At 59.4% G+C, this 212446-nt stretch overlaps 6 protein-coding genes across 10 annotated transcripts; 2 read left to right on the top strand and 4 right to left on the bottom strand.

Moving 5' to 3' along the window:
* Positions 1-646: 646 nt before the first annotated feature.
* Positions 647-9663, top strand: TRIM11 (tripartite motif containing 11). Of its 2 annotated transcripts, none has more exons than XM_069467773.1 (6): positions 647-1166; positions 4187-4282; positions 4671-4901; positions 6659-6681; positions 6766-6866; positions 7968-9663. In XM_069467773.1, exons 1-6 carry the CDS (start codon positions 759-761, stop codon positions 8513-8515), a joined length of 1407 nt encoding a protein of 468 aa, XP_069323874.1. In that variant the 5' UTR covers positions 647-758; the 3' UTR covers positions 8516-9663. The 2 variants fall into 2 exon arrangements, with proteins under 2 accessions (XP_069323874.1, XP_069323873.1); XM_069467772.1 differs by having other exon boundaries at positions 647-1184.
* A 7767-nt stretch (positions 9664-17430) lies between these two features.
* On the bottom strand, positions 17431-152831 carry OBSCN (obscurin, cytoskeletal calmodulin and titin-interacting RhoGEF). The gene is made up of 114 exons (XM_069467771.1): positions 152779-152831; positions 148942-149944; positions 148169-148438; positions 147802-148062; positions 147149-147457; positions 146431-146697; positions 145825-146106; positions 145282-145557; positions 143963-144238; positions 142720-142995; positions 130069-130344; positions 128827-129102; positions 124748-125023; positions 123507-123782; positions 120097-120372; positions 118862-119137; positions 116336-116611; positions 112654-112929; positions 111419-111694; positions 110899-111177; positions 110511-110777; positions 110089-110358; positions 109004-109270; positions 108408-108674; positions 108086-108198; positions 107847-108000; positions 107565-107726; positions 107373-107477; positions 106233-106499; positions 105705-105974; positions 104250-104516; positions 103891-104157; positions 103531-103797; positions 102567-102839; positions 101644-101910; positions 101224-101490; positions 97899-98171; positions 97202-97468; positions 96478-96744; positions 96121-96384; positions 95561-95824; positions 92917-93180; positions 92300-92563; positions 88303-88566; positions 87548-87811; positions 86942-87205; positions 84317-84580; positions 83562-83825; positions 82947-83210; positions 81745-82008; positions 81167-81430; positions 80543-80806; positions 79714-79977; positions 78952-79218; positions 78564-78836; positions 77965-78237; positions 76970-77166; positions 76717-76792; positions 70468-70740; positions 69733-70008; positions 68873-69160; positions 68448-68726; positions 67374-67747; positions 64714-65587; positions 63334-63612; positions 57319-57397; positions 56995-57119; positions 56552-56749; positions 55789-55821; positions 55489-55587; positions 55109-55327; positions 54581-54641; positions 54207-54277; positions 53328-53450; positions 53041-53180; positions 52034-52234; positions 51801-51883; positions 51303-51476; positions 50323-50479; positions 49955-50071; positions 49705-49869; positions 49416-49574; positions 49092-49269; positions 48711-48824; positions 41109-41276; positions 40816-40918; positions 40395-40524; positions 39946-40057; positions 32228-32392; positions 30209-30341; positions 29758-29882; positions 29181-29293; positions 28759-28927; positions 28462-28543; positions 28173-28373; positions 27526-27586; positions 27053-27130; positions 26566-26738; positions 26326-26352; positions 25659-25811; positions 25533-25578; positions 25016-25093; positions 22725-24711; positions 22160-22240; positions 21756-21866; positions 21477-21644; positions 20485-20607; positions 20118-20288; positions 19497-19581; positions 19146-19385; positions 18843-19066; positions 18115-18190; positions 17794-17943; positions 17431-17643 (listed from the first exon to the last, which is right to left on the bottom strand). Exons 2-114 carry the CDS (start codon positions 149924-149926, stop codon positions 17466-17468), a joined length of 26154 nt encoding a protein of 8717 aa, XP_069323872.1. The 5' UTR covers positions 149927-149944; positions 152779-152831; the 3' UTR covers positions 17431-17465.
* Positions 152832-170640: 17809 nt separating this feature from the next.
* On the bottom strand, positions 170641-180286 carry IBA57 (iron-sulfur cluster assembly factor IBA57). Of its 3 annotated transcripts, none has more exons than XM_069467481.1 (3): positions 179895-180286; positions 171995-172335; positions 170641-171888 (listed from the first exon to the last, which is right to left on the bottom strand). In XM_069467481.1, exons 1-3 carry the CDS (start codon positions 180233-180235, stop codon positions 171497-171499), a joined length of 1074 nt encoding a protein of 357 aa, XP_069323582.1. In that variant the 5' UTR covers positions 180236-180286; the 3' UTR covers positions 170641-171496. The 3 variants fall into 3 exon arrangements, with proteins under 3 accessions (XP_069323582.1, XP_069323584.1, XP_069323583.1); XM_069467483.1 differs by lacking the exon at positions 179895-180286 and adding an exon at positions 179720-179831; XM_069467482.1 differs by lacking the exon at positions 179895-180286 and adding an exon at positions 177988-178348.
* Positions 180287-186860: 6574 nt separating this feature from the next.
* Positions 186861-188168, bottom strand: GJC2 (gap junction protein gamma 2). Its single transcript, XM_069467480.1, has one exon. It carries the CDS (start codon positions 188166-188168, stop codon positions 186861-186863), a length of 1308 nt encoding a protein of 435 aa, XP_069323581.1.
* Positions 188169-196294: 8126 nt separating this feature from the next.
* Positions 196295-206369, bottom strand: GUK1 (guanylate kinase 1). Of its 2 annotated transcripts, none has more exons than XM_069467770.1 (8): positions 205179-206369; positions 198837-198950; positions 198403-198444; positions 197918-198014; positions 197352-197490; positions 197189-197273; positions 196741-196826; positions 196295-196604 (listed from the first exon to the last, which is right to left on the bottom strand). In XM_069467770.1, the coding sequence occupies exons 2-8, from the start codon at positions 198946-198948 to the stop codon at positions 196569-196571; spliced, it is 597 nt and encodes a 198-aa protein (XP_069323871.1). In that variant the 5' UTR covers positions 198949-198950; positions 205179-206369; the 3' UTR covers positions 196295-196568. The 2 variants fall into 2 exon arrangements, with proteins under 2 accessions (XP_069323871.1, XP_069323870.1); XM_069467769.1 differs by lacking the exon at positions 205179-206369 and adding an exon at positions 204820-204945.
* A 3342-nt stretch (positions 206370-209711) lies between these two features.
* On the top strand, positions 209712-212211 carry MRPL55 (mitochondrial ribosomal protein L55). The gene is made up of 5 exons (XM_069467479.1): positions 209712-209859; positions 210032-210278; positions 210368-210452; positions 210792-210993; positions 211735-212211. The coding sequence occupies exons 3-5, from the start codon at positions 210427-210429 to the stop codon at positions 211891-211893; spliced, it is 387 nt and encodes a 128-aa protein (XP_069323580.1). The 5' UTR covers positions 209712-209859; positions 210032-210278; positions 210368-210426; the 3' UTR covers positions 211894-212211.
* The last annotated feature ends 235 nt before the right edge of the window (positions 212212-212446 follow it).

Below are 212446 nucleotides of genomic sequence, written 5' to 3'. Positions count from 1 at the left end.
TGGGGCCTCCTTTCCCCTTCCTACCGCGCCCTTCCCGGTTCTTGCAAAGCCGCCACCCCAGCCCTGCAGGGTCAGGCACATTAACAGCCCAGTCATCGTCCCTAGAGCCCCAGGATTCACACCCCGAGAAGACCAGGCGAGGGGTGCTCTGGGGCAACGTGCGCCTGCAGAGTGAGAGTCTGGCCCTGGCGGGGCGCCCCTGTCCCGTGCCCCACACTCCAATCGCTGTGACCCTGGCCTGCCTGGGAGGGTGTGCGGGGGCCCAAGCCATGCCAGGACACCGTCCCGGGGCGCGCGGGCAGAGGGGCGAGGACGCCCCGGGGGGCGGTGAGGGTTTCGGGTTCCCTTAGTGCTCGCAGTTGCCGCAGTGCGCCAGCCCCAAGCGCCCAGCCTCTCCCGACCCCCGGCCCGCCCCTCACCCCTGCTCCGGCCGGGTAGAGGCCCGGCCGCGCCGCCCGGAGCCGTCGGCGCGCAGACGACAGCGGGACGCTGGGTCGCCAGGTGAACACTCTCCGGTTCTGTCGCGTCCTCCGGCGCGTGACGGGTCGTGGCCAATCGGAGGCAAAAGCGGGTTGTTCCAAAAGAAAAAAAAAAAAAGTCACTTCCTGCTTCCGCCTGGGCTCCTCTTCCTGCCGGCGTTCGGAAGCTCCCGAGCCCCGCACCTCCCGCGTCCCGCACCGCCGGAGTCCCCGCGCTCGGCGCCCCGGAGCCTCGGTGGCGGCCGTCGGACCCGCAGCCAGCTCCGCCTCCCCCGCGCCATGGCCGCCCCCGACCTGTCCACCAACCTCCAGGAGGAGGCCACCTGCGCCATCTGCCTCGACTACTTCACCGACCCGGTGATGACCGACTGCGGCCACAACTTCTGCCGCGAGTGCATCCGGCGCTGCTGGGGCCAGCCCGAGGGCCCGTACGCCTGCCCCGAGTGCCGCGAGCTGTCCCCGCAGAGGAACCTGCGGCCCAACCGCCCGCTCGCCAAGATGGCCGAGATGGCGCGGCGCCTGCACCCGCCGTCGCCCGTCCCGCAGGGCGTGTGCGCCGCGCACCGCGAGCCGCTGGCCGCCTTCTGCGGCGACGAGCTGCGCCTGCTGTGCGCCGCCTGCGAGCGCTCGGGGGAGCACTGGACGCACCGCGTGCGCCCGCTGCAGGACGCGGCCGACGACCTCAAGGTGCCCCCGCGCGCGGCGGTAGGGGTGCCCGGGCAGGGCCAGTCTCGGGCCGGGGAGGAGAGCTGGGGGTGCAGCCTGTCCCGGGCCTGGCGGGGAGAGACGCTCAGGGTTGCTGGGGGCTCAGGACGCAGCCTGTCCCTTGTCGAGGCTGGGGCAAGGGGCACCAGGTCTGGGGGGTCTGACAGGGTTGCCTACCACAGGTGAAGGTAAAGAGGTGAGGGTGGAAGGCCGTCTGCGGTGGGGACCAGGTAGGTGTGGCCAGGATCACAGGACCGTGGGACAGGACTTCAGAGGGGGCCGGCCCTAGAGGAGCTCCTGGCGGGGACTCTGTCTGAGCCAGGGAGGGATGGGGGCCGGACTTAAGGGAAGCCAATACTTAAGTCCTGGGCTAGTCCCAGGCTGGGAGGAACAGAGTCGTTGCCTCCCTGATCCACCTCCAGGGGCCGCCCGGATTTCTGGGTGGGGTATTGGGGGCTACTTCTGCCGTCTGACACAGCAGGGTTAACCCATCTGCAGTACCCTGTCTTCCTGCGTAAAGTCCCATAAGGCCTCATGCTGAGGAACCTCAGGGCGCCTGACCCACCCTCCCGCCGCCCACTTTCCTCGCTGACCTGCTGCAAGTCTGCCCTTGAATAGACGCAGCATCTTCTGAGCTTTCTCCACGCCTCAAACCCATCAGCCCAGCGGGTTTATACGCCCGACACCAGTCACCCATGCTGGTGGGGGAAGTGCCCAGTGGCTCTCCAGAGCCAACCTGCTAAAGTCTCACGGGCCAGCACCTGGTCCTTTCTGTTGCAAAGGAGGGAAAAAGACTCTCTACCCTGTTAGGTTCAGTGGCTGCGGGCTGCGAATTAAACTGGCAAACGACAGATGAACGGGGAAGAAAGCATACAATTTTATTAATATTTTTAATTTAACATGAACCAGAGCTTCACAGAAAAGAAGAGAAAAAAACCCAAACAAAGCCCTCAGACTCTGCGGCTCATGTATGTGCCATTTTAACAAAGTCCGTACTAAGGCCAATACACTGGGAACGTAACTAGGAGATGTATGGGGGAACTAAGAGGAGTTAAGGGTTATTTCAGTAAGGTCTGTTTAGGCAGATTCCTCTCTTGATTAGAGTACTGTCCCCCTCCTGGTAGAGGACAGGCACCTTTTTAGTGGGGCATTAATGCCCTGCTTTTAGGCAGATAACAGGACAACCCTCTTCCATGTTGCTCACAATAACCCGTGTGCCGGGGTGGCCCATCCTGTCCACCCTTGCTGTGTCGGGGCTGCTGAAGGTGAACTGTGGGGACGCCCAGCAAACCGCTGGCCCCTCCCCGGTGAGTCTAGAAAGCTCAGTTCTGTCCAGTCAGGGATGAACCAGACCTGGCCGGGTTACCCCAGGCGGTGAACAGGGAAGTCCAGTGAGGCCAGTAAAAGGAAAAGAGAAGGCAGAGCCCTCAGTTCTCTCTGGGTCATGTGTCAGGTGGCACCAGGGACAGGGAGCAGCCGTGGGGGTCAGGGGTTGCTGGAGGATGGGAAGGAAGAGTGTAGGGAAGGACCCAGGCCTGCTCCGGGGCCCTCGGCGTCCGACCACACCCAGCGTAGGAAGATTCCCATTCCGCCGCAGCAGGTACCGCGCATGGACCCAAAACTCAGCTGTGCTTTGCTGCCTAGCGTGGCCTGTAAAATGCTGCTTGTTAGCTTCAGCGTTGAAAATCCAAACGTAGCAGAGAGAACAAGGCATTGGGGGAAAAGTTGAGAGGTTCCGGGCCAAGGGTGTTTTGGGTGGGGTAACAAGGGCCAGGCTTGAGTTTTCCAGAGGTGGCCTGGTGACAGGGACCCCGGTCTGGGGCTCTTGCTCTAGCCCACAGGAGCTGAGCCCGGCCAGGGACACTGAGGGAGCTAGACACAGCCTCAGTGCCCGGGCTGTGCCAGCCAGTCCGCCTCCACCTCGCGGCCAGGTGCTGAGCCACATGGACACCCTGGAACTGGCAGTAGGTTGACACCCTGCCCTGCCACCTGAGCAGACTGTGGGAACTCCCAGCGCCTCGGTCTGTCTAGAACGCGGATGGAAATAGAGCCGAGCCTGCAGGTGGCCAGCAGGGCTTGGGGCTGACACGCGTGTCCTGTCGGGTTGACCCTTACAGGAGAACAACCCAGGCATACGCTGCGGCGTCAGCTTGTCTGCAGGCTTCTCGCCATTTCCCCGGTACCCACGAGGTGAGAAGCAGTCACAGTGCGAATTCAGGACTGAGAAAGCGGCGTGCGACTATGCCCGTCTCAGGGCTCAGTACCGTGGAGCTGAGACTGGAGACTCGCAAGACGCTCAGGGCTGGGAGGAGACATGGGTGACGTCAGGTGTCTTTGCCATAACCCAGTGCCGTGGTCTGGGCTTCTCGAACCACAAAAGTTCACTGCTCACAGCTCTGGGGGCTGGAAGTCCAAGGTCACGGCCTGGCAGAGTCTGTCCTGTGAGGCTTCACGCCCTGGTCCGTAGGTGGCACCTTCTTGCTGTGTCCTCACATGGCAGAAGGGGCGAGGGTCCCTCTGGGGTCCCTTTTATAAGACTAGTGATCCTGTTTATGGCGGCTCTACCCTTGCGACCTAGTCACCTCCCAGAAGGGCCACCTCACACCATCACCTTGGGGTTGGGATGTCAACCTGTGGGTTTTGGGGGACACACATTCAGGTGATAGCACTGGGCTCGGAGAGCTCCTTCGGCCTGGGGGGGATGGTCACCATGTCCTGTTGCCTCCTGTGGAGGGAGCCTGGCCAGGCAGGGCTGGGTGGGGTCGGGGGTGAGAACTGGAAGGATGGCCACACAGGGGAAAAGGAAGCGTGTAGCTGGAGCCACACGCGAGAGCGGGTGCTGCCCGCAGTGAGGGCGTCATCCCTGTGGAGGGACTTGGGACAGAGGCCACGTGCAAAAGGATGGACTTCTGTGACTGCGACTCCGTGTCCCACCTAGAGAGTCCGAGTGCCGGGCAGGGGGTTCATGGCTCTGTCTGGTCTCTGTTCCCCCCTCCCCCCAGGCGAGGCTGGAAAAGTCGCTGGAGCACCTTCGGAAGCAAATGGAGGATGCGCTGCTGTTCCAAGCCCAGGCCGATGAGACCTGCGTCTTGTGGCAGGCAGGTGCCGGGGCCCAGGGGGGAGGGATGGTGGCTGTCCACACGCACCCTCTGCACCCTCAGATCGAGGCTGGCGGTCGTGGCTGCAGGCTGGCCCTGCCGAGTCCAGGCCTGGGGGCTGTGAGAGGGGCTGGTCCTTCCCTGCGTGAGCCCACCTGCCTGGCCAGGGGGCATCCACGACGGGGAGACGGGGGGTGCTGTGAGTGGGTGTGGGGAGGTTCTGTACCCCGAGTGCCCACCCTGGGTCCCAGCATGCTTGGATGGCAGCCCCGGGGGTGGATTTGGGATCTGGCCGGCCCTGAGGGTGGGTTTGGGGTCCAGCCAGTCCCGGCTGATAGATTTGGGGTCCAGGGCCCGGGCCTTAGCTGTCCCCCCGTGGCACCCACAGAAGATGGTGGAGAGCCAGCGGCAGAACGTGCTGGGCGAGTTCGAGCGGCTGCGGCGCCTGCTGGGGGAGGAGGAGCGGCTGCTGCTGCAGCGGCTGGAGGAGGAGGAGCTGGAGGTGCTGCCGCGGCTGCGGGAGGGCGCGGCCCGGCTGGGCCAGCAGAGCGCCCACCTGGCGGAGCTCATCGGCGAGCTCGAGGGCCGCTGCCAGCTGCCGGCGCTGGGGCTGCTGCAGGTGAGCGGGGTGGCCGGCGGGCCGAGGGTGCGAGAGGCCACTGGAGGTCACCGGGGCTCAGGCGCGACTGCGGGGCCCCAAGGTGCCCGGCTCTGGCCCGCGACATGCCCAGTTGGCAGCTGTTCCACCACCTGAAACCCTCGTGTGCAGAAAAGGAAACTTTGTTTTCCCCCATTGACCCAAGCAGGTGGCGTCTCTTGAGTGCCCGCACGAGGTCACGCTGTGCGCATTGTCCCATTTCCTCGGGCGCCCAGGCTACAGCAGCACAGAGTGGGCGTCCGCGGGTGGCGCGGAGGGTGCTGGGCTCTGGGGAAGCCTCCTGCTGTCGCTGCTTCCGACGGCCCCTGGCTCACCCACCCTCACCTGGCCCCCCGGCAGGACGCCACACATAGCGGCTCCATCCTGGGGTGCTTTCAGCGCCAGCCCCGCGAAACTGCCTCTTCCCTGGAACTGGGCTCCCCTGGGTGCCCCGCAAACCAAAGCCCAGGACAGGTGGCCCTGAGGAGCGTAGCCGTCAGGTGTGGAGCCAGCCTGCCCTGCCAGGGCCCTCTGCCCCGGCCACCCTACTTGTCAAGTGGGTTTCGATGGGGACACAGGCTGAGGGGTCTGTGTCATCCTCCTGTGGGGTCCCGCTGGTCTTTTTGCCCCACCCATACTGAGAAACCGTTCTCTGCCCAGTGCAGTGTAGACACAGGGACTCGGAGATGACAGGGCAGGGGGTTCTCTGGGGGGCTCTGGGAAGAGAGAGGCCACATGTGACCACATACGGCCCCCAGTGGGTGGGGTGCCCGGCCCAGGCGGGGCCGGAGGGCCTCCCGCAGGAGGCGACGCGCCCGCCAGCCTCCAGAGCCCAGCAGGCACGCCAGGGAGCAGGAACAGGCTCCTGGGGACTGTGACCCTTTAGTTGGGCCGAGCTGCCAACTGGTTTTGAGCCTGGGAAATGGGAAGGACACTTGGTGGGCGGAGGAGGGTGGGGAGGGCGTGATGTCGGAAAAGCCAGGAAGGGTTCAGAAGGAGGAACCGTTGACCCAGAAACGGGGACCCACCTGCAGGGTCTGCATGAAGATGCGATTTGGGGTCTCAGCAGAGATGTTGCCGGGGTGTGGGGTGATCTCAGGCTCCTGCCTGCATTTTGCACGACCCAGCGGCCGCCTGCCTGCGCCTCTGCCGAGCGGGCAGGTCCACCCGCCTTGCTCCACCCGGCTTCGCGTGCCCCAGCCCCTCTGCATGTCTCTTCCCCGACGTGTGCTGCCCCCCCATATCTGCCAGGGGATTCTCCCTGGGCTTCACAACCCTGCCGAGAGTCCTCCGTTTTTGGTGGGGATTTTGAGGCCTAGCATGTCCCATTGCCCCTCCGTCCCCAGACAGCGTTAACCGTGTGTGCCCATGAACACCTTCCATGCGATATCTCCTGCCTCCGGGGAGCACCTGTGTCCAGGGTTGTGCCTTATGTCTCTGTCCCCCAGCTCAGCAGCTGGTGCAGAGCGGCTTAGAACAGGCGGGTGTGGGAGTCATTTGCTGGCCAGCGTAGGTTGCTGGGTCCCGGCTGTGCCCAGAAGAATGTTCTAAGGGATAAGAAAAATCGAAGGGGGAACAACAGGTCAGCAGGGGTCTGTACAAAGTGCCCCACATGGGTGGCTTGAACCACAGATGTTTCCATTTGCCACCTGGGGCCCCAGTGCCCAAGACGGAGGGGCCAGGGTGGCCCCCAGGGCTGGGCGGCAGGTGTTGAAGCTGGTGTTTCTCTCCCCCCACAGGACATCAAGGACGCCCTGCGCAGGTAAAAGCCCTTGGGCAGGTGGGTGGGGTGTGGGGCGGGCTCCCAGCACGGCTGCAGGGGTGACGCCTGCGCCGTCCCCTCTAGGATCCAGGACGTGAAGCTGCAGCCGCCGGAGGTGGTGCCCATGGAGCTGAGGACTGTGTGCAGAGTCCCGGGGCTGGTGGAGACCCTGCGGAGGTTTCGAGGTGGGTGCAGACGCTCAGACGGAGCAATGACCCCAGGAAGGGACCCGCCAGGGACCCCAGGCAGCCAGTGGCATGTTCTGTGCCCTGTGTCCACTGGCTCCAGACTCCCAGTGTCAGGGCGGTGGATCTTTGGGAAAACATCCTCTGCTCATACTTCTGACACCAGTTGGGTGTCCAGTGATTCAGTTTAGTTCTTTTGGAGGGGTGGGGGGAACAGTCTCGCTTTGTCGCCCCGGGTGGAATGCAGTGACGCAGTCACAGCTCAAGGCAGCCTCGAACTCCTGGGCTCAGGCCACCTTCCCTCCCGCCTCAGCCCCACAAAGTACTGGGATTACAGGCGTGTGCCACCACGCCCAGCCCCAGTCCAGTTGTGACACCTGCCACCCAGAGCTAGCACAGACCCCTCAGATTAGGGGTTCAATCAGATGCCATTCGCAGCTTCCTAGGGCCACTGGCACTCCTCTCCTGCTGGCTATAAACTGGGACTTCCCATGAGCCCCTCAGCTCCAGTCGTCTGCTCAGGCAGCTCCAGAGCTCAGGAAAGCACGTAACTTACTGTGACCAGCTTATCGCAAAGGACGCAAGCCAGGGCTGGGTGTGGTGCGTGCACCGGTAGTCCTGGCACGTTGGGAGGCCAAGGCGGGGCCATTGCTTGACCCCAGGAGTTCAAGGCTGCACCACAGCCTGGATGACAGTGAGATCCTGTCTCTAGGAAAGTAAAATAAAAAATAAACAAAGGCTAGAACTGAGGAACAGTTGAATGGAAGAGACGCAGGTCCGAGTACGGAGAGGAGCGTGGGTCTCCGGTGTGCGCACCATCCGCAAGCTCCCCCGAACCTGTCAGGATTGAAAGACAGAAAGAAATAGAAAGCAAAACCAGTGTTTCCTCCTGTCACCTGAAGATGAAATGTGGACCGGTTTCTAGAACGTTCTGAATTGCAGCTAGAAGTGGTTAGGTGATGTTTTGGCGGGGGAGGGGGAAGCAGTCCGTGTGGGGTGTGAGGGTGGGCGAGCCTCTCGGGCGGGGGGGAGTCCACCCACGGGGCCCAGGTGGGCAGGTGGCCGCTGTGCCCAGGTGACCTCTTGGGCCTCTGTCCGCAGGGGACGTGACCCTGGACCCGGATACCGCCAACCCCGAGCTGGTCCTGTCCGAGGACCGGCGGAGCGTGCAGCGGGGCGACCTGCGCCAGGCCCTGCCCGACAGCCCCGAGCGCTTCGACCCCGGGCCCTGCGTGCTGGGCCAGGAGCGCTTCAGCTCGGGCCGCCACTACTGGGAGGTGGAGGTCGGGGACCGCAGCAGCTGGGCGCTGGGCGTGTGCAGGGACGACGTCAACAGGAAGGAGAAGGGCGAGCTGTCGGCCGGCAACGGCTTCTGGATCCTGGTCTTCCTGGGGAGCTACTACAACTGCCCCGAGCGGGCCTTCGCGCCGCTGCGGGACCCTCCGAGGCGCGTGGGCATCTTTCTGGACTACGAGGCGGGACACCTGTCCTTCTACAGTGCCACTGACGGGTCGCTGCTCTTCATCTTCCCCGAGACCCCCTTCTCGGGGACACTGCGGCCCCTCTTCTCGCCCCTGTCCAGCGGCCCCATCCCTATGACCATCTGCCGGCCCAAAGCGGGGCCCGGGGACGCCCTGGCTCCCCTGTGACCGGGACCCCACTGGAGGAGTCCCTTCGCTGCTCCGGCCCTCCTGGCTTCTGGCTGTTGGGCCACTTGGAGGATCTGGGAGGAGGGAGCGTGTCCTTTGAGCCACGGGAGGAACTCGCGGTGCCTTTCTGACCGTGCGTGGGAAACCCACGTGCCAGCGCTCTGGGGAACTGCGGGGGGCGGGGGGGGCTCTGTGCCCCCTCCAAGCCGCCAGGTGCCACTTGGCACCAACCACAGCCCCGAGCCCTATGGCCTCGGTGGCTCCAGCGTCTGGTTGCCGGAGCTTTGCAGGCCCCCCGAACCCACGCGGGAGCCAGGCCACGTTGTCCCGGCCACAGCCTGGTTGGGGCCTGGGAGTCTCGTGTGTCCACCTCTGTGAAGATGCTGGGACGGTCTCATGCGCCAGGAGGGCTGGGAGGAGCCAGCACCACTCTGGATGTGGTCACTTCAGCAGAATGAGGAGACAGCATCGGTCCTGCGGAGGGGACTGTGTGTACAAGTCTCTGGATAGAGGGCCTTCCAGAAATGCCCCCCCCACCCCCTGCAGAGATTTGGACTAGGCAGGTCCGTGGGGCCCGGAGGTCAGTGTAGGGCTCAGGAGTGACCCTGAAATCACCGGCGTGTTTCTGAAGCCTTTTCTGAGCGTGTCACTGGCTGGTTTTGCCCTTGCAAAGCCTCCGTGCTGTCCTCGGTGGTGATCCCCAAGAACGCAGGCTCTCGGCCCCCCAGAGGCTGTGCGCCCCCCCCGGGAGCCGGTGTGCACCCCCGGCCACCTGCCTCGCCGTCCGCACGCCCACGGCAGGAGCAGGGGTTTCCGAGAGCCCGGAGCGTATGGGATCCAGGAGCTGGTGCATGTGTTGAGGTTCGGGGTTTCTTTGCTCTTCTCGAGAAGTTCCCGCCCTTGTACCCCTGTCTTATTTATTGGACGGACGGCGTTCACGGTGAGCGAACTTCAGCCATTGTCTGCGATGCTGCCGTCCGCTGCTCCCCAGCGGCAGGTGCTCGGATGCGCCAGGCTGGAGGGGCGGCCACTGTCCACACTGGAGCAGGGGGGACCCCTGGCTGTGTCCCTGTGTTCTGTGCTCAGATAGTGTCCATTCCATTGAGCTGCCAAAGGGGTTTTTTTGTCCAGGTAACCTAATAAACATTTCCGGTGTCCATTATGTTTAATGAGTGCTTTCTCCTGTGGAGGCTCTTTTGTTTAACCGTTCTCTCACTGCTCTTCTCTGGGGGCCGGGGCGGGTGTGGCCATACAGCCTTGAACAGACTCAGTTACTTGGAACCATGGGCGCAGGGAGAATATTTTCTCCGTTGAACACTGGTGGTTTTCTGGCGGGGTGAGGACTGCCGCAGCCTGTTCCCCAGCGCTGTGCCCAGGGCTTCCCTTCCTGCTGAGGACTGCGACTGCTCGTCTGTGCCTGCCTGGAGTAGGGCGGCCAGTGGGGGCTTCTGAGATGGCCCCTGGTCACCCGCGGGCAGCCTCATGGCTGAGACCACAGACGTGCACCCGGCTGCTCCCAGGACGCCGGCGCGGCGCTGGCTGCGGCTTCAGCAAAGCCGGAGCGTGAGAAGCAGCGGAGCTCAGGGCTCCCGACGCCGGCACACCCTGAGGTCTGCTTCCCAGGTGTGTCACCGCCACATACGGCCACCCTGCAGGTGCCGCCCGCCGTCCCAGGCCGTGGAGAGACGGCACCAACACGCAGCGCCCGGGCCAGGGAGCCGGTATGGGAAACAGCGGCAGTGAGAACCCGAGTGTCTGTGCTGGCCGTGGGGGGGGGCCGCCGCCTCGTGCAGCTGGCAAATGACTGAATGTTAGGCCCCCCGAAAAAATGCGTCTGTTGAAATCCTCACAAGTCGATGGTGTCAGGAGGTGGGGCTTTGGGGATACAATTAGGTCATAAAGGTGGTGCCTTCAGGAATGGGGTTAGTGCCTTTAGAAGTGGGACCCCGAGAGCTTCCTCATCCTCTCTCCGCCATGGAGGCCACAGCGAAAGCCCAGAGCGGTGCCCTCCCGTGCTGGCACCCCGATCCCACACTTTCAGCCTCCACAGTCTCTGTCGCGTGTAAGCCGCCCGGCCTGCGGTACTGCACTGGGACAGCCGAGAAGCATCTGAGGAGCCCCTGCAGGAGAGCGGGTGACACGGCCAGGTACGACACTAGGGAGCCAGGTAGACACTAGGGCGGGCTGGGGCCCTGCAGCACGGGCGGCCCACTGAGTGCTTAAGGTGCCAGCAGCCCCCGCCCCAGGGAGGTTCAGCTTTCTTTCCGGAATGGCCCCTGGTGCCCACCGCCCACCCCGCGCCCTCCCCGCCCTGCGGCCTCTGCACTCCTCCTCCCTGCCCCGCACCCCCCGGGCACCAGCCGGGACTCGTCTCACCTCGCCTGAAGCCTGTGCTCTTGGGAAGAAGATGATACTGAGTCAGTTTTTATGACCAGGTAAGAGCAAATCAGGATGCGTCAAAACATCTTGCTGAGCCATCAGCGATGTAGACTGGCCACGTTTGTGGCGATGACTCCCTCCCTCCCTCTCTCTCTCTCCCATTTCTCTCTCTCCCGGTCTTCCCAGGCGCACATGCTTGGAACGCTTTTAAAAGCGTTTAATTGATACAAAATGATTCTACATAGTTGTCAGGTACATGTGATGCTTTGATACATCTGCACAAGTGTAGTGATCGAAGCAGGGTAACTGGGGTACCCATCACCCCAAACATTCATCATTTCTTGGCGTTGGGAACATTCAAATTCCTCTCTGCTAGCTATTTTGAAATATGCAATGCATTGTTGTTAACTACGGTCACCCTACTGTGCTGTAGAACATTAGAGCTTCCTCCTCCATCTGACTGTGTATTTTTATACCCATTAACCATCCCCTCCTCCCTGCTAACCTTCCCGGCCTCGGCAGCCACCGTTCTGCGCTGTGTCTCCGTGAGGTCCACGTTTTTAGCTCCCACGTGTGAGTGAGGACGTGTGGTGTTTAACTTTTTGTGCCTGGCTTATTTTACTTAACACAATGTCCTCCAGACTCATCCGTGATGCTTCAAATGGCAGGATCTCGCTCTTTTTATGGCCGAACAGCGTCCCGCTGTGTGTCTGCACTTCTTTATCCACTCACCCGCGGGCGCCACTCGGGCTGCTTCCGTGTCTTGGCTGCTGTGAACAGGGCTGCAGTAAACACACAAGTGCAGTTCTCTCTGCAACATACTGATTTCATTTTTTCGGATAAACGCTGAGTAGTAGGTTTACTGAATCATACGGCAGTTCTACTTTTAATTTTTGAGGAACCTCCATACTGTTTTCCGTGATGGGTGTACTAGCTTACATTCCCACCCACGGTTTATAAGGGTTCTCATTTCTCCACATCCATGCCAGCATTTTTGTTTTGTTTTGCTTTTGTCTTTTTGAAAATAGCCATTTTGACTGGAGAGAGATGATATCTCTTGTGGTTTTGATTTACATTTCCCTGGTAATTAGTGATGTTGAGCATCTTATCATATAACTGCCAGACGTTTGCATGCCTTCTTTTGAGAAATGTCTATTCAGATTATTTGCCCATTTTTAATCAGATTTTTTTGTCTGTTGAGTTGTTTGAGTGTCTTATATTAATATATTGTGGCTGTTAACCCCTTGTCAGATGCATAGTTTGCAAAAATTTTCTCCTATTCTTCAGGTTTTGTCTTCACTCTGTTGGCTGTTCCCTTTGCTGTGTAGAAGCTTTGGTTTGATGTGATCCCATTTGTCTATTTTTGCTTTTGTTGCCTGTGGTTTTGAGGTCTCACCCAAAAAATCTTTGCTCAGACCAATGTCCTGCCTGTTTCTTTTTTATTATTCACATTTTAACCAAATGATTTCTCTTTAAGAATTTCTTTTCCTTTGTCTTGCTTGGGATACAATATTTTTTCTGAATCTGAGGATTTATTTTATTTTTCACCTTTAGAGAATTTATAATTTATATAACAATTTATAATTGTTTCATTCAGGATTGCTTTTTTTCAATCTCTTCTTGTCCGTCTGTTCTGTCCGTCCGTCCATCTTATCGCTCCTGCAGACATTTCTACCTTCTGTCAATCGTCTACCTATTCATGCACCTATGTCTTCCTCTCTCTCTTGATCTATCTGTATCTATTTATCTATGTCTGTGTCTACACCTATCTGTGTCTTTTCTGTTGTCCACCTACCAATCTGTCACCTGCATCTGTCACTCTGTCTCTTGTGCGTCTTTATCTGTTTATTCTGTCTGTCCTGTCTCTCTACCTCCATCTCTGTCTTCTCTGTCCGTGTCTGTGGACCGCTGTCTGTCACCTGCCCCCACTGCTGCCCGTATGTGTATCTTTTCTGTTTGTGCGAGTCTGTGGGCTACGTGAGAAGTTCTGTTCTGTGCGTATAACGTGTAGCAGTCAGGTCAGGGCGTTCAGGGTGTGTGTCAGCCAAACGTGGTGTCCTGTTGCTGAGTGTGGTCACCCTGCTCTGCTGCCTCTGTTCCTGTATCCTGCGTGCTCGCGTCCTCAGCCTACTTCTCTTCATGCTCCTCCACCCCGTGACTCCCCTCCCCGACCTGTCATCTCTCCACGCTCTACCTCCACGTGTCCAAATGTTTTAGCTCCCACGTGTAAGCGAGGACACACGACATCTGTATTTCTGTGCCTGGCGCTTTTCACTTAACTTGGTGGCCTCCAGATCTATCCACGCTGCTGCGAAGGTCGTGATTTCATTTCTTTTATGGCTGAATAGTGGCCCCTTGCCTACACGCCATTCGCCCGCGGGTGGGCACAGGCTGAGGCCGCATCTCTGCCATTGTGACTCGTGCTGCAGTAAACAGGTGAGCACAGGTATCCCCTTGATAGAGTGACTTCCTTCCCTTTGCGCAGGTTCCCGGGTGGGGTTGCTGGAGCGACTTCTGTTCTGTTCTTGGTTTGCTGAAAACTCTCCGCACCATTTTCCCCAGGGGCTGCGACCGGTTTCCATTCCCACCGGCAGTGGCCGTGCAAGCTTCCTTTTCTCCACGTCCTCACCGACTGTTATTTTTTGTCTTTTTAGTAATAGCCATTCTGACTTGTCCGTATCGTGTCTGTTTGTGTCTCTATTTATCTGTCTTCAGTCCACATCTGTGTCTGTCTGTCTTTTCTGCCACACGTGTCACATCTCGTGTGTGTGTCTACTGTCCCATCTGTTTGTGTCCGCCACATCCACCCGTCGTCTCTACATTAACCCAGCTCCGCCTCCGTCTCCGTCTCCCCTGTATATCGTATCCACGGACACCTGGCAGTCTGTCTTGTCCCTCAGCCCAGCGGCCGGGGAACCGGCATCCCCGTGTTCATGCGGGCACGGTGACACCGTGTTGAAGGCACGTGCACCCGCGCTGCAGCACGCAAGGTCGCAGGAGAAAGCCCGAGCGTTTGTGCTCCGATGCCGTTTGTCTCTGAGCTACCGTGTGGCAACAGTTTGCACAGTGAGATCAAATAAGAACTTGAGTTTGTATCCAGCGTTCCACGTTCTGCAGTAATCTCATCCCCGTGTTAGCAAAGGGAACCGGAACACGACCAGAATAAATGATTTTCCCCAACTTTGACCTAAGAATTCCTAGAGTTGGGGGAATAAAGGAACATCTGCTTCGGCCAGTTACTAATGTCATTTCTTTCACTGACAGTTACAAATGTCATTTTACAGTGACTAGAAAACGTGGCCTGTGTGGTCAGTCTCTGCTGTGAGAGCAGTTGGACCCAACGCCTGGTCATTTTTGTGGCTGGCCTCGGGGTGTTGGAAAACAATAGGACTCCTTCATTTGCTGGCTCCAAAACACTACCTCTCTCTCTTCCTGACACACAAATGTTTCCAGTGACATTATCAGTAGTTCCACAAATTGATTTATTTTTATGTATCTGATCTATCGAGTTCCAAACACAGTATATTAAAACTTCCTACTATGATTACCAATTTTGCCTTTGATTCCCATAATTTTCTATGTGCTAGATACCATGCTATGATGTGTTAAGATACCGTGAGTAGTTTGCTTACAATAACACCTAAAGCATGTGAGGTGCCGTAGGTGGTAAAGTTTTTGTTATGTGTATTTTACCACCATCAAAAATTGTTAAGGCCAGGCATGGTGGCTCATGCCTGTAACCCTAGCACTCTGGGAGGCTGAGGCAGGAGGATCGCTCGAGGTCAGGAGTTTGAGACCAGCCTGAGCAAGAGTGAGACCCTGCCTCTACCAAAAATAGAAAAATTAGCCGGGTGTGGTGGTGCCCACCTGTAGTCCCAGCCACTCGGGAGGCTGAGGCAGGAGGATCGCTTGAGCCCAGGAGGCGGGGGTTACAGTGAGCTATGATGACACCATTGCCCTCTACCCAGGGTGACAGAGTGAGACTCTGTCTCAAAAAAATATATATATTGTTTTAACAACTTTTGCTCCATGAAAGACCCTGTCAAGAGGATAGGCTGCAAAGCGTGAGAAAATACTAGTACAGCACACATCCGGCAGCTGGCTGGTCTCCAGAACGCACAGAGCTCTCCACACTCAACAGCGAGTGAACAAACCATCCACTTAGGACACGAGCAAAAGTCACGGACAGACGTTTCACCCGAGAGGACGTGCAGACAGCAAATGGAACGACGACACCACACGGCCACTGCATTCGTGGCTTTTATCCCAGAGGAATGACGACTTACAGCCACACACAACCTGTGCAGGAATGTCTATAGCAGCTTCATTTGTAATGGCCGCAAACCAGGACAACGCAGACGCCCTTCAGTGGCTAAACGGTTACACAAACTGCGGTGCATTCATGCCACGCAGTAAAAAGGAATGAACTACTGACACATGCAACTGTATTTGTGAATTCTCAGAGAATGATGTTGGGCCAAAAAAATAAAAATAAAAAATGCTAATCTCTAAAGGCGACATATGGAATTATTCCATTTATAAGACATTCTTAAAATGGCAAAATTACACAAATGCAGAACAGATTCGTGGGTGTAGCAGAGCGTAGGGTTAAGGAGCGCTAACATGGTTTGGGGAAGGTGGGCGTGGTTATTAAAGCGTGGCTGGAGGGATTCTTTGGAGGTGGAAGTGTTCTGTCTGGACCATGTGAATGTCAACGTCCTGGTCCTCGTTGGGTCTACAGTTTTGTGAGATGTCAGTGGTGGGGCTCGGAACACAGCACCTTGGCATGCTGAGTATTTTAGGCCAAAAGAAATTGAGAAGGTCACTCCCTGACCTTCTTCCACCTTTCTCCCCCGGAGGAAGCCATATGAGAATCCTCTGACCTACCTCCCGAAAAGCAGGTCCTAAGACCTTCATTCCGGAAGGATCCTGCCCTATACCCAGAGGCCAGGAAGAATCTGCGCGAATAGGCTTGGCCAAGTTGCTCCCAGCTCCAGAGCATGAAGTCATATCTGTCTGTCCCATAGCACTTGTACACGACTGTCCCCACTTTGCCACACCCGAGCATGAAAGTGGACAGTCCTCCCTCACTCTGGGTCTTCCGTTCTGAAGTTTCCCTTGCCCTGTCAGACTTCTATTGACCGGATGTGTTATACTTGTCTCTTGTTAATCTGCCTTTGTTTTCGGGGTGTCGGCCATGAACTCTGCAGGGGGCGAGGAAAAGATGCTACTTCTCACCCCATCAGTGTCGTGGGAAAATGGATGCGCCGTGCGTGGGCCACGGGCGCCGGGCTGCGCGGCGGTGAGTTGACTCTCGCGAGACAGCAAAGCGGGAGGGAGGTGAAATCAGTGTGGGGGGCACAGCGGGGTAAGGGCAGGCAGCACAGTTTTGAGGATGTTTGGGTCATGATTCAACGCGTCCTGGGTTCAGTAAGACTCAAGGGGAGGCGTCCGGGAGTCGGACACAGCCGGCTGGAGCCACCAGCCTGGAACAGTCACTGGGTCCCTGAAATGGGCTGAGAACCCAGAGGGCGGAGCCCCCCAGGAACGCACCGGGGGTCGGGCAAGTAGGGCTTATTTCTGGTGACAGCAAAGGAAAACTCACCCCTTCAACACATACCCCCCGGGAACCCTGGGGCGACCCAGTAACCAACCCTGGGACTTGGGCTCTGTTCCGGTGGTTTGAAGGAGGGTTTACGGAAACTGGGATTCACTCCGGGTTGGGTGCCGTCGGAGAGTGGGAACGATTCCATAATGCCATGTCCACAGTCCTGGCTCATTTTAGCCAAGAAGAGGACGTGTTTGGCCAGGGTGCCATCTGTGCTCAGACCCAGGTTTGAGGTGGTCTCACTTTGTCTCTCAGAGAGGGCCCTCTCTGAGGTGGGTGCTCTGCAAAAGGGTTTAAGTCCAAGGGCAGAAGGGCCTTCCCGCCGGCTTCCAGATGGCCTGGGCGGCACTTCTGTCTGAAATCTCCTTTCTCACATCAAAGGGAACAGAGGAGAAAGGACATAAGTCGGCGTTTGTCAAAGCCACCGGGCACCTACGCAACAGCTCTTGGCAAGGCCTTGGGCAGCAGGGCCTGGTCCAGAGCCGAGGCCCCCTGTGAGGCTGTCGGACGTGGCCTTTACTAGGGTGACGCGCCAGCCATTCCAAACAATGTCCTGGATGAAGACAGCTGTCCACCACCGGCTGTTTTCTCCGGGGTGTAGGAGACAGGTTCTGGGAATGGGGTGCGGCCCTGGCGGGGAAGGCGAGCTACACGGCTGGCGCAGGTTCGCGAGCAGAGGCCTCTGGGCTGGAATCAACGCGCGCAGGAGCCGGCTTGCGAGACCCCTGGAGACGCCCCCTCAGCCCGGCCAGAGGGGTCTACTCTTGACCGCGCCTTCCACGGGGCACGCTGGCCAGGACAGGGAAGGGCCGCCTGGACGGTCCCCCAGATACCGGGCAGGGGACAGGGCCCTCATCCCCCTCCCCCAGAGCGAATCAAACAAGGAAACAGGAGACACCTGTCTGGTTTTGGGGTTTTATTGGCGCGTCCATCCGTGCACTGCAGCGAGCCCGGCGGGGCGGCTCAGCGCACCTGGGCCAGGTTGTGCTTCTTGTACAGCAGCGCCCGCCTCTTCTCGCGCTCGCGCACGAAGGCGCGCAGCCGCGCGGTGGGGAAGGTGACGGGCGCGGGCCGCGAGCTGGCCGGGCCCTCCTCGGTCAGCCACGGGCACTGCAGGCAGCTGGACGCGCAGGGCCGGCCCCTGGAGCAGAGCGCGAGTCAGCGGCCCCGCCGGACGGGGCGGGTGGGGGACAGGTCGGGGACAGGTTGGGGAGGGGCGGGGCGGGCGATAGGTGGGGGAGGGGAGGGGCGAGGCGCGGGGCTGGGCCGCGGGGCGGGGCGGGCGCCTCACCAGGGCTGGGCGCACAGCGTGCTGCGCAGGAAGGCCACGGCGCCCCCAGACAGCCCCGCGTAGCAGCGGCTCAGCCGGACCAGCCCCTTGCGCAGGCCTTTCTGCAGGTCGCGGGGCCACTCGCTGCTCACCGGGTACTCGGCGCTCAGCCTGCACGGGCGGGGGCGCAGAGGGCTTTGAGGTTAACCGGGGTGGATGGGGTGTGGGGACTCTGAGGTCACCTGGATGGATGGGGTGTGGGGACTCTGAGGTCACCTGGATGGATGGGGGGGCCTGCCCTACCCCTGCCTAGCTTCCCCGCCAGACATGAGGAGGACTCACATGATGAAGGCTGTCACACCGATGGCCCAGATGTCTGTCTGTGGAACAGCCCCCTGGCCCTCCAGGAGCTCTGGAGCTGGGGAGGGGCACAGGTGTGAGGGCACAGGTGTGTGGGCACAGGTGTGTGGGCAGAGGTGTGAGGGCAGAGGTGTGTGGGCACAGGTGTGAGGGCACAGGTGTGTGGGCACAGGTGTGAGGGCACAGGTGTGAGGGCACAGGTGTGTGGGCACAGGTGTGTGGGCACAGGTGTGAGGGCACAGGTGTGTGGGCACAGGTGTGAGGGCACAGGTGTGAGGGCACAGGTGTGTGGGCACAGGTGTGTGGGCACAGGTGTGAGGGCACAGGTGTGAGGGCACAGGTGTGAGGGCACAGGTGTGTGGGCACAGGTGTGTGGGCAGAGGTGTGAGGGCACAGGTGTGTGGGCACAGGTGTGAGGGCACAGGTGTGAGGGCACAGGTGTGTGGGCACAGGTGTGAGGGCACAGGTGTGAGGGCACAGGTGTGTGGGCACAGGTGTGAGGGCACAGGTGTGAGGGCACAGGTGTGTGGGCACAGGTGTGAGGGCACAGGTGTGAGGGCACAGGTGTGTGGGCACAGGTGTGTGGGCACAGGTGTGTGGGCACAGGTGTGAGGCTGGGTGGGTTGCAGTGGAGCTGGGAGGGGAGGGCAGGACCAGTGGGGAGCGGCTTCCTCTCCCCCCCACAGACCCCCGCCACCCCCCACACGCACCCATGGTCTCCAGGTAGTCCTTGAACCTCTCCGAGGGCAGCACCTTCTCCTGGGTGAGGCTCTGGGCGCTGCCCAGGTCCACGACCTTGAGCAGGTTGTACTCGGTGATGATCATGTTCTCGGACCTGAGGTCCAGGTGCAGGATGCGCTGCGCGTGCAGGTACTGGGTGGCGCTCAGCACCTGCCACAGGTAGTCCTTCACCTCGGACTCCGCGTAGGAGGCCCTGGGGGCAGACACTGCTCAGCCGGGCCCAGGGTGAGGGCCGAGACCAGCACCCCGAGGCGGGAGGGAGCACCCCTCACCTCTCGGCCAGGCAGGGGAGCAGCTCGGGCCCAGAGCACAGCTCCAGGATGAGCACCAGGTGCCGGGGGCTGAGGAAGGCCGCGTGCAGCTGGGCCAGGTGCGGGTGGCGCAGGCCCTTGAGCGCCTCGTATTCGCACAGCACGGCCGTCTTGTCCTCGGGCCGGTAGGGGATGATCTTGGCGGCCAGCGCCCGTCCGCTGGCCTTCTCCCGGCACTGCCGGACCACGCTGAAGCGGCCCCTGGGTAAGGGGGCACTGGTCAGTCTGGTCAGCGGCTCCCTCCACCCCCCACGGCGGGGCGGGGTCCAAGCACCGGCCCCACCCGCACGCCGGCCCCAGCGGCCCCAGCACCTCCGGATCTGTGTCTGGAAGGCGAAGGTCTGCGTGCTGGGGAGAGGCTGCGCTGGCCGCCCCCCGCCACTCTCCTCTTCAGAGGCTGTGGGATGAGAAGCAGGTGACAGGGAGCGGAGGGCACGTCCCTGAGCCTGGGCCCTCCCCATCCCCCCTACCCCCCACCCCCCCACCCCCCTCCACCCTTTCCCAGGCACCCGGACTGGGGAGCCAGCTTTGACCTCCCACAGCCTCCGACCCCTCCTTCCTCCTTCCTCCGGCCACTGGGGCGGGGAAGGGGGCACAGCAGGTGGAACAAGCTGTCGTGAGTGCGGGGGACACTTCACGCCCGCCTGAGCCCAAAGCAGGCATTGCTGATCAACCCCAGCACGCTGCCACCAAGTCCCAGGGCAGTCACCGCCACCACTCCGCATGCAGCCGGCTGGACTTGTGTGTCCCCCGGCGGGTGCACAGGGTGCGGGTGAGTGAAGCGGGCTGAGAGGCCCCCCAGTGTGCAGGTCTCAAATGTCGAGCCCGGGGCAGCTCGCTTTCTCCCAAAAGGCAGTGGGCAGCTGAGACTGTGGCCAGCAGGGTGCACTCGAGGGTGCCCATCCTCCCACCGCAGCCGCGTGAGCAGCTCACCCAGGTGGCTGGGCCCTCCCAGGAGCACCTGCTCCGAGGGGCTGCTGTAGGGGCCCATTCCCGCCTTGCTGACGCACGCCGTGCGGAATGTGTACGTGCCGCCCCGGGAGAGCTTGCCGGTCAGGTAGCAGCAGTCGAAGATGTCAGATGCCAGCGTGGTCCAGCTGCCACCTGGGCCACATGGGGGCATGTGAGGGGCAGCCGAGGCCTCCCCATGCCACATCGGGGAGCTGAGGAGGAGGGACCCTTCCCTGAGGCCGCCCACGGGCACAGAGCAGGCCAGGCACCTCCATGTGGCCCCTGGGAGGGTGGCCAGAGCCTGGGGGCAGGGTGGCCAGGAGGCCAGGACGCAGGGGCCACCCTGTACCTTCCAGGCTGCACTGCACGATGTAGGTCACGGGGCCGTAGGACTCCACAGGCTTCCAGACCAGCAGAACCCCGTCCGCATGCACCTCCCCAATGTCGGGGCGCGGTGAAGATGAGGGGCGCTCTGCAAGGGGCCACCCAGCGGTCAGCGGCTCCGGGCCAATCCCTGCTGGGCCCTGCCTCACCCTCGGCGGCTGCCAGGGCTCCCGGCCGACCCTCCCCTGGCCCTGTTCATTCGGGGGTCCAGGGCCTGGTGCCTCTGCCGGCAGGGGCTCAGGAGGAGCCTGCTCCACTGGGCACCCTCCCCTCCCAGGCCGGCTACCGCGCCGGGGCACACCCAGAGCCCTGTGGAGCGTCCCAGGCTCTGGTCGGGGCGGCCGTGGCCTGCTTGTCCCCGTCTGCCCCACAGGGTCGGCCCACGGCTCAGGCATCAGGTGGGAGGGAGGTCCCAGAGCGAGGCCTGCAGCCCCCGTCTTGATTGCCCCGGAGACACCCCCCGGGCACTGCGTTTTGAGCTTTAGGCTCAACTTTGAACAAGATACAAAACAGGAAACAGCCGCCTCCCCGGCGTGGGCTGCAGGGAGGGCGCAGAAGCCGAGTGGGAAACGGAGCCGCGGGAGCGGCGGCCGCAGAGCTTGGTTCTCCCGCAAACAGACAAATGGCCAGGCTTTGGCCCTGCGGTGGCAGCAGGGAGAGCAGGCTTTGTTCCAAGCCCTGGGACGTGGGCAGCTGTGTCTGCCCAGACAGGCACAGGGCCTCCGGCCAGCCCAGGGCGGCCTGGCCCATGTGATCTCTGGGTCACCTTCTCAGGCCTCCTGCGGGCCTGCCTGCCCATCGGGGCCATGGCTGTCCGGGCGGACGAGGACGCCCCCACAGTCAGTGCACAGGCCCCCAGGGCGGGGGCAGCGGCTTAGACGGAGCGGGGTGAGTCTCCCGGCACCCCCACAGTGCAGCCCCCCGGCCCAGTGGGGACCTCCGGCGCGGCCCACCCACCTGCCTTCCGCAGGACGCCCGTGGTGGCCGCCGTGCCCAGCGAGTTGCTCACGCTGCACATGTACACGCCCAGGTCCTCAGCCGTCACCACCAGGATGGTCAGAAGCTGGAAGTTCTTGAGGGTGGAGGAGATGAGGAGGCGGCTGCTGCTCTCTAGGACGGCCCCGTCTGCAACAGGACAGAGCGGGCCTCGGTTTCCCTCCGGGCAGCGACAGCACCCTGGGGGCCTGCGGTGACCACTGCTCCGTTGCGGCCCCAGCCCCCAGGACAGCTTCTTACCTTTGCTCCAGGTGGCCTGGGCGGCTGGCTGGGCCGATACCTGGCAGGCCAGTGTCACTGACTGGCCCAGGACCACGGTCTCATCCGAGAGCTCCCTTAGGAATGACGGCGCTGAGGAGAGAGTGTACAGTGAGCCATCGGGGTGACCTCCAGGCCCCAGAGCTCAGCCTGGACCCACGGTGGGGACACTGGGAGGAGCCCCCCCTACGTCTGCCTGGGCTGTCTTCTAAACCACCGCCTCCTCCAGGAAGCCCCCCAAGACTGCTCAGCCTGCCATACGCACTGGCACCCCTCACGTGGGCTCGAGCCTCCGGAGAGCAAGCTTGCCCCCCACCCGTCTGGGCACTGCCGCGGGTGGAGCCAGAACCCTGGGAGGCTGGGAACCTCTGTGGTGGGCCACTCACCTCGGTCCCTGCTCTTCAGACCCAGGAGCCCGAAGGAAGCGAGGCCTGGCTTCTTCCTGGGGGGCCCCTCCTTTTCCAGACCTGCAGGAGGATGTGGCCCCAGGGAGGTCACAGCCGGGAGGCCTGGCCGCTCTGGGCAGCACCAGCCGCCTCCCGCTGCAAGGACCCCAAACAGCCGCCCGCCGCCCACTCCCTGGACTTGCAAGCCACGAGGGAAGGGCCGGGACCCCAGGGGGCTTTGCAGGAAGCTAGAAGAAAACACTGCGCAGGCCACCGTCCCTATCCCCTGGCCCGGGGCCGGGCAGGGTCTGGCGTTGGGGAGTGTTTAGGGTCAGACGGGGTCTGGGGTCAGGGAGGACTGAGGTTGGGAGGACCCGGCCCCAGGGGCGCCCTCCACAGCGGGCTCCGTGCCCCCGCAGGTGCGCTGGGGCCTGCGGCAGGGCGCTCAGGGGCCCTGTGGGAAGGGGCATCAGGGCTGCCGAGGGGACCCCGGGACTCGCCCTGTGGCCCGTGACGGGGCCGGGGAAGGGGGGCTTCCTGCTGTCACCCAGGGGTGTGGGGTCACCTTCAGGCCTGCCCTTCAGGATCCGCGAGATGTGGGCCATGGAGGCCTTCACCCTCTGCCGCAGCCCGAGCTCCGCGGGCTCCTCCAGCGGCAGGTACTTTCCCGGGAAGTGGAAGAGACTGCGGGTCGGGGAGGACCACTTGCGTTTTCTGCCCACGGCAGCCCGGGCCTCCATGTCCTCCGGCTCCTCTATAATCTGCAGGCCCGTGGGGGGGCCCAGCTCGCCCGGCCAAGGCCACACGGCCTCCGGGAACTCCGCCAGCCCCTCCTCGGCCTCCGCCTCTGATGAGGGCGGCTCCTGCTCTGTGGGCTTGGGGACCCTCCTGAAGATCATGAACTCGAACGGAAGGTACTTGATGTCGTACAGGTCCGAGAGGTTGAGGTAGGCGGGGTCCACCTCGGAAATATCCAGGGATATGGTGTCCGCTGCATCCGCGTCGCCTGACAGGTCCCGGATCTGCACCAGGGACACCTCCCCGATGTCCTCCCACGCGGCCAGCTCCGGGGAGGCCCGGGAGGGAGCCCCGCTGGCCTCGGGCATGGGCTCCGTGCTGGCCTGGGGCAGCGGGCTCTCAGCCCCAGCCTCGTCCTGATCCTCTGAGGACTGGGACACGGCCCAGGCCATCCTGGCCCACATGGGGCCCTGCCCCAGCATGCCACCCGCGTCCCCACCGAAGGCAAATGTGCCGTAGCCTGACACTCCGGCGTAGCCCCCACGGCGCCCCAGGGAGAACTTCCGTGTGGTCGCCTGCTCCTGAGGCCGCTGCAGGGTGGGCGTGGGGGGCGTCGAGTCCGACAGATCCCCGGCCTCCCCCTGGGCCGGGCCCTCGGCGTCCAGAGTGAGGCCAGGCTGTGAGTCCAGCTGCGAGGCCGGCCCTAGGGAGCTGGAGGGGCTGGGCTTTGGCCACCCAGGAAGAGGGATGTCGTCCAGCCCCGCCTTAGAGTCTGGCAAGGGGCTGGCTGGGGCCGGGGACGCCAGGGCCTCTCCCGAGAAGGGGCTCGAGGGAGCCAGGGCCTCCTGGCAGGGTCCTGGAGGGAAAGAGCCAGGAGGCTGTGGGGCGACCGCTGGTGGGAAGCCACAGCCCTCCTGGGGTGCAGAACTCCGCTCGGGGTGACAGAAAGGGCCATCCCGGGCTGTCCCCTCTTGCTGAGCAGAGCCTGATTCACCACTAGTAGATGGAAATAGGCTGGGTTCCCGCGGGGACCCCTCAGGATGCCCCGTCTCCCTGGCAGAGCCCCCACAAGTGCCCCCCGTGGGGGCTGGGGGGGGACACTGGCCCTGGTGGCAGGCCTCCGTGCAGGGGCTGGCGGTGCTCGGCGGGTCGTGGTCCCGGGAGTGTCTGCAGCCAGGGCCCCCCTGGGCGCCAGAACCAGGTGGCTGAAGGACAGTCTTGGAGGAGGGAGCTTCGGCCGCCGGGGTGGGCTGCTCCTCCCCAGCAGCCTCCTCCTCCAGCGCGCGGTGCTCCAGCAGGGGCTCGCGCAGGCCGGGCAGCGCCCCCGCGATGTAGCCGCCCGTCAGCAGGTGCCGCCGCCGGGCCGGGTGCCGCCTGCCCCCCGCGGCTGCAGCCCCTGGCCCCGGGCCCTCGCCCCCCGCCTGCTGGTAGAACAGGCTGCGGACGACGCTGTGCCGGGGCACGCAGCCGGGGGCGCCCAGTGGCCCGGCACCCTGGGGCGACGCCGGAGGGGCCGCGGCCGGGGCGGTGGCCGTGGTGGGCGCACAGGCCTCCGCCTCCTCGGGCAGGCTGGCCGAGGGCCGCAGGAAGCCCCGGGGGTGCAGCAGGGGCGAGTGGGTCACCGGGGAGGGTGGCAGCGACTTGGCCCGGGCAAACGGGGCGAGCTCGTTGTCGGAGGACGAGGAGCTGGAGGAGCTGCTGGCGTCTGCGCGGAGGTGCCGGGCCACTCCCAGCGACGGGCTGTCCGGCGGGCCCTGCAGCAGCTCCGGGATGGAGCGCATGGCCAGAATAGACTTGTAGCTCATCAGGGAGCGCTGGGGCCACGTGGGGGACGGAGCGTGCGTCAGGCGGGCATGGTCGGCCGGGGCAGGGACTGCCACGGGGTCACCCAGGGGATCGGGGCCCTCTGCACCCAGGGCTGTCGCCCCGCCCTGCTGCGCGGCGTGGCTGGGATGCCCGTGCCCCGCTATGCCCCGCCAGCGACACGCCCTCCTCACTCGGCACACGCAAAGGAGCCAGCCCCGTTCCTGCACTCCCAGCCCTGGGTCTGGCGCACAGCCAGCCCTCTGGGGCCTCAGTTTCCCCTTCACTGGCCTCCTCGAGGCAAGCACAGCTCACCTGCCAGCGACTTCGGGCCAGGAGAAACTTGAGCTGCTTGGTGTTGATGAAGTGGGCCTCCTCCGCGGGCACGGACTTCTGGGGGCGGCAGGGGGCAGCCACGTTGTGGGGGACCCTGGAACCCTGGGGAGCCCCTCCCGTGATGGAGGCCCAGATGGACCAGCCCCCAGCCCTGAGATCTCGCTGGGTCCAGGAAGCCACAGCCCTCACCCCAGATGCCCGGGTGGGGCCGGTCAAAGGCCAGAGGTCAGAAGTGATGACTCCCTGCCCCTGACCTCCAGGCAATTCTCCCTGCCTCCTCTGGAGGGGTGAGGGGTAAGTGGCCGCTGAAATGCTGTCCTGGCCTAAGGGTCCCAGGACGCCCTTGCCAATCTGCAGAGACAACTGTGCTCTGGGCTGGGGGACAACCTGGGGGATAACAGGCCAGACCCCATGGTCCAGACAGGTCTCTGCCCCGCCTGGCCTCAGTTGCCCTCCCTGCACAGTGTGGGGTTGAGCCTGAGCTGGGCCGACTCACCAGGAACCAGGAGTGGGCCAGGCACTGGGCGGCGCTGGGCCGGGCCCTGCGGGGGGGAAGGCCGGGTCAGGGATCGGCTGGTCCCGGGGGGCCGGGGTGTGGGGGTGGGGGCAGGTGTGCACTCACTCCGGGGCCCGCCGCAGGGTGGCCCTGATGAAGTCCTTGGCGTCCTCGCTGAGGTGGGCGGCCACGGGGCTGCTCCAAGACACCCGCCCCTCCAGAACGTTCAGGAGGGTGGCGCGGTCACTCTCGCCCGCAAACGGGGATGAGCAGGTCAGGCTGCAAGCGGAGGGGGGCCCAGCCCTGGATGAGGCCCTGACGGGGACGCGGTCTGGGCACGACTCCCCTCCAGCCCAGGAACCGCAGGGCCCAGACCTGCCCCGAGGGGTTTAGGCTCAGCTTCGAGCAGGGACGGGGCCAAGCCTGGAGTGGGGATCGGGCTCAGGCTGGGGCTGGGGTCAAGGGTCAGCCTGCAGAGGAGAGCCAGACTCAGTCTACACCACCGGCACCCTGGAGGCAGGTGTTACCAGCAGGGCCAAGCCCCGCCCATCGCGGGGGCGAGCTCAGCTCTGCCTGTGAGCTGGCGCGGTGCCCCCGATGACAGGCTGTCCGTGAGACACCCTGGCAGGAACCTCTTATCGGGGTTGGCCGGCCGCCTGTTCCCAAGATAGCTGCCCCTCGCCCCGTCTCTGCTCTGGGGCGTGGCCGGCGGTGCGTGGCCTCCGTGAGCCGCATGGGCGGGGACTGGGGTCGGCTTTTGAGGAGGTGGCTGAGGGGGCAGGACTCTGCTCACCTGAGGTAGGAGATGACGCCCATGGCCCTGCAAGAGGAAGCCACACGCGGTCAGTGCCCCTGGGCCTAGCCCACAGGCAAGGGGTGTGCGCCTGGGGGTGTCGGGGCCCAGGGAGGGAGGAGGAGACTGAGGCTCAGAAAGGACCCCCTGGCCGGCCCCCAGGGCGGAGGAGAGGCTGGGCCGGCTCAGGGCAAGGCCTCCCGGGGAAGCTGCGGCCCCCCAGCCGCGCCCTCGGCTCACCAGATGTCGGAGGCCTCGCTCACGGGGCTCTGCTCGATGATCTCAGGGGACACAAACTCGGGGCAGCCGTACTGGCTGTACTGCGGCTCTGCCGGGGTGACGTTCTGGGCAAAGCCGAAGTCGCAGATTTTAATGTCCTCCCGGGCAGGATGCACCATCAGGATGTTGGGAGGCTGTTGGGCAGAATTGGGGGACGGGTGATGACTGTGCCCTAAGGGAGGTGACTCCTGGGGCTTCCGGGCCTTGGGGGGGACACTCGGGGGTCTGTGAGGCCAGTGTGAGGTAGTGGAGCACACCAGGCAGGTTTGGGGACCTGCACCCCAACCGAAGGGGCCGCTGGGAAGTAGTGAGCTCCCTCTCCCTGGAGGCAAGCAAGTCCTGTAGGGCGGCTGGGCTTGGCAGGCCTGCACTCTCCCAGCCTGCGGCCCCAGGCTCCCAGCTGACCAGGCCCCGCGCTCTGGGGACAAGGGGGTGGGGGCACGGGCACCTTTATGTCCAGGTGGAGGACGCCGTGGCTGTGTAGGTAGTGCAGTCCCTCCACCAGCTGCTGGATGTAGACCTTCACCTGCGGCAAAGGCCCGAGCGCCTGTGAGAGACCCCAGGTGCCCCAGGGACCGGCACCCGGGGCTGAGCCCACAGGGCAGGTGCCCTGCAAAGCCCTCCCGAGCTCTGTGTGCCCTAAGGCCGGGGGGTCCCGCACAGCTGGGGAGGGTGGGGTGGGTGCTTGCAGGAGGGCAGGCAGGACTGGCCCAACTGGCCAGGTGGGGTCGTCGGGGCAGGGGACAGGTGAGGCCGGGGTGGGGGTGGGGTTGGGACTGAGGGCCGAGACACCCCTGGGGAGCCACAGGGGGTCCCTGAGCTGGGGAGGGCTGTGCCCGGGGTGTGTCTGGGGGCCGAGCGGGCAGGGGTCTGGGGCCAGGTGTGCAGCTTGGGCAGGCGGCAGGGAGGCGGTGCAGTCACCTCGGCCTCCGTCACCACACTCTTCTTGAACAGGCGGTCCAGCAGCTCCTCGGAGGAGCACCTGGGCTCCCGTCAAGGAAAAGCAGCTCTGGGGGGGCTGGAACCCGCCCGGCCCCCGGACACCCACGCTGGCAATGAGGCAGGCAGGACCGTGATTTGTCTGATCACTGGGGGCGTGGGGGGGCCAGGGACCCCCTGGACCCTCGATGGCACCCCGCCTCTCTGCACAGAGCCCACCCCCGGCACTCCCTCTCCGGGAAGAGGACAGCGACTCGGAGGCTGGTGAGGGTGCAACGAGATCTCCCCAAGACCCCAAGGCAGGGCTGGCCTGGCAGGCAGCTCCTCTCCTGTCTCTAAGAGGCCACCTGCAGAGTGGGAGGGGACCTCCAGCCGTGCCCACTGAGGACCTCCTAGACCATCAGGACCCGCTCAGCCACCAACACTGCCAGTGACCCCGGTCAATGCCCAGGGAACAGAAGAGCCAACCCCCGACCGACACTACCGTGAGCTGCAAACAGGGGCTGTTTGTTACACAGCAGCAATGCAGGGAAGCTGCGCTGACAGCTGTCACCACGACCCGGCCAGGCCCGGGCACCCCGCCCCTCCTCAGACTGGGCCCCACCCGCCAGGGGGACTAGGGGGGATACAGCTCCAAGACAAGAATGAGGGTCTTGCGGGTCTCGAACTGGTCCAGCAGCCCGGTGACCAGTGGGTGGCTCAGGGTGGCCAGGACGTCTCGCTCCCGGTACGCCTGGGCCCGGGTTTTGCTCCTCAGGGGGATGAACTTGGCGGCGCAAAAGATCTTGTTCCCTTTGTGCTGCACTCTTTTCACGAAGCCAAACACGCCCCTAGGGTGGAGGGAAGGAGGGTGGCGGGGGCAGGGCGGACACGCCATCCCGGGGGTCCTGGGGGTCCAGGGGAGGGGCCGGGCAGTACCTTCCGATCTCCTCCTTGACCTCATAGAAGGAGTGGAGCTTCCTGCGTGAGCTTTGCTTCTCGGAGTCGGGCTCGCCGTCCGCTAAAGGGATGCGGTCAGTATGGGCAGCGTGACCACCCCGGCGCCTGCTGCCCCCAACGCTGTAGTGCTGGTGGGAGCTGCTCCCTAGACCCGGGACTGAGACCGCACCCACCGGGGTGCCACCCACGGGGACGGAGGATGCCGCGTGGAGCCCAGACCCGGACCCGGCCGGCCCAGCTGCAGGGCCTGGGCCCCCGAGGGGTCAGCCAACTCACCCCCACGGACCAGCAGCTCTGCCTTGCAGAGCACCTGGCCGCCGGCGTTTTGGGCCACGCAGGTGTAGACACCGGCATCGTGCCGGGACACGTCCTTCAGCACCAGGGAGTAGGTGGTGCCCTCCTGCTGCTGGCTGAGCCGGGCGCCGTCTACCAGCTGGACGCTGTCCTGCAGGCACAAGACAGGCGAGGCCGCCATCAGCCCTCCCAGGGGACTGTGGCACCTGCGGCCCACCCCGCCCCTCACAGAGCAGTGCCTCCGACACCTGGTGTGTCCTGTCCCCTGTCTAGCCTGGAGGGGCGTTGGGAAATGCACAGTGGTGATGGTGATTGGACGATGGGATTTCACAACCCCCCCACCTCCCTGCCCAGCTCCCGGGGGCGTCCACCCACCCTCCTGCACCCCACCGGGACCTTCCTACCTTGTACCAGGTCACTGTGGGCTTCGGGTTGCCCTCAATGACAGCCTCAAACTGTGCCATGCCACCTGCCTGGACCTGCACGTCCTCGATGGTCACCTGCATGGACGGGGGCCCTGGGGGGCGAAGGGAAGGGAGCCGTGGGGAGGGGTCCCTAGACTGCATGGGTGGTCAGAGATACGCCCCAGGGCAACAGAGCCTCCCTCCCTCCCTCCCAAGCGACAGCACCCCCCTCCTGAGTGCCCAGGCCTCTGACAGGCGGGAAGTGCTTCCTTCAGTCTAACCACTATCTCTCCTGCTTTCACCTCAGCTGGTCAAGTGGTCAGGAGGACAGTCAGGCCAGGGCAGGCAGAACTTGCTAACTGAGGCTGTCACTTTGGGGGACAGGGTCCTATGGATGCCAAGTTCACTGCTGCTTGCCTCTGCCCGTGGAGGGTTCTGGCCCCGCCACGGGGACATAGAGAGAGGCTGGGGCAGGGCTGGGACACACCGGGTGGGCTCCGCAGATGTGTGTGTCCCCCAGCCCCGGGCCTGGGCGCGTGGGGATCACCCGGGAACCCGGCTGGGCTCGATCCCGTACTTGTGGTGCCGGCGTCGACAGCCCGGTACACGTAGGTGGTCTGTGTGGTCTCCGTGACCACGCGGCTGTGGACGTCCCAGAGCAGCTCCCCGGCGCCTGCTGCCGGCCGGGCCACGCCCTCCACCCTGGGCGGGAGAAGCTGGCTGAGCCCCTGCCCGCCGGCTCTGAGCCTGGGATGCGGGCTGGAGGGGTCCCCGCCCTGCCACCACTCAGTGAGGCAGCGGCAAAGGCTCTAGGGGACGGGGTGTGCCGACGGGGCCGGCCTTCTGTGAGGAGGGGTCACCACACCGTGCCAGGGGGGCTGGACTCCCTGCCCTGCTCCCGGGCTTGGGGTGGGGGTCGTGAGACCAGTCCCCCAACTGCTGCTCGTGTCCACGTGGCCAGAGCTGGGGCCTGGACGTCCCCTGGAGGGCTGCCGCCACCACGTGACCCAGCCGGCCGGGGAGGTTACCGGATGGGCACGGTCCGTTCCTGCGCCGGGGCGCTGGCCTCCGTCTCCTGCTCCGGGCCTCCGTGGGGCCGGGGCGGCGGCGCCGTCGGGGGCTCGGCCGGTGGCTTGGTCGGTGGCTCCACCGGTGGCTCGGCTGGTAGCAGGCAGGAAGCCTGGCGGGCCCCGGGGGCTGCCCCCGACAGGTCCCCCACATCGCCAGGCAGCGCAGCAGGCTCCAGGGGCCCTGGGGCTGGGGCAGAGTGTGGTGAGAGCCCGGCAGGGTCCCCGTCCCCAGACCAGGCTCCCAGCCCACAGCTCGCAGACGCGCACGCCACACGCCCGGGCACCTCCCCCATCAGCTGCAGCGCCCTCTGCCCCCACGGCCACCCCTGGCGGCTGCAGGGAACCCCCGACCGTGTGAGCAGGCCGCTGTCTCAGAGCTGTGGGCGCCGTGGGCGCCGTGGGGCTCCCACAGTTTTCTCGCACACAAGCGATGGCGGGGGACCCAGAAGGCTGTGGTCGGCATTGTCCCTGCGGCTGCCCAGAGGCCGCAGTGTGGGGCCTGGCAGGGGACAGGGAAGCCCCAACACCACCCAGCGGGCAGGGGAGGAGAGCAGAGACCACTGCAAACTGGTTAGAGCAGCGGGCTCGGGACAACCCAGCCCAGGCGCAGGCAGGCGACGCTGCAGTCACAGGCACAGGCCAACCTGGGGTGGGCTGAGCGGGTGGGGACCGCGGCCCGGCACGGGGAGCAGGGCCTGACTGGCCCAGGAGGGCTCGTGCTGGCTCCGCAGAGGCAGCTGGCAGGATAAATACACAGGAGGTTGCGACGGTGGCCGTGGTTTGCCAAGGACAGGCCCAGTGGCCCTTGGGGTGGGGTGTCTGTTCGGCCACCCAGCAGGGCATCCCCCCCACAGCGGCAGGAGAGTGAGGGGCCAGACCCCCGCCCCAGCCTCTGCCCATCTGTGTGGCCCCGCTGACAGCCGCTCCCCCTTGGTCGCTGCAGGGTCTGAGAATGAGAAGCTGCCACTTCCTCGGCCCGAGAGGGACACGGTGCCCACCACCCCCACCCAGCCCCGTGACGGGACGCCGGGCCTGGCGGGCGGCTCCCTGGCCCTGGGTGGTCCCGGAGCACGGAGGGAGGAGCCTGTTTGTCCAGGGCCTCCGGCTGCTGCATCTGTGGCGGGTGCAGAGCCGAGGGGCGGCTGTCTCGCCCTGCGGGGAGGGTGCGCTGGCCCTGGGGGGGCCGAGGCAGCAGTATGGGGGACAGGGTCCTATGCCCCACACGTCCGTCTGTCCATCGGCCAAACTGTCTGAAACGCCGGCCCGAGCGAGTGCGCAGGGCGCTGAGCAGGGAACCCACCGTGGGGGTGTCCCCCAGCGGCCCCTGGGGGGAGCGGTGCGGCCCAGAGGGACCACACAGGGGGCAGCAGGGGGTGCAGCGGGGAGGGCGGTGCAAGATGGATGGGGTGACAAGGGTGGGTGCTCTGCGCTGGGAGGCTGGGACAGTTCTCTGGGTAAAGGTGACCGAGGCCGGGGCTCCGGGTGACCCCCAGAGCTGGGTCTCACCACCGGGTCTGATCCGTCTGGGGCACAGGCCTAGTGCTCTCCCCCACCCTCCTCCCTGTCCTCCCCTCCTCTTCCTCGTCCCCCCGCTCCCTGCCCCCACGAAGGAGCACAGGGCACCTGACCGGCCACCAAGGTCCAACCATGGGAGGCCTCTGGCTCCTGGAACAGACCCACTCAGGGTGGGAAGAGCCTTCCAGAACCCATCCCGTGCCTAATTTCACAGATGGGGAAACTGAGGCCAAGGGAGGACAGCTCGGCCTCGCCCAGGGCCCCCAGTGCATGGAGCCATCGGGATCCCAAATCGGGGTCCTGGGGGCTCGGTCAGTTCACACTGTGGGCTGGGCCCCCAAGGTGACCCCTTGGGTCAGACTGCCAAGTTGGGGTCAGCTCCCTGGGGGGGGGTCTTTGGGGTCAGCCCCTTCCGGGCCTCACCAGGTGCGTCCGCGGCTCCTGTGCCTGGGAGCTGGGGACAGGCCCCTTCGAGTGCGGGTGGCCCCCCGGAGCTGGGGCCAGGGCCTGCGAGGTTCTCCGAGAAAGGGACGGGCGCCTGGGGGCCGGGCAGTCTCTGCAGGACGGACGCGACCTCCTGGTCCCCGCGGTCCTGGGTGGTGCAGACAGAGTCCTGCAGGGCGGCACCTGGGGAAGAGGCGGGCGAGTGCAGCGTGGTGAGGCCCAGGCGACCGGCACGGCCTGAGCCCAGGGAGGGGGGACCCCGTCCGTCCTCGGAGACTGCCCGGGGGGGCCGACCCCGGGCTCTCCCTCCCGCCCGCCCGCTCCCCTCTCAGGAGGCTGCCGGCAGGTGGGAGTCCCCGAGATCCACACTGGGGGTAGCTGCTGCCTCTGCCTGGAGCCCCGTCCTCCCCTGGATGCCTTCGGGAGAATGTCGCCTCCTCCAGGGAGCCGCCGGGCCTGGTCACCCAGCCCCGCCCCCTAACCACAACGCCACCCTCCATCCCAGGGCTGGCCTCTCCTCAAGGCCAACTCGGAACCCCAGGGTGCTGGTTCCCAGCCCCAAACCTGGGGCTCTGGCAGGCTGGTGCCGAACCGAGGGCTGGGAAACCCCAGCTGTGGGCCCTTACTGAGGACGGGCCCAGGGTCCACCTGTGCAGACTTGCCCTCCCCTCCAGCTGCAGCCTGGCCCCAGCCCCCTCCTGGGGGCACTGCCCCCCACGTGGCCTCACGTGTGTGCCCACCTGCCTGGCCCTCCCTCCTCCTCTTCCCAGTCTTCAAGCCCCTGCTGAGGGGCTCCCTCCACAGCATCCCGACCCCCGGGGGGAGAGGTGGCCCCAGGCTGCTCTCTGCAGGGTCAGGGCACCCCCCTCCCTTCCCCAGTTCAAGGAGCTCAGCGGGACCCCTGGGCTGGCCTCAGGGCGGGAGGTCACCTGGGAGGCTGACGTCATGCCCCTCACAGCTGCCAGGACTGTCCCACCAGGGACAATGGGGTGACCCCTCGGTGCCAAGCGCCTGGGCCCCCCGAGGGTCACCACATCCCACCCTCTGACCCCCCCATGTGCCGCCACCGCCCAGAACGTCCAGGGCCCAGGAAGGCCAGCGCAGCCACCAGCAGGCCACAGGTGGCCGTCATGGCGGTTCTGGTCACACTACGGGTCCCTGCGTGTGAGCAGGCTGCCACAGGTCACCCAGGCTGCCTCACTGGGCACCGGGCGCCGGCAGCAGCCACCCCAGGTGACCACCGGGGCTGCATGCGGTGGGGGCCCTGGGCCACCCGTGTCGCCGGAGCCACTGGCAGAGACGCAAGGAGCAGCAGACAGGAGGTGCAGGGAGCGGTTTATTGCGGCTGACGGAGCAGGCGTCTCCCCACACAGGCCTGAGTCCACCCGTGGGGAAGGCCCGGCAGAGTCGGCACCACCCTGGGCGGCCGCAGGGACACGCCCTGCCGAGGTGTCCCAGAAGCCCGGCGGTGCGAGGCCAGAGCCCGGCGGGGTGGACGGGGTCCATAGGGACAGGACAAATGCCCAAGTCCACGTCTTGTCCCCGGAGCCCCCAAGGCTCCCGCCAGTCCAGAGGGGAAACGGGCCGGAGCTGGGGGTCTCTGAGGCGCTGCCGGAGCCTTTCTGACGTTGCAGACGCTGTGCGTCACCCTCCCGGCGGGAGTCCGAGGGCAGCGAGGTAGGAAGGGCCGGGGCGGGAGGGCAGGCCAGGCGCACTGGCGCTCTGCTGCGGGGGCTGGGCAGCGTCCTGGGCCCTGCGGACACTCCCCCTCCCTGCCGTCCCCCAGGCCGCCATGGCAGCGGCTTCACGGGCGTGTGGCCGCCTCGTCCCCGTCCGGGCGGATGTGCAGGGTGACCGTCTCCCCCACGGTCCCGAAGCCGACCGTCTGGGTAGTGAGCTCCATGGTGAAGCTGCTCTGGCCGCTGTCTGCAGAGCGCTGGAGCCGGGTGCAGAAGGACTGTGTCCGGGGGGCGGTGGCGCCCACGGGCCCGACCCGGGCCTCCCGCACGAGGAAGGACACACCCTCGGGGCCGCGGGTCTGGGGACTACACGGCGCCAACGATGGCCCCTGGCGCTTGGGCCTGAAGAAGCTGCGCGGGGCTCGGGGACCCGGCGCGCGCCCCACGCTGAGCAGGACGGGCTGCCCCACGGTGGGCTCCCTGATCTCCCGCTGGATCACCGAGACCTCGCAGGGAGGGTCGTCGGGGGCGCTGGGCACGGCGGACCCGCCACAGCCGAAGGTCTCCCCCTCCTCGGGCACGTAATCCTCCAGGTCGGCCAGCGTCAGCGCGCGGCCGTTGTGCGTGAGGACCTTGAGGTCGCGGTCCTGAAGGCCGTGGGCGTCCGGGGGCTCCTCCGGCTCCTCCGGCGTGAAGGCCGCTCCCTCCTCTCCCTCTTCCTCTCCTCCCTCCTGCTCAAGAGGGGCCCCAGCCTCTTCCGGCAGATGGGGGCCACCCGTGCCTGGAGTGGCCCAGTCCACGCCGCCCCCGGCATCCACGCGCAAGACCAGGGGCTCCCCGACACGGACCACGGCCGGGCCCGGCGCCCCGGCCTCTGGGCCCAGCAGCTTGTTGTTAGAGTTGTTGGAATTGGGGTCCCCACCGGGCAGCATGGAGGGCGGCCCCGCTGGGCTGCTGGGGGCCTCCTCTCTGGCGGGAGACACTCCCCGCGGGCCCGTCTTCTTCACCCGGACTTCGATGGTCTCTTCCACCTCCACCCACTTGGGCTGGGACCCCGTGCCCCCAGGCAGGGCTGGCGAGTGGGCCTCGGGCTCCGTCACGTACAGCGTGGGCACAGTGGGCTTCCGGCCCGGCTCCCCCTCGGGCCTGCGGGGCTGGGCAGCCCCCGGCAGGTACAGCAGGGTGGGGGCCAACAGGCCCGGCCTGGGGGGGCTGGCGGAGCGGCGGGAAGGTGAGCGGGAGGGCGACTTGCTGGGGGAGTGTCGCCGGCCACGGGGGCTCTTCACCACGGTGGTGATGGTCTCTTCTCTGGGGGAGGGGAGAGGGCCCGAGAAGAGGCGGGTGCAGTGCCCAGGGTTGTGCAAGAGAGAGCGGGTTAGTCTGCCAGCCAGAGAGTGGTGAAACTGCACAGAGAAACTCCTACACATGCTCTTAAGCCCAACCTGCAGAGCCCCCAGCCAGAGAAGCGAAGAAACAGAGCACAAAGTCCCGAGTGGCCAACCTCAGGCTCTGGTGTGAAGGTCTCGAAACAGGAGGCTGGGGAGGCCCACGCCATGTCGCACGGGCAAGCGCCTCCAAAACCAGGCCAAGTCCAGACTTGCAATGTCCCCCTGGCTGGTCCCCACCCCCCGCCGCCCACCCCAGCAGCAGGCCTTGTGCTTTGTGTCACAGGAGAGGGTGCAACCGCCAGCTCTCAGAGGGCAACACCTGCCTCCACACCCCCGGTTAGGGACTCGTGCACGGCTCATGCCGCAGGTGCGTGCAGGGCGGGGGCAGAGATGGCTGCCGCAGCCCCGACCTGTGGCCCGTCCCCTGACCTCTGGGTCTGAGGGCGTGCGGCCCAGCAAGGCCGGGAGACCTGCCTCCCCCGGGGCTCAGGGAGGGGGGGGGCCTGTGTGTGGGGACGGCCCGGAGGCAGTGCCAGCGGCCTGCTGTGACTGCGGTGTGTGTGTCTCCCTCATTCAGCTCTGCTTTGGTCTAACTCTGGCTCGCTTGGAAGCAGCCGTTCCCAGGGACGGGCCCAGAGTCGTGTGGTTGACCCTGAGGGCACACAGCCGTGACGGGTAAGGAGGACGTGTCACATCTCACCTGACGGTGGGGAAGCGGCGGCCGGGAGACGCGGCCTGCTCAGGGTAATGACAACATTCCCTCGCGGATAAAAGATAGAATTAATCTGTGTAAGGCTGGGGCGTGGTTGCACGCCTCCAGGAACGGGGTGCTCGCCACCACCCAGGTGACCCACGTGTTGTGGGGTGGCACCAACCTACTTTGGGGAGAGGAGGAGGAAGTCAAGGAAGGGTTACCCCAGGTCTCTCCAGACGTCTGACCGTGGGACTGTGCAGCAGCCTGGCCAACTGCAGCCCCTTTAGGTCGGTGGGGAGCTAAGAAGTTTCCCATCCTGGAGTTTCTCGGTCTTCTGGCCCTAGGAAGCCAGAGTCCTTCCTGCCTCCTAGTTTTCACAAGCTCTTCTACCGCCTCCACCTGCAAACACCTCCTACGGGAAGTCCTACCGGATTACCCAGGTCAAAGCCAATCCTGCATTCTGTGGGTTCACCTAGCTCGGGTCCCCCTGGTGTTACTTCATCAGCAGCGGCCTGTGCGTTTCCCGGCGCTGACAGATGAAGAAGAGACAGTGGGCGTGGCACCTGGGAGAGGGGATCTCGATGGCTTCGGGTCATTAGCCACTGAGCCAGCCTCCTCTCTGCCCTGAACCTCGGTTTCCCCATACTCCAAATGTGACCTCAAAGGGTCCCAGGGCTGTGCTGTCTACTACGCCTGCGCTATTTAAATTAAATCCAAATTAATAAAATACAATTTAAAATTCCGTTCTTCAGTTGCACTGGACACATTCCAGATGTTCGACAGACACCTGGCGTGGCCACTGCTACGGGCCGGGCAGACGCAGAACGTCCATGTCTGCAATGTGGGTGTGGAGGATTCCGGGACCCCGGAAGTTCTGCGGGGTGGCGCGGCCCCCCCTCCCGGGGCGGGGGGCGGGGGCAGGATTCCGTCTCTGGCCCGAGGGCAGCTGCTCTGAGTCCCAGCTTCACCGCAACTGGTGTAACTGGGGGTCTGAGCGCCGGGGGAGCCCCTGGGTGGGGTGCAGAGGCAGTGGAGCACGGAGAGGGTGCCGGCACCCGGGGAGAGAGAGCTGTGGGCCGTGACGGTCGCCAAGGTCCCCGGCGAGGGTGGTTACGCAGGAAGCTCCCTGCAAGCATCTGCAAGGTGCCGCAGTCCGCGGGGGACGGGGCTGCGAGAGCAGGCAGCGGGCGAGCAGGGGCCAGGCAGGACCCGGGGCGCGGTGCAGGCGTGTTAGTGGCATGCAGGAGGGCACTGCAGTCAGAAGGAAGGTTAGGAACACGCCTGCACTTACATGATGACGGTTTTCTTGGGGACTTTAGTCTCTTGCTCAGTGACTACAAAGAAAACAGTCGGAATAGCGAGGGTTACAGAGCAGCCAGCGTGGCGGCGTAGGGCCCTGCGCAGCTGCCTCTGGGCAGACTGTGTCCGCTGGGAGCCTCAGTGCCCTGCTCTTTGAGAGGGAGGTGACGGTGCCTGCCCTGGTGGCCGGGGCATGGGGGTATGACAACAGTGCGTGCGACCGTCTCTCTGGAAGGCCCTGCAGGAGCTGTGACGACAGGGAGGGCCCTGCCTGGGCTGCCCACGCCAGAATCCCAGCTTCTCCCTCTGCCCACGTGCTGAGGGAGCCCTGTGGATCTGTCGGGCCTGACGCCTGAGCCCCAGAGAGGGGGACGAAATGGGGAAGCTGGCGGCCACACTGGCACTGAGGCACTTGATGCCTCATTTACAAAAACTGGGAGAGGGACTGTGGACTCCTGAAAGTGGCACATCTGAGCTCCGTGGCATGAGGCCACGGAAGTCCTGCTGAGAACAGCACCAGAGGACGCCCGGGCAGGGTCCTGGGCTCTGAGCGAGTGGGGCCACCTGTTTCCCTGGGCAGCACCGCCGGCCCACAGGCTCGGGGGCCTCTCCTGGCTTTCCTAGTGACTTCCTTCCCGGAGCTGGCAGGATGGGCCTGTGGTTCCTGTCTTGCAGACGAGGACCCTGAGTTCCAGAGCTGGATGGGACCGTCTGGGGCGGGCACTGCTGTGCCCTGCGGCTGCCGGGCAGGCTCAGTCGGGACACAGGGATTCCCCACCCAGCCTCGGCCAGCGGGACCCTCCGGCCGCCCTGCGGGGACTCCCTGCCCTGCCACACTGCCGCGTACAGAGGGTTCCCCGAGACACCGAGGGCCTGCTACAGCTGCCTCAGATGGGGCGCACCTAAATCACATGTACCAGCGGTGTCTGTGTGTGCATTTGGGAGCCACAAGTACTGTGCATTGTGGGCATGCACGTGTGATTGTGTGCACACATACATGTGTGTGCAGGCACACGTATAAATGTGTGCAGGGGTGTGTGGGTGCTCAGGCTGCACCCTGGGGAGAGCATGGGGTCTGGGCCCAAAGCTCTGCGTGTTCAGAGTTGGCTGCAGAGCTTGCCGGTGTGTGCAGCGCCTGCAGGCGGGACTCTGCGGGGCAGAGGGACACCCTGACAGCTGGGGCACCTGGGGCTGCTCCGCTCCTGGCACCTTCGTTCACCGACCTAACCTGCCACCTGGCCAGCGCTGGGCCCCGAGTGAGCATCTGCGACCGCAGGGGTGCAGCCGTGCGAAGCGGGGCTCCCGGCCCCGTGCGGCTCACAGCCGGGGGCCGTGCCCAGCCTGCAGGCCTGCCAGGCCCTGCCCTGGCGCAGACGCAGCCGCGGGTTAAGAGGAAGCAGCGGGAGGAGTTAGGAAGCGGCAGGCGCGGGGCTCTGACTCCAGGGTCTTCCAGGGCCAACCTCTCCGCCTCGCTGAGGCCCTGACGCCACAGCTGGGCCCGAACCCGCTCTCTGCCTCACGAGGCCGCCGCCTCCGCTGTCCCCAGAGAGAGAGCCGTGGTGACGAGCCAGTGCACAACGGTGGTGGACCCTCCATCACCAGCAAGGGAGCCCCGGGCGTCCCCACGGCCACGTCCCCAACTGTGAGATGCGAGGCGCTGAGGTGCGCGGCGGCAGAGGCGTCTGTACGCGATGCTGTGGGGCCGGCAGAGGTCGCAGGGCCCACAGGGACACGTCAGACACGGGGCACCACAGCCCTCCAGAGGGTGACACACAAGGACCCCCCGAGCGGCGAGGGAGGGGCTTCCGTGAGCATTATGGGGGGTGCAAACATCCCAGGCAGCCCAGCTCTGTGACGTTCCAGACGGGACACCGACCTCCAGACACGGGGCCCTGGCGTGGTCGGCTCCAGTGGCCTTGGAGGGGACGTGTGCTGCGGCCCGTCCCGCAGTGGTGGCCGCGCACTGGCCTGGCCTCGCTTTCACGCCCCGGGTGGGCAGCTCCAGCCGGGAAGCCCAGGACAGACGCCGGACGCCCTCCTCCCCGTCCTGGCTGCCCCGCCCACCCTGGCTCTCACCCTCCTGCCACCTTGTGTCCCAGTGAGGCTCACGGTGCTGCCCAGGCCCCTCCCGGCCCCCAGGAGTGGCCCCAGGCCGGGGGGGCTGAGCCACTGTGTCGAACCCCGTAGAGCCTGAGGCTCCCCAGGGAGCCTGGGCCACCATGCCGGCCACCCTGCCCCAGCCGGCGGCATCTCCCTGCTCGCTCGCTCTGCCCGGCATGGAAGGGCCCCCGACACGTGCCCTGGGCAGGGAACCGTCTTCCTCAGGGTCATCCTTCCATCCTGCCCCCGGCCCGCACTGGCCTTTATGCACAGCACCGGCTCCCCAGGGACGGCGAGCAGGGCTTGGGGACCCCCTGCCCACCCAGGGTTCCCTTTCCAGCCTTCACACGGACTCTGTGTGACCCGCCCTGCGCCTCCCACCAGGGGCCCTGCAGCCTCCCGTCCCGAGGCGCCAGCCCAGCCTCCTGCTCCAGGGAGCAGCCTCGCCCGCAAGGGTGCCGCCCAGCCGCCCACCCGCAGCCTCCCACCCGCAACCTCCGACTGCCGGTGCCGCCCAGGCCTGTGGAGGGTCCAGCCTGGGAGCCGCCGAGGCCGAGCAGCCGGGCCGGGACCTACCTTCCACGGCGGCCACCAGCTGTTCCCTGCGGCGCTGCTCCCGGGCCCGCAGCGCGGGGCTCTGCAAGCACAGGTCGGCGCCACCGCGCGTGGACCCCAGCCGGTTCACCAACTGCAGATGGACGGCAGAGGCCGGCTCAGAGCCCGAGGCTCCCCGAGGGCCTGGGCCACTTTGTTTCGGGCACGTGGTCTGTTTGCACAGGGGCGGCCCCCACGCAGGGGACCTGTGCTGCCCTGGAGCCTCCCGCAGCCACGGCAACAGGCTCCCCTGCCTGTCCAGGGTGGGGTCTTGGGCCTCTGAGCACGGGAGGTGGGGCCGGTGTGGCCGAGGAACTTAATCTTTAACTGGCTTTTTTTTTATTGATTGATTGATTTTTAGAAACAGATTTTAGTCTCACTCTGTCACTCCCCGGAGCCCCGGCCCTCGAGAGCAGGACCCCACAGCTCACCTCACACTCGTAGTGGCCCAGGTCCTCCCTGCTGGCCGCCCGGATCACCAGCACCAGGATGCCGCTGCGGGGCTCGCTCAGCACGCGGCACTTGCCGCCAGGCGTCAGCAGGGCACCGTCCTTGTACCACCTGGAAGCCACCCCAGTGGCCCGTGAGGCAGGGCTCAGGCCACCCTCGGCCCCGCCAGCCAGACGCATCCTCACGGTGCCCCGGGCCCTCAGAGAGCCCACCCTTCCAGAAGCCGAAGTCCAGCCGGCTGTGCCCTGCTGGTGGCAGGCGGGCCCAGGGCGCCTGCTTTCCCGCTGAAAGCCGTAGGCATGTGTCCAGCCTGTCCCCAACCCGGGGACACGGTCCACGCCCTCAAGCCCCAGGCAAGACTGACTCCCCCCAACTGCCCGGCCCCGCCGGCCGGGGTCTCACCTGATCTGAGGGTACGGGGCACCTTCAACGGTGCAGGTGACCTGGGCGTCCTCGCCCTCCACAAACGGCGCTGCCCGCACCTTCTTCACGAACCTCGGGGGGACTGCAGATGGTGGCAGGGACAGACAGGGACAGAGAGACGCAGAGAGAGACAGACACAGACAGAGACAGGGAGGTGCCATGATGGAGCCACCCCCGCCCGCGCCCTCTGACCCCTCAGCAAGCCCCCAGACCACTGCCAGCCGCTCACACCCCTCCCCACACCCTGGGCCAGCAGCCCCCCGGCGGCCCACCTTGCACGAGGATCTTGCCCAGGGTGCTGGCGTTGCCGGCGGCGCTGGCCGCGAAGCACATGTACTGGCCGGAGTCCGTGCCCGTCAGGCTGTCCAAGATGAGGGCACAGGAGCCGTCAGGGTCCTCGATGAGGATGTGGTGCGGGTCCACCTCCACCGGCCTCCCGTCTGGAAGGGAGGGGTGAGGCTGTCACCGGCGGGACCCCAGAGGCCGACCCCCCTGTGGGCGGGAGGCTGGGCCTGGCCTGGAGGGCGCAGTCGGGGGTGGCCAGGCGTGGCCCTGCGAGTCGCTGGCTCGCCAAGGCGCCCAGGAGCCCTGGAGGGACAGACCACGACCAGCCTCCCCTTCTTCCCCGTCTCTGTCTCTGTCGCTATTTCTCTGCTTTCCTTGTTTCTGTCTTTGTCTCTCACTATCTTTTTATCTCTGTCTCCATCTTTCTTTGTCTCTGTCTCTCTCTCTTTGTCCACCTCTGTCTCTCACTCTGCTCTCTCTGACTCTTTCTCTGTCCAGCCTGGACACTAGCTGGAGGCAGGGGCTGGGCCAGGGGACCTGGACTCTGGAGAGGACACCCCTCCCAGAGAGCCAAAATGCTTGGTCACCCCACCTCCCCGAGGACGCTGCCACTCCCCGGGGACCTGCAGTGCCCACTGCACCCCAGCTCGCGGCCCAGAGCCCACAGCCCTGTCTCACAATCACTGACACCCGCCCCTGGCCCCACCGCTGGCAGAAGGGCCCCCAGGCGACCGACGCGAGGGGCTCACGTGCGGTGCCCTGGCCTGTCCCCGGGCCCCCCACCTGCACACCCCCCGGCCAGGCCACACCATGAGTGGGTGCACAGCTCACCCTCCCGCCCGAGCAGACCCTCCGTGGGGCTCCGGGGCCGCCTCCTGCCGTGGGTCCCGAAGGCAGACACCCCGGAGCACCATCTCCCTCAGTGGCGCACAAACACGCCAGACACGCCCCTCTGTTCACCCGTGTACGGAACGCGCGTTGGGGGACTGAAAAAAGTCTCTGAGATGTAATAAAGCCAGGCAGCACGTGGCCTTCCGGTACAAACACGTGGAGACGGAAAACTGCGCAATGAATCGCCCTGGTGGGGACGTGGCGGCGTGGGTGACGCATCCCCGCGGACAGCCCCTCCCCACGACGTCGAACCGCGCGACACGGTGCGGCCGCAGCCCTGGGCCTGCTCCCCAAGAACGCGGAATTCACAAAGGCTCACGGGCAGCAGTGGCTTCTGATTTGCCAAGAACTGAAGCAAATCATTTTAAATTATTTTTAAAAAACAACAAAAGTAGCTTCCACCTCAGTTCGCTGCGTGTCCTTATTGCCACCCGAGACAGAGCTGCTCTCACGCCCGGCCCCCAGCCCGTCTCCGCCCGGCCTCTCCTAAACCCACCCCCACCGGCCTCACGCCTGACCCCAGACAGCTCCGATTCTCAAACAGTTCTCTGGCCTTCTCGGATCCCCGTCTCACTCCTCTGAGCAGAGGCCATCACAGCCGGGTCTGGAATGTTCCTCTAAGGACAGCCACGCTGGAGATGGCTCCCTGCCTGGATGTGCCCCGGGGCAGAGGGGAGAAAGCCCTTCCCTTCCTTTCCTGGGAGACTGTGGTTTCCTGCACTCCAGGGCGGCAAGTCCTCCGCTAACTCTGGAGGGAAGTGCGGGCAGGTGCGCCAGCAGCCCCGAACGAGCTCAGCATCTCCTTAGCGTTGGGGGTTCTCTCCTGGGGTGCAGCCCCTGCCTGCCGTTAACACCTGGCTCCCACCATCTCGCTCTGCGGAAACTGGGCTGTGGGGCCCAGTGCGAGACGCTGCTCTGCCGGCTGCGGTGAGGTCTTGGTCTCCGGCCCGCGGACTCCCGTCCTGGGTCCACAGCTGGCACACCTGCCGGCTGCCCTGCAAGCTGGCAACCGGGGCAAACTCTCCGGCCCTTCTCAGGTTTTGATTTGCAATTTTGGGGACAGGCAAGGGACGCTGTCAAAGACATGGCCTTCTGGAAGGGAAAGAAAAAGGCAGCTCCGTGGAGCTCTTCCTGTACTTTTCTTGCCCCTTCATGAAGAGACACGCGGCAGGTGGTTGCCGTCTAAGCACTGAGGAGGGGGCTCCGAGGCAGACGCCTGGCCGTGCCCTGGGCAGTGCCCTCTCCCAATCCGCACCGGGAACTTTGCTGGTTCCCTAACAATACTAGAACCGGCGCTGGATCCGAGGAAGACTCCCTCGTCACCGCACAGCCCCAGAAACTCACACGTGTGCCGAGTGCCAGGGACAGGCCACCAGCACCCACGGTGGGCAGAAGGCGGGGCAGGGCTCGGTTCAGCGTGCTCGGAGGTGAGGGGGACGGGCACCAGGCCTGCCAAGGAGCGGCAGCCGGGCTCCTGCGTCTCTCACCGCGGCCTTAGCGTCCTCCGGAGACGACAGCAGAGGGTCTGAGTCTGGCCCTGGCGTGGGAGGTTTCCCCGAGACCAAACCCCCGCCCTCACCACCACTGCCACGAGGGAAACCGTGGGGGACACACTTGTGAGAGCGTGGACTTCGGGCACCCTGATGGCATCTGTCACACCGACTTGGGTGACGTGCTGCAGGAGGTGACTCAGACGGATTTACAGTCGGTCCTGCCCCCTTGGACGCCTCCCTTAGCCCTTACGGGGAAACCTGGTGAGGGCCGAGAGGTGCCAACATGGCGCCAGGTGCCACATGACTCCCATCACAAAGGTCACCATTGTGCAAGCTGAACTGCAGGGGCACAGGGCCCACAGACCCCGGACATGTAAGGCAACGTGACGTGGCTCAGGGGTTGCCAAAGCCAAAAGCGACGGCACCCACAGCGCTGACCTTGCTGCCCAGTTAGGACGCGGGGTTAGCGGGGCCGTGGACGTCACCCAGCTCGGCCCAGCTCCTTCCAGCTGCCTCCCCAACCTCAGCTCCTCAGGAGGAACACGGTCAGGGCAGGCTGCAGGCCCCCTGTTCCCAGGGGGACAGAAGGCTCTGCCTGCCCGTCCCACGTGCCGGGGCCCTCGGGGAACACGCGAACGTCCACGGCTCTGCTGGACACAGGCACCCGAGCCGCCATCCTGCCCTGTGGGCTGTGGTGAGGGACCTTTGTGTGCCGCGGCTTTGGCTTCTCCATCTAGACATGACGCTTGATGTGTCTGTGCGTCCTGCCTCCTACGTGCCAGAGGACACGCTACGTGTCGCGAGGGGGGCGTGGAACCGAGGAGCCACGCCCAGCCCAGCCCCGGGCCCCTCGCGGGCACGGGAGCCGGGCAGGGAGAGTCCGTCCGCGCTTCACTGAGAGCTGGAGGCAGAAGAGATGAGGGGGCCGCGCCCCGCTTGGCCGCCATCTAGCCTGCAGGAAGCGCCAGAGGGAGCCGGCGGCTGGCAGCGGATTGGCGCCGGCGCAATCCAGTTGCGGCTCCTGCAGTTCCAGCCGGTGCAGAGTTCACGTCCCGAACAAGCCCAGCGCGCACGCGCCTCCCTTCTGCACGTTCTTGGCTCGCACGGCCCAAGACCACTTGCATGCCCGCCGCAGGGCCTCCGGCGCACGTGGCACAAGAGCGTCCCAGTCCTCCGCCCTCTGTCTGTGTCCCTTGGGCCCCGCCAACCCAAAGGAGGCCCAGTGCCTCACGGGACTTTTCGGGTATCGGGGCCAGTGTGCCTCCACCGGCCTTCAGCGGGTCCCCTGCAAGCGGCCAGTTTTCACAGGGCCAGGGCGGCAGGCCGCGGTGGGGGCTGTCTGGCTAGCGGTGCCCGCGCCAGCTCCCGCCTCGCTGCAGTAACGGCTCCTTCCGCTCCGGGTCTCAGAGGTCGGTCGGTCGCTCTGCCAGCCGGCGTCTCCGGCAGTGGGAGGCACCCCTCAGGTTTGGGACGTGTTCTGTCCTGGCAGCCACCGGACACTGGCTGCTGTTGAACGTCAGCTCTTAGCTGCGGCGGGGTGTCAGCGTGGAAACCAGGCGTCTGACCCAGCGAGGCCTCCTAACTCTCCGTTCTGGGCTGGGCCAACTCTCCCACGGCGCACAGGGCGACAAGGGCCCCATCGGCCTCCCTTGTCAAGTGGAAGCTGGACTGGCTTCTGGCACTAAGTGGACGAGCGGCCACGCTCCGGCGGGAGAGCCTCACCGCCCGTCTTCCCCTGACGCGGAGCTGCTGGCTCCACGAGCTCCGCTGAGACGCCTGCGCCTGGACCACCCGTCGTCCAGCCGCACTGAGACCCGGTGGGCACCAGGACCACCGCGGCCGCCCGGACGCGCCCAACCAAAGACAGGCGGGTCCTCGGTGCGAGCGCAAGGCCACTGTCGCAGCTCTGCCCGATGCTGTCCTCCCTGGTGGACACCATCATGTTCTTACTGATTCTCGAGCCGTCGCCAACGGCCACTTAGAAAACCGCAGACGGGCAGGTTAAAGATGCCTCTCCCTGGGCAATGGGCCATGAAAGTGAATCGAGGCTGCTGACAGGACGCCCCACCCAGGCCACCAGGGTTCCCGCGTGGAACTGCCACGGTGTCACGTTGCCACGCCCCGCCCACGCCAGAGTCCGCACCACAGGCCAAATCTGCCAAGAGAGACGCTCTCAAGTCCACAGGGCAGGACGGCCCCACCACACAGGGGGTCCCCCAGGCCCCGTCCTGGCAGGTTGGTCCCAGGACACAAGCCACCCCTCTCGGGGCCATCGGTGCCACCTGCCTGCTGTGAGGCTGCTTCAGGCCAGCGAACGGCCGACTCCTGCCACAACTCGTGTCCTTGTGGCCACATGGGTTGTCTGGCCTCCCGGAGGAGCAGTCTGGACCCAAGGAAGGAGGCGTTGGGTAAAGGAGCAGCTTCTGTGCAGGGCGGAACTCGCCGGAGCCCAGGCAGTGGGGCATTACCCATCGGCCCTGAGTCTTCCTCCAGAAGGACGTCCCCCAGGGTGGCTCTCCAAGCCACGCCAGGAAGCAGCCGCTGCATTCCTCAACTCCGACCAGGGATGGTCCTCCTGCCCGCCCCGGCCACACGCCCTGCTCCAGCCTGTGGCAGTCACTCCTGGGCACACAAATGCCCCCAGCTGGTCTCGGACAAGCGGAACAGGAAGGACTGACCGTGCTGGGACGGCTCCTCTAAAACGAGCACTGGGCTCGGTTCTTAGGACTGAACTAGAGACTGGGAGGCTTGTCAGCCACCCCAGGTGTGGCCTACCTGACAGCCCAGGTGAGAATTACCTGACAGCCCAGGTGTGGCTCACCTGACAGCCCAGGTGAGAATTACCTGACAGCCCCGGTGTGGCTCACCTGACAGCCCCAGTGACCCCAGGGGCACATGTGGGACACACAGTCAACCTGTGCTGGTGCCCGTCTCCCTGGGAGCCCCTGAAGTGGAAACAGTAGCTGTGCCCTCAGGACTGCCCGTGTGGGCACCAGGCACGCGCCCGCCTCTGCCCCGCACACGGCAACTTGCACCTTGGGGCGATCACGAAGGACCCTCAGGTGCTGCAGGGACCCCGACGGGTAAACCGCGAGGAGAGCCCTCCAGGTGAGGCTGCCCTCCGTGACGTGGCGCCTCCGCAGGAGGGTGACGGGCGGGTTCTTTACTCACACGCACGTCACAGTTGGTTTTTCTTGCCATGGGGGCCTTTCCACTAGAGAAGATGGCACAAGGTTTAGCCCTGCTTTTGGCTGTATGGTATTTATGAATGTAAATGTGTGTGGCATGTTATGAATATGTGCGTAGCATGCACATGTATCATATATATCTATGTGGTGTGTATGTACATGTGTTTGGTATGTATCTATGTACATACATACATTGGTGTAGTGTGTATCTGTGTGGTATCTACATGTATAGTGTGTATTTATGAACATATATACATGTATATAGTGTTGCTATGTATATGTGCACCATGTATCTATGTAGCATGCATCCATGCATGCATGTGTGTGCAATGCATATCTATGCATGCATGTTTGTAGCATGTATCCATGTATGCACATACATAGTGTTCAGTATACAGGTAGTGTGCACCCATGCATGCGTGCATAGTATTTGTATGGTGTGTATCTGTACATATGCATGTGTGTAGGCAGGACTGATGTGTATACATGTGGGTACTGTACATCTGTGTATATATATTGTGCAGTATGTATGTATATGTGTAGGTATGATTGTGTGTGATGTGCATCTGGATATGTATGTCGTAACTATACAGTGTGTATCCATGCACATATGTCACACGTATGTATATGTGTTGCATGTAGTATTGCTGGACATGTGCATATGCGCAAGAAATCTGTATTATGCACGTTTACACGTGTAATGTGCATTTGTGTGTACATGTGTGCATAAGTGTGTGTAGCGTGTGCACACCGGGGCAGGCCAGCCTGCGTGTGTGGGTACAACCGCAGACTTGCACAGCCTCTGGGACCCATCCAGTGGTCCCTTCTGCCCGGCTCCCTGGGTCCCCGTCCCTCTGCTGCTCTGTCCCCTTCGCTCGTCAGGCCTCCAGGCTCGGAGCCTGACCCGTTTCTCCGCACTCCCTCCACGTCCATCTGCACGATGACTCCTCGTTTCCTGTCTCTGCCCGGACCCTCCCCTGGGTTCCACACGCGCTTTTCTAACGGTGCCCCAGCAATGCCACCTGAGTGCCCCGGGCACCTGGTTCTTCCCAGCCCTCCCCTGCAGCTCTGTCTGCACCCGCACCTGCCCCCCCTCTGTGAACACAGCCCCCGTCCCTGGGACGCTCAGTGCCCGACTGCGGTTGTCCCCGATGCCCGTCTCTTTCCTGCACACCCCGTCCGCCCCACCACAGCTGGCCAGCCGTGCATGCAACCCGCGTCTGCACCCAGCCCCCGCACGCAGGGCACAGTGGTTCCCAGGGTGGCTTCCCTGTCCCTTCTCAGCCCTCCCCTGTGGGTTCCAGGCATGACAGCCAAGGTGACAGAGGACAGAAGCCAAACCGTGTCCCTGCGCTGCTCGAAACCCCGCATGGTTCCAGAGCACTGGGGGACCAATGCTGCCCAAAGAGAGGTTTGTTCTTGTCCCTTGGAATGTCCTGATGAGAGTGTCTGTTCTCCCTGGGGGCCTCGGGCCACGTCAGATCACCCACACTAACACTGAGGTTCAAGCGGGGCTGAGGGGGGGTCCAGCCCCCCCAGCAGTGCTGGACACTGAGGTCAGCCACCACCGAGCCCAGTAAAACCCGCAGGCCAAGGAGAAACAGGCGCTGTCCACAGGACCCCGCTGGGAGGACACAGCTGGAAGCTCATGCTCGGTGACACCCGAATGCTTCCCCCGACGCTCTTCCCTCGGCTGACTGTAACCTGTGTCCTTTCGCTGCCATAATCCCTGCCCCTGAGTGCAGTGGCCTTGCTGACTTCCGCCAGACCCCCTAGTGAATTGCTGAACTGCCTGCCTCTCTGCACAGCCCCCCACACTCCCCCGTGGTCCCCGCCTTTGACTGGGTGGGGGGACGAGTGACACATGAGGGCCTGTCCCTCATGGCCCCGGCCCCACGACCGGACGCCATGCCGCGTCCTCAGCCCTTGCACAGCTTGTCTCTGTGGGCGGCTCATCTCTGCTGCAGGGCCAGCACCTCCCGACAGGGAGGCCGGGGACCCCCGGGCCGGGGCGTACCTTTGTACCAGCTGACGACGGGCTTGGGTGTGCCCGTGACGCGGCAGGCCAGTTTCACCGTCTCGCCCAGCTCGGCCGTGCAGTCGGCCAGCTCCTCCTCGAAATCCGGGGGCCCTGAGGACACACACGCGGGGCTCTGAGCACCCCGTGGGTGGGACATTGGGCTCCTGGCGCCCTTGGGTACACCTTGGCAGGTCACCTCGCCCCCTGCCAGTGGCCCCGAGTCCAGGGTGTGGCTGCCACGGGGACTGTCCTTCTGTGTTATCCCGGGAGTGAGGGCGGGAGCTGCCGGCCTGAGAGCAGCCAGGCAGACGGCCGGGCAAGGGGAGGGCTGGGCGCCCCCCGCACTTCAGCCCCCCGGGCCCCGGGCCGGTCACTCACGCCACACGGGCAGGGCCAGGCGCTGCTGGATGCCGCAGATCTCCTTCACCCACGAGTTCTTGGTGATGACAGTACGCGCCTGCAGCAGGTACTTGCGCACGGAGTCCTCGCGCTCGTGCCACACCTCGAAGGCACGGTCGTCCCCCTCCACCTGGTCGTTCAGGTCGATGCTACTCAGCTGTGGGCCGGGAAGGGACAAGAGCTGACTACTGCCTGGAAGATGCAGCATCCGGCGGGGCCGTGCCACTGCGTCAACCCCAGAGCCAGGAGGACGGGAGGTGTCGGCCACCCTGCACACCCCGGCAGCCCCCGGTGCCCGCACACCTTCATCATGTTCCGGAACACGTAGCTGAAGGTGTCGGTGCGGGAGTCTCGCCGGGGCTTGCAGATCACCAGGTGGTTGCGGAAGAGGAACACGTGGCGGTTGTGCCCCTTCCAGGGCATCCGGGCCCCCGGCGCGCCCTCCCACACGATGAAGTGGCCCTGGGGGTGTGGGTGGGCTGCCGTCAGCCTGCGGTTGGCCAGGGCCCCCCAGGGGTACAGGCCCCACAGCCACCCAAGTGCCCCGCACCCTGCCACCCGCCGTCTCGCGGGCACAGGAGCCCCGCCCCACCTGGCGGATGGGCTCGCCCAGGGCCTCCAGGGTGCCCGGGTAGTTCTCCATGAGGGAAACATGCAGCTTGTTCTCGGCGCGCTGCGGCAGGGCGGACACCACGGCGTAGGCCTGCTCCAGGAGCGCGCAGTTCTGCCTGTTGCGGGCCTTGTTGCGGATCAGCTCCTGGGGGCGCGGGGCACGCGGGTTAGGGCGCGGGAGACCCGGCCGCGCAGGCAGAGGGCCGGGCGCAGGGCAGGGCCGCGCCCACCTTCAGCAGGGCCTGGTACCGCTGCACGCGCTCCACCGGCTGCTCCAGGTAGTGCTGCAGCGGCAGCGGCGGCGGCTGCGAGGGGTCCCCGGCCGACAGCGCCTCCTCTGCATATTTCTGTGGGAACAACAAGCGGGGTTTCAGGGCAGGAACGCACAAGCCCCCTCTGGCTGTGTCCCCTGAGAGCTGGAGGGTGGGTCCCCAGGGTGCACACACACAGCCCTGCACCCTGGTCCTCTCTCTGCCCCAGGCACAGCTGCGTCCCCTCAGAGCTGGCAGGCCAGCCTTCCGACGGAAGCCGGGGGTGGCAGGGGGCCCAGGGTGGGGGTGGGGTGGGCCGACGGGTCCCCCGAGCTCAGGCGGGGCACCTTGTAGAACTCCTGCACGGCTGTGCTGACCACCACCGACTCGGCCTGCACCCGGCCCACCAAGAACTCCAGGTACTTCTCAAAGGCCGCCTGGTTCCTGATGAAGCACATGGCGACGTCGTCGTCCGTGTCACACTGCTGCAGCTGCTGCAAGAAGCTGCCGGGGAGGGGGCGTGTCAGGACCCTGCCCGCGATCCACCACCCGGCCCTGGGCCCTCACCTCTGGGGGAAGCTCCTGCCTGGGGGCTGGGCCCTGTGGGGCCTGTGACAGCGAGCGTGCTGGCATGCGTGTGCACACAAGTGGCCGCGGGCCCAACTGCACGTGCACATTATATGTGCCCACTCATGAGGGTATGCATGTGTGCTGTGTACATGTGCGTGCACCTCCATGTATATGCACATATGTGCTGTATGCATGTGTGTACAAGCATGCACAGACATGAGAGTGTTCATGTACACGTGTATTCAGGAATAGTGCAGGTATATGCATGCATGTGTGTGCATGTGTATAACATGTATGCATATATAGGGGCACGCACATGTGCAGTTGTACACATGGGATGCACGTACGCACTTGCATATCTTGTGTGGCTGTGCAAAGGAGCTCAGGTGTACGGAGCCATGTGTATAGATGTGTACATGTGTGCACAGGCGTGCACATGTATGTGCTGTGTGTCGTGTACATGGGTGTGCACTGTGTAAAGGCTGCACATGTGCACATATGTCTGTGTACCTATGTGCACAGGTAAGGGTGCGTGCATGTGGGGCCGTGCACGTGCCCACTAGCAGTAGGTATACTGCAGGCCTTCCCACGTGCAAGCCAGGTATACACGTCTGTGCTCTCGGGGGACATCTGTGTCACTGTACAGAGATGAGCCAGCACAGGTTCCTTCCCCCTCGCCCCCTGCCCTCCCGTGGGAGGCCTGGCCCTGTAGCAAGTACACACGTGTGCGTGTGCGTGTGTATGCAGCCCTGCCCACCTGCTGTGGAAGTGGCTGATGTCCTGCACGTTGCGGAAGATGACGGCCTTCTGGCTGGCCACGGCCGCGGGCACGTGGGGGCAGCGGTCCAGGTGCTGCATGTGGTGGCTCTGCAGGAACTGCAGCTTGCCCACGAACGCCTGCTCCGAGCTCAGCAGCTCCTGGATCGCAGAGCTGGGCAGGAGGGGCACAGCCGTGAGCGGAGACCCGGCAGCCCCGGCCGCCGGCACTGCTCCCACCTCCAGCACGGGGACCGGGCACCGCGTGGCTGCAGCAGCTTCCAGGGCACAGGGGCCTCCTCTGCTCTCTTCTGCCCCTGCCCGTCCCTGGTGAGGCTCACGTGGAATCAGAGAGGGCCCCACAGAAGAAGAGCGTGGCCACGACCCCAGCTCCCCCAGGGCTGGGGCCTGCACCCACAGCGAGGACCACAGCTTCTGTGAGTGATGATGCAGCTGGCGGGACACCAGGGCTGCCACCCCAGCCCCGCCGGCCACTCACCTCAGCCTTGTCTTGTACTCGTCTTCAGACACGGCCTCCCCAGGGAACTCGGGGGCCTCAGCGGCCCCCCACTCAGGAGACAGCTGGGGAGAAACAGGAGTTCACTGCCGGCGGTCTGGGCCCCAGCCCTGCCCCTGTGGGTACTGGGCTCTCGCCCGTCACATGGGGACAACCCCCGGGGCCTCTCCAGGATCCCCAAGGCTCCCCTTCCTCCTCCTCAGCCATCCAAGTACCTTGAGCCTCTTGTCCAGGTAGGCGGGTGACACCCAGCCCTGCCTCGACGGGCTGGATTTGGTGGGCTTGGTGCGCACAAGCCAGCGCAGCGGGTGGGCCGAGTCGAGGACCTCCACGTACTGGCCTTCCCGCAGCGTGATGGCGTCCTGCTCGGCCCCCAGGGGCAGGTAGTCGGCCGTGACCACGTAGATGTCAAAGATCTGATGGGGAGGGGAGGGGGCGCTGAGTCCAGGGAACCAGGGAGGGGCCAGCCAGGCCTGCAGAGGCCCCGGACTGCAGGGAGGTCGCCCCTGCGCCCTGGGATGATTTTTTTTTTGAGACAGGGTCTCACTCTGTCACCAGGCTGGAGTGCAGTGGTGTCATCTGCAGCCCCAAACTCCTGGGCTCAAGCAATCCTCCTGCCTCAGTCTCCTGAGTAACTGGGACTACAAGTGCGCACCACCACACCTGGCTATTTTAAAAGTTTTTACAGAGTTGGGGTCTTGCTATGTTGCTCAGGCTGTTCTCAAACTCCCGTGCTCAAGTGATCCTCCCGCCTCAGCCTCCCAAAGTGCTGGGATCACAGGCGTGAGCCACCGCGCCCGGCCTCAGAATCATTCCGCACATGCACCTGTTCCCGCCCCTGTGCAGAACAGGGAACAGGGGTGACACCTCCCGACCCACCCTCCCACGCTGAGGGATCACCGCGGCCCCTGGTGTCGCCAGCCCAGGGCTGTCTGTACTGAGCCGTGTGGGCACCTTCTCCCCATCACGCTCCCACCCACCACCCTGCGACCTAGCACGTAGGTGCCTGGCACACTAGGGGCACGAGGCGCGTTCTTGCATGAACAAATGACTCCACCAGAAGCCAAGTCTCTGCAGGAACCTGTGCGGAGAGGGTCCCGTTCCCACCAGTTCCTGCCCCCTGTGTGCCTCGGGTGGGGGTCCCGCCTCCCCCCTACACCCCCACCTCTTCAGGGGGTCAGACCCCTCCCGCCCTGCTCCCCGGGGGTCCCAGCCTGCCCACCTCACCACGGGAGTCGCCGTCCTCCGACTCTGAGGAGGACTCCTGGACGCTGGAGGAAGGCCGCGACCGGCCGTGCCGCGGGGACGCAGACGGCGTCTTGGACTCCTCATCGCTGTCAAACCCAGGCACCTGCAGCTTGGCTGGGTGGGCACAAGGATCATGACACCCCCAGAAGGGCGGCCCCTGCAGACCCCTTGCCCTGTCGCTGGCCTGGACCCAGAGCCTCAGGCGCTCCGCTGTGGCCACCCGCCTCCCGGGCCCCCGGCACATGGACGCTGGCCCCTCACCCTGCGTGATCTTGGCCGACACCATCTCGGTGATCTGGGAGGTGAGTTTCTGCAGGAACTCCTCTGTGCCCACCTCGGCGAGGGACAGGTGGCTGCGGACCTCCTCGGCCCCCAGAGGCTCCCCTGGGGGTGTAGACGCACCGCTCAGGCGGCCATGCACCCCTCAGACGGTCGCCGAGCGCCCGCCATGCTGCAGGCCCAACCTGGCTCTGCGGCCACACGGTGCGCAGAGGGGATGAGGCGTCCCCTGGGCGGTGCTGATGTCCGGCGGGGAGACACTGAGATCAAGTGGCCGGCGGGGCATGGGGCAGTACGGACTTGCCAGGACAAGGAGTCACACTGGCTACTGGCGTCCCAGCCAAGGCGTGACCAAGGGGACCAAGAGCAAGAGGAGTCAGAGTCTAGACAGAGGGCACAGTGGACACAGCTGAGGGCTGCCCAAGGGACAGACGGGGACTGTCTGTGGCTGCAGGGCAGTGGGCAAGGGGGGCTGGACCTGGCCACAGGCTGCAGGAGGAGCCTGGGGCTGTGGGGGCCGGGCTGGGTTCGTCCTGCCTCTGTCCTCGACGCCCGGCACCCAGGCATCCTCACAGCCCGCTAGACATGAGCTCCGTGCTGGGGGTGGCCTGGCCCAGGGGCCCCACAGGCTCCCAGACCCACGGGGCTCAGAAAGGCTCCAACATCAAGCAAAGGTCAGAGTCCAGGCCCCCAAGAGGGCGAGGAGCCCAGGCTGTGCTGGAAGAGCCAGGAGAGCCGGCCACGCTGTCCAGCAGGAGGCTCTCGGGCCGGGGCCTGCCCACCACGTGGCCACCACGCCCTGCCCACACCGGGGGCTCGGCAGCTGTGCCCCTCGAGGACATGCACCCACCCCGCCTGTACCTTTGCTCTGCCCCGCAAGGTCGGCCACACCCGCAGGCTCCGCCATCTGTGCCGAGATGGCCTGGGTTGTCCTACATGGGGGGGCGGGGAGGGGAGTGTCCTGAGGGGCCTGGGGTGGCCCCACCACCCTCTGCCCTGGGGTGGGAGCTCCCGACAGAATGAGGGTCTGGGGGCAACGGGCTGGGACACCGCAGTTGGGGGCTCCACACCAGAAGCCCCAGGGAAGCCCTCATTTTACAGTGGGGAAACTGAGGCACAGAGGGGGAAGAAGGCTGGCCCAAGTGGGGCAGAGCCAGGCCATGTTCCAGGGTGGGTGCTCAGCCTGACGGCCGTGCCGGCCCACCCCCCACCCCTAGGCCCCAGCCCCCACTCACCCCTGGAGGAAGGTGGACAGCAGGGCCTCCTTCACCGCCTCCTGCTCCTCCTCCTTGGCCACTGTCAGGAGCAGCCGGGACCATCAGGACGACGTTCCGGACCCTGAGGAGTCTCACTCCGGGCCCTGGACCGGGTCCCCTCCAGAGCCCTGAGCAGGGCCTGCGCCCGAGCCCACCTCCCCGCCCCACTCTCCGCCTGTGGTCACCCTGACGGTGACGGGAGGAGGACAGCGGTCTGTCCTCGACGTGCCAGCAAGGCTCAGGAAGCGGAAGGCTTCCGGGGGGCCCTCAGGCGAGCGGCGCAGACCACGCAGGGGAGGCTCGGAAGCGCGAAACCCACCAGCACCAGCAGGGCCTGCCCTGCTCCTGGGTCTCCCAGTGCTGTGGGCCGCCGAGAGCTGGCGGGGAGGAGTCCCAGCCCCGACGGTGGTGACGGGCAGTGTGTCCCGGGAGTTCCGATGCCGCCTGGTGCCCGCCTGCTGCGCCCCGGGCCCGGCCACCCCGCCCGCCCCCGCCCACCGCACTCACGGCCGGAGATGTGCAGGCCGGCGGAGCAGAGGGCCTGGCCGGCGGCATTGGTGGCGATGCACGTGTAGGTGCCCTGGTGCTGGCGGCCCACGTCTAGCAGGACCAGGCTGTGCTGCTGGGCAGAGCTGGCCACGGTGTAGCCCGGCGTGTCGGGGCCGATCCACAGCACGCCGCTCTCGGCCTGCTCCCTGAGCCAGTGCACGGCGGGGGCCGGGCGTCCTGCGGGCGGGCAGGAGGGCAGTGGGTGCTTCCCGCAGGGAACGGGGCTCCTGGCGGGGGAGGGGGGGGCCCTGCCTGCGGCCTCCCTGGGGCTGCCGTGAGGGGGGCCTCCACCCCACCCGGGGTGATCGCTCCGTGGCGGGAGGCAGGAACCGCCCTACCTTCTACCTTCACCGAAAAGGTGATGCTGGAGCCCTTCTTCACTTTCTTGGGGGTGAACCTCTCCAGGATGCGGGGTGGCACCAGCTGCTCACGCACATCTGGAAGGTCACGGTGCAGCTGCTGGTGACCCCCCGGCATGGCCCCCACCTTCCGCGCCCGGCAGGCCCTGGGCAGCCCCACGCTGTCCCTGCACCCTCGCTGAGTCAGCCCCATGGTCACTCGCGCCTCCACGGCTGCCCCTCCGGCCCTGGCGCCCTCCGTCCCCCCAGCCTCTCTCCGCCCACCTGGGGCCGCCTCACCTGGCACTGGCTTTTCTTCTGGTTCATCGGGGCCTGCAAATGGCGCAGAAGTGAGACGTCAGTCCCCCTGGTCCCCTCCCCGTGGCCCGGCACACGGTGCGGCGGTGGGATGGCTGGGGCAGGGGACCCGAGGACGGCGCCCCACCAGCCACTCGCCTGAACCCTTGGCCACGGAATCGCGGAACCCGCACACTCAGGTGTGATCGAGGCAACGGGTCGCGTGGACCAGATGTGATGTTGCACCCTGCCGCCCACCCTCTCGTCCCACCAGGGACTCTGGGGCGTCGCTCTGGCACCTACGCACAGACGTTTGTGCTCCACACAGCTGAAGAGTCCCACCTTGTGACGCCGGGGACCACAGCAGTGCCGGGGCCCTCGTGACATAGCAGGTTTGGGTCGAACTTAGAATAAATCTTCAGCGTCCAGAACATTTTGCACGATCAGGAAGTGTGGGCCCCTGTCCCCAAGGCTGCCACCGACTTCCTGGTCCACGTGCTTCTACCAAGTGCCCAGGGCTCCCCCCCTCCCAGGGTCCACCTCACTCACCAGCTGCCCACTGGCCAGGACAGGGCCCCACGCCGCCCCTGCAGGCACCCACTCCCTGTGGGGCCAACCCCCGGCCGCCGTGACACTCTGTATGCAGGGGTGACTACCGCTGGGCTCTGGCCCCCTGTCCTGACACGGCAAGGCAGGCCGGGGACCTCAGCCCTGGTCTGGACACTGTGCAAGGCCCAAGCTCTGCCCAGTGCCTTGCAGCACCCACCTCGGACCAGCAGCCGAGCAGAGGAGTAGGCAGCGCCCACAGCATTGCTGATGTAGACCGCGTACTGGCCAGCGTCCTCCCGGGTGACCGAGACAATCTCCAGGCTGTGCAGGGTCTTCTTGTCGGTCATGTGGACGTGGGCAGAGGCGGTCAGGGGCTGGCCGTCTTTGAACCAGTACAGCGTGGGTGCCGGGTAGCCTGGGCCACGGGACGGGTGTGGTCAGCTCAGGGCCACCCTCTGCCAGGCACTGTGCTCTCCAGACGGGAGTCCGGCGAGGGCTGGAGAGGGTCCCTTGGAGACCCCCCACCCCGTGCTGCCGGAAGCAGGCACGTGTCACCACCTGCCCTCCGCTGGCCGGTCTCCGCCAGATCGTGGCGGACGGGGAACAGCCTCCCGGCCTCCCCCCGCCACGGCAGTGCCGCCTACCTGCCCTCCCTCTCACCTTTCACCTTGAGCTGGAACTTGGCCAGGCGTGCCCCAGGGGCCACCTGGAGGTCTTTCAGCTCCTCCACCACCTGGGGCAGCTGCCCCTCGTCTGTGGTCGACTCTGTTCCCTCTTGCTCCCGGCTGGCAGGGGGAACAGACAATGAGGGTGGCCATGCAGGGGTGCAGCAGGGTGACTTCGGAGGCTCCCTGTTTGCTAACCCAATGGACAGCGGGGCAGGAGGCTCCCAGGGCCTGACTGAGGGCTCCGGGATTTGGATTCTGCCACCCGCCCCTCAGCCTGGCACCGTCACTCCCCCAAGCCCCGGGCACGGCCCCCGACCTGGACAGGTAGCCTTGGGCGCTGAAGTACGACGAGGTCTCCGTGGCATCAGCTGCGGTCTCATAGTCTGTGCTTGTCACTGGGGGAGGAAGAGTGTAGCTGGAGCAAGGCCTGCCACCCCAACCGCCCAGGCACACGCCCCTGCACCAGGACCACCTCGGCCCTCCAAGGTCCTGACCACGCAGCTTGCTGGACATCCACGCGGGAGCCAGGAAGCCGCGAGGGGACCGGCTGTGTTGTAGCCTCTCCACCCACGGTAGGCCAGGCCTGTAGCTACCTACGAGCCTCTGCGACCCAACAGACTATGAATACTGGGTGACGCAGAGGCTTCACAGGTGACACAGTGACAGTGGTAGAAACTTCCAGTTCCACCCTACTAGGGACCAAGGGAATGAAGCAGTGTAGCCTCAAAACCGACAGCTGGCGACTTGCATTTTTGGTCAAAGGGGAGTGACAGGAACTGGACTGAGCCTACGTTACAGACTGAAGGTTTGTGTCCCCTCAAAATTCTTATGCTGAAATATTAACCCCCAGTAGATGGTGTTAGGAGGTGGGGCCTTTGGGAGGTGACAGGTCATGAGAGCGGAGCCCCCATGAATGGGATTAGTGCCCTTATAAAAGGGACCTCAGAGAGCCCCTGGCACCCTGTACGGCACAGCCTCACCCGGTGCCGTAGCTTTTCTTCTGTAATATCTAATCTGCTGTTAGTACCATCACTGTATTTTTTATCCCTAGAAGTTCTATTCAAGTCTTTTTAAGATATTCCACATCTCTACTTAAGTTTTTGAACACATGGAAAATAATTCTAATAACTGTTTTTATTTATCTATCGATTTATTAGATGGGTTCTCACTATTTTGCCCAGGCTGGGCCCAAACTCGCAATCCTCCCACCTCAGCCTCCCAAGTAAGTGGCTGGGACTATGCGCCACCGAGCCCTAACAGCTATTTTAGTGCTCTTGCCAGTTCTAACATCAGCGCTGGTTTCTTATTTTTATTTCATTTTATTTTAGAGAGAGGGTCTTGCTCTGTAACCCATTCTGGAGTGCAGTGGTGCAATCATAGTTCACTGCAGCCTTGAACTCCTGGGCTCAAGCAAACCTCTCACCTCAGCCTCCCAAGTAGCTGAGACTACAGACACGCACCGACACACCTGGCTAATTTTCCTTATTTTTTGCAGAGACAGGGTCTTGCTATGTTGCCCAGGCTGGTCTCAAACTCCTAGCTTCAAGTGATCCCTCTGCCTCAGCCTCCAGAAGCGCAGGGATTACAGGTGTGAGCCACCATGCCTGGCCTGGGTTGGTTTTGATTGGTTGACTTTTCTCCACATTATGGGTCCTATTTTTCTGCCCTCTTGCATGTCTGACGATCTTTGATGGGATGCTTGACATTGTGGGTTTTACCCTGTCAGGAGCTGGCTAGTCTGTACGTCTACAGACACAACGTATCTGCGAAAGATGCGGTGAGAGGACAGCCATCCGCCACCGGGAAGCAGGCCCTCCCAGAACCCAGCCACACTGCACCCTAATCTCAGGCTGCCAGCCTCCGCAGCTGTGAGAAATAAATCTCTGTTGTTTATAAGCCACACAGTCCATGGGACTTTCTTAGAGTAGCCCAAAATGACTAAGGTACCCTCCCACCTAAAACAATTGAAAAAAGGACAAAATACATGAAACAATGGTTTTCAAGTCACTGGACGTTAAACAAATGAAGGACATTGATCTCTTAAAGATAGGAAGCAAAGGTGACCCCTAGGATTGCCTCAGCTTCCTGCCTTGTATTTCTAGGCCCAGGAAGAGGAAACTGAGGCAGAACCAGGCAAATTCCTTGAGCAGAGGAGATGAAGCTGAGAGTCCTGCGGGATGGGGCGGCTGGTGTCCACAGGACAGAGGCCTGGAGCAGAGGAGGCCGTACAGAGCGGGGACCGCTGGCTAGCACACACACACGGGGAGAGGGTCAGAGGAGGGCACCAGGCGTAGCGCCTGCCTCCGCCAGTCAGACAGGAGAGGCCCCCAGCGCACAGGCATCGACCGCAGCACTCAGGGAAGCTCCCGCCTCCAGAGTGGGAAATCATTAGCCCAGACTGAGCGCTGCTCTGGACTCACCAAAGAAATCATAAAAGCCAGACCTGAAAGTAAGAATAAAACTGCTTCCAAGTAACTGTCCCCAAACAAAGCTCAGGAATATCTGTAGAAATATAAAATATCCCCACAGGGTAAAATTCACAATGTCAAGCATCCAGTCAAAGATCCCCAGACATGTAAAGAGGGAGAAAACATGACCCATAATGTGGAGAATAATCAACTGAAACCCCCAGAACTGACCGACGTTAGGATTGGCAGAGGAGGACACAAAATCAGGTATTAGAATTGTATTCTCTGCACTCAATAAGTTAAGTAGAGACATACAATATTTAAAACAGACTCAAGTAGAACTTACAAAAACAAAAACGTACAATTAATCAGATTAATAGATTAGATATTAGACAAAAAAGATAGTGAATATAAAAACACAACAATAGAAACTATGCCAAATGAAATACACAGAGAAAAAAAGAATTTTAAAAAGTGAAAAGAGCACGACTTCACATGGCTTAATATATATGTAACTGAAGTCCGCAACTGAGGGGCAACAGAAAAAATATTTGAAGAAATAATGGCCACAAAAAATTTCAAACTTAATGAAAACAATAAACTCACAGTTCTGAATAGCTCAGTGAAATCCAAGCACAAAGAACATGAAAAAAAGTATACCAAAGCGCCTCAAAATCAAATCAATCATAAGTATTGGTTAATAAAGTCTTTAAAAAATATCTAGAGACCTTTTGTGCAGAAAGTGACAAACCGATCCCAAAATTCATACGAAAACACAAGGGACCCAGTATGGGCATAACAGTCTTAAACAAACAAACTTGGAGAACTCATACTCCTAATTTCAAAACTCAGTAGAGAGCTACAGTAATCAGGACATTGGAGTGCTGACATAATTACAGACATTCAGATCAATTTAAAGTCCCTAAATAAACCCACACATTCCAAGGAAATTAGCTTTTGACAAAAATTTCAAGACAATTCAATGAGGAAATAGTCTTTCAACAAACGGTGCTGGGACAACTAGACATTCATATTAAAAGAATAAATCTGGGCCCTTACCTCACACTATATACAAAAAATAACTGAAAATGGATCAAACACCTACATATAAGAGCCAGTATAAGCATAAGGTGTAATTTTTACAACCTTGGATTAGGCGATGGTTTCTGAGAAATGACAAATAAAGCACAAGCAGCCAAAGAAAAAGGAGATAAACTGGACTTTGTTAAAATTTAAAACTTCTGTGCCTCAAAGAACTCTTTCAAGAAAGTAAAAAGACAACCCACAGAATGAGAAAATATTTGCAAATCCTATGTCTGATAAAGATCTCAGATCAAGAATACATCGAGAACCCTTACGACTCAAAAAGAAAAAAGACAACCTCATTTAAAAATGGGGAGAGGATGTGAGTAGCTATTTCTCCACAGCAGATACACACATGGTCAGTAAGCGCATGAGAAAAGGCTCCACCTGATTCGTCAGCGGGAAACGCAAACCAAAGCCACAGCGAGACGGTGCCTCACACCCATCAGGACGGCCATGATCGCAGCGATGAACGACAACAAGCCCTGGCAACGACGTGGAGAAACTGGAAGCCCTGCGCGTTGCTGATAGGAATGTAAAGTGGAGCAGCTGCTGCGGAAGAGTTTGGCAGCTCCTCTAAAAGTCACGCGGAGTTGCCAGCAACTCCACTCCCAGGGACATGCCCGAGAGAACTAAAAACATACGCTCACACAAAAACTTGCACACAAATGTTCATAGCAGCATTATTCATAATGACCAGTCAATGGACAAACATCACGCAATGAATGTATAAATACTCTACATACGATGGAAGATTTTTCAGCCATAAAAAAGTATAAAATAATAACATAAGCCATGACGGAGGGGCCTTGAAAACAGTATGCTCAGTGGAAGAAGTCAGACACAGATGGCCGTGCATTGTAGGATTCCATTTATAGGGAATGTCCAGGACAGGCAAATCCAGAGAGACAGAAAGTAGATTAGTAATGTCCATGGCTGAGGGGAAGAGAGAGGGGGCAGTGATTGCTAATGGTTTCTTTTTGGGGAAGATGTAAATATTCTGGAATTAGATATTCCAGAACATACTGTTAAATAGTGGTGATGGTTGCACAACTTTGTAAACACACTAAAAACCACTACATGTACATTCTTAAATGGTGAATTTTATGATCTGGAGATTGAATATCTAAAAAATGTAAAATCCCTATATAGAAGATAACTTTCGTACAGAGATTCAAAGATAAGAATGACATCTGATTTTTTCTCGGAAGCAATGCAAGCTAGAAAACAGTGGAGCAACATCTTTCAAATATGGAAAGAAATAAAAAAAAACTGTCCTAGCAAAAATGTCTTTCAAAAACAAGAGTGGAATAAAGACATTTTCAGACATACAAAAGGTGAAAAAAAATTCCAGTGTATACACACTACAAGAAATGTTAAAAGATGGCCTTCAGACAGAAAGAAAATGATACCAGAAGGAAATCTAGATCTACACAACAGAATGAAGAGCTTGGAAATGGAGCTACATGGGGAAATATATAATGTCTTTTCATATTAAAGATCCGTTGTCCCTGTCCTTACAACTGCCTCACATACTAGCTAACAATCTGTAACCATGTACTTGGCCTGTTGTACCAGATGCTTCACCTGAATCAACTCACTTAACCCTCACACCTGTGCCATGAGATCATTTCCATGATCTCCATTTTCCATAGGAGGAAGCTGAGACGTCGAGAGATAAAGTGGCTTGTCCCATATCACAAAGCTGACAAGTGGCACAGCCAGAATCTGAACACGACTCGCAACATACCTAATACCAACTAGGTATCCGACAAGTTCATTCGGTTCTGACATTCACCACCCAGAGTTGGCACAGATCCCATGTGGTAAAGGGCTCAGCCCTCCCAAGATTGTCCCCACTTCAGCTGTCAGTTGGGAGTCCCAGGTTTCCATCCACCTTTCTGACCGACTGGCTACGGATCAGAGGCTCCCACAACTCACTTGTGTTTGGTGGTTTGCTAGAACTCACGCAACTCAGAAAAGTGCTTTACTCACAATTACTGGTGTATTATGAAGGCTGTAACTCAGGAACTGCCAAATGGAAGAGACACACTGGGCAAGGCATGAGGGAGAGAAGCAGAGCTGCTGTGCCCTCCCTGGGTGCACCAGCACCTACATGTGTTCACTAACCTGGAAGCTCCCTGCCCCCTGCAGTGCGTGGGTTTCATGGAGGCTTCATCACGTGGGCAGGATCAACTATCAAACCAATCTCAACACCCCTTTCCTCCCCAGAGGACGGTGATGGAGCTGAACACCTCAGGCTTCTAATCCAGGCGGGTCTTTCTGGCAACCAGCCCTCACCCTGACACTATCTGGGGGCCCACCAAGAGTGGCCTCATGAGAACATAGATGCTCCTGTCACCCAGGAAATTCCAAGGGATTTAGGAGTTCTGTGTCAGGAACTGGGGACAAAGACCAAATATGAATTTCTCATGATGCCATAGTGCACCATCCACCACGCCGCTGAGCTTTTCCTGAGAGGCTTCCACATCCCACCACCTGACATCTCCAAACAGGACACTAAGGGGTGGGTGGGGTAGGCTGGCTTTACCCTTCCTGCCCCTCACCTCACCCCACTACCTAAGGTCTACTTCCTAATCTTCCTGGCCCTCTCCTCACCCTGGAGGTCTCTCAAAGGGATGAGATCCCTCTACATGCCCCCATCCCCAAGGAGCTCCAGCGGGGGGCCTGGTCTTGGCCCTAGCTCCCAGGGAGCTCTCCACCAGGCACTAGACATTGAGGTCCCAAATCCTTCCTGGCCTGAGACAAATGCTCCCTGGACCATCCTCCAGCCACAATACTGCCCACCCTGGAGACATCAAACCAGACAGCAGACTCACGGTCCACTCGGAGCTCAGCCTTGGTGGAGGACACACCCATGCTGTTCTCGGCCAGGCAACGGTAGACACCCATGTCTGCAGGCACCACAGCCGTGATGATGAGCTGGTGGCCACCCTGCTGGTCCTCGTTGATCATGTAGTGGTCATCCTCCTCCAATAGCTTCCCATCCTTGAACCAGCGCACACTAGGCAGGGGCTGGCCAGTCACCACACAGTCAAAGCTCACGGGATACCCGTCCTGCACTTCTTGGTTCTGCAGCTCAGTCAGGAACACTGGGGCTGGGACAGAAAGGCAGGGTATGCGGCGAGCTAGCCCAGGTCACAGCGATCACAGCCATATACAAGCAAGTCCCCACCAAAAGGTTGGTTTGACACACACGTTCTGCATAGCAAGCATTCCTGTGGGAGCATCTGCAGACACTGACAGAATGGTGTCTTTGCCTGCTGTGCCTCTCCCTCTCCTTCTTCCTTGTTCTCTAAGAATTCTCTCTTTGCCAGCTTGGCTCCCAAGCTACTGTGAGGCAAGAGGGATAGACGACTGAAAACAGAGAGGAAAGGGGAGACAAAGTAAAGATCAAGGCTGTGTGGGCTGGGAGTCCAGGAGGAATAGGTGTGGAATTTGAAGGAAGGGAGTGGCTCAAAATTGGAAAGAAGTTTTAAGAGATGATGCCATTGGTCATTTATTATACTCTCTCTAACATTCCTAGAGGGATACAAGTAAACATCGGCATGGCTTTTCAATTACTCTTAAATGCTGGGATTGGAAATCGTATACATACTGGACCATGAGGAACTCCATGTTTTATACAGGTTACACCACAAAGGCTCATGAAAAAAAATCTAGAAAGTAAGTGCAATCACTCTTGGACAACATTTGAACTGCATGGGTCCGTGTATATGCACATAGTTTTCAACCATAGTGGATAACAAAATATAGCACTTGTGGAATTCAAAACCCACATATGTAGATGGCTGACTTTGTGCATGCAAGTTCTGAAAGGTCAATTTCGGCACTTGGGTACATGCGGATTTAGGTATCTGCAGGGGTTCTGGAACCAGTCCTCCACATATACTGAGGGACAACCCTATTTGCGGTTCCATTTCATAGGTGTGAAAGCTGAGGTTCAGAGACACTGAGTAGTTTTCCCCAGAGCACAAAGCTAGTAGGAGACAGAGGCAGAATCCAAGTTCAGCTCTGTTGAGCCTCCAAGTTAGAGCTTTCCACACCGCAGTGGGCTGTACCTACAAAGAGGCTGGTGTGGGGCACAGGGAACCCCTTGAGCTTTCTGCTGACTCTGGCCACTACAGCCCTGCTCCCCCCAGCTCCTCTGTCTCTGGTCCCCAGCTCCCCAGCCCGGCCAAGGCAGCATGCAGACTCACCGGCAGCATCAGAGGTCAGCAGGCTGGGCACTGGCTCCTGGGGCACCGCAGGGGCGGGGGCCACCTTGCCAATGCGCATCTCCACCCCTCGGGGCCCCTGCTCCATGAGGCTGATCTCCACCCCGATGCCCAGCGTGGCAAACATCTCCTGGAAGCGCGTGACTGCCCGGCGGGCCTCGGGGAGTGCCTCAAAACGGATACACACAAAATGCTCGTCTTCGCGGTACGTCTGCCAGTCCGCTGGCTCCTCTGGCTCCACGGGGCCCTCGTCAGCACTGAGGAAGAGCTCCTCGTCCGAAACCTCGGCCGGGCCCTTGGTACGGAAGAGCCGGTGCAGCCTCCGGGCGGCCCGGCGGAAGGCGTCATCCAGCTCACCCCCCGATGAGCTCTCGGCCTCGCTCTCTGTCCCACTGACCACCACGCAGGCGCTGTGGGCCACTTGGCCAAACTTGTTGCTCACCTGACAGGTGTAGCGGCCAGCATCGGCACGGCCCACACCAGTGACCAGCAAAGAGCAGGTGCCATCCCCAAGCTGGTCGATGTGGTGGTGCCGCCCGTCGGTCAACTCCATGCCATCCTTCAGCCAACAGGCCCGCACGTCTGCCTTGCTGGCCACCACACACTCCAGCCGCAGGGCGTCTCCCACCTGTGCCTCAGTGTCCCCAAATGTGCGGGAGAACACTGGCCCTTCCTGCTGCTTCATCTCCTTCCGGACCTTGTAGCCCTTAAAGGCAGCCTGGATCTTCACGGCCGCCTTGTCCATGGAGGGTTCACCCAGGTCCTTGGCACTTAGGTCTCCCGGTGGTGGGGGCATGGCAGGCAGCTGCTCCTGCTGCTTCTGTGGCTTCATGGAAGGGGCTGCTGGGGCCTCGACCTATGGACACAGGGTCTGATGTCATGGCAAGGTAGGGAAACTGAGGCCATGGTAGGAATAGGGAAAGGACTAGTGCAGGGACACACACACTGAGGGGCCAGCTCCAGTACTTGCTCTAGCACACCGTTCTGCCTCCCACCCATTGGCAACTGCACTAGGTTCATCGGGATGCCTGATGGCACCTGTTGCTACCATAAAGCAAGCCCACCTCCCCCAGATTGCTTTACACAGTCACCCACATGTGGCAAACAGGGTTGTGAGGATCACCACAGAGAGGCCACTTCCAGATCTTCAGGGAAAAGTTTTAACAGCCTTGTGGGGCAGGGTGGATGGATGGTAGATGGGTAGATAGATACATGGACGGGTGGATGGATGGATGGATGAATGGGTAAACAGGAGGATGGATGGATTAATGGTTGGGTGGATGGTTGGTGGGTGGATGGATAGATGGATGAATAGACAGATGGTAGATAATGGATGGTTGGATGGTTGGATGGATAGAGAATTGGATGATAGATGGTGGATAGAGAATGGATGGTTGTGTGGGTAGATGGGTGGGTAAACAGGTTGACAGATAAATAAAAGAACAGGTAATCACATACAAGAATGGATCATAAATGAACAGGTGGATGGTAGATGGATGATGGGTGAATGGATAATCGGTGGGGGATAAATGGATGGATGGATGATGGTTGTATGGTTGTGTGGGTGGATAAACAGGATGACACATAAATGGATGAACAGGCAAACAGGCATGGCAAGGGTAGATGGATGGTAAATGGGTGGGTACATGAAAGCATAGTGCATAAATGACAGATGAATGCATGAATGGATGGACGGTGGATAGATAATGGATGGATGGATAAATGTCAGATGGGTGGATAGATGAATAGATGGATGCATGAATGGGGGCATGAATGGACAAATAGAAAGATGGTGGATGGATGATGGATGAATAGATGGAAGGAAGGATGGATGCATGGATATACATATGGAAAGGAGGAAAGAAAAATGCACATATAAAGTATGGATGACAGATTAGTGGACAGATGAATAGATAGAAGGAAAGAAAGATGGATAGATGCAAAGATGGATGGATGGTGGATGAATAATAGATGGAAGGAAGTATGGATGGACTGATGAATGGATGTGTGGACAGAGAGTGAATAAATAGGTGAAAGAAAAGGAAGGATGGATAAATGGATGGAGGAAGAAAGAATAGCTGCATGGAAGGAGGAATAGTGGATAGACAGAAAGAAGAATGGATGGATAGAAGGATGGATGTATGCATGGATTGATGGATGGAAGGATGGAAAGAAGGAAGGAAGAAAGAATGGATAAATGCATGGATGGATGGAAGAAAGGAAGGATGGATAGATGGAAGGAAGAATGGATGCATGGATGGATGGAAGGATGGATGGATGGAAGGAAGGATGGACGGAAGGAAGGAAGGATGGACGGAAGGATAGATGGAGGGACAAAAGGAAGGATGGATGAATGGAAGAGGGAAGGAAGGAAGAATGAATGTAGGCATGGATGGAAGAAAGGAAGGAAGGATGTGTAAATGGAAGGAAGAAAAGAAGAATGGATGGATGGAAGGAAGGATGTGTGGAAGGAAGGATGGATGGATATATGGATGAAAGGAAGGATGGATGGAAGAAGCAGGCAAGGAAGAACAGATGTATGCATGGATGGATAGATGGATGGGTGAATGGAAGGAAGGAAGGATGGTTAGATGGATAGTGAAGGTCTCAGACCTCTCCCTGCAGATCAAGTGAGGGCTCACCTTGCTGGCCAGTGGAGAGGTGCCAGGCCTCCCAGCCTTCTTGAGGTAGGCAACCAGGGAAGGGGTTCCTGCCCGGGACTCATCGTCAGAGCTGGTGTGTGAAAGGTCAGCCTCTCCAGTGCGCGCTAGCTCATCAGCCGTGGAGTAGTCCTCAGAGAGGTCAGGGGCTGCCTCCTCCACCTCCTGCCGTGGGCGCGGTGAGCGGCCATCCTCCTCGGGCAGCTCGCTGATGGAGTCCAGTGTGGGCTCACGGCTCATGCGACGCTTCCGGGCCAGGGCCTCCCACAGCAGGTGCAGATCACCCTCCTGGGCCGCCTCGGGGGGCAGGCTGGGCTGCAGGGGGGCCTCATCCCCAGAGCCCGGGCTCAGCACCACTGAGAACGGCAAAAGACTGGTCAGCTGGCCAGGACAGAGCTGCCACACCAGGCCCACCTTGGCTGCAGACTAGTATGTGGACCAGGCTGTGGCCTCACTAGACCTCTGCTCCCCGCCTGGCACGAGGTACTTCTGACAGCACAATCTTTGCAAGTCTTAGAGGCTCTGAGCCTCAGCCCCGCCGCATTGAGTGGGGTCTCAATCTACCTCCCGTACAGGGCACGTTAGGATGAGAATGTTAGGACTCTGCAAAGTCAGACGGGGCTTATTTGAGCCCTTCCTGGCCCTGCTGCTGCGGTGGGAGACCTAGGCCCACATGGGAGCCAGCCACCGCCCAGGAAGCACCGGAGCCAGGCTCAGAGTGCAGGGGCGGGGAGAGTGTGGGGAGGGACTAAGCATTGGCGGAGGGAGGGGCCAGACTCAGAGTGCAAGGGGCTTCAGTGTACACGGGGACCAGAATGGGAGGACTATGGGCTGCAGCCGCTAGCACCCCATTCAGGAAGGGGGAGGCCAGCCTAAGTCACTGAGGCTCGGCAACGTGGGCCCACAGCTTCTCCTCACCAAGCTTGTCTCCCTGGGTCTGACACGGGGCCCCCAAGAGGACCCTCAGCCCTCCCCTGAGAGCAGAGGAGGAAGGCTGGGCCACACCCCCACACCCCGGGGCTCCCCATCCCAGAACCCAAGAGGGTGAGGACATACCCTGGAACGTGGCAGCGGCGGGGCAGGCAGAACCCTGGGCGGGGACGCAGCGGTACTCGCCCTGGTCTTCCGCCGTGAAGCCTCTGATCACCAGCATCTGTCGCTTCCCCCGGGAGACCACCTCGAAGTGCCCACTTGGCTGGATACGCTCCGTGCCCCTGTGCCAGACCACCTCGCCAGCCTCGGATGCCACCTCCAGCTCCAGACAGACGTCCTCGCCATCCACTGCCTGCCGGGTCTCGGGCGCTGAGGGCGCAGGAGGCACGGGCTTCAGCGGCTCTGCGGGAAACAGCGTCCATGGATGGAGAACAGGCCACATCAGCAAAGACGCACCCCAGGGTCCAGGCCCACCCCCTCCCCAGACTCCCTCTGTCCTCCAGCTCAGGGACACTGCGAACACTGCAGGCCTGAGGGCGGCCACTCACCGAGCCGCACAGTCTGGGGCAGGTACACCGGCTCCCCAGCACCCGCTGGGCCCACAGCTGCCACACGGAAGCGGTAGGACTCCCCGGGGGCCAGGCCGTCCACCACGCACTCAGGCCCAGGCACCAGTTCATGGCACAGCCGCCACTGGCCTGTGGCCCCCTCCTTCACCTCCACACGATAGCCACAGAGACCACCACCTCCGTCGCTTGTGGGAGCCACCCAGGACAGCGTCACAGAGTGGCTGCTGCGGCCCACCACCTCGGCATCCTCTGGGGGGTCAGGGGGGCCTGCAGGGCAGAGGCACTGCTCAGTGCGGCAGCTCCCTGGCGACACTCTCTGCCACCTGCAGCCCCTCCGGCGGCCCCGGGGTCTGAGCTGGATGCAGGGTAAGTGCTGGTGTGGTCCACCTCCCGAGGCCTGTGCACCCTGTGCCAGGGGCCTGGCCTGTTTCAGGGATCGAGGGACATTGCCAAAATCCCCGTGGCTGGGGCACTTGGGTACTGCAAGGAGACCGCGTGCCCAGAGCCTACCCAGCAAGGGGGTCCGTGAGGGGCCCACAGCAGGCCATGGGGCCAGAGCCCCTCCTTCCCCTGCGCCCCCAGGCTGGGCTCAGATCTGCACTGAGCAGAGAGGAGGGAGCCCCCCAGGCCGCGGGTTCACACATGAACACACCTGGCCAGCGCAGCCCTCCCAGAGGGGCCCACACACCCCGGCAGAGCCAACCCCCAGGTTCTCCAGTCGGGCAGATTCGCACGGGACCTAGCCCTGGACAGTCACCCACACTCCCGCCCCGGAGCTCTGCAGGTGGGGTCGTGCCCCAGACCCAACCTGCCGGGCAAGGACTTCGCCAACCACGCACCCAGCACGGTGAGCCGCGCAGAAGCTACAGCGTCGCGGCAGGCAAAGGTGACCTCCCCTGCGTGGTGCGGCCGGGCTCTGCGCAGCAGCAGGGCATGGTGGCTGCCGTCGGCGGTGACCATCCAGTCGGTGTCGTCTGGCTGCACCGCGGCCCCGTTGATGTACCAGGACGCCTCGCCCACAGGCACCGCCTCACTGAGCGTGCAGCTGAAGCTGGCCTGCGCCCCTGCCAGCACCGCCACGTCCCGCGGGGCCTCCAGGACCTGCAAGCGCCAGCCTAGGGGTTGGGGTGCCGGTGTCAGTGTGGGGCGGGGGAGGGGCTCAAGACCCACGCCCTCCCCACCCACCTCCCCTCAACCAGGGTCGGATGGGAGGGGTCTGAGACACCCCCCTCCAGGCCGTACAGAGCCTCCGGTGGGCGGGGCCTCGGGGACCGCCCCCTCCCCCCCCTCCACCTCACTGCGCAGGGAGCGCCCAGCCTCCTGCGGGGAGGGGTCTCGGAGACCAACGCCCCCAACCCTCCAGGCCCCGCAGAGCCTCTGGTGGGAGGGATCTTGGAGATCCTGTCCCTGTCTCGTGCTGCCCCCTCCTCCGCCCCCCTGCTGCGCAAGGGGCTCAGACAGAGACCTGCGCCCCCTCTGCAGCCCCCAAGCTCCGCAGCCACTGCGGCGTGGCCAGCCCAGCCTCCCATGGTAGGAGTCCCAGCACCTCCCCCGCACCGGCCCAGCGCAGTCACCTCTGACCGTGAGGAAGGCAGATGTCACCATGTCCCCGGCCAGGAAGGTCACTCGGCAACTGTCCTGTGGCCGCAGATTTTTGAGCAGCAGCAGGTGCCGCAGGCCGTTCTCGAAGTAGACCACCTCGGCGTTCTCAGAGGTGCGCACGGGTTCGTCGTCCAGCAGCCAGGTGTGGGCGGCCACCTCCGGCTGGGACAGGTGGCACTCGAACAGCGCCTCGCCGCCCTCGGGCGCCTCCACGTTCTCCAGCCCGCGCAGCACTGTGTTCTTGGCTGCGGGGAGAGGGAGGTTCAGGGCGCGCCTGTGCCTCCAGGCTCCCCCCAACACTGTCCCTTAGAAGAGTCCGGAACACTACAAAAGGCCAAACAAGACGCCCCTCCCCAGCGACCGCCAAGGGGGCAGCGCTCAGCGCCCTCCGTGGTCACCCCCGACGCCCTGCCCACCCTGCGCCGGCACCTCCCGCCAGCACCAGGCTCCTGCCCTCACAGGTGAGAAACCTGGCAGGAAACCTGGGAAATCTGGCGGACTAGAAAGGGCACCGCACAACCGGGCTCAAACCGGGTCGCGAGGCTCGGAGCTGTGCTCTGAACGCGCGGCCCCCGCTGAAGCTGCGGGTCTGGAAACCCGCACCCCGCAAACAGCTGCCGCTCCTGGAATGCCTGGCTCACACTCAGGCTGACCACAGGCCCTCTCCCCAATCCACGCTCCCCACTAATTCTGTGCATTTCACCTCGACCACTCTAATCGGCCAGGCACTTCTCAGGAAGCCACAGCTCAGCGACTGGACACGCCCTGCCTAGCTACAGCTCAGTTCCTGGCACAGCAAGCTTGCCACCTCCCAGGGCCTGTTCCCACCTGAATGACCACCTGCATCACAGCCCCGGCTGTCACCGCCTGCCGTTCCACCATTATTGCACGGCCCCAGTCTCACCAAAGCCACGCCAAAGCGGCACCAGGCCTGGGGCTATCGGCCAGGCAGCCTCACCTTGCACTTGCAGCAGGGCCACCACACGTGTGCCCGCAGCCTCACAAGAATAGATGCCACTGTCACAGGGCAAGGCCGGCCTGAAGATCAGCCTGGCCACGTTCCAGTCCTGCTCTATGATGACACGGTGCCCATCCGCGCACACCTCCCGCTCGTCCATCTTCCACGTAGCCTGCACGGGCAGCGAGTACTGGCAGAGGAGCTCGGCCGAGCCGCCCTCCTCCACGGCCAGGTCCTGCATGGCACTGACCACCTCCACCACGGGATCTGTCGGCCAACACGCCGGACACACGTCAGCCCTCAGAAGCAGGGCCACCACGGCCCTCCCACCCTCGGCTGGCGGCATTAGCAGCTTCAGCGGCGGTAGCAAGCACGGAGCTGCAGTGGACAACAGCTGAGCAGTCCCCACCTGGCCCAGGGCCCAGGGAGGGGGCACCCACCCTAGCAGCCTGGGGCTGTCCATGCCGGACACGCCTCACCCCCACCCGTGGCAGGTAGCACTGTCGGGCTTGGTCTCTGTCCAGGTGGGCCCTCCTGGCCCCCTCTGCCCCCACCTCCCTCTGACCCAGGGCACACTGCCCCAGCAGGGACACCCCCACCAAGGTCTCCCCACGAAGGCCCTCAGGCCCTAGCTCGGGACCTAGAACCTCAGCCCAGCTCGCCCCTCTCCAGGGACTTTGCTGCCCACCTTGGGGCCCCCGTCCCATCTCCACTTGTCGAAATCCTACCCAACAAATGGTTGTTCGCCCCGGGACTCAGCTAAACCTTCCATGTTTTCTACGACAGCACATGGGGCAAAGGCACCATGTGAAGCCACAGGGAGGGGCTCCCCGTACGGCCAGCTCTTTCCCAGAAGGGCACAAGCCTGCACTGAGCCCACAGCAGGGGAAGCGGGTGCAAGCAGGGACAGGCCGGGCAGGGGCCGCTCCTGCCTCCACAGGGGACTGGGCTTCGTGGCCGGGCACATGTGGCCAGCAAGGCAGTGGCCTGGTGGGCATGGGGTTGGTCTCCAGCTAAACTGCTCCCCAAGCCCAGACTTCTCATCCAGGAAGCAGGACAAGGGTCCACCCACCGTGCCCACCTGGGCCGCCCCAGGCAGCCAGTATGCATGGAGGGATGCCCGGTCCGTGGCCCTTGGGGGCCAGTCCCCGGGACCTGTGCCACCCAAGAGCCTGCAAGAAGCATATATGGAAAGCAGAGGCAGAAGTGCCAGCATGGCAGGGTCCCATCGGCCAATACCTTTGACCAACAACTTGGCCGTAGAGACCAGGGGCCCTGCGCGGAAGGTGATGGTGCCCGAGTCTGCCACCCCCAGGCCTGAGAGCATGAGGGAGTGAAAGGTCCCATCACGCACAGCAATGGCGCTCTCGGGGCCATCCTGCAGCAGGGTCCCATCCAGCCACCAGCGAGCCTCTGGCCCACCCGCTCGAGACACCTCGCAGGAAAATGTGGCCACCTCCCCTGCGAAGACATCCACGTTCTGCAAGCCACGTACCAGGCACAGCGCTGCCTCTGCACGACAGGGCGAGAAGGAGGGCTGGGCTGGGGCACCCTGGGGTCTGTAGGACTGGGCCACTGTGGGGCTCACTGATGTGGGGTGTGGTACAATAATGGAGTTGGGCTTTGTCCCCGGTTGCTGGCACACAGCTCCGAAAACCCTCTGAATTTCCCCGAGTGAGAGGAGTATCTTTCCTTATGCAGAATGAGCCCCTTTCACCTCACCTGAGATTATGCCATGCGGTGACTCTATGGGGCTTCTACATAGCTTCAGGAAGGGGCTGGTCACCAGAGAGACCGCAAGTTTAGAGAGCTGAAAGTCTCCACCCTACCCACCAACCTCTGGGAAAGGGACAGGGGCCAGAGGTTAATTATGCTCTACACAAACTCCTTACGGAGGCTGGATGAGTTCCCAGGCTGTGCACACGGAGGTGCTGGAGCATGGCGCGCCCAGGGAGGACGTGGAGGGTCTCAGCCCCCTCCCCCCGTCCCTTGCCCTGTAAATCTCTGCCATCGGGCCATTCCTAAGTTGTAACCTTTACAATAACTTGCTGCATGGAGGTGTTTCTCTGAGTTCTGTGAGGCGTCCTAGCAAATTAATCAAACTCAAGGAGAGGGTAGTGGGACCCCCAATTTATAGCTACTCAGTCAGAAGCGTGGGTGGCCTGGGACTTCTGATTGGCGTCTGAAGTGGGGGCAGTCTTGTGGGGCTGGGTTGGTAACCGGTAGGATCTGACTCTAATTCCAGGTAGCAGGTGTCAGAACTAAACTGAATTATAGGCCCCCAGTCGCAGTCTACAGGAGAAGGCTTAGGAAAGCCCCGCGCACACCGGGTCGCAGAAGTGTCCATTGCTGTTAAAGTGTAGTGGGAGAGAAACAGTGAGTGTGCTGTTCTTTAGACTTGGTGTCAGAAGAGGGACCTGCTAGGCTAGCTCTGAGGCTAGTCACTAGGGTAGGGGCCACCTAGACCGCCAGAGTGGCCTGGGGTTGGGGTCTAGAAATCCCCCCGGGCCAGCTGGCCCACCCTGATCACAGAAGGAGACACAAAGCCAACCCACAGCGAGCCCACAGAGAGTGGCTCAGCCCCACGTACACCCCACACCCCTCAGAACATGCCTGGTTTTACCCACAGGAAGTGGAAGACGTGTCCCTTCTCAGAAGGCGGAATGGACAAGCCCCAAGCTCCATGCCTGGGGCTCTCTGTGGCATTTGGAGCCTTATCTGACCCAGTGTGGGCGGGGAAGGAGAGGCCACAGGGCCTGCCACTCTAAGAGGGTGGGAAGTGAGCTCTCCATTCCTGGGGGTGTGGAAGCTTATGCTTCTCCCATCCCAAGAGAGCACTTTGTCTAGATGTGCTCTGAGGTCCCTCTGGCTCTAGGATACCAGGGCCCGAATACCAAGCGGCCACTGCTCGCGGCCCACATCACACAGCAGGGCCTGAGCTCAGGCAGCTTCCCAGGCACAGGTGCAGCTGCTGCCTGCCCTGTGCCCCCCTCCAGTCTTCCTCCATCCCACCCACCTCTCGGTGGGACCCCCAGGCCACTGCTGCCCACACAGCCAAACCCTATGCCCCACAGACCAGTCGAGAGAGGAGGACAGAGCCAAAGGCTTCTTCCACCACCTGCTGCCCTGCACCCTGCTTGCCTCTGAGCACTTCCCCACGCCAGCCCGGAGCCTCCTCAGGAAGACAGAGAAACCGTCCACAGTCGGCAAAGCCTGGACACCTTCACCCCATGGGGCAGAGGGTGAGAGGTGGGCAGAGGTGGGTGAGAGGAGCCCTTATGGAGATACCAGCCACCCATCAGGACAGTGCCAGGCAAGGCGGCCCTGTGCCCACCCCAGCAGGCTCTCCATTGGTAGGAAGCCTCTCCACTCTCTTGCTCAAGTGCACCGTCAACACCCCAGCACCAGCCCCCAGTCCGCCCTGGCTCTTTCGCAAGTACACATCTGACTGCCACCTCATCCTGCTCTGCCACCTGTTCATTATTGTCTCTAACAAGTGCCCAAGCTCGCCAATCACACCACCTACCTGGCACCCATTCACACACCCATGCCAGGGCCCTGCCCCCCTGAGGCCACAGCCAGGCATCTGTATGTGAGCCAGCTCACCCAGGCTGGGAACACCTCGCCAGAGAGGGGCTGAAGTGTAGCCCAGCTCTATGCCGCCCCCACACAGCTGCCCATCCTGATGACCATAGCAGGCCCTTCCTGCCCTGACCCTGCTCAGGACACCTGGGAAACTCTCCCTCTTCGTCCCTCAACTCAAGGGCACTGGCATCTGGAAACATCCCACCTCCACAGGCCACAGAACTGACTGCATCCGTCTGCCCCGGAGACTCGAGGGGTGGGGGGTGGCACCTGGAATGCAGGACACACTCTCTCCATGTACAACTCCCCCAGCTGAGTGGGGACTCCCTGAGGACACACTGTGTCTAGACCATCTTAAGGTCCAGGACTTGGCAAAAGGTAGGGGCTTAAAGGGTTTGTTCAATGTTGAATGAATGGACAGCAGATGGATGGTGGATGGATGGATGGATGGATGAATGGATTGTGGATGGGGAATAGATGAATGGATGGGTGGATGGGTGGGTGGATGGATAATTGATGGCAGATGACTGGTGGATGGATGGAAACATGGATGGTGAGTAGATGAATGGATGGGTGGGTGGAAGGGTAGATGGATGGATGGATGGTATACAGGTGAATGGATGGATGGGTGGGTGGATAGAAGGGTGGATGGATGGTGAAAAGGTGGATGGAAGGTGATGGATGGATGGATAGATGGATAGGTGGAAAGGTGGATATATGGATGGATGGATGGTGTACAAGTAAATGGATGGATGGGCGGGTGGATAGATGGCTGATGGACAGGTGAATGGGTAGAAGGGTGGAAGCATGGATGGATGGTGAACAGGTGAGTGGATGAATAGATGGATGGATGGTGAATGGATGGACCAATGGGTGGATGGGTGGATAGGCGAATGGGTGGATGAACAGATTGCAAATGGATCAGTGTATGAATGGATAATGGATGGACAGGTGGACAGATAGTAAACGGATAGATGGATGAATAGATAGGTGATGGATACGTGGTGGATAGATGAATGGAGAGTGGATGGATGGATCACGGGTATGTGAATGAATAGATGGATAAATGAATGGATGATGGGTGGATGGGGGGACCAGTTTGAGACCTAGGAGTGGACAGCAGGGGAGGAGCATTCTGGCAGAGATGACCAGCTCCAGGGGCAAGGTATGACCCAAGCTGAAGGTTCCTGAAATCCTGTTTGTGCGCTTGCCCAAATCTGTACATGTATCACAGGCATGCTTTTGCTCCTACGCATTTGAGCCTATTGGGTGGGGAGATAGTGTGTGGACACAGATATGTGCACGTGTGTGCATCTGTGTCATAGGGGCAGGTGTTTGGAAGGCAGAAATTGGGAAGACCCTGCCTCCACTTTAGGGCCCAAGCCCATGGCTGCTGGGCTCCCCATCTCCCTCCCACAGACAGCTCTAATCCTGGACAGGGCCCCCCACAGCCCTTGGAACTTCTCAAGGTGATCTTCACCAACCCACCCCAGTCCCCTCTCCAGTCCATGGCTTTAGTGGCCAGGGGTTGGAAACTGCCAGCCCCAGACACAATCACTGCTGAAGTCCTGGGTTCTGCCCACCCTCAACAACAGTGGCCAATGGGTGAGATGCTGTGGTGCCCAGGAAGCAAGGGCCTCCCCGGGCAGCGTGGCCAGGCGTGGGAGGGGTTGCCCACCTGTGACCTTCAGCTGGGCCTCAGAGCTACACGAGCCCACTTGGAAACTGATGGTTCCAGCATCCTCGAGGGTCACCTGCGGGAGTACGGAGAGACATGCTTGGCCCTAGCAGACCCATATTCACTGAGTGGGGCCCACCCATCCTGCAAGCCCCCGGTGACAGGGGCTTATCACCTCCCCAACCCAATCCCCTTGGAAGACCTTCCCGAATGGAGCTGGAACCAGGTGGAGGCAGGTCCCCAGGAGCCCCACCTTGTGCAGGGTGAGCGAGTAGAGGTTGTCCTGCTCCACGGTGATGTCGTTCATCTCGTTGGCCTGCAAGGGCACCCCTCCCAAAGCCCAGCGGGCCTCCTGGCCTGAGGCCCTGGACAGCCGGCACCAGAAGCGGGCATCCTGGCCCTCGCTGAGCTGCACGTCCTGCAGGGGCTCCAGGATGGTCACCTCGGGGGCTGGACACGGGAGGCATGGGCATCAGCCTCGGTGTCTGGGATGCCCCCTCAATCAGCAGAGCTTCCATGTCCCCGGGGTTCACCCCCAAGGACCCCCACCCCAATTCCCAAAGACAAGCACATGGGGGCCCGTTTTCAGTTCCCCACTCCAGCTCCTGGTAGAGACCACAGTGTGGACTCTGATGGCTGGCGGATGAGTGTATGGATAAGTGGACAGATGAAGCGTGGATGGATGGATGGATGGATGGATAGGTGGATGGACAGTGAATGGATGGATGGTGGATGGGACGGTGAATGAATGGTGGATAAATGGGTGGGCTGTGGGTGGATCAATGGATGGATGGATGGATGGATGGATAAGTGGATGGACAGTGAATGGATGGATGGTGGATGGGTGAATGGGTAAATGGATGAATGAATGGATGGGACCAATTTCAGAGCTAGTGAAACAGCAGAGATGGAGATGGCGCAGGTGTCTAAGGGATAGGGGTGGGCCACAGTTTGCAGTGGCCTCTTCACCAGGGCGAGGACATGGGGACCTAAGCTCCAATACTGTAGGAGCCTCTGAGAAGCCCACCACCACCTGCCCACCAGCCTGACTCAGCCCAATCTACCCTGACATCCTGGGGACACCCTGAAATCATCAGCTCACAGGTCCACCTCCTTGCCAGGTCCCCACCCCAAAAGGCCAGGACTCTAACCATCTGTCTCTGTCCCCCAACCGTGCCTGGGCCTGGACATTCTCACCCCACATGCAATCTGGGATGGCCCGCCTGCCGTGTGCCCAGAGCTGGCTACCTCTGACGGTGAGCTGGGCAGAGGACATGTGGCTGCCCACGTGGAAGGAGATGGTGCCGGCATCCTCAGGTGTCACGCTCTTAAGCCAGAGTGTGTGGATACGGCCATCCTGCACGGCCACCTCTGTCACCTCGTTGCTCTGCAGCGGCAGGCCTTGAAGTCGCCACTGCACGTCCGTGGCCCCGGCCCGTGACACCTCGCAGCTGAACTTCACATCCTCGTCCACCTGCACCTCCGCGTCGACCAGACCTCGAACAATGGTCACCTCAGGCTCTGAGGGGTAGGGCAAGGGGGCCCCTTTACCAGCCAGGTCAAAGCACCCAGGCCTCCTCTTCCAGGGAGCCTTCCTGGCCACCTTCACACCCTCTGCCACAGCCTCTATCTGCTCCACACGGCATTTGTCCCCCCCGATGTGCTCCCAAGCACAGCCCCTACAGTGACACTGAGCTCCTTCGGAGCAGAACTTGGGCTGGGGCACCTGTCTCCCTGCTCCCCAAGTTCTCTCAGAGAATCCTCACTACGTGGCTCAGGAATGAGGAGGAAGAGAGCTTGAAACCCAGGGTAGGCACAGGGCATGGGTGTGGCAGGGAAGGGCTCACCTTTGACCCTGAGGGAGGCCACGGTTTTCTGGCTGCCCACCACGCAGGCGTACTCGCCCGTGTCCTTGGCCTCCAGCCCGCGGACCAGCAACTCACACGTGGTCCCCTGGCTCCGCATCTCGTACTTGGGGCCCATGCGCAGCTCCACGCCCTCCTTCAGCCACTGCACCGCAGCCCCCGGCTCCGCCTGGCTGAGCTGACAGCACAGCCGGGCCACGCTGCCCGCCTCCTGCTCCAAGCTCTGCAGCCCCGTCTTGAACTTGGGCTTGGGGGCTGTGGGGACCCAGGGGAAGGGGCACTCAGAGCCACGAGCTTGCCTCTGGGCAAGCCCCTCCCTGCCTGGCCGCTGCACAGGGCAGGGGACGAGCAGGGCCTGTGGGCAGCTCACCGAGGACGGAGAGGGTGGCCGTGCTCTGCGCGTGGCCCGTGTCGCAGGTATAGTCACCAGCGTCCTCCGGCTCCGCGCCGTGCACGAGCAGCTCGGCAACCGTGCCCTCCTGCACCAGCTGGTACTTGGCGCAGGGGAACAGCTGCAGGGAGCCCTTGCGCCACTCCACGCCCACGCCCGGCCGGCTCAGCTCACAGCGCAGGTGCGCGGTGCCGCCCTCGGCCACCTCCTGCGCCTCCAGCTCACGGAGGAAGCGCACGGGTGCGGCTGTGAGGAGAGGGGGGTGTGAGGGCGTCCCGGGGTGGCTAGGGGGACACAGGGTTGGGCTCCTGGGCACAGGGGGCAGTGTGGCGGGGTGAGGAGGGCCAGGGACGATCTTACGGGGCAGCTACGGAGACACAAGGGCAGGAACTGGGGAACCGCTCAGGCCTAGGGGCACCCGCTACCAGGAGGGGACAGTTATGCCAGGGTGGGGGAGGCCCCACAAGGACGCAAGTGCGGGATAGAGGACAGAGCCTGGAGCAGACACAGGGGTCTCGGACACCTGAATGGTGTGGCGTGGGGCGGGGAGGGATAGGGGCCAGAGCCTCAGGGCAGGCCGAACCGTCCCCTGGAGCCACGTCCCCTCAGCCGGGACTCCCTCCACGCAGAGCTGCAGCTCCCAGGGTCAGCCCAGAGCACCAGGACTGCACTGTCCCTCCCCGCCACCCTGCACCCCAGGGCCTGTGTCTGTGAGGGGGGCCAGCCCAGCCCAGGACCCACCTGTGACGGTGAGTGTGGCGCTGGTGGCCTGGGAGCCGCAGGCGCAGGTGTACTCGCCGGCGTCCTCGCGCCGCAGGTCCTGCAGCACCAGCTCAGCGGTGCAGCCCCGCTGCCGCGGCTCCCTGCGCGCGTCCGCCCCCAGCTCCAGGCCGCCCTTGCTCCAGACCACGGCGGCCGGCTGGGACAACGTGCAGCGCAGGCAGGCCGTGGAGCCCTCCTCAGCCTGCAGGCTCTGCAGCGGCTCCCGGAACAGCACCTGCGGGGCTGCGGGCGGGCAGGGCAGCTGGACACCATGCCCTGGCGCCCACTCAGACCCCAGGGGAGGGCCATGTCCCCTCTGTCCCCCCATGCCCCCCAGGGCAGGGCTGCATCACCCCCCAGACCCCAGAGCAGGACCATGTCCCCTTAGACCCTGAGGTGTGACCGACTCTGTCTGCCCCACAAGGCCACACTGGCAGTCAGGGCCACGGTCTATGGGACTCGCCTCACCTGCCCTAGAGACGAACGTGAGAATCTCCAGCTAAGAGACCTCAAGGCTCAAATAAGGGTGGCAGAAAGCTGAGCTGACTGCGTGGTGATGGGGGGACACGGGAGGGAATCCTGTCCCTACCACAGTGACCAGTGACATGAGGCCATCTGGAGGGAAATCAGGGGAAACCCCAGGGTGCTGGGCAGTGCTGTGACTCAAGAAGAGACAGGACAGGGGAAAACAGTGAGAGCCACGGAGGAAATGGGCGACCACAAGGAGCGGCGCTGTGTGGCCGCAGGGCTGGACACACAGTAAGAACAGACACCCAAATGAGTCTACAAGGCCACGTGTGGTTTTTACCCTTGACGGTGAGCGTGGCCGAGGTCCTCTCCTGCCCGCACACGCACGAGTACTCCCCGGCATCCGCCACGGCCAGGCCACGGATCTGCAGCTCACACTGGGTCCCGTCCCGCCTCACGCTGTATCTGTCCCCATCTCTGAGGGTCTCGGGCCCCTTCTGCCACTCCACGGGGGCCGCCTTGCTCAGCTCACACCTCAGGGTGACTGTGGCCCCTTCTGTGGCCTCTTGGTTTTTCACATCTTCTATGAACCTGGCGGGCAGGGCTGGGGAGGACCAAGCGGTCACTGAGAACATCAGACTGGAGGACTCTGTGTACAGGACACGGACACCCACATGGACCCACACAAACTGCCAAAGGGCCACGGTGTGAGCGAGTGAGCGAAGGTGCAGACGGTGAGAAAGCAAGTGGCCCAGGGTGAACAGAGAGCACAAGGGGTGGATGTGAGCGTGAAGAGATGTGACAAGGAGATGGGAGGTGGGAGACGCCCAGAGGACCCCAGTTAGAGAACCGACGACCACAGGTTGCCACAGGAGTTGTGCCACATTTGGAGGCAGAAGTTGGTGACAGGGAGACAAAGTATAGACACCAAGCCACAAGTCGACATGGTCAATGTGGTCTTTACCCTTCACAGTGAGCCTGGCCGAGGTCCTCTCCTGCCCACACACACACGAGTACTCCCCGGCATCCGCCACGGCCAGGCCACGGATCTGCAGCTCACACGCGGTCCCATCCTGCCGCAGGCTGTATCTGTCCCCATCTCTGAGGATCTGGGGCCCCTTCCTCCACTCTACGGAGGCCGCCTTGCTCAGCTCACACCGCAGCGTGGCCGTGGCCCCTTCCATGGCCTCTTCATTCCTCAGACCCTCCGTGAACTTGGCAGGCAGGGCTGGGAGTCAGAAAGACATGGGCACAATCACACCCTCTGAGCACACAGAAGAGACAGGACATGGAAGGCACAAAGACACAGAACACAGCTGGACATGGGCCATGCACTGCTTGTGCTGAGCACAGGCTGTGGCTGGTGGCTCCCCCTGGCCAAACCCATGCACATGTCACAGAGCAGCCAGGAACGTAACAGAGATGACAAAACATTGTGGATGGAGAGAAGACCAAGACTAAGAGACCAGAACACAAATGGGAGCAGAGGGGTGGATGGGAAGCCACCAAATAGCAGTCCATGTGGCCACCTGTGGTCTTTACCCCTGACGGTGAGCGTGGCCGAGGTCCTCTCCTGCCCGCACACGCATGTGTACTCGCCAGCATCCGCTGCGGCCAGGCCACGGATCTGCAGCTCACACCGCGTCCCGTCCCGCCTCACGCTGTATCTGTCCCCATCTCTGAGGGTCTCAGACCCCTTCTTCCACTCCACAGGGGCTGCCTTGCTCAGCTCACACCACAGCATGGCTGTGGCCCCTTCGGTGGCCTCCTGGTTGCTCACGTCTTTTGTGAATCTGGCGGGCAGGGCTGCGGAGGGCCAAACAGCTGCTGAGAACATCACACTGGATGGCTCTGTGTACAGGACACGGACAGCACACACATGGCCACAAAAACTACCGAAGGACCACGGCATGAATGAGCAAGGGAAAGTACAGATGGTGAGAGAGCAAATGGCGCAGGAGGAACAGACACAACAAACGGGAGAATGTGACAATGATGACGTCTACTGACAAGGAAAAGAAGACATGTAAGATACCCAGAGGACACCGAGTGCAGGATATATGCCCACAGGGTTGCCACAGGAGCTGTGCCACATTGGGAGGTGGAAGGTGGTGACATGACACAGTGCACAAACATCAAGCCACAGGTCCACATGGCCACACACAATCATTACCCCGGACAGTCAGTGTGGCCGAGGTCCTCTCCTCCCCGCACACACACAAGTACTCGCCGGCATCCGCCACAGTCAGGCTACGGATCTGCAGCTCACACGCAGCCCCATCCTGCCGCAGGCTGTATCTGTCCCCAGCTCTGAGGGTCTCAGGCCCCTTCCTCCACTGCACAGGGGCTGCCTTGCTCAGCTCACACTGGAGCGTGGCTGTGGCCCCTTCCGTGGCCTCCTTGTTTCTCAATCTTCCAATGAAGTGGGCAGGCAGGGCTGGGGATGGACAGATGGACACAGAGAACATCAGACTCCCTAGAAGGCGCTGGGGGACAGAACATGCCCCAAAGGACACAGATTCCCCCAGGACAGACCCCACAGTGGCACCCAGAAGGGAAGCAGGCTATACACGCTGGTTTCCTCTGGTTCATGCAGCAGCCCAGGGGGCTGGAAGGGACTCCATGGAGTGATGGGAAGGACGTGGCAGAGTCAAGAGGAGACCATGGAATGAGCGGAAATGGCCGGCAGACGTTCATAACTGGACACCAGGAGGAGGATCCACTTGTCCATGCGGGATATTTACCTCTGACGGTGAGCGTGGCCGAGGTCCTCTCCTGCCCACACATGCACGAGTACTCCCCGGCATCTGCCACGGCCAGGCCATGGATCTGCAGCTCACACTGGGTCCCGTCCTGCCTCACGCTGTATCTGTCCCCATCTCTGAGGGTCTTTGTCCCCTTCCTCCACTCCACAGGGGCTGCCTTGCTCAGCTCACACCACAGTGTGGCTGTGGCCCCTTCTGTGGCCTCCTGGTTTCTCATATCTTCTATGAACCTGGCGGGCAGGGCTGCGGAGGACCAAGCGGTCACTGAGAACATCAGACTGTCTGGAGGACTCTGTGTACAGGACACGGACACCCACACAGAGCCACACAAACTGCCAAAGGGCCATGGCATGAATGAGCAAATCCACGTACAGACGGTGAGGAACCAAATGGCCCGGGAGGAACAGAGAGCACAAAGATAAACATGAACATGAGGATGTCTCCCAGTGAGGAGAAGGGGAGGTGGGAGATGCCAGAGGCCCCCAGACAGAGGACAGATGCCCACGGGGTCACCACAGGAGGCAAAAGGTGGTCACACGGAGACAATGTGTAGACACCAAGGCACAGGTCTACATGACCACACATGATCTTTACCCTTGACAGTGAGCGTGGCTGAGGTCCTCTCCCGCCCACACACGCACGAGTACTCCCCAGCATCCGCCACGGCCAGGCCACGGATCTGCAGCTCACATGTGGCCCCATCCTGCCGCAGGCTGTATCTGTCCCCATCTCTGAGGCTCTGGGGCCCCTTCCTCCACTCCACGGGGGCCACCTTGCTCAGCTTACACTGTAGCGTGGCCGTGGCCCCTTCTGTGGCCTCTTCATTCCTCAGACCCTCTGTGAACTTGGCAGGCAGGGCTGGGGGTCAGAAAGACATGGGGACAGTCAAGCCCTCTGAGCACACAGAGGAGACATGACGTGGACACACAGAGAAGACACAAAACCCAGCGGACGTGAGCCACGTGCTGGGTGTGCCAAGCACAGTCTGTGGCCTGTGGCTTCCCCCAGCCCAAGCTGTACACCACATGGCTGAGGCCTCCTAGGCCTCACATTTATATGCATCTGGCCGGCACAGCCAGAGACGGTGGGAAACACAAGGAGATCACCAGAGGCTCTGCAGAACTTTGGGGGCAGGATATTATGGGATGGAGGACAAGACATAGAATCCAACAGGAACACAAGACCAAACCCACTGTGGCACAGTGGTGGGAGGCTGGAAGGGATTGCACAGAGTGACAGGAAGAGGTGACACAGAGACGGGGAGAGAAGATGGAATGAGTGGAGACAGATGTCCAGAAGTCAACATTCAGACGCCAGAACAGTTCTGCCTGACCACACGTGGGCTTTACCCCTGACGGCGAGCGTGGCCGAGGTCCTCTCCTGCCCACACACACACGAGTACTCCCCGGCATCCGCCATGGCCAGGCCATGGATCTGCAGCTCACACGCGGTCCCGTCCTGCCGCAGGCTGTATCTGTCCCCATCTCTGAGGATCTCGGGCCCCTTCCTCCACTCCACAGGGGCTGCCTTGCTCAGTTCACACTGCAGAATGGCTGTGGTCCCCTCAGTGGCTTCCTTGGTCTTCAGATCTTGAATGAATCGAGCAGGAAGGGCTAGGAAGGGTCACATGGACAGAAGCCATCAAACCCTCTGGAGGACTGCGGGACACAAGGTGAACATCCAGGAAGGAGACAGAAGCAGGAGGGTTTGCGGGATGTGGCAGGAGGCAGACCAAAGAGTGACGGGGAGGCCTTCCCGAGTTCTGTCTGCGGGGGCAGGGGAGCTGGGAGACGGCTCCGTTCCAGCCCTCTCATCTTCCCGAAGGGCATCGTGTCCTGCCCACAAGCTCTCATTCCTGGGAAGCCACACAGGCTCCTCCAGTCTGCACCCCACATTTGCAACAGCGTGGTGGACCCCCCTCCCCCTCTCGCCGTCTCCACCTCGCTCTGACCACACAGGAGGCACCTCCGCGGTCATGACATTCACTGCCCCACTGCTGTCCCTCATACAGGAGGTACGTGCCCCGGCAGGGCATCCACCCACACACCCGGGCTCACTGCACAGCCTCCCAGCCCCCGTGAGGCCGGCCTCCCCCACGTCACCTGCCTCTCCTGACCCTGCAGACCCCACCCCACACTGCCCTGGCTCACACCACGCAGACACCAGTGGGCTCCAGCTGTGGCCTCTGCACCACACCTGACACTCCAGCCTGCCATCCCCTCCTTTCCCACTCCAGGCAGAGTGAGAGCTCCCAAGTTACAGCTCGCCTGGGCCCACCCTGGCTACACCTTGTGACGAGGTGACTCAAAAGTCTAATGTTGAGGCCCTAAGCCCCCCGACTTCACAATGTGACTGTTTTGAAGACAGGGCCTTTAAAGAGCTGATTAAGGTTCATCGGGTCAGGAGGTGGGTCCTAACCCATACGCATGCTGTCCGCATAAGAGGAGATTTGAACACAAATGCAGGACAGCCATGAGGAGACACATGGGGAAAACAGCTGTCTGCAAGCCAAGGAAAGAGCCCTCAGAAGGAGACAACCCTGGCGACACCTGCATCTCAGATATCCAGCTTCCAGAACTTTAAAAAAACAAAAACAAATTTCCGTTGTTTAAGACACCGGATGGTTCCAAGGTTAACAGGGATGGCCCGGTCCCCAGCAGGCAGAGGGCACAGGCCTGGAGGGAGGGCTGTCCCCTCCTCGGCTCCAGAGAGGCAGGCACCTCCACGTGGGCTGAGCGGTTGGAGTCACTACCCCACTGGGTCCCAGGGCCAGAGCACTGAGCCAGAGGATTATTCTCTAGCCTTAAAATCTAGTGGATTTCCCCCTGCTTGTTTAAGACTTGCTCAGAACCCGTGGCCCACAGCTTCTTTTCCATTCCCTAGTTTTTGAATAGGAATGTCTATCCTCTGCCTGTCCCTTAATAGTGTCCTGGAAGCACAGAACATGTCTCGTTTCACGCCGCACAGCTGAAGAATCTCGCTTCAGCACGTGTCATAGCTGATGTCTCCCTCACACTTAATAGACATGAGGTTTAGATGAGATTTGGACTTAGAGTCGATGCTGGGATGGGATGAGATTTCAGGCCCCAGGAAGAAGCAAGTGTATTTTGCATGTGAAAAGGTCATGCATGTTGGGAGGCCAAAGAGTGGAGTGTTATGGCCTGAATTGTGTCCTCCCTCCTCAAAATTCCTGTGTCGAAGCCCTAACGCCTAGTACTCAGAATGGTACTGTGTGTAAACAGGAGCTTTAAAGCCAAAGCGAGATTGTTAGGGTGGGCCCTGATCCGACGTGACTGGTGTCCTTATCAAAAGAGATTAGGACACACACAGGCGCACAGAAGGACGACCACGTGAAGACAGAGAACGAGCATGACCACCTACAAGACAGGAGAGAGATCTTCAGAGAAACCAACCCAGCTGACATCTGGGTCTTGGAATCTCAACCCCAGAATTCTGACAAAGTCAGTCTCCGTTGTTTGAGCCACCCGGGCTGCAGTACTTTGTCACGTCAGCCTGAGCAGATGAGGGCAGCGCTCCTTCAGAAATGTGGCCTGACTGCAAGGCTCAGTCAGACCCTCTCACTAGATTCAGGAGGGCGTGGTCGCTGGTCACCTCGTCCCCAAACTTCCCAACTCTAACGTGCATGTCGGTGAAAGGACACAGACCTTCACCTCCACATCGGGCACCGGAGAGCCCGTGCACAATCCCAGCCCCTGGAGAGATGCCAGTGGCCTGGACAGCTCTCCTGGGCCCTGACATTTGTCCGTTGGTGGCTTCCTTGGGCCCCATATCCCCAGACCCTAGGCCAGGCCAACTCAATGCATTTTGAGTGCGCATTTGTGAAACGGATCACACAGATGAGTGATGGAGGGAAAGAGATGACAATGACTTAAAGAGACGTGGGGAAAGCTCAGACCACATGGGTTGGGTGGGAGAAGAGAGAAGTCACTCAGGAGGCCACATGTGGTATTCACCTATGACGGTGAGCGTGGCCGAGGTCCTCTCCTGCCCACACACGCACGAGTACTCTCCGGCATCTGCCACGGCCAGGCCATGGATCTGCAGCTCACACTGGGTCCCGTCCTGCCTCACGCTGTATCTGTCCCCATCTCTGAGAGTCTTTGTCCCCTTCCTCCACTCCACAGGGGCTGCCTTGCTCAGCTCACACCACAGTGTGGCTGTGGCCCCTTCTGTGGCCTCCTGGTTTCTCATATCTTCTATGAACCTGGCGGGCAGGGCTGCGGAGGACCAAGCGGTCACTGAGAACATCAGACTGTCTGGTGTACAGGACACGGACACCCACACAGAGCCACACAAACTGCCAATGGGCCACGGCATGAATGAGCAAATCCACGTACAGACGGTGAGGAACCAAATGGCCCGGGAGGAACAGAGAGCACAAAGATAAACATGAACATGAGGATGTCTCCCAGTGAGGAGAAGGGGAGGTGGGAGATGCCAGAGGCCCCCAGACAGAGGACAGATGCCCACGGGGTCACCACAGGAGGCAAAAGGTGGTCACACGGAGACAATGTGTAGACACCAAGGCACAGGTCTACATGACCACACATGATCTTTACCCTTGACAGTGAGCGTGGCTGAGGTCCTCTCCCGCCCACACACGCACGAGTACTCCCCAGCATCCGCCACGGCCAGGCCACGGATCTGCAGCTCACATGTGGCCCCATCCTGCCGCAGGCTGTATCTGTCCCCATCTCTGAGGCTCTGGGGCCCCTTCCTCCACTCCACGGGGGCCACCTTGCTCAGCTTACACTGTAGCGTGGCCGTGGCCCCTTCTGTGGCTTCTTCATTCCTCAGACCCTCTGTGAACTTGGCGGGCAGGGCTGGGGGTCAGAAAGACATGGGGACAGTCAAGCCCTCTGAGCACACAGAGGAGACATGACGTGGACACACAGAGAAGACACAAAACCCAGCGGACGTGGGCCACGTGCTGGGTGTGCCAAGCACAGTCTGTGGCCTGTGGCTTCCCCCAGCCCAAGCTGTACACCACATGGCTGAGGCCTCCTAGGCCTCACATTTATATGCATCTGGCCGGCAGAGCCAGAGACGGTGGGAAACACAAGGAGATCACCAGAGGCTCTGCAGAACTTTGGGGGCAGGATATTATGGGATGGAGGACAAGACACAGAATCCAACAGGAACACAAGACCAAACCCGCTGTGGCACAGTGGTGGGAGGCTGGAAGGGATTGCACAGAGTGATGGGAAGAGGTGACACAGAGACGGGGAGAGAAGATGGAATGAGTAGAGACAGATGTCCAGAAGTCAACACTCAGACGCCAGAACAGTTCTGCCTGACCACACGTGGGCTTTACCCCTGACGGTGAGCGTGGCCGAGGTCCTCTCCTGCCCACACACACACGAGTATTCCCCGGCATCCGCCACGGCCAGGCCACGGATCTGCAGCTCACACGCGGTCCCGTCCTGCCGCAGGCTGTATCTGTCCCCATCTCTGAGGGTCTCAGGCCCCTTCCTCCACTCCACAGGGGCTGCCTTGCTCAGCTCACAGCGCAGTGTAGCTGTGGCCCCTTCTGTGGCCTCTTGATTCCTCACATCATCTGTGAATCTGGCAGGAAGAGCTGAGAAGGGCCAAGCAGTCACTGAGAACATCAGATGGTCTGGAGGACTTTGTGTTTAAGACATGGAAACTCACAAAAAGCCACACCAACTGCCAAGGACCATGGCAGGAACAAGCAAATGAACGTATAGAAGGTGAGGAGCCCAGTGGCCCAGGAGGAACAGAGAACATGAAGGGATGGACGTGAACATAAGGACATTTCCTGACTCTGAGAAGGGAGCTCAGAGATGCCCAGAGGACGCCAGATACAGGACAGACACCATGGGGTCACCCCGGGAGCTGTGTCACATTGGCTGGTGGTAGGTGGTGATGCAGAGACAGCATGTAGACACCAAGCCCCTGGCCCACAAACGATCTTTACCCCTGACGGTCAGCGTGGCTGAGGTCCTCTCCTGCCCACACACGCACGAGTACTCTCCAGTGTCTGCCACGGCCAGGCCACTAATCTGCAGCTCACACACAGCGCCATCCTGCCGCAGGCTGTATCTGTCCCCAGCTCTGAGGCTCTTGGGCCCCTTCTTCCACTCCACAGGGGCCACCTTGCTCAGTTCACACTGCAGAGTGGCCGTGGTCCCTTCTGTGGCCTCCATGGTCTTCAGGTCTTGAATGAATCGAGCAGGAAGGGCTAGGAAGGGTCACATGGACAGAAGCCATCAAACCCTCTGGAGGACTGAGGGACACAAGCTGAACATCCAGGAAGGAGACAGAAGCAGGAGGGCTGGAGGGACATGGAACACAGCAGGTCTAAGAGTGACAGCAAGGCCTTCCTGCATTCCACCTGAGAGGGCAGCTCAGCCCGGAGGTGGGCTCCGTTCCAGACCTCTTGCCTTCTAAAGGGCATTTTGTCCTGCTCACGACCTCTCATTCCTGGGAAGCAGCAATTTCCTCCAGCTTGCAACCCACAGTGGCAACAAGGTAATGAACTGGCCTCTCCCCTCCCTACGACCCTACAGGAAGCACCTCCCAGGCACACTTCACTCCCACTGTCATCCTCACACAGGAGACACCTTCCTGGGTGGGGCTTCCTCCCAGCACTACCCCTGCGCGGACACGCCCGGGCTCCCTGCAGCCCTCCCGGCCCACACAGCGGCCTCCCGCGTTCCTGTCCTGACGCACTGGCCCCAAACTCCCACCTGCTGCCTGGCTCGTGTCACCTAGACACCAACGACTGCAGCTGTGGCTTCTGCACCGCACCTGACACTCCATCCTGCCACCCTCTGCTCCCTGCCCACGCACGGCACAGTGACAGCTCACAGGTGTCAGGCTGCCTGGGCCCACCCTGGCTACACCCTCTTACGGTCTGATCGCGTCCCCCTAAAATTCATGTTGAAATCCTAACGTCTGGCACCTCGGAGTCTGACTGTTTAGAGATAAAGCCTTTAACGTGGCAACTAAGGTACAATGAGGCTGTCAGGGTGGGCCTGCTCCAATGCGACTGATGCATTACAAGAACAGGCGACGGGGACACAGGTGCACACAGAGGGGGCCCGTGCGGAGAGGCGGGGAGAAGACGCCATCTACAAGCCATGGAACGAGGCCTCAGCGGCAGCCCACCTGCCAACACCTCGATCTTCAGACTTCTGGTCAGAAAACGAATGCAAACTTTTCAGTACCAGGAGTGGGGCGCAGGCCTAACAATTACCTAAACCTGTGGACGCGGCTTTGTAAGCGGGTGACAGGTAAAGGCTGGGTGCATGTCAGAAAAAGCCTAGATTCCTACGAACAACCAGAGCACGGAAAAATGGACACTAAAGATGGTTCTGGTCAGAGCTCAGCTGGGAATAAAGAACTGGGAAGGCAGAACTGAAAACGGTGCGATCTCGTGCGTCCACCTGAGATTTTTAAGAAGTGCTGAAGGGAAGCCTGTTTTCTCCTTGCTGATTACAGTAAAGTGCAAGACGAGAGCAGCTGAAGAAGGAATCATAAATCAAATAAAACAAACCAGGACTTGGAAGCTTTGGAGATTTTTCAGCCTGGCAATGCTGTAAAATAGTGAGACAGCGTATTCTGGAGAGAACACGCAGGGTGGGCGGGCAGTCTTCTGTTATAGGAGCGGCCGTGAGATCTGCGGGTCCGGCCAGTGGCGACCAGGCACAGCCATGCAGGGACGGCCCCGTGTGCGGGCACAGGGGCAGGCGCCCTCTGCAAGCCATGGGGACAGGCCTCAGGAGAAACCGACCCACGGACGTCTTGGTCTTCAGACTTCTCAGAAAACGGACACAAACCGCGGTGCCAGGAGTGGGGGCTACTGCAGCAATGGCCTAAAATGACTCGTTTAGAAGCGTGACGATGACTCCGCCATCTCAGCAGAAGCCGGGCACGGGACGCGGTTATGCAGGAAGCCCCTTCTCTGCCAGCCCGGGCCCCCTTCCAGGCGCAAGAGGCCAGCGGGTCCTGAGAACCGCACACCGCACAGGCCGCCAGACTGGGCCCAGCGGGCCAGGGCCGGCGAGACAAAGGCAGGCTGGCAGATTCTGGGCTGCTCCAGGCTGGCCCTAAGGTCTGACATGGATGCAAACACGTGCTCTCCCTCAAGAGAAGGCAAGAGTGGCCCCAAAGGTCACTCAGAGATCAGCAGGGCTCCCACCGCCCACAGAGGCCCGGAGCCAGGTCACCTCTGCCCAGGGCTGTGGGGAGAGGCTATCGCCCAGGGCCGAGGGGGGAGGGTGCTGCCCGGTCTGCGAGGTTCAGGACACTGTGGTTGGCCCAGAGGACAGAGTATTGAGCCAAAGAGGATTATTCCCCAGACTTGAAATCGCATGGAATTTTCCCTGCTGGATTCACATTTGCGTAAGACCTGTGACCCAGTGTTTTTCTTTCCTGTTTCATCCTTTATGAATATGAATGTCTGCCCTATGTTCGTCTCTCCACTGTGTCCTGGCGGCACACGACTCATCTGGCCTCAGTGTCACAGCTGAGGAGAGTTTGGCTCCAGGGTAAGTCACGCCTGACGTCTCCCTCACTGTTGATCAAGACGGTTTTCACTCGAGGCTTGGCCTCAGGGTTGACGCTGGAACGGTCAAGACGCGGCTGTTGGGAAGGGGTGGATGGATTCTGCCTGGGACAAGGCAGAGAATCCTGGGAGGCCAGAGGTGGAGTGTTAAGGCCCGAAATGAGCCCCCCGCAAAAATTACTATGTTGAAGGGCTAACACCAGGTACCTCAAAATGTCACTGTATTTCAACAGGATCTTTAAAAGCCAAAATGAGGTTGTTAGGGTGGGCCCCAATCCACTATGACTAGTGTCCTTCTCCAAAAAGATGAGGACACACACATGCACAAGAGGGTGACCAGGTGAAGACACGGAGAGGAGATGGCTGCCTGTCAGACCAGGAGCGAAGGCTCAGGAGACACCAGCCCTGCCAGGACCCGGATCTTGGAATCGCAGCCTCCAGACTTCTGAGGAAACAAACCTCTGTTGTTTGAGCCTCCCAGTCTGCAGGGTGTGGTGTCAGCCTGAGCAGATGAAGGTTGCACCTCTGGAGAACTCTGGGGAACAGGCATGACAAGACGGAGAGCAAGACACGGAATCCCACAGGACAACATGACCGGGCCACACGGGCACAGAGCTGGGTTTCTTCTGCTTCCTGCAGCAGCCCAGGAGGCTGAGAGGGGTCCGTGCAGCGATGGGAGCAGGGTGACACGGCACGGGGAGGGCACGGGTGGACACAGACAGCATGGAGCCAACACGTGGACACCAGAACATGGCTCTGCTCAAACACCTGTGTTCTTTACCCCTGACGGTGAGCGTGGCCGAGGTCCTCTCCTGCCCACACACGCACGAGTACTCCCCGGCGTCCGCCACGGCCAGGCCACGGATTTGCAGCTCACATCGGGTCCCGTCCCGCCTGACGCTGTATCTGTCCCCATCTCTGAGGGTCTCAGACCCCTTCCTCCACTCCACAGGGGCCGCCTTGCTCAGCTCACACCACAGCGTGGCCGTGGCCCCTTCCGTGGCCTCCTGGTTTCTCACATGTTCTATGAACCTGGCGGGCAGGGCTGGGGAGGACCAAGCGGTCACTGAGAACATCAGACTGACTGGAGGACTCTGTGTACAGGACACGGACACCCACATGGACCCACAAAAACAGGCAAAGGGCCTCGGCATGAGCAAGTAAATGTGCAGACGGTGAGAAAGCACGTGGCCCAGTGCGAACAGAGAGCACAAGGGATGGATGTCAATGTGAAGAGATGTGACGAGGAGAAGGAGAGGCGGCAGGCACCCAGAGGACCCAGTTAGAGGACAGATGACCACAGGTTGCCACAGGAGTTGTGCCACATTTGGAGACACAAGTTGGCGATGGGCAGACAACGTGTAGACATGCATCCCTGTGGTCACACACAACCTTTACCCCTGACGGTGAGCGTGGCCGAGGTCCTCTCCTGCCCACACACGCACGAGTACTCCCCGGTGTCTGCCACGGCCAGGCCACGGATCTGCAGCTCACACATGGCCCCGTCCTGCCTCAGGCTGTATCTGTCCCCATCTCTGAGGGTCTTGGGCCCCTTCCGCCACTCCACAGGGGCCGCCTTGCTCAGTTCACACTGCAGCGTGGCCGTGGCCCCTTCTGTGGCCTCTGCATTCCTCAGACCCTCTGTGAACTTGGCAGGCAGGGCTGAAGAGGGTCAGAAAACAAACACCATTGCACCCTCTGAGCACACAGAAGACATAAGATGTGAATGACACAAGGAAGACACAGAACCTGACTGGGCGCGGGCCACATGCAGGGCGTGCTAAGCATAGGGTGTGGGCTGTGGTTTCTCTCGGTCAAGCCTGTTCCCATTATGCCCATGGCCCCTTCCATGGCCCCCTCTGGCCTCATACTTTGTGTGAATCTGGCTGGCAGGGCGTGTGTGAGCCACTCAACAAGGAAACACGCACACTCCAGAACAAACTAGGAATAAAAGTGTGGACATGTGCACACATGCGTGGGAAGTAGCGTGCTGGAGCAAAGAACGGACTGGCCCAGTATATGTGGCAGGGACGTGGAGGAGCTGGGATCCTTAGCGAGGACCCCAGGGTGAGGACAGGTGCACAGACGCGGCCACAGGACCGTGGCATGGATGGGCAGAGGACGGACATCCCCTCCCCGGGGCCTTCTGTGGCCCGTCCTGGCTCAGACTGCATCTACCACCAGATCTGAGGGCCAGGCCGGCCTGCTGGCTCAGCTCGACCACACCATGGCCCTGTTCCGTGGCCCCGATTTCAAAGCTGCTTTGTGATCCTGACGGGTGCTGGGACGAAGGAGACACAATTGGCCAAAAAGCCTCCCTCAAGGCTGTACCCACTCGTACTTCATCAATTCCAGCTGCCCCTGAGGCCAGAGCTCAGCACAGGCGGTAATGCCTGACGTGCCGAGTGCCCTGCCGCATTCTCTAGAGGGGGCCACGTGTGGTCCAGGCAGGGCACGCACAACCCGAGGCCTCTTAGGGCTGGCCACGCCGGAAGCGGCTGTCTCAGGCAGGCCACGGCTGGTCCCCTCAGTCCTCTGCTTCTCAGCCACGGGGCTAGGAGCAGCTTTCCCCACCCCATGGTCTCTGTGTCTTTCTAATGTGCTGCGGGCACGTGACAAGGCTTGGAGCCCCACGTCCCTCTGTGGTCTCCTGGTGGCTGTGATGCCACGAGGACCCGGTGCTTCCACGGCACGGACACTGTGCTGCGTCCACGCAGCTGGAGAAGCGTGGCGGCTAGGCCTCTCTCCGCGACGTTCACGCACGTGGCAAGCACCTCCTGCTACAGGCGTGAGCAGCCAGATGACGGCCACGCCCAGCCCCCAGGCCTCGCTTCCTCCTGGCCTGGGGAGCGTCTTTGCTATGTGAGCAGCGCCCAAGAGAGCCCCAGGCTAGAGGCCCCGCGAGTCTGCAGGGATGGCCTTCTCTCCACTCTAAGGCGCCCAGGCCTTTCAGCAATGGCTGGCTTTGTTTCATCTGCTTAAAAGTGACCAAGGGCCGCCTGAGCACCTGGACCCTCCACACCCGGCCACCAGCCACACCAGAGCAGGGGTCCCGGCTCCATGGACAAGCAAGATGTGGCCTAAAGGACCATGTCCCTCCTGTGGGGAACACTGTGGTTACTCAAGGCTGGAAGCTTCTCCCCAGTGTGACCGTGAGGCCATCGGGGGGGTGCCAAGCTCAGTGGCCTCACCTCCCGAGGTGGGCCCAGGTCAGGCTGAGGTCTGCTCCTACCAAACACACCTGCGAACACCCAGGATGCACCAGGGCCAGGACACGGGTTTCTAGAACATCCTGCCCGGTCTGTGTCTGTCCCCACCTCTAAGGGTCCCGGGCCACTTCTTCCACTCCACAGGAGCTGCCTTCGTCTGAACACAGGCCACTGTGACCACGGCACTTTGTGTGACATGCTCAGGCCATAGCCCCTGTCCTCAACTTGGTCATCAGGATGTGGTTACACAACACACCATGCTCTGCAGAGCGTGGACAGGCGCCAGTCACAGAGACCACGTGGGCAACACAGGACACGCAACAGGTGGCAGCCAGGGGACCACGCAGGAGCCAGGACAGCTGTGCATCCTCACTGCACCCTGAGCCCCCAGGCACCTGGCCGCAGGCACAGCGCAGAACACAGGGCATCACCTGCACCTCACCCCACGCCACACGCCCTCCCCTCCGTGGCCTGGGGCAGGGGTCCTGCGGTCCCTGCTCTCTAACGTCCTGCCCGGCATTCCCATTCGGGGGCCCTCCTAGTTCACCTTGCCACCTCCTTTCCGCCTCTTCTCCCCTATGAAGACCTTCAGTTGCATTTTTTTAAATTATTTGTTTCTCCCCATAATCATCTATTCCTGGCTGTGGCCCCCGCAGGGACTGGGAAAGTGCCTGTTCTCTGCTGTTTCCCAGCTCCTGAGATGGGTCCCCCAGAGCGGGTGAGAAATCCGTGCAGGAGCGAGGGAGAGAGACAAGGACACAGGCACACGGTGGGAACGTGCATGAGTGCTCAGACGCACAGCCACGTGCACACATGGCCAGACGCGGCTTTACCCCTGACGGTGAGCGTGGCCGAGGTCCTCTCCTGCCCGCACACACACGAGTACTCCCCGGCATCCGCCACGGCCAGGCCACCGATCTGCAGCTCACACGTGGTCCCGTCCTGCCTCACGCTGTATCTGTCCCCATCTCTGAGGGTCTCGGGCCCCTTCCGCCACTCCACAGGGTCCGCCTTGCTCAGCTCACACCGAAGCGTGGCCGTGGCCCCTTCCGTGGCCTCTTGGTTTCTCAGTCTTCCTATGAAGTGGGCAGGCAGGGCTGGGAAGGGACAGACAGACACGGAGAACATCAGACTCCCTGGAGGGGGCTGGGGGACAGAACGTGCCCAGACGGACACAGACTCCCCAGGACAGAACCCACAGCAACACAAGGAGGGAGGCCGCATGGACACGCTGCTTTCCGCTGCCTCCCACAACAGCCGGGGGGGCTGGAAGGGACTCCGCGGCGTGGAGGGAAGAGCGTGGCACAGAGTCCGGGGCAGTGAGTGGAAAGGGATGCAGGAAGTCAGTAATTAGACACCAGAACGCAGATTGAGCTGGACTCGTCCGTCTTACCCCTGACGGTGAGCGTGGCCGAGGTCCTCTCCTCCCCACACACGCAGGAGTACTCCCCGGCATCCGCCACGGCCAGGCCACGGATCTGCAGCTCACACGCGGTCCCGTCCTGCCGCAGGCTGTATCTGTCCCCATCTCTGAGGGTCTCGGGCCCCTTCCTCCACTCCACAGGGGCCGCCTTGCTCAGCTCACAGCGCAGCGTGGCCACAGTCCCTTCCGTGGCCTCCTTGTTTCTCAGTCTCCCCGTGAACTGGGCGGGCAGGGCTGCAACCAGGCCAGACAGGAGACGTCACCTGTGCTCTTCCGCACTGGATGCAGGGGCCACGTCAGCCTCACAGGGCAGAGGGGGAGGCTTACCTTTCACGGTGAGCGTGGCAGACGTCACCTGGTCCCCGAAGGAGCATGAGTACCGCCCGCTGTCCTGGGGCCGCAGGTCCCGCACCACCAGCTCCAGCACGGCACCCTCCTGGCGCAGGCTGTACTTGTCGCCCGACCTCAGGATGTTGTCCCCGCGTCGCCACTCCACGGGCGCAGCAACAGACGACAGGACGCAGCGCAGCGTCACAGCTCCGCCCTCCGGCACCTCCTGGTCCTTGAGGGCCTCGCGGAACCGCACCGGCCAGGCTGTGGACAGGCACGGGCTCGGCTCACCCTCCCTGCCCTGGGACCTCTGAAGGTGGAGGGGGGCTGGGGCAGGGGCCTCTGCAGGGGCCAGGGCCGGCCCACCTCGCCCCTGTGCCTCAGGGGCTGGTGGCAGGGACCCCAAGACCTCTGGGAAGGGGCAGATGTGGAGATGAGTGACAAGAAGGATGCTCCAAGCAGCAGGAGGACTGAGAAGGGTGGGGTGTCATGGACTGAACTGCGTCCCGCCCGCAAAATTCACATGGTGCGGCCCTGACCCTGGACCTCAGAATGTGGCTGTATGTGGAGGCAGGGCCTTTACAGACGGAAGTGAGGTACAACGAGCTCATCCGGCTGGGCAGCCTCATAAAAGAGGAGGTCACGACACAGACATGCACAGAGGGACGACCGCGAAGGACACAGGGAGAAGCCGGCACCTGCGAGCCCCGCGGGAGCTCACCGTGGACCCGGACGATGGCGCTGCAGCAGGCGCCCCGGGCCTCGCACTTGTAGCGCCCGCCGTCCTGCACGGTGGCCCCGCTGAGGACCAGCTGGGCCCGGCGGCCCTCATAGCTCAGCTGACACCGGGCAGACGGCCGCAGGGTCTTCCCGTCCTTGGTCCAGCACACAGGGCTGTCCGGGACACTGGTCTCACATGTGAGGATCAGGTCCTCACCCTCTGTGACGGTGGCATCCGTCAGCTCCCGGGAAAAGATGCTCGGCTTCTCTGGGGGACAGGGAGAGAGGCGAAAGGTGTCTGGGGGACGCCACTGTGTTGCCACTGCAGAGGTGACAGCAAACCAGGCAAGGCCCCGGGTCCGTGCCGCCTGCTGCCGCCCTCGGGCTGAGGCCGCAGAAAGGGCAGTGGAGGGAACCGGGCAGGCTCTGGGTGGCTCCCGCCCCAGCGGGACACAGGCTGGCCTGTGCCACACCAGGCACAATTCCACACGTCACACAGAAGGAACTCGGCGTGAAAGGGCAACCCAGCCTTCAGAGTCCCCACCCCACGGGCAGCCGGCTGCACCTTTTCCCTGCACCCGGGGACCACGCGCGGCACGTGGCTGAGCTACATCCACCCCTGCACAAGGCTGCCACCGAGTGACCTGGACAGTACGGAGTCCCCCACCACGGCTCTGGCCTCCAGGCACACAACCTACCGGTGACCCGCAGGGCAGCCGAGGCCCGCTGGTCGCCTGCCTCGAAGTGGATGGTGCCAGAGTCCTTGAGCGCAAGCTGCCGCAGCGTCAGTACGTGGTAGCCCCCGGGCTGGGCCTCGATCTCATTGAGCTCGTTGGGGTGCAGGGGCGTCTTGTCCAAGAACCAGTACACGGGCTTGTAGTCAGCCGGGGAGATCCGGCAGCGGAAGGTGGCCGCGGAGCCCTCCTGCACGTCCTCGTCCTCCAGGTCCTCGATGATGCGCACGCTCTGGCCTGCCAGGGCACAGAGGGGCACATCAGGGGTCCCTGCTGTCTGGGGGCCACTCGGCCTGCTCCCCAGGATGGCTCGAGAGTGGCTTTGCCTAAGGAGCTCCTGTTGCTGGAACTCCGAAAACAAGCAGATCAGAGCAGAACACTCCAAAGATATGTTCGGGGACCCCTCTGAGCCCCAAACCTTGGGGGTCCTTCTGCAAAGCCTGCTGGGAGAGCCCACAGCCTGCTGAGAACCAGAAGAGGTGCTATCCTGCCACCTCCGACAAAGCTGAGCTTCCCAAGGGTAGCTGCCTGTCTCCAAACCTGTTCTTGTCATTACGATCATGCAATGACATGAGATGTTAACAGAAGATACATGAGTGTTTTTACAGGGCTATGTTAAAATTTAATTCGAATGGTTTGGAGGATGGAAAATGTGGATTCCTAGAAAGAAGGTTTTTTTTGCTGTTGAATTAGTGATGTTAAAGAAAACAGAGAGTTTATGAACATTGAGGTAACTCATGCGTTCAGATTCCTTCCGCATCCGGAAGTTCCTGCAAGGAATGACTCCACTTTAAATGTGCGCGGCGCCCAAGAGACAAAAAAGCTGATGAGTGGACCTGCATGCAAAGAAATGGCTCCCGCACCCCCCACCAGACTGCTGGACATCTGTATGTTTTGATTTTTTTAAAAATATCTTTCATTATGTTATGACTCTCACCTTCACTGATTTTTTATTAACTATGATTACCAACTTTGTCAGATCATGGGGTTTTAATTATGCTAACAAAATGCTTTCACTAGATGTACCGAATCCACTAGAGAGAAAAAGTTGGAGTGAAGTTTCCTAGTTTATATTATTAGGTTGGTACAAAAGTAATTGCAGCTCTAGCATTGTTGAAATTTGCCATTTACTACTGGAATACATTCTTAAATGTGGTTATGTTGTACATCATTTTTCAATGTGCATTTCTCAATTTATGGTTTTTTCCCAATGACTTATTACTTGCTGTTTATTTTATATTTATTTTAAACTATGGAAATGATGTTAGACAAAAAGCAAATTTGAGCAATTTTCTTATTCAAGTTCAAAATGGGTCGTAAAACAGCAGAGACAACTGGCAACATCAACAACGCGTTTGGCCCAGGAACCGCTAACGCACGTACAGTGAGGTGGTGGTTGAAGAAGTTTTGCAAAGGAGACGAGAGCCGTGAAGATGAGGAGCACAGTGGCGGCCATCGGAAGTTGACAATGCCCAGTTGAGAGCGATCATCAAAGCTGATCCTCTGACAACTACACCAGAAGTTGCTGAAGAACTGACTGTGGACCATTCTGTGGTCACGCAGCATTTGAAGCAAATTGGAAAGGTGAAAAAGCTATCGAGGTGGGTGCCTCATGAGCTGACCAAAAATCAAAAAAATTGTCCTTTTGAAGTGTCGTCTTCTTTTCTTGTACACAACAATGAACCATTTCTTGATCGGACTGTGACATGATGAAAAGTGGATTTTATAGGACAACCTGCGATAACCAGCTCAGTGGCTGGACCGAGAAGCAGCTCCAAAGCTCTTCCCAAAGCCAAACTTGCACCACAAAAAGGCCTGGCCACTGTGTGGTGGGCCGCCGCCGCTCTGATCCACCACAGCTTTCTGTGTCCCGGCGAAACCATTCCATCTGAGACGTCTGCTCAGCAGATCAGTGAGATACACTGAAAACTGCAGCGCCTGCAGCCGGCATCGGTCCACAGAAAGGGCCCGATTCCTCCCCACGACAATGCCCGACCGCATGTCTCATAACCAACGCTTCAGAAGTTGCATGAATTGGGCTACGAAGTTTTGCCTCATCTGCCATGTTCACCTGACCTCTCACCAACTGACTACCGCTTCTTCAAGCATCTCAAACAGAGCCTTCCCAACCTTTTGCAGGGAAAACACTTCCACAGCCAGCAGGATGCAGAAAATGCCACCCAAGAGTCTGTCGAATCCTGAAGCATGGATTCTGCTACAGGAATAAATAAACTTATCTCTCGTTGGCAAAAATGTGTTGATTGTAATGGTTCCTATTTTGATCAGGAAAGATGTATTTGAGCCCAGTTATAATGATTTAAAATTAACAGTCTGAAACCATAATTACTTTTGCACCAACCTAATACTTCTTTATTTTGTTGTTTTGTTGGTTTTGTTGTTTGAGACAGGGTCTCGCTCTGTTGCCAGGCTGGACTGCAACAGTGTGATCGCAGCTCACTGCAGCCTCGAATTCCTGGGCTCAAGCGATCCTCCTGCCTCTGCCTCCCAAGCAGCTGGGACTACAGGTGTGTGTCACCATGTCTGGCTAGTTTCTTAACTTTTTAGTAGACATGGGGTCTCACTATGTGCCCAGGCCAGTCTTCAACTCCTGGCCTCAGATGATGCTCTCTCCTCAGCCCCTCAGAGTGCCGAGATTACAGGCGTGAGCCGCGCGCCTGGCCGTACGCTCTAGCACACCGAGCTCCCCACCGCACAGTGGCCTGCGCCACCTCAGGACTCTGTAGGGCCCCACCGGCGAGCAGGCTCTCACCAGAGGCAGCTGCCTGACCTGGGACTTACCGGCCTCCAAACTATAAGAAATCAATTCCTTTCCTTTATGCATCACCCAGTTCCAGGTATTCTGTTACAAGCAACAGAAAATGAACTAAGACGCCACCATAAGTATCAATGACAACACTATGGGCCATGGGTTCTTCCCTGGGAGCACCTGAAGCTCCCTGGCCGTCAGCACACCTGGCCAGGCTGCCCCTCCGAGAAGAGGCGCTACATCGTGTGTTCAAATACATGCAGAAGTCACACAGGGGGCCTGGCACACGCTGCTCATGCATGTGGGAAACACCAGTCAGCAAATAAATGTGTGAGTAAGTGAAGGTCATTGGCTCGTTCCCAGAAGGTCAAGCTGGGAGAGCCTCAGAGACTACCCAGGGCGTCCCCTCCGCCCTCAGAGGCTGAGGTTGTTCCCACCCGGAGCCCAATCTCTGACCGTATCTGAGTCTTCAGGGTCAAGTTCAAACAGAGCCTGGGCCTGAGCACACCCGGCCGGCCTCACCTTGCACCAGCAGCCGGGCGCGGGACTGGGCCTGGCCGATGTCGCAAGTGTAGGTGTCGCTGTCGGCCTTCTCCAGGGCAGTGACGGTGAGCCTCAGCGTCAGGCCCTCCTGGCTGGGCCGGTGCTTCCCTGAGGCCCGCAGCTCCGTGAGGCCCTTGCGCCAGGTCACTGCGGCCGCGGGCCTCTCCGTCTTGCACGCGAACACAGCCGTGCCCTTCTCCTCCACGTGCAGGTCGGCCAGCTCCTCCGTGAACCGGTTTGCCTTTTCTGCGGGCGGGAGACGGAGGCGGAACAGGTCGGGTGTGAGGCCTGGGCGAGCCCTGCCCACCTGGGACAGGGGAGCTGAGGTTCCCGGGGGTGCCCTGCTGTGGGGGGAGAGGCCACCGCAGGGCCACGCATGGGGCTTCCCGTGGCGTCTACCTTCCACGCGGAGGCTGGCCGTGCTCTTGGACTCCTCCACCTCACACGTGTAGGTGCCCGAATCCTTGAGCGAGGCCCCGCGGACGACCAGCGTGGCCTGCGTGCCCTCGACGAGCACGTCGTACTTCTGACTCTTGCGGATGGCCTTGCCGTCCTTCAGCCAGCGCACGGGGGCGCCCGCCCGCGACAGCTCACAGCGCAGCACCACGTCCTCGCCCAGCACGGCTCGCTGGTCTTCCAGGGGCTTCGTGAAGTTCGCCGGCCTCTCTGAAGGGAGCGGACACGGCTGCCCGTGAGGTGCGGCCGTGGCGCCAGCCACACAGGTACCCACCACCCCGGCTACAGCCACGGCCCCAGCCGCAGCCTGGGTGGGAACAGGGTCAGGCGTCTGAGAATGTTCAATCTCTAGTGACCAAGACCACAGAACCTACAGCCCTCACACGTGGGAACCCCAGGAGCCTCAGAGCCCCGGAACCCTGTATGAGATGCAATCGTGTCCCATCAGCACCCTGAGCCTGTCACTCAGGCCGTGGCCACGGGCCGGCTGCGCCTGTGAGTGAGCTCCCTGGATCCGCAGCAAGTGTATGACTAGGAGCACAATTCCAGGGCTGTCCATGGTGATCTCACAGCCGAGCGGGTGGCTCTGGCCTCGGCTCAGGGTCGTCACACGGGCTCAGTGAGCCACCGGCCCTGGCATCTGCTGACCGCTCAGCACAATCAGACCGTGGATTGGACCAGAATCCGGCCTGCACCAGAGGCTCGGGGAAGCCTGCCTGAGAGTGTGACCCCCTCCCTACATGAGTGGCGTCTCCCCAAGGACCCCAGCAGGGACCCCTGGGCCCCCACAGCCTCTAGAAGGGGCGAGGGGAGATGAGCCCTGGAAGCCCACTGGTGGCTGCCCCGCCCTGGCCAGACGTGCCCACCTCTGACGATGAGCGAGGCCTTGGAGGTAAGGCCCCGCACGGAGAAGACCACCTCCCCGGCGTCGCTGGGCGCAGCGTCAGTGACAGTCAGCATGTATTTCCGGCCCTGGCTCGTGGCCCGGAAGTGGCCGGAGCTGCCCACCGTCTTCCCATCAACTGTCCACGCAGCTGGGTCACCGGTGCTCTCGTGGGACAGGACACACTCAAAGGTGCAGCTCTCGCCTGCCAGCACCTCCGTCGTCTTTAGCCGCTTGGTGATGCCCACGTGCAGGTCTGCAGGCCACAGGAACAGGTCAGGCCGGCCACAGGCGCAGCCCCAAGATGATGGCACTGCCCCCGGCCAGACCCCAGGACGGACCAGACCCAGAGGGGCCAGGCCGTGCTGCCCCGCCCATCAGCAGGGGCCCTTCGCCTGGAGTTGGCCACGTCCCGGTGTCTGGAAGACTAAGACCGCTGAGCTCCACTCAGCTCAGGGTGGCCGAGAGCACAGACCGGCTGCAGTTGTCACAGGCCCATAACATCCCAGAGAGGAAAGACGGGAGCCCGGAGGAAGGGAGGCCTCAGACGGGGTGAGCCAACCCAGACGCCTCCAGGGTTAGGATCTGGATTGCAGGTGGCTGGGCAAGGACAGTGGCACACTCAGGGGCCAGGTGACCACCCTGCGGTTGAGGGACCCGCCCTGCCTGAGAGGGACGTGCCCCAGGGGACCACACCCAGGGCTGGGGCAGGGAGACGACAGCTCTGCCCTGCCAGCCAGCGACCTCAGGAAGGCCCTGTGGGGTGGGGACGTGGCCACCCACAGCCCCTGCCTGGGGTCTCGGCTTCTCCCCTCCCCACCCCCAGGAGGCTCCTCGGCCTCCCCGGCTCAGCCGAGCAGCCCCTCATCTCAGAGAACGGGGCAGGCTGCCCCGCAGAGGCTGACCACCCAGTCCCCCGCAGCCCGCCCGACCTTGCAGCCACGCACCGTGCACGCTGACCCGGGCTCGGGTCTCCTCCGTGCCCACGTGGCAGGTGTACAGGCCGGCGTCCTCAGGGCTCAGGTCATGCACCACAAGCCCCCTCGTGCCGGCCGTGTGCAGGAAGTCGTACTTGTCACTGGGGCCCAGGGGCACACCGTCTTTGTGCCACACCACGCGGGCCTGGGGGTCGGACACCTCACACTGCAGGGCCAGGGTGCCACGCTCCTCTGCGGACACGTCGTCCAGCGCCTTCAGGAACACCACCGGCTTCGCTGCAGGGAGGGCACGGGCTGGTGAGGGGAGCCTGAGGCCCACCCCGAGCGTGGGACCCCGCAGGCACCGCAGACCCCACGGGGCTGTCTCACCTCGGACCTCCAGGCGGGCGGAGGCCGACACCTTCGGGGAGGCCGCGCGCACCATGCCCGTGTCTGCCAGGCGGACGCTCTTCAGCACCAGCGTGTGGCGCCGGCCCTCGTGTGTGATCTCGTGGAAGCTGTCGTTGTACAAGGGTGTCCCGTTGAGTGACCACTCGACCTCCTCGTCCTCGTGGGACAGCTCGCAGGAGAAGCTGGCCCGGCCGTCCTCTGTGGCCTCAGCGTCCTGCAGCGGCTGTGTCACCATCACCTCCCGAGCTGTGAGGGGTGTAGAGACTCAGCGCCGGGCTGGCTGGCTGCCCCTGTCCTTGGAGGCTCTCCCCATGCCCGCAATCCCCACTGCACCCCACCTTCCACGGTGACCTCGGCGCTGCTCTGGGCACTGCCTGCCTGGCACCGGTAGATGCCGGCATCGGCGGGCGTGAGCCGGAGGACGCGCAGCTCGGCCATCTGACCCTGCAGGCTCATCTTGAATTTGTCGGAGGGAGACAGGGGTGTGTTATCCTTGTACCACTGCACGGCCTTAGGGGGTGGCCGGAAGTCACAGGACAGGACCACCGACTGCAGTTCGCGCCCCGTCTTGGGCTCCAGAGGCCGTGTGAGGACCACGGGGATGTCTGCAGGGAGCAGGGACAGGCTGGGCTGCGGGGCCGCGGGGAACTCATTGCCCTGCCCTGCCCTGCCCTGCCCTGCCTGCCCTGCCCTGCCCTGCCCGCCCTGCCTCCGCCCTGCCCTGCCTCCGCCCTGCCCTGCCTCCGCCCTGCCCTGCCTCCGCCCTGCCTGCCCTGCCCTGCCCTGCCCTGCCCTGCCCTGCCTGCCCTGCCCTGCCTGCCCTGCCCTGCCTCCGCCCTGCCCTGCCCTGCCCTGCCTGCCCTGCCCTGCCCTGCCCTGCCCTGCCCTGCCTGCCCTGCCCTGCCTCTGCCTCTGCCATGCCCTGCCCTGCCATGCCCTGCCTCTGCCTCTGCCATGCCCTGCCCTGCCATGCCCTGCTTCCGCTCTGCCCTGCCTCCGCCCTGCCCTGCCCTGCCCTGCCCTGCCTGGCCTGCCTGCCCTGCCCTGCCCTGCCTGCCTTGCCATGCCCTGCCTCTGCCTCTGCCATGCCCTGCCCTGCCATGCCCTGCCCTGCCTGCCCTGCCCTGCCTCCGCCCTGCCCTGCCTGCCCTGCCCTGCCTCCGCCCTGCCCTGCCCTGCCTGCCCTGCCCTGCCTCCGCCCTGCCCTGCCCTGCCCTGCCCTGCCTGCCCTGCCCTGCCTGCCTGCCCTGCCCTGCCCTGGCCTGCCTCCGCCCTGCCCTGCCCTGCCCTGCCCTGCCCTGCCTCCGCCCTGCCCTGCCCTGCCCTGCCTGCCCTGCCCTGCCCTGCCCTGCCTGCCCTGCCCTGCCTCCGCCCTGCCCTGCCCTGCCCTGCCCTGCCTGCCCTGCCCTGCCTCCGCCCTGCCCTGCCCTGCCTCCGCCCTGCCCTGCCCTGCCTCCGCCCTGCCCTGCCTGCCCTGCCCTGCCTCCGCCCTGCCCTGCCCTGCCCTGCCTCCGCCTGTCCACCTGTCGATCTGAACTGCCTCCTCTGTGGCCCTGAACTATGTCCACTCGTGGCCTTGCGCCATGTCCATTTGTGACCCTGAACCGCATCCACCTGGTCCTGAACTATGTCTTCTTGTGGCCCTGAGCTGTGTCCACTCACGGCCCTAAACTGCACCCTCCTGTGGCCCTGAGCTGTGTCATACCCTGGCCCTGAGCCACATCTCCTCGTGGCCCTGGACCACACCCACATGTGGCCCCGCCCCATGTCCACCCATGGGGCTGAGCCCTCACCTGAGACCACCAGGCGGGCGGAGGAGCGGGACTTGCCGATGGTGAAGTGCACGGGCCCGGTCATGGTGGAGTAGGTCCGCCGCAGCGTCAGCCGGTGCACCGTGCCCTCCTGCTCCATGCCCACGTCCGGCCCTGCCTTCAGCACCGTCTTCCCCAGGAGCCACTTGGGCGGCCGCACCGAGGGGATGGAGGTCTCGCACTCGAACCAGGCGGGGGCGGGCTCCATCACCGTCACGTCCTGCAGGCCCCGCACGATGGTGATGGATTGCTCTGTGGGGCGAGAGTGGTCACCAGCGGGTCCCACGGGGAGGACCGGCCATCCCCTCCTGCAGGCTCCAGTTCCCCACTGGGAACAAACCCCATCCCGCCACACCGAACGCGTGCTCGCTTCTGCCCCGGTTGCCCGGACGCGCCAGCCAGGGCCCTCTCACGCCCGGCCCCTCCAGGAGTGCAGGGCAAACAGCTGGTGGAAGCCAGAGAGACCCTCCCCACTGGCGACCTTGACAGCTGCCCACAGCCCTGCCCCACCTTCCACAAAGAACTGGGCGCTGGTCTTGACGTCACCGGCATCGCAGGTGTAGGTGTCCTCGTCCTCAGGCTGCACGTCTTTGATGACCAGCTTGCGGTAGACGCCATCGCTGACCATCTCGTACCTGGGCCCGGGCTGCAGCTCCTGGCTGCCCTTGAACCACCGCACCTGGGCGCTGGCCCGAGACACCTGACACTCCAGCACGCCCCGGTGCTTCTCCATGGCGATCTTGTCCCGCAGCGGGCGTAGGAGGGTCACCGGCAGCTCTGCGGGCACAGCAGCCGAGGCAGGAAATCAGGGCCAGCGCTTGGCACTCGGGCCTCAGGGTCCTCAGCCAAGGGCAGGGGCCAAAGGGGGGCAGGGGCCTGGCACCTGCTTGGCCCCCACAGTTCATGGGTGCCCCGGCCAACAGGTGGCTAGGCCGAGCATCTCCTCTGAGATGGTCTGGGGTCCCCTGCATACAATCTGACCACCAGAGAGGTGGGCGCACCCCCACCCCACCCCCGGCACCCTGAATGCTCACGCATGTGCCCATCGTGCCCCCATCCCAGCCCCACAGGTACCTGTCCTGGTCCCACGTGCGCTCCCCACCCATCCGTGCCCCGCCCCTTGCTCACCCCGCCCACTCCCTCCCCGTGCAGGCCCCGCCCTGTACTCTCTGCCCCCCCTGCCCATGCCCCTGCCTGCCTTCTCCCCACCCCACCCTGTGCTCGCCCTGCCCATGCCCCTCCTGGCAGCACCCCTTCCCTCCCACACACCCCACGGCCACTCTCCCATGACTGTCACCTCCGCCTGCCAGGGCCGCATACCCCTTCTCTCCAGCACTGGCTGCAGCCTGGGGGCAGAGTCCCCTTACACCACCATGTTAAACACGGGCCTGGGGGAAACCCCCAAGACAGCTTCCCTGCCCTCATCTTCCCACCAAGGAGGCCACAGCCCCTCGCCCATCCTAAGTCAGTCTGCTGTCCCCCTCCCTGGACGGCCCGGGAGCCCCAGGTGTGTCCTGGGCCAGCTGGCCCATGAAGCCGCACACACACACATACTCTCGTGCACACACACATGCACACACATGTACATGCACACACACACGTGTACACACACATGCATGCACATACACGCCGTGCAGCACCCCGCCTCACCTTTCACTCGGAGCTGGGCACACGATTCTGCGTTTTCTGCCACAAACTTGATTTCTCCCGCATCTTCCGCCAGGACCCTCCAGTAGATGAGCGTGTATGTCCTTCCTGGGGAGAAGAGCACTCAGCGCGTGGGTCCGGGGAGCAGGAAGCGGAGCCGGCGCTCGGGACCCAGGCCGCCCGCAGCCCGCCTACCTTCCTGGCGGATGCGCACGTTGTCGCTGGGCCGCAGCTTGCTGCCCTCGTGGAACCACTGGGCGGGCACCTCATCATGGGACACCTCGCAGGAGAAGGTGGCCCCTTCCTTCTCCGTCACTTCGACATCTTCCAGGGGCCTCACGATCTGCACGTTGCGGCCTGGGGCAGCGAGGAAAGCCCCGTTGCGCCCAGACACACGAGCGGCTCCCAGCGTCCCCCACCCCGCCCGGCGGAGGGCCACGCCTGCGCGCAGAGGGGAGGTCTGCGCACCGTCCTCACCTTGCACCTTCACGGAGGCGGAGCTCTGGGCGTCCCCAGCGTCACACACGTAAACGCCCTGGTCCGAGAACTCACAGCGGTAGATGACCAGACTCCTGCAGGCGCCCTGGGCCGCCACGCCCACCGTCTTGCCCGGCCGCAGCTCCACGCCATCCTGCGGAGCAGAGGCGGGTCAGGGCTGGGCGGCCCACGTGGGAGGCGGGCAGGACGCAAAGGAGTCCCCGAGGAGAGGGAGGCACCTTCAGCCAGCGCACGTCCACGTTGGGACGGGACAGCTCACACTCCAGGGTCGCCTTCTCCTTATGAGTGGTCACCACGTCCTGCAGCGGGCGCGTGAACCGCACAGGCAGCTCTGCGGGAGCAGGAGGGGCCGGTGAGGGAGGGGCGGGGTGGGAAGCGCCCTCCTGGTGGGGACGGAATCACACAGCTGGCTCTGGAACGAGCTCCCTGGCAGGATTCCACGTCCCGGTTCCCTCTGTCCCCACCTGCCTCCCCAAGCCCCCTAAGGGACAGGGGCGAGTGTGGCTCTGGAGTGTGTCCTACCCACCGCAACCCACGCACCAGAGACGATGAGCCGCGCGGACGTGTGCACGCCCTCCGCCTTAAAGGCCACCAGGCCGCTGTCCTCGGGCCGCAGCCCCGAGAGCGTGAGGGTGTGCCTGGGGCCGCGCACGTCTAGGTGGCACGTGGGCCCCGGCTGGAGCCGCAGGCCGTCGCGCGTCCAGGTGCCCTCCACGTCGGCGTGAGACAGCTCCACTTCCATGGTGGCCGCGCCCTGCTCCCGCGCCTGCACCTCCTGTAGGCCCCGCACGAGGCGGACCTGGCGCACTGTGGACCCAGGCGGGGGCGCGGGTGAGCGGAGGCGCGGAGACCCTGCCCTCCGAGCCTAGTGAGGGCAGCCGCCCCCAGGACCTGTCCCTCCAGAGGGAGGCCCCGCCCCCAGGGCCAGCCCTCCCGCCCTCCGTCCCCCTCCCCCTCCCTCTCGATGACCCCCGTTCCTCTCGATGACCCCCCCAGGACCAGCCCTCCCGCCCTCCGTCCCCCTCCCCCTCCCTCTCGATTACCCCCCCCAGGACCAGCCCTCCCGCCCTCCGTCCCCCTCCCCCTCCCTCTCGATGACCCCCCCCAGGCCCAGCCGCCCCCACCCCCAGGCTCACTCTCCACCGTGAGTTTGGCCTGTGTCTTGTCGTGGGGCGTTTCGCAGCCGAAGAAGCCGCGGTCGGTGAACCCCACGTTATGCAGAACCAGGCGGTGCCGCGCGCCCTCGGCGTGGATCTCCACATTCTCGCCCCGCGCCAGGGCCACCGCGTTCCGCGTCCACCGCAGCTCGGGCCACGGCCGCGTCAGCTCCACCTCCAGGGTCACCGAGCTCCGCTCCTCCACCGTCTGCGGCTCCAGCTTCCTCTTGAACAGCACCGGCGCCTCTGGGGAGGCGGCAGGGGGCGCGGTCAGGGCGGCCGTCGCCCACCGCCACCTGGGGACAGCCAGGCACGGAGGGCGCGCCTCCTCTCGCCCCGTGTTCCAACTCCACGCTGGGCGCGGTTATGTACACACGCACCTGCCACCTGTATGAGTTCATGGGCCCAGGGGGGCTTCCCTCCCAGCCCCCGCCCGCTTTCTGCTGCCCTGCTCTGAACAAGGCGCCAGTGCCTGGAACGCCGGAGCGTGGCCCTGGCCAGCAGCACCGGGTTCCGGAAACCCGAGAGGCAGGCGGACCGGGAACCCCAGATGCCTCTGTGCTTTAACAAGGTTCTGGGTCGCATGTGCACGTTAAGACATGAAAAACAGGTTCTGGTGGGCCTCTCAGCTGTAAGATGCCTCCTTGATCACCCCACACGGTGCGTCTGCCTACATCACTGCCTCACTCAAGAACCTGCCATGGCTCCCTATTCGCTTCAGCAGTGTGAGCAGCTCATCCCACCCCTGCCTCCGCAGTGCACTGGCTGCCACCCTCAGCCCTCTCCCTGCCGTCCCCGGGGCTCAGCATGGGGCCCCGTCCAGGAAGCCTCCCTGGACTGCCTCAACTTCTGCCATTCCCTGCCGGGTGTGCCTGTATGGTTGTATCTTCTCCCTTCCAGAGAGGGCACCCGGCCCCTCAGGCCCACCCAAATCTCCTGTCCCACCAGACCTCCTGTCCCCTGAGGTCAGCTAGACCAGCTAGACCAGCAGGGCACGTGCCGACTTGGAACCAGCCGGCCAGGGAAGCTCCCTGTGGCACGAAACCGCCGGCCCCCACACTCACCTCGGACCCGCAGGGCAGCGGACGAGGAGGCGCCCTCTGCCTCCACTGTGATCTGGCCCGAGTCCTCCAGCGCCAGGCCCGAGATGGTCAGGCTGTGGCCGGCACCGCTCTGCGCTATGACAAACTTCTCACTGGGCTGCAGCGCGGCGCCCTCCCTGTACCAAGTGACCACCGCATCGCCGGGGGACACCACGCAATGGAAGGTAGCCTCGCAGCCCTCCTCCGCGACCACGGGGCTCAGCCCCGAGGTGAACTTGACCACGCGGGGCACTGCGGACAGGAAGGAGGTCTGCTTCAGAGCCGGTGGGCAGGCAGGAGGGGCGCGTCCCCACCTTGCAGGCGCCGAGAGAAAAGACACCTCCTCCAGGAAGCCACCCAGGAATATACCCGCGCCCAGGCCCCATTCCCCGGCGCCTGCATACCACTGACTGTGAGGCACGCGCTGGTGCTGTCATCACGGCTCTCACACGCGTACTCCCCGGCGTCCTCGGCTCGTAGCCCGGAAATGGTGAGCGAGCGCAGGGGGCCCTCGGCCACCATCTGGAAGCGCTTGCCGGGCCGCAGCTGTGCGCTCCCGCAGCGCCACACCACCTCCGCCTGCGCGGGGCTCAGCTCGCAGGCCAGCGTCACCGTGCCGCCCAGCTCCCCGCTCACAGGCTCCAGGGCCCGGCAGAACTTGGCGACAACCTCTGCCAGCACAACAGGACGTCAGCCGCAGCTCTGCCCACACCGCCCCTGTGCCCTGAGCTCCCCACTGCCCGGCTTTGGAGCACGGGGGTCTCCGGGGGCCTCCACCGCCCCCCAGCTCACCTTCCACCTGCACCGGGAAGTCCTGGCCCTCAGCACCCGCACGGCAGCTGTAGACAGCGCTGTCCACGACCTGGGCACCACGCACGGTGAGAGTGTGGGTGTCCCCCACGCTGGCTGTCTCGTGCCGCTTGCTTCTGCGAATCTCCACGCCATCCTTGAGCCATGTCACTGCGGCCACAGAGGGTGTGGCCAGCGTGGCGGTCAGGACGATGTCTTCATGCTCCCTGACCACCAGAGGCTCCCTGCGGCCGGGTCTCTCTGGAACTTGCGGTTCAGGCTCTGGGGGAAGCAAAGCTGGCGTAAGAGCAGGAGCCCTGGCACTCCTGCCCTGGGAGCCGCTCCCCCTCAGGGCCACGTGGTGGGAGGAAACCAGCAAGGGGACCACCTGCAGTGCCCACTGCCCTTCAAGGGCCACCCTGTCCAACACTCAGCAGCAGGGGCCACCATCCAGGATCCCAGGCACCATGCAGTGTAGCCCACATCTCCAAACAAGGCCACTCTGCCAGCCAAAACGACCCACCTGTGACGTCCAGGCGGAAGGACACCCTCTGGCCCCTGGCCTCGCAGCTGTACTCCCCGGCGTCCGCCCTGCCCGCCTGCGCCACCACCAGCCGCCTCTGCTTCCCCTTTGCCTCCACGCGCACTTTGGAGCTGGGGCTCAGCTGCTTCCCGTCCTTGTACCACGTCACCTCCGTCTGCGCCTGGGCCACCTCGCAGCTCAGCGTGGCGCTGGCCCCCGCCTCGGCCTGCACCTGGCTGTGCTCTGGCTGCTCCTTGGCGAACACCGCCTTGGGCTCTGGGGACAGACAGGAGGGACACAGGGTGAGAGACCCCAGACCAGACCCAGCCCATCCGTCAGGGCCTGGGCTCGCCCTGAACCCAGCGGTGGCCACGGACACTGTCAGGGGACACTGGACCTGGCACCACAGTGGGTGGAGTTGCGGGTTCCGACGCTGTGCTGACGGCTCCACGCGCTGCCCTTTGGGGACAGACAGCCCCGCCCAGCTCAGGTCCCCTGGACACCCCAGCCTGTCCCCCTCCCACCCCTCCCCCACCACACAGAGGCCGCAGACACAGGCACGGGGCAGGGGCAGGAGGGACGGTCCCCTTGACCACCAGACCAGGCACCTGTGCCCTTGCTGGCCAAGGGCACACAGGGAAGGTCAGAGAGCCGCGTGCCAGGGCAGCCAATCACCAGCCAGCTGAGAGCCAGGTGGCCCTCAGGAGAGCGGTGGCTGAGTGACATGTGGTCTCCTGTGCCCAGGCTAAGGGACAGCGTGGACAGGATGAAGGGAGGACGTGAGGGGGGAAGGACAGATGGACACGTGGTGATGACCAAGGGGCCCAGCACAGAGGATGGGCGGGCACAGGGGCTCCTGCCACCTGCAGGACCTGCTGTCCAGTCACGGGACGTCCCTTCTGCATATCCCCAAACACCCCACAGAGGGCTCATCAGACCACATCAGACCTGGACCCCAGAGCCCCCTGCACACGTCCCCCCACCGTCCCCATCACGCCCAGCTCAGCCACACCAGGCACACACTGGGGTCAGCTCAGCCATGGGCCTGCTCTGCCCTGATGACAGGATGACACTGGCCCGGGAGCCACCAGGCAGAGCTGGGGACACGGCTCTGAGGCCCACAGAGGGGGAAGGTGCCTCACTGCAGCTCAGGCTGCCCAAATGTGGCCTGTCCCCCAGAGTTTCCCGTGTGACGTGAAGGGTCCCTGTCCATTCTGCCCCACCCTGGCACCCACCTGTGACGTCCAGGTGGAAGGACACCCTCTGGCCCCCGGCCTCGCAGCTGTACTCCCCGGCGTCCGCCCTGCCCGCCTGCGCCACCACCAGCCGCCTCTGCTTCCCCTTTGCCTCCACGCGCACTTTGGAGCTGGGGCTCAGCCGCTTCCCGTCCTTGTACCACGTCACCTCCGTCTGCGCCTGGGCCACCTCGCAGCTCAGCGTGGCGCTGGCCCCCGCCTCGGCCTGCACCTGGCTGCGCTCTGGCTGCTCCTTGGCGAACACCGCCTTGGGCTCTGGGGACAGACAGGAGGGACACACAAGGTCAGAGAAACCCTCTAGGTCAGGGAGGCATCGCTGGGGAGAGACGGCCTGGAAGACGGGGAGGCAGGAGGGACAGTCACGTCTCCAGGCTCTGCACCAGCCATGTGGCCCGCACAAGCCCCACCTCCTCTCAGCACAAGTCACACAGGGCATCCGTCCATCTGTCCTGCCCCTCGGGCTGTTCCAGGCGGGGACGCTGCCACAGATCCCCCTGCACGGGGTCCCCCAGGGCAGGGACTGGGTGCTGGCCCTGCACACCTGCCCTCACTGCTGGTGCCGCGTCCCCCCTCGGGGCTGTGCAGGACACGTTGTCCCCACAGGGCCCAGAGTCCTGGGGCTGCTGCTCCCCTGCGCTCGGCAGTGTCAGCTGCTGGGCTCTCCTGGGGCGCCTGGGCCCCTGTGGCCTCCTGGAGCCTGTCCTGGTCCCTCGCCAGGTGGGGCACTCCGCATGCGTCTGGCCATTGGTCCTCGCTCGCCTGCTGTCTCTGCTCCAGGCTCCTGCTCAGTGATCAAGAGCGCCGTCTTCCTTCTATTCGCTTTTCCGAGTCCTTCTTATGTTTAAGGACTAGAGATTGGACAGCTGTGTGTGTTGTAAACTCTTATCCCGCCGTGTGCCCCGCCTTTTCACAAACTTCTGGTGGCCGACGTTTTAGTTTTAATGTGGTCAGATGTGTTAACCTGGTGCCACGTGGTGAGTGGCCCTCGGATCCACTTGCAAAATCTTTCCTTACCCTGAATCGTTACACAAACCTAAGTCACCATCTTAGATGTTTATAATAAAGTTTTACTTTTACACCAAAGTCTCCAACCCACCTGGATTTGGCTTTGTTGTGTGGTGTGAGTTACTGATCCAGTATTGTTGTAAATTTGCAAATATGGTTGTGTTCAAAGCACCATTGTGGAAAAAAGACCATCCTTCCTTCATGCCTTACACAGAAGCTATGGTTTCTTTTTTTTTTAGAAAAAAGAGAGAGACTGGGAGTGGGAGCCCGTTTACACACAGGTCTGTTTCTGAGGCCACAGTCCTGCTCCCGTCATCTGGTAACCATTCCTGCACCGACACTCTTTATAATTAGCCTTGACGTCTTAAAGCAAATTCTCCCACGTGGCTCTTCTTCAAGAGTATAGTAGCTGGACTTGGCCTTTGAAATCTACTTGTCATATTTCAACCTCCCACTCCCCCAAAACACATTTGTCTGAACTTTGATTGGAATCAGACATCTCTGGTTCTTCCAAGGATTTCTCTCCATCTATTTAGATCTTACTGTCTCTCAGAAATGTTTACTCATCTCCCCTACAGAGCCTCGAAACATCTTTTATTAGATTGGAATTATAGACATGATACCTTTCAGGCGACTGGAAATCTTTTAACCTTTAATTTTCCTACCGCCGTTGCTCGCATGCCCGTACTGAAGTGTCTTCTTTATGCTGATTCTGTATGTGGTAATCTCTCTCAACTCTTACCAAGCCTCAGTTTATCTTCTGGATGAATCTTATCACCTGTAAATTCCACTTTTGTTTCTTCAAACTTTTATAGCTTCTATTTTCCTACCTGTGCCGTGCAATGTTGGATAAACCTGGTGACCACCGGCTTCCCTGTGGGGTTGTTCCCAATCTCAAAGGCAACGCTTTGGGGGTTTCACGTGGTGGTTTTTGTGCGATACCATTTGTCAAATTAAGAGAGAACCCTTTTATTTATACTCTGTTAAAAATGTTATGGCATGATCGATGGTGAAATTTGCCAGACATTTCTTCTGATTTTACAATGCTAAATTTTATCAAATACTGTACTGTGTGTTTATGGAGATAATTTCATCATTTTGTAATTCCATTATATCGATTTTCTGATGCTTCTGATGTTAACCCGGCCCTGGTGCCTGGACTGTGGATCTCACCGCAGTGCGGCACCCTGTCCGTCGCGGGACTCCGTCTGCTGCGCTCTATCCAGGGTCTTGTTCTCCATGTCCGCGGCGCATCGCCCTGTAACACGAACTCTTCCTGTTGCGGTCACATTCTAGCTACCAGCGTATCCTGTCTCTACAGAATGAGTCAGAGAGCGTATCTCCTTTTTCTGTTCCCTACAAGAATGTCCATGAATGGAGAATAACTTCTTTCCAGACTGTTGGGAAGAATGTATCAGTCGGGCCACGTAGGGTAGATATTGTTCCGTTACAAGATGTGCTAGTACTGGTTCTACTTTTTGACAGCTTGTAGGACTGAATATAAGTTATCTATTTCTTCCTGGGTCAGTGTTTATTAACATTTTGTTTTCTAGCAATTAGACAATTTGTCAAAACTCTTCAAATTTACATGCATAAATGTCATACTATTAAAATGCCATGTCCGAAATGCCCAGTGGGTTGTTTGGTGTCTGTACACATCCGCGCGTCACCAGGTACTGACACAACAGCATCTGCCGTGCGCTGGCCCTCGGGTCAGCGCTGGACCAGGGGCACCACTGATTTTTAACATCTCCTGAGAACAGGAAGATAAGTCAGTTCTCAGACTTGCCTGTGAATCGGCCAGAGAGGCACAGACGGATTAACCTAAACTCCAGTGGGACACACACATCCACTCACACTCAGTAACTCAGCGTCACCCACGTGTGCCAGTGTACCACAAGCTACTTCCTCTTCCCTTCCAAATCTATAAAGCAAATTCCAAGAGGAATTCTGACTCAGGCTCTTCTAACTGAACACAAAAGGGAAAACGAGACTTGCTTTGAAAACAGAACTCCACCTCACAGGTGTGTATCTCAGACACCTGTCCACCCATGCCCCGCTTGTTGCCTATTTGCACAGACACGAAGCATGGATCTACGCCACACTCCGTGAAGGCACAGACACAGCATGCCTGTCCAGGTAAAAAGACAGAGAGTTTCTCGGACGCCTGACACCGATCACCCAATGATCGGCGTTGCTGTGACTCCCGGTGAGACTGGGTGGCTGGAACTTCCCCATATCCTGGTTTGATGAAAGCAAATCCCTCTGCATAGGGGGAGCCCTCACGTGGAGCAGACGTGAAGCCCTCTGGGAGCGTCCAGAACATCCCTGGGGGAGAGACAGCTGGTCTACCACAGCCTCGTGCATGGAGTAGGACCAGAGTCCTGAAAACCCAGCGACACCTGTGGGCTCGGGGCATGTTCTGGGAGGATGTGACCAAGCACTGACTCCCAGAAACACAACTCTCGGTGCCCCAGAGCAGCCTTTCCCACTTCCACGGGCCCTTCTCACCCAGACTCCCCAGCTCAGCCACGGCCACGACCACGGAAGTGGGAACATGGGACAAGTTGAGACATGAAGTCTAAGGCGAAACTGTGGCCATAGCCAGTCACCACCAGCTCCAAACAAGGCAAGTCAGTGCCCCCAGAGGACCCACCTGTGACGTCCAGGTGGAAGGACACCCTCTGGCCCCCGGCCTCGCAGCTGTACTCCCCGGCGTCCGCCCTGCCCGCCTGCGCCACCACCAGCCGCCTCTGCTTCCCCTCTTTCTCCACGCGCACTTTGGAGCTGGGGCTCAGCTGCTTCCCGTCCTTGTACCACGTCACCTCCGTCTGCGCCTGGGCCACCTCGCAGCTCAGCGTGGCGCTGGCCCCCGCCTCGGCCTGCACCTGGCTGCGCTCTGGCTGCTCCTTGGCGAACACCGCCTTGGGCTCTGGGGACAGACAGGAGGGACACACAAGTTCAGAGAAACCCTCTAGGTCAGGGAGGCATCGCTGGGGAGAGACGGCCTGGAAGACGGGGAGGCAGGAGGGACAGTCACGTCTCCAGGCTCTGCACCAGCCGTGTGGCCCGCACGAGCCCCACCTCCTCTCAGCACAAGTCACACAGGGCATCCGTCCATCTGTCCTGCCCCTCGGGCTGTTCCAAGAGGGGACGCTGCCACAGATCCCCCTGCACGGGCTCCCCCAGGGCAGGGACTGGGTGCTGGCCCTGCACACCGGCCCTCACTGCTGGTGCCGCGTCCCCCTCAGGGCTGTGCAGGACACGTTGTCCCCACAGGGCCCAGAGTCCTGGGGCTGCTGCTCCCCTGCACTCGGCAGTGTCAGCTGCTGGCCTCTCCTGGGGGCGCCTGGGCCCCTGTGGCCTCCTGGAGCCTGTCCTGGTCCCTCGCCAGGTGGGGCAGCTTCTCCTGGCCCTTGTTCTTTACTATTTGCTTTAGGCGCCCATGGTGCCAGCCGCTGCTGTCCATACGACCATTTATCAAATCAGGGAAGAACGCATTTATGGATAGTAGAGAACTTCATGGCATGAATGGATGCTAAATCTCATCAAACACCTCTTCTGGATTTATGATGTTAAATTGAAATAATCACATTATTTTTCTCTTTCACTTTCCATGCACTCTTTTCTAATATTTTGAATTATAAACATTAAACCAACGTAACATGCTTAGACTGTGCCCTTGTTCACAGAACATCTTCCTGTTCACATCCGACTCAGATCCTTTTGCGGAAGATACTGCCTCCCTTTCCATAAGAGACCGGCCTACAGGGAATTATTCCTACACCCTCATCAGATACTGGTGCCTATGTGAAGCTACTCACATAAAACAGGTTCGAGAGCGAATCTTCTCATTCTAGTCTCTAAAAGAATATCCATGAACAGGAAATAATTTCTTCCAAGAATATTTGGTATAGCGGATCAATATATCCACTGGGCTTAGACCTTTCTTTAGAAAAATATGGTTTTGTTTTTTTTTTTACCATTGGTTCTATTTATTTAAATGTTATAGGACTATTTGGGTTGTCTACTTCTCGTTGTGTAACTGCTTCATAAAGTTTTCTAAGAAACTGGTTGATTTTCCAAATCTTACCAAGTTTATTACCATTAAATAATTTCTCATACTCTCTTAAAATAATTTTAGAAAGATAAACAAACAGTTTTCTGGTGTGTGTCCAAAAGCACAAGCCAGTGTGTACGACAGAATGCCCAGCTGCGAGGCCCTGGCACCTAGGGGCTACATGGCGCCCCACGCACTCCTTTGTGACGTTAAGATGCTCTCGACAAAAGAACAGAAAATGCTGTTCTGGGGCTTCTCTGTGAATCAGCCTGCGAGGCAGACGCCGCGGGTCGCTGAGAAGCCATGTGTGACACTCTGCCTGGCCCGTCCCTGAGCCGCTGCAGCCTCGGCTGTTTAGTCCTCTCCGTATCTAGATTTACAAGTCAACTGCGAAGGCAAATGCAGGCTGCCTCAGCATGTTCTTGCTGAGGACAGAAGGAAAACAAGATTTGCCTTTAAAAGCTGACCCAGAGCCTCGCGGGAGCATGTCCACCTGCGTCTGCTCTTGGATTCCTCTGCACAGACACTGCAGGAAAACACAGGTCCAGGTTTTGCCACATGTGCGTGCACAGAGCGCGTTTAGCTCCACACGAACACAGAGAACAGGGTCTCCGGCGCCTAAAGCTTTCCAAACCCAGAGTGCAGTCTGGAGGCCATTCCAAGGATGACTGTGTGGCCAAAGTCACCTTACCCTGGTTCCAACCGGCTCACACATCTCTCACCGGCAGGAACCCGCGCAGGGTGCTGAAAAGGGGCATCTGGGAAGCGACAGGTCAGGGAGAGAACAGTGCTCACACTCCCAGGAGACACGACGGGTCTCTGCCTCAGGCCACGGGGCCAGATGGGGCCAGTCCCAGACACCAGGAACACCGGAGGGGTCTGGGCAGGTGCTAGAAACATGTGACTGAGCATCGTCACGTGCAAACTCCACGCGGGGCTCATGGAAGCGGCCCCTGCTTGAGGACGAGGCTCCCTGGGAGCAGCCAGGCCACACAAACGGACACAGAGCACGGGGAGCGGGGAGACACAGGCTGAAGAACAGCGCACAAAGACCTGCTGGGCCGTCAGCCAGAACCACGGTCACCTCCAAACAAGGCAAGTCAGTGTCCCCAGAGGACCCACCTGTGACGTCCAGGCGGAAGGACACCCTCTGGCCCCCGGCCTCGCAGCTGTACTCCCCGGCGTCCGCCCTGCCCGCCTGCACCACCACCAGCCGCCTCTGCTTCCCCTTTGCCTCCACGTGCACTTTGGAGCTGGGGCTCAGCTGCTTCCCGTCCTTGTACCACGTCACCTCCGTCTGCGCCTGGGCCACCTCGCAGCTAAGCGTGGCGCTGGCCCCCGCCTCGGCCTGCACCTGGCTGCGCTCTGGCTGCTCCTTGGCGAACACCACCTTGGGCTCTGGGGACAGACAGGAGGGACACAGGGTGAGAGACCCCAGACCAGACCCAGCCCATCCGTCAGGGCCTGGGCTCGCCCTGAGCCCAGTGGTGGCCACGGACACTGTCAGGGGACACTGGACCTGGCACCACAGTGGGTGGAGTTGCGGGTTCCGATGCTGTGCTGACGGCTCCACGCGCTGCCCTTTGGGGACAGACAGCCCCGCCCAGCTCAGGTCCCCTGGACACCCCAGCCTGTCCCCCTCCCACCCCTCCCCCACCACGCAGAGGCCGCAGACACAGGCACGAGGCAGGGGCAGGAGGGACGGTCCCCTTGACCACCAGACCAGGCACCTGTGCCCTTGCTGGCCAAGGGCACACAGGGAAGGTCAGAGAGCCGCGTGCCAGGGCAGCCAATCACCAGCCAGCTGAGAGCCAGGTGGCCCTCAGGAGAGCGGTGGCTGAGCGACATGTGGTCTCCTGTGCCCAGGCTAAGGGACAGCGTGGACAGGATTAAGGGAAGACGTGAGGGGGGAAGGACAGATGGACACGTGGTGATGACCAAGGGGCCCAGCACAGAGGATGGGCGGGCACAGGGGCTCCTGCCACCTGCAGGACCTGCTGTCCAGTCACGGGACGTCCCCTTTGCATATCCCCAAACACCCCACAGAGGGCTCATCAGACCACATCAGACCCGGACCCCAGAGCCCCCTGCACACGTCCCCCCACCGACCCCATCACGCCCAGCTCAGCCACACCAGGCACACACTGGGGTCAGCTCAGCCGTGGGCCTGCTCTGCCCTGATGACAGGATGACACTGGCCCGGGAGCCACCAGGCAGAGCTGGGGACACGGCTCTGAGGCCCACAGAGGGGGAAGGTGCCTCACTGCAGCTCAGGCTGCCCAAATGTGGCCTGTCCCCCAGAGTTTCCCGTGTGACGTGAAGGGTCTCTGTCCATTCTGCCCCGCCCTGGCACCCACCTGTGACGTCCAGGCGGAAGGACACCCTCTGGCCCCCGGCCTCGCAGCTGTACTCCCCGGCGTCCGCCCTGCCCGCCTGCGCCACCACCAGCCGCCTCTGCTTCCCCTTTGCCTCCACGCGCACTTTGGAGCTGGGGCTCAGCTGCTTCCCGTCCTTGTACCACGTCACCTCCATCTGCGCCTGGGCCACCTCGCAGCTCAGCGTGGCACTGGCCCCCGCCTCGGCCTGCACCTGGCTGCGCTCTGGCTGCTCCTTGGCAAACACCGCCTTGGGCTCTGGGGACAGACAGGAGGGACACACAGGTAATATAGGCAAATATGTCAATTTGTCCTTTGTGGGTAGTGCATTTATGTTCCGTTTATGACATGTTTTGTTGTGCTAAAGTCATTAAAGAATCTACATTGCCTGTGACGAGCTTGTTTTCCTTTCCGCTCTGGGGTCTCGGACCCCCTGGCGTTGAGTGCTGTGTGTGAGAGGCAGGCGGCCGATTCTACTGTGTTCTGTGTGTGCAATGATCTCGGCACGGTCCATGGAGACACCACCCTTGCCCTGCACCTCACACTAGCAGCGCAGCAGGAACGATTCACAACCAGAGGCAGGGACGCGGTGCCGCCACGCACACAGCTGCTTCTGAGGCCGCTATCCCAGTGCTTCGATCGATTAGTTATTGCCGCATTCACACCCCACTGTCCCAGTCAATGTAGCTTGAAAATAAATCTCGACGTTTGGTATGCGAAATGCTCTCATTCCGTTCATCTCCAGGGTGTGCTTGGCCTCTGCGGTCGGCTTGTCACTTTTCAGCCCACTCAGAAAGAAGCTGTTTAGATTTAGCTGAGGAACGAACATCTTTGAGTCTTCCATGGTTTCTGCTCCTTTAGATTTTCATCAGCATCTCTCAAAACCTTCCATAAATTCCCCTATTGAGCCTTTAAATATCATTTATTAGAGTTGGAATTAGAATGATGACACCTTTTAAGCTACTGTAAATCTTTTAAAATTTTATTTTCCAAGTGCTTGTTGCTAGGATGTGGATATAGAAGTATTTTCTGTGTTGATTTTTGTAGGTGGTGAACTTTTCCCAAGTCTCTAACTCTAATAATTCATCTTTTGTATTTCCTGAATTGACAATCATATTATCTATATATTACACTTTTATTTTTTCAATTTCATACCTTTTTTTTTTTTTTTTTTTTTTTGAGACAAAGTCTCACTCTGTTACCTGGGCCAGAGTGCCGTGGCGTCATCATAGCTCACAGCAACCTCAAACTCCTGGGCTCAAGCCATCCTCCTGCCTCAGCCTCCCAAGCAGCACAGACTACAGGTGCCACCCCGGCCGGCTAATTTTTCTGTTTTTAGTAGAGACGGAGTCTTGCTCCTGCTCAGGCTGGTCTCGAACTCCTGAGCTCCCAGAGTGCTGGGATCACTGGTGTGAGCCACCGCGCCCGGCCTATTTCATACCTTCATCTTATTTTCCTCCTTACTGTGCTGCACAGCGTTAGAAGGAGTATGACAGGACTCCTTGTCTCGATCTGTGTACGAAAGGCACGTCTTTCACGTTAACTGCAATGTTAGCTGCTGTTCTCTGTAGTGACATGTTTCAAATTAAGGGAGAACCCTTTTATTGACAGTTTGTTAGGAATTTTATGTATGAATTGATGCTAAATTTTATCAAGTATTTTTCATGATATAGGATGTTAAATTTTATCAAACTTTTATCCCACATTGACTACCCTTTTCTCTTTCAGGCCATTGATATCATGCATCATAGCCATCCTCTGCTTCCTGTTCAACCACTGCCCACTCTGGGGCTGTGACTGTCATCATAGTCTTTTGTCTTCATACATTTGCAGAACTCGGTTTATGAATATCTGTGTAACATTTTGGCCTGGATTTTCATAAGAGATTGGACAGTAATTGTAACTCTGCATAGTTTCTTTATAAGCATCAACATTACGCTACCTACATAAAATGAGTTAGAGTGTATCTACTCTGTAGGAGAATCCCCACCAACATGGAATCATTTCTTTCCAGAACACCTCGTATAATTTACCAGCAGAGCCACTGGACCTAACCTTTCTCTATATTTTTCTTTTTTATTTTTTTTATTGCCCCGACCAGGGCTCCGCCATGACTGGCCTGCGCCCTGCCCAGGGTGCTAACCTTTCTCTATAAAAAGATGTTTCTTCATTTCTCTTTCCATTTCTTTTAAAATGGTAGGACTGTCCAACTTTTCTATTTCTACTTGTGTCAGTTTTGATGTAATTTTTCTAGGAATTAGCCACATTATTATTATTATGACTTGTCAACTTTTTTACCATAAAATGATTTGTTACTTTCTCTCCAACTAGCATTTCATAAAGAAACACAGTGGGTTTCCTGGCAGCGCCACACACCCACAAATGATTGCACAGACATGCAACACCAGACTGCGTTGTGCCGGTAACTACAAGTCTAACGTGAAACTGTAGCTCACTGCTATTTAATGTGAAGTCCCTTTTCACAAAAGAAAAACGCGTGTATTTCTCCCCCTTCTCAGCCATCCACGGAACAGATACACTAACACTCCTCGTTAGGAAAATGCTCTGAAATAACTGTTCCTACATCAGCCAAGGCTGCTGCTATGGTAACTCATCCGTTCCAGAGCCTACCGACGCTTCGTCAAGCACCCCCGTGCCTCTCCATTTCTATATCAGACTCCACGGCAATTCTAACACAGAATGCTCTACTTTAAGACAAAAAGAAAACAAGATTTGCTTCAAAAACATCAGTCCCACCTTACAAGTGTGTATCACAGGCAGGTATCTACCAATCCATGCCGGTTTTCGCTATACACAGACATCGCAACAAAACATGGGTCCAGATTTTGGTACCCACAGGTCACAGATAACTCCATATCCATGCACAAGGAGGGAGGGGGGGCCCTGGACACCTGAAACCCACAGTTCTGTTGAGAGGTAATTCCATGTGTGAGTGGCTGGCTGCAATTCCCTCATCCCAGCTGAATGAGAGTCAAACCCCACTAGGGAGAACCAGCACGCAATGCAGGGGAGGCACCTGGGAGCCGCCACAACACGCTGCAGAAGGAAATCCACACCCCCCACCACGTGGAGACGCCTGGTCTCCTTCACCCACAGGGTCTGGGGAGCCATAGTTCTGGACACCAGGAAACACCAGGAAGGACCTGGGCAGCCGCTGGGAATGAGAGATGGAGCAATCCTGCCTGGGAGCAGCCTTGGGGGGCACAGGAAAACCCCTCCCTCTGCACAACCCCCCCAGACCCCCTTGGCCCAGAGGTTATGAAGATGTGAACTGGGAGCGTGGAGACAAGAGAGAAGAGGTCTGAGGGAAGGCAGGCCAGATGCACCACCAGCCCCAAACAAGGCTACCTCAATGCCCCCAGAGGACCCACCTGTGACGTCCAGGCGGAAGGACACCCTCTGGCCCCCGGCCTCGCAGGTGTACTCCCCGGCGTCCGCCCTGCCCGCCTGCGCCACCACCAGCCGCCTCTGCTTCCCCTCTGCCTCCACGCGCACTTTGGAGCTGGGGCTCAGCTGCTTCCCGTCCTTGTACCACGTCACCTCCGTCTGCACCTGGGCCACCTCGCAGCTAAGCGTGGCGCTGGCCCCCGCCTCGGCCTGCACCTGGCTGCGCTCTGGCTGCTCCTTGGCGAACACCGCCTTGGGCTCTGGGGACAGACAGGAGGGACACAGGGTGAGAGACTCCAGACCAGACTGAGCCCATCCGTCAGAGCCTGGGCTCGCCCTGAGCCCAGTGGTGGCCACGGACACTGTCAGGGGACACTGGGCCTGGCACCGCGGTGGGTGGAGTTGCGGGTTCCGACGCTGTGCTGACGGCTCCATGCGCTGCCCTTTGGGGACAGACAGCCCCGCCCAGCTCAGGTCCCCTGGACACCCCAGCCTGTCCCCCTCCCACCCCTCCCCCACCACGCAGAGGCCGCAGACACAGGCACGGGGCAGGGGCAGGAGGGATGGTCCCCTTGACCACCAGACCAGGCACCTGTGCTCTTGCTGGCCAAGGGCACACAGGGAAGGTCAGAGAGCCGCATGCCAGGGCAGCCAATCACCAGCCAGCTGAGAGCCAGGTGGCCCTCAGGAGAGCGGTGGCTGAGCGACGTGTGGTCCCCTGTGCCCAGGCTAAGGGACAGGGTGGACAGGATGAAGGGAGGACGTGAGGGGGGAAGGACAGATGGACACGTGGTGATGACCAAGGGGCCCAGCACAGAGGATGGGCGGGCACAGGGGCTCCTGCCACCTTCAGGACCTGCTGTCCAGTCACGGGACGTCCCCTCTGCATATCCCCAAACACCCCACAGAGGGCTCATCAGACCACATCAGACCCGGACCCCAGAGCCCCCTGCACACGTCCCCCCACCGTCCCCATCACGCCCAGCTCAGCCACACCAGGCACACACTGGGGTCAGCTCAGCCGTGGGCCTGCTCTGCCCTGATGACAGGATGACACTGGCCCGGGAGCCACCAGGCAGAGCTGGGGACACGGCTCTGGGGCCCACAGAGGGGGAAGGTGCCAGGGCCTCACTGCAGCTCAGGCTGCCCAAATGTGGCCTGTCCCCCAGAGTTTCCTGTGTGATGTGAAGGGTCCCTGTCCATTCTGCCCCACCCTGGCACCCACCTGTGACGTCCAGGCGGAAGGACACCCTCTGGCCCCCGGCCTCGCAGGTGTACTCCCCGGCGTCCGCCCTGCCCGCCTGCGCCACCACCAGCCGCCTCTGCTTCCCCTTTGCCTCCACGCGCACTTTGGAGCTGGGGCTCAGCTGCTTCCCGTCCTTGTACCACGTCACCTCCGTCTGCACCTGGGCCACCTCGCAGCTCAGCGTGGCGCTGGCCCCCGCCTCGGCCTGCACCTGGCTGCGCTCTGGCTGCTCCTTGGCGAACACCGCCTTGGGCTCTGGGGACAGACAGGAGGGGCACGCGGCATCAGAGACACAAAGTTGGGACCACCCCATTTCACAAGGACTGAAGCTTCAGTTTTCAGTCACTTTCTTTCTTGAGGCCACTGACATCTGTGTCCAGTGGGGTTTTGGACCTTGGTTCACAAATATAATATCTCCTGTCGTGGACCCCAAGAGTACACTCTGGGGACTTCCCAGCTCAGGAGCAATTTGAAAGCTGGGCAAGGCGGCAGAGGACACGCCAGCCCCTGTACGTGGGGTCTGTCATCTTTGTCTCGTGACAGGTCAGTGGTTCAATACTGTGTGCCCAGAGCCGGCACACACACTGTGCTCACACACGCCACCCTGCCTTGTACCCTGGCGTAACTTACGTAGAAAGTGTGCTGATTTATTTCTAGATTTATTTGTACAGCATGAACTTAGGTGCACCTGTTCCCACGCCACCAATACATGTCAACAGTGGAATATTCCCAGTTCCCTACACCACAGACCTCTGCCCAAAAGTCAGCACTGCTCTGACCTCTCTCATGATAAATTACCTCTGCCTGTTCTTTTGGTTTCACCGGAATGGAATTGCGTATATGATATATTCTTTGGGGTCTGTTTTCTTTCCTTCAGTGTCATGCACCCGTATAGTTGCATGTGTCAGTAGTCTGTTCTTTTTTTTTTTTGAGACAGGGTCTCCCTCTGGCTAGAGTGCCATGGCATCATCATAGCTCACAGCAACCTCAAACTCCTGGGCTCAAGCGATCCTCCTGCCTCAGCCTCCTGAGTAGCTGGGACTACAGGTGCTCGACACCAGGCCCTAATTTTTTTTCTATTTTTGATAGAGACAGAGTCTCGCTCTTGTTCAGGCTGGTCTCGAACTCCTGAGCTCAAGCGATCCTCCAGCCTCGGCCTCCCAGAGTGCTAGGATGACAGGCGTGAGCCACCGTGCCTGGCCTTGTTCTTTATTATTCTTTCCACCCCTCCACCCCAAATCTGCAAGTACAGCTCGCTCTTTTGTGCTGCTGTCTAGGATTCCAGTGTGTGAAGACCACAATTTAGTTTTCCTTTTCATCTTGTGGCTCCTCTGGGATGTTTCCAGTTTGGGGATATGATGAGTGAAGCTTCTACGGGTATTTTTGTGTATGGCTGTCGTGGCCCACGACGGCTGGGACAGAGGCAGGCCTGTGTTTGACTTTGGCAGATATTTCCGAACAGTCTTGTGAAACAGTTGCACCCACTTCCACTCTCAGCAGCAGTGAGGGGGCTGCCCACTCCCGACATCATCGCTGTCCGTAAACTGCACACTGTCCATTCAGCTCAACTGAACACACGGCCGCAGCTCTGCTTTCCGCATCTCTGCGCACCTCTGCACCTGTAGGATGCCTAAGGTTTCATTTCAAGATGTGTCCCTACTTATTGGAAAAATAGTTTTAATTACATGATAACTAACATAAATATTTTTATTAACGACTGACCCCATGTACACAGTCAGCACTGTAATTCTGGCTATCTGCATAACATATTCAAAGGAACACATAAAATGGTTTTAAAAGTTCAAATGAATGCACATAGGATTTCAGAGATTGCACACGGTTAAAGCAGCCATTCATTCGCTCAATTATTTATTCAATCCCGCACAACTGACAGCAGTGCAGGGCCCAGCACGCACAGCACGACAGTGCAGTGAGCGACACAGACCGCGTGCCCGTTCTCACGCCGTCACCTGCTGATGGCAGCAGTCAAACACACACAGAAACCATAAAGATAAGGACGCAAGGCTGTGGTGAGTGCTCTCTGAAATAAGGCAGGGTGACATGCTAGAGAGAGGGGACCGACTGGCAACTTACACTCGGGGCTGAGGGCAGAGCTTGCTAAGGAGCATGCCTAAGTGGAATGCTGGGTGACAAGAAGAGGCAGCCCGAGGAAAGCTGAAGGAAACGCTGTTCCCTGCAGGAACAGGCATGGAGTGAGCAAAGAGGGCAAACAGTGTGAGCCACAGCAGACTGGGTGCTGGGGAACGGCCAGCGCAGTCTGGATGTACGCAGGAAAAGTCCCAAGAGGAGGAAACACTCTGAGAAGCTGGTGGCAAGGTTCGAGATAGACAGAATTCAAGACTGAGGGGTTAAGTCTCTGGGATGGTGCAGAATTGAACTCCACACTCAGTTACATTCCCCTGCAGACATCCAATAAATTCTGCAACTGCAGAGGGGAGAGGCTAAGAAGCCAAGCAGAAACCTCTGAGACCCAGAGTGGACATTTCAGCACCTTGCATTGCAAAGAGACAAAGATTAGAGTTGAGGAATGACTGGTGAAGGGGTCCCCACCCACACCCCAAGTCTCTGCAGGAATCCCTGGAGGACTGTGCCCAAGGTCTGGGGTGAACCAGAGCTAGAGAACCCTAACCAAACTGCATGGCAGTCTCGAGTTGGCCCGGCTCAGAAATGGATCCGGGTTCTCAGTGATCCTCTACCTGCCTGGCAAAAATAAAACAGTGATCCTCTATCTGGAGCAAGATAACATCATTTATATTCAACAATTTTTGTCATACAGTGTCTGACAATCAGTCAAAAATTCACAGGCATGCCAAAGACGGGAGTAAATATTAGAGGGGAAAAAAGGAAATGTCAGATGATCCAATTACTATAGTCATCAGACCAGGGTATAGTCTTAATACTTTTTAAAATACAAAAGGAAAGAAAATAAATCAAATAAGAAAATTTTCAATACAGAATCTAAAATCTATGGAATCTATAAAAATTAATCATAAATGAAAATTTATAAAACTTGAAAATATAATAACTGAAAGTAAACACATGATAGATGGGATTGACAGTGGATTAGATATGGCAGAACAGAGGATTAATGAGCTGGAAGACAGTTCAAAAGAAAATATCCAGACCAAAGCAAAGAGAAGAAAAGGATTAAGAGGCAGAGAGATGCATGTGATACGTGTCAGAAAACGTAAAAAGTCTAATAGAGTGTAACAGGAATCCTGAAAGAGATAGCGGGAAATGGGACAGAACAGAGAAAGGCCAAGAATAGCTCACAGCTCATGAGAGACACACACCCACAGACTCAAGGTGCTCTGCAACTCCAACCAGGATGAACACAAAGGGCACCATGCCTTGGTTTATCAAAGTAAAACTGCTGAAAATCAAAGTAAGAAAGAAAATCTTAAAAGCAACAGAATGAATAAAAGATATATGACCTTTGAAGTAATCATAATAAATCTTACAGCTGATATTTGAAAAGAAAATATGAAAGCCAGAAGACAATGGAATGGTCTCTTTAAAATGTTGGGGGAGGGGGCGCGGGGAGAAGTAGTTACTAAACTATAATTTGATACCCAGATAAAGCAGCCCTCAGAATTGAAGGGAGAATAAATATTTTTTCATACAAGCAAAAAGAAAAAAATGAGAGAATGTGTATCATCAGCAGATCTGATAAAATATTAAAAAATACGGAAGACAAGAGTTCGTCAAGCAGAAAAAATAACAACAATCCCAGAATATTGGGCCCAAATCCTGGCTCTGCAATTTTCTGCCTGTGTGAACTTTGGTGAGTTACTTCCCTATGCCTTATCTTAAAATGGGAATAACCAGAATTCCTCCTCCCTGGTTTGTTGTGAAGTTTAAGCAAGTAAAAAGACAAGAAGCACTTCACAAAATCCAGGCCCAGGACATGATTGATACCTGCTAGCTGTTGTTACAGGGAGGCTTTGTGAGAACACAGGCCATTAGGCGGCCCCTCCACAGACACCTTAACTCCCTAACTATCCTAAGGAACATAAGAAAGACCTCAAGAAACCCACCTGTGACGTCCAGGCGGAAGGACACCCTCTGGCCCCCGGCCTCGCAGCTGTACTCCCCGGCGTCCGCCCTGCCCGCCTGCGCCACCACCAGCCGCCTCTGCTTCCCCTTTGCCTCCACGCGCACTTTGGAGCTGGGGCTCAGCTGCTTCCCGTCCTTGTACCACGTCACCTCCGTCTGCACCTGGGCCACCTCGCAGCTCAGCGTGGCGCTGGCCCCCGCCTCGGCCTGCACCTGGCTGCGCTCTGGCTGCTCCTTGGCAAACACCGCCTTGGGCTCTGGGGACAGACAGGAGGGACACAGGGTGAGAGACCCCAGACCAGACCCAGCCCATCCGTCAGGGCCTGGGCTCGCCCTGAGCCCAGCGGTGGCCACGGACACTGTCAGGGGACACTGGACCTGGCACCACAGTGGGCGGGAGCTGCGGGTTCCGACGCTGTGCTGACGGCTCCACGCGCTGCCCTTTGGGGACAGACAGCCCCGCCCAGCTCAGGTCCCCTGGACACCCCAGCCTGTCCCCCTCCCACCCCTCCCCCACCACGCAGAGGCCGCAGACACAGGCACGGGGCAGGGGCAGGAGGGACAGTCCCCTTGACCACCAGACCAGGCACCTGTGCCCTTGCTGGCCAAGGGCACACAGGGAAGGTCAGAGAGCCGCGTGCCAGGGCAGCCAATCACCAGCCAGCTGAGAGCCAGGTGGCCCTCAGGAGAGCGGTGGCTGAGTGACGTGTGGTCTCCTGTGCCCAGGCTAAGGGACAGCGTGGACAGGATGAAGGGAGGACGTGAGGGGGGAAGGACAGATGGACACGTGGTGATGACCAAGGGGCCCAGCACAGAGGATGGGTGGGCACAGGGGCTCCTGCCACCTGCAGGACCTGCTGTCCAGTCACGGGACGTCCCCTCTGCATATCCCCAAACACCCCACAGAGGGCTCATCAGACCACATCAGACCCGGACCCCAGAGCCCCCTGCACACGTCCCCCCACCGTCCCCATCACGCCCAGCTCAGCCACACCAGGCACACACTGGGGTCAGTTCAGCCGTGGGCCTGCTCTGCCCTGATGACAGGATGACACTGGCCCGGGAGCCACCAGGCAGAGCTGGGGACACGGCTCTGAGGCCCACAGAGGGGGAAGATGCCAGGGCCTCACTGCAGCTCAGGCTGCCCAAACGTGGCCTGTCCCCCAGAGTTTCCTGTGTGATGTGAAGGGTCCCTGTCCATTCTGCCCCACCCTGGCACCCACCTGTGACGTCCAGGCGGAAGGACACCCTCTGGCCCCCGGCCTCGCAGCTGTACTCCCCGGCGTCCGCCCTGCCCGCCTGCGCCACCACCAGCCGCCTCTGCTTCCCCTCTGCCTCCACGCGCACTTTGGAGCTGGGGCTCAGCTGCTTCCCGTCCTTGTACCACATCACCTCCGTCTGCGCCTGGGCCACCTCGCAGCTCAGCGTGGCGCTGGCCCCCGCCTCGGCCTGCACCTGGCTGCGCTCTGGCTGCTCCTTGGCGAACACCGCCTTGGGCTCTGGAGACAGACAGGGACACACAGGGTCAGAGATAATCCAATTGCTAGAACTCAAGGAGGGCCCACCCTCTTGACCTCGAATCTCTGATGCCTCAGCCGCAAGCCTGCCCTGTCCCTGGCTTTCTCAACACAGAGAACTTCACGCTTGGAAGATGCACAAAGTGGGGAACAGGTGAGTTCCCAGAACCTGCAGCCTCCTGTGCAAAGGTTTTCAGGTTGGTGTATGTTACAATTCAGGCTGTGGCGTCTGTCACCAGCTGTGGTCTTGCCAGCGCACACACAAAGAGGGCACAATTTGGGGCCTGCACAGCACAGCATAGGTGTTTTCAGAGATAATTTCTTTTCTTTTCTTTTCTTTTTTTTTTTTTTTTAGCCCACACCCCTGTCAAGATAATTTCTTTTTTTTTTTTTTTTTTTTTTTTTTTGAGACAGAGTCTCGCTCTGTTGCCCGGGCTAGAGTGAGTGCCGTGGCGTCAGCCTAGCTCACAGTAACCTCAAACTCCTGGGCTTAAGCAATCCTACTGCCTCAGCCTCCCCAGTAGCTGGGACTACAGGCATGCGCCACCATGCCCGGCTAATTTTTTCTATATATATTTTTTTAGTTGGCCAGATAATTTCTTTCTATTTTTAGTAGAGACGGGGTCTCGCTCTTGCTCAGGCTGGTCTCGAACTCCTGAGCTCCAGCGATCCGCCCGCCTCGGCCTCCCAGAGTGCTAGGATTACAGGCGTGAGCCACCGCGCCCGGCCAAGATAATTTCTTAAGTTACATCAGCAGAAGGGATAATATCCCTGAGTCACACAAAGGACTGCTAACGCAGCCCACAGCTTCCAGAGGGCCCAATTATCATCGGTGTAATCAAATCCTAAGCCTCGAGGTTGGATATTTCTTATTTAATTTACTTATTTTCCTTCATGTCACATTACTTCGTGACCCATTCTGTTAGTCTACATGTAATTTTCTTGTTTATGAAGTATAACCATTGGTAACTCATTCAGCAAGTTTTTGTGAATGGTAAACTCTATCAGTCTACTTTCTGAACATGTCTTTATTTCACTCTCATTTTTGAAAGATGGTTTAGTTGTGTACAAAATTCTGGGTTGACAGTTATTGTCCCTCAGTACTGTGGAGATTATGCTGTTGTTTTCTGTGCTCCTCATGGCTGTTGACAAATCCACAGGAAAGATAACTGTTGTTCCGTTCATCTTTTTTTATCTCTGGTAGTTTTAAGGATATCTTCTTGGTGTTTGGACTTCTGCATTTCACTATGACGTGTACAGCTGGAATTGTATTCTCTTTACACTTCCAGTGGTTCCTTGTGAGTCTTGGATTTTAGGATTTATGTTGTTTATCATTTCTAAAAATTCTTGCATGGTATTTTATTATTGCATCTTCCTTATTCTCTCTAGTTTTTTTCTGAAAGTCCTTTTTAAATTTACTTTTTTAATTTACACATAAAAATTGCATATTATTGCGTGCAACATGTTTTGAAATACGTATACATTGTAGAATGGATAAATTGAGCTAACTAACATATGCATTACCTCACATACTTATTTTTTGTGGTAAGAACACGTAAAATCTACTCTCTTAGCAATTTTCAAGAATACAATACATTGTTTTTAACTATAGTCACCATGCTGTATAATAGGATCTCTTGAACTTATTGTGTCTAAATGAAACTTTGTACCCTTTGACTAACATCTCCCCAACACCCTCTACTCTCATCCCCTAGTAACTACCATTCCACTCTCTACTTCAGTGAGTTCGACTTTTTTAGATACCACATAGAAGTGAGACCACGTGGTATTTATCTACGTGCCTGGCTTAGTTCACTGGCATAATGGCCTCCAGATTCATCCATCTTGTTAGAAATGACAGGATTTCCTTTATTAAGGCTGAGTAGTATTCCACTGTGTGTTTATGCCACATTTTCTTCGCCCATTCATCCACTGACGAACACTTGGGTTGACTCCACATCTTGACTATTGTGAACAGTGCAGCCACGAACATGGGCGTGCAGACATCTCTCCTAGAAGTCCCTTCAGACATGTGTGACCTTCTGCTTCTATCCTCCATGTCTTTCAACTCCTCTTGTTTTCTATCTCTTTGTTAACTCATTCTAAGTACTTTCCTAAGGTCTATGTTCCATTTCAGTAATTATCTCTTTAGCTATATCTAATTTGCTATTTATCCTCCACTGATTTGATAGTTATAAATGTTATGTTTCCCATCTTAAGAAGCTGCATGTTGTTCTTCTTCATCTGCCTATTCTTTTCCTGCCATTTTACTTTTTGTTATGTTTTTGTGTTCCATATATCTCTTTAGTCATTTTCCTTTTGCTTACTTTATATTTTCTTTCAGACTGTTGCTACTGTTGGTGCTTGGGTACGTTTTTTATTGTGAGCTCATCTTTATCAAGACTTCTTTATTCTATTGCAATTAAGAATAGCTCTGGTGGTAGAACTATCCCTCCTAAGTGGAATGTTTTGTATTTATTCCTGCCAGATACTCCAGGAGTATCATTGTCCTGGGGGCTACTTTTAGGTGAATTTCTTATTCTAGGAGTATTATCAATTCAAACCCCAATCCTTTGTGAGGAACGGGTTTCCACTGCTTCAGGGAAACTTTCGCTACCTGAGCCAAGGCAGAGAAACAAGCTTCCTTGCCATCCACTTGGGCTATGAGGAGATTGTTTTTCGGGTCCATCTTTTCCCTAGTGATATGGGTCTAAAAGGGTCCCAGCTTTACACAGAAGTCGCAGTTCCCGCCCCTCTCAAGCCGACATACTCCTTGCCTACTACAAGCTGGTGGTTTAAGCCGGGCCCAGGTCCCTAGAACCACAGACCCCACCAGGCACACCACTGTGCCTCAACTCATCACTTACTGCTGCTGTTTTCCAGTCCCGCTTCATTTCTACCATGTGGAAATTTTCCTTTTTTCCTTGGAAGTTCAGATGCTAACTTAACCTTACTCTGGTGCATTCCACCAAGCACTGTCAGGTGTCTGTGACGGGCGGGTCTCCACACTACGGAGTCCACAGTCCAGTTGGACCCAGAAGCCTAGACAGGCTGATTTTCACTCTACTCTTCCACATTAAATTATTTCATTTCATCTCCTAGGGACTGTCTGCTTTGGGGACATCTCTCTGATGTCCCAATAGTAGTCAGCAGAAACTCTGACTTGTATTTTTTAAAATCTTTTTAAAAACACACGTGTGTCCAAAATACAAATGGCTCCATTTTATGCCTTAGGTTTATTTTTCACAAAAGAAATGATGCAGAGTCCAGCTGCCTGTCTGGCTAGCTCACCCTTGGTGACCATGCTAGGACAGGCAGATGGACAAAGGTAGGAGGTGACGAGACCCCTCAACAACCCACACAGGCTCAAGACATGGGAGGTGACAGGAGACCTCAAGGGGCAGGACCGGCCTTCACCCCACTGGGTCTTCCCCGGTTCTCAATCTTGCCCTGCAAAGCCAGGCTTTGGAAACAGCCACAGACACCAGCCGTGTCCACACCCTTGCCTCGAGTCTACTCGTCAGCCACGGACCGCTCGCTCCTGCTAAGGTCACCTAAGCCCCACCGGGCTCCAGTCCCTCAGCCCTTCCCCAGCTGTTCCTGTTTCACCGTGGCATTGACACCCTCACCGCACCCTCTGCGTGAAAGTCTTCTCTTGACCGCATGACACGACTCTCTCTAGATTCTCCTCCTGCTCCTTCGGGTCTGTGGTCTCAGCTTCCTCAGTGTTCCCCCAGGGCAGGTCTTGCCATCATCTTCCCCTTCTTCCCGACGCCGCGACACACGCCCGTCCTCTCCACCCCTGACACACCAAAAGATCCCGAATCTCCCTGGTCAGCTCAGCACCGACCAAGGTCCCAGCCCGGAGAGCCAGCTGCCTCCTGGACACCCCAGGACCCCAAGCTGGCTCATTTAGGGCCCCTCGGGTCCTTCCCACTCCCACTTTCTTTCTCTGTCCCCACTGAGCACCGAGTGCCCTGGCTGCTCTGTGACCCAGCCAGCTGTGCACTCACCGCTGCAGGCTGAACCCAAGGGGGACCTTGAACACTCCCAGGCGCCGAGGCACAGGTAAAGTTGTTCGGGTTGTAGCTCAAAACACTGAAGATCAGCCATGTTGCTAAACACGCAGAAACAGGAGCCTGGCCCTGAGCCAAAGGCTTTCAACCTTCACATAAACTCCATGCCCCGAGCCCTCATCTCGGACACACCTGGGCGGAGCATGTCCCTTCCCAGGGTCCGCTGTGAGGATATGCTTGGTCCTCTCTGCAACGAAGCCCCTAATAGCTGCCTGGGCCGGCAAGCCTGGCATGTAGTGCGACTCTCTACAGAATCCCAACAGCCCCGCCTCGGGATGGCTCAGGGGGCTCCCTGGCAGGAACTCCCCGGCTGCCGGCTGCTGGGGCGACCCCAGCCCCGGCTCAGCCGGGACGGGACAGCCCCGCTCCTGCTTCTCCCCACAGGCCTCTCCCTGACAACCACCCCTCCCAGGCCCAGCCCCTCCATCACACGTCTGCTCCGGCCTGCAGTGCTATCCGATCCGCTTCCTTTTCCTCTTTCCTGCAATTCCGCGCTCTCCCCGCGGCCCGCCTGCTCACTGCTCCAGCCCTCTCTGCCCCCCCACTGCCCCCTCGCTGCCCCCACTGCCCCTCCGTCCCCATGGCCGCCATCTCTCTTTGGGCCTGGGCCTCGCCCCCACCCCCGCCCCAACCCCGGGCAGAGCCGCCCGCCTGGTCTCCTGACTTCGGTCTCCCCGCATCCAAATCCGGCCTCTATCATGACGCCAGCCTGTAGACGCGCGGCCTCTACGTTCCCATGCCCAGGACTGGAGGACAGAAGGCCACCCGCCAGGGACACAGGAGGGCCCCAGAGAGGGACACTCGCCTTTCAAATGCACTTCCAATTCCAAATCTGTCCTCAAAACGAACACTCAGAAGGCTGTTGTTTTCTTAAACCGAGTTGACCAAGTGTTACCACCTCATGGAACACACGGCCAAACCTCCGAAATCAGACCTCAGGCGTGAGAACACGGACACAGGCGACGCCAGCGCCTTGATGGCGGCCCACATGCTGGCCTGTCCCCATCGTGTCTTCGTCAGGGACAGTGGCACTGGGCAAACCGGTATCTCCTCACAAACACCTCACCCTGAGAGCACATGTGGGAATAACATTCATCGGGTCGGGCAGGTCGGCGGGGAGGCGGGGAGCGGTGTTAACACACGCAATGGGTGCGGCCCGCACCGCCCGGGGGATGGACACGCTTGAGGCTCTGGCTCCGGGTGGGGGGGCAAGGGCAATATACGTAACCTAAACATTTGTACCCCGTGATATGCTGAAAAACAAACATCAGCACAGAGAACAAACACAACCACACAGCCAACTGCCGCGTCGCCAACACGGGCCTCACCAAGTTCTCTGTTATGTGCGATGTTCACTTTAGAGAAAGACTCACAAATGAACCTCGAGGGGCTGCGGACAACGAACACGCTGAGGGAGGGGACGCTCCCTCCGACCGAGGAACCCCGAGCCGTTTTCTCGTTCTGTCCTCCCGGCGCTGCTGCGCTCGAGCGTGCGTGCGGCACGGGAAGCGGGTGCCAGGGAGCACACAGAGAGCTCTGCGCTTCTGTCTGTAGGACTGAACAGGAAGCCTCGGGAGGCGGAAAGCCCCGGAGAGACTGCACAAAGGGAGATGCTCAAAAGGCGACTGCAAAGTTGTCCAGGAACTCCAGGGCTCCCCCAGGAGGCTCCCGGGATTGGATCCAACCCTGACCAGCATTCTAAGGACGTGAACTGCGGGACAGACCCTGCCCAGGTGCACACCGACCACTGCGTGGTGCACATGCAGGACAGATCCGCGCAGCGCAGCAAAGGCTTTGAAGACAGGACAGCTCACAGAAGGTCGGCAGGAACCTGCAGCCTGAACTCAACCAGGCTGATTTCTGCCTCAAAAAAAAAACCCAACAGCATTCCCCTATGATGTAAAGGAGACCTACCGTTCCATAACATAGTATTTAAAATACTCAAGATATAATCAAAAATTACTTCACATCTGAAGAACCAGGAAGCTCTCAATTAGCATATAGATGAAAAGACCAACTGATAACCAATGTCAAGAGGACACCAATACTGGAATTATCCAATAATGATTTTAAAGCAGCTATTACAAAAATGCTCCAACAAGTAAAAGCAAATACCCTTGCAACAAATGGAAAAAAATTTTTAAATCTCAGCAAAGAAAGAGAAGATGTAAAGAATCAAGTGGAAATTTTATAAGCAGAAAAATATAATAACTGAAATAACTCACTGAATGGGCTCAATAATAGAAAAAGGATAACAGAAAAAGAGTTAGTGAAATCAAAGACAGCTCAATAGAAAATGATCCAATCCTAACCACAGAGAGAAAGGGAATTTGAAAAAAAAAATGAATAGAGCCTCAGGGACGTGTGAGATGATTCCAATAGCTCTCATGTTAAAGTCATTAGCCATAGAAGGAGAAAAGAAAGCATAATTCAGAAACAATAATTTGAAGAAATAATGACTGAAAATCTCCCAAATTTGTTAAAAGACATAAGCCAGATTAAAAGAGTTTAGTAAAACCCAAAGAGAATAAACCCAAAGAAACCCCTACCCAAACATATCACATTAAAACAGCTAAAAATTAAAGACAAAGGAAAATAATCTTAAAAGCAGGCAGACAATATCAACACATTACTTACAGGGGAACAACATGAATGACTGTGAATTTTTCACAACATGTATGTATATCAAATCATCACCTTGTATAGTTTGAATATATTCAATCTTTATTTGTCAATTAAATATTTTTTTAATCATAGAAGCCAGAGAGAAGTGGAACATCTTCTCAAGCGCTGAAAGAAAAGACCTATCAGCCCAGAATTCTCCATCCACTAAAAATATCCTTCAGGAATGAAGGTGAAATAGAGACATTCTGAATAAAGAAAAACTAAGAAAATTTATTGACAACAGACCTCTAAAAGAGGTCTTCAGACAGAAGGCAAATCATATCACTGAGAAACTCAGAACAGCTGGAATGAGGGACAAGTGACAGAAATAGTAAATATTTGGGCAAATAAAACAGGCTATGCTTCTCCTCTTGAGTTCTGTGAAATAAGATTGATAGTTAAAAGCAAAAATTACCACATTGTCTAATGAGATTTCCAATGAATATGGAGATAATATATAAGACAACTACTGTAATATCTTAAAGGTAGGAGACTAAAGGGGATCTATATAATGGTAAGAGTTCTACATTCCAATGGTGGTAGTAACATACTGATCCCAAGTAGATGATGAAGAGTTAAGTATGTTGAGTGCAATCCCTATGCAATAAAAAAATTCACAATAGATAAATTAAAACAGAATACTAAAAAAATTCTAAATAACTCTAAACAGACAGGAAAGATGGAAAAGAACAGAAAAAAGTAATAAATTAGTAGACCTGAATCCAAACATATCAATTATTACATTAAATGAAAATGGTCTAAACACATTCGTAGTAACATAGAGATTGTCAATTGCATAAAAAATGACCCAACCATATGCTATCTACAAGAAACACACTTCAAATATGATACAGGTAGGTTAAAAGTAAAAGAGTGACAAAACACATGCAACACAAACACTAATAAACAAAGCTGGAGTGTTTGTATTAATATTACAAAGACTTTAGAACAAAGAAAATAAGCAGGGAGAAAGAGGAACGTTACATAAGGATAAAGGGATCAATTTAGAAAGACAAAACAATTCACACAACATAAATTCAAAATGCATGTGGCAAAAATTGACAGAACTGAAAGTAAAAACAGACAAAACCACAATCATAACTGGCGATTTCAACGCTCTTCTCTGAAGAACTGATAGAACTACTGGTAGACAGAAAAGCATAAAGGATACAGAAAAACTGAACCATGAACCATCCCGACCTAACTGACATCTGGAGGATCCACCCAACAATAGCAGAATACACATTCCTTCCTGGAACACGTGGAACACTCACCCACACAGACCATATTCTAGTTCATAAAACAAATTTCAACAAATTTAAAAGAATTAAAATGCTACAAAGTATCTTCTCTGACAAAATGGCATTAGACTAGAAATCAATATCAGAAAGATAGTAATAAAATCTCTAAACACTTGGAAATTAAATAACACACTTCTGAAGAATCTAGACATCAAAGTAGTCTCAAGGGAAATTAGATATTATTTTCCACTGGGATAATACTAAAAATACAACATAAAGCTAAAGGAAAATTTATAGTATTAAATATTCATATTAGAAAAGAAGAAATATCTCAATCAGCAAACTAAAAGTCTACCTTAAGAAATTAGGAAAGGAAGGAGCTAAATAAACTCAGAGCAAGCAGAAGGAAGGAAATAATAAAGATAAAAGCAGAAATCAATGACATTGAAAAAACAGAGAAAAATCAATGAAACTTAAAGCTCATTCCTTGAAAGCATCAATGAAACTGATAAACCTCTACCAAGACAAATAAAGAAAAAAAGAGAGAAAAACAGACATGAATTAACAACATTAGTAATGAAATAAGGGGGACCCTGCAGACCCTGCAGACGTGGTAATAAGAGAACACTACACACAACTCCGTGCATACAAGCTAAACACATTTGACAAAATGGACCAATCTCTCAAAAACCACAAATTACCAAAACTCACCCAAGATGAAGCAGATAACTTGTATAGTCCCATAACTATTAAATAAATTCTTTATGATTTAAATCTTACAAAAAAGAAATCTCTAGGCCCAGATGGCTTCACTTGCTTATTCAGTGAAATAAATAAAATATAAATTAAAGAAGTAGTAGAAATAACATCAATTCTACACCATCTCTTCCAGAAAACAGAAGAGAAGGAAACACTTTTCAACCCATTTTGTAAGGCCAGCAGTACCCAGATACCAACACCAGACAAAGACAGTGTAAGGAAATGACAAACCAAAATTCCTCATTAATATAAAAATAAAAACCTCAACAAAATATTAGCAAATTGAATTCAGTAATATGTAAAATAACACACTACAAACAAGTGGGTGTAACCTCAGGAATACAAGGCTGGTTCAAGATTCAAAAATCACTTGCAGAGATGTCAGCAAAATGGCAAAATAACAACTTCTGAAAATCTCTCCTCCACAAAAGCAATGAAAGTGCTGGCAAAAAAAAAGCTGGAATCAACTTTTTCAGAACTCTGGAAATTAGACAAAGGCTTACAACAATCTGAGGAGCATACATTCAAGAAAAACAGCTGAATCTCAGTAAGAACAGCAAGATTTGTGGTGTTTTAATTCACCCAATTCTCATATCTACCCGCCTCTAGCTCCAAGGTAGCTTTGATAAACAACAGTCCACAATCACAATGGAAACCAGCACCCTGGCAGCCATCAGAGACAATGCAATGGACTAGGGTGCTGTCAAAACCCCATTCCCACACAATTGTCATTATTTGATCCATTTGGTGGTTCCTGGAAAACTCCACTCACAGGGCTGTCTTTATTTGGCCTGAGTAGAAGTTCACTCAGTACAAACAGCATTTTCCCCAGGGGCATTAGTTGAAACAAATCAGAGGTAATTACTGAATGCCATGGCCGGTTGAGGCAGTGGAAAACAGCTGTAGCAAAATATATATCAAAAGCTTAATATGAAAAGCTGGAGAGGGAGGTGTCCATAGGAGGCTTTGGAAAGCTCTGACCCACTCCCGGGCATTGAGAAGGACACATATGCATAGGGCTGTGTGCATACTCAGGCAACACCAGAGAAGCCTAAAGCTCACATACCTGGCTAAACTTAAGGTTCTGGGAAGGCATGAATTAAAGGCAGAAGTGAAGTTTTAGTTTGCCTGGCTGAGTGTTGAATGCAGGGGCCAACACTCACATAGTGCCCCTTGCCATAGTCTGGGAGACCCATTGTTACAGACATCTAAGAATACCATGGGCCAGTCATTAGCTGGCCAATAAGCTACCTGAGCAGAGCCTTCAGTGACCACACATGATAAGGAATACAGACTTCATAGAATTAGTTCAGAAAAGTCACTAAACACAAACTACAACAAACAACAGCAATAAAAACAGCAGGAAAAATGAACATTAACAACAAACACTGGGGAGGGGGAAGAATCTGATTTCCAGAGTTTCCACATTATATTATTTAAAATGTCCAGTTATCAGCAAAGAATTGCAAGATAGTCTAAGAAATAAAAAAGTACAGCCCATACACAGAAAAAGAAGCAATCACCAGAAACTGTCCCTGAGAAAGCCCAGAAATTGGTCTTACTAGACAAAGTCTTTAAATCAGCTATTTTAAATATGTTCAAAGAACCAAAGGAAACCATTTCTAAAGAAATGAAGTACGAGAATTATTCTCACCAAATAGAGAATATGAATTAAAAGAAATTTGTTTGAGAAAGAACTACATAGAAATTATAGAGTTGAAAAGTAACTGAAATGAAAAGTTTATTGGGGGGTTCAACACCTGATTTCAACAGGCAGATGAAAGTATATCAAAACATCACATGGTACTCCATAAATGTTTTCAATTATTATTTGTCAATTAGAAGTAATATTAAATTTTAAAAAGAATGAATCAGGGAACTTGAAGATAGGCTAATTGACATTACCCATACGAGAAGCAGAGAGGGAAAAATGAAGAAAACGAGCAGAGCCTTAGACACCTATGAAACAGCCGTTGTACCAACTTATGCACAACGGGAGCCTCAGAAGGAGAAGGGAGAGTCCATGGGACAGAGACACTGTTTGAATAAACAATAGCTAAAAACTTCCCAAATTTTATGGATGACATGACTCTACTTATCCAGGAAACTCAACAAACTCCAAGCAGAGTAAACTGAAAGAGATCCACACTGAGACACAGTAGAGTCTAACTGCTGAAAGACAAAGAGAAAATCTTGAAAACAGCAAGAAAAAGTGACTCATCAATGAACAAGAGATCCTCAAGGATTAGCTGACTTCTCTTCGGAAACCATGGGGGCCTGGACTACAGAGCAAAACCCTGTCTCTAAAAAAATAAATAAATAAACATAAATAAAAATAATGACCAGTTTTGCAAATTTGGACCGTTGGAAACGATTGCCGCGCTTCAGGCACAGAAGGAGGATTTGGGGAAAGGACCTCTTTGGAGAGAGCCGCGCTGTGGGTGCCGCCCTGCCCCACCCACGGAGCACAGAGGGGAGAGGGCTTCTCCTTCCACCCGAACCAAGACAGGGGCCTCCAGGGGACACACCGATCACCTATGGGCACCACGGGCCACAGTGGCCGGAGCCACTCACACTGGCAACAACGTCACATGCAGCAAGGCCAGGCCTGTAGCCCGAGTTGGCAGTAGAGAGCGCGTTCACAGCGCAGGAAGCCGCCCAGCTTCGCACACAGGAAACACAAGCCAGCCGCGCGCCAGGCGTGGGCGGCAGAACGTGGCTCCCAGAGCCGCCAACGACCAGGACATTCTGCCTCCCAGGGGAAAACCTAACCACCAAGGCAGGACCAAAGCAGCAGGCAGCCCCGCACTGTGGGGGTGACAGCTGTCTGGGTGTTTCCTTGGGCCAATCGCAAGACGGCAGGAGGGGCTTTGGCAACAGCAATAGACAGTGTCTTCGGCAAGGAGATCAACATGTCACCAAGTCTGAGGAACCGCTAGGCCAGAGTAAGACACGACCCCAGCAGGGCACAGGCAGTGTGGACCCTCAGAGGGCAGGCGGCTGGGCTGCTGCACCACCGCACCCAGAGGGGTCATTCTAAACCCTGCTGGGGCCAGACTCAAGGTCGTCTGAGAGCAACACCAGTCAAGTGAGAACTTCCAGCACCTTCTCTGACTCCTCCCACCCTCAGGTAGACAGAAACTGCAGGTTGAAGACTGGGCCAGGAGGAGCCAGAAAAGGAAAACTGTCCCCACCCACAGAGCCCCCGCAGGAGAGGACAAAGCCCTCCTTGGGGCTGGGACACACACGTGGGCTCTCACGGGAGCGAAGACACCATGTGGCCGGCTGCAATGGTGGTGCCTCGAATTAAAGGCACAACTTAGCTCCCTAAAATTGAAGACAAAAACCACAGGTCTACACAAAGGCTTAACCAAAAGCCAGGAGACTTCTGCCACTGAATAAACTTAACAATGATCGTGCAAAGAGCTTTCTGATTGTGCACCAGGAACGCGGAGTTTTTTTCAAAGTGCTGGCCAAGAGGTGCAACATCCCCTGCATGCCAGGAGCAAACAACAGTCCCTGCCCAGCAAACAATGTCACCTGTCATGCAGGCTACGAACTGACAGCTGATACTCTGCCACCGGGACAGGCACTGGTCACACCACCAGGGCACCCACCTGTGACGTCCAGGCGGAAGGACACCCTCTGGCCCCCGGCCTCGCAGCTGTACTCCCCGGCGTCCGCCCTGCCCGCCTGCGCCACCACCAGCCGCCTCTGCTTCCCCTTTGCCTCCACGCGCACTTTGGAGCTGGGGCTCAGCTGCTTCCCGTCCTTGTACCACGTCACCTCCGTCTGCGCCTGGGCCACCTCGCAGCTAAGCGTGGCGCTGGCCCCCGCCTCGGCCTGCACCTGGCTGCGCTCTGGCTGCTCCTTGGCGAACACCGCCTTGGGCTCTGGGGACAGACAGGAGGGACACAGGGTGAGAGACCCCAGACCAGACCCAGCCCATCCGTCAGGACCTGGGCTAGCCCTGAGCCCAGCGGTGGCCACGGACACTGTCAGGGGACACTGGACCTGGCACCACAGTGGGCGGGAGCTGCGGGTTCCGACGCTGTGCTGACGGCTCCACGCGCTGCCCTTTGGGGACAGACAGCCCCGCCCAGTTCAGGTCCCCTGGACACCCCAGCCTGTCCTCCTCCCGCCCCTCCCCCACCACACAGAGACCCCAGACACAGGCACAGGGCAGGGGCAGGAGGGACGGTCCCCTTGACCACCAGACCAGGCACCTGTGCCCTTGCTGGCCAAGGGCACACAGGGAAGGTCAGAGAGCCGCGTGCCAGGGCAGCCAATCACCAGCCAGCTGAGAGCCAGGTGGCCCTCAGGAGAGCGGTGGCTGAGCGACGTGTGGTCTCCTGTGCCCAGGCTAAGGGACAGGGTGGACAGGATGAAGGGAGGACGTGAGGGGGGAAGGACAGATGGACACGTGGTGATGACCCAGGGGCCCAGCACAGAGGGATGGGCGGGCACAGGGGCTCCTGCCACCTGCAGGACCTGCTGTCCAGTCACGGGACGTCCCCTCTGCATATCCCCAAACACCCCACAGAGGGCTCATCAGACCACATCAGACCCGGACCCCAGAGCCCCCTGCACACGTCCCCCCACCGTCCCCATCACGCCCAGCTCAGCCACACCAGGCACACACTGGGGTCAGCTCAGCCGTGGGCCTGCTCTGCCCTGATGACAGGATGACATTGGCCCGGGAGCCACCAGGCAGAGTTGGGGACACGGCTCTGAGGCCCACAGAGGGGGAAGGTGCCAGGGCCTCACTGCAGCTCAGGCTGCCCAAACGTGGCCTGTCCCCCAGAGTTTCCCGTGTGATGTGAAGGGTCCCTGTCCATTCTGCCCTGCCCTGGCACCCACCTGTGACGTCCAGGCGGAAGGACACCCTCTGGCCCCCGGCCTCGCAGCTGTACTCCCCGGCGTCCGCCCTGCCCGCCTGCGCCACCACCAGCCGCCTCTGCTTCCCCTCTGCCTCCACGCGCACTTTGGAGCTGGGGCTCAGCTGCTTCCCGTCCTTGTACCACGTCACCTCCGTCTGCGCCTGGGCCACCTCGCAGCTCAGCGTGGCGCTGGCCCCTGCCTCAGCCTGCACCTGGCTGCGCTCTGGCTGCTCCTTAGCGAACACCGCCTTGGGCTCTGGGGACAGACAAGAGGGACGCACTGTCACAGGCTCCGCCAAGTGAGGTTTCCAAGTCCTGGTTCTTTATTAACAGGCTGTGGGTCCCAGGCAACCATGGTCCGGCCTCGGGGATCCTCCGTGGTCCGGGTGCTCAGGTGCGGTCGAGCACAGCCCCTCCCAGGCGAGGACCCTGGTGTGTGCGAGGACGGTGCCTCGGAGCCACCACCAAGACGGCCTGGCAGCCTGACTGTCCCGACAGGAGGGCACACTTTCTCTGCCCCCAAGCTCCCTCCTGGCTGGAGGTTTGCTTTCTACAGCCGCACGCCTGCTGTTAGGGTTAATGTCAAGACGGAGAAAGTTCAAATTCACAGACATTTCCCTAATTTATTGGAACCACCAGGAGCAGACGGCCAGGTGTTTTCTGCTTTGTGTCCGTTCAATTGTGAAAGTCATTAAGGACTGTGGTGATGGAGACGCTTAAATTTTCCTGTGTAAGATGCCACAGTGGCCTCTGGAAGGCAGCACTGCAAAGGTTCAGGTGTGTGCCCAGGCCTAGGGGTCTCTTTGTTCAGGTCCGTGGGCCGGGCCAGCCCGAGCCGGCCCCCAGACGCGATAAACAGAAGGGCTCTGGGCCCCTGGACGACCTGGCCACGGAGCTCGCACACCCGCAGGCAGCCTGGGCCCCGGGGACACGGGAAAGGTTCTCCTGAAGCCCGAACCAAACCAGATTGACGCTCACCGTTCATTTCCTTGTTGCTATTTTATTTTCCACATTCGGATCCTTCACCCACATAATCACTAATTTTCTGTGTCACTTCTTTTCCCAAAGAGAGAGGCAACTACCCCCCAACCATCTGCTGAAGAAAAGTGGTGCCAGGAAGGTCAATGTCACCATGCCACCTGCAGGTGGACCTGCTCCCTGGCCCACGAGAGCCCAGACACGCGCACACATACACACGCACACGCACACACACAGGCATACACACGCACACACACACACACAGGCATACACACGCACACACACACACACAGGCATACACACGCACACAGGCGTGCTCACCAGATACGCGGAGCCGGAAGTCCACAGAGTCCTCGCCCACACGGCAGGAGTAGGTGCCCTCATCCTGCCTGGTGACTGCGGCTGCCACCAGCCGGTGCCGCGTCCCCACGTCCTCCTGCGAGAAGCGCCCGCGGGAGCCACCCAGCTCAGCGCCATCCTTGTACCAGCGCACGCGGACGTGGGACTCCGAGGTCTCACACTCGAACTGGGCCGGGCCCCCGGCCACAGCGTCCACACAACCGCCCGCCGTGTCCTTGTGCAGAAAGGGCGTGAGGCCTGTGGGGACACAGGGTGGGTCAGGGACCGTGCTCGGCCACGGCGGCCCGCAGGGCACACCGGTCCTCGCCCAGACCAGAGTCCCTGTCCAGTCCTGGCCTGGGCCTCACTGCCCACCCACGGGACCACCGACCACCTCCTTCCTCCTGCTGAGCTGAGCCCACCCCACTGCCTTCCAGGGTCAGACAATGGCTTCCCCCGGCCCAGAGTGCGAGGACAGAGGACGTGGGCCCCGGCCCTGCCCACCCGCCTGCACGCGGCCCTCACCTTGCACCGACAGCTGGTAGGCGATGCGGCCACCGCGGCTGACACACTCATAGAGGCCCGCATCGTCCCGCGCCACGTCACGCACAAGCAGCACCCTCCGCCCCGCGGATGCCTGCACCTCGTACTTGGGGCCTGGGGGCAGCGCGCAGCCGTCCTTCAGCCAGGTCACGGCCGCCGCCTGGTCTGACAGCTCGGCCAGCAGCTGCGCCTCCTCGTGCAGCCGGGCCAGCACCTCCCGGGCAGCCGCGGCTGGCGGCTTGTTGGTGGGCAGCCCTGGGGCCGCTGGGGGACACACATGGGCAGACGGTGGCAGGGTGGGGAATGGGCCACAGGGGGGACGAGGAGAGAGAAGGAGACATGGGTGGAGACAGAGCAAGGGATGGGGGAGAGAGAGATGAAGTCTGGCCATCAGGCCCCCACGGCCCCAGCCCCTCATCTACACACGACAGTGACTGGGCCACTGGCCGGCCTGAGGCAAGCTCCCTGAGCACCCCGCCACCCTACCGCTCCACCTGGTGACCCCCGTCCCAGCCCCTGCCCTGGAGGAAACAGGCTTCAGGGTCCCAGGCCAGGTGGCCCGACCCCTACCCCCCCACACCTGCCTACCTCGGACCTCCACCCGGATGCTGCTCTCGATGCCGTCGGCCACGAACTTGAGCTGCGCTCCGTGCAGGCTGGCCGGCACCTCCCGGATGGTGAGCGTGTGCCGGGTGCGGTCGCAGCGGATCACGTACACACTGCTGGCCTTCAGAGCCTGCCCATCCAGGAACCACTCGCCCGCGGAGGCCACGGTGAGGTCCACAGAGAAGGTGACCTCGCCACCCTCCACCGCCTCCACTGCCTTCAGGGGTGTCCTCACGGCCAGCTTGGGGACTGCAGAGCAGGCAGCGTTAGGAGGAGCCAGGGCCGGGAGCAGGGTGTGTGCAGAGGGTCTCTACCTTTCCCCCCTCTTCCCCTAGAGCCTGGACCAAACGCCCCCTCCTCCAGGAAGCCCGGCCCGCACACACACAGCCACCGTGAGCATCAGGCAGACTCACAAAGCAGCACGGACAAGTGACAGCTGCCCAGAGATCCCCTCCAGGATCCCACAAGCCTGCGAGGGTGGGCAGCTCTGCAGCCTGAGCCCCGGGGTGCTGGAGGCAGGCAGCCTCTCTCCCAGCCGAGGAGGCTCCACCAGAGGCAGGACCCTGGCAGCCCCCGACCCCCATAAAAAGATTCCATGAGGTCACTCTGGCCTCAGTCCAGGCTGAGCCACACCTCTGGGCCCGGGTGATTCAGGGCCAGGCCTGCGGCCCCAAATGCCATCACCCAGAGACCCACTCACCCAGGTGGACAGTGCCCGGAAACTCGAGGTAGGGACTCTGGCCAAAGCTGTTGATAGCCGACACCCGGAACTGGAAGTCCCCCTCCTCAGCCACACTGGCCACAGTCAGCTCAGGTGTGGCCACCCACTCGGCCTCGTGGCACCGACTCCAGGTGTAGGTGCCAAGCCGCTTCTTCTCTACCAGATAGCCGTCGATGGTGACGGGACGGTCCCCGTAAGCTGGTGGGGACCAGCCAAGGGTCACGGAACTCTCCGTCCTGGTCTTCACCACGGGGTCCACAGGTGGGTGCAGGGGCGGCTTCCTAGGGGCTGGAGGGAGAGTGGCATGAGGTCACCGGCTGGGCACCCCGTCTCTGCTCTGGGTCTGGAGTCACCCAGAGGGGGCTTCACAGAAGCCGTCAGCCCTCTGGGGCACGCTGCTCTGGGTCTGGACCACCGGCCATGGGGGGCTGTGGGCTACCCAGGATCTGAGCCACTTCTCTGGTTGCGGAGGAAAGGCTGCCTGGGCCTCTGGGGCGAGGCCAAGCTGGGGGCCCAGGGCCATGTTCCCTGCTCCCCACGGCTCTCCCAGCAGGAGGCTGGGCCCAGAGAGCCGGCTTAGGGTGGACAGGGAAGAGACACCACCCAAAGACCACGCCCCAGGCGGCCCTCACCTGACACACAGAACTGGGTGGATGTCCGGCTGTCACCAGCCACAAAGGCCACCTCGCCCATGTCTTCCAGGCTGCACTGCGAGATGATCAGCGTGTGGCACGTGCCCGCGGCGGTGATGGCCACACGGCCACCGGCCACCACCTCCTCCTGGTTCCGCAGCCAGCGCACCGGGCCCTCGGGGCCTGCCAGCTCCACACAGAACATGGCTGTGTCCCCCACACGCACGGCCGTCTTGCGAGGGAGCCTTCGGAGGAGGTTACCTGGGGCGGATGTGAGAGCCGGCCGGTCAGACCCTCGCCCTACCCGGCCTCCTGCTCGCCCCTCCGCGCACCCACCTGCCCCGCCCTCCCCTGCCCGTCCGCCTGCCTTGGACCGCGAGCTCGGCCACGGTGCGGCTGCCCTCCTGGGTCTCACAGATGTACACGGCGTCGTCGTCGGCCGAGACGTTGCGCACGGTCAGCCGGCGCTCGGTGCCCTCCTCCTCGATGCCGTACTTGGCGCTCGACCACAGCCGCGTCTCCTCCTTGTACCACGCGGCCTCGGTGGCTGGCTGGGGCACCTCGCACAGGAACGTGGCCGACTCCTTCTCCCGCACCTCCAGGTCCTGCAGCCGCTTCTTGAAGGGCACCGCGGGCTCTGCGGAGAAGGGGCTGGTGAGCGGTGAGGAGGGCGCGGGAGGACGGGAGCCCAGCACACAGGCGTGAGGGGCGGGGGTGGGGGACATGGGAGGGAGCAGGAGGAAGCGCCCTGGGTGCAGGAGTGGGGGATGGGAGTGCAGGATGGGGGCTGGGCGGAGGGAGACCGGCGGGGCAGGCGCAGGAGGCTGCGGAAGCGGAGAGGTGGGGGCGTGCAAGGTTGCTGGTAACAGGACAGGGGGTGGCTAAGGGGGTGGCCGCGGGCAGCGGACCGGAGGGGGAAAGCGAGTCACTGCAACGACAGGATGCACCCAGCGCCATCGCCCGCGTGGCCCACCGTCTGCGACCGGGCACGGACACCTGCAACCCCGGACTCCACGACCCGACCGACGGGGCGGGAGAGGGACGGCAGCGGCCGCCGGCGCAAGCGCGCGCGGGTACAGGGCTGGGAAGGGGCCTCTGCCTGGGCGCCGTGGCCGGCGACTGCGGCAGCCGGGAGCTCACCGCGCACGACGACCAGCACGGAGCTGTAGGTCTGCCCCACGAGGTTGGACGCCGTGCAGGTGTAGAGGCCGCGGTCTGACTGCTTGCAGAAGAGGATCTTGAGCACGAAATTCTCCTGTTCATCCTCGTACACCACGTGGCGCCGGCCCTCGGTCACCAGCTGTCCGTCCTTCTTCCACACCGTCTCGGGCTTGGGCTCTCCCGTCACGTAGCAGCTGAGGCGCGCGTGCTTGCCCTCGGTCACTGTGCAGGTGCGCGTGCCGCTGCTGGGCGGCGAGGCCGGGGCGCCCTCCGCGCGCATGACCTCGCGCCGCCGCTGCAGGTGCGCCAGGAGCGCGGCCGTGGAGGTCCCCGGCGGGCCGTCCGCGTCGGCGGTCGGGTCCACCACGAGGGCAGCGGCGGCGCTGGCGGCGCCCAGCGGGTTCTCTGCGCGCACCTCATAGGTGCCGCCGTCGCGCAGCCGGGCCGTCCGGATGCGCAGTGCGCTCGCCTCGCCATGCTCCTCCACGCGCACGCGGGGACCGTCGGTCTCACCCAGGCGCAGCCCGTCCTTGGACCAGCTCACGGCCGGCTTCGGGGAGCCTCCCACGCGGCAGCGGAATGTGGCCTCAGAGCCCTCGCGCACGCGGATGGACGTGGGGCGCAGCAAGAAGTGGGGGGCCTGCTCGGCGCACGCTGCCTCAGAGTCCACTTGCAGGCCCACGGCCGCAAAGGCCTCCCCGATGGCGTTGCGCGCGCGGCACACATACTGCCCGCTGTCGCCAAGCGCTAGGTCCAGGATGGTGAGGCGGTACAGGTCGCCGTCCTGCGCCAGGCGGTAGCGCGCGCCCGCCTCCACCGGCTGCTGGTCCTTCTCCCAGCTCACCTGCGGCGTCGGGTTGCCCACGATCTGGCAGCTGAGCGTGGCGTCCTTGCCCACCGACACTACAAAGGCCTTGGGCCGGGTGAGGAAGCGGGGCGCGCCGCTGAAGGAGGAGGGATCCATGGTGTCGGTGGCGGGAACCTGCCAGGGCGTCGGGGGAGGTTAAAGCGGGAATGGGCGTGAGCCCCTCACCTGCATCCCACCCAGCCCCTTCCCTTATCCAGTGCCGCCTGGGGAGCCTAGTTTAAGCCAGGGTAGACACCTCCACCAGTCCTTCCATCCCATCCCAGCGGATGTCACAGGCTCTGCCCCTTTCTGGGCACTCAGCTATGGCAGCCCCAGGACAAACGGGCTCTTCTAACTGGCAGGCGCATCCCCTCCCCTCTGGGCAGCTGGAGTCTGCTAGGGCACCCGCCCCAACCCAGAGCCCCCCAGCAAGCGGGCGAGACTGGGCCTGTGCTGCACTCTCCACGCAGACCTGCCTGGTGCACTGTGGGCCGCTCTGTCCACCTGTGGGTCTCCTGCCTCCTGCCTGACACACACCACTGTCACCCTGGGTTCACACCTCCAGTTGGCCTATGTGCCCCCACAGGGAGAGGGGGAGGCTTGCTGAGCCAACAGGCCTGGGCACCTGTCCCTTGCCTGTCTCCTCTGACGGTTCCACTAGGCTCCACCCAGGGGCCTGCCCTGCCTGCAGCTGCCCTGGGCCAGAGCAGACCGGCCTCTCCACAGGGCGCCCACCTTCCCTCAGGGGGCCATGACCTTCCTCGATGAGCAGGGAAAGAATGGAAACCACTGGGCAGCCCCAGGCCCTGTCCGCAGGGCCCTGCCAGGGTCACAGCAGGGAGGGACAAGGCAGTGCACTGTCAGTAGCATGGCTGGGGAGGACAGCCGGAAGATCCCCCTAGCATGGAGCTGGCCATCAGTGACATCCCCGGACTGAGACCAGCTGGGCTGGGTGCTGCAGGTGACCTGGCCACGCCACAGTTCTCAGCTGCTGGCCAGCGGGGCACGCTGCAGGGACAGCGTTGGACACCTGGGTCTTCCTGGACACCATCAGTGCCAAAGCCCCCAGGTGACTCTGGCCTTCGCCCACCCTGTGCTGAGCCCCAGCTGGTCAGCCCCCAACACAGGTGGGGAGAGGTGAGACTGCCTTGGCTCTTCTGTAAGAACAGCGGGCGCGAGTGGACCCCACAGGCATGACACGCTTTGTCTCCACCCCCAGGCAGACACGCCTACCCCACGGGGCACCCTGCCACACCCTCCCTTGGGCTGGAGCTCCAGCCTCTGGGCCCAGGCTGCCACTGCAGGCTGAGTGGCGCCCATGTTCCCGGGCCCTCCAGCTCCCGGTCCTGTGATTCAGGTAGTTAATCCATCTTAATCCCCTTGTGGAGCCTGAGCCCAGCAGGGCCGGGCTGCGCACAGCGGGTGCTAGTCTGCTGACTCACTGTGCAGTCAGCACCTCGGCTCCGGCCACCCCCACCCACAGCAGGGCCCTCTGGGGCTGGAGAGGACCTGGGCGGGGGCCACCCACGGTGGGGATTGGGATTGAGTTCAGCCCTTTCTGGAATCTGCCTCCACGAGCACCTCCCAGGCCGCAGTGGACTACTTTGCCATCACCTCTCCGGGCACCCTGAGCTCTGCGTTCTCATCACTCCCCGCGTCGTGCAGTCGGTCTCTGGGCCTCAAAGCTGGATGGGGCATCCTCTCCCTCGCTCACCTCCACCAGGGTGACAGCAGACTGACACATGAGGCAGCACGGGCAGGCAGCCCCTCTGCCCAGGAGGCCTGGCAAGATTGGGCGGAGACTCTGTGGGCCATCAGGGACAGCGTCCCGGCCCCAGGGCCTGCATTCCACCACTACGTGTGGCCATGCAAAGCAGACCACAGGTCTGGGGGAGGCTCGTGGCAGCCCGTCAGGTGGCCGTCCCCACGGTCAGCGGGCCTGAGGCCAGAGAGGACTGGGGAGCCCTCCTTTCTTGGTGGCCCATATTACAGATGGGGAAACAGAGGCCAAGCTGGGAGGGACCCACCCAAGGCTACCTCTGGGGCTCCCAGGAAACCCACCCGGGCACAGGGATATGGGCAGAGGCCCCCTGTCCCTGCCACGTCTGGGGTTGGAGGCTGCTGGACGTGCAGCCCCGCGGGCACTCCAGGCGCCTCCTCAAAACAGGAAGACCCCAGCCCCCAGCCTGCAGGGAAAGCCCTTGCCTCCCTCCAGCCCTGTGGGGGCTCAGGACACACACACTTGCGGTGACACCCCCGGGGAGCCCCTCAATCCCCTTCATGGCCCCTCCACCCTAACTTTACAGAATGTTGCCACTCTCTGGTCCTCCAGGGGCCCTGGGAACTTTCTCGGGGTGAGCCCAGAGTCATAGTCCTTTCTTGGGGTGAGGCCAGCGGGTCTGTGGCCACCCTCCCCTTCCCTCCCCATCACACATGGAATCCAGCGGTGCCCGCTCGCCCATGCCCTTCCAGAAATGACTTCCAAGGGCAGCTCCCTGAGGCTGCCTGGACCTCACCTTAGACCCCCTAGGGCCCGTGGGCTTCCCGCTCCAGGGGAAATTCTTTCCTGGAGTCAGGTGTCAGTGCCCCTCTGGCTGTCCCCAGTGCTGAGCCAACAGGCCCAAAATAGCCCCAGCTGTCAGCGGGCATCCATCTCAGCAGAGCTGGGGGCAGGGCGAGCCGGACCCCTGGGCTGCTCTCGGAGTGGGGGTCAGCCCGGGAGGTGGTGGGTGCACAATCCAGCCCCGGAACCCTCTCCAGCCCCCAGCCAGGCGGGCGGCCCCTTCCCCACGTGAGGTGGGGTGACCCCATCTGGGTCACCGATGGGCAGAGGCTGAGCCCGAGCCCCACCATGGGGAGATGCCCAGTCTGGCCAGACTGTCAAGGTCCCGCTGCTCCCTGACCTTCAGCTGAGCTGTCCTCCAGGGGAACAGGACGCCCTCACCCTGCCGAGTTTTCTGCCTCCTCACCTGTCTCTACGAGGGGCTCTGGGCAGTGCCCCGGCCGGGGGTGCAGGCGGTGGGTCAGGGGCTGCTGGGTCTCACCTCCCTCCGAGGGCCCAGGACCGACACGGTTTGCACCCAGCAGCCCACACTCTGGCCGGTCCTCAGACTGGATGGGGACGAAAGGACGGGCGGATGCTGTCAGCTGGAGAAGGCTGGGCCCGCCCCCACCCCACCCCCACCGCCAGCCAGCCCAGCCCAGCTCCAAAATAGCCCCGGTGTCACTGTCCAGGATTCGGTTTCACCCTCGGCCCGAGAGGAGCAAAGGGCAGATGCTTGGGGCCACAGCCAGGGGCAGGAGGACGTCTGTGTCCTCCAGCAATGACATGGGCTGGGCGGCACAACTGGCCGGGCCCCCTCCTCAGACCAGCATTCTGGAGTGCAGGGCAGGAAGGGGCCTGGGCACATGGGACCACCCCAAGGGGTACCCAGGACCGCCCCAAAAGGGAGCCAGGACCACCTCAAGGAGGACCTGCGACCACCCCTAAGGGGGACCTGGGAGCACCCCAAGGGGTACTCAGGACCGCCCCAAGGAAGACTCAAAACCACACCAAGGGAACCCAGGACCCCTCCCGCAGGGCCCTGCCCCGGAGCGTCCTGGGGTCTGGCAGTGGAAGGGGCAGGCAGGAGCTGTGCACAGGCCCCTGGTCCCCCCGCCTGTGACAGTGGATTCCTCGTCCTGTTGTCACCGTGCACCCTGGCTCCTCCTTGTGGCACACACCCTGCCTGTGTCTGTGACGCATCTTTACATGGGAGCAGGGGGTCCCGTGAGAACCCAGCCTGCCGGAGGCGGGGCAGGCCCCACCGAGCGGGAAGACGGGCTTTACCCGGGGAGCGCCAGACCCCCCAGCCCTCAGAGGCCCAGGTCTGCAGGAGGCACAGCTGAGGGTGTGGGGAGCCAGGGCAGGCCCCCTGCACCCCATGCCCTGGGGGACACCTGCCCTCAGGTGCGTTGCTGAGCCAGCGCCACCTGCCAGCACCAGGGAAGCCAGGAAAGGGCCAGCCGGGTCAAGGCCCCCCGAGGCGGGCACGGGAGGACAGCTCATGGGGCTAGAGTAAAGAGGGGTCCCTGGGCTTGGGGGGAGGCCTGCCTTTTGCCTGCAGGCTCCAGCCCCGTTCCCAAGCAAGCACCAGGGACCTGTGTCCTCATCCGGGTTCCTAGCCTCTGGTGACACCCTCTTCCAGGTGGGAGCCAACATCTCATGTCCCCACATGGTGGAAAGAGGGTGAGGGTCTCTCGGGGGTCCTTTATAAAGACACTAATCCCATCATGGGGGCCCTATCTCCTGACCGAGTCACCCTCCCAAAGGCCTCACCTTCTAATACCATCACCTTGGGGGTGAGGGTTCTGACCTGTGAATTTGCAGGGGGCACGTTCAGTCCATCGCACCAGTGGGAAAGGACAAGGCTGGAAGGAGAGCCCACCCCTGGGCACATGGCCCTGGAGAGCTGCAGTGGTGCAGAAGCGTGTCTGCATGTCCTGTGTGGCTTCATGTACATGTGTGCATGCACACCGTGGGCTGCATGTGTACATGTGTGTATACATGTGTGTATTCATGCACACCTTGCCGGCCCCCTGCATGCCCTCCTGGAAGAATTGAGCCCACAGTCATGACCTCTGACCAAACCTCCCTCTGTCCTCCTCTGTGCTGTGACTCCTCCTCCCCCACAGCTCAGCCTCCTCCTCTGTCCTCCTCTGTGCTGTGACTCCTCCTCCCCCTCAGCTCACCCTCCTCCTCTGTGCTGTGACTCCTCCTCCCCCACAGCTCAGCCTCCTCCTCTGTCCTCCTCTGTGCTGTGACTCCTCCTCCCCCTCAGCTCAGCCTCCTCCTCTGTCCTCCTCTGTGCTGTGACTCCTCCTCCCCCACAGCTCAGCCTCCTCCTCTGTCCTCCTCTGTGCTGTGACTCCTCCTCCCCCACAGCTCAGCCTCCTCCTTCCTTTCTGTCCTCCCTCCTCTGTTTCTCCCCTGGGTCCCCGCTGCCTGGAAGACTGTCCCACATGCTTAGTGAACACGATGTCTCTCCCCTGTCACCTCATCCCCCTCATGTGCCTCGTAGAGAGGGTGCGGGCTGCCATCGTCCCTCGCTCTCCCTGAGCCCACAGTCACTTGCCAGTCTGGAGACCCCATGCTCAGAGCACCCTGTGCCCCCGGGGCCTGTCCCTCACTGGCCACTACCCTCACACCAGTGGCCCCTGTCATCAAAGATTTCATGCAAAGCAGACGCAGCCCCTTTGAGAAGCTCTCCCCGCCCGCACCCCTGGCCGCTGGCAGCCCCGCGCGGCCCTCTCCTTCCCTGCAGGCAACTTTTCCAGGTTCCACACGTAAGTGACGTCAGGAGGCTTTTGTCTTTCCAGGCCTGGCTTATTTTGTTCATCCATGTTGTTGCAGATGACAGGGTATCGTTCCTTTTGATGGCTAAACATTAATAGTGTTCTGGTGTTTATACCACATTGTCTTTATCCATTCATCCGTCAACAGACGCTTAAGTTAACTCCGTGTCTTTTTTTTTTTGAAACAAGGTCTCACTCTGTCACCCAGGCTAGAGCACCATGGTGTCAGCCTAGCTCACAGCAACCTCAAACTCCTGGGCTCAAGCAATCCTCCTGCCTCAGCCTCCCGAGAAGCTGGGACTACAGGTATGCGCCCCCAGGCCCGGCTAATTTTTTCTATTTTTAGTAGAGGCAGGGTCTCACTGTATTGCCCAGGCTGGTCTTGAACTTCAGAACTCAAGTGATCCTCCCGCCTCAGCCTCCCAGAGTGCTGTGATCACAGGCGTGAGCCCCCGTGCCCAGCCAAGCGAGTCTCAACCACTGTGGAGAGTCCGCGGTAACCACAGGAGTGCGGCCAGCTCTTCAACGTACCGATTTCGTTTCCTCTGCATATTTACCCAAGCAGTGCGACTGTGGGATCGTGTGGTGGTTCTATTTTTGATTTTTTTTTTTTAACGAGGAGAGCCTCGTCAAAGGGTGGAAACCCTCAATTAAGAAATGAATAAGCGGCCGGGCGCGGTGGCTCACGCCTGTAATCCTAGCACTCTGGGAGGCCGAGGCGGGTGGATTGCTCAAGGTCAGGAGTTCGAGACCAGCCTGAGCGAGACCCCGTCTCTACTAAAAATAGAAAGACATTATATGGACACCTAAAAATCTATATAGAAAAAATTAGCCGGGCATAGTGGCGCATGCCTGTAGTCCCAGCTACTCGGGAGGCTGAGACAGGAGGATCGCTTGAGCTCAGGAGTTTGAGGTTGCTGTGAGCTAGGCTGATGCCACGGCACTCACTCTAGCCTGGGCAACAAAAGTGAGACGCTGTCTCAACAAAAAAAAAAAAAAAAAAAAAAAAAAAAAAAAAAAAGAAATGAATAAGCTCTAGGGATCCAGTATATAGCATGGTGTCCATAGTTAACAACACTGCACTGTTTAATTAAAACATGCTAAGAGAGTAGATCTTACTACGTCTTCTCACCACATCCAGAAAGGACCTGTGAGGGGTGATGAATCTGTTAATGAACTTGACAGTGGGAATCATGTCACAATGTATGCAAAATCATCACATCGTACACCTTAAATGTGTGCAATTTTTATTTAATTTTTATAAAAATGTTTAAAATTAGCATTGTCAATCATACCTTGATAAAGCTGGGGGAGGATGGAGGAAAATAAAATGATTCTTTAAAATAAAACACCTCCTTTGCAAATAACTTAGGATTATGGGGAAAAAAACAACCCAGGGCAGGTGCAGAGGCTCATGACTGTAATCCTGGTACCTTGAGAGGCTGACGTAGGAGGATCGTTTGAGGCCAGGAGTTTGAGACCAGCCTGGGCAATATAGTGAGACCCCATCTCTACACTACAAAAAATAGAAAAATTAACCAGGTGTGGTGGCTCACCTGTAGTCCCAATTACTCAGGAGGCTGAGGCAGGAGGATCGCTTGAGGCCAGGAGTTTGAAGTTGCAGTGAGCTAGGATTGTGCTACTGCACTCTAGCCCGGGCAACAGAGCAAGACCCTGACTCTACAAAAAAAGAAAGAAAGAAAGAAAGAAGAAAGGAAGGAGAGAAACAAAGAAAAGAAGAGATGAAAAAGTTCTGGAGATGGGCGGTGGTGATGGTTGCACAACAACGTGAGTGTACTGAATGTCACTGAACTGCACACGGAAAAGTGATCCATTTTACATTCCGTGTATTTTAACACAATAAGGAGGACTGGGGGAAGGGAGAGCTGGCCACTGAGATGACCAGTTGCGGGATAGCAAGAGCTTCGCGCATGTGCAGAGGCTCCGCGCCCACTGGGCAAAACGGGGCGTGCCCTTCACACGCTCAGGTCTGCTTCCTCCGAAGCGCTGGGGTAATTCTGGCTGAACTTGAGAAGCAAAAGGAAACTGTCTTTGCAAAGGCGGTTCCGTGGTCAGAATTCTGCAAAGCTTTCATTGTGAATGAAAAGACAGACAGCAGATCTGGGGACAGATGCGTGAGCCGAGGGCGGGAGTGCCGGAAAACCCAATCCCGCAGGACAAGACTTTCCTGAGGAAGTGGCCCTTTGCTTCAGCACGCTTCATCATGCCAGCTGTACACTGTCTCAGCAGAGGGCGTCAGCGACGGCTTGGTTGTGAAGTATCTGTGCCTACTGAAATCACTCCGGTGGTTTCTGACTGGTCCTATGGGCTGTATCTCTAGGGTATCCCGTGTGTGTAGGAAAAGGCTTTGCTTCATTTTAAAATCCTACCTAAGCCAAAGAAAGCCAAGTCTTGGATGCCAGCTTTGCTCCTAAGATAGCAATGAGGGCCTAGCCAGCAGAGGGTGGCTCCATCACCAGCCAGAGGGCCTGGGCTTCAAATGACACCTAGCCCTGTCCCTACCATGGGGAAGTCAACCATCCCTGGCTCCTGCTCAAACAAGGGCGTGTGTGTGTGTGTGTGTGTGTGTGTGTGTATGTCTTTAATTTGGGGCAAACGATTTGACAGCTTTCGTCCTCAGCAACCCCAGCATGAACCAAACTGGGGAGCCCTTTCATTCTGCAGTGAATCTGAGCAAGGCCCAAGGCCCACAGCGCACACTAACAGGCTCCCAGATAGGTTCACTTTAGACAAAATGTTGGCTGGTACCTCGGCGGCAACACAAACACCACACCGGGAGCCAAACCAGCCATCAAACCAGTTATGGAAAAGGCCACACCCACAGGCTCATAAATGTAATTTTTGCCTCCTCATAACAGAGCATTTTGTGCGAGGTTTTTAAAGGATTAAATGACTTTAATTGGTAGAGTCAGAGGCAAACTCACTGAGCCATACTGAGAACCAAGTCTGCACACCACCAGGCCTCAGTAGGAGCCCACAGCCGGACACCTGCAGCGGCTCACTGAGACAGCTTGGAACCTGGGGCATAATAGAAAATATGTATCAGGTTTTTGAAGCAAACCAAGAGGACCAGAGGCTGCCACCGCCCTGAGAACTGACTCAGAGGTTTTGCCAAAGCGGAAAGGAAGTTCGCAAGAACAGAGGGTTCCAAAGCTTTCCCCATAGGAACCGACTTTATTTGAAACCGAGCATGGGAAAATTCAAGCCTAAGGGTGTTATTGCAAATAATTGCTCCTCTCACCAATAAGCTGAACCACAAGCCAGGGAGTTCACCAGAGAGAACCACAGAAAGAGATAGCTAAGAAGACTCTCCTGGGGTCAGAACAAACCTCAAAGACTATCATCAAAACAACTCCTGTGCCTGGCTTATTTCACTTAACATAATGACCCCAGTTCCACCCATGTTGCTGCAAATGACAGGATTTCATCCTTTTTAATGGCTGGATATTGTTCCATTGTGTATATACTCCACATTTTCTTTATCCATTCATCCGCTGATGGACATTTAAGTTGACTCCATATCTTGGCTATTGTGAATAGTGCTGTGATATACACACAAGTGCAAGTATCCCTTTGACATACTGATTTCCTTTCCTTTGGATGAATACCGTTATGAATCAATAAAAATAAATACATTTAAAAAGTAAAACAAAAGTTACCCCTAGCCAAAAGAAAATGGAGCAATTTATGTCCCCAGGGCTCATTGCCCAAATGTTGGACTTTACAGAACTTATGGAAACCATGCTTTACAAAGTAAAGGAAGGTATAATACTGATGTCTCATCAAATAGAGAATAGTAATGAAGAAACAGAAATTATAAAAACAACCCAATAGAAATTCTGGAGTTGAAACGTACAATAAATGAGATGAAACATTCATTGGAGGGACTCAATGGTAGATTTTTTTTTTTTTTTTTTTTTAGGCAGAGTCCCGCTCTGTCACTCTGGCTAGACTGCCGTGGCGTCAGCCTAGCTCACAGCAACCTCAAACTCCTGGGCTCAAGCAATCCTCCTGCCTCAGCCTCCCGAGTAGCTGGGACTACAGGCATGCGTCACCATGCCCAGCTAATTTTTTCTGTATATTTTTAGTTGTCCAGCTAATTTCTTTCTATTTTTTATTAGAGATGGGGTCTCGCTCTCGTTCAGGCTGGTCTCGAACTCCTGAGCTCAAACGATCCGCCGCCTCGGCCTCCCAGAGTGCTAGGATTATAGGCGTGAGCCACCGCGCCCGGCCTCAATGGTAGATTTTTAACTGAAAGAAGAAGAATCAATGACTTGAAAATAGATTGATAGAGATTCTGCAATCCAAAGAGCAGAGGGTATAAAGAATGAAGACAGCGAACAGAGCTTTAGAGAAGCGTGGCACACTGTTAAGCTCACCAACACACACACACACACACACACGCACACACACAGAAAAACAGCTCACCACACACAAGGGCAGCCCCGTGAGATTAACAGCTACTTTCCCATCAGAATCAATGGATGCCAGCAGACAGTGGGATCCCAGAAACAAGGTAGAGTAATTCAACATATAAACTTTTCTTGCCCCAAACAAAATTAAATGACTTTGATAATCTAGAATTCCTTTGTCTTTGTGTGTGTAACTGCCCATCTCTTCCTCACCCAAACCTTGAGCACCATGTGGGTATAGGTAGCAAAGCACAGATTTCCTGGGTGAATCATTCCCTCTCACCAAAACATCAACTAAAACAGAACCTTAAAAAAATGCTAAATCAGATCATTAAAATAAGTGCAACATGCTTAAAATTATGTTAACATTATTTATATTAGTGATCATTACTAAACTTATATCAAATCCTGAGAGATGCTTTAAATCACTTACTGGTAGGGACTGTGATGCTATTGGTTGAATTCTAAAAATTCTCTCATCAGTCCTTAATGTTTTCTCACAGTGTTCTAGAGGAGTTCAGTTGCAATTATTAATTCAGGTGAAAATCTTAAAATGACCACATAATTTGACAGAGTGTTTTCTGAAGCAAAGCTTGTACAAGAATTTAAAGTAAATGCAATGATTTTAATCATCTATCCTGCATCTGCTAGAACAAATAGCAGGGAAGGCAACTTTAAAAAAAAAAAAAAGTGGCCCAAAATATTTGCTAAAGCTTTGAAAAGGCTCATGAAAAGTCTTTTGGACATGTCAAAAAAAACAAAAAACAAAAAAAGAACGTGAGGGCACCCTTGTCTCAGAACTAGCAGACGGCTGTGAGCCTCCGGCTCCCTGTCATCGTTTAAAATTAGAGTCCACAGGGCCTGGCACTCACGTGGAACACGGTGCCCTCCCACCCCCAACAGCTGCCATCTCTCCCTGGAAGCGCTAAGATTAGGACTGCACAAATTCCTGGAGTAGAAATTAAGGACCACAATTAACTGGGTGACTTAATTTGGCAATCTTGCAATTCCATCCTGGTGAGAAAGTGGCTCTTCCCACTGCTGTGACTCTTTGCTACAGAGTGACTCAGACCCATTCCTGCCTCTTTGGTCTTTCTCAGGAACTTCAAGATCCCAACTCGTTTTCTCCTGGACATTGGGTTCTGAGGATCAGCTCATGAGACATCTTGTCGTCGTCGTCTTGCCCCATGGCTGTGCTGGGAGAAGCCTGGGACAGAATCATTTGTAGGGCATGCCACAAAGCTGTCTAGGGCTTCCGCGTGGCCACCACTGGTTCTTCAATGGCCAGGGCCAGGGCTAGCATATCCAGGACAGTTGAGAAGATGGGGCCACGTGAGGACATAGAAAGATGTCAAAGCAAGAAACAGTCTCTACTTTCTACTGTTTACTCTTGAATTTGCTAAGAAAGTTCTCAGGACGTTCTCAGGAAGCTATAGTGACTAAAACGGTGGCTCAGGGGTAGATAAACAGGTCAAGAAAAACAGAAAGAGCCTGGAAATGGGCCCTCACGCATTCAGATACTGAGGTGTCCCTGCAGAAGAGTGGGAAGAATGTTCTGGACAACCAGCTATCTTCTGAAGAAAAGGAAACTGGATCACTACTTCACACCTATAATGGGGTGAGTGCCATTCCCCCAAAAAAGGTATGTTGAGGTCCTCATTTCCAGAACCTGTGAGTGGGACCTTACTTCGAGACAGTGTCTGCGCAGATGCAGTCAAGCTGGGAGGCAGTCTTTAGGGTGGGCCCTAATCCAATAACTGGTGCTCTCATAGGAAGGGGATATTTAGGCCGGGCGCAGTGGTTCACCCGTGTCATCCTAGCACTCTGGGAGGCTGAGGCAGAAGGATCGCTTGAAGTTAGGAGTTCAAGACCAGCCTGAGCAAGAGCGAGATCCCATCTCTACTAAAAATAGAAAAATTAGCTGGGCATGGTGACATCTATAGTCCCAGCTACTCGGGAAGCTGAGGCAGGAGGATGGCTTGAGCTCTGCAGTTTCAGGTTGCAGTGAGCTATGATGATGCCACTGCACTCTACCCGGGGTGACAGAGCAGGACTCTGTCTCCAAAAAAAAGAAAAAAGAAAAAAAGATGCGGAGACAGACATGCAGCGGCAAGACACATAGAGAAACACGGAGAGGACGGCAGACATTGGCATGACGCAACCACAAGCCAAGGGACACCGGGAGCCACTGGGGGTGGAGGGGCAGGAAGGATCGTCCCCTAGAGCCTCTGGAGGGACGACAGCCCTGCCCACAACCTGGGTTTGGAGAATACATTTCTATTGTTTTCAGCCACCCAACGTGCAGGCTTTACTGCGGCCGCCTTAGGAAACGGACACGTGTCACACACAGACTCAAGGGGATTAAAGGTGGCGTTACCACAGGACCGTCAACTCCACTGCTTGATAAATAACCAGAACTGAAACACGTGTCCACACAAAAATCTGCACATGCATTTCACAGTGGCATTGCTTACAGCGGTCGAGACATGGGAACAAACCAAATGTCTGCCAACAGATGAACAGACAACATACTGCATATTGACACAATGGAATATGGTTCAGCCACAGACCTATGGCCACCACACGGATGAACCCTGAAAACACTGAGCTCAGCGAGAGAAGCCAGACACAGAAGGCCACACAGTGTGTGACTCTGTTTATATGAAATATCTGAACAGGCAAATCCACAGAGACAGAAGGTAGATGACGATTGCCAGGGTCGGCATGGGGGGTGAAATGGGAAAAGTGACTGCTCGTGGGTACAAGGTTTCCTTTTGTGGTGACAAAAATGTTTTGAAACTACATAAAGGGTCATACGCTTTAACATGGTTAAGTTTATGTCATGTGAATCTTACCTCGGTTTTTTTTAAGAAATTAGGTGAGATGAATTTAAAAACCCAACTGACAAAAAGCAACACAAAAACTTTTGGAAGAAAACTGAGAACATTTTTGTGTGAGGATCTCTTAAACAAGATGCAAAAAAAAGCACATGTCTTAAAGGAGGAAAAATAAATTTACATTAAGAACACCAAAAAAAAATCTTTGGAAAAGATATCTGTCACGTGTGTGACCTGTGGAATTGTTATGGATGAGTCATGATGCAGACACAAGACTACGCAAGACAGCTGATGACAGCAAAAAATGGGCAACAAGCCCAATCGCCAAGGGAAGCATCACATAAACCACGGGACAGGCCTGCCAGGCTGGGCGCGGTCACAGACTGTGGCAGACCCTCAGGCACTGACGTGGGAGGACACCCGTGTCAGTCAGGGTCCCACGGAGAAGCAGAAACAAGAGCAGACACCCGTGGACGTCTCTCGTTGGTTCTGTTTAGGTGGATGGATGGATGGGTGGGTGGACAGACAGATATGACAGATATAATTAATACACTGATTAACAGATGGATATAAGTGATATATATAAATAGACACAGATGACAGATAGATGCATTAATAGATGATAGAGATGGACAGATAAGAGATAAGATTGATGGGTGGATATATTATAGATGACAGACAGATAAGCATATCAATCCATAGAGTCATTAAAAGGAGTTGGCTCATGCAGTTACGGAGGCTGAGAAGCCCCAGGTCTGCAGTCAGCCAGAGGACCGGGACAGCTGACGGCATGGCTCCAGTTTGAGGGCTGGCAGGCCCGCGACGCAGGAAGAGCCAATGTCTCAGTTTGAGTCCAAAGGCAAGAAAAGACCAATGTCCCAGCTCAAACCAGGCAGGCAGGAGGAGTCCCTCTCGCTCAGCCCTTTTTTTCTTTTCAGGTCTTCGACGGATTGGGTGAGGCCCACCCACACCGGGGAGGGCGACCAGCTTTACTCCGTCTATCTATCCAAATGCCGACTCCTTCCAGAAACCCTCACGGACACATTCAGGAGGAATGTCTGACCAGACATCTGGGCATCCTCTGGCCCAGTCAAACTGACACATAAATTTGCCACTGTGAGACCTGTGCCCCGCGTGGAAAGGCAAGTTGCAGAACATAAACGCTGCAATCCCACGTAAGCTTGGAAATCAACGACCTGCAAGATGGCGTGTGTGGATATGACGGCGCGAATACACGTATATTTGCTGGAGCGCACAGACAGAACTGGAAGTCAGCACGGACTGAGGACCGTGTGACAGCCAAGGATGGCAAAAGGACACAGACTTTTTACCCCGTGTGCCTCTGTGCTGTGTAATTTTATTCGGCAAGCACACATCCCGTGTGAAGTTAAAAGACAATAGGTCCCGGTGGGCTGAGGACAGGAGCAGCCGAAGACACTCGCTGAGTGTCCGGCCTGGGGCGCAGCCAACCCCTGTCACCTGAGCCTTTCAGCCTGCCTCCTGACCATTTCCCTAAACGGAGTCCTAGACAGAGCCCACGTGTCAGAAGCTGACCAGAGAGGAAGTGCTTAGAGCCGTGCTCCTCGAAGTGTGGTCCTGGCACCCCATGGGGCCCTGAGGCCCTCCCATGACCTCAGTGGTTTCCACAGTGGCACTGAGATACTACTGCTTCCCTCTGTCACTCTGTCCCATGCTCACGGGGTTATCCGCCCCCCCCCCCCCCATGCCCTACAGGACTCCAGGGCAGAGAACTGGGCTGTCTTTTACGAAGCTATTTGTTTGCACACAGAAACAAATGCCACCCTTCTCCCTAAATTTGGTTGTCTGTTTTGAGAAACGCAGGTTCTTTTCATTAAAAGTATGTGTCTTGGCCAGGCGCGGTGGCTCATGCCTGTAATCCCAGCACTCTGGGAGGCCGAGGCAGGAGGATCACTTGAGCTCAGGAGTTTGAGACCAGCCTGAGCAAGAGCGAGACCCTGTCTCTACTAACAAACAGTGTCTCCTGGATGGGTGCAGTGGCTCACACCTGTGATCCCAGCACTTTGGGAGGTTGAGGCAAGAGGAATGTCTGAGGCCAGGAGTTTGAGACCAGCTGGGGCAATATTGTGAGACCCCATCTCTACAAAAAATAAAAAAATCAGCCGGGCATGGTGGCCCACATCTGTAGTCTCAGCTACTTGTGAGGCTGAGGTGGGAGGATTGCTTGAGCCCAGGAGTTTGAGGCTGCGGTGAGCTATAACAACGGCACTGCACTCTAGGCCAGGCAACAGACAGAGACGCTGTCTCGAAAAGAAAGAAAGAAAGAAAGAAAGAAAGAAAGAAAGAAAGAAAGAAAGAAGAAATATGTTTCTGATATTAACATAGAATAGGCTTATTATTTTTAATGAATTATTAAACATCTAAAGTTTTTCTCAGTTTTGATATCAGTAGAATTATCCCAGAGAACCTAAAATTCTTTGGGGTCTGTGCAAGTTTCCAGAAGTTAAAGTAATTCTGAGACCTGAAATTCTAGAAACAGTCGGAGGAAAGCCGTATCTGAGACTTCCCAAAGAGCACCTGATTTACACAGGACATAAATCTAACACCAAAGTATTAGACAAGAAAGTACAAGGGTTTTGAGCAACTGTCCTCCAGACTCACAGCCCATAAACTAACAGCTGTTGGTAGGAGAGGTAGAAATACACCCAAGTTTACATATATGTGTATGTGTACATGCATGCACATAAACATATTCTAGTTTTTTAAAAAAGATTGAGGGGGTGGATAACAAAAATAAAAATCCAAGCAATGCTTTTATTAGAGACACATCTAAAATAAAGATGTTAAAAGCAAAAGAATAGCAAAATTCAGAAAGGACAAATATTAACCAAAAGAGAACTGATGTAGCTATATTCCCACAAAGTCAGTAAACAAAACTGACTTTGTGGGAAAATAATAACTAAAGGTCAAGAGATCATTTTAGAAGGTTCAATTCACCAGGAAGCTGCAACATGTTGAAACCGGTATGCACCTAATAACACAGCTTCGAAATATAAGAAAAAAAAAAAAAAAAGAACTACAAGAAGAAACAAACTGACCACCTAGCGGAATGTCTGAACAGGCTTCTCTTCGTTTCGCTGGTCCAAACCCACAGGGCCACAGGCGGCTGAGGCAGACGAGGCATGAGCTAGATCTCACACACAGATGGGAGCCTCACACCCAGGCAGGGGAGAGGAAGAGTTCTCCAGCACCCCAAAACACGGCCCAAAACTTACCATACACAGCTGCGGCCCCCAACCCACGGGCAACCAGGAACCGGCCACACAGCAGGAGGCCAGCGAGCGAAGCCCCACCTGCAGAACCCACCTGCCTCCCCATCGCTCGCGTCGCCGCCCGGGCCCACGCCCCATCAGATCAGTCGGATGATCGGTGGTGGCATCAGACCCTCACGGGAGCACGAACCCCACGCAAACTGCACCCGAGGGACCCAGGCTGGGTCCCCACGAGAACCCGACGCCGGATGGAGGGGGAGTGGAGGTGGCAATACCCTCCCCGAGACCCCATCCCCATCCGTGGAAAAACCGTCTTCCACGAAACCAATCCCTGGTGTCAAAAACGTTGGGGGTCGCTGATATGCAGGACCGTAATGCAAACCGCAATAAATCTCAAAGATATGGCATCATACAAACTATGTCCTCTGTCCGGAATGCAAAAATTAGTTTAAAACAAAGCAGAACCGCATTTATTTAGATATCACCTCCAAATAACTCAAGGGCCAAACAAAAAAAAAAAAAAAATCACAAATATTTTAAAATATTTAGAACTAAAATGTAACAAAAACATGATCATCGAAGCAGTAGGATGCCAATAAGAAAGAACCTACCCACGGTGAAAGGGCAGCCTTGAAATCTTCAGAGCAGAAGAAAAGAAAAGAAGAACTAAAATCTAAAAGCTAACTCCAGCTTCGGAAATTAGAAAAAGAAAAACCGAACAAAAACAAAGAAAGTGTAAGGGATGAAATAATGATGGAAACAGAAATTAGTGAAACAGAAGACAAACATAAACCAGAGAGGACAAGCAAATCCACAGCCGCTTCCTTGACAAACCTGAGGCAAGACTGACCGGTGAGAAAAAGGGAGATGGTGCGCACAATTACTGTTAGAAAAAAAGGACGACAGAATCACAAATGCAAAATAAAAATGAAATCCTGTCCTTTGCAGCAACATGAATGGAACTGGAGGCCATTATGTCAGGTGGAACAGCCACGGGCAGAAAGACAAATGTCGCATGTCTCATTCACACGTGGGAGCTAGAAAAGCGACCTCACGAAAATAGAGAGTAGAATGGTGGTTGCCAGAGGCCAGGAAGGGGAGCGCAGACGAAGAGAAGTTGATGGACGGTTACAAATACATGGTCTGACAGAAGAAATAAAACCTGGTGTTCGATGGATCAGTGGAGTGACCATAGTTTACAATAATCTACTGAACATTTCAAAATAGCCAGAAGAGAACAAGTAGACTGTTCCTAGCATAAAGAAAAGACAAACATTTAGTAATCCTAGCACTCTGGGAGGCCAAGGCCAAGGACTGCTTGAGCTCAGGAGTTCGAGACCAGTCTGAGCACAAATGAGACCCCATCGCTACTAAAAATAGAAAACTAGCCGGGCGTGGTGGTGCGTGCCTGTGGTCCCAGCTACTCGGGAGGCTGAGGCAGGAGGATCACTTGAGCCCAGGAGTTTGAGGTTGCTGTGAGCTGTGATGACACCCTGCACTCTAGTTCTAGTTGGGGTGACAGAACGAGGCTGTCTCAAAATAAATAAATTAATTAATTTAAAAAGAGGATAGAAAAGACAAATATTTAAGGTGATAGATATCCCAAGGACACTGCTTTGATCTGTACAACTATAGAATCTACTAAATTCTCACACGTAGCCCCCAAATATATCCATCTATGATGTATTCATTTTTTAAAAAAATAGACTACAGACTAATGGAAAATGTGAAACTATAAAACTAGCAGAAAAAACATGGAGGAAAATCTGCAGAATCCATGTTATTCCCTCTGTGCTTTGGCAGTCTCTCTCTGCTCTCTCGGAGGCTATCCAAAGCGGGGCTAAGCCCCCACGGCAGCGCAGAGGGTAGCGCTCTGCCCTCCTTCCCACCGGCCGGCGGGCTGTGGGACGCTGAGTCCGGGCACCTCTCCCCCAAGGCACCTATGGTGTCTGTTTTATAAACTCCAAAATTAGTCATCATCAACAGGAACTTATAGATTTGGTGTTTTAGACATATCTGTATGTTGACCTTTTATCCCATTCATTCCTCCTTACGTTTCCAGCTTCCCGAGGGGACCTCTTTCCTTCTGCCCACAGTCATGCCTTAGCACGTTTTCCTGTGAGGCTCTGGTGGTGGCACATTCTGTGGGGTTTTGGGTCTGGAAATGCCTGTATTTAGCCCTCGTTCTTGAATGACAGACTTTCTGGGTGCACAGTTCTAGGCTGATCATTATTTTTCTCTCGGTACTTTGGAGCAGTTGTTTACTTTCTCTCTGGCCTTCACTGTTGCTTTTGAGAAACCACGTACCTTCTTTCCTTAAGATAATCTCGTTCCTCCGCCTATTTTTAAGATTTTCTCTTTGTCGTGGGGTTCTGCACTTTCACCTCAATGTGACCGTTTGGGTGGAGCTTTTTATTTCTACTGCTTGGGATCTGCTGGGTTCCTGAATCTGAGAACTGAGGGCTTCCATCACTTCTGGAAAGTTCTCAGCCTGTATTTCTTTGGATACTGTCTCCATCTCATATTAATTACTCTTAAATCACCAAAAAACGTTACATTAAACTCTCTCTCTTCTCCTTGCCTCCTAACCTCTTTCATGTTTTCCAGCTTTGTCTTTCTGTCTTGCCTTCTGGAATCACTTCTCCAATTCTTCAGAAGACACACTCGTGAATTACCCTTGGGAATATCCTATTTTTATTTCTAGAACTCCTCTTTTTCAAACCTGCTTGATCAATTTTATGGCCTCTTACTTCTTACTCATAAATTCCTTGCTTTATTTCTTTAAATACATTAACCACATTTACTTCATACTATGTGTCTGGTTACTCCAACATCGGAAAACTCGTGGACTTGGTTCTACTGTCTTTCTGCTGGCCCTTGTTCGTGGTACTGTATTTTGTGTTTAAAATTTTTCCCCCATATATTATGATGATTTGACATGGTAAGAAGCCTTTCTGGCTGGGGAAGAGACTGCCCTTCCCAGGTTCAGCCAATTCCCAGAGATAAGACAGGCCCAGACGCTGCCTTAGCTGTGCACACTCACCAATCCAGGGCCTCCCAGGAGGCGGCATTCCCGTGCCTTCCACCCAGGGCCAGGTGCCAGGCAACCAGGGACCACCCCTGTAGCTCAGGGGCCCTGAACTATTCCAGCTGGCCACCCTAAACTGAGGAAAGCCCCAGAGAAGGCCGCGGCCTAGGTTCTCCCTGGCTCCTGGCTGCAGCTGGCACCGGAGCCTCGCAGCAACCCCCGCTCAGGACCTGCGCCCTCCTGCGTGTCCTCTCGTACAAGAGCACGGAACACAGACCTTGTTTCCCTGGGGGGGTTAGATGATGATGACGATGACTTCAAAATGAAGTACACTTTTTGGACGTTTTCTCTCTGAGGCCTTACTTAGAGGTGGTTTCTCCAAAAGGTCCACACTGGGTCTGCCAGGCTCCTCCTGGAAATGCTACCAACGGCGGCTACCGTTTCTTCTTTTGTAACTATGATGGTTCGCTTTTCAGAACTTCATACTTTTTTGACAAAGCAAACTAAACTAAAAGAGACACAAAAACTAGCAAAACATTTTCCAAGATTCTGTGCCAACTTTTTGCAGCTCTCGTGTTCCTGAAGCTGGTGGGTGGTAACGTGAAGCTGGAACGCTGAGCCCCACGGCCACATGCACCAGGTGGCCCTGTTCCCCAGGCCCAAATGCCGCTTTCTGAAAGGATCAAAGGTCACTTTTGTCACAACTGATCTGGTGTGTCCAAAAGAGGGAGCACTCTTGCTGCGAGACACTTTTCTTTTTAAAGACACAGAGAGAACATAAAAAGTGCATTTGTTTGAGCTGAATCAAGTACTTTGAGTTACCAACACCTGGACAGGCCTGAAGACACTTAGGGGACACAGGACAGCTCAGGTGGCATCTCACTCTGGAGCTGCCAGAGCTTAAAATAGCGTCAGGCCCTGCTGCTTCTCTGACTCACCTGCCCGCCCCTCACAGGGCCACACCCTGAGGACAGATGTGCGCTGCTGCCAAGGGCTCCAAGGCCAGGACGCGGTGCCACGGGCTCTGGGCCACCACGCATATGCAGGGGAGGGTCTGGGAATGTCTGAGCTGTGGCACAGACGTCCGTTCCGGGGGCACACCCCTCTCACTCGGGAGACCCGGCTGTGCCGGCCCCCGCTCCGGGTCACAGCGCCGTGGATGCCTATGCCTGGCTGTACCTGGAGAGGAAACCGGCCTCAAAGCCCCGTCCAATGTCTCCATGTGACATTAGAAGCTGGCAGAGCTGAGAGAGGCACAGTGGCACCTGCTTAGCAACCACTCTGGGCTGGAGGCGCCCAGAGCACGAAGCTCTCCCAGGAGACATGCCTCGGACCACCCGGCTCTCAGGACCATGGGGGTGTCAGGACCGCCTGGCTGTGACTTTGCCCAGGGGACAGAGTCCACTCGGCAGGTCGGGCCCTCACCATGTCGTTCTCCTCCCACTCCTGGGCCCAGCTGGGGTGCAGCCAGGCCCCCTCTCCCCTCCAGCACACCTGGCAGCTGTGCCCCCCACTCCTCCTGGGCGACAGCAAACTGCACTTCGGATCAGAGTAGACGCTGGACCACTGGCCTGTGACCTCGCCGCTGCAGGTCCCCCGGGGGCCCTGCAGCCCCTCTAAGCACCAGGATGGCCGCACAGGCTCTCTCCCTGCTCAGCTTACCAAGGCCCTCAGGTCCAACTGGGTGGCCTGAAGGCCTGCCCCGTGCCCCGTGCCCCGTGCCCCGTGCCAGCTCAGAGCCACCAGGGCTGCCCCCCGTGGACTCGGTACCCACCCTAAGCGCCCTCCCCTGCTCCCAGCAATGCCAGGAACTCTGCTGAAAGGCCCTTTCTGGCGGGTGCAGCTGCTCTCCAGGGAGGGCTGTTCTGTGCGTTTAGTCTGCCAGACCCCAAAACCAAAGCCTACCCCTCCCCCCAAAAGGAAACCAGGGCTCCGAACCGGCTGCTTGTGCATCACACTTTAATAGACGCCCCGTAACACGGAGCTCACACTGCGACACAACAGGGAAAGTTAGTGGTTGAAAATGGGGCCACGGCCCCACCCGACAGCAAGTCACACTCTCACTGAAAACACACGGCTACAGCTACGTCTGAAAAGCAGCAAACAGGAATCGTGCGAAAGCCACGCGCTGCCAGGCCCGGCCGGTGGCAGAGCTGTGGAAATGTGGGCGCACACAGAGGTACAGCTGGTTCGGGGTGCACAGGTGCCCAGGGTCTCCACACGCAGACACCCCCGTCCCACTGCAGCCGACACCCCCAGTCTGAGGACACCGCACATGACCCCCCCCTGAGACATGCTCCAAAGTGAGCACAGGAAAACGATTCCCTAAGGACCCCGCGGGGTGCAGAGATCACCTCCCTCAAGGCCCAGCGAGGGCAGCGTGGGCGCAAGGAGCAGAGGCTGCTGGCTCTGGGCAAGGACACCATCGCGTCCTCGTGTGGCAGACTCCACATGGAGCCGAGTTTGGGACCTGGTCCAAGGGGGACGTAGGCCACTTTCTCCCACCCCGGGCCCCAGGAGGGTGCCTGCTGCTCCCAGCCGCAGAAGAACCTCCGCAGACAGGGAAACCCATGGCCATGGGAGCCCCCGCGGGAATCGTCGGGGCTGGGCACCATGCCACGCCAGGCCTGCCGCTCTGCGCCTCACAGGAGCACGGGACTCTCCCAGGTGGAGTGTCCCCACGGGGCGCTGGGGGAGTGGGGCTCCCACCCTGCAAGGCACAGCAGATGGACCAGTAGACGCTGGACAGAGGCCCGAGGCACCGACCGCTCTGCTGGCCTCCCAGAGCCAGAAGCATTTCGGGGCTACTTGGTGGCCTTGGGCCACCAGTCTGGCACAGACGCAGTTAAGGCCACCTGGCCACTCTCAGAGGTTCGGATGTGGAGAGGACTCTTGATTTTCTCTGACTGTAGCAGGGCCAGCCCCACATCCCCCTGGCCAGCCCTGAATTTGCCAGCCGCCTGTCCCGACTCAGTCAGCACCGGGGTCCCCGGGGCGATGCCGCTGGCGGGAATGGGGCCCGAGAGACGCACAGGGAACAGGCGCTTCCGGATGACACCCATGTGGTGGGTGCGGGCTGTCAGCTCCTGGCCTATGTAGCAGCCCTTGGTGAAGCTCACGCCGTTCATGAAGGCCAGGTTGGACTCCAGGGGCAGGGCCACCCCTGGGGGCAGGTCGCGCACCCCCTCAGGAACACCTGTGGAGACCGGAGGGGAGAAACCAGGGAGAAATGAGCTCGGCCAGCCCAGCCCTGCTGCCCGCCCTCCCCTCCCACGCAGCCCCGCGTGCCTGGCCACCCTCACCTTGCCGGTACCGGAGCTGGTGATAATCCCCGGAGTCCCCCAGCTGGCCCCCGGGCACCAGGGCCGGGCCCTCGTCCTGGGTGAGGAGCCGCCACCCCATGCACGCGGTCCGGGGGTCGCGGGTGAGGACGGCGGCAGCCTGCGCCTTCTCCTGCAGGGGCGTGGCCCCTCCGGCCTCAGGGGCGCTGGGCAGCACTGCCCACACTCGCAGCTCAGGGTGCGCCTCCACCGCGACCTTGCGCCGGATCTTGTACAGCATGAGGTGCTTCTGCAGCGCCCCCAGCACGGAGCTGTCACACTCCAGCAGGAAACCCGCTGCCTCCTCTGCCTGCTCCTGCAGCCTGCAGGGAAAAAGGCAAGGGCCATGGGGGCGGGCAGGGGCCTGCTCACCGCCGGCTCTCCAGGCCCCCAGCGGGGACCAATGCGCCGAAAGCCGCTCCCCAGTGCGCACAGGGCTGCGTCCGCAGTCACCTGCAGCAAGGCGCACACACCGCAGGGATCAACGCGCAGTGAGCCAGGCCCTCGGCCACACAGGACTGTGCTGCGAGGGCACGCGTCATCCTGGGCAGAAAACTGCGCCCCGGGGGGCCAACACACAGCGAGGCGTGTCCACAGCCACACGGGGCTGCGCCTTCCAAGCGGGTGGCGGGTGGCGACAACACAGGCAGACAAGCCACGAAGATCAACGTACAGAGCAGCGTACACAGCAATACCACCCGGCTGCGCCTCCAGAGCGCGCATGAATGACGGCCAAGCACCTCAGGGGACCAAGGCGCAGAGCCCCGCCCACAGCTGCGCCCCCAGAGCGTGTGTCTTCAGAGACAGGAATGTACCCCTGGACCAACAGGCCGACAGCTGCAACCACAACCACGCAGGCAGCGCCTCCAGAGCAGCCTCCACGTTGCCAGACAGGCGCCTCGCGGGGACCAGGGGGCAGAGAGCCGCCCACGGCCGCTGAGAGTTGCACCTCTGGCGCACATGTCTATGCGGACAGACCCCCGCCTGCGTGTAGACCTACAATGGCCTGCCAAGGGGCATCAGCCATAGTCGCTGAGCCCAAGGCAGACATGACAGAAGGCAGTCCACTGACGTGTAGGACAGGGCAACAGGACCTGGACAGCACAGAAGAGGAGCCCATGCTCAAGGTGAGGTGGAGAGGTGTGAACAGCCACCTAGGAAGCCATGGAGTGGCGGCCGGAGGGAGGAGCTGGGAGGCCAGGAGAGGTCGGCCTGCCAATGCCCACCTCCCCCAAGGCAAGTCCCAGCACTCAATCAGGGATCCAGAACCCCCTACCCTGCACTCTGGGCAGCCCGGAAATGACCCCATCCAGATGGACACAGAGCTGGGGCCAGGGCAGGGCACAAATCTGAATCATGGGGTGGGGGGTGCTAAGCGGAGACACCCCCCAGGCAGCTGATTACATGGCGGGGGCCCAGGTTAGAGACATGGTTTGCACGAAGGTCCACGGCCTGGTGGGAGCTGAGACAGGCAGGTGGGTGAGAACCCTCGGGGAGGGCACACGAGAGAGAAGAGCCCACGGGTGTTGCCCCCAGCGCCTCCCAGGCAGGAGAGGGTTAGGTTCTTCCCCAGGGAAGCCACTCACTCAGCGGAGTGCCACCCCAGGCTCTGCAGTCTCACTCTGCCCTGTGGTCCGGCCTGCGTGCCAGCAGAACATGCTCATTACACAGAACTAGTGGCCACGGGTCTCACCGAGGACCACACCGTGGGGAGGGTGGGACTCAGCTGGCTCACCTTCCAGGATGGCGGTCACAGCACATCAAAAGTGCCATCAGCGACGGGCAGAAAAAAGCACACCACTTACAAATATGGGTTAAGATGCCAGAAGAGGCCAGACATGGTGTAATCCCCACACTTTGGAAGGCTGAAGCAGGAGGATCACATGAGCCCAGGAGTCTGAGACCAGCCTGGGCAACAAAGCAAGACCCCAACTCTGTAAAACACTTTTAAAATAGCCAGGTGTGGTGGTGGGCACCTAAAGCCCCAGCTACTTGAGAGGCTGAGAAGAGGTGGAGGCTGCAGTGAGCTATGATGACACCACTGCACTCCAGCCCGGACAACAGAGCAAGACACTGTCTCTGAAAAGAAAATTATTTTTAATTCTTTAAAAAAAAAAAAAAATTGCAGAAACACACACCCAGGCGAGACAGCAAGTCCACAGACCCCTGGATGCACCCTGCGGGTGGGCCAGGTCCTTGTCCAGACTGCCACCCTGGGCTGCAGTCAGGGGGACAGGGGAGGGGCACATGGGACCTTCTCCTTCAGGGTTTTTAAGGATTTTTTTTTTTTTTTTTTTTTGGTACCGTCCTGTGAATCTGTAGTTATTTCAAAATTAAGAATTTAAAAAAAAACCAGGAGCTGTCTCTGGGAAGGGGGCCCATGCTACAAGAGGGAAGGCAGCAGAGAGTCACTTTCATCATAACCTTTTGACATCACTGGGTTCTTTCAGCCACGTGCATGCATATTTTTATATCTAAAATCTGCAGTAGAGGGAGCAGAGCTGGCGTGAAACGTGGGCAAGTTGGGGGAGCCTGAGTGAGGAGTGTGGGACCCAGGGGACCAGGGCCTAGGTGGGCTGGCGGGTCCAGGGTGAGTCCTGGAGAGGACCGGAGCCCCTGGAGCTTGGCGAGGGACCCTGCACTGGGCACCCCGTGGACCCCACACAGGGCAGACGTCCTCATGGGTTCCAGGTTCTGGGGGCCGCGGTGCTTCCCAGCCTTCTATGCCTGAGACTGTCTACCATGAGGCCCCTTGGGACCAACAACGTTAGGATGAGACCCCTGGGGCCCCACCCCCCACCCCTGTTGCCCCCGAGTAACGGGAGCGAGGGGCTACCCAGCTGCGCCCAGGGACAGGCCAGGAGACTTGAGACATGGGGGAGCCCCAGCCTGGGGCACCTTCTCAGCGGTGGCACTGCTGACACCTGTGCGGGATCATTCTCCATGGCGGGGGCCTTCCAGACGTTGTGCGGCAGCCCAGGCCTCGCCCACCCCAGTCATGACATCCAAAAATATTTCCAGACGCACAGAGCGTGTCCCAGGGGCAGGGCCATGACATAAAACACAGGATGTCCAGCTACATCTGGATTTTACATCAATGACGAAGGGTTTTTAGTATAAGTATACCCAAATATTGCACGTGACGTACTTACACTAACAAACCGTCTGAGGCTTGTCTCAGACAAGCCCAGGTGTCCTGTACTTTTATTTGCTGAGGCCTGCAGCGCCCCGGGGCAAAGCCACAGGCAGAAGGCAGAGGCCAAAGGGCAGCTCTGGCCTGGCAGGTGGGCCCTGCTGGAGGCCGGGAGGCCTTCGGGTCTCAGGAAAGGGGGTCCTGGGAGCGTGGCTGCCGTGGGGAGCCGGCCCCTGGAGGCCCGACCGCTCTCCCCTGCTCCTCAAGCACGGTCAGACGCGTGGCCGCAGCCTGACCCGGGGTGGCTCGCAGAGACCACCAGACCACAGTCCTGTCCGTGACAGGACCTCACAGCCCCTCTCTGCCCCCAACATGAAGAGAGATCAAAACCAACAGACCTCCTCTGAATTTTCTTGCAGTAAAAAAAAAAAACCAACCAAACAACCAACAACAAAACCAACAGAAAGGGACGTCGAGGAAACACACACACTGTCAGAATGAGGAAGGAACTTGAGAACACCAGAGCCTCTTGTCTCAGAGAACGAAAAGACAGGCCACAGCCTAGGACAAAATGGAGGCGAAAGACACATGTGACAGGGGACTGTCACGCAAAATGTACGAAGAACTCTTAAAACTCGACAATAAGAAAACACCCTGGTTATGTAATGGGCCGAAGACCTTCCTATTCGCCTCACTGAAGGCACGCAGGTGGCAAATGAGCGCGCGGTGCTCCACGGTGTCCTCGCCAGGGAAAGGCGGAAACAGCTGCCACCATGCTCCTGCTGGAAGGCGGGGTCCAGGGGACGGACACCACCAGTGCAGGTGAGGACGTGCAGCGACAGGAATCCTCACTCTGGAAGACAGCTCGGCGGTTTCCCACCGCAGGACCCTGCCCCTTACTGTCAGTATTTACCCCCAGGAAAGGAAAACTTTGGCCCACAGGGGAGATGTCTATAGCACCTTGGCTCATAACTGCCAAAGCCTGGAAGCAAGTCGTCCTTCAGCAGGTGAGCAGGTAAACAAACTGCGGCCCATCCAGACAGTGGAATATTATTCCTCCCTAAAAGGAAATGAGGCCAGGCGTGGTGGCTCACATCTGCACTCCCAGCACTTTGGGAGGCTAAGGTGGGAGGATCGCTTGAGCACAGGAGTTTGAGACTAGCCTGGGCAACACAGCAAGACCCCATCTCTACAAAAAATTTAAAAATTAGCCAGGCATGGTGGGATGCACCGATAGTCCCAGCTACTCAGGGGGCGGAGGCAGGAGGATGGCTTGAGCCCCGGAGTTCGAGGCTACAGTGAGCTATGATCTCACAACTGCACTCCAGCCTGGGCAACAAAGCAAGACCATGTCACTAAGAAAAATTTAAAAATTAAATTAAATAAAGGAAAAAATTTTAAAGTAAGGAAATGAGCTATCAAGTCATGAAAAGACATGCAGCAGCCTTAAGTGCATATGACTAAGTGAAAGAAGCAATCTGGAAAGGCTACGCAGCGTGTGATTCCGACTCTGTGACATGCGGGAAACGGCGAGACCATGGAGACAGTGAAAAGACCCCTGGCTGCCAGGGGTTAGGGGAGAGGGACGAACAGGCGGAGCACAGGGATATGGGGAGAAGTGAAACTCCTCCGTATGACAGACACTATAAGGGTGGGTACACTTCATGACACGTGTCCAAAGCCACGCAATGCACAACACGAGTGAACCTGAGTGTAAACTGTGCACGTAGGGGTGACAATGACGTGGCACTGTAGCTCACTGATTTAGCAAATGCACCACCCTGGAGGGAGATGCTGACAGAAGGGGAGGCTGTGGGGCAGGGGGAGGGACATGGGAGATCTCTGTACCTTCCACTCGACTTTGCTGTGAACCTAAAACTGCTCTAAAAAGTAAATTCTGTTAAAAAAAAAACAAAAAAAAACCCCATAGCTTCCATCTGAGAGTCAGTGCTGCATCCAGGAAACAAGAACACAGTGCTTTGAGGAAAGAACTCCAGGATGAGATAGGAGAAGTATGAGAGTTGAAACAAAATGCAGACAACGTGAAGAAGCAGGAACAAACGAGACACATAGACTTCCCTGTCCCCAAAGGAGCAACCAGAGAGGGCCAAGCACAGAGAGAAACAGATCAATGACCAGCAGCAACCAACAGAAAGGAGAATTACCCCGTGAGCTAAACTTCGAGAAGTACCAGGCGAGCTCAGCCCGCACCCTACCCATCAGTGCGTATTCCCCGACTTGCACCTTTGTGTTAAATCTCAACAGGGAGACCAGAGCAGGGTGATGTGGTCCTTCGGTGCCCTGCCAGGGAGGGACAGAGCTGCCCCCAGTCCCCTCAGCACACAGAACGTCAAGGCACATACCAGATACCCAGTCCAGGAAAGAAAAACAAACTCCTCTCACAGACCTGGATGACAAAGACCCCCACGATCAGCGCAAATGGCAGGTCGGAGCATAGGCTCGTTAACAAGAACTGAGGCCCAGCAGCTCTGCAGACACACTCCAGACAGGGTGGCCAAGTGTGAAAAAGAAAAACACCCCAAGCAACATGGGGTCTGGAGGCTCAAACACCCCCAGGAAGTTGAAAACTTGACAATAATTTTTGACTCCCCCAGAACTTAACTGCTGATGGCCTACTATTGACTGGCAGTCTTGCCAATAATGTAAACAGTCGATGAACACATCTTTTGTATGTTATATGTATTATGCACTGTATTCTTCTCCTAAAGTAAGCTAGACAAAGAAAATGCTATTAAGAAAATCACGAGGGAGAGAAAATACGTTTACTACTCATCAAGTGGAAGGGGATCATCATAAAGGTCTTCATCCTCGCCATCCTCACCTTGAGTAGTCTGAGGAGGAGGAGGAGGAGGAGGAGGAGGAGGGCTTGGTCTTGTGGTCTCAAGCGGGGCAGAGGCAGCACAGCGCCATGTGAGTGGACCTGCGCAGTTCAGACCGCGTTGTTCAAGGGTCAACTGTACTTTACACTGTATAATACTTAATGAAAACAGGAATTCAGTGAAACGGACTCAAAGGGACAGTGATGAAAGGAGATTGCAGACATAAGGAAGGGAATTTGGGAACCAAAATAGCATCATCACAGAGCTAATACGTGAGCAGCAACAATCAAGAGATACTGCTGAAAATTACTGACATAGAAGCTTCAAGATAATCACAAAATGTAGTTCTTAAAATGAAGAAACGAAAGCATGTAAAGGGAAGATAATAAATATATAAGACAGACAGACAAAGACTATGGCATCTCTGAATTGGGGACACAAGGATTTAGGCCTCTAGAGCTGGGGTGGACACACTTCCCGTAGAGAGCCAGCAGGTGAATACTTTAGGCTGGAGAACTACAATTCCACCACTGTACGCAAAAAGCCCCAGACCACATGGAAACAATGACCTTTCTCTGCAGAAACAGGCGATGGGCTGGACCTGACAGGGTTGTGTTTCACTGACCCCAATTCTAGATTCAAGGAGCCCATTCAGCGGCCAGAGATATGATATTTAAAAAAAAAAAAAATTCAAAATAAGAAATAGCAGCATGACATTTCAAAACATCAGGGATTAAAAAAAAAAAAAATCAGGGATTAAAAAAATAAAGTCCCTAAAAGCTTCCAGAAAAAACAGTTCACGTATAAAGCACTGGAAATAAGAACGGCACTGGACTTCGTGGAAAAGCTGGCAGCAAGAAAATGGAGTCGTGAGTACATGTGGCCACAAAAAAAAAAGAAAATGAAGTCGCGATACGACATTCTCGGTGACATGTTCCAACTTAGAATTTCAACAGGCAGCCAACCTATCAAGTAAAGCCACTTGCCAAGATAAGATGAGCCCCAAATTTCACCCCACGTGTCTCAGGAAGCTGTGGCAGAAGGTGCTCCTCCAAAACCAAGGACGAGGAAGATAAGGAGCACAGGCAGTGGGTCTAGGACAGGAGGGCGGTGGGAGGATCAGGCCCAGATCGCCCGGGGACCACTCGGACAAGCCGGGGTTCCGACACACGCCCTGCGAGGACCCCGCTGCGGTTTCAGGGATCCAGGTGCCGGGAAGCTGGGCAAGGGAAACCTCAACCAATGGTGTACAATCGAGGCCCTGAGCCGCCTGGCAGTGAACACCACTCAGTCGTGAGGACGTCAGTGGAGATACCCAGGCATGGCGAGCTCTGCGGAGGGGCAGTGAGGAACACAGGGCACCCAGAACTCGGGGAGCATCGGCACAGCTGGGACAGAAACACGGCCACACCTGCAAGCGGGAACCCCCGACCTAGTCCCTGCAGCGGGAGGGGCCGACCAGGCAGGGCGAGGGGAGCCCCGACTCGGAAGGCAGGCTGGGTGCATGGCGGCCTCTGCCCTGAGACGGTGGACGCCCAGGCTCTGCCCTGGACGAGTCGCTGGCCCATTCCTGGGTGTCTAGCCCAGCTTTTCCCGGGGACCCTCCCCTGGGTGTCCACCCTGGCCTTCCCCGGGGACCCTCCCCTGGGTGTCCACCCTGGCCTTCCGCGGGGACCTTCTCCTAAGCGTCCAGCTCGGCCTTTCTCCCCGGGGAGTGACTTCCATGCTACCCACCCCCTGCCCTCTGCAGACCCGATCGTGGGTGCCCGCCCTCCACGTCCCCTCAGGCCCAGGAGACCCCCGCCCCCGATACCGGTCCCCCAGGCGCGCGGTGCCAGTCCGCCCCCTCCCGCCCCGTGAATGCGCCACCCGGGCAACCATCCCCACCCCTCCCCCTGCCCGAACTCACCCGTACACGATGACGTCATAGAGCGTCCGGCCCTGCACGTTCAGGAAGTGGGCGTAGCCCGCGCGCACAGGAGGCGGGACCGCGCCATCCCCGGGCCCCGGAAGTGGCAGCTCATTGGTCAGCAGCCCCACCAGGAAAGGCGCCGCGTCCGGGCCGCGCACGCGCACCAGAGCGCGCTCGTCCAGCCGGAAGCAAGTCCATATTGCAGTGCCCGCGGGGTCACCGCAGGGAAAGCCGAAGCCGTGGGCCAGGCGGCGCCTCGGGGTCCCGCTCAGCCGCCAACGCCAGGCCGGGCCGCCGCGCCCCGGAGCCGCGCCCCGAAGCAGCACCGCCGCCGCCATCTTGGGCAGGAGTGTGGTGGTGGCGGGTGGCGCGGGCGCCACAGCGGCCTCTGGCGGCAGCCACCGGAAGGAGGGCGGGAAAGGGCGAGCGGAGTGTGCGTGAGGGGCAGGGCCTCGCGGACGTGTGAGCGGGAAGGGCCCGGAGGGGCGGGCGGAGCGTGCGAACGTGAGAGTGGAGCTGCGTGGGCGTAGGTGCGGGAGGGGTGGGCAGCGTGGATGTGTTGCGTGAGGAGCGGAAAAGTTGGGGCGGTGCTGGCGTATGTGCGGGAGGGGCGGGGCTTCGATGTCTGAGCAGCGCCGTCGTATTGCGTCAGGGGCGGGGCATTGCGAATGTGTGTGTGCGTGCGGATGGGTGGGGCGGGGCCTCTGCCTGTCCGTCAGTGCTCAGGCGCCACCCCTCCTTCCGGGCAGATGACCTGGTTCCTGCTCGCCTGCGGCTACCGTGCGCCTGCAAGTGTGGTCTCGCTCTGCCGCCTGGGCTGGAGTGCAGTGGTGTGATCATAGCTCCTGGGCTCAAGCGATCCTCCTGCCTCAGCCTCCCCAGTAGCCGGGACTACAGGCGCGCACCCCCGCCCCCGCTAATTTTTAATTTTTTTGCAGAGACGGGTCTCGCTATATTGCCCGGGCTGGACTCAAACTCCTGGCCTCAAACGACCCTCCTGTTATCCCAAAGTGCTGGGATAACAGGTGTGAGCCACCGAACCCTGCCTCTTCCTCGTCCTATAAAGACACCTGTCCTGTCGGATTCGACAGTTGTACACATTTTGCTGTCTCTGCCTTATTCCTCCATCTATGTTACTTTTTTTCTTTTTTGGTAAATGGCAGGAGTCTCCCGAGCACAAGGACAGGCACCATCCTGCTCACCACCCCGTCAGCCCCCAATCCCTGTGTTGTGCCCAGACACCACCAACCTTTGTAGTGTCTCCAAACCCATCTTTGGCCACTACCCCTTTTGTCCAGCCAGGGTCACCCCTGACATGTGGTGGCCACTGTTGTGTGTCTTCAGTCCCCTTGAATGTGGGACGCCAAGTCTACCCTGGAGCCTGGCCCGTCCTCACACAGGATGGCCCTCCTAGGATTCACCATGTTGTCTCCTGTGGCTGAACTCGGAGTGGACAGTGTTGGTAGGAACTGCAGGCCCATGTGGCATATCCACCCCATGGTGCTTCCTCAGGGATTGGTGTCCCCATTTGCCTGTCTGGGTGGCTGGACCCTTTAGAGGTGGTCTCCCACTGCACAGGGGCCTCTTCCTGGGTGTTGGTGACCCCTCTGCAGTGTGGCCCCACTGGCCTTCACCCACAGGCCTAGTGTCCAACCACCCTGGTCCACATTGTCCCTGCTTGGCTGGCTTCCTGGGACCCACTGCCCTGTCGACCTCGTTCTCTTCTCCATGGACTTCGACTCAAAGCACCAAAGATTCCACTTAACTCAAAATGATTTTTGTTTATGGTCTGGAGCTCCAGGTGAGCAGGAGTTTTTGTAGCTGCTAAAGAAAAAAATTTCTCACTGACACTTGTTAAAGCCTGCATGGCAGACTTAATGAGGTCCTCTCCATAGGTGGAGGGCCTACGGCCATGGGGTCGTGTTGTGGGGCAGAGACACTGGGTTCAACCCCGAACACAGCTGGCGTAAGTGGGGACGTACAGCCAAGGGGCGGGGTGGGTCTGCAGGTGCAAAGTTCCTAAGAGGAGACATCAGGGTGCCGGCGATTCTGGCTGAACCAACCCGCCAAGGCGACGAGACATCTGGGGGAAGGAGGAGGATGAGGAACTGCTCAGATATCATCGAGGGTGCCCAGCTTTCGAGGTTGGGGGTTCTGGGGAAGTGACTCAGCAGGGCTCTTGCTGAAACTGGATTTTCCAAGGAAGGGCACAGATGAGCCTGGGAGGGTTCAGGAGCCTTTGTCTTAGCCCCTGGCATATCTCTAGGGCCTGCAGAGCACCCAGCTCGAATTAGGGGCTCAGTTACCATTGGGAGGACCACGAATTGCCTACTCAGGCAGATCTCTGCAGAAAGGGCGTGTCTGTGCATGTTGCTCCCTGGGTGTGGTCGGGGCCCTGGCAGGCCCTGCCTCTCAGCCTGCTCCCCCTGGCTGCAGCTGCCCAGCCCCTCGAGCTCTTACTTGCACTTCAGAACCCTCCTCAAGGCCTGCCCCAAGCCCTGTGAAGCCCTGGATGCCTCCCAGTGAGGCCTGGCCAGTGTGGGGCCATGGCTCACCACACAGAGCACCCCACTGGGACCCCCCAAACCCTCTGGCGCTCAGCCCTCCCACTGGCTGGCCTCCGGGTTGAGACTGGCCAGGCCTGGAATGCACTTCCTGACCGTTGGCCACTGCCCCTTCCTCCTCCTGGGCCCGGCATTCCTGAGGGTGACCCGGCACCTCCCGGCTACCGCAGTGAGGACAAAGCGGAAGCTGGGCAGGACAACATCAGGTGGGGACGATACCCACAGGGTGGGGGACACGTTCCTGCAGCCTCTCGTCAGCCTGCCCCCCAGCCAGCAGAGGAATTCGTGTCCACCCGGGCTCCGCCGGCAGGAAGGGTGAGGGGCTGACCTGGTGCCCCAGCTGGGCCCACTTGGAACACTCCCAGTCTCTCCTGCTACCGCCACCTGGGGCCACTTAAATGCAAATGGGCTGAAAGGAAACAAAGTGGAACTTTCAGCCCCCAGTCCCTGGGGCCACATTTCTAGTGCCCAGAGCTGCGTGGCAGTGGCTCCAGGCCCCCTCGTCCAGGAAGCCTTCCTGGATCCTCTGTGCCAGCCTGGCCAGCCCAACGCCCCTGGGCTGCTGTCCCCCTGTCAGGGACCAGGCTATAGCTGTAGCCACTGCTGGAGACTCTGTAGGGGTGGAGAGCTGAGAACTGGAAAATTGGCAGGGCGTGGGGGTCCCAGACCCCGCTTCCCAGTCCCTGCCAGGGGTGACCGTGGTTTCCTGTTATTCTCTCCTTATGGCTTCCTCCCTTCCTAAAGGAAGGAGAGAGACACTGCCCCGGTTCTGGAGGTGTATGATCATCCCGCCACTCTCCCCTCCCTTCACACGAGCAGCCGGCGAGTTGGCTGAGGCCGTGGAAACGGATGGGGATGAGACGAGGAGGCCAGTCCTGTCGAATTCTCCAGAACAGCCCCGGCCCTGGCTCTGCCCCACCGTGCACAGGGCTGGCCTGCACCAGAGCTCTGAAGATGGGGACAGAGGAGGCAGTGGTCGTGGTGATGTCAGCAGTGCCTAGGCTCAGCTCACCACCCTTATGGGCACCCTGGGAAGATAGGGAAACTGAGGCATGGAGATTTTTTTTTTTTAAATAGTTAAGTGACCGTTAAATGCCAGGTTTAGTAGCTGGGTCAGGTTTAGCCTCTGGGAATCAGTAGACCTGAGCATCTTAGATACCACTTCACGCACAGATGGGAGACGGCAGCCCTGATGCGGGGCTCAGGCATGGCGTGGTGGTAATGTCTAGACTGGAGGCAGGACCATCGGCTCGTGCGGAGCCTGGGGTTCGCCCAGCACAGCTGCACAGCCCCTCCTGGCCAGGGACAGCCGGGGACATTCCTGTTGGGGGCATCTGACAGCAGGAAGAGCCTTAGTCTTACTGATTTCACTTTTTCTTCTGTGTATTACTTTTAAGAGAGCCGTCAGCCAGCAGGCTCTAGGCTGATGCATTTTGTGCTTAGCTATTTTTCATTATTTTAGGACACCGACATGAGACCTATAATAAAGCGTGTAATGGGGTTAAAAGCTGGAGAGGAGAAGCTACTACTGTACAGCTAATAAATCATGACAGATTAACAAATGCTCCAAAAAACCACGGTCACAAAGCTGATGGGACCTCGGTGGTCCACCCAACCCCTGAGTCTCCAAGAAGGGAGCTTTGTCCCTTAGGGTCCCTTCTCTTGTGGTAACAGAGCTTCCAGCTGGGCATATGCCTTCTAATAGGGACAGAATTATGTCCCGTCAAAGTTGGTGTGTTGATGTCTTAACCTCCGGGACCTCAGACTGTGGCTATATTTGGAGACAGAGCCCTTAAAGAGGTGATTAAGTTAAAATGCGTTCACTGGGGTGGACCCTAATCCAGACTGACTGGTGTCCTTAAAAGATGAGGAGATTAGGGCACAGAGGCACACACAAGGATGGCCATGTGAGGACACAGGGAGAAGAGGGCCATCTGCAGGCCAAGGAGAGGCCTCAGGAAAAACCAGCCCGGCCCACATCTTAATCTCTGGCTTCTGGCCTGCAGGCCCGAGTGGCAGCCCAGGCAGACTGGCACAGCTTCCCTTGCAGCTGGGAGCCCTTTTCACAGCTCTGGCTGAGGGATGTGTATTAGGATTCTCAGAGAAACAGAAACACAGGAGATAGAGATGTAAACACATGTTCTATGTAAGCAAAGACTAAGCTTTCACAGAGAAAGCCTGAAGGCACAGTGGCTCACGCCTGTAGTCCCAGCTACTCAGGAGGCTGAGGCGGGAGGATCATTTGAGCCCAGCAATTGGAGACCAGCCTGGGCAACATAGCAAGATCCTGTCTCTACAAAAAATAACAAAGCAAATACCTGGGCGTGGTGGCATGCACCTATAGTCCCAACTACTCAGGAGGCCAAGGCAGGAGGATCGCGTGAGCCCAGGAGTTGAGGCTGCAGTGAGCTGTGATGGTGCCACTGCACTCCAGCCTGGGCAACACGGCGATACGCTGTCTCTAAAAAGGAAAAAAATAGGGGTTCCACTTGCAGCTTCTCTTGCAGCTGTGATGCCTTTTAGTGGGTTCTGTCTGAGGGGATGTGTATCAGGGTTCACCAGAGAAACAGAACCACACGAGGTAGGGATACAGACACAGACACTGTGTATCTACCTTCTGTATCTATATAAACAAACACTAAGCTTGCTCAGAAAAGGCCTGAATAGAACCAGACAGTGGAGGAAGAGTGAGCTGTGCCCAGGTGCCCTGCGTGGCTGGACGAAATGCGCCCCCAGAGGGGCCTGGCCTCCCCGCACGGCAGCCCCACCTGCAGCACAGCCTCAAATCCGGGATGGCCAGTACCTCGGACCCTTCCCGCCACCGAGAGGCTGGTGGTGCAGCCCCACTGGGGTGGACACCTGCTCGGGTTGAGGTTTGCTTTCCCTCCCCGAGGTCCCACTCCCAGCATCCCAGCCACGGCTCCATGGGAATGGGGCTCACCTGACGTGGAGGTCAGCCTGGCAGTCCCCGGAAAGGAGAGGGACTCCGTCTGCAGGTGGCATCTGGCCAGTCAGGCTGAGGTAAGACTCTAGGCTTGTGTACTGAGCCAGGGACACCAGAGAAAGAGAGAGGGGTGTGCAGCCCAGGAGAGGCTGCCATACTGCCCTGGGCCTCAGGGAGGCTGGGAGGGACAGGTCACCTGGAGCCCACATTGAGGGGGCTCTTTTCGGGCAGCAGCTGGTCTCCCCCCACCATACCCTCCTCTGCCAAAGCTGCCCCTGCAGGCTCTGGCCAGCGTCCCGATAATGCAGGGCCTGGGACAACTGTCCTCCGTCCGCTGAACTGCAGGCTGACCTTGGGCTCGGAGCCTGTTCTTTGTTTCTCACCATCTGTGCACTCCGCCCACACCCCTGGCCCCCAGCATGCTGCCTGGCACCAGGTGGCACCCACTTGTCTGGCAAGCTGCAGGGGCTCAGCTTGCAGCCTTGCTCTCAGCCCGTCCCTGGGGAGGGGTCTCGTCTCCCAGCCAACCTGGTCTAGGCCATGTCTCCCCTGTGGCCGGTGGTGGACTTGTGCACACAGGCATGTTTGCACACACACATGCTTGCACACACGTATGTGTTCATACAGACGTGCACATGTACATGCACGTGATCACGTGTGCACAGCCACATGTGCATGCATGCATAGTCACACACGTGCACACGCACACATGCACACACAAGGTTGTAAACAAAAGTTAGTTTTATTTTGCTCTCTTTCTCTGAATGCTGGGTCTGAATTAGGGAGGAGGGCGGAAAGGCCAGGCCGTTTGCAGGAACCCCGGAGCCCCCTTCCCCCAGCAGGGTCCACAGCCCCTGACTGCCACCTCGCAGGTCCAAGCTGTAAGGCATGGTCGACATACTGGCAAAACTTCAAGTTTGTCCTAGAGAAAGGTGCTGTTCCCGGTGTCAAAGAAGCTCAGAGAAAGGGGTGGCCCTGTGCACCCCAGGAACCCCCAAGGCCTGTATCTCAGGCAGGGAGCAGGGAGCAGGGAGCCGGTGCAGACCAGGGCTGGGCACAGAAGCCTCTGCAGGTCCTGGCCTCCCTTGGTTTGTTTCCCCTTCTGTGCGAGGAAGACCTGGGATTGCCCCGGGCTCTGCAGGAACCAGACCATGGGGAAGGAGCCCTATTTGCTTCTGCAGGGAGTATGAGAAGCACAACCCCCTCTGACACCCTCTGGGGTCACAGACCAGAGCTGAGGACCGGAACTGAGGACCTTGTGGCTGCCAGGCCCCCTCCCCATCCTTCCCTAACCGGCGCCGCCTCTCCCCTCCGGCCCCTCCTGAGAGGGATGAGCAGCCCCGCTGCCCCTGGGGCGGGGTCTGCCCGAGGCCATGGCGGTGGAGGAGGGGGCCCGCGGGTCTCCCCGGGAGCCCCCCTCAGCCCCCCTCAACCCGGCGCCCCCGGGCCCCGTCCTCAGATCCACACGGTGGTCTTCCCGTCCCTGCTGCTGGCGCTGCCCTTCTCGGAGCTGGCCCTGGGCTTGGCGCCCTGCCGCTCGTGTGCCCCCGGCCGGCCCTGCTCCCCGACGGTGCCCCCAGACGTGGCACTGCCCGACCCAGACGCGGGGGCGCCTGCCCTGGGGGGGGCCCTAGAGGCCGCGGGGAGCCCAGAGGCGCAGGGTGGGCTGTCCCCGTCGCGGTCCCCAGCCGGCGCACCGTCGCGTAGCGCCTGCAGGGCCAGGTTAGCCAGGTTCTGGTCTTGCGCGCGCGCGCGCTCGGCCGCCCGCACCACTAGGCTGTAGTCGGGCGGGCAGGCCAGGCCTGGGGCCGCCGCGGGAAAGGCACAGGGCGGGGGCCGCGGCGCGGGGACGGGCGCGGGGGCCCCGGGGCTGCGGCGGCCGCGCACGGCGTCCTGCGCGCTGCCCAGGCCCAGGTGCGCCATCTCGCAGAGGTTGAGCAGGAGGCACAGGCAGCTGACCACGTACATGACCAGCAGGAAGACGGTCTTCTCGGTGGGCCGGGACACGAAGCAGTCCACCACGTGCGGGCAGGGCTGGCGGCTGCACGCGAAGAAGGGCCGCACCTCAAAGCCGTACAGCAGGTACTGGCCCACCAGGAAGGCCACCTCGAAGGCCGCCCTGGCCACCAGCTGGGCCACGTACACGCGCATCAGCCCCTCCCGCTGGATGCGCCTCCGCCCGTCGTGCTGCCCGGCTGGGCCTGGGACCCCCGCGGCCTTGCTGTCCCCGCCGGCCCCCTTAGCGCCCGCCTCCTCTGCCTCCTCGCCCGCACCCTCCGCCGCGCCCACCTCCTCCTCTTCCTCCTCCTCGCCCAGGCCCAGCATGGGCTCCTCTTCGCCCAGATCTCCGGGCTCGGGCCAGCCGGAGTGCGGCGGGGGCAGGTGTGCCCGGGGCGCGCGGCGGGGCCCGGAGCGCCGGCGGAGAGCGCGGCGCCGCTCCTGCTCGGACGCGCGGGCCAGGCGGTGGACGGCGTAGCCCAGGTACATGACCGAGGGCGTGGAGATGACCACGATCTGGAAGACCCAGAAACGCACGTGCGACAGGGGCGCGAAGGCGTCGTAGCAGACGTTGTCGCAGCCCGGCTGCCGCGTGTTGCAGGTGAACTTGGCCTGCTCGTCGGAGTAGATCGACTCGCCGCCCACGGCCGTCAGCACGATGCGGAACACCACGAGCACCGTGAGCCACACCTTGCCCACGAAGGTGGAGTGGTTGTGGATCTCCTCCAGCAGCCGCGTCAGGAAGCTCCAGCTCATGTTGGTCATAGGGGCAGGCGGGCGGGACCTGCGGGCAGGCGGCCAGGTAAGCAAGGGGCCAGGAGCCCCCGCTGCTCGAGCTCAGAGCCGGGGCTTACACACCCATGCCGACGGGGAGCTCACCACCTTCGATGGAAGGGGAAGCAGCCATCTGGGCCCTGCCCCTGCCCATGGGGTGCATCAGGAGGGATGCTCTCCCACTGAACGACTGCCCCGGCCCTCTGGCTCTCCCCCAGACCCTCCCCACCACAGGAAAGCTTAGTGCCAGCTCTGGGACTGCACTCCCCCCCAGAGCCACAGAGCCTGGGAGTTGGCTGGGTGAGCTGCCTTCTGAGGCAGATGGGGAAACTGAGGCCAGCCCCACTCAGAGGGTGGGGGGCTGTGCAGTCTCAGCTTCTGCTGCACACATGCCCCCCCATCCCACCCTCTGGCCACAGCCAGGTTGCTGGGGAGGGTCCCACAGGGTCACATTCCCAGCATCCGGGGGCCTCTCCCCAGCCTCCCCAGCCCCCCATGCCTGTGGTACCACGGGCCCCCAGCCCCCAGCTGCCCTGTCCTGTCTCCCTCCACACCCTGCACAGCGGTCTGGTGGTCCCTCTGCTTCACAAAGCACTCCCACCCTCCCCCGACCCTCCAGCTGGTCCCGCTGCACTGGGGCTGCTGGCTCCTGGTCCTCCAAGGTGCCAGCCCAGACTGCCCCAAGCTGGGGGGACAAGAAGAGGCTGGGGACCTGTCCAGGAGGTATAGTGTCTAGCGAGGCCACAGACGCGGTAGCACATGGCCATGCTTGGGCACCAGCCGTGCCACAGACCAGCTGAGCCCCAGGGGGGTGCGTGCTGGGGAACGGAGGCTGCTGCAGGGCTGCCCTGCAGAGGGGAGAGTGACCTGCAGCCCCCCGCCCAGCCCCCTCCTCAAGGCCGCCCCATGGCCAGTACCTGCTCCTGGGCGGCTTGGGGCAGGAGACCCCTGAGCAACCTAGTCTCTGGCCCCCTCCCTCCTGGACCCGGCCAGGAGGCAGCGGCGGCAGGTGTGGGACCAGCAGCAGCAGCCAGCGGAGGGAGCTCCCGGCCTCTTTATGCGGCTGGGCCTCCCCTCCCGGGGCAGGAAGAGGGGGCAGCCGGGGTTCCTGGGGAAGTGGCCCTGCTTCCTCACATCTGTGCAGCGCCCCTCAGAGCGACGCACACACTCACATGTGCACACACACATGCAGACTCACACAGGCAGACACAGATGCATAGGCAAGTACACCTGTACATAGGCACAAAGACACGTGCAAACACACCACACCCACACATGCACAGGTGTGCATGCCCATGCAGACACATGTGCAAACACAGATGGATACGTGTGCACACATGTGTAACACGTGCTCTCACAGATGTAGCTGTGCACTGACAGATGTACATCCACACGTGCAAATGCATGTACGCAAGCACTCAGTATAAATGCAGACACACATTAATGCAAATGCATGTGCTGTGCATGTGTATGATTGCACGTGTGAGTGTGTGTGCACATGTGAGTATGCGTGTGGCTCTGAGGGGTGCGGCACAGATGTGATTACCGACTGGCACCACCGAACGTGGAGCTGAGGAGACGTGCACAGTCGGCTCTGAGACCCGCTGTGGCTTAGGCCTGGGCTGAACGTGCCCTGGGGTCTAAGGGCTGGTGCTTTGCCCCGGAGGTGGGTACCACTCGTGACACGTGGTTCTAAGTGCAGGGGGCCTGGGAACAGCCTAGAGGAGCCTGTCTTAGAGCATCACATGGGGTTGGGGGGACTCCCAAATCCACAACTCTCGCCCACAATTCTCCTGGGCCCAGCTGCCTCCTGACATCAGCACCCGGCACCTGGCACCTGGCACCTCCAGCCCCAGAGCCAATCTCCCCTCCAGAGTGGCCTTCCCATCCCAGGGGACCTTATTATCCTGGACGGCTTTCTGCACCCCACCTAGCCTGTCAGCAAACCCTGAGCCCTCTCCTTCACTCCTCCCTCCCTCCCTGTGAGCCTCCCTCCGCGGGAGCAGGCCAGGGGAACCTTGGAATGCCCACCCGCCAGGCCTCCCGACTAGGGCAAATGCCAAGGCCGCACCCGGCCCCAGCACCAGGTACCCTGTCCCCCATTCCATGATGGCTGCAGACACCCCCACATGCCCACCCCCAGCCCTTCTCCAGGCCGCCCAAACCACCATCTGTGTGACAACGGATCACAGCCAGGCACCTCAGGATGCACCTCGCAGGGATGTGGGTGGTTTCCCAGAGAATATTTCTAGCTGTGTGGATACACATGGTGTGCACATATATGCCTGTGGTCTGCCCATGTGAATGGGCCGAAATGCGAAAACACCTTAGGAGCCAGAACACACCTGCGTCCCAGGTCTTGGCTCCTAACTCCACTCCCAATAAAAGAACCAGGAATCCTCCGGGAAATGGCTGACGCTAGTGCTGGGGCAGGGCATACTTGTGTGTCGCGTGCTGCAAACTCTTGCCCATAGCAAGCTGCAGTGTCGGGGGAAGGATGTGCTCAAGCGTGCATGCACACATGCACATGCATGCACGTGCACACATACCTGCATGCTCTCGAATATACACGCTTACTGATGTGCTGTGTCAAAGGGGCATGGGACAGCTGCAAGAGTCCCCAGGGAGCCGAAGCTGCATCAATCTGAGCAACACAATAAAGCGGTCCTCTAGATTCTGGGCTGTGTTATAGGTGAGACCCCACAGCACAAATGATTGAACAAGTAACCAGACGGGGAAGAGGAGCTTACTCCCCGGCAGGAATTCCCAGTTCCTGCAGACACTCCTGCCCCTGACTGCCGGCAGCCGCATTCCAGAGAGCACCCAGCGGGAAACAGCACGGGCTGCTGGGAGACACCCTCACAACTTTTTCTGTGAGTCTAAGTGTTGTAAAATAAATACCTTATTTATGACTGGCCTTAGAATACACACACACACACACACACACACACACATATGTATATATAACCTTATTTAAAATAAAGAAAAGACGGCCCACAATGAGGCAGGGACAGGCCAAGGGGACCTGCCCAGGGCCGCAGAGGCGCGTGCAGGAGAGGGGAGGGGACAGGTGCTGGCCACATGCCAGGCCCATGTGTACAGACTGTGCACACACAGGAGTCCCCCCCACACACACACCTCACCCCACAGCCACGCCGCAGGGTGTCCAAGACAGGACTTGCGGGGGAGAAACTTCAGCTCAGCCAGCGCTGGGAGGGCCCAGGGTCAGGGTCTGGGAGGAACCAGGCGGCCTGGCGAGGTCAGTAACATGGGGGTGACCAAAGGAGGTCCAGCCAGGCCCCTGCTGCCCCAGGCCTCTGAGTGCCCAGGCAGGGTCTGATGGAGGAGGTGTGGGAAGGGCCCATGGGGCGGGTCTGTGGGACCCGGTACAGGGGGGCAGCGCTGATGGAGGCACAAGGAGGGAGGTGTCACGGTGGTGGGGTGTGAGGTCTCAGAGTGGGGTGTGAGGGCATCTGAGTAAAGGGTGAGGGCATCAGAGTGGGCGGTGAGGGCGTCAGAGTTGGGGGTGAGGGTGTCACAGTGAAAGGGCTTTGGGTTCTTGGTGGGATGGGGGTCTCACAGCCGGCCCTTTTTTCTCTCCACCCCTAGTCCTGGTCGTAACAGCGTCCTTGGCACCTGCCTAGTTGTCGGGTCGCCAGGCAGGGTCTTCCCCAGCCAGGCTGGGCGCCCCATGCAGGCAGCGCAGGCTCGAGCTCGGCCCTTCTTCTCACCCAGGCTGGGGCTGAGGCCCCCCAGGAGGGCTCAAGGTGTGCAGGCCGAGGCTGCCCGTCTGCAAGCCCTGTGCCCTGCCAGCCACACCCAATCCACGAAGTCCTGGCACCAGGGGTGACCGGCCCACCCGAGGCCGCCCCCACTGAAGCCCGACCCACCCTTGTCTGGACAAGGGAGGGTGGAATACCAGAGATCGCCCTTCCCCTGCCTGCAGCTCTCGGGGTCAGAGTCCCTGCCCAGGTATTTCCTTCCCACTTCGGCCCTCCCGGGCTCTCCCTGGGTGGGGCCGGGTGTCTTCCTGCTGCTTAGGTGTGGCTGCGGGCCAGGGCACCCTCGTGCTCAGCACTCCAGGCGGGGACCCTTACCCAGGACCCTCCTCTTCCCTGAGCACAAGGGGACAGAGCGCATGGCAGGCACTGTGCTGGCCTTGTCCACTCACAAGCACCCCTGCATGGTCAAGGCTGGCCCAAGGCTCTCCCTAGCCCCGCTGTTCCCCCACCCTGCCTGCCTGCTTCCCTGCACCCCTGCAAGGCAGGGTCTCCTCCCTCCGGATGCCTGTAACCCACTGGCCCATCCCCCAGGGCCCTGCATGGGGGACACTGCTCGCTCAGAGGATGGCAACAGCCCTTGCCCACCCTCAGGCCTTGGTGTCACAGGCCCCCTAGAAGCGTGATCGCCCACCCCCACCCCTGGCCCCACACTCTTTTGGCCCCTCACATGCCTGAGGTCCCCAACTCGACTCTGTAGTGGTGGTTCCTGGGCCCCCGACACAAACCCTGGACAGCCTAGGTCCTCAGACCATCGGATGCCATGGCCCAGAAGGAGGCCCACCGCCCCGGCCATGGGGACCAGACCCCAGGCCTAGAAACCCACTCTGCCCATCCACTCTGCCAGAGCAGCTCCAGGGCTGACATAGCTGTCCTGGCTGGGCACCACACAGACCCTGTGAGGTGTGTGCCGTGGCCACCCTCCTGGCCCCCGCCCCTGCCTACCCTCACTCCTCCCCTCCTGCAGGCAGCCCCAGGTACAGTCCACGCTCCCCACTGGGTGGGATCCCAAGGAGCTCCAGGCTCCGAAGGGCATGCAGTCCTGACAGGGTGCCACAGCCTTCCTGACTACCAGAGCCCACCTGACAGCCACCAGTGTTCACTGCTGGATTCCCTCTCACACGTGTGCACATGGACTCAGGCACACTCACCATGCATGTTCCCAGATGCACACTCACGGTGCACACTCCCAGGTGCACATGCACACTCACCATAGATACTCCCAGGTGCACATGCACACTCACCGTAAACACTCCATGGGTGTACACATGGACACTCACCATAAATACTCCATGGGTGTACACATGGACACTCACCGTAAATACTCCATGGGTGTACACATGCACACTCACCGTAAATACTCCATGGGTGTACACATGCACACTCACCGTAAATACTCCATGGGTGTACACATGGACACTCACCGTAAATACTCCATGGGTGTACACATGGACACTCACCGTAAATACTCCATGGGTGTACACATGGACACTCACCGTAAATACTCCATGGGTGTACACATGCACACTCACCGTAAATACTCCCAGGTGCACACATGCACACTCACCATAAATACTCCATGGGTGCACACATGCACACTCACCATAAATACTCCATGGGTGTACACATGCACACTCACCATAAATACTCCATGGGTGTACACATGCACACTCACCATAAATACTCCATGGGTGTACACATGCACACTCACCATAAATACTCCCAGGTGCACACATGCACACTCACCATAAATACTCCCAGGTGCACACATGCACACTCACCATAAATACTCCATGGGTGTACACATGCACACTCACCATAAATACTCCATGGGTGTACACATGCACACTCACCATAAATACTCCATGGGTGTACACATGCACACTCACCATAAATACTCCCAGGTGCACACATGCACACTCACCATAAATACTCCCAGGTGTACACATGCACACTCACCATAAATACTCCCAGGTGCACACACGCACACACATTGTGCATACTCCCATGTGCATACACACACACTGGGCATACTTCCAACTGCACACATGCACACCGTGCGTACTCCCTGTGTACTCCCAGGTGGACATGCACACACCTGCTCTCACCACGTGGGCAGGCTCACACAGATACACATTCACACACATAGCCATGGACACTCAGCCATTCATCCTCAACTCCGCATGTGCCTCCCTTAGGGAAGTCCCCCGGGCCCAGGGGTCCTCCCCCATCATGGCTGCCCTCACAAACAGCCCCAGCACAGCCAGCCCAGTGCTCAGAAACATCAGGGCACCGAGTTGGGGTATGAACCTGAGGGATCCCCGGCACACCCCAGGGGTGCAGGTCGCCAGAGTCTATGACTGGCAACATCCAGGCTGGTGGCCCCTAGACCCAGGTTTCCCCACCCTGAGTTCTCTCCTCCCAGGGGTGGGCAAGCTGCGTCCCTTCAGGCTGTGAGCCTGCAGGCCCTGCTGTCTTCCTTCAGCCCCATGCAGGCAGGCTCCAAGCAGGCACACAAGTGCCAGCCCTGGAAGTTAGGGACTGTTCCTCCCTCAGGGTGAGGGGCTAGGTGGGGCCACCCCACCGCGCCAGACAACAGCCTGTGTCCACTTTCAACCAGACTCGGAACTGGCGCACACCTTGGGGCCTGGGCTGGCACGGCCCCCTGTGCGGCAGCCCTGGGCTGCTCCTGTATTCCCGGTGGGGCAGCAGGGCCCTCTCACCCCTCGGCCACACGGCCCCCTTGTTGTGCCCCTAAACATCAGCCACCCCAGGTAACACTGCCACCCAGTCTCTCGTGACACCTTCAGGGAACTGGATTGGCTCCTCAAACCACAGGGTCTGTAGGGCTCACTGCTGGGGCCCCAGCACCTAGTAGGCACTGAGCGCTCATTAAAAGAGGGCCCTGTCTGTGGCATTCTGAGGGCTGGGAGCGCAGAGGTACTTTGGGGCCACCTGAGGTTGAGCAGGGCCCAGATCTGCATCTGTGTGAGGGGTTGAGTGTGGGGGGCTGGGCCCACCCGGCCTCTGGACACACTGCAGCTGGCTGGTGCGGATGGGCGGGCCCTCCCTTGGCCTGAGGGGCCCCAGTTGCCAGGGGAGGTATTGGGTGCACCCCTCCCACCCACCGGCCGGCCCTGAGCAGCTCCCGGGACCCCAGATTCTGCATTTGGTTCCCTGCTACCCACAGGTCTTGTCCTGAGATCCAGCCGTGAAGGCGGCTGGGCCCGAGGTGGACAGACAGTGCAGAGCAGCAGGCCCCCAGCGGGCTCGCCAACCCACTGCTGGTCCTCCCTGGACCCCTGCCTCCCTACGGGGCCTGACAGCCAGTGGGGTGCAGGGGTGAGGCTGCCTCCTGAGGCAGAGGGTGGACGCCCCTGCCCCACAGGCCCCTACCTTCTCCAGGCCAGGAAATGTGCGTCTGCCTCTGAGCCCTTCCACCTGTGCAGATGTTGGAACTCCCGGAGGCTGCGCAGCAGGGCCAGGGCCACCTCTCGCCACCAAGCACAATGAGGGGCAGGGGAGGGGCGCTCAAGGGCCCCATTGTTCCCCCCTGGCCTCAGGGCCTGAATCCCTGATTGTCTCTGGGGGCAGGGCGCTAGGATGGCCTCCCCGGCAGCCCGGCAGCAGTCGGGCAGAAGCTCCTGCACCCTCCCCTCCCCTCCCCTCTGCAGTCCCCAGGAGCGGCTGGGCTTTGGGATGGACATGGACGGAACCCAGGACTGTGTGCTCTCCCCGCTACTTCCGTCCGGGCTCCCTGCCTGCCACTCTCCCCCACACCCCCCACTTGGGCTCTGAGCAGGGCTGAGGCCAACCCTGGGGGGTCAGGGCTCTCCAGGAGGGAGGCAGACAGGGAGAAGGCTGGGCAGCTGCCCCCACGCGCAGGATGCAGCCCCTTCCTTCCCCACCTGCCCCCAGAGGCCATGGCCAGGGCTGGGCTGACCTCTACTGGGACCTCATGCAGGGCCCGCCCCTGCAGCCTCGGCTCCCCCCACGCAGCCCCTCACATGCCTGGCCCCCTCCTCCCAGCCCAGCTCAGGGCCAGCCTTCTCAGCCCCCGCCCCCTGCCCCTCACCAGCCCCTTGCTCTGGGCAGCCCACCAAGTGTGTTGGGAAGGGCCCTGCTGCGCCCCCCGGGCTCCCCCTGCACCCTGTCCACTGTGGTGCCAACGGCTCCCCAGCCATCCAGGGGCTGCGGACACCCAGGCAGAGCCCACCTGGCTGCCCTTTTGGGGCTGCTGGTTGGATGGGCTGCCAGGGCCTGGGGGTCTAGCACAGGGGGCTACGGCCCCAGCCCTGCCAACCTCAGGGCCACACTCCACTCACTCCTGGATGCCCTAGCCCAACAGTTACTTTATTAGACGTCAGCCCCGGCTCCAGCGGGACAGATGGGGAGGGAACAGCCCAGGGAGGGAAACAGGGTGGGGCAGGGGCACCAGGACCCTCTGACCATAGGAGGCCAGGTGGGTAGCACCCCTCCAGCCCAGGCGCTGGCTGAGGGCCCAGAGCCATCCAGGGGCCCGCCAAGGGGGGGCTCTGTGCACCGTCCTGGTCCCACGTGGGCCCTGGGGCGGGGCAGGCACAGAAGGCGCCCAGGAGTGAGAGCAGCCTCCTCAGGCATGGCCGGTCCCCTGGGCTTTCTTAATTTCCTGCCAGGGAGGAAGAAAGGGGGTTGGAGAAGCTGGAACTCAGGACGGGCAGGGCCTCCGGTCCTCCCTCCACAGCGCCGGCCTCAGCCAAGTGGGCAGGAGGAGGGTGCCCAGGCAGGGCAGGGGCACGGCCCACCTCGGAGAGCGCCTCCTTCAGCTCCGTGTAGGCCGTGTCCAGGTCATCGTTGATGATGATCAGGTCAAACAGGCCAGGCTCCTTGCCTGGGGCAGGGAGGGGGTCCAGGTCAGGGACAGAGAGAGCCCGCCTAGGATCCACCCCCGCCCCACATGGCCACCCAAGCTGGCCACCGGCTGCGGCCCCCTCGCCACTGCTGTCCGAGCCGCAGGCAAGGCAGGGCTGGGAAGGGATGTGCCCTGGGGCGCGGTCCCAGGGAGGCTCTGGATCCTGACTCCAACCCCCACCAGGCACAGCTGGCCTGTAAGGTGGACATTTAAACATCCTCTCCTAGGCGACGGGAAGGGAACGACCAGGAGAGGAAACCTTGACGCCCCCAGGTGGGAGGGGAGGGACCCTGGGTGAGAGGGGGCCTGCGGACCCTCCTGGGACACCCCCAGGTGCTCACTGCTCTCCAGGTCGGCCCGGGCGGCGGCCAGCCGCTTCGCCAGGCTCTCCTCCGTCTCCGTGTTGCGCTGCCGCAGCCGCTGCTCCTGTGAGGCAAGCCGAGGCCAGTCAGCAGCCCCAGGACAGGCCCCGGCGCCCCCACCCGACCCCGGCTGGGCACGCACCAGCACGCCCAGTGAGGGCGGCTGCACGGAGATGTAGAGGGGCTGCAGGTCGGTCTTCTTGATGTTGCGCACGCCCTGCAGGTCCACGTCCAGCACGCAGATGCGGTTCATGGCCTGCACCGCCTGCACAGCCGCCTTGCTGGGAACGGGCACGGGTCAGTGGAAGCTGTCCTCAGGAGCACTCGGTACCCCCGAGGCCACCAAGAGCCTGCACGAGACCCAGATGCTCCCTGCTGGCCTCCAGGGCCTGCCTCCCCCCAGGGCCCACCCTGGGCCACGGCAGGGCCTTCCCCGGCCCCGGCACCTGCCGCACCCCCTGGAGCACCTGAGCCCATCCTGCTGGGGTCACCCTGCACCCTTCACTCCACTGGAACGGCGCACAGCAGCACGAACGGGCCACCCGCTCCCCAGCCAGGCTCAGCAGCCCTGAGGGAGAGGCCCTGAAGCCCTGTGCCTGCTCGGCGGAAACGGGGCGTCGTGGGGGCCACAGACCTGCCAGCCCAGGCCCAGGTGAGGACTGGCCACCTCTCACAACCACCCCAAGGCCAGCCCTGAGCACAGCCCACCTCGTGCCATACAGGTTCCCGGAGAACTCGGCGTGCTCAATGAAGTCGCCAGCGGCGATGTCGCGCTGCATCACCTCCCTGGTCACAAAGTAGTAATCTGGAGAGAAGCAAGGACTGTCTAGAGGGCGCCCAGGGAGCCCAGCACGACCAGGGCCAGCTCTCTTCCCCCATCCTGCCCCCCACCAGGACTGCTCCGGCTGGAACCAGACCGGGCAACAGAGGCAAGAGGACCTCACAAGCGCTGCCCAGCGGCTGGGCTGGGCGGGGACAGACACAGCCCACACTATTCTCAGGGGCTGGGTGATCAAGACCACCCGGTTCCACAGGGCAGGCAGGGACAGCTAACAGAAGAGGAGGCTGAGCCCCTGCAGCACTGCCGACCCACGGGGGCAGGGCGGCCCCACTGCTCAGGAGCCAGGGGTCCCACGGCCTCCATGCTACCCCACGGGCTGTGCACAAGGCCCGAGCCCACCCGCCCAGCTCACGTTTGCCGTTCTCCTCGCCAGGCCGTGGGTCCCTCGTGGTATCTGGGGAAAGACACATGTCACCCCCTGTGTGGCACCTGCAGCTTTCCACCCAGGTCTCCCCGACAGCCCACTCAGCACGAAGACCACAAAGAAGGGACCACACTCTGATGAGAGGAGGCTCAGGGCCCAGACTGGGCTCCCACCAGGGTGCAGACACCAACCCTGACCCCACCCAGAGGAGGACAAACAGGAGCTCAAAGGGTAATGAAAAAAGAGCAGCCCCCAGGCTGTGTATGTCGGGGTGGGGGTGGGGGGGCTCCAGGACAGGTCCTAGTGCAGGGACAGCCCCCAGGCTGTGTATGTGGGGGGGGACCAGGACAGGTCCCAGTGCAGGGACAGCCCCCAGCAGCCCCTCACTCACCTGCCCTTCTCTCCCTCCCCCCAGGACTTACGGGACACGCTGAATCCGAAGATGCTGCCGTACTCCTGGAAGAGCTTCTTCAGCAGGGTGCTCTTCCCGGCCCCCGAGGGCCCACTGAGCACCACGGGCCTGGGCCTGGACATGCCTGGGCAGGGGAGGGGAGACGTCAGCGGGCCCAGCGGCCCTCAGCTCCATGGGAATGGACGGAGCAGCGGAGGTGACTGGTGGCCTCCTGAGGTGATGTGGCCATGCACAGCATGCGCTGGGAGCAGACTCAGCACCGGGAAGGGGACAGTCACAGGGCTCTTGGCAGGGCAGCCCATGTCCAAAGCCCACCCCAGGGTCCCTGTCAGCCTCCCCAGGCGTCTATGGCCTGGGGATACTGTCCTCTCTAATCACACCACCATGGGGGCCTGGACATTGGCTCCTACGTGTGTGCCACCTGCGGGGCTACGGGTCTGGGGTGGAGGTGTTCCTGTCCCTGCCTGTGTCCCTGGGCACCATGCCCTGCAAGTGTGGCCTCATCAAGGTCTGCCCATTCCGGGAACTCCCATCAGACTTGGGATCTGTCTGTGATGCTCGTGCTGCCAGCAGGGTTGGGGGCCACCCTCCCAGCCCCCACGGGGAAGGGGAAGATGGCACTGGGCCCACAGCTTCGCAGGAGAGGACGCTGAGAGGCCAGCGAGGGGCGGGGGGAGGTCGGAAGACCAGCCGAGCCAAGCCCGAGGCTCAGCCAAGCACATCCAGGACCCAGGCTCTCTTCCCCAGGCTCTGCCAGCAGCTCCCAGAGAGCACTGCTTCCTGCACCTACAGGAGTTCCAGCGTAAACCTGCCTGCCCCCGCCCCCCGCCCCCTCCCCGTGCCCCACTCCTGCACCCCAGCTCTGCACTCTGCCTCCCTGCAGCCTGGCCCCAAACAGGCCCTCCTTCCCTGGTAGATCCTCCCCAGCAGCCGCCACCCCCTCCCCAGGGACACAGCCTACCTGTGACCAGCCGGCAGGTCTGGGCTGCTGGACTGAGGGCTGAGGGTGCGAGTCCCTAATCCCCTCCGGGCCTGCCAGCCTGCCCTTCTGAGCAATAAATCCCCTCGCAGGGAAGCTAGCCCCGCCCACCGGCCCCCGCTCTGGCTCTGCAGGAAGGAAGAGGCTGCGCCCGCCCTTGACACCTGCACCTGCCCCGCCAGCCCAGCCACGTGAGCTGACCAGTGTGCAACGCCAGGTGGCATCGGGGGCACACACTGCCTGGGCACGGGGGCTTGGCGGGGGGTTGGAGGGGCTCCACCTGGGACCTGATGTGCACGGCCAGGGACAGCTTCCTGTCTGGGGGGCACAGAAGGGTGGGGGTAGAGGAACGGATGGCCAGGGAAGGACCTGAGGTCACCTTCCTAATCCCCAATTTAGGCCACTGAGGTAATCTCACAAAAGCAGCACACCACAGCTCCATCACGCACAAGGGCACGTGCCGCGCAGTCTGAACCCAGGTACGAAGGACACGGAGCACATGCTGCACACGCAGGCATGCATGCCTGACAAGTGCACACGCCACCGAAGCCATTCATAAGAAACAGCTGGACCCACTGCTAAGAACACACCAGAAGAAGAGAACCCAGGAGAACTCACTGAGAGGTACACGTGCTTCCTACGAGTGACAAACTGGATCTTTCCTGCCTACTGGAGGCTTCCTATCACGAGAACGTGTCATTTCAGCCTAACCACAGGCTGCCCTGGATGCTGACTCCGTTCTGGCCCCCGGGCTTTCCTGCCCATGGAACTCGAGGCCCCATCTCAGCACATTCTGCTCCTCTCAACCCCAGAGCCCTGCAAACCCCTCCCAGAGCCTCGTTCCCACAACACACAAGCCTTGAAACCCCAGAACCTTCCAGATCAAATGAGCCATGCAAGCTGGGTAAATTTCTGGAGCTCCTGCTTCTCCAGGGGATAAAATACGGGACTTTTTTTTTTTATTAAACATACAGTTCTTGGGACACAGTAAGCATCGCTGCACAACTACCTAATTTGCTGAGATCACAGATATTAAGACTCAAAGATCTCATGAAAACCATCAAATTTTGAGAGAAACCAGAGCCAGGTTGTGTGCTTTGAATTCGATGCAGAGAGTTACTGAGACAGATAACCTCGAGGGCTGCACCCTGTGTGACTTCTGTCCCCACCACCGCACTGAGCTGTCCCTTCCCCAGGTCACCCGGACACCCCATGGCCAGGAGCAGCAGCCGCTTGGCTCTCGGCTCTCCTTGGCATCTCTGTCTGGCCTCCACGGGGGCCACGTCCCTCACGCCCAATCTCCTTTGAGCTGGTCTGTGCGGGGGACTCCCAGGGCACTGCCCCGTCTCTGACCACTTAACTCCAGGCCCTGGGCCCACTGGAGAGGCACCAGTCCCGCGCCGGGTACTCCTTGGAGCAGTCCCTGACTCCCACATCCAGCAGGAATGCAGTGACGCTTCCCTGTGCTCTGTCCATCTGCTCCATCCCCCTAAAGTCCCCAAGGAGAACTGAGGCTGGACCGGGGACCCTGACAGGACCACAGTGACCTGGGGGGGGGGGGGAGGCAGGACTGTGTCAGAGCACCAGACCAAGGCACCAAAGGCCATGGTTGCTGGGTCACAGCCTCCTATTGGAAGTCGAGGCCCCCAGCTCCAAACTTGGGTCCCGTTCCCCTCTGTATGGCCATGGACCAGCCTAGAGACCCTCCACCCCGCAGGCCCCATCACAGTCCCAAACCCACGGGGTGCCCCAGGGAGCTGGGCCAGAGCCCCACAGGATGCAAGACCTGGTGCTCACCCCAGAAACGGGCCCTTGGTGATGGGCATGCGCCTTCAGCAGTTAGGCCATTTGGGTGACTAAGCTGAGAGCCCAGCGGGACTCTTCTCAGCGGTGTGAGGCCAACGGGCATCCCAGGAGGAGGCTGGGGAGGGTGCAGGCCAGAGCAAGGCCCACCCAATCCACCCACAGTGGCCCCCGGAGGAACTGGCAACACAGGCTTGTGTGCTCTTCCCCAGCAAACACCCGCCCACCGGCGCCCAGCCCAGCCTCCTACCTCCAACGGGCTCCGAGGTCCCTGCACCCACCTGCCAAGTTCATGAGCAGCAGGTGTGCCCATTGGCCATGGGGTCGTGGCCTTGATCAGAGGAACTCACAGAAGGAAGTGCTCACACAGAGCTGGCACACAGCAGACACTTGACACCCAACACCCGAACCACAGGCTGGCCCACCCACAGAGGTGTCCTGGCCACCCTCACCCATCTCAAGCCTAGGCTCCCAAGCTTGTCCCTCAGTGCCTCCCCTTGACCCCCGCCATGGAGCATGGATCACCAAGAACCCTGCCTGGATGCCCTGAGGTCAGCTCTGCCCAAGTGTGAGGGCACAGGACACAGACCATGCCAGGGCCCTGGCCAGCCGGAGGGTGCTGTGGGCGCATAGCAAGCGGGTGCTGAGTCTGCCAGGGTGGCATGGCCCTGTGGAGCACACCCACACCCCCACCCCCACCAGAGAGACCAAGGCACAGGGCTGCCTGTCTGAGGAGGGACCACAGTGACAGGGCAGTCGTCAAAGCCACCTTCCCACAGGCGCACACGCAACAGGGCTGTGGCCCCAGGCCTCATGACTCTGGTGACCCTCGAGTGGGATGGAAACACTGAGCCTGGCTTTTGCCCTGGCGGGAACACACAGGCCAGGTATCTTCCTCTGGGGAGATGGAAGCCCTATGGCCAACCATATCCTGTGTCCTCTCCTCTCAACATTCCAGTCCCAAACGCCATCTGTCTGGCAAGAAGCCAAAAGCCCCATGACAACTGTGAGAAGGATCTGCCACAAAAGCAACTCCTACAGGAGCTCAGAGATGGAAGGTCTCCCGGGAGTTGCCAACCCTGCTGGAGACTCCCTGGGCTGGGCTCCCCGCAGAGCCCCAGGCAGCCCAGGCAGCCGTGGAGGTGGAATCCTCTCCTTCTGCCTTCCACCGCCCTCCCCCACAGCCTGGCCTGTCCCAAAGACTGGATACAGTCACCATGCTCTCCCTCTCCCCTCTCCTCCAGGAGACACTAATAGAGAGGGTGAGACCCTTCCCAGAACACAAAGGAGAAGCCAGCCCCATCCAGCCCTCCTGTAAGACACACGCCTCCATGACTTGGGCTCCACACTGCGGCTGGCTCAACAGAGGGGAAGCTGGTGGTGCCCCACCAGGCAGTGCAGGGCAGGATGACCACCCGACTCTTGGCTGTGGGAGCTGTGGGCACACATCCAGGTGGGACACATCCTAACCACGTCACCCTGAGGCCACCTAGCCTTCCAGAGCCTCATTCTAAACGAGACAATACCAGGAGCAGCCAAGGGCATTTTCACTTTCACTTCCTCTCTCCATGGTGGGACGGGAACATTCCTCCACAAGTTGGGCCCCAGCAGAACCGAGGGCCAGAAGCCCCAGAGGCATGAGGGCTCAGGACCTTCACAACCCTGTGCAGCTGGGGCTGACTCTTGCACAGGGTCCTCGATAGAAACCTCAGGCAAAGGGCAGAGTGAGCCTGAGACAGAATAGGATCCGGAGCTCAAGGATGGCAGGGCAGGAAGGAGCCCAGGACGCCGCAAGGTTGGCCAGCCTCTTTCTCATGCAGAGGGGAGACCCAGGCCCAGCACGGGCAGAGACAGAATCGACCTGGAGGTGCCTGCCTCCTACACCAGCCCTTCCTGGGCACACTCTCACGCACTCCCTTGGGGGCTGGGATCGCCTTTCTTCCACCCCGTCTTTCCTGCTCTTCCTCAAACTATCTCGACTCTCCAATAAACCACCAAAACAGAAGGAGGAGAGAGTTTGGGTGTGGTTGAAATGTACTCTGTTCTCATTTACAACTTTCAGAATCTGCTACTGCAGGAAACTGCTGGCTGTTCCAGCCAAGGACCAAGGGGTGGGCCAACACGTTGCCACGCCAGGCAAGCTGCACCAGTGGTTCGTGCGGCTCTCAACCAGCGTGAGAGCAGCCAGTGCAGGCAGGCAGGCAGGCATAAAGGGGTGGAGAGGGCCTCACCTACAGGGGACTCTGCTTGTCAGTAGCTGAAACAGGAACCCACACAAGTTTCATATCTCTCCCTAACCCTGTCTTTTCTGGGTGCTGAAAAGGAAGATTTTCCTGGGTCCCTCACAGCAAATCATGGTCTGAGAAGTGTAAGAGCAACAGAAAAGCTCAGAAAATCCCAGATTTAGGCAAGGTGCTGCCCAAAGGCCCTCCCAGGGGACCTACCCTGCTTTCCACCCGTGGTGCACTTCACCTGCTCCTGCCCAAGCCAACACCTGGAGGAGCTAGCTCCCCCACACCCTCTGTTCTTCCACGAGCTCCAACCGCTCCTAAGGCAACGCTTAGCAATGGCAGACAGGCCGCTTCAGGAACCCAGACGGGGACTCTCTGGTCTTGAAAGAAGCCAAAGCCCAAGTGCCACACCATGTGTAGAAAGGCCCGCACCAACCATTTGCTGTTCCAAATCCCCGACTCTCTGCTGAGCCGCGAAACAGGCAAGGAATCCGCCCGCAGCACCCCCAGGAGCCCCCAAGCAGTCTGCTCCATCCGGCGGCTTTGCAAGGTGAGGTGGGGACCGAAGCCCACACCAAGCCGCCGCCCACCGGGAAGGCTTCCAGGCTGTTCTCTGCCGGCCCGTCCTGAGCTCGGGGAGGACACTGAGCGGTCCTACACGCTCGGGGAGCCGCTCGAAACTGTGGGGACGCCAGACCGGCCAGGCTCCTCTGGGGTGGGCCAGGGCTGTGGTTCTGCGGCGAGGCACCGCCGGGGCTCCAGGCCCCTTCCCGGGCCGGCCAGAAGGCACCAGCCTGAAGTCCTCCAGCTTCCACCCCAGGTTCCTCCTGCGGGCAGGCAGGCGCCCAGCCTGCCGGAACTTCCCCAGTGTCCTGGAGACTGCACGGAGGATGCTCCGATGGGGGCGCACGCGGAGCGCAGGGGCGGCCGCTGACACCGCCGCCCCGAGTCATCCTCCGCCACGGCCATACCCGACTCACCGTCCGGGGGACCCCGGCCCAGGGCGGCAACGGCCAGCCCAGCCAGGGGGCGCCGCAGCATCGGGGGCCGCCACCGCCCACGGTGGACGTCACAGAGCGCGCCGGGCACCTCCACCGCGCGGGAAATTGACGTCACGCCGAGCCCGCCCCGCCCCGCAGGGAGGAACCTCAGAACTGCGCCAGCCCCACTTCCGTGTGCAGCCGCTTACGTCATAGAGCGCGCCGGCCGCCTCCATCCGCGCGCGAAGCTTTCGTCACGCCGTGCCGGCGCGCCTCCCCACTCGGCCAGGAAGCACCTCAGAGCCGTGGGCCCCGCCTGCGTCTGCGGGGACATAGCTCACAACGCTGAGGCAACTTACCTCCACTCGCGCGAAAGTGACGTCAGCGCCGTCCACGCCGGACTCACCCCAACCCGCAAGGAAGTATCTCAGCGCCGCGCCGGCCCCGCCTCCATCTGCAGAGCCTTTCGTCATCGCCGCCCCGGCCTGTCTCGCGCGTAGGGATTACTGTCACAGCGCCGCGCCAGCCTTCCCGCATCACGTACGTCACAGGCCGCGCCCGCCCCGCCTCCGCCCGCTAGTCATGGCAGCGTCCAGCAATCCGCCTTCGTCCGTGGGGACGTGGGTCAGCACCCGGCCCGCCCCGACTTGCAGGAGCACGTCTGTCAGCCTGAACTGAGCGACAGAGAGGCCGTGTCCTCAGAAACACTCTGGGGATGTGAGGAGAAACCCATTCGTTTCTTAGGCCGAACCACGATGACTGCCGGTGTGTCTTTCGCCGGCCTTCCGGTAAGGCATGAGTTAGCACACTTGTGTAACTGTGTCACCTCTTATGTAAGACCCATGTGGTCACCCCTTCGCTGGGGCATGTTGCCGCTATTGTTCCGAGCCATATTCTCGGCGCCGCGGCATCATCCCGACCATAAAGAGTGTGTATCACGTACCTGCTGCTGCTCCTTTGTTCTTTCACTTCCCGAACCTGCTGGGGTACCCTACCGGCCCGGGGACTCCCGCCCCACATTTGGTGGAGTCAGCAGGATTCGACTAGGGTAAGTGTCCCTTCTGCCCCGGCAGGGGAGGATATGTGGCCTCCCGCGACCTTTTGGTACCCAGTGGCAGCGGTCCTCATGTCGTGGGCCCCCGCCACGGAGTAGGAGCAGGTGGAGTGTATGCATGCCGCCTTGGAAAAGACCTGCGGGCTTTGGAAGAGTCGTTGCAGCCTAAGGAGTGACTGGCAGCCAGTCGGGTGGGCTAGCTCTTCCTTATAGCCCTCTGTGAGCAACAAGCAGATACCCTGTGGGGAGAAGCCCAGGTAAGAGAAATACAAGTGACAGAAGAAAATTTGGAAGTCCAGGTACAGGCTTTGGAGAAGGAGCTAATGAGTGCTGTTGCAGCTGGCAATTGGGGATTTTGGTAATTTTCTTTTTATTGGTATCCTCTGTGGTAAGGGCTGATGGGCCCCTTTACTAAATGTGGGGTGTACATGATTCTCAATTCCATGTGCGTTTTTCTTTTCTTTTCTTTTCTTTTTCTTTCTTTCTTTCTTTCTTTTTTTTTTTTTTTTTTGAGACAGGTCTCGCTCTTTCTCCTGGACTAGAGTGCAGTGGTGTCATCATAGCTCACTGCAACCTCCAATTCCTGGGCTCAAGCAGTCCTCCTGACTCAGCCTCCCAGGTAGTTGGAACTACAGGTGTGTATCATCACACCTGGCTTTCAGTTTTTTTGTTTTTTTTTTTTTTTTGCAGAGACGGGGTCTCGCTATTGCTTAGGCTGTTCTCAAACTCCTGACCTCAAACGATCCTCAATCCTCCCACCTTGGCCTCCCAGAGTGCTGGGATTGCAGGTGTGAGCCAATGGGCCCAGACATTTCTCCTATTGTTGCTGCCCAGCCAGGTTCATTTGCCTGCTTCCCAAAAAGAAGCCAAAACACTGAGACAACAGGGTTTACCACAGAGAGTTTTTAATTCCAAATAGTGCTAAGAGGGGAGATGGGAGGAATTTCTCAGATTCGCATCCCCTTGAGTCTGCTAATTGGCGGGGTTTGGGCAGAACCATAGGAGTGTAGAAATTGTCTTCTTTGCTGACCAGGTTCTTGGGTGGGGTCACAAGACCAGTTGATTCGGTTCCTCATTATGCGCTTCTAGTCTGGCTGGGTGGGCAGTTCCACTGGAACGTGGGACCTGGAAGATATCTCAGAAACCACCCCTAGGTTTCAAAAAGGTGATGTTATCTATGGAGAAAGCGAAGAATCTTTATGGCCACCAGCTATGTGGCTCCAGAATGACAATTTATAGAGAAGCAAATGGGACAGTGGGTAATTCTTATTATTTTTAACTAGGCCTGTGCCTTATTTTTAGCTAGTCCCTTACACAGTTCTTGCCTTGCACCCCTTTATCAATTTGAGAGGTGGTTTCACTATTAATCTGCCTTTTGTCAGTTGATTTTCAGCGAATCTTCAGAGGGTGGAACAGGCAGTTTTCTCCTGGTCCCTACACCCACCCTTACCTAGCATGCCACTCTTCAAACCCTTGAGTTACGGAAAGCTCGGCACTTATCCTCAAGGCTGCATCAGAAGAACAAGAACAAGTGGTTTGAGGAGAAGGAAAGAAAATATTCCATTCCCTCTGTTACACTTGGAATCTCGAAAGTGTCATCTTTTTGTATGATAACAAGTTGTAGGGTGGCTTGCAGCCCCTAAGTAGCTGTTGGATGGGGCTGGTCACTGGCAAGACCAAGACTTTCATCCCATCCCCACCCTTGGGGGAGGGGAGAGGGGCTGGAGGTAGAGTTGATTTTGTGAACTAAAATAAAATCTTAAGGTTCCCCTCCACTGGCTGACAGAATGGACCCCCTCTTGGCCAAGGGGATACCCTAAAACTGAGTTGCTGGCCATTAGAGGGGATGTCAGACATGCCTCATCATGCCCCTCTCCCTTCTTGCAGACAGCCTTTGTAACTCGTAGACGGGCCTAAGGCTGTGCAAGACATACCTGCAGGTCCTCAATTCACATAACAAATCAGAGTCTGGAAATATGTCTGGTGGCTTGTCTCTGATTAACAGACTTCCTGAACTTAAAACATTCCAAGCCTTTAGACAAAGCTTCATTTATTTAACCAATTACAAGCCAAAGAGTCTTTAAATCCACCTATAACATCTCAAAGCATGGACTTACATGCTTTGAGATGTCCCACCTTTTTGGGCCAAACCACTGTATACCTTCCATGTATTGACTGATGACTTTACCTGTAATTCCTGTCTCCCTGAACTGTATAAAACCAAACTGTAACCCAGCCACAGCGAGTCCACTTGCTCAAGGCTCCTTGGGTGTGGCTTTGGACATGGTCCTCAAATTTGGCTCAGAATAAATCTCTTTAAATTATTTTACAGAGTTTTGTTTCTTTTCTGTTGACAATTTAATCAATCATGCCTATGTAATTAAGCCTCCATAAAAACCCAAAAGGACAGGGTTTGGAGAGCTTCCAGATAGCTGAACATGTGGAGGTTCCTGGAGGGCATGGGGGCTCTGTGCCCCATCCCCTACACCCTGCCCTATACATCTCTTCATCTGTATTCTTTGTGATATACTTTATGATAAGCCAGGAAGCATAAGTGTTTTCTCTGCATTCTGTGAGCTGCTCTAGCAAATTAATTAAACCCAAGGAAGGGTCATGGGACACCTGATTTGTAACCGGTTGGTCAAAAGCACAAGTAAACCACTTGGGACTGGCATTCAGGTAAGCAGTGTCAAGACTGAACTGAATTAGAGCACATCCAGCTGATGTCCGCTGCAAAACTGATTGCTTGCTTGGTGTGTGGGGAGAAGTCTGTTTCTAAGAAAGGTGCATAGAAACGGAGTGCATTGGTTCCACGGGCTCAAAGCCAGCATGGTCATCAGTTCATAGGTGGAGATGCCAGTGCTGGGCAAGTGTTCACTGAGAGCATCTTATCTAAATTACTGCAGTCCTACAAGCATGTCGGGTGATGAGAAGGACACAAAAGGGCTTCTTGTGGGGCCTTTAGAAAGTCCTTACCTCACACGAGTAACCAGGAGCCTCCTCTCCATCCTGCCTTCCCCGCCCTATTTTGTCTGGGTCTGATTTCATCCCGATATCTACTTGCACAAGAAAAAGTGGCAATGGTTGGGCGCGGTGGCTCACGCCTGTAATCCTAGCACTCTGGGAGGCCAAGGCGGGCGGATCATTTGAGCTCAGGAGTTCGAGACCAGCCTGAGCAAGAGCGAGACCCCCGTCTCAATTTATTTAAAATAAAAAAAGAAAAAGTGTCACTGATCTCAGATCCTCCTCGCACAACTGGCCTTAGCGAGCCCGGGGAGAGGCCTGTCCCGCCCCAAGTGTCCTATCTAAACCGCTGCAGGCCTGGGGGGAATTCCTGGGATCAGCTCTGTTTCCAAGGTGCCAGGGAGACTCGCTTTTCTGAGACCTTCCCCGTACCATTTAGGTTAGGTTGTGACATAAATGACTTCAGTTTGCTATCATTAGCTCCCGCGATCCTCCCCCAACCCCCCGGCCTCCCGGGGCCTCCCCGTGTCCTCCCCCGCCTCCCCCAACCCCGGAACCCCCGGGTCCTCCCTCGACCCCCGCCGGTCCCCGGGTCCCCCCTTGGCCGCCTCCCGCCCCTCCCTGACCCGCCCAGCAGGGACTGAGGTCGCAGTTGCGCGGGCCCCCGCCTCCGTCCCAGTACGACGCAGCTCCGCCCTGGCCCGCCCACCAAGCCTGGCCCCGCCCCCCAGGGTTGCACGCCACTGCCGCGCCCGCCCCGCCGCGCCCTAGTTGGGGGGGGTCATACCTCCTAGCCGCGGAGGCCCCGCCCACTGCGGCCTGGCCCCGCCCGGGGGCTGCGTCACCGCCGCGCGACGCAGCGCGGAAGGCTGACGTAGTGGGCTGTGGGACGCGAGCCACGGTCGCCTGATGGGATCGTGACCCCCTGCGTGGCCCCGTCCGGGACTTCAGTTTCCCGCCTGCAGGTGGGGTCCCGGACTGCCGGTCCTCGGGCTCCTGCGCAGCTGCGGTGGCGGCAGCAGGTTGGCGTCTCGTGCGAGCGGGAGCCGTCCCGGGGGCGGGAGGCGGGGAAGGGGACGCGGGTCCACCTGTCCCGGGGCCCTGGACGGAGGCGGGAGCATAGCCGGGCCGCCCTGGGCCTCCGTTCTCCTGCCGAACACAGGTGTGATAATCCTCACCTCACTGGGTTCTTAGGAAAACTCGCCGTGGGAGCCAAGCTCCACCGTTCACGCTGCGCTCCGTTCAGACCTGCGTCCCTGACTCGGGAACCACCAGAATGGGCGGCCCAGGCCCTGCCACAGACTAAGAATCTCTGCGAGCAGGGCCCCGGCGTGTTTTTGGAGAGACCTCCCCAGGCCATTCGAATCTGAGAAGGCCGGAGGGTTGCTGGGAGAGGCCGGAAAGTAACCCGGTTATCCGTGCGTGTTGGAGATGGACTGGGGTCTGTGGCTTCATTCCAGGCTGGGATTTGGTGAGGATGAAGTAGGTGGAGGAACTTTCCTTTATAAAAGATCTGTCTTTGCCTAGCAGGTGGCGCACCAGGGCCTGTGACTGACCACGTCCACGTGCCACTGGGGCTCTGAGGGGGAATGGCAGCCGTGGGCAGCCTGCTTGGGTAAGCATGTACTTGCAGGCCCCTTGGGATTGTCAAGGGGCCACCTCGGGGAAGCCTCCTCTCATCATCAGGAGAGGGCTATTCTAACCCTGCCTGGTCCTGGCTGTTGCCCTCTGTCCTCGGTGCTGGGAAACTGTGCCCTTGTTGACCCCTACCAGCCTCTTCCTGGCTCTGGGGCTAGAGCTGCTCCAACCACACCTGTGGCTCCTCAGGGACCCCCCGGGCTCATCCTGCCCCTGGCATGGATCACCGACTCTGTTGGTGTCTCCTGAGGCCTGGCCGTGACCCATCCCTGCCCCAGAACCATCCACTGACCAGCGTGTGCGTGTTTGTCCGCAGCCTGCTGAGGCAGAATGCCGTAAAGGCAGCTGGCCCCGCGCCCCGTCGCCTGCACACGTCCTCCTGGTGGGCCGACAGCAGCAGGGCCTCGCTCACTCGCGTGCGCCGCCAGGCCTATGCGCGCCTCTACCCGGTGCTCCTGGTCAAGCAGGATGGCTCCACCATCCACATCCGCTACAGGGAGCCACGGCGCATGCTGGCGGTAAGCTTTCCAGGCGCTCCCTAATGCCTGGCTGGAGGCAAGGCCGTGGTGGCTGGGATGGCGGCCAGAGGCTTGGGATGGACAGGTGGCTGATGGGGAGGGACTAGGTTGTAGGAGAGGGGGAGGGTTGAGGCCCAGAACCCATTCTAAGCACCAACCTCATAAAACTATTGTTTTTAATAATATATCAAGGCCGGGCGCGGTGGCTCACGCCTGTAATGCTAGCACTCTGGGAGGCCGAGGCGGGTGGATGGCTCAAGGTCAGGAGTTCGAGACCAGCCTGAGCAAGAGTGAGACCCTGTCTCTACTAAAAAAATAGAAAGAAATTATCTGGCCAACTAAAATATATACAGAAAAAAAAAAATTAGCCGGGCATGGTGACACATGCCTGTAGTCCCAGCTACTCGGGAGGCTGAGGCAGTAGGATCGCTTAAGCCCAGGAGTTTGAGGTTGCTGTGAGCTAGGCTGACGCCACGGCACTCACTCTAGCCCGGGCAACAAAGCGAGACTCTGTCTCAAAAAAAAAAAATAATAATAATAATATATCAAATCTGGAGAAAATGAGCAGAAAAAAAATTTCTCTTAAAGAATGAAAGCTCTGAAAGGAGAGAAAAACCAACAGAACATATAAAAATTAAGCTAGCGTAGGGCAGGAGACACAGTCTAGAGGAAGACCCAGGGCGGTGACTCAGTAGTTCTCAAGGCCCCAAGCCACGTGGATGTGTTTGGCTTCCCCCGCAGATGCCCATAGACCTGGATACCCTGTCCCCTGAGGAACGCCGGGCCAGGCTACGGAAGCGAGAGGCTCAGCTCCAGCCCAGGAAGGAGTACGGGCAGGAGCCCAGCGATGACTTTGACATGGAGCGCTACCGGCGGTTCTGGACCAGGACCAAGAAGTGACCGTGGCTGGGGTTGTCTTGGGGACTTGCTAGGACCGGAGGGCATCTATTGTTAAATCACACTTTCTGGAAGGCCCTGCTTCAAATCTGTGTCTGTGTCTTACATCTTGGTTTGCAGCTTGCCTCCCTGAAAATCACCAGCTCAGATGCACGCAGGCTTCAGGATTGGTTTAGGTCCAACCTGTGGGTTTGGGGCACTGCTCCAGGGCTGTGGCACAGATGGACAGCTGGGCAGGAGACACCCAAGACTTCCCAGCTTGAGGAGCACCCAGGTTACTGATCTCCTGACAGCACAGCGGCCCTTGGGGCCGTGATTAGGACCCAGATGCCATCCTCAGGCAGGCAGCCCCGAGCCATCGGTGCCCAGGCTGCCCCAGGGAGGAAGATCCCGCCCCTCTGAGGGCCCCCAGGGGAGCAGCCAGCCCTGGTTGTCCCCGACTCCTAACGGAGTCTGCAGAGCAGTGAAGTTGCAGCCAGGGCAGATCCACACACTCCCGCTGCACTTGCCCAGGGGTTGATTTCACCAGACATGGGAGGGCACGTTCCAAACTTGT

Source organism: Eulemur rufifrons, chromosome 4 (genome assembly GCF_041146395.1).
Source record: "Eulemur rufifrons isolate Redbay chromosome 4, OSU_ERuf_1, whole genome shotgun sequence".
NCBI lineage: Eukaryota > Metazoa > Chordata > Mammalia > Primates > Lemuridae > Eulemur > Eulemur rufifrons.
This window is presented reverse-complemented; position numbering and strand designations above follow the sequence as displayed.

Excerpts from the sequence above, each read along its gene's own strand:
- OBSCN (XM_069467771.1), bottom strand. The coding sequence starts at position 149,926 with ATGGATCCCTCCTCCTTCAGCGGCGCGCCCCGCTTCCTCACCCGGCCC. Across the intron at positions 68,727-68,872 it reads GCCCCAGACTGTGCGGCTCG|AGCCGCTGAAGCCCGTGCCT; the intron begins GTGAGTGGCCGC and ends TGTTTCCCGCAG. Across the intron at positions 52,235-53,040 it reads ACGGCGACTCCCGTGGTGAG|ATCTTTGACATCTACGTGGT; the intron begins GTGGGCAGGCTG and ends CCTCCCCATCAG.
- GUK1 (XM_069467769.1), bottom strand. The coding sequence starts at position 204,880 with ATGCTGCGGCGCCCCCTGGCTGGGCTGGCCGTTGCCGCCCTGGGCCGG. Across the intron at positions 198,951-204,819 it reads GGGCCGGGGTCCCCCGGACG|GCATGTCCAGGCCCAGGCCC; the intron begins GTGAGTCGGGTA and ends TCCCCTGCCCAG. Across the intron at positions 198,445-198,836 it reads CTTCGGATTCAGCGTGTCCC|ATACCACGAGGGACCCACGG; the intron begins GTAAGTCCTGGG and ends GTCTTTCCCCAG.
- GJC2 (XM_069467480.1), bottom strand. The coding sequence starts at position 188,168 with ATGACCAACATGAGCTGGAGCTTCCTGACGCGGCTGCTGGAGGAGATC.
- MRPL55 (XM_069467479.1), top strand. The coding sequence starts at position 210,427 with ATGGCAGCCGTGGGCAGCCTGCTTGG. Across the intron at positions 210,453-210,791 it reads GCCGTGGGCAGCCTGCTTGG|CCTGCTGAGGCAGAATGCCG; the intron begins GTAAGCATGTAC and ends GTTTGTCCGCAG. Across the intron at positions 210,994-211,734 it reads AGCCACGGCGCATGCTGGCG|ATGCCCATAGACCTGGATAC; the intron begins GTAAGCTTTCCA and ends CTTCCCCCGCAG.
- TRIM11 (XM_069467772.1), top strand. The coding sequence starts at position 759 with ATGGCCGCCCCCGACCTGTCCACCAACCTCCAGGAGGAGGCCACCTGC. Across the intron at positions 4,902-6,658 it reads CGGCGCTGGGGCTGCTGCAG|GACATCAAGGACGCCCTGCG; the intron begins GTGAGCGGGGTG and ends CTCCCCCCACAG. Across the intron at positions 6,867-7,967 it reads GACCCTGCGGAGGTTTCGAG|GGGACGTGACCCTGGACCCG; the intron begins GTGGGTGCAGAC and ends CTCTGTCCGCAG.
- IBA57 (XM_069467481.1), bottom strand. The coding sequence starts at position 180,235 with ATGGCGGCGGCGGTGCTGCTTCGGGGCGCGGCTCCGGGGCGCGGCGGC. Across the intron at positions 172,336-179,894 it reads TATGACGTCATCGTGTACGG|GCTGCAGGAGCAGGCAGAGG; the intron begins GTGAGTTCGGGC and ends TTTTCCCTGCAG. Across the intron at positions 171,889-171,994 it reads CCAGCTCCGGTACCGGCAAG|GTGTTCCTGAGGGGGTGCGC; the intron begins GTGAGGGTGGCC and ends CGGTCTCCACAG.